This window comes from Oxyura jamaicensis, chromosome 4, assembly GCF_011077185.1.
Source record: "Oxyura jamaicensis isolate SHBP4307 breed ruddy duck chromosome 4, BPBGC_Ojam_1.0, whole genome shotgun sequence".
Classification (NCBI taxonomy): Eukaryota; Metazoa; Chordata; class Aves; order Anseriformes; family Anatidae; genus Oxyura; species Oxyura jamaicensis.
The window spans coordinates 30191949-30480306 of NC_048896.1; the positions used below are offsets into that span (position 1 = coordinate 30191949).

A 288358-nucleotide genomic window follows, 5' to 3' on the forward strand; every position below is an offset into this window, starting at 1 on the left:
GAAATTTAATGGGTATTTTAAGCTGGATAAAGTGATGTTAACATAATTAGATGCACACTTGCAATGTTCACTTTAACGTATCACAGGATATATATATATATATATATATTTGTTTAATGAAAGAATATTTTTTCTGGAACAACTTTGGACTTTGTACAGTTGTTTACTTTAATTCTGAGAACACTTTCATGTTTTTGCCAAAGTAAAAACTGTATTTTGAACATGTAGTTTTTTTACTTTCTCTACTGAGTTCTGCTTTCATGTTCTTTGGACAGGAGTTTCTGCCTGTGGACTAACAACAATAGGAATTGGATATATATTGAACAGTAACCATTCAAAATTAACTACGAGAGTGAGAGAAATCTAGCAGTTACAGAAGAAAATGGAGGATAAAGTGCCTATAGTTTCTTAGGCTGTCATTCTTTAGTGCCACAGAACACATGAATGTTGGGATAGCTGACACTGAGAAAAGCATGAAAGTTTTATTGATTTGTCTAGATCTACATGTGGTTGAAGAACCAAAAAAGTTAAATCATGACTACAGATGTGGTAGGGTACATCATCTTCAAATGCTGTGTACCTCTATGGCTCTCTAGAAGAGCCTAACCTGGTTACCACAGTCTGAAAAGAATAGCATCCATGCTGGAGGACTGATGAAGTCAGGTCATGAGGAATAACTATAATTCAGCACCAAATGAGTGCTCCAGGAAAACTGGAGATAGTTGTTGTGGCTAAGCACTCCACAAAAGCTGCAGTGACGTTTATAGAGGGAAAAGAGTTTCACTGACATTTCTTCAAATGTCAGGAATGCTGTTCCTTTCCTTATTTTTCAGATGAGATGGTCATAGTATATCACATTTATCTGACTACTTTTGGCTTAGAGGGGTAGGTGAATGGCAAAGCCTGCCAGATTTAAAACAAGCTTTATCATCACATATTTAGTTCATTGTTCTTCTGTACAGAATAGGTTTAGTTCTTTCTACTTTATTTTGTGAAGCCCACAGAATACCGCACTCTTCTCATGGTCTGTGCCAGGACCATGTGTCATTCATTTGGGGGCACATGGTTGATGTGGGTAAGCTTTAGTCTGATTTATAGAGCTGATTGCTATTAATGAGCATGGTATTTCTACAGTAACTTTATTGCTATATACCATAGCTGGGTTGAAATGGTCATATCCACAGTTGATCTGTTTTTCCAGAATCTGTTTTTAATTCTTCAACCCTATCCAAAATATGTGTGTTGTTACAACAAAAACAAAAATATCAATCCACCAACCATCAAAACAAAAGAAAAAAGAAAAAAAGAAAAAAACATTAAAACATTAATTAAAAATGGGAAACAATTATTCCGTCATGTAAAGTCATTGTTACTTCAAATAACTTGTCACTGTGTGCTGCAAAAATGCAAATAACAAAACACAACATTTTTTGCTTAAACATTGTTAGCTCATATTTCATTATGTGATGGTATTTACCCATATATTATGTGGAATTTTGATTTTTTTTAAAAATTTTTTATTTATGGCCATTCCTTCAAAGAACAAATCTTATCTGAAAATAGAAAGACACACAAGTGGAAAAATGCAACATTGGGATGTCTGTGATGGTAAGAAGTAGAACAATAATTTCCATGGGCTTCCCATATTTGTCATGTCTATCATAAAAGAAACAAACAGTAGGAAATTTTCCTTTGGAATTTGCTTTGAAAAATACCTAACAAGAAACTGATTTATGTGCTTTCTTACTATTCCATGTTGTCTTAAAACTGCTACCAGAGGGAAAAATAAGTATTTTTGTATGTATTCAGCGAAATCTAAATGAATAAGTAGTTGTATTTACATACAAAGTTCAAGAATATTCTCCTTGATTTCCTATTTCTAAACCCAACATTTCATTTTTTTTCTTTTCCTCGAAATGTAGGTTATCCATTAGTATCATCAGAAAACAAATTTTAAATATTTTTCTCAATAGCAGTCAGTCCATCTTTTCACCAAATTTACTTAAGCTCATTTTTCAAGGTATATGGATATTTATATGTTTATATATATATATCTATAAAAAGTCTTTTCTAATCCACGTTTGGAGAACATTATGATTTAGTAACTTTTTCTCCTGCTGTGTTTGTTTAATTTGAAGATTTATTACTATTATTCCTTTCATTCTTAAAACTGCACTTCATTTGTACTGCAAAAGTCCCTTCTGTTTTTCTTGTTTCCTCTAAATTCAAAGATAGTCCATATTTCTTAGAACTCTAGTTCCTTATTTATCTGCCTGTCAATCATTGTGTCCCTTGGGACCACTAGGAAATTGGTTCTTTTTAGTTCTCTGTACAGCTGAAGTAATGAAGTTTTGCACTGGGGTTGTACAGGTCATAATGTGACCTTTGCAGTTTATCACCCAACATCCTTCTGGAATTAAAAGACTTCACCACTATTTATCTAATTATTTTTAACACACAGATCAAAGCTGATATAACACATTTCTGAAATTTAGACTAACCTTTAAGTACTAAAGGAAAAAAGATGGCAAGTCATTTATAGGAAGCACTTAAAATACACGAGTAGACTCAAAGTGAAATATATTCTTAACCGAGACAATAATCTTCTTTCTTTTGTTTATAGGACCTCTTCACCTCCTCTGATTCAGTTACAATTCCTTAAATGAGTGTTTAAATGAGTGCTGTTGGCTACATGTTGAAAATGTGCTGTAGTGGTCTTGAGGCAACAGGTACATGGAAGTGTAAGACTGAGTTGGAAAGTGTTAAAATTCCACCATCACTAACGGGGGAGTGAGAAGTGTCATACAGTTGCAGTGGGTTGGACTTGTTCAAATGTCCGCTTTGTATAGTGGCTGTCCTTATATAGTTATTTCTTTGAAGCTACACAGAGTGGTGCCAGCGTTATGCTGGATGCAAGAATTGATTGGGGTTGATCCAGCCTTGAACTCACCTTCTCTTACTGCACTGGTGTGGTGCCATATAATGCTGAAAGTGAAGAGAGACTTCAGATGATTTGGTTGCTGAGCATTGTCATGCTTTCTTACTCTCTCCCTGCATTTGGCATGTGAAATCATCTATTCTTATACTATAGACGTGGTTGAGTCTCAGCAATGTGTTAGCACCTACAGTGATGCATTTTGAGGTTAGGAAGTGAAAGTCATCACCCAGTGACAGAAGCAGTTGAAGTGGCTGTACTCTATGGACCCAAATGGTTTCATTCTCATGAATGAAAACTGAAGAAAATTGTATCCATCTCTTGTCTGGGTTAGAAGCTGAGTAGCTTAATCCCTGTAGGGAATTAGCAACTTCAGTCAAAAACATTTAGCAAAAGAAAGTAGAGATCAACAATAATGCTTTGGTGGTCCAGGCCACTGACCTAAGCAGTATGCTCCAAGGTAAGGAAATTTAATTTCTAGAGGGATTTCTGAATGTATCTTACTTGTATTTGCTATAATATTCTGGAAAAATTACTATGCAGGAGTGAATCAGGAGTTTTTATTATGTAAATTTGTAGGTGTACTAAATTGTGTCCTATTTTATAGGTATTGTTAGTCCAGTCTGAAAATACATGCTTTTCTCCTTAGGGTTACAGTGTGGAGCTGGTGCCCAGTAAAGAGGGTTTTTTGTCCACACGTTCTTGCTTAAGAGAAATGGTTCATTTTTCCTCTGATCGGGAAAAAAGTGAGACCACAAATATATCAACCTTCTTTTTAATGTCATCTCTACCTTCTCCGTTGTGGTCCAATGGTTACAGGGAGGAGGGGGAGAGGGGATCTGTTGGACTGTGGGGATGCTTCTGCTCTGAAATTTTTGGATAAATATGAAAGGGAGAGAGAGAGGCTATCACATATCACATCCCCACAGGAAGAGGCAAATCAATTTCAAGACTCAAGGACACTAGTTACTGAGTTAAACATCTGTTTACACCTACACACAAAGCAGCAACCTTGGCTCGTGTTCATACAGAGTCAGTGTAGAAAGACAGCTGATGATTTTCTCTCTGAGCATGAGAGGAGAAAACACACAAACAGTATTCTGGCTAGGTGTTCTGTTTGGAGGCTGCAAGAGCAGAGAGTGGCAGAGAGTGTAACAAGTCATGCCAGGAAAAAAATAAAAATAAAAAAATAGTAGTATAAAGCAGGAATTAAGCTGTTCAAGGATGTTCCTCACTCTGAAAGAACTCAAGAAATGAAGCAGGGATAAACCTTGCTGTCTTGTTGCTACACCCTTAGGCAAATTCTTGCTATTCTAGTGGAGTGCTCTCTAAGTCTTACTAGTAACTTCTCTCCTCTGATGTCTCAGAGCATCCTACACTTCCACACATTAAAAGGAAATCCCTTTCAGAAAGTCAATTTCTTTTTTTTTTTTGGCCTTACTGTCAGGGAAAGTACACATGAAGAAGAGAGTTTTTTTTACTGATCAGGTTGGTAAATGGGCTGATTAGGATATAAGTAAGACTATTTTCTTCTAGATGGTGTTGATGACTGTAGTTATAGACCTGCCATGAAGAGCAAGCATTAATATGTTAACAATTGCTGCTATTGTTTCAGCTGAGGGTTGCTCACAGAATATATAGAAAGTGAGTCACTATTTGCCGTAACAAAACAGTCACATAACTTCTGTAACAACAGCCTACGCAAATCTTCCTCTTACTGGTGTGCTCTTCTACCAAGAATTGCTCCTTCAATATGCCATCACTGAAAAGGAATAAAGGTGTTTGTATCACCTTCACGTTCTGCAGCATAGTGACAGACAGCATTGTTGCATGCTTCTTGACCAGGTGATACAAACAGCCATTATTTGGTCAGTCTCGTCTAACAAGGACTAATTCCAGTGTAATGCTCTATAAGAAGTGGCCAGCCGAACATTCCTGTATGCCTTTCCAGATTAATTCAAAGACCTGCAAATAAGGTTAGTGGTCCTGAAATCCCCAATTTTCCACTTTAGCTTTTTCACTCTCCTCTTCTGCTTCACTGTAGTGGTTTCACACTGACTGATAGGTAGCTAAGCTCTACCATATCTCTCTCTCACTAACCCTCCTCAAAAAACAGGGAGAGAAAATATGATCAAAAAAGTCTCACAGGCTGAGAAAAGGACAGAGAGATTCCTCACCAGTTACTGTCACAAATAAAACAGACTCAAAAGTTAATGTAATTTATTGCCTATCACTAGCAGACTAGAACAGTGAGAAACTAAAAGCAACCTAGAAACATCTTCCCCTCACCCACCCTATTCCACCTCCTCCCCAGAAGAAGCTCAGCTGAATGGGGAATGGGGGTTGTGGTCAGTCTATAGCACTTCATCTGCGCCACTCCTTCATGGTCACTCCCTGCCCCTGCTCCCCGTGGGGTCCCTCCCACGGGATGCTGTCCTTCCCCAGCTGAGCCTGCGGGGGCTGCCCACAGGCAGCAGCTCTTCAACAACTGCTCCCACATGGCTCCATACCACGGGGTCCAAACTGCTCCAGCACGGGTCCCCCACAGGCAGCAGCTCCCCCCAGTCCCCCTGCTCCTGCGTGGGCTCCTCTCCACGGGCTGCAGCTCTTGCCCAGGGCCAGCTCCTGCAGGGGCTCTCCATGGGCTACAGCCTTCTCCAGGCCACATCCACCTGCACAACTGGGGGCTCATCCACAGGCTGCAGGGGAGATTCTGCTCTGGTGCCTGGAGCACTTCACCTCTTCACTGACCTTATGTCTGCAGAGTTGTTTTTCCCTACGTTTTCTCATTGATGTTGTGCGGCAGTTTTTTCCCTTTCTTAAATCTGCTCTCCCAGAGGCCCAACCATCATCATTTCCTGGCTTGCTTCTGACCTGGGTCCCGTATGGAACCCGCTCTGTAGTAAATGTAAGTAAAATGTTTACTTGTGTAAAATACAAGTAAAATGTTTATAGGCAATGATCAGAAGACTACATATATGAAATTGCTAGGATCCAATCTAAATGGAAATTTTTTTAGGAAGCTTATCAGGTTTCACAGCAACACAAAGACAATGATCAGGTTTCACAGCAACACAAAGACAATGAAAACCACAGCGCAAAATAGATTTAACCAGGCCATTATCGCTGAACATGGCCATTAACACAGCATGGCTACAACAGATTGGTGAACAGTCACCAAAACAGCAAAGTCACTATGTAGTCACAATCTAATATACTCCTTAATTATATTCAGAAAGTTGCAAGACTTGATACCTTTTTGTGGCTAAAGGTGGCCACCGGTCTGGCTACAATAACCACTAACGGTTTGCATTTCTTATGTCTAAGAGGTAGAATCAAAAAACTGACTAGGAAAAAGCTTGAGGAGGACAATGGGTCTTCATGGTTTGTTGCTCTGGTCTTTGCATTTGATTTTTCTTGAAATGTATTCAGCTAACACACTTTTTTTTTTCAAGGGTGTATCACAAAATTCGTTTGCATTTTCCTTGGCATGATGATTTTTGAAAAGTTGTCTGTTAGGTTTTCCTCCATGCTATTTACATACAGAAGATAAAGAAATTATTACAAAAATGTAAGTATATTGGGTGCAAATAACACCTTTTTTTTGGGGGGGGGGGACGGGGAGGGAAATAATTTTTCATGACTCTGTTCTGTGTTTGTTGTTGTAACAAGAAAAGGTTGTACTAGGGTGAAAAACACATGTAGAATTCAGCAAGAGATTCATAATTAAGAGTTTATACACCAGAGTACACTCATGCTGTAAACTCAATAGTATAGGCATATAAGCCAAATAGATAAAAAACCCACTACTGACTTAGTTATATTACAAGAAATATTTACATCTTCCAAACACTTGCTTTTAGACATTCTTTTGCTAATAGCCATTTACTGGTTTATGAAATTGAGTTGGTTAATGAGTACAGCAATCTTGTATAAATTGGTTTGTTGTTGTGATGGGTCTTTTTTTTTTTTTTTTTCTCCTTTTTTTCCCCTCATTTTTGTAGTTTTTAAGTTTAAACTAGTCAATGAATTAGTTCTTTAGACAGAGATTAGTTTTGTAGGTTGTTCTAGGAGATCATCCATGAAGTTAGAGAAAATCTCTTCTGTGAATGATTCATTCTAGAATACAATTCAAAGTACTCTATTAATATGGAAACCCTAGGTGGGATTAAACCTCTTCATGATACTGGTATCCCTTTTGTTCTCAATAGAAGCAATATGAATTTTGTCATTGAATCAGTGCAAAAGATTTAACTCAAGGTGCTGAATAAACATATTTGAGAACATATTTGCAGGCAGTCCTTAGTTGACTGCAGTCTCCTAATGTTTATCTCATGTACCATATAAACAGGGTAGTAGGTTGGAGGGCAAGTTTATAAACCCTACTCTTTTTGATTGATTGAGGAAATGCAGGGTAGGCCCAATTTTCTTTTTACAAATGTCTCTTTAGCTAGTGAAGAAGGAATAACTAAGGTATTACTAAGAAAAGGATTTGGAAACTGCTGTACCTTAGTCTGTTAACCACTTAATTCATATTTCTGTGTGTTATGCTATTAGAAATACATAAATAATTGCTTCAGGTTGAAGATGCATGGACTGCTTAAAATAACATAGGAATGGGTTTCTTTACCAGCAGTGGCTACAGCTTACAAAACACATTTAGAGCTGCAACTTCCCATTCCTCTTCATTATGTATGCTGACAGCTTTTAGATAATAAAAAATTTGTTGTCATCTCTGAACTAACTGGCATTAGAATGAATATAATAACATCCCACTTCTACGTTTGAGGATGTACTGGGTGAGCTCCAAATGGCCTGAATACCCTGCTGTTCAGGGCTGTGTTTTCTGTGGCGAAGATTGTTTACTGAGGGCATTTTCAGAAAGAGGAGCCAGTAGTTAGGCCAGTGGCTCAATGACTTTTACACTAGATGGTGTGTAGATGAGCTGACAGTGTTGACTGGATTAAGGATGACTAAATATGGTGATCAGCTGCTGCAGTCATGGTAGGGATAGGAGGGATATTGAGAAAAAGATACAAGCAATATCTCTGATTTAAAAGAAAAATAATCACTTATAAGTTTCACTGTTATAGTTGTTTTTACTTTTACAATCTGACTGCTGGTTTGGAAATAAAACAGCATCTCTGCTGAAATGAATTGCTATACATCATCCATTTCAGTCATGACTTCAGTCTTGCTTTGACTCTCTATCTTGGGGTAATTAGAAAATCAAGAATGACATTCATTTAAAGCTTATTTTTGATATTTTATTTGAGACTAAATTTGGTAAAAAAGAAGGATGAAAGTGATTGCAAGTTAGATACTGTTTTTGTTAGTCATTTAAATCTACATTTAACATGCCTGATACTTCAGATAAAGAAGAATATAAAATGAAGAATTTTGTGAAGTGCTATCTGTAATTAATGACCTCAGATGATTATTTCTCATTAGTATATATCTGACTTTGTAGAAATAGGAAACTTCACCAGCTATCACATCGTTTTTATTCTATAGATTCTATGATGCAAACTAGATTTGCTGTTTTTTTCACCTCCCAGTTGGTTTTAAACTTTGAACAAATGGATTATTGAACTGAAATAATCAGACAGGAGAAGAAACTGCTGGGGACAAAAGCTATTTTAACACTTCAACAGACTCTGCTCTAAGATGATTAGTCAGTGACTTCCTCCAGTTGAGTGGCTCTGCTTTCCTCAAAGCAGTAGCAATATGCTGTTGTGCATGTAGATGTTATTAATACGTGAAAACAAACTTGGAATTTTTAAAATCTGATCTAACTTCCCCTTTTTGCTCTTTTATACAGAAAACACATGTATAAAAAGGTCTTTCATTTGTTTCTTTTGTGTTATAACTTGTTTACTTTTAGGTTTTGTAATAGCTGCTGCCATCCATTGTTGGTAATATTTTTGTCAATGCTGTATGGTCTGACAGGACCTCAAAGCTAGCAAGTCTTTTGCTAGAAGCCTGTTGCTCTTCTGTTACAAGGAATAACCACAAGTTTGATTGAGAGTTGGCAAGTTTTATCATCACAAGGATGGTTCTCGTGTGTTTTTTCAGCTAAGGTGTTAGTGTTTGTACACCTAGTGCAAACCAGTGTTCCTTAGGTCTATACAGCTACAAGATTTCCTGCTTCTGTTAACAGAAGGGTGTAAGCTGATCTAAACCGGTGCATGAGATACCAGTTGTGCCACAGCTCTCCTTGATTGTTGCACATGACCTCTGTCCTGATCTGCATGTTCACATTCCACCCTTATTATTTAGCACGGATCATCCCGTGCTTAGGATATTTGTCTCCGTTACTAACTTTGGACAGGACTGTTTAACACTTTCCTGACCTTGTTAGCACTTTAATCCTGTGCAAACAGCTCTATGGAGTCCCTTTCGATCAACACTTATCTGAGTGGTGTCTGGTCTGAGCTAAGCACTAGTGAAACCTGTACCAGTGATTCAGAAGTGTGCTCCAAAATATGTGTTGTAGTAGTTAAGCATGGAAATAAAATAATTTGAACTGGATTCTTAGTATTCTAAAAGTAAGAGTATCCACAAAATAATTTTAATCCTTTTTTTTTTTTTAATAAAAATAAAATCTGATTTTTTATGGTTCTTTATTTGATACAGAAGGAGCATCTGTGTTTTCAGTGTATATTGCCATGACAAATATATGGCAGAATTAAAAAGGGGTGTCATCAGTTCATTTTTCATAAATATTTAAGAGCCATTTGACTGTTCTGTGTGGAGCATCATCGCACAATATTTTAAAGTGTTTTTATAATGTATATTTTACACCATAAATGATAATCTAAGTGTATCCATACCCTTAATATGTAAATCATGTATAAGCCTATTAAAACTTTCCTCCATTCACATACAAATTTCAGCTGAAAAGACAGGAGTGGTAATATATGCTCTTCAGAAAATTCAATAATTGCATCTGTCGAAGCTCCTGCATTGATAACTTATCAGTTTTCTTATTGGTTGACTGTATGCTTGTCTAAATATCTGAAACATGATCCAAACCTGATTTTTGAGATGGAGAGGTAATAAAAATTTTAACATCATTTTCTAAAATGTCCAGATAATTCTAACTTTTGTTAGATATTCTCTACATGTTTATAACGTACATATGTACAAGTGCATACATCAGAAGAATGCTATTAAGATTGTAGTAGGAAAGTGCAGTGGGATTTAAGAAGGAATCAGACTTGACATTTGATTCAATAATATTGAATTACCACTTCCCCACCCCCTCCACTTGCATATGTTTTTTGTTAAAGCATGTAATTTTCATGATTGCAGATCCCTTCTTATTCAGTGCAAAGAACAGTGTGTGCTTACACTGTGTATGTAACTATAATGTTTCCCTTGCGTGGCCCAACACTTATTTACTGTTCAGTTGTTCTCTGGAAAGATTTACCACTTCATGATCAATTCTTTCCATTTCATCATTATTTTATTTGGAAAGTGTTTTTGTAAGGATGACTTTCTCTTGGGTACATCTGCCCGAGTGCACTCTCCTTTGACAAGAAACAAAATTTATTTGTAGAAGAGAAGCAAATAACTGTGATATGAGTGTCATACACTCTTGAAGAATTGTGGTTCTGTTAGTAATTAAAGGTAGCCAGCCATCCTTTGGCAGGTTTAAGTGGGCAGTGGCAGCAATTACACCCTCTCTCTGTTCTTCCTGGCCAGATGAGCAGAAATAGCTGGTTGTGAATGGGAAATAGCTGGTTGTGTAGCTGGGAAAAACAAAAGTGGTGTTTTACTTTTCAAGGAAAGGAAGAGGCCATCAAGTCATAAGTCATTCCATAATTTTAGCAGCCTGCACTAGGTGCAGTTTAGATCCTCCATTTCAGCCCTTTGCAACACCTATGACTGTGTAGGACTCAAGACTGAATCCCTGGCTATGTTAAAGTGTTAAAGACAACTGCTTTCTTTTTCTTTGGCTTTATTAGAGCAAAGCTTTGATCCTGTGTTTCATAGCTTTTTTATTTATTTATTTTTTTTTTTATGACCATGCTTACTTTAGATCATTTTACAATAAAATCCACTAAACACAGACTATTCAATGAAACAGAAAGCCCCCTTATATAAGTGTTATTTCTGTGAATACTAAGCTAAACAGTATATTATCAAATGGATGCAAATTTTGCTTCTTTCTGGGCTTTTTGCTCTTTGTTTGTTTGGGAAGTGAAGGTTTGTTCACATTTTTCATGTCAGTAGTGACCTTCCTGATTTGATTTAAAAACAAATGGAACACGGCAAATTGCTAAGGCACCCAAGCTTGTTCTCAGCTTTGCCACACTGAAACATTTTTTTATTCTGCAGGGCTTCAGGAAGACAGCCCAAAGGCTCAGTGAGATTGAGAACAAGCATAAAAGATGGATCAGGTAGGAATGTCAGATCTTTCCCTGTAGCAGCTCTTAATATGCCACAGCTACATCTTTAGGGCATTTTTGTAAAATATGTACATACTCAACAAAATAATATTGATGCAGATTGTATGTCAATAAGATGGCAATACAATTACTTGTTGTAGATGATGCACAAGAGCACTGCATCCATCTGTTCTGATTAAGTGAAATGAGATGTACTCAAGTTTCTTATGGTTAGATGAGAATGGGACATACAACCACGCGTGTCAGAATTATTGGTTACCAGAGGCATTATTCATATTACTCCATCTTCTTTGTTTGTCCCCAAATTCATTCTTTTTAGGCTGTCTGTATACACATCTTAACTACTGAATACTGCAACCATGAACACATCAGTTAAAATGATCATTGCTAATGAGCTTTTAGCAGTCATTTAGAAATAAGACTTTAGGAAAAAAAAAGGGGGGGGGCATCTTTAAAAAACTCTGTTCTTTGATATAATTTCAAATGCAACAGGTGAATCATAAAGAGAGAAAAATAATTTAAGAAAATGTTCAAACTATTTTGCTATCCTAAGGGAAATTAGCATAAATCTAAAGTAATAAAATAATTAATGTGTTTGTGGTAACTCTGTCCTCTGTTGAATAAGGTTGCTCAACACTGTTTCATATAATTCTTATTACTTATAAGTACTGTTAAATTTCTGATAGTAGAGTTATAGTTGCTGGAGCAGAAACGTTAAATTTGTAGCCCTACTGTCAGCGTACAGTCACAAATGAATGTTGTGTGAACACATGAGTGTGCATAGTTTGGCATTGACATGGTGCATATACAACTTCAATGCTTTTATCATATAAACTTCCACTGAGGTCTTAAACTAGCCTTTAAACTGTGTTTTTATATTTTTTTTATGATTGTACCTTGACAAATTTCTGTCATATCACTGCAAATGGAGTGACTCTCAGTGAGGTCCTGTGACTTCGCACCACAGGAAGACTTGAGAGTGCTTTTTTTTTTTCACAAATCTTTGAAGGCATAATGAAACAAGTACTTTTTATTAAGAAAAATATAAAGAGGGCAGTCAGTATCTGAGAAGAGAAAGACTATCCAATGATGGAAGATAAATGAAGTTACGTGAGGATGAGAGGTGTACAAGAAGTAAAGAAAATAGACTTATAAATAAGTGTAGCAAAAGGAAATAGCAGCTCTTAAGATCTTTCCTGGGGATATGAGAACTTTTCATTTGAATTAGAAGGTGAGCAATCCATGTTAATATCAATAATACCAGGATGATGAAGGAGGAGTCTGAATATAATTACTTGTTCTTGACTCCAACTTGAGATGAAGACAAGACTCGTGGAGGTTGTAACTCTTGCAGGACATGAAGATGAAGAGAATAGCTCTGTGCTAGGCAGAAAGCTGAGAGGTCTTGCAAAGATGGCTGAAAAGTAAAACTAGATGTAGTAAGATTGTAGAATGGGAGTGAAAAGACTGTGGTTGCATTGTAGGACCATATTAGAGACTGGGAAAGGATGACGTGAGGAGCAGCGTGACTGTTTTTGACAGTCACATTTGACTGTTTTTAAGACAGTAGAACACATAGCCTTAATCATTAAGAAATGCCATACTCAATTGGACAGTCTACTTTTTAAAACTTATAAGAATTTCAGGCACAGCAGGACTCAAAAGCAAAAGCTTTAAACAATCAACTATGAAAGAGAAAAAGTGAAGGCTTTAGACACAGTAAAAATGGAGGGGCCCATGCAAGGTTTCTTGCTTCCTGCTGAGAGCAGTATTAATGAGTAACGAGCAGGGAAAGGCAGCTGTGGTGGTGAATTCACAGAGAGGACACTCAGGATTTAATTTGAAATTTCTTCTAAGGTGTAAGGTTCTGGTGGGGGAGAGAAGTTCCTGCCCAGCTGGCAACCATGTGTGGGCAGAACCTGCCTTCCACAGAGTGAACACTTGTCACGGGTTTCTTGTAACTGCTCCGTGATTTACTACTTCTTGCTCCATTGAAAATGTGAGATCTGGTTTTGGTTAGGCTTGGGACACAGGATTTTAATAACTCGAGTGGCAAACTTGTCAGCATGGTAATATGATTCTTTCAGTCAAAGTATCTGCTTGATTGTATTTAGCTGGGACTTTAAAAGGCTGCTTTGGTTAATATGTGCTTGTATTTTGTAACAGCCCTTTGTACTCTGAGTTGATGGATTGAACTATTTCCTCTTTGCTTGCATTATTGATATACTTCTCGGATCCCTCTTATTAATTTCCTCTCTAAGTTAAGCATTTCTGATCTTTTCAGATCCCCATGTCTCTGAATAATTTCTGTTTTATCCTTTGGGATCCTCTATTTTTGCTATATTTCTCTGGCTGACCCGTAGAAGGTTGACCCCCTAGAAGGAGAGTGCTGAATTCTTTCTTGTGACTAGCTCAGCAGGAAGCCTGGCTACTTTGTTCCTTGGAGAGTCCCAGCAGTTTATGTACAGGTCTTACAGGCCGTTTTGCTGTAAGTTATAAGGTGGTCATACAGGCTGCTTTGCTTTAAATTATAAGGTGATCAGAAAGACTGACAGATGTACATCAAACCCTCTGATCTTGCTTATCAGATCTGAGTAACTTTACCCCACAATAGTGCAGTGTAATTCTGAAAAATATAACACCATTGAAAACCGCATACTCTTTACCAGCAATCCAGAACATATGTCAGATCAGGTGTAGTTACTGTATAGTAACTCTGACAAAGTGACTGTGAGTCTGGAAAGTCTAGTAGGTTTCCTTGCACACATGTGCAGAGAGTGTGTGCCATTTTTTCTGGGAAATGTTGGAGTTACTGTGCACACATTGCACAATTAATTCACTCATGTAATGTATCCTAAAGGCTTTGGATTTTACTGTACATATGCAATGCAGTACATATTTGTATTTTCCATCAGGGAATTCCTTGAAAAAAATAGAAAATAGACCAGACTTAATTTCCTCTATCTAAATAGATAGGCTGTCCTCTCCTTCCCTTGAGCCATGAGAATCCAAAACGATCCTCAGCAAAGCAATAGAAGACAGCCTGGGAGACTGCAACCAAATGCAAGTCTTTCCAGCATGCTTAAAGCACCTTGGATAGGACTGTCTTCCCTAACAAAGTGGCTGCAGTATGAAGTGTCAAACATACTGTAAAACCACAAATGAGGAAAAGCAGCTATGGTATTTACTTCTGTGTAACAACACAAGGTCTATTTTATACCTTCAACCACAGCTCATCTCAAGTAAAACTGAAGTGCCTTGTCTATATTACCAAGGTACAAATGGTCTTGCTTCTGAAAATTCAGGTAAAATTTACTTTGTGTCAATAATATTTTAGTACTGTTAGAACTGGCCAGATATTTAATGGCTTAAGGGTTCCGTTTTTTTTATTATTATTTTTATTATTTTTATTTTTTTTCTTTCCCTGCAGATATTTAGTCAATAGGAACTGAAAAAAATTCATCAGAACATTTAATCATCTGCTCCCGTAGGATTACATGGCAGCAACAAGTCAGTTCTGTTCTTCCCCCTCATATTCACAGCAATTAATAAAAAAGTCTTGTTATCCTCTGCTTTTCACATTCTAGGATGGCTAAATACATCTACACAAATGTTGTCAGTTTAGGCTCAGAACCCACCAGCACAGTATTAGTTATCACAGTGCTTGGTGGGAGGTCCTTTTGAAATCTCTGCAGGCCCAGAATTTAGATACACCTAACTTTTTCTTGACCCCCTTGTGCAGCTTGAAGTGATCATAAACAATAAAGAATGATCATTTAAAGGTTATGTTTTTGGTACAAAATAATTGGAACTAACACACTTTATTTGTTTCCGCTTTTCCTTTTTTTTCCATGTGTTATTAAATTTGCCATTTAGTTTGCCGCATTTTTCCCCTGTCAGATTACATTATCATTCTCTCATTTTTCTTACCCTCTTGAGATGGCTTATATTTGTTACTCTTTTTATTTTCCAGGTTTCTTATTTCCTATTTTCTCTTTGCTGAGCCATCTTCAGATAAGCTTTTGTCTTCATTTCCAGGCATGATATTTTGATTCTCTCCTTCTATAAAAGACTCCGTGTTTGAAATGCTGTCAGATTTTTACTCTTAATCCAGTTATTTGGATGAAGTATAACTTGTAAGGTTTTTTCTTAACCACACAGAGGAAAGCAGTCAGTTCTGAGCCTGATACTAAACTCAGTTACAATGACTTGACATGAACCCAAGAATAAGTGGAGCAGTTTAATGCTCTCATAAGACTGAGCAAACTTTCGCTGGCATATCAGTTGTATTGACAATTATCCTCAGCCCAGCCTCCTTCCCCTTCTTTATGAGTCACATTTTTCTCTTCTATACAGTTACAAGCAGCTCATATCTGCCTGGCTTCAAGTGCCCTCCCTGCCTTCAGAACAGCCTTCCTCAACAGGTATTACACACTATGGTGATGTTATCAGTCAAGGTGTAGTATACCATATTCGTGTTCTCAAACTTAACATGCTCTCAGGCCCACATGATTAAAAACCCATTACTTGACCAAAATATATCCTGTAGGGCAGGTGTGCTGCCTATGCAACCACACATGGGACAGACATATGTACCATATTTCTTTCTCTCTTCAGCGTAGGTGGTCAACAATTTCTATCTGTGGTCTGGATTTTTGCTCAGGACTATACAGGGTGCATGTTCAGTGTGCAATTTCTCTCTCCTTTTTTTTTTTTTTTTTTCTTTCTCCTGTTACCATAGTTTTTCACTGTTTGTTCTGTTGACATTCCTGCTAGAATATGTGACATTTGCTTTTGTCTTTGTTAAAAAAGATTTTGGGAGTTATAAAAATTAGCTTCCTCAGATACAGTGAGTAATATCAGACAAGTCTCTAAAAGAAAGGCTGCATAGATGAGTTAGTACAGCCCTTATACTTTAAACTTTTACTTTTCCTTAGGTAATTATTTTGCTTACATTTGTTCCATCAGTGCTGAAATCTTAGTATTCTGAAGTCTTTTGTTCTAAAAATATTGATCAGAAAGTTACATCTTTCATGGGAGAACCTTGCAACGATTACTGATTTGTCTTTGAGATCATATAATGTGAAACCAAAACATTCAGAAACAATTACATTGTTCAGACTTTTGTGATATATATACGGGTTTAATAAAACATATAAGGAACTTTTATGTCAATCTGATTAAAATCTAACATCAAAGGTAATTTAGTAAACTTTACACAAAAGTATCAGGCAATAACTTTTGCCTCAGTATTAGAGGAAATGAAAATATATTACTGAAGAAATTTCTGAGCCTTGCCATGCAGTTTTATTACACTAGATGTCACTGTTATACTTCTTAAAATATGGTGGCTATATTTTCCTGCTATACGACCTCATAGTCTAAGATGTTTAAAAGGTTGTTGAGTATGAGGAGGTGTAACCAGGAGAGCATTTTAATTGTATAGTGTTGCCTGAAAGTATTCTTTTTTCTTGGTTTGTGCCTAAGCCATTGCACCTGTTTAGAGCACAGAAAATACTTCTCTTCACAGTCAAGGACAGCCTAATCACCATGGATGTGAATGTTCTTCAAATGCTTTCAGTGCAAGATATGTAACCATGAAGGATATTGAGAAATAGTAGGACAATCCAATCTGGCTAATGGAAAGTAGAAACTCAGCTTTGTCTCTCTGCCTTTTAAAAGAACAGAGATAAGCTAAATGAAACATAAAACCATTATATTGATGGAAATTACTAATAAACAAGCAGATGAACACCCATACCTGCCTTCCTTTTTGATTAACCTTCTACATGAAGGTGTAAAAATTTGTTAGATGTCAATCCTGGATGAATATTGCTTCTATTGCTTGAGATACAGATAAGGTATCTTATTGCTTAGAGAAAACAGCCTCCCCTCCCTATACCTAGAGACAGCTGTGTCTGTACATTACATTCATACAATATGCAGTAAGAGATAAGATTTTCTACTTATAAGATTGAAGACTTGTTCTGAGACAGACGAAATTTCAAGGACAAACAGATCTACCTTTGGCAGAAACCCTTTGGTTTCTCCTCAACTGGAGGTGAATGCCAGAGTTACAACCAATACAAACAGATTTGCTGAGGTTTACCTTCTTCTCTAGTCTAGCTTTCTACTTTCTCCACAAACTTCTGACACGGTGTCAAGATTTTCATCCCTCTGAATATCAGCTAGATTTATTTGCCTCTGAAATTACGTGTTTTGATCTACCTTCCAGTTGTTTTACCTCCAATCAGTAGTGTATTGCTGATTTTAACTCTTGCTCTTTCCAGGCGTTTTCTATTTATCTTCTCATGTGGCGTCCATCACCAATCACTTATGAGTATTTAAAAGCAATACAAACAGTATCCTCTCTTACTTTCTTTCCAGCATGTTGGATAAGTCAAATAGTACATCAGTTCTGTGGGGGATATGCTGAACTCTGGACTTGTCAACGTCTCCCAACTCTCCAATGAATTCTGCAGTGTTGAGGGAGATAAGCTAGAACTAGCTAGATCTTGACATGGAAAGGGGTTGTAGGCTGGATTTTGGAGCTATGAATGGAGCTACATCAGACAGCTTTTTCTGTGTCAAAATTTCTGGTACCAGAATCAGCTGTAGTAAAATCACAGCCACAATGTCATCTCTCTAATTGGGTACAAATGGACTACCCTACCTATGTGTGTCTGTGCATGTGAGAGAAAGCAAGAGAAAGAATTTAATGAAAATAAGATGTGAAAATTTTCAACAGGGGCTGAAATAGGTAGTATATCAGGTCATCCTGTCTCTTCTGTTTATATTGACAGAAAACCAGGGAGAACAAGTAGTTCATTTTCCCCTTAGAGGAAAGTCAGCTCCAAAATACTTTTTAGATTTCTTATATGCTTGAGCTCCTAGGTACAAAAATTGTCATTGTCTTTTGTGTATATGCCTTACAGAAGGATCTCTGATCATCTTTCCTGTCTGCCTTCGTATTTACCTGAAGCCTTTGTATGCTTCATTAGCATTCATTCTTGAACAGTATTAATAACCATGACTAGGCTTTTTCTTTGAGAATCCCTTTTCTTTCACAATTCTGCAGTTCCCATACAGAGAAATTCTGATCTTCAGTATCAACATTAAGTAAACATCCACACTTAAAAAGAAGACCTAATCCCACTAAATTATTTCATGTTCACTTAGTTGATGTATTTGAAAGAAAAGAAAGTAGTTTGTTGTATTTAAAGAGCAGTTAGTACATAGACAAAAATAATAATGCAAGAAATGTCTATTGTTTATCTAAATGTCCAGGGAGATTTGATTTGAAAAAAAAAATTTTTTTTTTTTTTTTTTTTTTTTTTTTTTTTTCTCTTTGATCTTTCCTTATGGCCAAAAAAAGCTGGGAAAATGTAAAAGCATTTTCTGTTCTACCTGTTGGATAATCAAATTATCAAATTTTCAATAGCCTTGAACATTATCAACAGACAAAATAGGCTCTTCAGCTATAAACAAAGACTTGTTATTATAGAAATGTATATCAATTAAAATTATCAAAGGGATTATACTTAATTATGCTTGATGTTCTTTAAATTGGAATGACTTACAGTTAAGGTTTCATGATACGGTCTTTAAAGAGCACTTTCCATCTTTTTTGTGCAATGTATGACAGAGTAACTACATACCTAGAGAAAAATAGACATTTCTCCCACAGGTAGTTCCATTGTAGTAATTATCCTGAACAATAATGGGCTGCAGAGAATTAAATTCAGCTTTGTTCTTAAACAGATTCTGAGTTGCACATCTGAACCATTTGAAAAAAGGCAAATCATTTCCCACAGCCAGTCTGTGACTCAGCCAGCTGAGTGCAGAGACCAGAGCCATAGGGCAAACTTTCACTTGACTAGGTCACTTATTTCCTCTTTATCATATGTAGTGTTTACAGAATGAGGAGGATTCTAAAACAGACTTGCAAATTTCCCAGTTCAGTTGGCATATAAGAGATTTTGATCCAAGCTACTCCAGTACTATTTAAATCCATTATTAACTGCAGTGATTTTGTAGCTCCAACACTCTTCTGTGAGAGAGGTAATCTTTTTAGTTGGTGGCTCTACCTTTGTGTTCAGACATTTTATTTTCTCACTTAGCAATTTTGTTTTTATAGACTGCTAAATTCAACTTGCAAACAGTGTAAAGTTTTTCAGAGTTAAAGGTGTGTTTTCACACTAAATATCATACAGACTATATGTCCTTAATCAAATCTTGTCTTGCCTTGGCTCCACTGAGGGGAAGCAAACTGGCTGTCACTGGAAGCTGTGCATGCTGCTGCAGGCTGCGTATGTCCCTATGTATGTTTTTTCTTTCCTTATGTCCAGATACCAGATGGCTCCCACAATAAGCAGCTGAAGGAGTTCAGTAATCTTGGTCATATTTAAAACAGATCAAAGAGGACAGGGAATATAAGTGAATATGCTGTTGAATATTACTGATGAAGGGAAGCAAATATATTGCATGTTATAGTAAAATTATTTCCAGATTTTTGGTACTAAGCTGTCTGCCTCATAAAATGTAAAGCATAAAACATCAAATTGCCAAAACCCTGACCAAAATTCCTATGTAGAAAAGCACAGTAATTTCTTCCTGTCAGTGTACAGAATACTTTTAAAGTGGTACAGGGTTACTTTTACATAATGTTTAAAATAACTTTTAGGAAAGCATTTGGAAACATGATATCAGCTATAAAATATTCCCCTGGCATGGGAATTAGCTACCTTAGCAGACCTTGAGAAACTGCTCAACATACATAACAGAGGAAGAGACTGACAAAGTTACATATAGAACCATAAGGACAGGTTTTCCCAAGTGAGTCAGTGAAACAGGCAGCCATGCTTCTCATGCAATTTTAGGGGAACACTGAGGATATTCTGGAGGGTACTATATGCAAAGACCTGAGGTCGGAGCTGGAGATCCATGTAAAGGGCCCAGGGTCTAGTCATTAGAATGAGGATATTAGAATGATTTAAAGCCTACCGTTTTCAGGCAATTTTGTTTAGTGATCCAAAATTGCCTTCAAAAAAAAAAAAAAAAAAGAAAGAAAAAAAGAAAAGAAAACAGGACCTACTTTTCTTCTTAGTGAACCCTTTTTACTTTTTTTTTTTTTTTTTTTCCATTATATTTCAAATTTTTCATACAGGAATTTGCTACAAACTAATGTCCATGGCAGAAGACTGAGGAGAAAGAATGGTGTTGAGTTACAGAACACATGCACAGCATATCAAAAATTGAATTGACAAGGTTATGCAGTAGGACATTTCTGTCTTGTAGCTGAAGTAGGTAGCTGTGGAGATAGCATAGACAGCAGAACAAACAGGGTATTAGTTTCCTGTCCCTGTCCCTTTCCTTTCTGAATTACACTTTGTTTCAAATTCACATGCACTATCTGTTCCTTCAGGTTTTACATTGCAAGGTAAAGATGGGAAGCTACTTCATCTAACAATTGTGGTTACCTGAATGAAAACTGTTATTTGCGGAAGAGGATCAACCATGTAAGATAAAAGGAATGAATTCACTATTAATTAGCTGTTTTGATGTCAGGATACACAACAGTTAGTGGAACAATGTGTCACAGAAGAATAAGTAAAATCTCTCTTTTCTCCCAGTGTTGTAAAGATTATTCAGACAAGGACAACAAGTTGAGGGTGGAAGAAACATCCATACTTCACAAATAAATGTAAGAGTTACAGGAAGAGTGATCAGCTCCAGATTTATGTGAAGAGGTTAAGATAGACTTAGACAGCATTGTTTCAGTCTTAACCTAGATCATATTTTAAACCTAATATTAACTATTAAAAAAAAAAAAAAAGTGACTGCAAATGCCTCTGTGAGATATATTTAGCACATACAAAAAACGTCATGTCGCTACTTTTGGTCTGCTCTTCTCTTCCCCAAATGCTTAACAACAACCATGGTAGAGAAATAAATATCTAAGTAGGTATAAAGTGTTTCTTGTAGCTGAAAATTAAGACCCATTCCACACTGAAGGTGTCACTGACTGATTGCAAGATAACAGATGATAGGAAATACATTGTCATGTTTACATCCATAAAAATCATAACACAGCAAACCTAGACATTTTGATATATGGAGAGGATGGGAGAGTAAATATATGTAACAGTTATTCTTCTTCCCCACCCAGAACACTAAAGGATTTCCTTTTATTTTCTTTGTCTAGTCCTCCTTGAGCAGTTATTCTTCTCAAGTACCTTTAAGAAAGAGTGTCTTTCATAACACACAGCTGTCCCTTCTTAAATATCTTTCTTAACTGAACAAACTACCATTACAGGGAAACTTTAGTAAGCACACTGTAACATTTTTCACAAGTTCTGAGGACTTTTTTCTGAGCTTACTTCTTCTCCATCCACCACTTTTGCCTTTCAAGGGTGCAGATACAGTGAGATGGCTGCCAGCAATGCCAGAAGATAGACTGTGGCAAATGGAGCAGTGCCAGGAGATAGACTGTGACTAACTCAGATGTCTTTTGATAAGATTGTCCAATTCTAGGTAGTTTGGTAGTTTTTTCTCTGTGGGACTTCAGAAGTTTCTTATCTGAAAGAGATTTTGTATGAATTACCATATAGTACACAAACTGGATATCTAAAAGCAACAATTCAGTGGTGCCCTTTTCCCAACAAATCATTTCTGTCTTATAGATAAAGCCATAAAATCTTGAAGGCTAACAATCTTCAAGGCTCAGGGACTGAAGTTGGCTCTAACATAGCAGCAGAGAATGAGGTTGTGGGAAAGAGAGCTCAGAGAACTAAGTGTATGCTGGATTAGGAAAATGGGTGCATAAATTGTGTACATAGCTAGAGTAATTTGTGAGCTATATGGATCTTCTATGAGACTTTGTGAAACAGATTTGTAAATATGATTCAGTGTATTCTAGTTTGATAAAGGCCAATTGTACATTAATGTTGTCTCACAGGGAATATGGCTTATATATAAGGCCCCTTTACTGTTCACCTGAATTTCTGCTTTCTGCTCTTATTACTACAGTTAATCCATATCTTCATTTCTATCAGCCTGCCACCAGAGTTCCCTAAATGTATTATTAATCTACTGCTGAGCTGTGGGAAATAGAAAGATGTAATTGAAAGTTCTGCATTGCCTGCTGCAGGAGGCTCAGGTCCTCTGCTTGGCTAATTGTCAAAGTGCTAATTGTTAACAGCAATATTGTCTAAGCGCTATCCACTCCATTTGCTCTGGAAAGGGGGGCTCTAAAGGGGCACTGTGTACATTTTACCTTTTAAATTGCAGTCTTGGGAGAATTATGCTTTATTATTATTTTATTTGTATTTTTATTATTTTATTTATTTATTTATTTACTTTGCTTATTTGTTTTTTGCTTGTGCAGGGGATGGAAGAAGGAGTCTCATAGAAAGGAGTCAGCATTGTCTTAATAAGTAGCAGAAACTGGAAGCTAAACATTTGAAAATAACACAATCCTGGGCTGTATTTTAAGGTGAAAAAAGATCTTGCTCTCTAAAAATGACTCACATAGATGATGGGCATATTTTTTGATGAATTGGTAACATGCAGTACATGCTGTTACAAACACGTAGTCTCATAGCAGGAACATTTAACTGGGTTAAGAAATGTTCTTGTTTATTTGTGGAAATAGGACTGACACACAGCAGGGAGATAGATTTTCTCAAGCGGAAACTTTCTGTTTTGTGACAGAAAATAGAGTCCCAAACAAAATCATGCTCTCCTTGTAGCAAAAGCATTCTGTGCAAACAAGAGGCTTCTCTTTCATCAGTGTCAACCATAGTGTGGCAACAGCCTTCACTGCCCCCTTGTTAAGTTTTCAAAAGGTACCCTTATGCCTTGGCCCATGATGTCCCTTGTGCAGTGAGGAATTGTTATAAATATATCCACAAAGCTGCTTCATTATCTTCCTTAAAATTGCCCTCTACTGTTACTCACAGGAAACCTTGAAAAAAAACATTACTGCTATAGGAGGACCGTTCTTGTCAATCCTGGTTAGTGGAATTCCATTTCTATTTCATCCAGGAATCACTTCTATTTCTAGCCAGGAAACAGAAAACTCATTTTTTGAAACGTCCATTTTTTTTCACTTTTTTCACCTATTGTCTCTTGTCTTATATATATGTTATGGAGTCTTTGTGCCGAAGCTGTGTCTGCACAGCATCTAACATATTAGTGAGTTGGTTCTTGATAATTCTTTTCATAAAATAAATGTTAAATAAGAAAATAATAATGCTCCTTATTCTAGCAGCTCTTGTTTTCTCTTTATTAACTCTGAGACAGATAAAGTTCTTTCTACAATGCCTTTCATAAAGCTTGTGAAGGCTTTAAAAACTGGAAAATATTTTGCCCCTATATTACCATTAGAGAACCTGATGCACAGGAAGAAAAAGTGATTTGTACATTTAGTAATATAATAATCAAGGTAGGACTTAAACTCTATTTTTTCTAGCTTTTTACATTAACTTTTCTACCTTAGTCATACTCTAACATACTCACATAGACTGTCTTACTCTTTGCACAGCTAAATCTTAGTGTTGTTAATGCCTACAGAATTATCCATAATCTTTTAGTGAATGTGATTGAGGTAAAGGAGATACATGCTCTTGAAAAGAAAACACAAGCTATAAAGATGTTATCTAAACACAGAATAAAGCACTAGGAAGTTGGAGAAAGCTGAAGATGGACAATGGCAAACAACAAGATCCCAGAACAAAAGCAGTTGTGGAAGAAACCCATAACCATATGAAGGCTTCACCTTCTGTGTTGAGATGAGATTGAACTGAATATAGAGTTTGTTATCTGGTCCTATTTTAAGCTTGAAATTTTAGAGGAAATTTTAAACAGAAAATATCTGTTCTATAAATCTTTTCACAGAAGCTACCATGAGGATTTGAATGAAGTGCCTGTATTTATTCAGAAAACAGAAAGCAAATGTTGGGGATACTATACTCCTTTGTCGATTTACCCAATATCTTGGCACTTTGTCAGTTGTGAGAAAGATGTCATCTGAAGGACCCCATATCTTAAAAATAATTTATGGTGCGAACCTGTTTGGAAAATCCATTCAACTTCTGAATCAACTCAGTCCTGAAGAAAGAGAAGATTGTATTTTCTCAAAAATATATTTACGTTGACAGGAATGGCACTTGAGCATTCAGACTACATGATGCCAGTTACCTGTCTGCTGTGAGATGTTACCAGCCAAAGAGATAAGACAGCAAGAGAGCATGTAGGTCAATAGTATGGCCTTACAGTTTCCATTGTATCACCCTGAGAGCAGTGGTCAGTCCTGAATTCAAGGAGAAACACTAAAAGCAGTTGTAAAATGGGAGAAGAGATACTGGAGTTGGGCTAGCAAGAGAGGAAAATTATTATTGGAGATGCAGTATCAAAGCTCTGTGGTGAGCTCTGTGTGCAATGTCTTTATTCAGCTGTGTCAGGAGGAGCACATGTGATAACATAAAAGCTCTGAAGTGTTAGCCTTTGATGTTCAGGAGGCAGACTCACCTTTCAAGCTGAAGTACATAGACATGGTGGTAGAACATTGAAAAGCAGCAGTCTGAGGGTGGTGACAACAGATATTAAGCTGCATGAATCTTGTTGAACACTGAAAGATCAATTAAAGACTTTAGTTTAAAAAAGTCTTAGAACACAGAACTGATATTAACAGTGACAGTTTTATTTATATTTATCAGAAGGAAGTCTGTCATGAAAATTATCGGCAATTAAAATAGGAATTTCATAGTAGCTATGCATAGTAAGAAACTTTTTACTCAGGCAGATAATAATAGGACAAGGGGGAATGGTTCTAAACTAAGAGGGGAGATTTAGATATAGATGTTAGGAGGAAATTCTTCACTCAGAGAGTGTGGGAGACACTGGAATGGGTGCTGCAGAGAAGCTGCAGGTGCCCCATCCATGGAGGTGTTCAAGGCCATGTTGGATCAGGCTTTGAGCAACCTGGTCTAACAGGTGGCATCCGTGCCAGTGGCAGGGGGGTTGGAACTGGATGATCTTTAAGGTCCCTTCCAACACAAGTCATTCTGTAATTCTATGAAAAGTTGCCATAAGAAATTGCTTTTCTGTTTCTGAAGATTTCTTTCAGATACACATATATATGGAGAAATTCCATGGTAATTCCAGGCCAATGCAAGTTTAATTCTATAATACGCTCTACATAGTTAGATTATTTGTGTTACTATTTCATCAGGGTCACCCTGGAATCTTGAATTTTTGTATTAGCTTAGCTTTAAATGCAATTTCCCACTAGCCACTAGGATTGATTTGAAAGATTCAGTCTTGTTTCTGTCTTATTATTTTATAAGCTGTTGAATGTCAAGCATCTCCTGGTGTCACTAAGAGGAGTTGCTCCTTAAACTTAGTGAGAAAACTAATGACCCTGTAAATCAATTTATGGTTGAGTATGTACCGCTGTGTATTCGTGCTGCTACATACTGCTGTGTATTTGTGCTGCAACCTGATTGATTCTGGTTGTGAAAGTCACTGTAGAAAATACTTAGTTGTCATTACATATTTACAGGAACAATTGCCATAAACACAAATAACCCTAAAGTCTCCAGACAATTGTCAGATAGCTGGCCTAATCCTTTAAATGTAAGAGTTTTCATTTTTGCTACTGGGACAAATGAAATCACACATCTTTTAAAACAATTCAAAGCAGTGTTTTCTCCAAACTAACAGGAAAGCAAGCATAGAAGTACTTTAATGTGTGAAGATACTTGACAGTTAAAAGATATCAGTTAAAAGAGCATGTCATACTCAGTAACTGCATTCATGGGGTGTGGGATTTTATTTTATTTTTTTCTTTCATGAATTCAGCATTCTTGATGCTAAGAAAAACAGACAAGACATTCAGCAGAGGGTAAACAAACAGGAAGTCTGCATGTTTTCTTGATACAATAAAAACATATATCGCAGAGAGGGCTGATAGGAGTCAGAATGGTGTGGTAAAAGTCCCATTGATGACTCGAAGCCCTGACAAAAATTACCTTGATTCAGAGATCATCAAAGGCTTCAGAAAGGAATAAAGAACAGGAAAATGCTTATGATGTTTATGAATGTTACTTGTCTCACAATAATTAGATAGGTACCAGAAAATTGGAAATAATAGACTGGGAAAGAGGGAGGAAGCTTTTATGTCAAATGATGGTTGTGCCCTTTTATGATGTAGTTGGGAAGAAAAGTGTGTGCTAGGTGGACATTTCTTCTGGGTGATGTATCAGGTCAGAGATTCCCAGAGACTTGCTCAGCAAAGAGTCAGTAAGGGATGAAATGGAAGGAGACGACAGGCCATTATGAACTGCCCGGTCTGTAATTATATGGTGGTCTTGGAACAGACACAGAAGTACTTCTTGTTTGTGTGAGAGTCTGTAGGAAGTTCTGGGGGAGCTGACAGGACTTTGAATTGGTAGTTTGAGATCTCTCTGGTCTCTTTGCTCCATCTGGTTGATTGCTTTGGTCATCTCAGTTCCTGGACTTACCCTCCACTCCCCTGTTGCTGTAAGAGACCATTTACCAACACAGCCTTCAGAAACAGTAGATTCTGTTGACAGGCACCATTGTGGAAAAGTCCGGTTTTGGGCTGCTGTTGGGTATTCCTGTAGTGTGATTAATGGAAGAGTATTAAGAGTGTCCTGTAGGTAGCTCACAACTAACTTGAATGGAAAAAATTAAAATACTAAGGGAGATGGTAACAATGGTAACAATGGTAACAATGCCTGCAGCTGTTTTGTTCCCAAATGTAGAGGTGGGGAAATAGGTAGAATGAGAAATGCTTCTTTCTGAAAATAAATATGTAGGCCTGATTGTTTGTTTTCTCATGGAATAATCCCCATGCCACTTATTTTAAAATAAATTATTATTATTATTATTATTTCCCAGGAGAAAAGACAATGAGCAAATGAAGGGACTAGCAGTACTCATCTAACTACTTCTTACCACTTGAACTACCACTGACTGGTAGGGCAGAAATGGAGAGGACCATGCCTGACACTGGTCTCGGTTACCATAGGGCTTCATCTACTTTCTGTGACTCTTCCCATACCAGACAACAGAACAAGTGTGCAAACACCAGTTTACTGTCCTCAGGAGCAGCAGCTATCAAGTGTACTATAGCCCTTCCAGGCTTTTGCTACATGAGAACCGAAGGTCCTCTGCTGGACCTTACTCAAACCTGCTGACATAAGGTGAGCCTTTCTTCTCCTCACAAGATACTCTTGAAGCAGTCTTATACGGTTCTTCTAAAATGGATAAAAGCAAGAATTGTTCAGATTCCTTATATCAAGCAACGCATATCAATTGTTGCTCTAATAACCATTGATAGCTCTAGAAAAAAATAATGAATAAATCAATATGAAAGAGTCCCAGAAACATCATGCTAACTGCAGCTACCATTTGGCTTGTGACACAGCTGTGTGTATATAGCAGAATTATACTTTTTTATGGTATCACTTCTAACATCAAAATTTGTTCTGGTAGAACAGTAGAGAATTAAAGGAACTCATATTAAATGGATGAAAAGCTGGTTAAAAAATAAATCTCAGAAATAGATGGATAAGATATTGAATTATTAAGAGTAAAATGTAAAGAATAAGAAACATAAGATTATTATATTTTGTGTGTCATAGATTTCTGTTTTTAATGCAGAAATACTCATTGGAGTGGAAGAAGTACAGCCCCCTGTACTTGGCTCTGGTGAGGCCGCACCTCAAGTACTGCGTTCAGTTTTGGGCCCCTCACTACAAGAAGGACATGGAGGTGCTTGAGCGAGTCCAGAGAAGGGCTACATAGCTGGTGAAGGGTCTGGAGAACAAGTCTTACGAGGAGCGGCTGAGGGAGCTGGGACTGTTTAGCCTGGAGAAGAGAAGGCTCAGGGGTGACCTTATCGCTCTCTACAGGTACCTGAAGGGAGGCTGTAGCGAGGTGGGGGTTGGTCTATTCTCCCACGTGCCTGGTGACAGGACGAGGGGGAATGGGCTAAAGTTGCGCCAGGGGAGGTTTAGGTTGGATATTAGGAAGAACTTTTACTGAACGGGTTGTTAGTCACTGGAATAGGCTGCCCAGGGAAGTGGTTAAGTCACCATCCCTGGAGGTCTTTAAAAGACGTTTAGATGTAGAGCTCAGGGATATGGTTTAGTGGAAGATTTGTTAGCGTTAGGTCAGAGGTTGGACTCGGTGATCTTGGAGGTCTCTTCCAACCTAGACTATTCTGTGATTCTGTGATTCTGTGAATGTTTTCAAAAGCCATAGTCTCAATAATGTTTCAGGTGACACAGAAATGGTGAAAGGTGTTGGAGAAAGTCAAGTCCATGCAATTACATTTCTTCATAAGAGGACCTCATTTGATGAACAAATGCAAAGTAATGTGACTATAAATTAAGATTGTAACATGCTGTTCAATGTGAATTAGAGAATCTAGCAGGTTTTAAAGATTATGTGAAATAAATTTCGTGTACTGATGTTACTAAATACTTACATAACAAACCTGAAAAGAAAGCCTGGAGACATAAGGTAAGGAGATGAATTTTTTCTCTGATTATATAAATATAAATATAAATTTATATATATAAATCCCAGCTGTCTTCAGAATGAAAGTTGAAAATCTTCTTTGTTTCATTAAAATATTTTTCAAAGCATCCAGGAATGCTTTAAAATTTGAAAGACACTTGCCTTTAGAAGCTAAAAATTCAGTGGAGATTTGATCCTGTCATGCAATGCTTACCCAAGGAAGAGATCTGTGATGATATGTGACTCTCAACAGAAAATGACATAGTTGAAAGCTGGAGTTAGAGAAATTCAGACTCAAAATGACATGCAAGTCATCAATGGTGACACTAATCAATTTAATAATTTACTTAGGAATATTTACTGTTTTATCAACACTATTTTGAGTCACTAAGAGTAGAAGGGCACAACATAGGACTGCTATAGCTTAAAAACAATGCTTCAGAGTGCAGAGCCTATCAAATTGTGTTGTACACTGTGTAAAATATAGGAGGCTTGATGAGATGGCTTGTACGTTCCTCTAATTTTAAAATTTCTGATTCTATGCAAGATGGCCAGATTGTCAGCCCTGAAGCATGAAAGTCCCTTTATCTGCACAGCAGGTACCACATGATAAGCACCAGTGCAAACATCCTCCCTGATAAGCCTGAATCCTTCCTGTAGGGCCTAATTCTATGGAAAAGAGGATGATTTCTTTAGAGGTGGCCATTTGGCAGGGGGACTAAAAGGTGGATGGACACCTAACAAAATCAGAGATACTGTCTTTATCTGTAAAAGGAAATAATTTTACTAGGATTTAGACAGAAGACTAATTCATATAGCCACTAATAGTCAACAGATGGTAATTACTACTGGATACTAAAAGCTAGGTCAGATTTGAACCCAATGACCCAGAACTAAAATGCTCCATATGCCATCACTGTGCCGTCTGGTATGCTCACTAGTCATGACCTTCCCACCCACTGAAATAAGGCCTTTCCCTGCAAGCAGGAAGCTTTAATACTCTCAGTTAGATCAAACAAACAGCCTTGACATTTCTGCTCTGCCGTTGGTTTTAGCTCTTGCTACATGCTCTTTATCACACTTTCATTTTAACCTTGGGGTAACAAAGAAAAACAAGACAAGACACTCCGTGGAGGGAAAAAAAAAAAAAAAAGAAGGAAGGCATGGAAGCAGTAAACACTCTCTTAGAACAGAAGCTCTCCCCCTGTCCCAGTCATCCTTTGAGGTCTTTTCAAAGCCCTGAGGTGTTAACCAATTGCTAGGTGATATCAATCTATTTGGGTGGTGCATATTATTACAAGTGGTTTGGTTAGTTTAGGCTGCAACTGTTTAGGTTTAATTAATTAATAAAAATCTATTTGGACGGTGTTCATTAGTCACACAGTGACCAGCAAATACAGCATGCTGTGTCTTGAAAAAATCTGAGGGTTGCTTTACAATTAAGATATGAGGTGCACACAGCAGATGTATATACCAGTCATTTCTGTCCTCTTCATCACTATGTCATCCTGCATTTTTTACACAAACATACATACACACAAATCCACAGCATTCTCGCATATTAATTTTCTGCAAATTAAGAGTTTGATTGGAGAAGTTACTGAGAACTTGTTCAGGTCATAATTTACAGGAAGGGAAGTTTTCTGAGTGTAGAGGTGAGCCATGCCTCAGCTGCTCTTTAGTTTCCTGATTGACAGAAGAATCTCTGCTGCCTAATGTCACACCACATGGTTGTCAGAAGTCCTGGCCTAGGCTGAACAGTCACTCTTGATTATGCCACAGTACCAAAGCCATAAATTTATTAAGGCCTGTTTTGTGTCAAACTTCTCTGGAAACTGCTCTGAACTGTTACCATATTTATAATACACCGTATATAAGATTAAGAATTTCCTTGGTCAGAAACCACTCATCTTTTACTTTGCCTGCAGATACAGGACTTACTTGGAATCAGGTTTGCTGAATGCTAACTTTCTGGCAAATACATATTGAATATTTTATACAGCCATGTTTCCTCTATCTATTATTGTTTAGGAAAAACAGCAGGTCTTATTTCAAAACTTAGAACAAAAGAAACAATCCCAAATTAAACACTTTTAATATCCGATCAGTTTTAGATGATACTAATAGAAGTAGAAGAGCAAGCAAATCACAAATTCAGCAGCTTTATATATTAGGAAGCCAAAAATTGGGTAGTAAGGCAAGTCCACAGAAGTATCAAAAAGGAAAAAAAAAGTGGGGATAGAAAAATGAAACAAAACAGAAAATATTACCACAAGTAGTCTGGACAGCAAGATGCATAAAAACAGTTTCCAACAATTTGACATAATGATACACGGGCTGATATATAGTGAAAACTCAAAGATATTTGTGAGTGTGTTCCTCTGTTGTCAGACCAAGAGGATGAAATTCAGGTGTCTTTTGGGGCTCACACATTAAATTGTATGATACTTGTACTTCTATTCAGATGCTTTTTCCACCTAGAAAATTATTATTTACCTATATTGAATATCAGACAAATTTGATTAGCTAGTTACAGGATGTAATTAAATATTTGTTGGCTGAACAGTTTATGTTTTTTCAAGTAATTTGTATTGCTATTACTATCAAGAAGTGATACTTTATTTGGAAGACAGGGCTAAGGTTTTTCTTCTCTTTTCATCTGATAATTCTTTTTGTTTTATAATGTTCAACATTTAAGAATCTTTATAGCACTGTGTACTTAGCATGAAAAGGTCTTGCTGGGATTACTTTTGTTGAAGAGAAAAAACTCCTGAATAAGACTGATTTGTATCTCTGACTATAATTCTTCACTGGTGCTTAACACAAGCAGTCTGAGTGCACCATCCTAATAACACAGCTCAGACAATATAATGATTATGTATAATTATGTGTTTTTGTATAACCTTAGAGACTGTTGAAACAAAGCACTTTTTTAGCAAAGCTTTTTGCACCCTTCTTCTGTTAGAATAGTTAAGGATCGTTCCCATCAAACTTTAATCAACTTCAGTTTTCAGAGCCTTAAGCGCTCCTGCTATCTGTGGCATCACCTAGTATCTTGTTATAAGATGTCTTGGGGCTAACGTCTCAAGCAATAAAATTGTCAATAGCAAGCACGAGCCAAAAAGACTTAAAAGCAGTAAAATAAAAGGTTTAATTCTTTGAAGTAAGTTTAAACATACAGTCACTCAGGAAAGAATAGAGAGAGTAGAGTAATTAGAAAAAGCGTATATACATATACGTATATATAAACCTTATATTTGTCACTTTGAGTGACACATAAAAGAAATTATACAGACTTTTCCACATCTTCTGCCTTTTTTCGTCCTCTCTTTTCTATTTTCTATTTTATTTTTTATATATATTTTTTTGCAAAATAACATTTTAACTAACATTAAATCAACTAATAAGAACATGAAAGTAATTGTTCTCTATCTGAGTACCCAAACACCAATTCATGCACACAAGACTGTCAATCAGCACGACTAACACACTAATGGATATCATGTCTAATCTTCATGCACTACAGCTGGGTCAAGTGCTTGGGCACAAAGTGATGGTTAGGCTAGTGCTAGATTTCCAGTCCACAACTGATGTCTTAATTCCTCATTCAGACTGTGTCTGAAAGATAATTACTCTTTCACATGTCAACTCATTCCAAAGCTGTTCTGAATTCTGAGACGGGAGCAAACAGACAGAGAAAAAGGAGGGGGACTTGGGGGATGCCATGGCTACTCTGAAAATGCAAAGGTGCTGAGCTGAAATTAGGCATCCACAATGGAAAATATATGAACAGAGAATAATTAAGGATGGCGTTTTGGGGTTACAACTGTGAAGTGTCTGTTCTAACCAAAATAAAATTAAATTAAAGCTGAAAGAAACAGCTGCACATTAAGCCCTATTTAATATTGATGCTAACTGAAGTATGGATTTGAGTGAACTTCTTCCCCAAGGTTTTTTCCTTGTATCACTGCCTTATTGTATAATAAAAAGGATTTCTCATTAGACAAGTACAGAGATCACTCATATATACTCCTTCACAGTATTTTGAGAAGGATTTTTTTCCCTTTATAGGCCTCTTTTGGTGATGCCAAAAATTCAGAAGGACTTTGGCAAAAATGAAAGTATAGTCCCTATGAGGGAAAAATCCATAGTTTTTAAGTGGGAAAATGAATCTCTATAGTTTACTTTTAAAATATTATATATAAGTAAAGAATTATGTTAAAAATGCTTTTAGTCAAAGCTGTTTTCTTAGGCATATTGATTTATTCCACATATATTAGCTTGTTTATTGAGACAATGTCCTATTTCAATTATTCAATTAGTAGTGTACATAGATGGTGAGGAAGGCTGTTCTGGCAGCTTTTCTTATTGGAAATCTGATATCCAGTTTGCTTACAAGAAATATTTTCTCCAGTAGTTACTTGGTTACTGAGTGGTGTGTATTTAAACCAGATATTGTTTATAAGAGATCTGCACATCCTCCCTGAAAGAAACTAAACAGAAAACACCTTTTGCTGAACACTACAGTGAAGTTTCCTGATTACTGCAGCAATAGGTGAGGAAATACTGTTTCCACTTCGCTTAATTCCAGGCTTCCTGGAACATTACCTTGCCTGGTGCTACTCTCTGATCATGACATAAGCATCCTTTACATTTTTTTTTCTTTCACAAATTAATTCTGAGAGTTGCCTGCAGACAAAGCCAGTAACATTTGATCACTAAGGTAAAAATACTAGCTTCTTCAATTTTGTTTAACTATGGCTAAGCTCTTAAAGGTCTGTCTGAGTGAAAAAAGAAATTAAGGTTTGGTTCATATAGTTTTCTTTCAAGAATATAGGTGTTTTTCAATTAACCTAGAATATTAAGCTATTGAAAGTACAGTGTAGTCTATATTTTATGAATGTATTAATCATAATACAAAGGGAGACTATAAAAGCTTACACAGCTTAGTGTCCTAGAAAGTTCAGGAACAGGATTAAGATATACAGACCCATGAGTCCTTTTTTGACATCTAGAAAATGGTTCATTTTCTTTTTTAATCATTCCTATGTCTAGCAAAAACCTTTTACAGCAATTTTTCTAACTGAAATATAGATATTTCCTGTTGAAATTGTTGCTGTCTGCATAACAGTTTGATTTATCATAAGGCATATTCAAGTGAGAGATACAATGAAAAAAACAGTATTTTCTATGGATTTTACAGAAAAATTAATGTATTTTTTAAAAAAGATTTTATTTTGATTTATTGATATTGTTACATTAGTTGATATTATCTATGGTTTTCCTCATATTCTTCCCATGCTAATACTGTCTGCAGCACAGTTTCAGTTTTGATGTAGATTTCTTTGATTAGATTAATGAACCTTTATAATGATGATGAAGAAACACTTAATTGTATCTATTCTAGCAGTTGTGTTTAGATTAAGGTTATATTTTCAAAGCCAGCCTCCTGATCGGCTCCACTACCCATGCTTTGCTTATATACCTGTGAGATGTGGTGGACAGCACAAATTAGGTACCTTTCAAAGGAAAATACAGCAGAAGTGCTTGAAGGGCAAACCCAGCACACTATGAAAGCTAATGAGAATTCAATTCATAACACCAGCCAGATCCCAAATGTGCATACTGAAAAGCACATTTCTCTTATTTTTCAGATCCAATCCAGGTGAGCTACAACTCCTATAAATGTGACATGTTTTTTGCTGGCAAGTCAAAAGTGTGTGCAGGCTAGAGTTGCCAAGTGAGAGAAGGAAAGATATTTAATATTAGAAGGTGTGTGGAAAAAAATAAATATTACAAATATACATCTATTCTCACACTAGCAGAAGTAACAGTATAAACAATTATTTGAAATTTAGCCTAAACAACATTGGAATAAAGTAATGGAAATCATTACTTAATGCCGTGGGTTTACACTAATGACAGGGTAGGCTGTGGATTTTTTTCTGAAAGTCAAGTAGATTTGGGACTAAAAAGGCCAAGAAATATTGTCCTCAAAAGCGCTTCTGGAGAAGTGTCCCATCTTTGCCTGTTTAACTTGACTGCAAAATCACTGTGATGATTATTAAAAATGACTCTGGCTGAATTTATTGGGAGAGTGAGACAGTATCTGGATGGGAACAAGCTCTGGGTTTGATGGGAATGAGGGTTAACTGCCTGAGGGTCATAGTACTTTTCAATAAAGTAGGTACACTGAAGAAGAAAAAAAAAAACACACACACACACACCACCACCAACAACAACCACCAGAAGATGCCACAGAACTTTTTAAGCTCCCATGACTGAGAAAATGAACATGCTGTTGTAGTACGGCTTCAGAGCATGTGTGTCACCACATGATAACTTGTCTAGTATGTGAGCAAACTTTGCTATTCACAATTGGTGAAACAATGCAAGTTTCCGACAAAAATCAGCTTTGTAGCAAATATTTCTATTCTGGTAATGTTGATAGAAGAATATACCCACTTACAGAAAGAAGTTTTTCTATAAGGCCCACAGATAAAGTTTTCTACAGTTCATAGAGGAATTGGAAATGTTTCTTATATGCTGCCTTGTCAGCAGAATCTTGCTGCCTCCTTCCTCCTTGTGCAATACCAGTGTGCTAACAATTAATGATACTTTGACTTAATTAAGTTAATGTAATTAATGAATGTTGAAACATTCAGTGTTACTGCATCATCAGCTATGTTTTTTTAACAATTTGTTAAACAATGTTTTTGTGGCTTTGGGGGAAACTGCATTCTGATTTGTGTTTAATTTTCTACCTACAGTTAGATACATTTAAAGACCTACTAAAGCTAAGAAACCAATTAAGCATTGTAAGGTATTTTTTCCTGTTTTTGCATTTTACTTCCCTTGATTACATAATTAAATCTTCTAGAATTGGTTCCAGATTTGTAAACATTTTATCAAAATTTTATAAACCCAATAAATGGGTATGAAACAACAAGAATTCTCACTAAGATAGAACACTCTCATGATAGTAGATGTTGGTAGGCTAGGACCTATATGACAACACTTTGTCCTATGGCAAATCCACTTATTTTAGGTAATAGATGGGATCCAGCTTCTTTCTGCCCACCTGCTAAATCACTATTTCTCAGCATACTGATATGTAGTGGAGTCTTTATGAGCATTTTCTTAACCACTTCATGGAAAATTATCTGGGTTAGCATAAAGCACCTGTTTAAATTGTGAAGACTAACCTGAATGATTTTGATGGGGAAAATCTGGAAACATGCAAGTGTAGGATGCCAGCTCCAATGGAGATAGCTGGTAGACCAGCTATAGAGGAATGACAATAATTGGACTGGACATTATATTTTCCTATAGAAAGTAAAAATTTAAATCTTAGAATGAAATATTTAGCATGTCATTTGTCTGGTTTGGAAATATCCAAATAGTTCTTTTATTATTTGTAACATACATATACTGTAGCTGCACATGTTTTATACTGTAGCTCTTATACCATGAGAAAAATTAGGCTAGGGGATCTGTTACTGAATGGAACAGGAGTATATATCTGTGCTTTAATGAGTCAAAAATGTTTTTCTGTATAGGAAATACAGTACCTTTGGAAATGTATTATAAGCCATTCCTATGTTCTTTTCCTCAAATGACCTTTTTACAGGTAAATCCATTTGAGAGTAACAATGAGGTCAAATAAGTGCTAGAAGCAAAAATCCATCGGCTGTGATTCTGCCACTACTTGCAATTTGCTATGTCAAATTCACTGAGTTATTCATCTGTGCTTGAAATCACCCATCCTTAGCACAGAGATAAGGTAACATACAACATCTAACTAATGGAAATATTCTGATATGTAATTAATTGTTTGTGCAGTTCTTTCAAGAGAAAAATTGCTTTTGTATAATCCAGGAGCCTATCCTGACCTAGAATTATTCAGACACACTTAGAGGATTACTTTCAAGGTACATCAAATTATAATAAGGATAAGATGTTCCTATTCCAAAAAACCTTTACGGTTGTGACTATGTTTAGATATAGGCAAGTTACAATCAATAATATTCTGTGTTTCTTATTTCAAAATGAGTTGTGATCAGCTGTTTATATTCAGAAATATTTATGAATTAAAAGAAATAAAAAAAAAAAGCCCTTGACAGTGATATGATCAAATTATATTCTAAGTGACTTCATTAAGCTCTCTGGTATTAGACATGTATAGACAGCAGAAAGAAGGTGTTTTTTTTTTGTTTTTTTTTTGTTTTTTTCTTTTTTCTTTTTTTTTTTTCAGAGAAAAATTACTAAACAGTGACTAAAGAGTCTTCTGAACATTTCTCTATGAGATATAGTTGTATACACTGTGCTATGATTACTAAATATTTCAGGCATAACCAGTTAATCTGTCATTACATTTATCTTTCAAAGTCCTTTCCTGAGAAAGAGGTGTCAGCAGGCTTATTAGAACATTATCCTCATTAAATAATTCAAAAAGTCAGTAGTTATGTATGATTCAGATTTCCTTCCCCTCTCTGCATTTTAGTATACTTACAAATTTGTGTGAAGAAACCTGTGGCTTTTATCTGCCAAGTTCAGGTGTGGAATTAAAAGTTTCTAGTTCTTCCTGCTAACCTGCCAGATATTTAGGAAAACAGAAACTATGAGCAGCTCTTCAACATGGGCTCTTCTACAGTCTAGTAGCAGTGTTTTCTTCAGAAGCTGATGACATTCTAGTCACTAGAACATCAATATTGTGAAGAATGGTAATATTTATAGGACTTCTATTCTCTGATACATACAAATGAAAATTATGTGTGTTTATTATTTCTGGAACACATTTCCAGCTTTTGTTCTGTTGATACTTCTATCCAGCTTTAATATTTCAATCTTTATTAATTACTTCTAATGGAGTTTCACTTCACACCATGAAAAACTAGTTTTTCAATATGTAATTAGAATTAAAATAGGATATATATATATATATATATGCAATAAGTGGAAAAGAACATTTCCGTAAACAGTTAGAATGAAACAGAGATCATCATTTAAATTCAAATTCATTATTTTGTTACAACTTTGTTTACAAACTATAAACCTGTCATTAGAAGTCTTCTTTTCTGTGCTTTTTCTTGAAAAAGGATAACATATTTTTCTCTGAAGAGTACTGGTCCTTGTCCTGTAGGTTGTTATTTGGCCTGAACAACTTTAAGTTTTGAGACTGGGGCTATGTGTGCTTTGCAGAGTGTCTTGAGAATAAACTGGCTTTTAGGGTTAAGCAGAAACATACTCTTTTCCAAAAGTTTCAGAGGAGGTCACATTTGTCCTTGGCAGCCTCTGATTGAAATGGGTATATTTTAAAGAATATTCCCGGAATCTAATGGGCATTGGTCTTCCGGGAAAGGAATCTCTCCAGCATCACCATTCTAAGAAAAAATAAAGTGTATAAATGGTGATAACAGGTATCAATATTATTATGCACCATTTCTTTAGCTCAGTACATAGCTGTCTTTCATAACTTTTTTTTTGTAGCATGCTTTTATGTTTATGTATACACATACATATATATATGTTATCTTAATAACCTATAAATAGCCTATAAATAACGTGTAAGCCTATAAATAAATAACGTATGAAAATATCTGACATTTTGTGTAGTGAAGGGAAATATTACATAAACATATTAGCCAGTCATTGTGCTGAGTGCTGTAATTCACTAAGTGTAATAACACTTTTCACAGAGCTCATATTTCATATACTTTAGTAATTCATTTAGAAACCAAAGCTGTATCCATTCAGAACTTATATATGTTTCAGAAAGCTCTGCTACAAAATGCTCTGTACTCTTAGGAACATTGATCTCTGGTCATAATCTTAAACTTCAGTTCCTTCTGTTTCTGGTTATTGTCCAGGGAGAACTGTACTATACCAGAAGGAGATAACCTCTGAATTATTGTCAGTACACTCTGTCTTGTGAAACTGATTGTAATGTCTTGGGCTGTATGATATTAACTATGAATGGTTGCCTTTTCCTACATCCATCACTGATTTATATTAATCTAATTCATTGTTTTGCACAGCAGAGTATTTTAAGATATTCCCTTATGATGAGTTAGAATATATAAAGTGTACTCTACCATTGTTGGTCTCCTGAAAGCCTTTTCAGTGATAAATTGAACATTATATCATATCTCAGTAGAGCTAATCTCAGCTTTGCAATCACCAGTGCTTCAGTTTTTCATTTGTCTATTTTGTACTATAGTGATTTAGGCCCTAGGACATTCTTCCATTCTTTGTTAACACTTGTAAAGAGTGTACAGAGCATGATTCAGCTGAAGAGTCTCCTACATGCTTATTTTGAGACCTTATAATTTCAAACTGGCAGGTTCTCTAGGTTTGCTGCATGTTTTCTGCCCCCACTCCCTCCAATTTATACTCCATTTAGAAAACAACTGTTTAACAGAAAATTAAAAAAAAATATATATGTAAAGGGACTTTTAATAATTATTTGCTAGCTATAAGATTAAATTTAATTGAAATGTATTACTGTTCTAGGACAACGATCTGAAACAGTTTGGAAATGGTGAGTAATGCATTCTTTTTTTTCCTGACTGATTTGAATCCTGGGCTTTGAAATGCAAATCTGATTTTATAGTTGTGGTAGAGGCAAAATCATGTGGTTTAAAGTTGTTCATTGCATTTAGGAACACTTTTATGGTGATCTAGCATAATGATTGTATTTGGATTTAGTACAACAGTGTGAATGAATCTGGGCTCTTGGGCAAGTAATGAAATGTGTTCCATTTTCAACAGTGCTTGATGTTCATTTCTGTCATCCTTGTAGTTTGGCAGCTGTCTCTGGACTACAAGTCCAGGCAGTGGTTATATGGAGAATGAGTTTATCTATTGCTGTAGGCTTATGTAAAATGGAGGGAAAGGTATAAGGTGCATTTGAGGGTGCTTCTCCCTCTAAAATATTTTCCTTAATGTTTAGGAGAAGGAAACCTGTCTATTATTATATGGCTAGAAGGATAGTTCTCTCTTCATCTCTGGGACGAATAGGATGGTCACATCAGCACTGGTTTGCAAGGAAGGAGTGGCACAAGAGCACAAATGTAAGAAAAAAACATAAAATTATTCTCAGAAAATATAGTCAAAAGAGACTAGCATGCCAGAATGGATGTATTCTGCACTAATCTTTTGATTTTTTCACACTTTGGGCATTTCAGAATACTTCTTCAAGTGCCATGAAAATTGGATTTTGCTGTTGCACTAAAGTGAACTCAGTAGTGCAGCTGCTGAGGGAGAAAATACATACTTTATATTTGCTCTGAAGCTAATGATAACTGATAATATTTCCAAACGACTATCTGTCAGCCTTGAAGAAGCAGAATGACATATTTACCAGTCTCCTTAACTTCTGGTTAACGTATCTGCAGTTAGGAACTTCCCTACACTAAATGTTGTCCCCTGAGAAAATTGGATCTGAAAAGTTTCTCATTCCACATCAGGAAATTAACAGATTTTTCCACTGTACCTTCTCCTCCTCTCTTGCCCTCAGAAAAATTACAACAAAACAAAGCAACACCACCAACAACACCACAACCAACCAACCAACCAACCAACCAACAAAAACAGATACAACTCAGAAAGGAGAAAGAGAAAGTGAATCATCACTCCTTTCCTACATTTTCGTTGGGCTACTTCTTTTCTCACCCTCCAGTTAAGTTGTAAAGTAGGAAACATAGTGGGTTAACGAATATTACTTTAGGAGTCACTGCCCATGAAATTCATCATAATATGGCTTAGACCTATTTCTTGTATCCATGTCATACTGATGCTGCCTGCTCAGTTGATGTGGTGGTACAATTATTCTCTTGTTTGTCTGTGCCAAGAGCTTGTTGCAGAAAGTAGGCCACCCAAAGTACTCTTTAGGATGACGACATCCTCTGCCTCTTTGAGCCAGTTCTGTACATGGGAAGATAACTACAGTTCCTGTTTCAGAAATATCTGTCCCCTTTCAAATCACAGCTGTGTCTGTCATCATTTTGACAGAAAAGGTGAAATATTTATCAAATGGAAACACACCATTGGTGTTGGTTACAAGATAGGAATACCATTCAAAATATTTGTATGAATATTATCTTATATTAGTAAACCTTTACATTACACAACTTAGAAATATCATTTCTAAGGGACTATACCTTCTTTTATTAGATTCCTCACACTGCTTTTTTTTTTTTTTTTTTTTTTTTTCCTGTGGAGGCAAATCTGAGTATGGTGATCAAAAATGTGCAATTACTGATTATCCACCTGAGCTGTTAGGTTCCACACATTTAATATTCATATTATTTAAAAATCTTATCTTCCCAGGGTTCTTTACTTTTCTGATGGAATTTTTGGGTTCTAAGACTGTCTACAGTTATTGTTGATTATATATGACTAAGCCTCAGATGTTTAGCAAATTCCCTTAAAAATTCATCCAGGTACATTTGTGTGTAATTACAATCCTGTGTTCCAGTTACGAAATAAGCTGACATAATAAAATGAACGAGTGAAGGTCTATCACATCTTACTAGAATGTTAAACATATTAATAACGATAATTTATAGTACAGCATAACTAATGCTTAGCATAAATTGCCATCTAAAGCCTTTGCAAAGTAGCATGGTAACCACCATTAACTACCAGTATTCTTCAGCCTGTACTTGATGGTTAGATGTGGTAAACCTGCAATTTTGCATCCACATGAGTATTTGTTTTTGTCTATATTCTTGTTACTTGAGACTTTGTTTTGCACAATTTTCTGTTCTTTGCCTTGCAAATGTGTAGATTAAAAAAAAAAACAAAAAAAACAGTCTATTCAGTTTCTTATAGTAATCATCATTATTCTGATTGAAATATCGTGAACGCATTGAATTCTGACATTTGTTTAGTTAACTAAGTGAACAATGAAAATGCAGTTCTTAATGTAGAAAATAAATTATTCCTTTTTTTTTTTTTTTTCAGTATTTGTACTATGGCATTGTGTCTTACTGTAAAACAGACAAGCTATAAAAGCTAGTGGATCATATAATTATAGTTGAAATACAATAGGGGAAAAAAACTGAACATATTTAAATGTCATTTTTCAGATGAATAGCTCAGCAATGTACACTATGTAGGCAGTAGCTGTGCTGAATGCAGCAAATTCTGAGTTATGTGTAACGATTCAAGTAACAATGGAGGTGAAAGCTCTTTCAGAAGTACATTACATAATCAGATAAATCCAGATGCAACAGTCTTAACTACCAGTACATCTTAATTTCAATTAAATTCTAAAATCTGTTATGTAGAAGTCCAGAGATGTATTTAGTATCTGATTCTAAAGTATCTGACTAGTGAAGCTGGACATGAATTCTTAACAAAGTATTTTATTTTTTTTTCTTTTTAATTAGAAAAATACCAAGCAGTCAAGAGGCTTCATTCATCCTGCATCTTAGAAAGCCTGGTCAAATACTGGAAAAGTAGGGATGCTATACTGTTAGAAAGCATTGACACAAGTATTTGTAGTTGAGTTAGAATTGGCTATAACCTGGGAAATCTTTCAGGAGCCCAGTGGATTCTTCCTTCATCTTCTACTGTAGCTGATAAATTTGGGTAAAAAGATTCTAACTGATTTTGCACAAACAGGATAATGTCACTACTGCAGTCCTGTAGATAACACTAGTCTCTCGAATTAAAAGTTTTAAGACCAGGAGGGTCTAGATATTACCCCAGTAATGTAACTCCAACAAAGTAACTCCAACAATAAATCTTATTTATTGTTTGGTGCTGGTTATTATCCAGAATATTGGGGGGATGTGCAGGGAGCAACTTGCTAAATGCATATTTGTGCTGCTGGAAAGGGTATGTAGGTTGGGAGTGGTACATTGACATGTAACTCAGAGAAGAAACAAATCAATAATTTAAGATAAGGAAGTTTAAGTTACCAGGAATGGTGAGTAAATTATACAGTACATAACCATTTAGAAGTCAAACCTGACAGAAATATCAGAAAAGCTGGCAGCTGTCTTAAGAGACCTGTTTCTAATGACCACTTTGCAGTCACATGGACTGTGTAAAATAATATCTATATTTGCATCAACCTTTAGTTGCTGAAACCACATTGCAGTCAATATTTTTTCATAACCATGTAGTTTATATTTAGAGCTTTTAAGAGTTTTGTACTACAGAACACAAAGTAGTGTAAAACAAAGGAAAATTTTATGTATCAACTTGTGTATATTATGTTCTTAGTGGAGAATAGACTTTCTGATTTGAATGCTTAGGTTTGCTGTTTATTCAGTAAAATGTTGATTTTTCTAAAATGTTTGATTTTTCTTTGAGCCGTGAAAGTATTTTAGAGCACAGACTGACAAAATATATTCCAAGTAATGTCCATTTCCAGTTTTACTCTACAAAGAAGCTTTCCATCATTCACATCAAATATATTAAATCATCTTGTCAAGGGCCTGTTTAATTATACACTCAGAAAGAACTTTGGAAACTGTAATTCAGATGCTCTCTCTCTATATGGAAGTTAATTTCCATAGTAATATTTATTTTTTCCAGAAAGTCAACTTTTTTTGTGAGATAGTTATCTAAACAGAGAAAATATTATCAAACAAAGCAGTTGAACTTTGAGAAGAAACGCCGTTAAGGCTTAGTTTGTGACAATTAACTGTGGTTCTCTGACACTAAGATTGAATGAGGCTTCTCAAAAATATCTGTGACAGAGGCCAGATCCTGATTTTAGGGACTTGGACACAAAACATGATAATTTCATGCCCAGAGAAATATGCACTTCATAATTCTCTGGAATGTTCTTGTAAAATTCACTGGACATGGTATCTATTGGTTATTTCAGTTGATACTCACTTTCTGGAAGATTTTTTTTTTCTGCTTTAGGTAATTATCTTCAATGTGCACTGTTTTACTACCTCTCGGGTTTTAGATAGCTAAAATAACTCGGCTATTTAAAAAAATACCTTGGTTACAATTGCTTACATTTAACACTATTTTACTTCAGTGAAGACGTACCAATCACCAGGCAAGACAGGCTTCTAACGTGCATCTTTCTGGACATAGTTAGCTACCTCAAGATGTGGTTAATGTGCTGTAAAAACTGCAGAGAGGTTATTTGTTAAGTTATTTCTGATCAGTCTAGAAAGAGCTGCCATAAAAGCAAATATATTGAAGGAGGTGACTGTCATTGCATATACTTAGTATAGCAGTAAAAAATGAAAATATACGGATATCCACGTGTATGTATTTCATCACATAAATGAAAGCAGATACTTGTGAAATTAGTCATTCTTTTGAATTTTTTTTTTTTTTTTCGCTATGCGTCTTGTAAGGAAAATTGCCTACTAGATAAGGACATATATCCAGACCAAAATCTTTGCAGAATAATGCCTAAGCAGCTTAAATTACATGGGAATCTTCACCACACATGACAGGCTAAGGATAGATGTCCTCAAACATTATTTTAGTACTTATCATTTGTATGTAAGTACTGTCATGCTTTTTGTGTCATTTACAGAATTACAATTTTCAGCTAACTTCATCTGGTAGATAAGAGAAACCATAAACTGATGGTAAACAGAATGTCACTGTTACTTGCGTCAAAGACATCACATCTTTGCTGGAAGCTTAGCAAGAATATTCAGGAGAGTAAATAATGTTGTGTATCGATATTAACTGTTTCTAAATTTTCCTTTTTCCTTTAATATCCACTGCAACTTACACCCACCTTCAACTCAGCGAACACAGGTTTTCCTTTTGAATGGATATTGCTAAAAAGCAATAAAGAATGTGCAAATCTGTTGCCCTCACCTGTCTGAGCTTCTTGGAGTGTGGGAATAAGAACAATTGTTATTACTCCAGTTGTTGTACTGGCAGCACAGTGTTTATTTTAGCTAAGGGAAATTGACTTATGGAAAAATATTTATAAGGGAATGTGTTCTATACAACATCTGTAACATCTGTATTTTCTCACTACCCTTCTAGCCCTCATTTAACATGTATGAAATGTAATAAGAGTTTTCTGGATTAAAAATAGGCACAGATGAATCTGTTCCAAATATAAGATTCTAAAAGTCTTTTCTCAACTGTGAATTAAGCAAATTTCTTTTTTCCTTTTCCCAGCTCATTCTCTTTCTCTGGGATTTTATTATATTTATTTATTTATTTATTTCAAATCCTACATTAAAATGTTTTAATCACCTTCAATTATCCTGTCCTTATCAAGGGCTTCTTAAATCTCTGGGTAAAATATCAGAGTCTTTAAGGCTGGTCTCCTACTCCTACAAGTTTTTGTAACACTGTTACTACATGATTCAGAAACTGTTGTGGCAGCTTTCCACTGTAGAATAAGTTTTCTCCCAAGATAATGGAACAAGTGAGAGATTGAGCTTTATCCTGAACCAGAGGCATAATGAGCATTTTGCAGAAATATACTATGATTGCAGAAAGTTGATTTACTCTAGCTATTTTTCAGCTTCATCTTTTCCAGTTCTCATTTGCTACTTCCCATCTGAAGTACATTAGTTACTATAGAAACAGCAATGTCATTGGTATGGGTCTAAATACAGTGATGTCCACTAGTGGAGTAATAAGCCATTTTTTAAACGATTTAGAATATATAATATGGTTTGGAAGACAGAATTTTTGATGGTACAATACAATGAAAGTTTTGTGAGGGGCATAATTTTCACCTTGCAAAGAAAAAAATCATGATGGTTCCATATTCTACAGGTCTTCCCTGAAATTAAACATTAGCTGGAAAAACAATTTTATAGTTTTCTATTTCCACGGAAGTTGTGGCAAAACTAATTTAACCTGAGTTCTGATTTTCATAGTTCCCATAATTGTAACTTACAGCAACAACTTCCAATATGGAGGCTTGCTCTTGGAAGATGGCTTTTTATTTTCATCATCCTCTGTCACAAGATGCTTTGCTCTTGACAACATCTCACTTGCATGTTTTACTCAAGAGCTTGCTTCAGAATGTCATAAGTATTTTAACAGCTACCTCTATGGTGGTTTGTTACTTTGAGTTAGAGGATGCCTTGGTATATTCTTAATGCTTCTTTGAAATATAATTGTGTGTATGTGTGTGTGTCAGGGAGTGGGGGAGTGATTTCCCAAATCACAAGGATTCTACCAAGAATCCTTAATGGGTTTGTAATTGTATTTTTTTGTCAATGTAAGGAATGTCCTTTCTTTCATGAATGATAAAATTCTGTCTGCTGATAAGCACGTAAAAATGCTACTGAAATATAAAATATCAATATGGTAGTGGTGGTTCCCGCCCCCCCCCCCCCCAAAAAAAAAAACACAAACAAACAAACAAAGAAACAAAACCCACCAAAAACAATAGCAACAATCTTAGCAGCAACATTGTCACCAAGAATTCTTGAGAGATTTCAACTATGTTAGATATGTGTGTAAGCAGGGTGTCTCAGTTATAAATTGCACATGCTTTTGCATATAACACCTTCATTTAAAATATTTGGATGTTTTTTAGGTTTATTTCTTTATATGGATAACGTCCTCGCTCTTTGTTTCAGCAAAGAAACATTTGTTTAGTCCCTTCTTTTAGTGATAAAAAGTTAAGTTCTGATGAGTCCTGAGTTGTCTCAGGTTTAAAATGAAAAATATGGTTATGATTTTAATTCCAGCTTAATAAACGGATAAGAATTTCCATAGAGAATGATAAACTTTTCACTACATACAGTTTTAAATTTTGTGAGCTAGCTGTTCAATAGAAAGACACAAAGCAGAGCATAGTATTGAGTTTCACTGAAAAGATAACTTTTGGATGAATTAATTGTAGATTCATCAGAATCTACATTCATTGCACTTACAAACAGGATGAGTTTTCTATTCCCAGAGGAACTTCCAGATGTAAACTTATTATGTCTTGTTAAAGAGAAATTGCTGGACTTGTCATTTATATCACAAAATTTTAGTTAGCTTGCTAACTGTTTCCAGAATTCTAGCAATTAACACTGTGAACTTTAATTTTTGCTTCATTTGTATAAAACACATTTGAAATAACAATTTATTTGTATTTCATTTGAAAGGTTATCATTTTATGTCCTGGTAAGTGACACAGTTCTACTTCCAAACTGTTGATCAAGTACATTAGATTCATCTGTCAGTAGACAGTATTCAGACTATTTATATTTTCATTTTTATGTGAGAGGGGTAAGGATGTGTATAGTGCAACACTCTTATGCTTTGGAATACAGATTTTCTGTTTTTATACCACGCTATATGAATAAGAGAGAATGCTAAAGGTAAAATTGTTTTGAAAGAATTATTAAACCTGATGGCAAAATGGAACATCAAAAGCATTTATAAATCACATAGACTGCATTTTAGACTATGTAGTTAGTGATCTCATTTAGCCCTTTGTTTAGAGTCCCATAATTCCTATTTGTATATGTACAGTTATTTTAATAAGCTGGGAAGCTGTTCTTCGCTTTACTGGTTGCTATCTGCCAGGTTTTGTTATCTTCATCTTAGCTACTGCTATTTCCTCCCTCATCTACCAACATCTCATCCCTTCCTTAAATGATTCCAGTACCTTTTTTCTATCTTGTGTTATTCTATTCTGTGTTGCTATAAATGAGTGAAGCCCAGGGATCTGTTAATCCTTTCTCTGTGGAAGAGTAGCTTTGTATAGAAAGGCCAGTGTTAACTCTCAACTTCTGATTAGGTTGCCTATAATTAATTACATTTTCTGTAGAAAACGTAAGCCTCATTGAACAGTTGCAGGTCCCTGGCAGGGTGTCCTATTATTTACAGCATAATTGTGTACTGGGACTGCATGAACAAGTTTAGATTGGAAAATTTTTACTTCAGTACACTTTTCATTTTGTCTTCAGTGACACTGAACAGGTGGTCATTTCATTTAATAAGGATACATAAGAAAACAACAAACTCCTACTGTATCTCACACTGAGTAGATCTTTATATGAAGAGCAGCTGTTGCAACAACTATTAGGAAAATGGCATGACAAGCCCTTCAGTGGTCAGAGATTAACCAGAAAAATCACTTCAGACCTTACCACTGGAAGTCCAGGTAGGTGTATCTCAGTATATCTCAAGAATCTGAAAACTGTCCTTCCTAGCTTTCCTTATCAGATGTCTTTCTCAGGAAGGTTTTTGGTTGATTTTATTTATTTATTTATTTATTTGGGAGGGGGGTGGTGGTGGTGTTTTGTTTTTTCCTCCCCTGCAGACAAGGACATTGTGTGACAGACCCTTAGGTTCAGATTGAGCAGAAGGAAGGAAAAACCCAGCTTTTGTATAATGTTGAACCAATCAGTAGTCTCTTGCAATAATTTGTTTTTTATGGATACTTTTTTGAATATGCACATTCATTTCTTTATTACCAGTATTCCAAAATTCCCAAATTCCTTGTGAGCTATTTTATTAGTGGATGTTGTAATGTTACTGGAAACAGTCTAGCAAAAGTCTTTCTTGTTCTACTATTTTAAATATTTTGCTTTTATATTTTACTGTACTAGATATTCTTTAACTATATTTATCAGGTGCTCAGATTTCAGATCTTGAGAGAGGGATACTAAGGATAGCAAAGCAATTAAAATCTGAAAACTTCTTAGAAGAGCTGGTAAAAACAGCTATTTTGCTGTTTGCTGTGCTGTACTGATATCAATCAGAATTTTATATTGTTGGACTAGGAAACAGGTAAGAAAGTCTTTGATTAACTTTTTGATACTGAAATCTTTACATTTGTGAAAGAATATTGCAGCATCTGCAGAATACATTCTTAGAACCATTAACAGTAATAAATGCTACTGTGTTCTTCATGTGGCAACTCTATCCCAGATGACATAACTTGCAATTCACATTTACTGTATGACTTAGCAGTGGATTACTACAATCTCCTATGTTCTCTGGAGTTTGAATTGCATTTTGAAGTTCAAGCACAGGGCAAATAACTGTATGGGTCTGAGAAAAAAAATATATATTTGACTCTAGTTTCCTTATTTGTGAACATTTCAGATTCTGTGTGCAATCACTGTGAGGAGGGACTGTTAACTTTGGCTTATTAATTCATAGTTGTCAATGTTTTTCTATTTTTTTTAAATTTTTTTTTAGTCTTGCTGCAGCCCTACAGAGTAGTTAGCAATAAGTTTGTTGTTAGAGAAGGCAAATTTTTCTTAGCTTGGAAAAAAAAAAAAAAAAAAAAGGAACTCTATCAGTGACTCCATGTAGGATGTTTTTATGTGTATTGCATTGACTGAAAACAGTCTGCTGCAAAACACAGGTATGCTTATTGGTGACAATGTTTATAAAACAATGTTCGAAATAACAGTCACTCAATGCATCCAAGAGAAAGTTGCAATCTACTAGCAACTTCCCAGCATTTAGCTTTCATGTCCTTTTTTTTTTCCTAGATCACAAATTTCTGCAGAGATTACAGGATCCAGTTTCATGGTAAATTCTTTATTCCATGTTTAAACACCTCAGTATTCTGATATATCCATCAGAAGCTCTTATAGAAATAAAGTGTTGATGTAGATATCTAACCTGAAGGGCAGTTTGCTTGGTTCTTAGGTTATTCCCATAGCATTACCAGCTTCATCTGAAACAAGAATCTTTCTATTTCAAAGAGGTTAGCACAGTAGTCTTAAATTAAGCCTTGGGGTGTGTAATTTTATATGATTAGATCGAGGTATATCAAAACAGCCAAGCCCAGAACAGGAACTGGAGGTGGTTATAGATGAATGGATGAGCAATAGCTTTCTCCTCAGCTTTCCCCTAGCTGTCCTGCAGATGTTCTGTTATTTCCAAACATTCATACTGGTAGTCTGTTGGCTGAGCTCTGCCCCAAACATGAGGCCAAACCCTTACAGTACTCATGGTCATGCTTTATTTTGGCTGGCTACTAACATATTCCTGAAAAAAAATAGAGAGAAAACACAGCATAAGTGTGAACAAAAAGTGAATAAAGGCAAAGCATTTGCTTAGTCTGAAAGTCTTCATTTTGCTTGTATTCAAACTCCTGCTCTAAACAATATTTCTCCCCTGTAGAATGTTAAAAAAGGAAGCATCTTATATAATAAAAATGTTAAGCATGGTTAATAGGGTAAGCATTATAGTAATAGCCATAAGTATATACCATAGCACTTAGATGACCAGGATTGGAAAGATCAATAATAGATTGCTAAAATAAATATTCATTTAAAAATGATTTATTATAGCAATGTATGAATGATTTTTTGAATAAAGTATTTTAAGTTTGAAAGAGATGGGGATTGGTGCAAACACAATGTAAAGGCTCAGATTTATATGTTTCATTTAATATTCAATTCTATACTTTCAAAGATAGTTGCACGACAGAGATAGTTATCTCTTCCTATTTCACCTCTTGCTCCTATCAAAAGTAATAAAAATGTAAATAAGTGTACAGAGCTATCAACTTTCAGTTAGGAGCTTTGTAAGTCAAGCTAATCAACACTAGATTGAATAAGCAGCTGAAATCTTTGAGTCTTTCTATCTATACCACAACAGGAAAAGAAAAATATCAAGGTAACTCTTGTTTATTTTTATAGTGCTCATCACTTTTTCCTCTGTAGTATTAAATGAGAACGTAAAACAAAACGCATTTCTCCACTCAACATTTATTTTCTATATAAAGCTCCAACAATAATGTGTTTTTCCTCTTTCATTCTACTTGAGTTGATTGAAAAGTTTTACATATTTGCCAACCCCACACTTCGCCTGGCTTCATGAATTATGCAATTAACCATGAATGCAATTTCCTGGATTTTACAGTAATAGCTTTAATTGTGTAATGCAATGCTGTATAGAGAGCTCATTCATAAACTATAGAAAATGTTAGAACAATTTCTTACATGGGTGAGTATTCCTGGGTAAACTCAGATGAATATGAAAATTTGTCTAATAAGCTATTTCTGGACAGTTTTTACACATGGGTAATACTCCTTAGCAATGATATTTTCAGGAATACTTTAACCAGGCTATTTATGAGAAAGAGATCAATGATATTTTTGCATGTAAGCTGAAAAGACACTAGACATGCAGACCATGTAGTAGAGTATATCAGTAGGTTTTCAGCCCTTCTAATTGTGCTGTGTATAATTTAATGAAGTTAAATGCAGTTATTTATCATAAATAATAGATACATTCCAACTTATTTTACTGATTTTATTATATTTGCCACTTAATCCTGTGTGTTTTACACAACTAGCTTAATGAGAAGGAATTCAAGAAATTGTTTATTTACTACTGAACAATAATAATGCATTAATAGAATTAAAAATCATGAGTATTTTGCTTTGCATTGCACAGAAACAAATCTGTGATCCTCAAGCACTTAGTATCTCTGAGCACAATGTTTACACCGAGTAAACAGTAAGACTCATACAGAATTCAAGAGATCAGAAAGCTGAGGCAGTATGAAACATGAAAAACCTTATCTTTCATCTTTCTTTTAGACATTTGTAGCCTTTAAAATAAAAGATTCCTGTCTTCCTCGTGGCCATCCCACCTTCTTTACCTGTTATGGGCATCCATTTTCTGTCAGTGCATTATTTGTATCTTAAACTTCAAGAGCTCACCAAATTTGCAAAATTGCACTTGAGACTATTATCTGCAAGAGTATTTTCTTTAAATCAAAGGGCCCATGCACTCTGGTGTTAGATTGCATTTTGTCTGATCTATCATATTTTTTATGATTAAGAACATTTGATTAGAAGTGGTTAAAAGAAAATTAGAAACATGCACACAGTCCTGTGGTGCTTGAAACGGTCAAACAGCTGTTTCAGGAGTACTCTTGAGATCTTCTATAATACTGGGAACAGTCAAATCAGTCATCTCAAAGCAGTCTTCTTGTTCTTTGTTACCTGGTGTCAGTACGGTTCAGCCTGGTAATCATCTAGCTACCTAGCTGTCTGATTTGCTCTTGGGACCCCTTACCTCACTGGGGAGGTAAGGATTAGACACCATGGGTTGGGTTCAGTGGCCTGAACAGAGACATTTAGTAACATTTTGGATGCTCAGGACAGCCAAGAAATCTGCAGCAGCAGGCAGACACTGGAGTAGTGAACTCCTGCACCTTTCCAGGTGCCGAGCAGCACCTCAAATGACCCCATTTATTTGTGGGTAACAGAATCCTGTCAATCATATCTGTAAAATGCACAGTGAGACCATTTGAGGCAAGGCAAATGAAACAGCAGCTGAAGGGACAAATAGGAAAGAGACTCTATAAGGTTGTATTTAGTTAAAACCTAGAAACTGTGGGCCTCCATTTGCAGGCTACACACATCCAAACTGTAATCCCTGATTTATTTAGAAGTCTGGTTCCGAAGGTGGCATTTTCTTTCCAAAACTGGCTTTCCTCAGGCTGCAAACCTTACTTTAATATCACCTATTATATTTTAGCTTATTTTGCCTTTGTTGCACATGAGTTGAGTTGCAAACACAAAATTTGCATTGGAAAGAAATCAGCTTTTGTTTACTTTTTATGTGAAATCATTTCTGAAAAACAAACAAACAAACAAACAATTTTCTTAAACTATATCTTGCTTTAATAATGAACCAAGTTACCAAGGAATTTTCTGGTAATTATTTGTTTATTATTTAATGGCCTAAGTCAAGTATGAGAGTAGAGAATATGCCCCTAAAATAGGGAGGAACTGCAGCAATAGCAACTCTCTCTGGGATTATTGCTTTTATGAACCATCAAAAGTTTATGATGCAGACATACAGGCTCGAAAGCACTCAGATTCAAGTTAAAGTATTCAGATATTTTAGAATTAACAGCCTTTTTAAAGCCCTAATTCCTTCTAGCCTACATTTCAAAACAATTGCTGAACTATTTTATATTTTTTTTTCTACCCTGAGGCAGATAACATTCAGTAGACCCGTTGTCTTTCCACCTCTTATAAGAAAGTGGGAACATCATAGTAACTAGATATAAATTCCTTCATGCTTTTTCCTAATGCTTGTATGTCTTGGCTTGAAAACCCATGCCAGTTCTTAGGAGGTCAATGTCAAGAAAAAATCTCACTACAGGTAAGTTAATACTGGTGTATCTCTTGGTGGATGCTATGGTTGCTTATCATCCATATGGATTAATGCTCATGTGCCTTCTAGGGTGAACTAAACAGGTCATTAACCTCAGGAAATCTGGGCATGGGCTAAATGCATATGTTCTCACCCCTGCTTATAGTATGAATAAAGCTTATGCTGTCTGGATTTCTGACCCATGGAGTCTATGCAGAAGTTATTTCACAAAATCTTGTGGTTTTTCATATTCTCTGCCCCAAAGCTCACTCCAATGTGAATAGCATCACACTGTGTTGACATATAGCATGTTTCATTTGAGTTTGACATTATGGAGTTATAATACTTGAGCAGAAAAATAAGGCTGCTTTGGTCAACACTTGCAGGGACTATGTCTTGTAGAATGTTAGGAATCCTAAAACTTTATAAAGTCTATTAAAGGCATGCTGGTACCATCACAGATTACATGTTAAGTAAATGAGATAGAGGAATTCATGTACTGGAGGCACTTTGTTGTCCTAGAGGAAAAGGTCATGATACTGTGTTCCTGCCACCGGCAGCTTTGACACAGACAGCGAACACTCCAAGGCTTGACTAGCCTTGACTTAGTCTTAATCAGGATAGATGTGAATCATCTGGTACTTCGGACAGGAAAATAAAGTCCACTCACCAACTTTCTGCTAGTAGATCTGAAAATGGATGGTAACACATTTGGGAGAGCTTCCGAGGGTCATTTCAGGAACCTGTTTCTCTTCCTTGAGTATTAGGCCTTTTTCAGGCAGGCAAAAGGCTTTACCAGAAGCCATTTTATTACTTTATCCTTCTGCCTGAGGATGGTGAGAGCATACTAAATATCTAGCATATTTCTGCAATGGCTACTACGAGAAATAGTGCTTTCTCTATCTGTTTGCATGAGATTACTTAAGAATTGTCTAAATTACAGAAACTGTATTAATTTAAGTTTGTCAAATATTTTTGTAGTTACAGGAAAAAAGGCTGTTGAAATAAAAGAAAAATTAAGTCTAGTGTACCTGGTCTTTAAACTATGAACTAGCTAACTTGTATAGGTCCAGTCTGATTCATTTCTAGGGAGAAATTTTCTTTTTTAGAGTTTCCTCTTGCCTTTCAGAGAAGTACATATTCACTGTCTTATTTCTCTGAAGTATCTCATGTTGCCCACTTCCAAAAAGGTAAATTCTATGATTCCAGCTCTACAATCCTTTGTTTTCAAGGGTGCGAGCTTTACAACTCTGAATCGTAAGATAAGATATAAGCATGAAGATTTTATTGCAACCTGATCACTTTTTTGTTGTTGTTGTTTGTTTAGTTCCTCAGCTGCTGAAGTTTAAAAAATTGTTTGTTAAATATATTCATTCTTGTGCTTTTTAAGTACAATTATTTTTATTACTTATTTTTTATTATACAGGTGCATTTATACTGGTACACATTTCACCAAGTGATAAGACAAGGACAAATGACCTCAAGTTGCACCAGGAGAAGTTTAGGTTGGATATTAGGAGAAATTTATTTACTGAAAATGTCGTATGGCATTGGAATAGGCCATCCAGGGAAGTGATTGAGTCACTGTCCCTGTGGGTCTTCAAGAAACGTGTAGATTTGAAACTTAGTAGCATGGTTTAGTGGTGGACTTTAGTACTAGGTTAAAGGTTGGACTAGATGATCTTGCAGGTCTTTTCTAACCTGAATGATTCAGGTTATCATTTTTTTTTTTTTTGCCTCCTTTTTGCATTGCAAATGGCTTTTGCATATGTGCATATATATAAATAGGGCCTGCGTGTCTGCTTTATCTCAATCTGTGTTCACATCTTCTTATTTCAAGATCTCTTTTTTCTTTGCTCAACCTTAATAGTTTTTAGCTGGCACTCCTTGGTAATCCTGAACCAAGATTTCTTTAGAATTCTCTGCAATTTTTGACCCACAGAAAATATGAATTATTTTACATTAAAATATATTCTTGTTCCCAAGAATTCTGTGAAATCTATTAGCATCAGAAATGTATTTACTAGAGTCAGTTAGTAAGAATTTGTTCTGAACTGAGGAATTCAGGAAGAAGACTACATTTGGCAGAAGAGTTATGTCTTCATTCAATTGTTTGTATCCCTGTGTCTGGTCTCTATGTCTAGCTTGTTCATTTTATTTGTGGCTTGCTTGACTGACTATACATTGATTTCTGAAGTGTTCAGACTTTCAGAGTATGAAGTCTAAATATATCACTGCAGCGTGAAGTTAGTTCTTAAACACACTCTTTTTTCTTGCTTGCCTTGACAATTTCTCTCCTCTATGCTTATTTATTGAGATTTTTAGAAATGTATCACAAGCTATTATAGAAAAAAACAGCACAGTTAAAACTGAAATTAATTTCTAAAGACAATAATACTTTTCATATGTTCTATATCAATGTAAAGTATATTTATTTCTCATTGGATTTTGATGTGATGCAACTTTCTAGAACTAGCAGAACTGAACCTCTGTAGTATTCTCAGTCTGGGGCTATGCCTAATTTAGATTTAGATGTAAGATCAGCAAGGAAAATATGTGGCTGTGGAAATGATTTCAACAAATGAAGAATTTATGCTAGAGTGTTTTGCTGGTTATCTGTGCTTGTGTTATATGCAGACTCTTGGTTGCCCAAAGTTTCCTGGTAATTGTTAGACTTGCAAGAAACACTCAACAAAATACTTCAGGGAATAATCCCACATTTGATGACCTACCTTAATGCATTTTACGATCTCATATGACAGCTGAGATACAGCTCCCAGCACAGAGACAGTTTTAGAAGTCATTAAAATAATTTTTTGATTAACAGGATGTTGGTGTTTAATATTCTCAGGGTAGGAAAGAATGCACTGAATTAAGTTTATGTGAGTCACAATTCTTGTAGCAGTCATATTTACTACAGGTGGTAATATACTGAAGGTTATTTTTTCAGGACCATTGTAAAATGTCTGTTTTAACAAGTTCCCACACCTGCTGCAGTGCAATTCTAGTTATCAATGGTAGTGGGATAAAACACTTGAGAAGGAGCAGACATGATCAAAAGAGGGAGTCAAAGAAGCATTCAAACTTTTAATGTAAGGAGACAAATCAGTCAGCTCAGAACAAAAAGAGCAGGTGGGGAAATGGTGATGTACTTAATCAGATTCCACTCTCAACGGTGTTGTAATTTGACACATTTCTATAAGCAGGCTTCACTGAAGCAAGGTGACAACATGGAGCAAAGAATATGTAAATATCAATGACAAGAATGAATGTACCTGAGAATTGGATGTTCGAAAATAGTAAGAATTTTAAAACCTTGAAAGCTCATCAGCTTTGTCCATTAGGAGGAGACATTGGCAGTTAGACTGCACACCTTGAGTTGTAATCTCAGTAGCTCAAGCAAACCAACCAGAAATGAAAACAGCTAACAGAAGCGGTGCTAGAAAAATCTTCAGAAAAACCTTACCAGAATCCTTCATTCTCACGCTCAAGAGACAGAAGTGATCAGAAATGGCAGGAGTTAGAAATCAAGGGCTGTTAAAAGCAAGTAATTGAAAAGCAGAGAAACTTCCATATCGTAGCCTCACTCACATGCCAATTTAGACCATGCAATAGATCACAGCTGTAGAATGCTAGGGGCTCAGATAAATGTTGGTGAAGGACTTTACTAACAAGTAATGTTAACATGAACACCAGCTATGAGATGGCGTGGCAGTTTAAAAGCATGTAAACCATTCACATCAAATAAGACTCTACATAGAAGGTATGGAATTATATACACACAGAAAGCCTCTGTGCTTTCATGAATGCCATAAAATGTGAACCTGGCCAGCAAAGGGGCCCAGTAGAAGTAGGAAGAATGTTTGCTTGCTAGAAAAAAAAAGAGGTTAGAATGTTTGTCTGAATTTTCACATTGAGCATTTCACACTGATATTACTGGTTAATAGGGTTTCTGCTAGGAAGTAGTAAGGGTATGAAGACACTTGACAGTTTCATATCCAGGATGGTAAAATAACTAAAATACTGGAAAACAGCATTATAGATTCTGTATACGCAGTCTGTGAAGCAGACTGATGTGAGATGCTTTAGCACTGCAATAGTTAACAGTGAGGAAAACACTTCTGAATGAAAATCCAACATAATGAGCTGTTGGGAATAGTATAGCAGGAGGTTGAAGGCAATAGTGTACAGAAGCACCATAATCACTACATGGGCCTTTTATTAAGAGGGTCAGTGAAGTGTTAGTAGAACAGCCATACTAAAATGGTAACGCTTTAGCCATGATTTCTCTATTACACTAATTCTTAGAAATAGGCCATGCATCAAATAGTACCATTTCCTTAAGCTTATAATTTCAATATTTATGAGTTAATTTGAATCCCAAATCAAAAAAAAAAAAAAAAGTTCAGTTATGCAGCTGTAGCAAACAACTTATCTGATGCATAACTAATTACTTTGAAAGGTTCAGCTGATTTCCCAGCCCCCCCCCCCCCCCCCATTCCATATGCATACAAGTTGATAGCAAATTTTCTCAAAGAAATAAGCAAACCTCATGAATACTGCTAAATACCTACAACCCAGTTTCATTTTTAAGAAACACTGAGATATGGAATAAACCCAAACCAATGTGAGATAAGTGCTTTCAGTTCCTTCCTCTTTACAAGAGTCATCACTTCTGTACTTTTCAGTGCCAATTTTCTCTCCTCTCTATCAGCTTTATGTAGCAAGAGTTTGTTAGCAGAGGGAGCTGCAGGGGTGGCCTCTGAGAAAAGTCCAGCAGCTGCCCCACGTCAGATCAGAGCTAGTTCCAGCTGGCTCTAAAAGGGACCCGCAGCTGGCCAGAGCTGAGCCAGTGAGAAATGCTTGTTGAGTCTCTGGGAGAGCAGAATCAAGAAAGGGAAAACACACAAACAAAACCAACCAACAACAACAAAATGCTCTGCAACTGTGACTGGGAGAGAAGGGTGAGAACCAGCCCTGCAGGCCCCAAGGTGAGTGCAGCAGGAGGTGCTCCAGGCAGGCAGCAGCAGTTCCCCTGCGGCCCGTGGAGAGGCCCCTGGTGGAGCAGGCTGTCCCCCTGCAGCCCATGGGTCCCACATGGAGCAGATCTCCACGCTGCAGCCCGTGGAAAGGAGTGCACACAGGAGCAGGTGATTTGGGGGAATCTGCCATCCATGGGGAACCCGTGCTGGAGCAGTTTGCTCCTGACGGATGGACCCTGTGGTACGGACCTATGTGGGAGCAGTTCTTGAAGAGCTGCTGCCTGTGGGAAGTCCCCACAGGGTCAGTTCGGGAAGGATGGCATCCCATGGGAGGGACCCCACGGGGAGCAGGGGCAGGGAGTGACTGTGAAGGAGCGGCAGAGATGAAGCATTAGGGCCTGACCTCAGCCCATGTTCTCCGCTGCTTGAGAGGAGGAGATGGAAGAGGGTGGATGGGGGGAAGGTGTTTTTAGTTTGCTTTTAGTTTGTTACTAGTTTGTTCTGGGTTTTTCACTTTTCTAGTCTACTAGTGGTAGGCAACAAATTACATGAATCTCCCTATGCTGATTCTATTTTGCCTGTGACAATAATCAGTGAATGATCTCCTTGTCCTGATCTCAACCTTTGAGCCCTTTTCATTGTATTTTCTCCTCTTTTTTTCCTTTGAGGAGGAGGAGTGAGAAAGTACTTGTGGTGGAGTTCAGCTGCCCAGCTAGGTAAAACCACCACACACACTCAGAAAATTAATTTATTTATCAGAATTGAACCAATAGCTGACTATACTTAGTTTTATCTATATAAAATTTGTATAAATAAGTCTTCTGGGATTTGTATTTTTTGTATTTCAGGGATTTAAATCATTCATTTCAGTTTCAAGCATAACTGGGGAGGTAAGAGTAAAGAAATAATAGAGGAAAAGAAAATATTTCTATATTTTCTTTTTTATTTTCCCTCTAACTCTTAGAGGCTTTGAATTTTGGAGGGAAAGGAGGGTGCTGACCTTGAGGGGGAGGAAGCCAGCAAGATTATGGTTCTGTCACCATCTGCTCAGAGCTAACGTGTCCAAATAGCAAATGAATACCACAAAAGAAGCCACCCTTGTTATCAGAGCTAAAGACTTACTAGGGGCTGTGCAAAATTTTGTGTAGGGTAGATCTGGATGTGTAAGAAAAACATGGTGATTGCCTGAGAAGTGTGGATTTGTGGACTTTGTTATGCACGGGATTCTCCTCTATTACTCTGCTAAGGCAGCTCTGCTTTTTGCTGGAGCAATTTCAATTCATGGTTATAGAGTCCTGCCACCTGGAAGGTTGTTTCTCATTTTGTTTAGTACCTTAGTGCTTTGTGATAGATCTGTTTTCTTTTATAAAGACAGAGTTTTCAGATGTGGAGTGGCACACAAAAATTCTATTTTTTTCTGTTGTTGTAAGCTTTCTGCTACATGGAATTGGAATTCTTTGGAATGCTGTATTGCAATCAGATTAACAAATGCCATGCTTATTGTCATGAAGAAGTGATATTTTTTAGACCAGCGAATTTGTGAACTAAAACTATGCCTCTAACTCTGAAAGCTCAGAAAAGAATTACACTCTTTTGCTGTTAATATTTAAATGGAAATACTACATTTAAAAAGTTTTAAGTTACATTTTTGTTACATTGGCAGTGAGTAGGCAAAGGACCCTGAATAGTCTTGGTGCTGCAGAGTCTACATTTTCCTAACCTTTGTTTCACCCTTATGCTCTCTCCAAAACTCTTCCATTAGCATGTAAAAATCCTTTTGTTCTAAGATCATTGCTTTTCTGTAACTCAGGGAGCTCATTATTCAGCTTTTTGAAATTGATTACTGCGTTTAAGAGGAATTGGAAACTGTATTTCACTGGACTTCCTCTTTTGGAAACAGGTGAATATAAAGGGTTTGAATATAATTCTAGGAACAAATGTGTTTTTTTTGTTGTTGTTGTTGTTTTCTTTTTTTTTTTATTTTAATGAATTCATTCTTTGAATATAAAACAGCACTTTAGTGTTAGCTCTTTTGCATTTCTCTTGAGTAAACCTGATTTAATTTATGCTAAACATGATGGAACACCTGTGTGCACTGGATAAAAGCTGGAGTACATAATACTGGAAGGAGAAATGTCACATCTTAAGTATGGAAAACAAGCAGCAAAGCTCTGGAGTTTCTTTTAACTTTTTTGTTGTCACTTTGGAATTAAGAGATATCTGAGAGAGATTATTCTGTTTTACCAAAGCATGAGACAAATTTTTAACCAGTTCCTGATGTGTATAGAAGCCCAGCCTGTGCAATGCAATTTAATGGATAGACTAAAAGACTAAGAATTAAAGTAGTTGGTTTCTAATCGCTTTGCCAATGTGAGATGAAACAAGTTGGAAATGTGAGCATTAGCAGGGCCAGTGTACCAAAGAAAGATTATATGAGAACAATTCAGTAACTTTCTTAGATTTTTTCAACCATGAATATGATATGAAGCTTTTGAAAGAGTACAATATTTGATATAGGTCCATTCGGAAAACTCAGTGTTCAGCCGGATAATGTGGGGATAAGTGTAAGACCTCTAGCTAAGGAACCACATGTAGGCTCTAGGATATGCTAACAATGCAGATTGAAGAAAGGTCTCTGTTTTCACTTCTTTTTATGTTTACTTTAAGCCTTTTTTAACCAAAATAAACTGTAAGAAAATTATGTGACAATGAATGTTGATGGGATAAATTTTCACAGCTTAAATGTAAGATAAAGTATGAGGATATGTTTTAGAGGATATACTTCATTAACAGGGAAAGAGGAAGCCTGACTTTCCTCTTGTAATTGAGTCAGCAATTTGATTTAGCCTGGAAAAAAAAAAAAATAACCGAAGATATATCATGTGAAATATCCCCATTGAAGATTGGGGATTATTACTTCTATTCAATGTAGAATAAATTCAATAATTTCCCAGTACTATTCATTTCTTAACAGGAAAGAAAAAAATAAAGCCTGGATTATAGATTAAATTCAAAGCTGTAGAGAGCCAGCTCTGGGAGAATTCTAAAGGGAGGTATCTTTGCTACCTGCAACTACTGCAAATGGATAAGTACCATGGAGGGAGAATTATATAAGGTAAGGAAAGAAGACTGCATCAAACCAAATAAACATAACATACATGTGAATAAACCAACTGTCAGAGAGAGAGGGTATAGGTCAAAAATGCTGTTTGTTTTTAAGTTAAACAAGTTTACTTTAAAAGGCAACATGTGACGTGGTTGCCTGTGACAGAAAGTGTCTGAGTCCAGTTCAATGGACATACCTCCTGGTTTTGCTGCTATAGGTTCATATAATCCTCCAGGCTGCTGTGCACTGCAGCATTCCTCAAAAGAAGGACATTTACTGTAATGCTTAAGCAAGAGATACTGCATTTATAGGGACTTAACAATGAGAGAACAAATTCAAGATGTTTTAATGTGAAAATGTTTCCTGTTCTCAGCTAGTGGAAGACAGACATTAGTATGGAGAAAAGATTTAGCTTTTCCATTTATGTAGGTTGTAATTTAAATTATTTCATGTCTGCATTTTTTTTCCCTACAGTAATAGGAAATAGTACTGCTTTTAGGAGCTCTGCTCTTGATGGAACTGGCTTATGATGTCATTCATATTTGTTTTTATGGTGAATATGCCTACCATTGGCAGGGGAAGGGGGGGGTAGGGACAGGGTGGCATAAAGTTTCACAATTTACAGGAAAGACTGTAATTACATTATTACTTACCCTCTCATCCAGAGCAAGGTTTTATTGTTAACTACAATGAGAAGCAGGTGGGTACTAAGCTCATCAGAAGTAGGATTGCATACAGATACATTGGAAAGGAAATAGAGGAAACAGAATAGAGGTATAAACAACAACCTGAAATATTGGTTGAGTGGGATCAGTATGTAAGGCTGCTGGATCTAGCGATGTTAAGGAGAAATACAGATTTCACTTCATAAATTTTAGTAGTCCATCATTTGTTTTTTACTTCCAAGTAGTAGTTACAGGCTGACCAATTGCTCTTGGAAAGATGGAGAGAAATGAGCTGCCTTGGCCCAACTACAGCTGTAGGTGATTGCAGCTATGAGAATGTGAATCTACTCAAAGGTCTGGTCTTTCTCACCATCTGGCCCTTTGGCTCCCTAATGTGCTGACAGTGTGGTATCTTTGTGAACCAGCTGGCAGACATTGCTTTGGCTTCCACCTTCCTCCTGGGAGCAGAGCCTGTCAGTTTGCAACAATGACAGGAAATTCTCTAAAACCATTACGATGTTTAGGACAATTCAGTTCCTAACATACCTCCCAGGGCTCTTGAAATAGGCCATATTTATTTCCACAGTGCATCATATATTTTCAGCAAATATATTGAAACAATCCTGAAATGCAAAGGTGAGGTATAAAGAAAAGGTAATTTTTCAAATTAAAATACAGAGATGAGAATGAGCCTGATGTTCTGAGGTTTGTTTTTTTCATTTCTGCCGATAACTCAATATATGACTTAGATAGATCGTAAGGCCAAAATTCTCACATCCACTTTAGGCACTAAAATGATATTTTCAGGGTTGTGAGCTTCCAGTGCTCCAGTTAACGTTAAGATGAGAAGTATGCTTGCATTTCCCCAGTAATTAATAAGAAATGTTTCATGGGGATATTATAAAGCTTAATTAGTTAAAAGTCAAATTTCCTTCTGTGTTCCCCCTTGCTTTTTCAAAGTCATTTTACAATGTATCAAGAGAGTCATAGATGGAAATAAACATATTACTTACAAAAATGTACTATCTTGAACAGGAATCCAGATGACCTAGTTCAGATTAAATTCTTTGTTTTTTTTTTTTTTTTTGTTGTTGTTGTTGTTGAGCTCCTTAAACAGGGCTAACCTTCATCTTGTTACATTATATAAGGAACTTCAAACACTTTCAGGAGTACATATTTTTTAATCTGTTTCAATGCAAACACACTTATAACTTTCTGCAGCTTGTTTACACATTGTGCTCCATAAGCCCAAGAGATTCTCTAGACTCACTTAAACATGAGACAGTTTTGAAGCCCTGAAATATAAGATTTTTATGGATGTATACTTAGAATTTTATGCAGCAAGGGCATTACCTGAAGCTTATTTATTTCTACTAAGACAAAAAAAAAAAAATCCAATTCATTAAAGAAAAATACATGGCAACATATCTCATGACAATCATGTCTACATCTCAGATTTTCCTGTTGCTGGAGACTCCATGAGGAACATGCATGGCTTTAGGGTTTCATGCTGATAAATTATAGATGGACTGAGAACGGCATAGGAGCAGCAGATGTTACTGTTGTCACTAACGGTGTTGAGAGGCTGGCAGTGGAGTGTTGTCTTGTGCTTGCTATTAGAATAGACACTTCTGATAAATTTATTGTGATGCCCAACACCTCTCACCTTTTTGTCAGGTACAATTATCAGATAGAAGTATGTAAAAGTGACAAGCATTACATACTACATGAAATTTATAGAAAATATATCTCTATACAGAGAATGGAAGGCAGTTTTAGGGGAAACAGTACTCTGGATCCTGCAAGGGACAACACTGAGAAATCTAACGGGGGAGCTGAGAGAGGGATATTCACACAGAGTAAGTCCTTGGATTGACACAAGCTCCTGTAGGGTTCCTACATGGGGGGTGAGAAAAGGCATGCAATCCTCCAACAAATCATGATTTAGAGGAGGAGTATGATATATTCCTTGCTGTTGTATAACTCAGAGTGTAAACTAATCACAGAATACATAACATGCTTATTTTAATGTGGTATATTTAAAATGATAATTGATCTAAAAGTTTTCTAGGATGTTAAAGCTAATGATTTTATACTTGGAAAATGTTTTCTTCTCTTCACCTATATATTTAATTGTATCTTTACAACATGATACATATCATTTTATTACCCATATATTTAACATAATCTATAGCCAATTTTAATGAAAAGAGATATAATTTCAGGGAGTAAATATCTACTGACAGAAAAATTTTCAAGAATTTTCTAACAGTAAGCATAGTTATTCATATTCTCTTTAACAAAGGGACACATATACAACATAAACAGTCACACACACACACAAAAAAACAACAACAACCAAACAAAAAACCAAAAGAACAGAAAAGAGAGAATTTGTCATGAATCAGCACACATCTCTGGCAGGGAAGCACATTTTAATGCTTCCTTTCTTACTAAAGGGTTTTGGTCAAACTTTAAGTACTTGAGGTTAAGTAGCAGCTGATCACCTTGCGTGGTTTATCAGTGTGGCTGGATATTTGCACCTTTTGGTGAAGCGCCTGACTCTGCTCATTACTTGGTCACTATGAACTGATTTTTGCTGAAATTTAAAACAAACAAACAAAAGCTTCTCCTTTTGAATTTATGATGCTGGGCTAAGCTTCCAATGAAGTATCTAGATTATTTATTTACTTAGTGCACTTCCATATGGTTATTTATCTTGGAGTTAAAAAGTGTATTCTAGTAATAGACTGTCATTGCAGTTAACACTGAAAGCTGAATTTCTCAATTTTTAACAGAAAATAGGCAATACAGCATTTTTTTCCTGTTTTGCTGATAGACCAGTTCCAATGCTGATTGAGCTGTGAGGTTTTCAAGTGAGACTGCCAAACATGGCACCTATTGGCAGAGGAGGCAATGATATTGTAAACACAATCTTATGAAAACAGCTGAGATGTTTACAGAAGTTATCACTTCAAAGCATTAACCAGGTAAAATAAATAAGAAATATGTGGTTTCCAAGGACATTAGATTCATAGTGTGTCTTGTAAGGGTCCTTGGGAAAGTTTATTCTAAGTGCTTTAAATGTTCCTCCTCACCTATATGGTATGCCGTAGCGACAGCTGTAGATAAGCACAGAGAAAAGGAAAGGAAGTTACAGTTGCAGACAAAGATGAGAAGTACATTCTGCTAAGAGTACAAGACTAACAGTGCATGGTCTGCCAGCTCTGTAGCATAGTGGAGCAAATCGACAAACCAAGCTGGATAAAATTTGTCAAATAATACTTTTTTTTTTCAGATTAAAAAAGATAAAACTTCACTTTCCAGTTTTACTATGCCAAAAAAAAAAAAAGTCACATATATTTAGGAGGTTAAGCAAAGACCACATGACACCCCCCACTAACAGATTAAATCTGCTACCAGTAATAGTACTGGAAATCACTTTTTATTTTTCACATGCATTTGCGGCTAGAGAAGTCCCTGAGAACTGACTCCCATTCTTAAGAAAATATTTTACGTTTGTTCTTAATTTGTTGTAAAAGCAGTCATGTTGTTAGATAAACACCAAAGATGATGTCACAGTTATAAAGATGGAACAAGGGCTGACAAAGTGATTCCTTAAATTTCTCACTTTCCATTCCTCTGCAGTCTACACTGATTCATATAAATGTTGTCTACAAGAAAACAAACAGATGCGCTGTAACTACCACTTTTCTTTGATTTATCCCCTTGAATAGAAAGGCCAGACAGTACAAGCTAATTGATTCAGTATTGAAAAACAGAACAGAAATAAAATTACTTTTGCTGGTTCTCACTGAGAAATAGATGGAAGTCGTTTTAGTCTTACCATGATACAAAAATTATTGTCAAAAAATTCTATTAATTCTTTGTGTCAACTTCAGAACAGTAGTTCAAGCCTAATAGTCTGTAGCTGTGTTTATCAGATGGTATGACTTACACATGAATGCTTGCCAAAGTGTAAATTTCTAACACAGTAAAGGAAAAAAATGAGTGCTCTTTGTATCTTGTCGAACAGGGATGCCCATGCTTTCGTAGTCCACAGGAGTCAGGCTGTTACTTTCAGACTGACTCACGTGCTTACCCAATGCCAAACTCTGTTTGAAGCACCTGTCAGGAGTTAAATTAGTCACCATCTGCAGGTAAATATAATCATAAGCACTATTGTAAGGTTCTTGTTCTGTAATCACTGCATGAGCTCCTGGTATGCTGAATGCTCAGGGGTTTTTTTGCTTGACTTTTTTTAAAAATATAATGAAACTTATTCCAATAGGTTTCTCTGTCATCTAAATTTGTGTCTTCCATTAATTTAACAGTGGAATTCTCCCCTAAAATCTCACTACTCATTCTATCTTATCCTAATAATAGCCCAGATAATTGTATATAAGTCATATACATATGTATCTACATGTATACATATAATTGTATATATAACACATTAAGAAAAAAGATGGCTAACTTCTGATTTTCTGCCTTTGTTATCATCTCTTCATTATCCATTTTGCCAGTCAGCAAGCTGCTCGGTTCATTACCTCTCTTAGAGACATGTCTACAGCCATTTGATATGCAAAAGGAGAGTCACAGATCTCTTCCCTCAGTTCTGTCCCCGGACTCTTTCCACCAGACAGCTGGACAGTAGCACAGATACATCTGAGGCATCAAGTAGAGAAGAAAAGGTTCCTGTGCAGTTATGGAGAGTCACACAAGGGAGTCTGACCTGTATCGTTTTATCTATTTCAGCATAAATCATACATTCCTTATTCAGCAGCATTTAAATAATGTACAATATGTTCTCTCTTCATGTACTTGCCAGGAAAGCCTCCACTTAACATCCATTGTTTAAACCCCAAGAATCTGCACAGAAACCAGGGCACTGAATGAACATCTTTTGGGGGTTTTCTCCAATTTTTGTGCAAAAGGGTGGGGGAAAGGCAAGCATGGTCATTATCTTTTCCAAGCCCCCTCTTCCACCCTAAAGAAAGAGGGGGAAAAAAAAAAAGCATAAACCTATAATCTCTTTTACTGAAAGAACAGCACACCTTCAAATAATGTATTTTCTGTCTCTAATGTGGTAAAGTGAATTGATGTTCAATATAAATATGATAACAAAAGTGCATGTAAATGGTCTGAGTTCTGCAAACGTTATGATCTGAACCATTTTCAACCTTGGGGTTCTTCTCTGCTTGGGAACTAAATAACATTGTAGATAATGTGTTTAGAAAAGAAATTTTAACAAGTTTTTATAATAATTGTGATCTTTGCAGTTCTCACAATAATTGGGATCTCCATGCTGGTAATACATTTACAGATAGAAATTAAGTAGGGCATAACTGAAAAAGACTGCAAAAATTAATACAGTGTAGCAAAATGAAAACTCCTGCATATGCCTCCTCCCTGCAACTCTGCTGGCTTTGAAGTTGTCAAAAGAATTTATTGCTCCTTCCTCTGATCTTGTCATTCCTTTCCTTTAAATTCCCTTTGCTACACCAAAAGCTATCTTTTCTCCTTGCCTTTCAATCTCAACCTTCCCAATATTCATTGAATTGTTAGCTTACAAATATCTTTCTAATTTTACTTGCCCACTAGATACTTTTATTCTTCCTCTCATGCTGTTCTTCTAGAAGACCATCTCAGTAATTAATTATAAGGCCACTTGCTTTCCTTTTGCAAAGCTATTGTAAAGTTTCTCTTAACTGTAATGAGTCTAATAAACAACTAAGTAGACAGGTAGTGAACAAAAACATCATTTTAATGTATTTAATAAAATAACCTGGAAATGTATCTAAGAGGTGAGATAAATGTAAACATTTCCATATGTTTCTATGTGAAAAATCTTACATTTTGTTACTTCCTTTATGTCCTCCATGTTTTTAGAGGCTATTGTACTTTATCCTGTAATCAAGATAACTTCGACATTATTTGTTGATTTCTTCAAAGAGAAGAAAACCAGCAGCTAAACCCTCAACTTTAAATACACACATTTGTGATGAATATTTGGCAGAAGGTACTGTTCCCTTAGAAGTCTTGCATAAATCTCAACCTGTTAGACCCTGCTGACCACAAGTTAGGTGATGCATCTTTGCTTTCTGATAACAGGAAGCAGTTGTGGAGTTACTGCTGGGAATCAGGGGCTAGTCAAGGGCTACCTACTTTATACAAAAGACTTTGCTAATAATTTCTTCTGACCTGTTTGCAATATCGAACAGACTGCTTTCTGACTGCTGCAGAAAAAAATGCATCTTTCTTTGCCTAATTAGCCTGTTTTCTCTTCTCTTTCTTTCCAATGCAGTCAAACTACATTTTTTTTTCTTAATGGTCCAGAAAACAAACAAAAACAAAAACAAAACACACACAAAACAAAAACCCACAGCAAAAAAAAAAAAAAAAGGCAACCAGTTGTGATGTTTCTTTCAGAAAAATAATATCTGATAACACAGTCATAATTAAGAACAGATGAATGTTATTTATCTTAATATTATAAAGTTAGGAATTTATCCAAACATGCCAATAAATGGTTCTGCTAATGCTAACTGTGGAGAACAAGAAACTGATGATACTGCTGAAAAAGTTTTTTTTTTCTCCACAAAATTGTAAAATTTTCATTTTCAAAATATAACATCTGTTGTATCTGGAAGATCAAATAGTGAAGAAGGAAAGGACAGCATAGACTTACAAAGGAAAAATAGGAGTGGATATTAATGGGCTAGAAAAATATTCTTCTAGTGTTTCTTAATTTGATTTTGCTGCTGTTAAATCTCAGGGTAATAATTTAAGATATAATTCACTCTTCATAAATATAGGTGTTTTTTTTTTTGTTTTTTTGTTTTTTTTTTTTAATGGAAACCCACATGTTGGGTCATATTTTTCAATGGTATTTTTCTTCTTCTCTGTTAGATTAGTCAAAAAGTAGATTAAGTGAAGGTACCCCAAAGAGCAACAAAAGGATTGGTAGGTACCAGAGGGCTCAAATAGAGGAAAGGGTTATGAGGATCTCTTGCTCTCTATCCTGAAAAATTGCTATGGCATCTTGGGGCAGCAGTTTTGAAAGGTGTTTTTGAATTGTGCTCCCAGGTGCTGGCACCACACAATGCCGACTCTCAGACAAGACAGTCCCTCTGGGAGCATGTGAAATTGGGTCATCTTGTTACTTTGGTGCTACATGTTAAGGAAAGGAGAAAGGAGCCAGGCAGCAGCGTGAGCACATGGATTCAGCCCATGTCAATAACGGAAAGTGTCCATACAACCTCCAGACTAACTGTGGGAAGTGCCCAACCATGGTGGGCACTGATGTTACATCAGTCAGGCTGCAGAAACCTCATCCTATTGTTGACAAGCTCAGCAGATGCCCAGTTTCTATGGGGCTGATTTATGGCATCCTTGTGGGTTCTTTGGTAGATCTGGATACTTGGTATGGGTTCCCCATAAGAAACATCTAGCCAGCATCTTACTGCTCCAGAAGTCAGGGAACTAGTCTGCTGCAGTTCAGTCTGCCAAGACGTGAGCTGGCTTTTATTTGTACCATATTTGCTTTATTCTGTATTTTTTTTTAAAATGTATAGAATAAAGCAAAGATTGACTCCAGTTGTGCCTTCACTTTGTGGTTCCCTACTTAGATAATCCTAGATAGGATTTATCTGTTCTAGCACAAACACTACTGCTTCTCTGTCAAAGTGGATCCATGAATAAGGCAAAGGGTTTCCTGAAGTTTATGAAGTCATGTGCTATGTGCAAAGACAGTGAACTGCTCGTTCTGTTAGATGGTTTGGGAAACAGGAAATCAGGACTGAAGGGTACACTGTCAAAGTAATTCATCTGTCTGCATAAAGTGCCCCTCGCAAGAGTAGTTTGTGAAGCAATATACTTCAGCTTGGTCTCCCCAAGAAAAACTTTTCTGGAGATATGCGTTTTGCTATTGTACTATTTCACTATTATATTTGTTTATTATTTGTTTGTATTTTGCTATTTTGTATTTTTCTCTGGCAGAGAAAAAAGTGTTTTAGAAAAAAGCAATCATTTTCTGACTATCCCTGTTAGATACACAGGTTATATTACTTTGTTTTGTACTTTTATAGAGTTCTATAGGAGTTAATTATAAATATCTTGAAGTCCACATATTGTCATTTGAAAATGCAATCATTTTTTGCAGTACTCATTCTACCAAAAAGAAATAAAATACAAGCAATTTCCAATTGTTTCTTGACTTAAATCATGTGTTTAATTTCTTAAGGAAAATTCTAAGAGAAAGAATACAAGGGTAAGGAAATACTTGAAGTTTTCAAAAAATATATATAAATAATAAAGTCAAGCAAGCTGCAAGCTGTAGGGTCCTGTTATGATTATTCTATTATCGCCTTCTACTGGCTGTTCATTTAATTCAGACTACTTGAAAGTGTCCTTGAGATCTGTAACTTTGTCTAGATGTCAGTCTACCACCTCTGTGCTCTTTAAAGTGGGATGTCTTAAACACTGTTTTCATTTTTATGTCAAGTGCTGAGCTGTATGGGGAGTAAAACTCAGGGAAAACAGAACTTTAAAGGATACGAAATAATAAACTTTGATTTGGCGCTAAAATTTAGGACTTGAGCTTTAAGAACTGGGCTCTCTTGTAGGGGTATGGACCATGGGGTTCAGGCCAGAAGAATAAAACTTTTTTTTTTTCTTTTTTTTTTTTTTCCTAAGAAAATTATGTGGTAGAAAAAAGAAGTTCTTATTGGGATTGCTTTCAGTATTCTGGGGAGCTCTGTCCTGGCAAAGCAGCAGTGGGTCATGGAGAGGCCTCCCAGAAAACTAAAGGGAACAGCTGAAAAATGCAATGCTTCCATATAGAGCTCAGACTGGTTAGAGACAAATTATTAACCTAGGTTTATCAACACAAATGTAGCCTGATTTAATAAAATCATATTACTGTTACAGATCCTGTTTCCGCAGCCACATTAGAATTCTGAAGACATGACTTGGGACTAGTATCTGTGAAATAAATTGGAGTACTCCTATAAAGGCTGTTTTAAGACTGAAATTTGCAGTAACATTCTGAATTTCTAACCATCAAAAAGGTCAGTAATGATTTTGATGTTACTGATACACATAATGAAATTCAACTCCGGTTTTATTCTTTTTTCTTTTTTCTTTCTTTAAAAGTTTATCTTAGTCTTGACAAGGGTGAGTTTAAGTTGTTTTCATTCTTATAGGCTTATTGCAAAGCCTGGTTATTGTCATTTGACATACAGAAAGGTCAATCCTTGTATGTAAAAAAGAAAGTTCTTTTTTCTGTCTTTGATTATCTTACCACTTCTATCCTCTAAACGCTATGAAACAAAAGGTATAATCACCTTTCAGTTCAAAGTCTAACTTCAAATATTAACTTTAAGTGTATATAACGCTTAGACTATATCTATACCTCAGAAAGAAAAAAAAAAAGAATGAAACAAATGCATTGTTTTGGAAAAATTTGCAGATCAAAATTTGGGAAAACAAACATCATTTTCTATGATTCTTCATATTCCTCTCAGAGTTTTGTTCTTCCTTTTGTTTTTCTTTTTCTTTCTTTTTTTTTTTTTTGGATGTTGAAGACTTTAACAAATTTAATGTATGTGTATACTGTAACAAAAGTATGATGATTGTGCAGTAACAGCCCAAGGCTAAATCTTCTTTTATTATACTTGGTGTTCAGAATGCAGCACTACCTCATAATAAGTAAGCTGCTTCAGCTAGAATTGTTATTATATTCCAGTAGACAAATTCACTGACTGTAAAGAAGTTGGTTCACAAGTGGGATTATTTTGAAAAGTATTTACATGGCAGATTACAATATTTCTATATTATCTAACTGGCTTTATTTTTCCAAGTGTTTCTGTAATTATAAGTCGGGGTATATGATTCTTTTTAAATATGGAAATAGCTATTTAATTTTTTTCCTATTTTATTATGATCTTTATTGTTACCAGTAAAATCACATCCTTCCTATCATGCTGTCTTGTTTCTAGTGTAGAGAATGTAACACTTACCAGGAAAGAATAATTGTCAAAAAGTTAACAGCAAACTGCTTTCTTTTTCTTCTCTTTAGTCAAAAGTATAATTCTCTGTTCCCATCTATTCCAACCTATAAGGCTTACCATTTTATCTACAAAGTGTTTATCAATGAAACTGTCTGTTTTGTAGTCTTAAACTGGGCAGAGACATTGACCTTCAAGATTGAAGGATTAGACTCACAGAAACCTCAAGAAAGCCAATCTTTCATCTCACAAAGGTAGAGAAAAAGAAATCAAAATTGTTATAAACATATGGATCTTTGGGGCACAAAAGAGAGAGAGAAGAATCTCAAATCTGTATTTTCAGATGTTGTATTCTGAGAAGTAAGAATGCTGGAGACAAATCTGGAAGAATATTTGGGGAGTGCAAAAAGACAGCAAAAATGAAATCATGATCACTTCTCTGCTAATACAATTCCCTAGAGTGCAAAACTGATTGCGTGCCAACAGCTGATGATTGTCGTATCATTTTCATGAGGAATAGGACAGATTGTGACTAAGGTGGAATTACTAAAGCAGCATGTCCTAAAAGGTCTGGTCAAGTTTACGCACCTCAAAGCACCCACTTCTTTCACAGTCAAAATGAGTAAGGGGTTTTCTAGATTTTTAGTCCATTGTCAGCTGTGGGGTAAATTAAATGTGAAAAAAGTAACTGGGATGTGCTTAGGAAAGAACCTTGGTGGGTAACTAAATTAGTCACTGAATCCAATTCAGTTTTGTACCAGAAAGGCAAAAAAAAAAAAATTCTAAATCGATTAAAATCCAGACACCTCTGACTGCACACTTGTTAAAAGAAACACATCAGGCTTGGCAGTGGCAAGGAATCTCTTCATAAATAATCCTATGTTTGAATCAATTTCTTCAGCCTAACTCAAAGTTCATGCTGATCTAGTGAATCCTCTGAGAAAATAAGTACTCAATCACACCTCACAAAAGAGAGGAATAAAGACAGCATTTCAGAGAACTCAGACGGACTATGGGATACCAGCTCACAGCCTCATCTAGCACAACAGACCTGAAACCCATGCTATCTTCATCCTATGGGAGTCCTTGAACCCTTTAATGCAGGTACAGTTGAAGTGTAAGTCATAATCTTTTATACTTGTATTTAATTAAGTACATGTTCACTAAGTCAGAGTGACAGTTTGATTGTCTCTCCCTAAACAGAGAAGTTTGGGGTATTTGCTGATTACCTGTAAATTTTAGTGTGCTACACGTGGCATGGGTGCACTTGTATGTGCACCCAACCCCAGAGACAGGTCCAAGACTCTGAAAGAGCAAGGATTATGTCTTAAAGAAGTATTTTTGTTGCATTTCCTAATCATTTTGCTATCAAGTTGATCAGTTAATTTTTTTTTTTATTTATTTTTTTTTTGATTCCTTTATGAAAAGTGATCTTAGCCGAGGTGTGCAAATTTGGAAAATTATGAACTATGGTTGTGTTTGTGAATCAGAAGCAGAGGCAAAGAGCCATGTTTCTCAGATACCTCGTACAAATAAGGCATAGGAAACACCCATATCCATGTCATTCATTAAACATGCCATTTAGACAGTTCTACAGCTTTGTGGGCTCTGTACTTCCGTGCTTATTTTTCCCTGTGCAAAGAAGTGGGTGATTCATTAATACATAGCTTCTGCATACCTGAAGGTATTTTTCTGTCCACTAAATAGGTTTGGAATGAGAAATAAATATTTGGTTATAAAGGGAGAAACTGTAGGGGAAAAAATGCTTCTCTAGAATCTAGTATTGGATTAAAAAATCAGTTTGGCACAGTTCAAGTAGACTAGTCTACAGTGCTTATCTATCACATCAGACTTTGGTGTCAATATCTTTGTAGATTTTTCTTTCCATGTAGTTTATTTAATATCAGGTTTCAGTCTTATATTAGCTGATTAAATGTGGATTTTAGTCTTGTATGAGCTTTCATTTCAGCAGAAAAATATTTGATCTGAAAAATTGGACTAGAAAGTGTGAGGGATAATTTTTTTGATACTGAGTTGAATCACATTATTTCTGTTCTCTCTCTTTTTTTTTTTTTAATGACTATAGCAATTATGATTAAACAGAACACTTAAAAAGAGTAAGAAAATGAGTTTTGCTAGAAAAACACAAAAATAGTACACCAGCACTGCTATTAATTTCTTAAACTATCCTGAGCCAAGGTTCTTCAAACTTATATTTATTTCAATGCTTTCCTCTGCTCATAGCTCTGCTGTTGGGGATACTAATGGGGTGAAAAATACTTTTGTCTTTAAAAGATTAATCTGGACTAATCTCATCCTCTCCAGAATCAATTACTACATTCCTTATTGTCTATTGAATAATACATAAGTGCACCAAATGTAATTCCATTGATGTCTGGTGATTTTTTCATTCCTGTGAAGAAGGTTTTATTTTTCATTTTATCAGCTTGTGATTTATATTAACAAATAGATTATTTGTTAGTCCCCAAAGAATTTTTATAAACATCTCTGGCCTCTCTGACCACACACTTCTATCCTTATCTATTGCTACAAAAGCACATTAACATGCTCATACAATAGTTCATAGACACTAGTGTCTCAGACAAAGTGCTTTTATGTGGTTTGATTGAAAGATTTTCTCTGAGGGATAATCATATCCATAGCTATTAGAAGAAAGAAAACAAAATGAAATTGATTGCAGCTGTATTGAGATACAAACAAACACACACACACACACACAAAAGAGGGTGGCTGCTGTTCAGTTTTAGTAGGTGTTTGTCTCCAATAATTTGTAAGTTCTATTTCACTGAAGTCTGTGTTTTCTATAAATTATTGTCCTATCTTATAGCAGAAGTATGTACGGACTTTTTCTAGTTCATTTGGCCTCATGGGAATTCGTAAGGATATCAAAGAATTTGTGTCCTTTTGATGAAGAGAAGCCCTGAATGACCACATTCTATGCACTCAGCACTGAAAAAATATATTTCAAAACTTAGTCAGTTTCCAGACTAATCCATAACTGTGAATCAGCCGTCGCAATGCCATTGATGTGGTGTTTGAATACTAGGTCTCAAAAGATTTGACAACATCTGCCATTCATAGTTAGACACCTCATTAACTAGGCAGTAATGCAAGACTATCAAAAGAATGCTGGAAATATTGAAACTCATGAAGACATGGGAGTGCATCAAATCCCAACTTTTCCTAGAATTTCAACACCTACCTCTAGCCTGCAGGAGAGTTATATTAAATTTCCTCCTCTAAGATTATCTGAATACATGTTCCCTTCCCAAAAGATTACCTTGGATTCACTTCTATTAGTGGTATAGAGATGTGTGCCACCTGCACATCTCTCTTTTTTCAGTGCACACAATCTCACCCCACACTCCAGACATCTGCTCCATGCATTGATTTTAGACAGCTGTGAGAGTTTCAGATATTCCCTCTGTTCTTTCTAAATGAGCAGATTTCAGATTTGGGTACTGTAGAGATTTTTCTATTCCAATCTATACCTCTTCTTTGAAAACTCAATTAAAAAATCCAGAGCTCTATCTGATACAAAAGAAGAAAACAAACAAACAACAACAACAACAAAAAAAAAACTGTCATTGTAGCCATAAAAGTAATAGTACATCCATAGACAATCTTAAGAATGTGGGTGTGCTGAAACTTCAGTAAGATGCAGTTAAAAGATTAGTAGATGCTATGGAAGAGTATTTTTCATAATATGATCCTATTAAACTAGGTAAAGAAATGATGACTCTGTTTGGTACCATCATTGGTCCACATTGGATTGTTAAATTCTTTTCAACAATTTATTTACAAAAGCTCTTCTGTTTTCATTCTGTGCAATGTGTCCGCTGCTTCATGCCAAGCTTCTATTGGGAATCATTTACACCTATGTAACTCAGGAGTTTTAAAAAGTTATGTTTATGTAGCACTTTGCATCTACTCAGAAAAGGTGTAAATAATAACATAAAGAGTTGGGAAATGTAATTTTAGTTCCATGTGCTATATAAAAAAGAGGAGATGAGCTCATTCTAGCTGGTGTTAATGTTTATAAATAACTTGATTTTTAGAAATCAGTGTTTTACAACTGGAGTTGAAAGTACAGTGGAAAAAAAAAATCTTTTTCACACGCACACAAAAATTTTTACATTATTTCAATCATGTAATATAAGAAAGGTGTTGCTGTGGAAAATAAAATCTGAAATGAATTTATCATAGGTGTATCCCGTAGATGTACTTGTGAAATCCATGTAAGATTTATATTTTGACTTATAACTCACTATTTACTCACAACTTCTGATTTATAACTCACTAATGTTAAATCTTAAGGGTTTTTGTCAATATTGTATTCTAATAGTTTGACAGATGTCTGGTTGTCACAAAAATTTAGAGAGGCATGCATATGGACAAAGAATATGTTCTCTATTCCTTTTGTTACATAAAAATAATGAATCCATTATTGGATGTTTAAATTAAGGTTTTCAGAGTCTGGAAAGAACATGTAAGACTCACTCTTAGATCATATTTCATAGATACTCTTTCTACAGAACTGAGGGAAAAAAATGAATAAAGCATGAGAAATTAATTGTTCATTTTAAGAACATGTTATTTGGACTCCTTTTTCCCTTTTAATAAGCTGCCAGACTAAACTGCTAAATGCTGTATGGCTATTGTTTCAGTGATGTGATAGTACTCATTCAACAAAATGTATTTGGTAGTAAGATTTGAACTGAAACTGATCAGGAACATAAAACATCTGTAAATGCAGACTGAAGCAGAACATCTAGATGTCTATAGAGGTAGTAGAAAAAAATTTAATAAGACTTCAGAAGTTTTACTAGAATTTGTTGTTCTTTAAATTCATAGTTATTTGAAGTTTTCATAGTAATAGTTTTTATTTAGACCAGGATTTTTAAAAAAAACATAACAAATCAAGCATCTAAAAAAGCCAGCTGGAGGTGTTCAGTATTTTAGAAAAGCAAGCAATCTGAAGGCAACCACTGCTTATTTTTGAAAGCAATGCATTACCAACTGTGTCACTTCTTGTTTTTGAAAACACCATCCAGTTCTGTCAAATAGTCAAATAAATGTTAATTCAAAGGTCTACATCATCCAAAAACTTGTTTCACAGATGGATCCCAGTCCTCTGATAATTAGACATATGTTACTTTGTCCCTGGATTCCCTTTTGGTTGAAGAAAGTGGTCTCCTCTAGGGCAAAGTCCAGGCATTGGACTGATTTGGTTCTCCCAGTGTCTGAGATAGATATGATGACCAATCTGTTTCAGGGTCTGTCTCCGGCTGACCATCACAGGTCTCCAAAAATTGTCCAACAGACCTTTGACTCATACATGTGACCACCAAGGTACCTCATGTCACACCCCATGATATGAATTGTAGTAAGCTCTCAATTTCATGTTGTACATAACTACAAGACAGATTTATCAAACTGAACAGAAAATAAAATTTAGTAGAATAGAACAGAACAAAGTAGTTCAATTGAAAGGGGCCTTCAAAGATCATCTAGTCCAACTGCCTGACCACTTCAGGACTAACCAAAAGTTAAAGTATGTTATTGATGGCATTATCCAAATGCCTCTTCAACACTGACAAGTATGGGGAATCAACCACCTCTCCAGGAAGCCTGCTCCAGTGTTTGACCAGCCTCACAGTAAAGACATTTTTCCTGATATCCACTGGCGCAGCATTGTGCCATTCTCACATGTCCTGTCATTGGTTGCCACGGAGAAAAGATTAACACCTCCCCCTCCACTTCCCCTGCTCAGTAAATTGTAGCATGGCAAAGAAAATGTAAAAAAGAAAGAATTACAACCTGTTGGAGCCACAGGCACCCAGATGAGGTCTGTTCTCCAAAGCTTTCATAAAAGATTGAATCCAGTCTGCACTATGTGAGAGGAAGACCAGGGTCTATGCCTTCCCACAGGAAGATGCACTTTTCAGTGCAGACATGGCCATACACATGTGTCATGCTGGCATTGGTAAAGCCCATTCCCATGTCTTAACAGCACAGTACAAAATCTGCTTTTGGTGATGAGAGGAAGAGAAGATCTCAGTAGTTTAAATTAACATATGTTTCTAATCCTGATTTGCTCTATGCCTGGGATATATAATTTTTTCCCAAGAGCTTGTCTAAACAACTCCTTAGACTTCCTGTTGATTTGAAAACACTGTATAATTCAAATGGCAGGAGAATGGGTTCTCTCTCCAGTTCTGTTCTCTCATCCCATGTTTTCACATAATAATGACATATTCTGTATGCAGTCCTCAGTTAAATGCCTCAAAAAAATAGACCAGTAAGAAAATAGATTGCCATCTAGTCTGGAGCCCAGACTATAAACTAACCACAGGAACTGTGAGACAGGAATAATAGGACACTAATGCTCATAATGGGACAGGATACTACCAGGGTGTGCTAATTGTGTGATGAGAGTGACACCCTCTCTTTCTGATAGGAACTCTTCCTTCAACACTCTTAGAAAAAATGCATAGATGGTTTATGTTGTACTAACAAGTGGAGCTCTAAATCTGACATTTTCTGTTTCCGCATGTGTTACCAATGTAATCTTCTCAAGGCTGCAGCAAGGCCCATGGGACTTTTCTCTCCATGCATATTTTTTCTGTATTAAGATTTGTGATACTTAGCAGATACTTTGAAATGATAACTATTAAGAGTTTGTTAATAGACCACTAAACTGATGTTCTATACATAGAATTATTATTATTTACTACAATGTTGAAAAATCTTTGATAATACAGTATATAAAACTAACTAAGCAATACATTGTCTTTGAGTGGTGGGTAAAAACAGTTCTAATAATTAAATCAGAAAGATGGTTATCTAAAAATTAAACAAGTTGGACAATTTGTAGATGCTTGTTAATTAAAACCCTTGATTAATATTTCCCAGTTAATTTCCAAGATCATTTATAATGTCCTTTATGAGAAGTCATTCAGAATAAGAATGCACTAATAAGCAAATCTGAAAAAGGACCATAGAATTTTTATTTTTTTATTTTTTAAATAAATCCTCTAATCAATACATAAGTGTGAACATACACGAGATTATCTAGCTGCCATATCAGCAAAGCATGGCTATAAAATCTGCAAATTTAAATAACTGTTCACTGGAAAAATATTATACCAATTGAATAATGGCCTCAGCAATGTAAGAAACTAAAAAATAAAAATAAATAAATAAATAAACTTATGAATAAATTTAGCAAGCTGATGCCCAACCTGATATGCAATCTATGCTATATGTCTATAATAGGTCAATGAATAAGAGAACTTCCCTGGTCATAAAATAGTTAAGGGTAAATTTCCATGGCTTCAAATCTCCCATTACTGTTGTTAACAACTTCATTACTGTTCAGATTTATATTGATTTCAGGATGAACATCAACATTATATCTTCTCTCTATTTAGTTAAAAGAAAAAGATCCAATTTATTCTGTTTTCTTGTATTCAAACTATGAAAAACAACGTTGATATGCTTATCTGTAGATAAACTAAAGCACTCTTCTAAATGTCATTTTTCAAGTACACACTCACCCGTGCTAGAGATTTAATTTTAATTAAACTGCATTTATTGATTACAACAAGCATGCTAGTAGTGTTTTTCTTTGAAAACTAAAAATCATGACCTTTTTGCACCCTAAATGAGTGCACTATGAGTCATATAATGAATTGCTTATGTGATAAAGTGATTTTAGTCCAGAATCCATCAAAAAAGAGACTCAAGCAAATAAGTTGTTATGCCCAAGGTCAATTAATAGAAGCCTATAAAGGGAATAACAGTTTTGCTGTAGTTCTATTTTGTTTCTTTAATAAATTGAGATAATGATTATAGAAAATATTAATACCATAAAATAACATTTTTGAGAGGCTATTTTACCATTCACCGTGTCTACTGAAGGAGTTGAACACCAGCATGTTGTTTTATCACATGCAACAGCTTTATCTATGAATTTTCTGAATGAGTGCAGGGTTCGCTCCTATGAAATATCTGTTGATACTTGGCGTAAGTGGTCACACTGACACTGATGTTGTTGTGTTGCAAATTTTGTTTAATGGCCCAGGTAAAGAGAGAGTAAAGATATCTGCATGTGACACCTGCACATTTTTGTGTGTTTTCAAGTCAAACTAAACTAATGGAAAGCAAACTTTTTTTTTTTTTTTTTTTATTCAACAGAATCAAAATTTGAGAAAGCTAGTAAAAAGTGGTTTCACATAATATGAGCAAATTAGAATATGTCTTTTCTAAAAGCATGTAACTGTTTAAAGCCTACAACAGCATTTCTATGCATGATAGATCTGCAAGGAAAACCTGCTTACAGTTAGGCTGAAGTTATAACTGATGTGGATCAGGGCTTTGTACTGTGCTTCATGTGCTCCACAGAAATGTGTGTCTGACTGTGCAAAGTTTTTGCTGTATTTCATGGGCAAGATTGAACTGAACATCTGAACTGACTGCTGAAAGTGGACTTTCAGCTTCAAAAGGAATTAAGAATTCTCACCTTACTGGCCAAAGCAGCTGGTATTAGCATATCTTAATAGTTGAATATGGGTTCATCCATGGCAAGGTTTGGGAGGTACAGCAAATTCTCCCAGCACGGAGACAAGCTCTTAGGTTCTGCTAAGAAAACTATTGCAAAATAAATGTTTCCCCCTAGTAATGATTGCTGTGAAGAGACAGTTTTCACAGCAGTTCTACATACAGAGGTCAGGTGTGGAAGTGGAAACAATACAGTATTATAAAACCCAGATGTAAAATTCAGTGTTTGGGAGCATATGAGAGAAACATCACATGAAAAATTTGGTTTTCAGCTGGACAGGGGAACTGAAGACAAAATGGCTTTTGTGTAAAGCACACTCCCTACCTCTGAGGACATAATTAAGAAGTTATGTAACCAAACTGAAAGTCTTGTAAAACATAGCCAGAGAACCAATTTGTGAATAATTGCCATCCCTGTGGAGGATGTATGAGGCAGCATGATTTGATTTGTAACTGAGGTTTTACAAGGCTTGTTTGGAGAAGTTTCCCCAACCCAAGTGGAACAGGGAACAAACATATATCTTTCCTGTACTTGAAACCATAACGTACTGGTAAACAGTTCTGGAATTATTTATACTAGAGTTGAATCTTTACTGAAGACCCCATGCACCTTGGATGACGGAGAAAATATTTCCAGGGTCTAAATCTTTCGCAGTTCTAAATGTGATGTTTTGTCAGGCACTCTGAAAAGGCACTGTCTGGAAGCTGATAAAATGCAGTGATAAAGGGTTCACTTCCTATGTATCTAGGAGTTAAATCTGAATGATGATTATTTTAAAGGTTTCAAAGTATTCAGTATAATTCTGCCAAGAGGAATATGATGAAATTTTATAAGTTAAGAAATTCTTTTTTTTTTTCTTTTTTTCTTTTTTTTTTTTCATTTTACTGAAATCACTGACTTATCAAATACTCAAAACTCAATGAATAAATATGGGATCTGACTGATATCTGGGAAGAATATTATGAGAAAATAAGTAATGTGCAAGAAATTGAATTGTCTGGCTGAATGCTGGTACTAAATTACCCTGTTGATTTAGTTATGAAATGCTGCTTTTGCACGTGTTCAGTTTCAGGTCTGGAATTATATTTTGCAATATATGTATATATAAATACATACATATAGAAATAATGTAATCAGTAATTTTCTTTTAAAACAGAATAATGCTTGAGTTAAGTTTTGGTATAAAACTATTCTCTAAAGAATTCATATTTTATTTAAAGCAACTTCATTACAAACTAAGGTCTTCAATAAAAAAGCGGATGTATTAATTCAACAGTGCATTATATTTAGCTATGTATGCTAAATCATATCCTAACATCGGGTTATCTTCAATGTGTTTTAGATGGTTTAATTTCTCATCTATCTCTGTATATTTCTTCTCAGTATGTTTTTTTGTTTGTTTTGTTTTGTTTTGTTTGTTTGTTTGTTTTAGAGATTTCAGAGATCTTGCTTTCCACAGGTTTTGAAAGATTATTGGATCACCCATAATCTTGGGTATTTTGGCACAAAAGTACAACCATTTATTTAAAACAGTCACAGTAATGTATTATTTAGCATGAACTGACATTAGTTAATGTCAGTAAAATTAGGAAATCAAGGTGACTTCACAGGAATAAATGAAAATCTGTATATTGATATATTAATATATTTTGAAATGTAGGGTTTGATCTTCAGCATATGTTAGGAGAGACCTAAGAGCACTGAGCTACTGCAGTGAGTTTTAAGTAGAATCTAGCCTGAGTTGTGTATGAGCTTCAATATCCCATTAGAGGGTAGTCTTTATGTGTCTCTTCCAAGAGGTGAGTATTATGGGTTTGGACTTCACCAGAGGGAAGCCAGAACTAGATACATGTCTTCCACATATCATAGGAGAACTTAAACAGCTGGAGAAAAGATGGGCAAACAGCTCTCCTCTGAGACTTCTGTCTTTTATGCATAAATCAAGCACCTTCTTGCTCTGTGCTCCAGACCAAAATCTGTTGGTCTGTGACAATCTTAAGCAACAAAAACTGCAACACCATAGAGTTTATTGTTTTCTGGCATGTGTTGCAGCTGAATGAAGGCTTGGAGAATCAAAGTTTTCGAAATTGGGTGGACAGGGTCCAGGTTAAATGTGACTTTGAAATCATTTAAGAGGACAGAAAAGGGAAAAAAATGAAAACTGTCCTAAACTGCAGATTCTGGAAGTACTAATGTCCATGAATTATTGTATTAATTGCATTTAAAGAACAAAAAAGCTTGTATGCAGATGCATTTATGAATATGACTTCTTACATTTCCATTATTTAAAGTAGTTTTTAGATAAAGGTCTGACTTGTAAAAATTAAAAATAACGTACATTTTCAATACAGAGCTAACACATTTCTGGCTCTGGAATTCTGTATCTGGTTGGATTCTATACTCCAGCTGTTCTGCATGTGACAGTTACTTTTGTCAAAAAATCCGCCCCCCCCCCCCAAAATGCTATTTCCTATTACCTTCAAGTCTAGCAAAGCATTAAAATTACCTGTGTGGCATTCTTCTTCTGCTTTTGCTCAGTTACATCATTACATTTTAACACTCAAGATAAAAAGGATTGTAATCCTTTGTAATACTTGTTCTTTTATTCTGCCAAGTGCCATAAAATCAGATTTCTAATAGCTCTAGGTTTAGGACACTGTAACAATATTATAATACCCTCCATGATAAACTTTTACAGTAGAGAGACCAATATTTCATTATTGTTGATGTAGATAAGAATGTCTGTGTAATTCTGTGCTGACAGGTTACTGTAGCTGGTGAGCTTATCAGGTTTCTATCTTTCTAGTAAATCTCATTTTTATTCCAGTCTTGCCAGTGTTCATGTTTTAACAAAACCTGAAAAAAACATTCTTTATTTCATATGTTTAGCATAAATCTGATTGTTAGATTAGACATCTCATCTTATTTTTCAAGAAGGTACTTTCAGCTTGAATTAGCTTGCTTACTTAGCAATACTGTACCTTTTATACATATATATATATATTGTTTAATGTATGTGATGACATTTAACATCCAGATGTATGTTCACTGAATGGACTGTGCATATTGGTGTACATAGCAGAAACACAATTATCTTAATCTTTTCTAGCAGGGATTTTTTTTTTTTTTTTTATCCTCCACTCTCATGGTAATATCTCTCTCTCTGTTAAGATGTTCTGTGAGAAGCTAGTTTTGACAGTTATGCCAGATGTGACATCAGTAAATTATAAATATTATAATAATTTTATATATGAGGAGGAAGGCACCATGACAAATCTGCAGAATAAGGCATATACAAAATCTTAACATTATGCCCTGCTGATTCAGGCAAGTTTTGTGGAAATTAAAGGGAGAATGCAATGTTTCTTTTAAATAGCAAAAATGTTGCTTCTCAATTCCTTTTTTTTTTTTTTTTTAAGATTTGATGGCTTTGTAATCCAAACAAATTATGCTGCACGTAAAATAAACCTAGAGATTTTTTTTCTGTCAGGAAAAAAGTGGAAAAAGTAATCATGAATGAAAAGACCCTTTAGCAAAGACACATGTAACTTGTTTTTATCTATATCCAGTTAGCACTTCCATCAACAGTCTCTAAATGTTACATCCTTCTTTTCTTAATGTAAATCCTTATCTTGAGTTATCACATACCCAGTGGCTGACATTTTACAAAGGCAGCCCCTGGAGCTAAACACATCTCTGGAAATCAAGAAACCCTTGCCAGATTGTTTTTCCAGCCAGTTCTGAAGGCAAAACGGGCTCTCCACATAGTTTAGCTAATTTAACATTAGGAACGTGATTCTTTTCTTAAGCTCATGTGAACTTAAATGGCCATGTGCAATTATGGATGCTGATTGTTAAATGGAGACACATACTCAAATGTCAAAAAAAAACTTCTTTTTATAAGTCACATTCAGACTTCCTGAAACTCAATTATATTCTAATTTGACTTTCATTATAACCAATTTTTGCTGTCTCCTTATGTGTACAGTTTTTATTTTTGTTATTATTTTAATCTCTTAAAGTACTTTTAATTATGTTAATTGCCATTCTTATTGATATGCTTAAGAAATAATTTTAATTTTAATCACTTAATTGTAGTCCTAATTCTAACTAAAATATCATGAATTAATTTCCCTGTCTTTACAGGAGATGGGGTGAAAGGGAAAGCGTAGCTTGAATCACAGACAGCTCTGACTTTAAATTATTTAGTGCATCAACCCCAAAACATTTAAAGCCTCCCACTGTGATCCCCATCCTGTATTGGGTGGCTCTTGGTTCATGCCTCTGATGGTCCATCATACAGAAAGCCAACCAGTGCTGATGAACTCAGAAGCAGTATGGCTGGTGTGTCCCATGTCACTTACTCCAGAAGAGCTGTGAAAATGGGCTGAACACACACACTGGCCATTTGCACAGAATTTGCAGCATCAGGGTTTTCTGATAGTGGAGAACCGCAACACTTCAGCTACACCAGAGCACACCAAAGAGTAAGTACTTATTAAGGTGAGAATACTTTTATATTTTCAGGAGAGGTGTTGCCATCTGATTCTCAGCATTAACATAATAATGTTTGACTGGAAGATTATAATATAGAGACCCAATATAGTTTCCAGTTAAAGAAAGACATTGCAACTCTAGAAAAATCATGCTGTTATCTGTGGGTTTTAGGTTGCGAAATATGCTTTCTATGTCAGAAAGATGGTGTTTCATTAACATTTAGAATACTGATTTTTTAAAGACAGCCCGATGAATGAATGTGAAAGAGAACTTATGTATTTATTTAAAAGTTTATGCATCTATGTCCTGTCTCCATGTTCATGTCATAGTTTGGTGGTATCTTCTGCCAGCCAGCACCAGAAGTTACTGGCAGACACACTGGCATGGTCTCTTGTTCAATGCACTGAAGAACAGAACAGAGAGACTTTCTGACCTCCTGTCACTGTAAATGCCCTTGCAGTCTTGCTAAAGGAACATTCTTTTACTCATGGCCTCCCAGAAAGCCTGTCCATTTGTAGAGTTTTACACTGGTAGGTAAGCAGCTCCCATCCCTCTCATTTCTGTGCTGGAAGCCTGTTTAAATCAGCCGACTGTGAATCAAACCTCTGATCCCAAACTCTAAACCCACTCACCTTATAGAATAGAACCATCTGCTTCTTATTCCTCTGGAAGAATCCATACAATCTATTACATGGATACATTAAAAGCTGCAGTGCTTTTGGTAAGTTCAAGATAATTTAGTTTTACCTGTTAAAATGCAATTGAAATACCAATAGGCACAAGCCTCAGGAAAAGGCTTTAACAACAGAAAAGCAAAACCAAAAACAAACAAACAGGGATGGCACCTGTGAAAAGATATATAAAACATGTATGATATATTTGATCAACATCAGCCCCGTGAATTGGTGATAGAGCCCTTTCAAGAAGAGATGTAACATTACCTATCTTTATTCCCAGTATCCTGGGCCTTTTCCAAACTGCACCTCTTAGACCAGAGCAAACCTGAGCTAAAATGAAAGTGCTCTTTGCACTTTTGGAGGTTAGTTCGACATACAATGTTTCACAAAACATACTAAATATTTAAAGATGATCATCAGTAAGGTTAGGCAACACCATTCTTTTAACAGAAGAAATATTCTTTTTTTACCTCCTTGTGTTGTCCTTTTACAGTCAGGAAGAGTGTTCACGGTAGTGGAGTATAGTTGTAATGAACATGTAAGATTATTAAATGTTTCAACTGTGTATTAATATTTAATCAACTACAAAAGTCATTTATTGTTCCTCATAGTCCTGCCCTAAACCTGTAAAGATTAGTGTTAACTATTAGTCCTACTATTTTCATGTACTAATATTGGTTATTTTCTTGATATTCATACAAGTGAGAGTTAAATTATCGAAAAGTGGGAGTTAAATTATCGAAATTATTCGATAATTTAACTTAACTCTCACTTTTCGATAATTTTCTTGATATTCATACAAGTGAGAGTTAAATTATTGAAAAACATCTGGTGTAAGTTTGTTGTTTTTTTTTTTAATTTTATTTATTTATTTATTTTACTTTCCACTTTCTTTATACCTTTCATCTTTGTGGTTTCAAGAGACAATCAGATACTGTCTGGGTAAATTGGCCTTGCACTGAAGATCTGGGCAAATATTCTCACTTAGGAAACCCAACATTGATGAAGCTAGCATTTTGCTTTTAATGAAGCCAGAAATCTATAAACCTGTGCAAATTTGTAGTACTCACTGCTATTGCTGCTTGTTTTCCATACCGCTTCCACTCACAGGTTTTCAAAACCAGATTATTTTATATTTTTCTACATGTAATTAAAATGAAACCACCAATAATTTAAATATTCAAGTTATAGTATCAAATCTTAACACAGTAACAAATGTTTGTAAATAAATTAAACCTTCTCTAATATGATTCCTCTGTTTTTACCCTGAAGTCTGCATGTGAGTGAGGAATAAAAAGTTACTCTTGGTACTTCCACTCACTAGTACGAAATTTGTATAGATGGAGGCATTCAGGATTTATCTTTTCTAACTTTTCTGTTTCCCAATAGTTTTAATTATGACACTGTGGTCTTATAGCTGTTCCTCAATAGAAGTCCAGTCCTTTTATTCACTTTCCTACCTTCATTTACCTGCAGTCACATGCCTTTTTCTTTCCTCTCTGTTAGCACAACTCCCTGCATCTTTTCCATTGTGCTTTCCCATGTGCCTCACCTAAATCCTTTTAATGACTTCTATTCCCTCAACCACTTCTTTCCTCTTGTATCTGCATTTTTTTCCTTGCATGCCTATTGAAGACATCAAATATTTCTCTGTCTGACAGCATTCAGAAAGCTGCCGTCATCACTCTGTCAGAAATGCATTATGATGTCTTTCATGCACCTGCTTCTTTCTCTAATCTTCTCTACAATCTTGAGAGGACTTTTGCCCTCAGAAACTCATCCATAGTTTTATACATTTTCCCTGGAGAAAGTAATGTCAATACAGCACACCTGGGATGGCATACATAAAAGGCACTCTGCCTAGTGGGAGGTGTTCCAGCCATGGAAAAGGTTTTGAAACTATATGATCTTTAAGGTCCCTTCCAATCCAAACCATTCTGCGAATCTATGAAATGTTTAACTATTAGGAACAGTACAACTATATTAAACTGAGCTAGTAGAGCTGCCCCAGGAAAACAGCCTTGCAACTGTTTCTGGTATAGGATAGGGTATACATGACACTAAATAATGTCATATAAAATGTTACAGAAATAGCAAGTGAGATTTATGACTAGTTTCTACATTGTCTCTTGACCAAAGTGACAGGATTTTTTCCCTCCAATGTGATCCTGCTTCAGCTGAAATTAATAATAAAACTCACAGAATTAATCAAGGGAACATTTCATGCTTTTGTTAAATAGCAATGACTTTTTGAAAAGTCTCATTTACTGCTTCAGCTAAGTTCAAAGACCAGAGTCTGCATAAGTTATTAAGAACAATATTAGCTTTAACAGACTGCACTTGATGGCAGGTTAGTAGAGCAAATAATTACTTATACATTAGTGTTTTAAGAATAATAGAAGCATCACGTTTATTTAGTTTCCTCTGCCTTTTTAGTAATATAAAGTTTATAATGGCATTGGCTATCAGAAAAGAGGTGTCAGCAATTTTAGGAAACTTCTTTTCTTTAAAGCATCCAACACCATAGAGCTAAAAGTTGTAAATTCAGTCTTATAATTTGAAATGTTTAGATTTTGTGTCTTCACTTTATTTTTGTTCTTTTCAAACAGGTAAAAAGGAATCCCAGTCACAGAACACTTACTCCCTGGATTCCAAAAGTGAATACTGCAACATGCACTCAGAAGAATTCAATTTATAATCATGAAAAGAGAACGATCAACTCCACATCCAGCTCAACAGTATATGTACACCTGCCAACAGCCAAGTATATTCATTAGAGCTGGATGGGAATATATGCAAGTGAAACAAAGCAGATCACACCACCAGAAAAAAAATAATATATATATATATATATTTATGTAGTTGTTTTACAAAATTACCCACTGTAAAAGACAAAATGAATACTAATACTAACAGCATACCAGAATCCTGCTGTGACTAAGGAGGTGCCAATATCATTCAACTGCCCCAGGCTTCTGAAATAATAATTCTAATAATTCTAATAATTCCAATAATTCTAATAAAGTATTCTAGAGTTTCTGCCACATAGAAAAATATGGATTTTCATTTTTAATACAGGTTTCTTTGAGGCAACTCTTCCAGCTCAGTTTGGTCTGAAGTACTGCAAGCACACAACATCGTGGTCTTCTTTTGGCTGGTAAAAATATCACACTTGGATTTCTTTCATATGGACCTACCGTCATTTTCTTTTCTTTGTCATCTTATAAATCTGAGCAGGAAATGATAAATAAGGTTTTCTACTTTGTAGCTACATTTAGCAGTAGGCCGTGGTTTAATCTGCTGGAATGTAACACGTGGTGCAGTGGTCTTTTGGTGGTTTGGTGCTCTTTTCTCAGAAATGTTTAATTGCCCATCATCCTTTCCCCAGGGAAGCTGGAAATCTGTTAGACTGCCCCACCAGTAGACAACTCAGAGGCCAGCTAAGCTGATGGTGAGTAGATCATCCATAGTGTTTCCAGGATTTTCTGATTTTCTTTTAGATTACATAAAATGGAAGACAACGTCAAATAGTGAGGTAACAGCAACAGAAATTAAAGGGGGTAAAGACAAGAAGAATCTGCATGTAGTACAGCCACAGGTGTGCTATCCTTGGGTGACATCTAACACTAGGTGTCACCTGGTAGATCTCATAGATAAATAGGTCTGAAGATTACAGATGTGGGGGATGAGATTAAGTATAGGAGTAAAAATATTGTTCAAGCAATTCAAGACTGACAGATAATCTTGGAACAAACAGGGCAGATTTTATCATGGCAGAAAGAAATCTGTGTCCCCAGAGTCAAGGCAGAAAGTCTGCTGGTGATAAATACAGCCGAGAAATGAGATGATCCCCTGGGAAAGAGAAAAGAGGTGAAAAGACAAAAATCTTTAGAGAAATAAAGCTAATAAATATAGAGGAACAAATAGGTTGCTCCTTCAGTCCATGTGGTCTTAGACTCCATCTAGTTGATGCCATTTGTAGTATCTTTCTGCAGCTGTCTTCTTGAATGGTAGCAGCTGCTAACAGGGATTAAATATAATTTCTCCCATTTTCTCATTTTTTATGGAAGTCTGGCCTTCATTGGAGATTGTGAGAAAGAAGACAAAGGAGAATGTTAATAAATGTAGAGGAGGAATGCCATCTGGATTTAGGCCTATGCAAGAAGAAAGTGCTAAGTAAAACAAACAAACAAACAAAAACTAACAAACAATAAACCCCACAGGACTCCCAGTAAAGCAGATGCAGGAAATCAATTGTCAGGAACAGGTGGAAACTATGGGGACAGGATACTGAAAGTAATACTGCCAGGAAGTGGAATATAAGATATTTGATATTTCAGGTGCTGTAGGAGTAGACAGTAAAACAATGCTAAAGAAAATGGTCACAGAAGCCTTTAGGAGAAGTCTAGTAACCACAGAAAGTGAAAGTGTGTTGTTTAAAAGAAGAAGAAGAGAAGGAATTAAAGTATATAAGACAACCCAAGGTACTACTGATGCTTCGTGGAATATTTGATTGCTGGGCTGCATATGTGGAATTGGACTTCAACTGGATGGTGAGCTCAGTTACACAAATAATCATCCTGAGCCAAAATAGGCATAAACAGTGTGAAAAACTTTAAGAAATGAGGAAAGAATGTCAGAAAAAAAATTCAAAATACCCAGAGACTGTATAACTAATAATATATTAAAAAAAAGTGACCCCTTTTTTCATTTACAGAAAAGAAGTGGTAAGATATAATTTTACCGACTCAATTGTTTTTGTAATATATGGTAATATTAGAGAAATTTTACTACATAAAACTGTAAGTTGATGTAAATGTATTGCAGTGGAGAAAGCAGACTGAATGTTTTAAACTATATTCTCAGAATTTACTTAGACTTATATTCAGATAAACCATCCTCAGCTGTTGTGTAGCTGAACATTGAAAATGTCTTCATTCCAAAATAGTTCTGAAGTCTTAGAGTGGAGGTAAAGGGGGAATTAGCCACCTTCAGGTACTAGAACACAGAAACACATTGTAACTGCCACTCAGTGCATGGGAAAGGTTAGGTGCTTTAGCCTTAATGACAGGCTACATAAAATGAGCATTTTTTATTTTTATTTTATTTATTTATTTATTTATTTATTTAATTATTCTAGCATCTTATCTTTCCTATAAGAACTGCTAATGACAAAAACCTGACTTTAAATTCCTGCTTTCTAGGGACTGGAGTTTTCACAGACTTTAAGGTTACAGTGAAGTTTTCCTAAAACTCCACTAATTCAAGGAAGCTCCAAGGGCAGGAGTGACCTTTACTCTTGAAACTGAAGTGGAAGAGAAATAGGCAATCTCCTTTGGCTTTACAGTGAAGTATTTATTGCCATGAGCTGCCCTGTTATGGTTGCCAATAAATAACAAAAAATTTAACTCCATCTTTCTTGTCCATGGAGTTATTCAGAAGATGGTCCTGAGAAAGAAGTTTGTTCTATTCCTCTTTTGAAGTTAGGTTACTGCAAAGAGGTAAATGACAAGATTAACAATGGCAGAAATAGAGTAAGAATAACCATGATTCTGTGGCTGAGCATCTAAAGGTGAAAACCATATTCTAATCTATGTTAACTTTTGCAGCTTTTTCAGTGGCCCTTGATTACACCTGGATTTTTTTCCCATACTTGGGGGGGGGGGAAGGGAGGAGGGGTGGGAAGTATTTTTTCATTTTTATATTTAAAAAAGTTGCAATTTTAAACTGGTGAGTAGCATTATGTTTCAGTCTTTCATCACTGTTATAGCCCATGGTGTAAATCTGCACTATGAACTTGGCCAATCTGTCATATATAAGACAGATGGACTTTGTTGGCTTTGGACTCATCTGTGGCTTTGCCCTAAGCAAAGAACTGCTGGTTTGCTGCCCCAGTCTGCATGAAAGATAAAGCATATACAATCTGTCTCCTTGCTGTGCCCTGCTCTAATGAAAGTACTCACTACCAGGCCAATATCTCTCAGGATTTCACCCCTTACATATGGGCTAGAGCTAAAGACTCATTTTTTTTCACTCTGATTTTCCCATTGTGCCACTCTTTAGGTAGTTAGGCAGGGGAGAAAGACAAGTGAGAACATTATTGCTCTCCATATTATCTGACTCATAGACAGACCAAACTACATCTTAACTAACTTCTTGATGATATTTCAATAAATTCAGTATGAAATGTACTTAATTTACTGCAAATTAATTATTAGCATTTTTAATGTTTCAGAAGACATCACTTTGAAAGTTCTTAAATAATATTTTAGTCACATTGAATAAGAAAGACAAGGAAGACTGTCCACTATTAAAGCCCAAAATCCAGACATAAAATCTTGACTATTTTTCTGGTATTGGCACAGACATCTTCTTTGTCCTTGGGCGAGCTACTTGTTCTTGGTGTTTAGAAACGATATTAGCAGGCATTTTCCTCTCTAAAACACAAAGCTTTTTTCTGGCATTAATCACCTGATCAGATATCTGAACTTCATTGATACAGCCTGGAGGTCTTTGGCTTTATGTCCTTATATTTCAGACAGAAACTATTCTTTTTCCCCTGAAGATTTCCACAAAGATAGGAATTTCTATTTAAATCAAACAGAAAAGTGCATCCGCGTGTTTTACAGCTAGGCTAAAGTCACTCTGTTCACAGTCCAAGCCAGCAGGGAGCCATACAAATTTTAGCATTGATCTTGTGCCAGCATGCTCTCCTCCGTAGCAGGCTTTTGGTCTTCACTTGGTATAGCAAAGAAAGCTTGCATATGTTTGGATCATGGGTAGATCAAATTTCGAACTAAATCTAGGGGCATCTAGATGCACCTAAACCTCATGCACCGAAACCTAAGACTCATGTATGCATGAAATAGCAAATATATAGCATTTCGTACACTTTTAATCCCCCAGGTTCTTTACTGGTATTTTCTGTTAGAATGAATTTACACAATGAAGACATGAAATTTTATTTTTCTAGAAACTCCTTTCCAGACTGTTTAAGAAAGGACCTTCAAAGAGCTGGAGCTTGCAATTTTGAAACATCACTTCTAAAAAGAAAAAAGGGTGTTGTTTCTCCCTTGACACAAACAGTTAACTCTGTAAGACTGGGGAGTCGGAGGAGAAGTGGCAACTTTCAGCATTTGTCAACATAACACAGAGCATACTTAGATCTGATCTTCAGATAGTGAGTGTGAAAATATATGTAATACAGAAATATTATTTAACTTTCCAATCAAGTAAATAGTTTTCAGCCATAGAATATGGAAGAGGCAGAAAGATATCCCTAGCTGAAGTGTAGCCTTGGCTACCACAGTAAACATGGTTAATGCATACTGTCTACATAATTGCACAACCCTTTCAGCTCTAAATGTGTTACTACACCAGAATATCACTCAAACTAATTCTACGGCAACATATGGACATCTCTCAATAAATACTCTTTTTTATTTTTATTTTTTTTACTCTAGTTGATACTATGTCAAGTACATTTATTTTGTTGTTGATTAAAAATATAAAATATAATTAAATTCATTAGTTTATGCTTGATGTTTTGAATCAAAAGCATTTTTTTATACTTGAGAACAAGTGTAAGCCTGCTGCTTGAGGAAAAAGAAAATAGTGTTATTACCCCAAAGAAGAGACAAGCTTTATAAATGGCACATTTAAGAATAAACTGTTTGCTTTATTAAACAGTTAGGTTCTGAAGTTCTATAGCTCTTCATGGGTTTCTCTGTATTTTTATAATTCTCTTTGGTATCATTTCAGAAAGTAATTAAATACAAGTCTATTCAGGCAGGCTCTATAAGCCCATGCCTGACACACTGAAATGTGCTTTGCAATAGAAGATTAAGACTGAGTGAAATGTTACTGTATCTCATATACAGCAATTATATTTTCAGTGTTTGATTTTTGGACATAATTTAGTAACCCCTAAGTTATTGGTCCTTGTGGGTGTGTCTCAGTTTGAATTTCTTGGCACAATACCCTGCTTTCATATATAACATTTTAAGGACTACATTGGTAAGTATATAGGTACAGCCCTAGGATGCAGATCATCACAACACATGCCACTGGATGTGAAAGTAGAGATATTGCATGTTCTCATAATTGCTAGTTTAAAATGGATTTTATTTCTTTATTTCAGTTAATTGTAATACTCTTAAATATAAAGATGAAAAAAATTAATGCCAAGTTAATACAGATTGCTTGAGATTTGTTCATTTAAACTGAATGGTTATGGAAAAAACCTGCTGAGCTTGAAAGTATTTTTTCTTAAGAGTTCATTATTTCCAGCAGCAGTTTTTGTCTTCCCCATATTAAGGCAATTCTGAGAAGTACATATATATCTATATATGTACACCAACTAATGTGTAGTTGGAAATAATTTGTGAGGAGACTTTTCTGTCAATTCATGTCTATTTATTTTTTTTCTTTTGAAAAATCCTTCATAATTCTAATGTGCATGGTACATTGTGGATAAGTTAGTTTTGTTCTGCTTTCTGAACTGTTATCTTTATGTAAATAATAGTTCCATTCCATTCAAGGGATCAAAGGTTTCAGCCATAACAGAAACTATATTTTATATGTCCATGTGAAGTAGTGAGATATAATAGCTAGTATACTAAGGCAGTAGCTAAGTAAATAACATTTTTTTTTTCCTTAAGTTCACCTCCAGTTCACCTTAAAATGCTAAAGATTTATCAGAACATACTAAAAGTAATTTGTTCAACTGAAAGGGGATAAATATTCCATAGAACATTTTTAAAGGGATGTTTTTTTTCATATAGTTGCAATTTTCAGGGTCGTAACAATTAAAAATCAAAAAGTTCAAAACAGTAAGTCCCTTAGGAACACATACTTAAAAATTTTCACACAATACTGTTGCTGATGAATCTCTGATGTCACATTCCTAAAACAATGATCCCAGGTTTAGAATTTTTTTTTATTTTCCCTTTTGGGCCTGGGCCTGGCTGCCTGGCTCCTCTAATAGCACTGGTTAGAGCAAAAACAGTTATCGCATGTAACAGTGTTTTGTGATATCCAGTCCTGATGAAAGTATACCTGCTGACCTCAGAGAGACTGAGCAGATTCCGGGTTTTTGGAGAATTTAGTTGAGGAGAACAATGTGATTTTTACCTGCAATTCAGGCATAGAAAATGCTACCATGTAGCCAGAAGCAGCAATAAATTCCTGTACTTAATGTGAGTGCATAGACTGATTGAGGGGACCAAGCAACTCTCCAGTAACATCACAAAGAGTCTGTGACAGGACCATGAATATGTGGTCTGAACGTGCAATACAAGAGAGGGAAAAAAAAAATAATAATAATAATCCTATGTACAACCAGAACCAGTAGTCCATATGGTAAATAACTATGAGAATTTGACACCTGAATATTTGTAGGACCTGGAATACCTGCTTAATGCCTTCCAGTTACAGCAGGAAAGGTGATAGATGGCATTACACATCTACTTCATGCTGCAGTGCTCATGCTTTAAAAAGTGGAGAGGTGGTACCTGTGTGGGTACCAGAAGGATGCCACTGTATATACAGAAAAAATAACATCTGTCCCAGAGCATCAGAGATGAGTCTCACTCTCTTAGGGGTTTTGTCATCAGACAGACCAGGCCATTTGCAAGAGACGGCAAGTCAGGAGCCATGACTGACAATTCAGGCAGCAGGGCAGCGCCTTCTCCATCAGGGTATAATCTCACGGTATTCCCAAAAAAGAGCTGGGAAAGGGTACACTAACCAGGTTCATTTAACGGTCCAGTGATCACTAGGTAACAGTAGTGAGGCAGGTCCAAAGCCAGGCCAGGAAGCCAAATCAAGAAGGTAAGGAAAAATGAAATGCCAGGCACAGTATAGCTATATCATAGCTCAGGCAATGGCCAAGGACATGAGCATAATTGCAATTATGCTCCAATGCCTGCACATAATTGCAGGTCCTGAGTTAGCATGTGGTTGGAGGACTCAGACTTCCCACAGATGTTTTGCACAGCTTCTCTGTTTTCATGGCACTGAGATCAAGCTTACACATCTGTACTATATCAAAGGAGACCATGAACACAAGCATCTCCTACCCTGCAAGATGATGTTAAAGAGGAGGAAGGTTTTGATTGGTCTGGGTAATTAGGTTGTATTGCAGTATTTTAAGTACTGATGGTTTTGCAATCATCGTTGTCTGAAAGGATGAACAATGTGGAGCTTCTGGAACACAATAGATTTCTCCCTTTATTCAGGGGAGAGACACCATACTACAAACTGGACAGACAATGCTATCTGAGAGGAATGTTGTTTGCTTGACTCCTTATTTCCTGATTGTGGTTAATGGCATGGGGATAACCTTTCTCTGAGATGAAGACCTTACCTGATTCAACAGGCAATGCATCTGTCAGTAGTGTTGAAGTGGTTGCTTAAGAGCTGCAGTATAAACCTTTAAATGAAGTGCAGAAGGTAAGTCTTGGGGGCATATTTCATAGGGCAGGAACATAAGAAGCTTGTGTGCAAACCAACAGGGCCTGTATGAGAAGTACTGAGCTTGCAGAGTTTGCAATACCCAGGACAAGAATAACCTTCTGTTCATGAGCACTAAGGATGCAGTAAACTCCTGAAGTCTGGAGACTTCTCCAATTTGATCACAAACACATGTACTGAAAGCTTTGGGCCTCAAGGGCATGGCATAGCTACAGAAACCTCTCATTTTCTCTCATTAGATAAGGTTTCTTGGATGCTGCCTGATGATTCACAGTTATCTCCTGACTGAACTAAACATCCAAGCAAATGCACATCACTTGCCCCTTAACCAGAAATAAAGAGCATGATGGCATGCAGCTTCAAGGAGAAACAAGAAGTTCTTAAAGGAAAATCCTCAGGTTTTGGGAGAATAGCATGACAACAAATTAGTGTAAGTACAGACATACCTCAGGGTTTTATTGTCTTAGAGCTAACTCTCAGAGACAGATGTATACAAACTCGTCCCAAACCAGAGGATGACAAGTTAGCTGTGGAAGGTAGAGCAGTTGGAGAAGATTGCATCTTGATGTTCTTGATACAAGGGGACAGGGCTGGTGTTTTCTGGGCTTTGGAGAAAGATGTGGGACCTTTTAGCAGCAAATAATGTCATGGCTACTTGGTAGAACAAGGGTTAACAACTTGAAACTAAAGGAGGGTATACTTAGATTAGATATAAGGAGGAAATTCTTCTCTCAGAGAGTGGTTTCAGAGGCATTGGCACAGGTTGCCCAGAGAAGCTGTGGATGCCCCATCCCTGGGGCTGGGTTCAAGGCTGGGCTGGATGGGGCTTTGAGCAACCTGGTCTGGTGGAAGGTGTCCCTGCCTATGGCAGAGGGGTTGGAACTGGATGGGCTTTCAGGTCCCTTCCAACCCAAGCCATTCTATGATTTTACTTTCTAAAATCAGCTAAGACAGAAATAATATGAAGTAAAGTATGTATGGAAGAAAATACCAGAAAAGGAACAGATAAAATAAATGGATGACTGAGTAGATGACAGAGGAATAGAAGATGGAAATTGTCTGAGAGAACACACAAATAAGCAACAATATAAAATGATAAACTGAAAATCAAAGACACTAGTGGGCTACCTTTCTAGTCAGTATTTAAAAGGGTTTTGAAATAATGGTTGAAGTTATTTGCTGTGGAGAGAACTATCAAGGTATATAGTTGGTATAATATTTACTAGCGTTTGTCATTTCATGTGGCAGCCATAAGAGTTCTTTCATGATGAATTAATTACATTACTATATACATTAGTGGCACAGTACATTACAAAACTGGGAATAGTCCTGGCCTTTCATCTATACATGGTTAACTGTTTAGAGAGTAATGTTAAGGGCCAGTTGAATTGTGTCCTGAGGAGATCACAGGAAGAGATCATAAGAGATCATACTTTTCAAGACTTTCAACACCTTTTGCAAAAGCACATATTAAAAGTTTGGTGTGTGTCTTCATATACATTACAGAGCTAAAAAAAAAAAAAAAAAATCAGAGCTCACAAATTTTGTTGGAGGCTTACTTGCCTTATTTTCACTTGGTTTGAAAAAGTAGTTATTTAACCTGAATGAACAGGATAGGGGGGATACTTTTTGTTTGTTTGTTTGCTTGTGTTTGGTGCTGACCTACAGTCAACTCTGAGAAAATAATGTATTTAACTTCGTGTATGCAAATAACCCAGTGAAGTCAATTAGACTGGTTCATTAGTAGTATTAGGCATGTGCGTAAGACGTTAAAGATTTGGTGTTTAATAATTTCCCTATTTTTGTCTTTGAATTTAAGCCTGTTGTCTAGACAGCACGAGTTTAGACAGCTCTAAACTGCTATAATCTTCTTACATTCATTTGACAAATGTCTGAAGCAAATATTTCAAGAAAAAAATTGAAAAAGCTCTTCCTTGAGACTTTGTACTTCAAAGCAAATCATTAATGTTTTGACACAAAACCAAGAAAAAATATGTTGTAAGGTATAACACTGTTCTATTTCAAAAGCTCTGCAAGGTAAGCTGTGAGTAACAATTTTCAAACTCTAGGCTTGGGTCCTTTATATATGTTAACCTCATGCATATAAATATTTGTATAAGTATTTGCGGAGTCAAGGTCATCAATAGGATCTTAATACTGTTTGGCACTCTATTGTCTGTGCTTTGTCTCCTTAACATAACTTTATTTTGACTGACTTTCTGCATGATGCCAGTCCTAAAAGTGTTTTTTTGTTTGTTTGTTTGTTTTGAATGTGGAAGTGTTGTAGAAGTTTTCAAAATACATTGTTGGCTGTCAAGAAAAAAATATGTTCTATGACTTAGGCATAGTTGCCTGGATCATGCTGATGGTTATTTAAATATGTCTCTTTAAGAAATAACCACATATTTAAAAGTTAAATACATGAGATACCATAAACATTTTAAGTAGTATTATAGTGCTAAAACAGCAAGATCACTTGGGCCAAACAAGTATGTGAGTTTCAGATCACTTTCAAAATATAGATCCAGAAGTTACTGAACAGACAATTTTACATATTTTCAATTAAGCTGGATACCCAAAGCCTTTTTAGTCCATTTATGAGTCAAGCAGACACAGATACACAGAAGCAATTAATTTTGACAACAAATGCTAAGCTTTTTATCTCTGTATTCTATAATGTGTTCCAAGTACTAAACAGCTCAAATACAAAAATGTTAAATAGTGAGTCTAGCTTGAAATACAAATACGAAGTCTGACTTGCATTAAGAAGTTTGGCATTGGATAACGTCATTTACAAATACTTTCTCAGTAAGAAATGCGTTCAAATGCAGTTGTTATTGATATATTATCATAGAAGTAAATTCTGAAGGTATGTACCAGTTCTCTATCCTAGATGAGAACCTAGGATATACATGAGAACCTCTGTCCTATTCTTCAGCTGAACATCGGTAGTTCTCAAGCTCTTGGTTCCACAGTGTCAGATGTCTTTACAGGCATTCTTAAAGGAAAAAGTTGTTCAGATTTGTGGTTGAAATGGATACTGATTTCTATTTGCAACCTCTGCTGCCCCTTCACCTCCATCCCCTTTAAACTAGGTATGCATTAACTCTGCTTTACTGTCTGCAGTTCTCTAGTTCCAGTTTCAAGTGAAGCATTTCCTAGTGTTTCTTTGCTGGTGATGGTTGGCTGGTTTGGGTTTCTTTGTTTGTTGCTTTTTTATTTTTTCCCACCCTTTTCCCTTTGGAGAGAACCACAAATTTATTTATTTAACATTCAAAGCTATTGCAGTGGCAATTTTCCCCCTTGTATAAAGTTTGTATGATTCCTTGCTAAATGGTTCCTCTGAATTCAGTGCATTCTTTAAAGAATAACTGGATCATCATGATTAACATTGACTCCAGAATACTCCAGCCTGTAAATTCAGATTTAGAGAGAAAATGTTAATCTGCAGCAAACCTATACTTTAATAGACTGGTTCTTAACAAATAGCAAGCCTATTTCTAATGTAGATGATGGCACCATCTCTTGAAAGTAACATGGTAAAACATCAGAGATCCATAAGGAAAATTACATGCCAACATTCTGCCTGCTTAAAAATCTATATATATATATTTTTGCCTACAATTGATACAATAATTGCATAACTTCATACACAGGCCTGTTTTTCTTTTGGCCTTTCACAAGTTTTCATTGAATGAGGGTCCCTCATTTTAATCGCAGAGGTTTCTTCCCTATAGTCACTTTTAACACTTTGACACTGGTGTAAATTTTCTTTTTCACTCATATATTAATTTACCTCTTCTGAGATAAGTAATGTGTTTCCATGGAAGGTGTTTCCAAAACAGAGTAAAAGAGTGCTCTTCTTAATAAAGAAAAGGTAGAAAAGAGAAGCAAATTCAAACTTATGATATCACCATTAGCTATCCAGGAGTTTTATCAGTCTTTACTTTCTTTTTATCCTCCTTCATAGCCACAGAATTCACAAAATTCACATACACGCATGCAGAAAAACATTTTCTTTGAAGACCCTGATACCGTTGAAGAATACCCCAGCTACCACTGTTTCCTAGAGATCTACCTTGAAAGTTGCCTGCACGTGCACATTCAGGGCCAGAAACCTTACTGGCATTCTCATGTTTGTAAAATATCTCAGTGATCATGAGGATTACTTCAGTCTCCACCAGAAAGTACTATCAGGTAAGAAACCATCTTTCAGCATGAAGAATGTGTTAGGCATCTCAAGGAATAGTTCAACTGTGAAGACACTGAATTCTTCAGATCTATTCAGCGAACAACCAAGCCTGCATCTTCATATAGGCTGCTTGCTTTCATGATTGTCCTAGTTCTTGATTGCCTCACATTGAAAAGGAGTCATGACCTTGCTAGTCATTTTCTGATATTTTCTCATGAATTACTGACTTCAAATTAGAGCTGAAGGCTTTCAATGTACATGACAAAGCTGTAGCCTTCAGCAAAAAGTTTCAACCCTGGATTTGTCAAGTAAGAGAAAGCAACTTTGACACATTAAGACCTCCTGACCTTTTATGGATGAAAATGAGCACTCAACAGTCTGATATTGAAGACTAGAGAGGGGAGCACTTGCTAGGTCTCAGTTGTCAGTTTAGCCAATACACCTCTGAAATGGGCAAGGGAAATGAGAGCCATTGTCAAACATCCGTAGTTCCAGCTTACAATTTAAGGACACTGAGCAATTCAACAGGTTGTCTTGTAATGGTGGAAGGAAATGGGATTTCATACAGGAACCTATTAACCATGAAAAGAGCAAGCGGTGTGGCTGTAGATAGGGCTTAACAATCCATTCAGGATCATATTTACAAATCCATTCTTGATCAGTTCTACCATTAAAATAAAAATGAATTACCCTATAAATGAAATGAAGAAGGTCTAATAATCAGCATATCATGCCTTTACCTGCTTGATGACAACAAACAGTTTTCACTGTTTCTTTAGAACTAAAGGACAAAAATGGTAGACGTACTTTTTTTTTTTTTTTTTGGGGGGGGGGGGAGGGGGGGGAGGGGGTACAAACCTGGTATTCATATTTATAGGTTTAAATTTGCTATAAGGTAATCTAAATACAAAATTTATGACAGAAATTGCACCTCAATTTTAAGGAGACCACAACTTGGAAAGCCTCTGGAGACCAGTAACCTGGGATATGCTCTGATGCTTATCTGGCCCACTTTAGACACATCTAAGCAACACCAAATAAATGCCTAATAACACCCAAGTGTGTTGGCTGGACCTCATGTAAAAATAATTCAAATCATAGCACTAAAGAAAATATTTACTATGGTTACCAAGATCAAATGGGGAACAATATGTAAAATGGTCACTGAGGTTGATAATGGTTTCACAGCTGAGAAATACATTAGTGCTTATACCAAAGTTGCCTCACAGGCAAAGCCTGTGGTATTAGGATTCAATAGATGAAAAAGAAAAAAAAGAAAAATAATAATAATAATAATAATAAAGATACTAGCTGAGATCTGCTTAGGCTACCAGTGCATCTGTTTAGGCAGAACGAGGTTGAGATGGATATAGGTCAAAAGAAAGGAGTCATAGAGGTTTATGGTATATTTTAAATGAGGCAGTAGTGCCAGACTTACGTACATTTGCAGCTCTTTGAAAAATGTCAAATATTCCCGTTATTGCTACTGAGCACAGTGCCGCTATGAGGAGGACATCTAAGCAAATATGTAAGAAGGACATCTGTTTAAAATTTTGACTCCTGAATTCAGACTTTCAGAGAGTTTCAGAGACCTCCCAGGAGCATTTGGGCCACACAAAGCTGATGTTTGGTTATTTATATCACAGGCTGTTTTGCCCTGAAATTTTTCTGTGTTAATGAACAACACACACAAAGGCAGCACTGTAAGTCAAATTCCCCTGAAGACAATGTAACTAGGCCAGTTGACACGCTGAGGCTATGCTGAATAGAGACAAGTACTGCTCATTCCTCTGGCTGCACTAAAAGCCTTGTCAAATACCTAAAAGCTTTGGAATGCCCACGCAGCCTGGATTCAGCTCCCATCTGTGCATGGACAGGGTGTGTGTGTTGGATGCAACAGCAACTTTAGGTGATGAAAGAAAACATCTACTTCACCTGCAAAGTGTGGTTAGTTTTCCCAAAAGCTGAAAAAATGAAATTTGGTATTACTTCAAATCCTAGGACCACTTTCCTCACACAAGCTTTTCCACCTGATCACGCTTGCAAAGTTTTCGGTCCCTGATCCTAACCCTGAAGCTTCTAGATCACTTCAAATAAAGTGGGAACAAATGGGGAGAAATGTTTGAGACCCTGAACAACAGACAGGCTGCTAAGCCCTTCATCTGAGTGTGTGTGAGTAAGCGTGCGTGCATATATACATTTCTATCTCAGTTGCTCAGAATGAATTAATGAGTTTTGCAAGCTATCAGAGAGAATTATTATTCCAGGACTGAAGTTGTTCGTTCACTTCTGTAGGAAACAAAGCGTTGCTGAGACTTACCAGAGTGAATGCAGCAGAGTACAGCAAGGCATGCACCCTGCTGAGTTCACTCCAGGCATTTGCTAAAAAAGCATGTATCATAGAAACAGAAATGAATTTTGGGTCTCCCAGGGTCTGATTAAATTCCAAAAGGGGAGAGTTTCCTATTGTGTTTTCAATCTGCCTGTTTCAAGATCATACAGAAGATTCAGAGCAGGACTTCTGAAGCTAAATCCTTAATTCAAAATATGTAGCTCTGAGAGGGCTCATAGCAACACTTTTTATATCCAAAGTTGTTCAGCATATCGCTCACATTCATATATGATGATTTAGAACTGCATTATGTTTGGTATACACTGTAATCCTGAATGCTGACTTTTTTTTTTTTTTTTTTGGTTTGCCTTGTGACAGGCCATGTAATCAGTAAATCCGTATTTGACTCTAGTTCTACATGTAAAAATTTTGCTGGCAGTTGTAGACTCTGGTGTCAATACCCTGAATACAGCATAAGGGAAGAAAGAGAGTGACTACAACCAGCGAGGCTGGAAAAAGTGATTTAGTTCTGTGGCAGTAAAATAAAGGTGTGGTACAGATAGAAATCAGTACTAAAATTCTGTGCATCTATTTACATACATATACATACTGCTGCATAGAAGGCATGCTTTACTAACACTCCTGGAAGCAATAGGCAAGGGATTTAAGCTGCAAAAGAGAACTATATATTTAAGTTATATATAAAAAATACAGGGAAGTTTTTCCAAAAGGCCTTTTGAAACAGAAATAAACACAAGTACCAGCAGCAGGTTGCATGCATTTTATAAGCTAGAGTTTTGCTGTGCTGTGAATAGACCAAGTAACTTTAAACACTGTTCATTTTGTTTTCTTTGTAGATACACTGTCTGGAGTTGCTATTGTTATGAAGAACTGCATTTTTAGATAATGTAGGTATCTTTTTTTTTTTTTTCCTTGTACATTAGTGATCTGAAGTTCACTGAATTTCACAACATACCCTAACATTCCACTCCTTTTGTGTAAGCTACTACCCACTTCCCTTTTCATTCTGCTGATAGTCTTATAATTTTCTTCACTACCAGACTCTATTTGATATTATAGGGCATGTGTTCTAGTAAAGTAATTTAACAGAGGAAAAATAATATAATTAACCTCTAATCATTGTGTAACACTGGAATAACAAAGTTATCGGTACTTGTATCAGCTCAGTTTATTTTTACAATAATGGAATTCTTAAATTTTCTTAATGACAGAGGGTAAGACCCATGTCAGCGTTTAGTGAGATTTTTAAAAATGGTGCTCTTAAATACATTTAGGCTCGTAAGTATCTTAGGACATTTACAGACAGTATTTGCAAAATCAAAATATCTTTCCTGGAGCACTATAGAAGGAGCTCCACAGCTGCTGTTGGTATTACATAAGTTACATGGGTTTGCACAAGGTGACCATTCATCAGTTCTGTTCATCAGCACATTAAGCTTCATGCCAACAAGACACAACTGATTTCAGTGACAGGACACCTCCGGTATGTCGACAAAAATAAGTAAGCATTTACCTAAAGAGCTTTCTGAGGTAGGCATGGATTATATTGTTCAATATTTTAAAAGGATTATGTTGCTGGAAATGACTTTTACCAAAACATCTCAGAGTAGGAAAAAAAAAAAAAAAAAAAAAAAAAAAGGACAGTGATTGATCATACCAAAAAAATGACTAGGAACAGGATTTTTCCCCTTGACAGAATAATCAGTGTGGAGTGCAGAGATTAGAATGATAAGGCAGAGCAATGTGAACTACCCTAATTTCCAACAACTTTGTGATATTTCTGCCATGCCGGTAGAAAAAGCACAGGCATAAAATCGCTACCTTGCTGAGCAGCAACACTAAAGATCAGTTATCAATAGCAGGTTGATGCCTCAAGGGGAATGCCCAAGATGTATGTAGAGGTTTGCATTCTGTTCAGAATATCAATAAACAGCTCTGCTTAAAATGGAGTATACAGGTATTTGAGCAATTAGGAAGCTTGTCGTGGAAAATCTTTTTCTGGACGTCAAAACAAGATGAAATTAAGAAAGATTTCCTAAACAAAATGTTTAGATTAGATAACTAAAACTCAAAATGTTCAGAGACAGTCTAGTGTAGTACCGCAGAAGAAAATTATTATGATATTTGCAGATAAATAATATAATCTAACAATATAATACTATTGCAAAGAAAGCAGATTTTGTTCTAAGGTGTGCTAATTGAGTTGCCATATGGAAGATATTTCTGAAAATGTCAGAAATGAGGAAAAATTCACCTGTTTATAACCCCTCTGGCTTTCTTCAATATTGCATTTGAAGAATGGAGCCTTTTGCCCTGTCAAAACAGTTTTCCCTGTTATGCAAAGACACGGCATTACTGAAAACTTAAGGAAAAATATATGGTCAAAATTATCTGAAGTTTTCCTAAATGGGAAAATAGCTACTTCAGTAGGATGCAAGCACAGAAGGTCCATCTTATTTGGAAGGAAAATAGCTACTTCAGTAGGATGCAAGCACAGAAGGTCCATCTTATTTGGAAGGACTGGACAATATTTATTATTCAAACGGCAGCATTATTTTTGTGGGAGAAGCCAGTCTGTGGAACAAGGACTCTACTATAGTTCACAGCAGTCATTTTCCCAGAAGGGTGCACATAAGTAATGTTAATACCATATAGATCATCATCACAGTGCATTAAATAGCTAGTGACAGATTGTTTTGTCAATAGAGAGATTGTTTATAAATAGGACAGCTGGAAGCTGACTGTTACTGAGTCAGAAGTCACAGAAAAATTCATACTGAAAGGAAAGGTTAGAGTCTTCGGCTCTTAATTTTGTCTTTATTCATGAACTTCATACCAAATTGCCTTAAAAATGTAATTTAAAAATTAAATATAGTTGCTAATAGATATCTCATTTCAAGAGCAAATAACTTATATCAGACTAAAACAATAACGTTGAAATTTAGGTATAATGTGAAAAAAATAGGCCAAAAATGCAGAAAGCCTGAAGTTACTTTAAATACTTTTTGATGACACAGAATGTTAATGAATGTTAATTGAATGAGTGTTTTGCATAACTGGCAGGGCTCTTTCAGCATAATTAAAAACAAAACAAAACATACAAAAAAAAAAACTACATTGGAGAGACCCATGGAATGACCCCCTCTGGAGAGCTGACCCAGCTTTTGAGAAATCTCTTTGGTGATTCTTGACAATTAGTGAAAAGGGCCTTTAAGGAATGATTTCTCTCCTTTTAGCTGCTGACACTGTAATTGTCCTGAATACTTCAGCAAGGTGTCCAGAGAGTTATGGTAGCATCTACCAGACTTTCCTAATGGAGATAAGCACCTGAATGTGGAGCATTTTGCTTTCTTAATACTAGCAAGAGTTATATCTCTCACTTCCTGGTCAGAACATAATCTTAAATCTTACCTCTCATGAGTAATGACAACATAGCCATTACAGCCAGCAACTCCTAAAATCAGTCAGACAAGCCTACTTTTACATCAGGTCAGTTGTCTTTCAATGGACAGTCCAGCACTCATGGGATATGGGATATGTCAATGTATATACAAATGTGCATGAACATAAGATTTCTAGATTGAAGATATTTGTTAAATAAGGCAGCAGTGGGTAGACTAATTGAGCTTGACACTGGCTACCTTCACCAGCTGTACAACAAGCAGTGAAATCCAAGAAGGTTCTTCTCTAGTTCTTCATCATGAACAGGTGGCAAAGCTTTAATTAATTTGCTCATTTTGCATACTATTAGAAAGGAGAAGGGGACTTCTTAAACAAGAGGTTGGGTGGAGTCAAAATTTCTGACATGTTGCTTGCCCTCCCCACTTAACAGGATTAGGAATTCTGTTAAACTTCAGCAGACCTCCTCCATTTTCTGTACTGTTGCAGTGAATGGCGATGTGAAAAAAGTCAGGAATGCTTGTGGGATTTAAGGTATGTGTCAAATAACGGTTTAGGATTCCTTCCTTGGTCTGATAGCTTTGTAGCCATGTCCACAAAACAGGGCTTAGTGTTTTAGAAGCTCTGCTATTTCCTACATTCAGGTACTGTGTGCTGAAACCAGGCTTCTTTTTTTTATTTTATTTTAAATATGTTTTATTTTGTAATATGTATTATTTTAAATATGTTTTCTGAGTCTCCTTACTGTCATAGACTCTAGTTTCTCTAAAGATTATGAACTGCATTCCTACAACAACTCATTTATCACAACATTGCTGATAGTAATGTATGTGTAACAGACTATACAGCTGAAGCTATTTCCGCAGCAGTAGTCAGTCTACTGCAGACAGGTATCACAAATGATTTTGTACGTCCTTTTGTAGTCTGTCAAAAATTTGTGATACTTGATAATCTTTGTAAAGCTTCACACCATTAAGTGGTTAATAATGTTGTAAGAACAAAACTGATGTCTTTGCAGTTATAAAGACTGCATATACAATACTGTTGGGGAACAGAAAAAAACTAGAAAATAGAATCCAAAAAGAGTAATGCAATATATTTATTTATTTTTTTGATGGATGTGTACTGACGATACCTTTAAATGGAACATTCCCCATGTCTAAAACCGAGTCTACCATTTACATGTATTACTAATTCCCAACAGATGTCTGTAAATTTGTTATAGCGTGACCTTTGAGAACTGCACACTTTGCTTGACTCCAAGTACCATTTCTCCTTCTTTGAATAACTATTTATTTACCCAGCTCAGCTGGGTGCTGTGTGACAGCTTTTGTCCTCCACGGGCACGCAAAAATCCTTTTCTTTTCTATGAAATGTTGGTTTCTGGAGGTGGAGAATCTTCTTCCTATTTCTTCTGGAAGTCTTGCAAAACCAACTCTCAAACACAGGTGTTACTGAAAAATATTCTAGGGACATTTTTTTCCTGTGTAATACACTATATTCAGTACTGACAAAAAAAAAAAAAAGATTTTTTTTTTTTTACCAATTTAAGGAAGGTAGATATGTTAATAAGTCAATAATTTTATAGTAATAAGTACACATAGTTTTCCTAAAAACCAACCAAACAAAACTAATTATTTTGGACACTTAGAATAATTATCATAAACTTTATAATCTTTCTTTCCCCTCTATTTCTATAAAGAAGCTGAAATTTTGAATTTTACAAAAGTTGAAAGTTACTTTTTTCTTTTTTAATATTTTCCTTTTTTAACAAATGGTCATCCATGATGATTTCATGAATAAGATATCACTACAACTTAATATTGTTAAATATGCTTCTAATGTTATATCTTTGAAAATGGAACTGCATAGAACTGTTTTAATGCCACATACTTCAGCTCAAATTATTTCAAATTATACTGACATTTAATTAATTAAAAGTTATTCTTAGAATATGAAATAATTATGTAGTTCAAATATACTTAACTAATATGATACTTGATGGGGAAAGGGCTGTTTTATTTCCTTTTGAAATGAAGAGTGCTGCAAACAACAAGCATCTCTAAAAAGGATTCAGACATTAATAGATGCTGAATTTTGAAACCAAAAGTTAGAGAAACAAAAAAAATGCAACAAATACCACCACCTCAAAATCGATTAGTTTTTTTTATCAGGGAACAATAGACCACTTCATAAATTTCTCATATTGTTCTTCATCTGTTTCTCATATTGTTCATGTCAAAAGGAAAAAAAATCAAAATTTGAATGTTAATCATCAAGAAATATTAGTGTGTTTATTCTTAGGCTAGGAGCATGTCATGGTCATTGTAATAGGGTTCCTTCATGGGAAACTGTCCATGTTTATATTCTTGCTGATGACATTTTACATACTTCTAAATGCTTGTTCATGATTGCTTACATGCTTCAAAAGATCTTGAAAAGAACTGATCTGAGTAAAGATCATCTCAATTAAGGAGCCACACAGTAACCGTGCTTTTAAACGTGTTTTTTCTGATTGTACCGGGGGAGTTTGCAAATAAAAGTATGGCTGTGCTTCAGTGCCTCAGCACAGAAGGCAACCAGGAGGGGAGATATTCAATGACAAGGAGTCATCTGCCTGGGACCCCCAGGACTGGTCACAAGCAGAAGAAAAGGTCTGAGATTAAATGAGGTCTGAGAGCAGTTTAAGAGACCTGGCACACACAGGTAAGTGTGTATGTGTGTCCATATCTGTTCCTTTAAATCATAGAATCATGGAATGTATTGGGTTGGAAGGGACTTTAAAAATCATCCAGTTCCAATCACCCTGACATGGTCTGGGATGCCCAGGTTGCCCAGGGCCTTGAACACCTCCATGGATGGGGCATCCACAGCTTCTCTGGGCAACCTGTTCCAGTGCCTCACCATCCTCTTCGTGAAGAATTTCCTCCTATCCTCTAATTTAAATCTCCCCTCTTTTAGTTTAAGACCATTCCCCCTACTGTTATCTACCCAAGTAAAGAGTCCTTCTCCATCTTTTTTATAAGACCTGTTTAAGTATTGAAAGATTGCAATGAGGTCTCTCCAGTGCCTTCTCTTCTGCAGGCTGAACAGACCCAGCTCTCTCAGTCTTTCTTCATAGTAGAGGTGCTCCATCTCTCTGATCATCTTTGTAGCCCTCCTCTGGACTCGCTGTAACAGCCCCACATCCTTTTTGTGCTGGGGGCCCCAAATCTGGATGCAGCACTCCAGGTGGGACCTCAGACGGGCAGAGTAGAGACAATCCCCTCCCTTGACATGCTGGCCAGTCCCCTTTTGATGCAGCCCAGGACACCTTTGGCCTTCTGGGCTGCAAGCACACCCTGCTGGCTCATTTTGAGCTTTTTGTCCACCAGAACCCCCAAGTCTCTCTCCACAGGGCTGCTCTCAATGAGCTCCTCTCCCAGTTTGTATTCCTGTCTGGGATTGCCCCAGCCCAACACCTTGCACATGGACTTGTTGAACCTCATGAGGTTCACATGGGCCCACTTCTTCAGCCTGTTCAGGTCCCTTTGAATGGCATCTCTTTCTTCTGTTTTATCAACTGCACCACTCAGCTTGCAAATTTGCAGAGGGTGCAGCAATGCATCATCTATGTCATCGATGAAGATAGTGAAAAGCACTAATTCCAAGACAGAATTGGAATGGGACACCACTCATCACCAGCTTCAATCTGGACATAGAACCACTGACCATTTCTCTCTGGGTGCAGCCATCAAACCTTATCCACCAGATGGTCCACCCTTCAAATCCATATCTTTCCAATTTAGAGATTAGAATGTTGTGTAGGACCATGTCAAAAGCCTTACAGAAATCAAAGTAGATGACATCAATTGGATATCGCCTGATGCAGCTCCTCCATCATCACCAGTTTGGTCAGGCAACACTTGTCCCTGGTGAAGCCATGCTGGCTGTCCCGGATCATGTCCTTGTCCTGCATCTGCCTTAACATTGCCACCAGGAGGATTCATTCCATGATCTTCCCAGGCAGTCATAATTTTAGAAGTGCAGAGTAGTATAAGAACTACAGATAATTTAAATAGTTTTGTATGCCACTTTTCAACTTCTTCTGTGAAAGTCTAATTAAATTAGTTCATACTTGTTTCTTATTTTAAAAGCAAACAAAAAAAAAAGGACTGATTATTTTAAAGATGAAATATGAAGACTTCCTCTACTTAAAATATTTTCTAACTTTACTGTTTAATTTCTGCCTGATAATAAAAATAAAACACATTAAATTTAAATGAAACTACTTTCAATGTATTAACAAAATTTCTGCATGCAATTAATATTATTGAAACTACTTGATCATAGTAATAGATAGGAATTGAATTAGATTATATTATACAATATTCGAGTTGTTTTTCTCTTCCAGCAGATGCAATATACAGTCAGGTCAGTTTTATGACTCTTTTATCTTCTTATGTTTATGTCAGTATTTATTTGACATGTTTCTACCTTCTTATTCTGCAAAGGTTAAAGTCAGCTAACCTCTGTGGATATTTCAAATTGCAGAATTCAGAAATGTTTCATTCAAATAAAAGAGCTCATAGTCCCACATAAGGTCAACAGAAGAAATAGAAACCCCATGAAAACAATTCCCTCAGAAAGGCTCCACTTGGCTTACAAAAAAGTCATTTCTCTCCAGTTTATTTGTTGTGTTTGGAATAAGCCTTATTTGCTGTAGCTTACATCTTGACTCTCTGAGAAAGTCTGAGCATTCTGAATTGGCTTCTTTTAACTGCACATCAATTGACACCTAAGATCTGCAAACATATAATGGAAAACTTAGTAATTTTAATAATCAATGACTGATTATATTATATGATTTTATATATATAATAAATATATAATACATATTAGATATTATTTTTATATAAAAATAATATATATATTATAAAAATGTCTTTCATTTCTTTTAAGAGTTCTGTTGTTTCAAAATTTTAAACTTAGTAAAAAAAAAAAAAGAGCTCTTACTGTAAAAGAATTTGTAGGAGTAGATTTAATTAAATTATATTAATTATTTGGCTTCTCCTTTTGCCTAAAGAAACAATGCAGCATTATTTTTTATACTGAGGGTTCTTATATGAATTCACCTGTGTTTAAATGTGCCTCTGGGGCTTCTGAGAATGGACCAATACCCTATTTGATGAAATAACTAGTGTCTGCACCCAAGATGAAAATTACCTCTAGGCAATTACCTCTAGGCAGAGTCAGCCAAAGGTCTCTCTGCTGTTTAAATGGAATTAAGAGTTTATTCTGACCCTCTGTACTGTATTAATCTTACCTTAGGAAAAAAAAAAAAAAAAAAAAAAACTCTAAGTTTTAAACACTGCCTCCACATTTCGAAAGTGGAATATAAATTTAAAGAACAGAGCCTCAGTTGAACAATTTTTTTATTGCATTTCAGGATTTTTAATTTTCTTTTTCAGATTAACATAATAGATCAAACTAAATGAAATAAAATAATCAGAATAATCTCTTCTGTTATGGTCATGGAAGTCATATTTGTCAATATCTAGTAACAGCTGCTCCACTGAATAATGAGTCTCCTGTGCTGACACTATAAAAGAATAAATAAATTAAAATTGGATACCAGCTTATTTTTTTTGTGTTGAGTGCTTCTATATTCATATCTTATACTCAGAACAAAAATTCCTTCATAGATGTATTTATGTCCTTTAAACTACATAGTTAAGAAAAAAGGAAAAACAAACAAAACAACAACAAAAGTTGCTTTTCCAGTCTTTAATAGAGGATATTAAGTGATCTGGAATCTGCCGAAGTGACAATTGATAAAGAATGACAATGGATATGATTTGTGTTTGAATTTGTTTGGTTTATCTCAGTTTCCTGATACATAAGGGTGTTTACTTATTGTGTTAAGCACTCTACCAAAAGCTGTACTGAGGTACAGCTGTCTCAAAGTGCTGCTGTGTGCAGCAGAGTTTTTCTTCTGTGGCCAAATGAACAGGTCATCCTGGCTGTAGCCAACATTGTGTCTGGGTGTTTGCTTAGACTCTGGCTAAGGCATACATTTTCCATTAGTTTCCACTGAGAAGAGAAAGCACAAAACCCTCTCCTTTCCCCTTCATCCAAAGCAAAATATCTGAGGGCATCATGCTATTCACTATTCTATGAGAGGCTGGACTGTTCATGGCTTTGTCTTAGCTCAATGTCATTTTTTTTTGCACTGATAAATAATGCCATTATGAGTCTGAACCTTGAAAAGCATAGCTGCATATCTAGAAATATTTTCAAATACAATGTGAACTATACATTTTATTAAAACAGACATAAAACATTCATGTACCTGACTGAAAATATAATCAGAACAGATGCAATATCGCATACTTGCCTACATAAAATTTTAATGACTTCCAACGTTATTTACAGAGCCGCAGAGTAAAAATAGGAGTTAGTTTAGCGGCTTGGTCCAAAACCAACCTGCAAAAGCCACAAGACTTTATGTTATGTTTCATGTAGCCATAGCAAACAAGGAGAGAAAGTTTGGAGGTTAGGGGGTGGAAAGAAAGGAGAACAGAGAAGAAAATGAATTCACCTTGAACTACAGTAACAATGGCCTTTGCAAAGCAAGTAGGGTATTGCTACGAAGGCAATCAGCACGCTTGGAACTAGTAGAATATCTGATGATTCTAGTTGAGACAGGCATCCTAAGAAGTAAAGAAATGCCCGAAATGTGAATAAAAAAATAGATCCTCTTTGTGTTTGAATGTATGACCTAAAGGGCATTGCAACATTTCAGCCACTGGAGTAAATTTATTTAGCAAAATGGAGAGCAAGAGAAAGTAAGGAAAGCATGGCTTAAAGATTTGTTACTCTTGGAAATGTTGTAACTTTGAAGTGTATGTTCGTGAGCATGAAAAAAGATGATAGGGGGAACTTTAAAGTGAACTGCAGTGGGTGTAAGGAAAGACAGCTATCCTGAAAAGTACTTTGGTGAGTTCAAAGATAAATATGAGAAAATTGTGTACCTGGTCTTTTATGTAGTGGAACTTTTCACCATGTAACGGTTATAATGGGCATCTGGTGTGACAAAGTGTTTGATAGCAGCTGAAAACAAACTGACCCTTGAACTAAAAGGCAAAGTAATCAGCTTATCTTGCTGCATGAGCTTGTACAAGCAAATTTATTATGTTGTGGATTGAAAAATCTTGTTTTCTTGTTAGTTTGTTTTCTCAATGAAAAATAAAGTGTGGAAAAAATAAGGTAGAAGCAATGCCAAGTGCACAGGCTGTTCAGTCCTTGTAGTCACATCTCACATGGTTTCCAGGATTAGCTATACTCCCAGAGTGTGAAAGACTACTAAGTGCCACTAGATCACAGAACAGCTTAGGCTGCCAGCTACCAAAATACTGTATAAGAAAATAGAACTACTTACTCACACTGGTTTTGTAATGTTTCTTTGACATCAGCAGAAAAAATGTTCTTTTAGTGGGAGTAGGATCAATTCTTACTGCGGTAGTTTTGAAGACTGGCCGATACATTTGGTATCTGAGAAGATGAGCAACATCGAAAAACTTGTGGAACAAGCTTGTTATGGTAGACAAGTGTCATGCCTCAGACCTGTCTCATAAAGTGATGTTCAAGAAACTCTTCATCACTGAAGTTTTATATGAATGAAACACGTGACCACTTTAGCCCACTTTTCAGCTTAGCTTGATGACATAGCCAGCATCATTAGAACAGAATATTACTTGAGAATCTCCACATCCAAATACTGTGACAAAACAGGACTGATTTTTTTATTTATTTATTTATTTTATTTTTTATTTTTTAACCTAAACTATAGTTGAAAAACTACACAGAAGTAAAAGGAGTCATAGAAATGTAAAATGTGTGTCAAGGAAAGGAGAATTAAAACATTTAACCTAAACAAGGCACAGTTGCTACTGCATCACCCTGACCTACAAATTGAGTGCACCTACAGTATTACCAATTAAAGAAACACTCTGCGATCTATTATTTATTTATTTATTGCTAGGTACCATTTGTCAGCCTGAAGTTTTGCCTTAACACCTACTACGTGAATGTTCAAGTGCACCATCTTTCTCTTCCATGACAGTAGTTTGCATCCAGCTAAGGAGGAGTAAGCAGTCTCAGTTTTCAAGATGCTACAAGTATTTACTTGGTTCAGTCTCTAAAAAACATATGACATTTTTACACCTCTGATTTTTCTTCATTCCAGAAATGGGAATAATGAAACCACCATTTTTAATGTTTTCTAACAATATTCCAAATATTTTCTTCTGGTACATCTTGCCTTCTAATTAAAATAATTTTGTAATAGATCTATCTACACATAAAAATACATGTTTTGGATGCAGATTTTTTGGGGGTTTGAAAAAAAATAATTTACTCTTAATTTGTATTTTAATATGAAATAAATTATTTAAGTGTCTAATTTCATAATGTATTTTTATTTGCTAAATGCAGTTTTCATTATCTGTTGCAGGCTTATTGCACGAGCTGCCCTGTAGAAAGCACTATACAGACATCTGCTGCAATGTTTTTTTTTTTTTTTTTTTTTTTTTTTAATTCCCTTTGCTGATATTTTCTGTTATTCTGAGATTTCCATTCTTTTAGTATCCATTTAGTATCCATATGAGACTTTTAAAGCACCATTGTTGGTTATTTTTATTTTTTTATGGACAACACTGGGTAGTATCTGACAACTCATTACTGAGACTAAAATAAAAATCCACAGGGAATTTTCTCCCCCTGGGATCTGCCAAAATCTAAGCAGATTTTGTTTATAATGTATGGCATTTTTGTCGAACTTAAATTGGTAGAACCCCATAGATTTTTGGAAGAGTTACATCAGTGTAATAAACTGAAGGATTGGTGGGTTGTTTCTCTACATTACTTCAACAAAGATTTCCTTTGGTGTTTTCTTGTTTTGTTTTGTTTTTCTCCTTCCTAGTTAGCTCTGCTTTTATATAAATGAACTATATTTGTAAAAGAACCTGGCTGAGTCCCTGCATCATTTTTTTTCCCCAGTCATTCCTCTACTACTGCAGAGAAAAACAGTCAGGTTGTCCATCATGAAAAATACTTATCCACATCTTATACCGAACCACAAACACATTCACATATGTATCTCTATTAAAATTGTTTTGTGCAAAACATTAGCAAAACTTTTTTATGGAAATGGCTTCCTTTTATAGAAAAAAAAATCAAAAATTTTACTTTCTTAATCTATATTGTACATAACTTAGGCTACATACTATTTCTGTAATAGCACTGCATTAAATAGATATCCTTTATACCTGTGGTTGGAAATGCACATATGATTTTATTTATTTATTTATTTTAATGTCCCTAGGTTACTTTATTACATTATTATTTACTCACTTTCCTTTCTCACAGCACTCTCTGGCATTCAGTCATCTAAAGATGTGGGTGTAAATACTGTTTACTCTTCAATGTGAGAACACATCAATGACAGTTGTGTTCTGAATATGTTCTAGTTATCCAAATCTGCTGCAAAATGTACAGAGAACCAATATATTTCTATTTCCTGGAGGCATCTGAAGGCTCTTTGTTTGATACTGACTGAGAAATTGCATGTTCATTTTGGTACTACATCTTTTCATCTCAAAACCAAAAAGCTCAGACAGTGCTTCACTCAGTTGCATTCTTTAAACTGATGCCAGTCATATTCGATGCATTTTCTTTTCCAAAACAAAACACCCAGTCCAGATGTCCCAGTTTTTTTTGTTTTTTTGGGGGGGGGAGGGGGGTTGACTGCATTTGTCTGAATATGCATCTCTCTCCCAGGAGCAGTCTGACGGATTGTCTATTGAGTGGTACATCAAGCTGTGTTGTGTCCATCCACAATGAACAAGCATGTTTGCTGCATGCATTCAGCTTGGCGATTTAGCAGCTATGGACTTGACTGTGTCAGTGTTTAAACAGGGATTCATTTGAACTTCAACTTTATTTAAAGAAAAAAAAATCAACTCCTGTGACTCTTCCTCACCCAATTAAATGTCAAACTGCAGAATAATACCCTTCTCATTTCAGTCACATAATTTCTCCCTATCACAAGTATATAATATCCATGCAAAATGTTTTCATTGTAAGTATTACATGTATTTTCAGCTAAACTTGTTGTGTTTCCTTTAATTTTTTAATCTGATTTAGTATCGGTAAACACATAGGATTAGTAGTATACTTTAGGCAGCCAGATATCTATGATCCATGACTGTTGAAGAGGCCCCAAGCTGAAAAGCACTGCCCTAGGTTACTGTAATTCATTTTCAATGTGAATTGCAATATGCTGTGATTATCCTTCGGTAATGTGGTTGAGAGAGAACCACAGTCCTTGGGCCAACTGGCCTGTGTTCATGTGGGTTTGGGAGAACAGATAGATTTCATGATTCTTGTTCTACATATCCTGTGAGTCACATCCAGTGCCCTTCTAGCTCTTGGACACTGTGTTTTCTCTGAGAGGAGATTTTTCTTTTTCAGTTCAAAGTTCACTCAATGTGTGTGTCACAGGGGAAGCTGTGTGAATGTGGAGGTTTGTTGAACGTAGTGCTAGAAGACTTCCCCAGATGGAAGAGGCCTGAATAATTTTACTCTTTGTTTATTCATACTGTATCTCTGGAGCAAAACCTAATGAGAACTCATGGAAAAGACAGCAGCAGGAAGCTGTTCACAAAGTATGGGTGATCAGGAGACTGAGGTCTTGTTATAACATAGGAAGAAAGCCAAACTGTTACTATAAACACATAAAGAAAGGTAATAAAGTAGTAATAGTTTTAACGTTTTTCTTGGTCTCTGCTCCATAAAAGTCTATGGTATACACTTCTTTCTGAAGAGTTCTCTTAATAGCACCAATTTAATTCAAGCAAAGTTAAGATTCTTGGGAGCTTACATTTCAGTCTGGCAGTTGACCCAGAATATGTGGGATCCATTACTTAGCTAATTCTTTCTACAATAAAATCTATCATTTCTGAAAAGCCTTTATGCTCACCTTATATCTAAGCTTCCCATCCTTGCAGGGCAGAGTCATAGTAATTTAGTGAAAAGAAATAAAATTTCTAGGAGAAAAAATAAAAAGGCAAATTTAAAAGTTAACCAAATGTAAGGCTTCAAAGAGTCTCAAAGAGTCTTCAAAGTGTCTCAAAACTGACTCTTTGAAGTGAGTCTCCTAAGTCAGACTCAGAAAGGTGAATTCACAACTGTCATAAACCACTGGGATTTTTACTACCTCTTACAAAGAATAACCAAGCAACCAAAAATAGTTACAGAAAGAATAATTGCCAGAAATCATAGGACAAAATAGAATTTGCCCATGGATATGAAAAAGGGTTTTTCACAGCACTGGCTGTGGAAAAACAAAACAAAACAAAACAAAGAACCAACCAACCAAACAAACAAACAAAAATAAATAAAATAAAAAGCAAAACAAAACAACAACAACAAAACACAGAATAGAAACAAATGAAGAAGAGTTCTCTTGTTTAAGTAAGACTGAAGACTGAAGTGCAAGTGGTGGAGAATTGCCAGAGCCCAGTTTGTTTTATCAGTTGTTTTAATTGTGGACATCTTAAAATGCATTCAGCAAGCCCATACAAAACTACTTGTCACAGCAGCAGGCATTTGATCTTAAAAACACAACCACTCAGATTAGCGACAATAAAATCTATACATAGGCATAACTACATATAAATATTTACTGCATATATTTCCTCTCAAGTACTCCTATCTTTCATCTTCTGTAGCCATCCCCAAAGATTTCTCATATATTTTCCTTATTTCTAAAAGCAGTTCTTGCACAGATATTTGCAGTTATTTGCACCCATGACTGTACATGTAAAATGTAAAAAAAAAAAAAAAGCATAATAGAGAAAAATACAGTCAATAAATAAACATCAACTGAAGAAATGTGTTTAGCATTAGTTTGTACTAATGAATTTTCCTTTTTTGCAGTTGCCTACAATATTCATATTGGAATCATATTCAATAGCTAACCTAGATAAGTTGGGACTCAAAGACACTATTTTAATCTTTTATTAGCCACATATTATTTCCATAGTTCATATACAAAATAATAAATTTTGGGGGCAGAAAATTATGCAGTAAAATATTCTTAGAATTGTTGCTTTCTCTCTCCTGTGCTTAAATCTGGTGACAAATTTTAACTTTTAAAAATTGATTAGGCTTGGAAACAGTCATTATTCATATTGCTCCAGCTGCCATGTAGTTGGTTTCTACAAGTTTCATTTCAAATTAATAGTGTTCTTATATCTGTTCTGCTTAATGTTTTTGATGTGCTCTGTCATCATGGTTTCAGGGTCATCTGTCACCTTGACCACTGTCTTCTAAGTTTTCTTTCCAAGCTGTGAGCCCATACTGACCTCACCCAACAGAAGAAATAATTTTTCATTTTGCATTTACTCCAGGTTGCCAGAAACAAAATTTTTATCAAGTATTTTCTTTGCAGTGTTTCAATTTGGTTTGGTCCCTTGTATAAAATTTATCTTCTGAAAGACATGAGGAAGAGAGCTCAGAAATGGACCTGAATTATGTAAGCTTTTTTTTTTTTTTTTTTTTTTTTTCAGCAGAGTGACAATTTTGGACTAGCTGGAGATAACAAAACTTCATGTACAGATCCTTAATGAAACATCATTTGCCTCATGATGTCTTCAAGCAACAGAGAAAGTGTACCAAATATACCTAGAAAGCAAGCTATAGTTCCAACCCTCCTTCAAGCCTATACTTGAAAGTGCTTTATAGAGAGAGAACAATATGAAATGAAAATGGTAATATGAGAACAAATTTCGTTAACAGGGTTTAGGTTTAACAGGATTTGTAAGTATTCTGTTTACAGTGTACAAAAATAACTTTTAATTGTATTTATGAGATTCAAATAAAAGTTGACATGATTTCTTTGCAGGCTGTTTCTATAGCTTGCAAAGAGATGGAGTCACTAGGAGCTGGAATAGAAGCCCAAGCAGGAAGCTAGAATGACAACATCATTATTATGGTAAGAGGCAGCATTAAAAACATCACAGTTGGGTTTTCTCCTACCTGTGGGACTTGCTGATTGCTGGTATCACCACAAAAATGAAATGTAGAGAGGAAGAGGTTGTAATTCATTGAACTTGCTGTAATTCAAGACAGTACGGATAAGGAATGATAACATATCCCCAGAGCTGCTATGATTACCCCCAGAATAGGCAGCAAGGATTGCAGTGTTGTTTCTTGGGGAAAAAATAGCTACTCTGTGTGAAAATTTAGTCCTGAAACCTATGAAGTAAGTAATTCTGTACAGCTAAGAAAGCAGGTGATGTCCCTGAACAATGAAGAAACATCAGTTTTTATTTTGTCTATTCCCTGCAATATTCAGGAGAATGCTGGAGACCCAAAGATACCAGATTATTATTATTTTTTAAATGTATCTTATGTCCTTCAGTCCCCAACTTTATTATGGTTCAAATGAGACAGAGCTGTAATTGTGGCAGTATCATAATGGAAATTCCTTATTGGTCACCCAAGAGCACAGGAATCCAATCTGTCCATTGCGGATTGCACTCCCCACTTATTGCAAGTAAATAATAGCTTCCTCTTCTCTACTCTGATTCTCTAACATCCACTGAGACTCAGCCCGTTCTTGTAACTCTTTACTTCCTTCCCTAAATGACATTCAAATGTGGTGCAGTACAGCATGCATATATGTGAAAGTTGTTGTCAAAATTGCTATATTCTCCAGGGAAAAACATCCACCATAAAATTGCTCCACAGGTTACTTTATTTGCAGTATTTCTCCCTGGAAACATAGTGCCCCAAGATGTTATGGCAGCAGGAAGTAATGAAATGTATTTTTCATACTCTCACTTCTCATTTAAATGTATCAAGCAGCTCTTTAAACTGCTAGTCTAAACTATTATGTCTTATTTTAGAAAGCCTTTATAATAATTGTGAATAATTAGAACCCAAAGTGCTTGCTATTTGTAAAATGAAAATAAATGCTTAGGCCTCCTTGTAGAAGCCATTTGAAACATTCTTTTTAAAAAGCCATCAATTTCATTTCACACTACTGGTTTATTTTATTTTGCTAGGAATAAGCATATTCTCATAATTCCAGATGGTTAAATGCTTGAAAATACTACTGTAGTAAGGTGATGTTATACAGAAAAGTTGCATGCCTGGAAGAATGGGAGAATACAATTTTTCAGCTCCACATTTTATTCTTTTTTGTTGTTGTTGTTTTCTCAAAATGTAATTAATTCTTGTTAATGGCTGAGCAGAGGAATGCAGGAATGCAGGCATTGTATGATAATACCTTTTAGCCCTTAGCCCCTACTATCCATACACTTATGGTCATTTGTAATGTCTTGGGATGTGAGAAGTGCCAAAGCTCATAGCAAGAAGCACTTAAAAGACAAACAAAAAAATTACAAAAGGTAATAATATGCTGAAGTAAAAATGTCTTTAACTGGAAGGTCATCAGGAGACAAATTATCCATTGCTAATTGAATATATGTATGTCGATGTTAAAGAATAGGTTTAAATGTGCTGTAGGCATAGCTTGCTAAATAAGCACAGGACACTGACACATCTCTTGGTAACAGACTTGATTCTGATCTACCACACTCAGTAATACATCAGCAGACAATGTTATAAAGTGTCCAGTGGCAACATCCACTGGACACTACTAAAATCCTAGCAAATGCTGTGAGTTCTGGAAGCAGGCTTTTCAGCACATAGGTCCTATAGGGCTTTTAAAACTTTTAAATTTCCATTTATCATGGGAGAGTTAAACAAAGAACATCATGGTCAAACTTTTTTAGTAAGAAGTACAATTTTAAATCTTTAGATTTGTCCAGATGACTCTAGTGACCTTTACTAGCCCAGCACCAACAATTCAGTATTTGTAACTGTAAGAAAAGTATCTCATCACATAGTGAAAGATCGACATATACCAGCTAGCATGTTGGAGCAAGGCCCTTGTGTACAGCGGTGTTGCTTTAAAAGTAAATGCCGAACAGCTCTTTAATTTCTGAGATCCAATTTCAGTTGGAGTGTCCCTGTTTCTGCAAGAGATATTTGTCATTCATATGGGACTACACCCACTTGTAAAAACTTATACCACTATACAAGGTCACTTTTAGTTGCATTAAAAAAAAATAGTAGTAGCTTCAGTACAGGGTAATTTGCTTCTCACCATCAACACCAGCTGAATTGGCACACACATTTGAGACAGGTCTCACTTCTGCTTTTTTCATTAAATTAAAAAGCTTAAAATTCTCTATTACGAAACTTTGTTATAATGAAGAAACATTTTTTTTTTTTTAGATTAATATGAAAACATTTTGAAAGGAATGGTTTTCTGAGGCATAAAGAAACAGAATGGAAATATTTGTAAACTTGAATTCTGAAGTCTTTTTATTATGCTAAGGATATTGTTACTCACTATATCCTCAAATTCAGGACATATTGCAGGAAGTGTCTGGTTTTCACATATCCAACTGTTAGTTACATCTTGGTTTAGCCAATTTTACACTGGCAGGGTAAATGATGCTGACAGCCAGATACTAGTGAGACAGAATGAGTAATTGCCAAACTGTCATAGAACTTCAGGCCTTTTAGTCTTGATTTAATTAACCAAATAATAACTGCTCTTTTTTTTTTTTTATCATAATGATTATGGTTTAAATATCTAAGAAGCTTTATGTGATCAATTATTAACATGTATTTTCAGCAAAACACTTCAGAAACACGTTGCAAATTTAATGAAAATAGAGTGCTTGGGTGCTGAACTAACACTTTTTTGTTGTTGTTTTTGTTCATTAGTAAGGTAAATTGGACTTCTCTTTATAGTGCATCTGTTAATGCCAAATATTCTTATATATATGAAACCTACATATCAATGTGGTCCTCAGAGCTGTATGGAACAAAATTAAATCATAGGTATTCACTGGGGAATAAAAATAATTTTAAAATCCCTAAAACAAAATCACATTTAAGCAAACATAAAAACAAAAACAAAAACAAACAACAAAAAAGTGATGATCAGAGATTGCTATCTATGTAATATATTTAAATAAATTTGCAAAAATAACTTTTTAACCAAAAATAGTTCATGTTCTGAAATACAGACTCAGAAAGCTCAAAAAACTTTTTTTTAGCTATGAAAGCTAAAATCTGCATTGGATCTCTCTGATGTATCTCGGTGGCATACAAATTGTTACAAATTTTCTGGAAATAAAATAAGATTTGGGTTCACAAAAAGGTCATTTTAAGATATCCTGTGGAAAACTATAGTGTGCAATAACAGCACACACTATTTATGGTACCTACAGGGAAAATTTAATCTAACTGTTCCATTTTCCAAGTTTATTTTCTTTAGAAATTTTGTATTTTCCAAATCATTTTTAGCTTCAGAAATCTTGGTCCAAGTAATAATATAGGAAAGGTAATACTACAGGAAAGAATTATGAAGTACTGTAGCAACAGTACAGTGGTAAAAATAAAGTTGTTGCTGTAAGACTTAGGGTTCTATTTTTCAGAGAAGTTAAGGGTTGTAAAACACAAAATAAACAGCTAAGTCAAGTGCAGAGTTAGACATCTAAGTCCTCCAAACATACAAAGGTAAACCAGAATCCCTCTCATCAACAATTATTCAGGGAAGTCTTTCCCTTCAGCATGTTGGCTTCTGTGAATCCTTTGCTTCTTCTGCATTATTATATGAAATGCCAAAAGCTTGTTTGTGAATTACTGTGGGCATTTCTGTATCCATTATTTGATGTGACAGTGCCGTACCTAAGTTCCACTGGTGACTCTAACACCTGCTTCTCACTCTTCTTAGCTTATTCATTTATTCATGTCTCCATGAAAACAATACCAAACATATGTATATATATATGTATATAATATATGTATATATATATAAGGATATAACAATATAAGATAAGGATACGTATATATGTTTATATATATATATGTGCATATATGTATAATTTGATCTTCAATGATCTTAAAGAAACTGCTTATAAATATTATTTTAGCTATAATATTTTCTATCTGAAAAAGAATTCTCAACGTAGGAAGGCAGGTAGATTTCAAATGAGGAATAAAGAAATCTTAACATTATAATTTATTGTTCAATTCTATACTCTTAAGATGACAGTCTTTTGCTAAAGCAGAATAAGGACTTTTATTTTTTTTATTTTTTTTTTATTTTTCCAGATGTACATTACTAAGTGGTGCTCTGAGGTAAAGAGACTTGCTTTTATGAGGTGGTGAAGATGCACTCTAGCTTCATTAATGGTCTGACAGTACTTAGACATTAAACTAGACATTAAAAGCATAGCTGTAGTATGAAACTGCTTTTCCTTTTATCATCCTAGTTATTTTATTTTTAAGGCACACTAGAGTTTAGCTCTGTTCTCTGTTAGTTTCCACAAAGAAAAGAAAAAAATACAAAAAAAAATACAAAAAATACAAAAAAAAAAAAAAAAAGAAACAGCATTGCTCAAACTGAAACAATTATACGTGGAGAAACTTCCAAGTATCACTTCTCTGAAAACTGAGTGTCCAGTCATTTCTCAGAATGCTAATGACTTCATATTAAAAAACAAATTATTTGTACCATACAACATTCATTCATGCATTATGCTTCTTCACTGGATTGTTATCATGTACAAATGCTTTTTTGAGTGCATATTTTGTTAATGGCCAGTTTAAAGGATTTCCAAGTTGTTAAAAAATTGTGGGTTATAAACATGGCTAGAAGTGCTTGTGCATTTGAAAATAATTTTTGTATGGCCTAGAGCAGTCTCAGAGTAAGACTTGTTTTTTAATTTAACAGTTATTGCACATTCACAGTATGAAATGTGAAACAAAAAATGCAAAAAAAAATCAAATAGCTCACTCCTCTCTGCCTTTGTGGACATTCTTATATGTATTTAAATATGATTTATACTTATTTAATATGCTGGTATTATTTTTTTCCATAAATTGTAAGAAAACAGAAACCTCAACATTTTTGTTTAAACAATTGTAAAACTATCAGACTGAGAATGCCTAACTGAAATCAACAGGATGAGAAAGTATGAATTCTCACTTTTGTCTCTGTAGACAGTTTTCTATAAATAAGAAAACTTAAGCTTATGTTGTAGGGGATATATACATATACATAAAAATCAAAAGATATTTCATGAGTGTTTATAAAACTTTAGTTTGTATGGTTTGTGAAAATTTACAATTAATTCATTGTAAAATCTCCTTAAACTAAGACCAATTTCTACTCTTATTATGAACTGATTTATTTATTTGTTGATTGATTGTTTCATTCTTGTATGCATGCTTTAATTGAGCACTTACTCATGATTGATAATTGAGGGTGAAGGGCAGCCAAGTTTTTATTCTGCTTCAGAAACTTTCAGCCAGGGACAGTGTCACACTTAAAAACACCACACAGAGAACATACTTATGTGTTACATTGTTCACATTATTAGTACTGGTATTACTAGCAGCATCCAGTTTAAATCCCAAGATAGATTACATTAGCATGTAGTTATTTCTCCGTCTCGGAAATATAGGCTAGATCTACATTTGACAAATCAATTGGACTGTAATTTAATAAGGACTTCAGAACCTGAACCCATTAAGATTGTTAAAAATGGAAATGCCTCATAACCTTGTGGTGACATTGTAGTGACTGAAGCAGCTACATATCACTGTAATCAAACTTTTTAGTTTCTTTTTCTTCTGTCATTGAATTTTCATCTATCTCATTTCAGTGGACGGGACCTGCTGTAGCTATGTCAAGGGATTTTGAATAATGTCCAAATGGTATAATTTAAATGTCAAGAAGTAGGAAATTCAGAACTAATGCTGCTGTTCCCCAGACTTTTGCCAGCAAATGTCTCATGATAAATACATGACATTACTCAAAAATCATTGAGGTAAAGAGTAAGATAAACTGATTTCTAAGTTTCAGATATTTAGCTATACATGGTAGGTAGGAAACTTCATTCTTTTGAAAATTTTTAAAATATATGTGTTGAAAAAGTGCTTTAATATTTTTTTCTTCCTTTTAATTTAAGAGGAGATTTTTAATCAAAGGGTTCGGAGAATGCAATGGTACTTTAAAAAGAAAATAAACTAATATAAAAATCATGTCTACGGCTAATACAGGAAGACTGACTGATTACCTGCTTCACATATGCAAGAAAAAAGACTGTGCTTCTGGCATCCTTTCTGATTCTGTAAGTGCAATATTTTATTTTTTTAAAAAATACAGTGCTTTATTAGGAGTGGCTTTCAAAAGCAAGATAATCACCTTAATAATGTACCATGTACAACCATGTAATATCGGGGGTACACAAGAAAACCTAATGCTAATTTTTTAACATCATTCATTACTTCAGCTAGCAGACGTATTTACAGAGGACAGATTTGACAGTCACTTCCCTTATTACTATCTACAGTTTTATGCAATTACTTTGATTTGTGATTACTAGTTATTATTTCTTGATGAACATTACACATGAACTTATTGCTGGCAACATACTATTTCGACATTGCTTTTATCAAAGGAATTAAATAATTTGTTAATATTATTTTGTGCAGGACAACAGCAGGAAATAAACTTTAAAGTTATATATTTCATTCATAGTAACTGAAGGGATAATGGCAGGGTTTTGGTGGAGTTAAGTAGAATTGTAAAGACAGAAAGGAGAACATGACAGCAGTAATGACACAAAAGCATCAAGACCAAATTCTCGTAAACCCCCCATGTATTCCTCCTAATTAACTAGTGAATAAGGAAGTAAATTGTCTACCACGGGTTTCAGACACAAAGACTCTACACTAAACAACAAATACTGTTGCAGTTGGAGTACAGATAATGTGATGAAAAAATACAGTTAGAAGGGGAGAACAAAACCAGCCAGCTGTCTGTTGTCAGTACCGAGTGACCAACAGCACTATCCAACTAACTCCAGCTGTACCACAAGGGCTTCTTAGTTTTGCCTCTATTTTGGGTTGGTATGGAAGATATATTCTTCCTCTAGAACCTCAGCCTTACTGGGCATCCCAAGAAAATGGCCAGATGATTCAGTTTTTAAGGTCAGGCAAAATATATTTTTTCTCATGTAAGTGGCTGACCTAAGTGGAGGTAGGCACTACACTTTGTCCAGGCAATGAATTTCCCTTATAAAGGCTCTTTACATTTTTGTAAAGTTAAAAGATAATGATTTCTCAGTGCATGGGGAAAAAACACCCATTCAAAATCTGTGCAATAGTCACAAATTGAGAGAAATAGAACTTCATCAGTGCAAACTTACCTATCAGTATGTTCACATAGGAAACTGAGCATATAGTTGCAGAATACATTTTGTCCAGGAAATAAATGTCCCCAGAAATATTGCCCTTTTCTCCCTTCATTCCCAATATACTCAGCCCTTCACCCTCTCCCAAGTTCATTATTTTTTTTTCTGAAGTAAACGTATTTCAGGGCACTGTGAGCCAAACCACTGAGCTGATCAAAATTATCAACAAATCTTCAGATTAATTGTCTTTAAACAAGGATTTTCTTAAAAATTTGTAGCACTGTCCCCTAAACACACACAATAACATAAATGAAGAGCAGTAGTTAAAAGGACCAATGACAGGAAAAGCAGAATAGAGCAGGAAGTTTCTAAGCTATCTTCCTTGCTGAAGATTAAAATGCTGCTTCATTTTTAGCACTTGCTTTGAGATGTGGCAGCTGGTGCTGAAGAGAGAAATTTTAAATAGCACCCAACATTGAACACAGGCAGATGATTCTCAAGTACCACTGAAAACCTGTGTGTCAAACCTTTGAACTAATTGATCCAAATGAAGCAATCCACAATAGAGCAAAGTTAGTGCTGAAGTGCGTTTTTTTTGTTGTTGTTGTTGTTTGTCTGTTTGTTTTACCAAATGGAGTACAGTTTAAGAGATTCCTTTTTCTTAATTCGTTATAGGGTAGTTAATAGTTAATATCCCACATTTTGAAGCAGGTTTCCAGAGTTAACCTTTTTATTAGAAGAAATTATTCATAAAAACATGGTATCTTCTAAATAATTCATTTTAATCTGCCTCCAATTAGTTTTTCTCTGGAACAACTTGTCATCATGTGAAGTAATTATTGTAAGTCGACACATAAATATGTTTTTAGTTCAGAATTGCATTAAACCTGAATTGTGTTATCCTCTATCATATTGGACAAATTTCTTTCTGTGAAAGACAGTTGTTACATAGATCTAACAAAACATAGTCGAATAATTTTTTCTTTACAGAACGTAACTGTACAATTGAGCTTATGAAATTAAAAATATATATTTCAGCGGGGTGTCATTACTATTTGTGTGTATTTGCATGGTTTCATAATACAAAATTGGACAGACTTGCCCTTCATATGAATACTAAATGTTTGGAGACTTTTTATTCTTACTAAATTGTTGTGTTCATCGACTGATTTGGCGATAATATTCCCCAATAATCCATGTAACCTGCCAAGGAAAATAATGCTGAAATACCTCAATAATTAAACATTTTCAAACAGCTCGATTAACATCTGTAAAAATTAATAAAAAATAAATCAAAAGCAGTATTTACACAGAAAACCATGGCACTGATGAAAACAAAATGCAATAAATAATGCTTATATGTCATGGTAGGTACATGCAAGGTGGTAGAGCAGAAGTCTACTGCAAGTAGTTATCAATAGATTTTCCTGTCAAAAACCTCTTTCCAGCATTGGTACTTTGATTCGTTCTGCTGTGCAGCATGAGAAATAAAAATGTATGTGACCGTTGCAATGGGTGTTGATGAGTAATGCCATGGTCACTGGTCAACAGTGTGCACACATCTTCTGTCTAATGCTTCAGTACAGAAAGTAAATGATGTGGAGGACCACGAGCTAAGGACCTACTTCTAGCTAAATGTCAATCTCAAAAGGATCCCTTTCTTGTATGTGCTTTTTGTCTCTGACAATTGCAAAAGAAATGTAAGTTCAGTTTTATAATTGTCCACGTTATTTGTATCAGGAATTACCACCACTGAGAAATAACATTGATAAAACTTAATGATCTCTAGAAAAACTAAGTGTTTGCCATGGCCCAGAAAATCATGCTTTCTATCATGACTGCTAACTCTGGTAGGAAGCCAGGCACTCAGGGAGATTTTCCGGTAATACATTTGCTTTGATTGAATATCATTGTAACAAAAATAAATAAATAAATAAATAAAAAGGTGGTGGATGGAGCCATATCTGTTCTATACAAATAGTCTAACAACTTCTAAAATCTACTGATGTGACGAAATGTTCTAATTTTGAATGCCTGATCCTTTTTTTTTTTTTTTCTTTTCTGAAACAAACCAGAGTACACATACTGAGATTTTCTGTGTATGTATTTAAGCACAGAAGGCTTTATGACTGATGACTTAAGTGTCTCGTAGGTTACCTACTTCATGATTCTTCTAGGCATAGGAGCTCCTTCATAAGATTTCTGAGTCACTCTTCAATTCTAAAGTGTACTTCTAAGGGAACTATGTGCTTGCTCCTCATTTTGCAAACTCCACAAGAATGATAGTGAGGGATGTTAACACCGTTCCTTGTATTTATGTTATTCAGAACTGCATAGATGATTTAGCAGAATGTCTGTAGTTTCACCAAAGTACATAAATCTAACAGCATTGGAAATCTTCAATACCAGAGAAAAGGAGAACTTAACAATCTGACCGTGATTTCAAAATTGTCCCTGCTCTGAACACAACCCAAACATAACTTATTTTATGCTGTTACAACCTCTTGCTTCATATTTCTAGGGGGGTGAATTTGAATTCTCTCCTTAACCTTGCTCTGTAGCTAGGAAAACACCTTCATGCTGCATGTGGTCTCCATCCAGTGCAGAGGAGACAGAGCAGAAAGAGGATGAATTTTTGAGTACTTCTGTTCCTAAATAAATCCAGAAAAATACTGGCAATTGCTAATATTTCCCCTGTCCTACACAATTCTTGCTAATAGTTATGTGAGCATAGCCAATTTGAAGAAAAGGCCCATTACAAAACTGCTTGGCTGTTTGCTTGTTTGAATAGCAAATGTGTGGTTAACTGCAGTGCCTGGGCACCATTATTCATTTGCGCTGTTCCTTTATGGATCACTTTCAAGGGCAAACACACCTCAGCTGCTTTTCCAAAACAGTTTTATCTAGTCAACCTTGCAGCTACAACAGTAGGTATGTGACTATATTATGTACCAGCTAAATATTGTTGCTTTGAAGCCTATTCACATAGCATAGCATTTTATTTATTTATTTTTAACTAATCTGCAATTGTGGTGAGCCAGCAGGACTCAGGTTAAATATTCAGAATGGTAGGCAAAAGATTTGGATCAAAGATGTTTTCTATATCAGAACCCATAAGTCTTTGCCTCAAGTACATATTTATTTATGAAAAATAGAAATCTTTGAGACTGTCATCTCATTGCACATGATGTAGACTACTGTCTACATGAAGCATACTGTTTCTCTATAAATGTCTACTGTTTAAATGAAGCATATTTAGAAAATAAACTATATAAATCCTTCAAAGGCATATTTTCAGACTACTGCTCACAAAAGTTCTCATTTGGTGACAGAATAATAGAATAACTAAAGCATCTTCGAGCTCTCCAGCTCAAAGTTCCTCCCTGTTCTTGGAAATGCAAGTAAATGTCAATGAAATATATAAAACATTTTGATGAGGAAGGTCCAGGCTGCAAGTAGACATCAAGGAAGCTTTTGAGTATTTACATCATCTAGCTACTTAGCTGTCCTAACATCCATCCCTAAAACTACAATACCCTCAGAATAAACCTGAAAGCTGCTTTCTATCAGCAGCTGCATCCTGTTTGCAGCTATTTGCTATTCAAAGCAACAAGTAATCCAGAAGCTGAAGAAAAGGCCAAAATTTATTCTTCTCATTTTAAAACTCCCATTTCTTTCAGTGTAATAGAAAAAGTGAATGAAAATGCTACCTTCTTACATCTTCTGTCTGCTACAAATATCTCAGTAGGAGGCCCATAAATCTGCCCTACAGTGCATTTTGCCATCAGCCGCAAGTATACAGTTGATGTCCTCTTAGCCATTGAAGTCATTTAGGAAATACACTCAGATTTACAGAACACATAGAGAATAGCTGTCAGACTAGCATGAAAAAAAAAAAAAAAAAATGTTTTGAATCTTTGCCATCAAGAAATCAATTGACTCTGTTTATGGGAGAATAGAAAAAAAAGTTTTCTCTATATTCTTGTTATCCAGAGTCTCAAATATTTGTGATACATTGGGTGGCATTTCTGCTGTAAAAATCCCTCAGACAAGTTATATTGCAACTGTAAATTCTAGATCTAGCCCACAATGTTGGGAAACATTCCCAAGCAGATGGTTTCATTCAATAAAACATCAAAGTACCATAGTAAATAATGCTGTTGAATTTTTTACCAGTCATTTTGTAGTGCTGCATCAAACATTTCCAGAGACTGCTGAAAGTGAAAGGAACAAGAACATTTGGCAGTTAACAGAGTGCCAAAGGGCTGTTTTGGCTGGTGATGCTGAAATCCAGCAAAGAAATGAGTGCCTGAGTGGCACTTTTGGGGATGGTCTTTGACTTGTAAACAGCAGAGAGGACTGGACAGTTAGAGATCGTCTGTTCTTTTCCTGCCTCTTCCTCTCTGAAATGAAGTTTTCATTTTTTCTTGATTGCTGGCTTCTTTGTCCTTGTGTTTTGGGAAGAGATATCTTAGGTGGTCTTTGTTCACTTCACTTGGGCTTCTCCTCACTTTTTAGACAACAGATTCCAATATAGACAGCAGCAGGAAATGTTTTCTCCCAAATCAGTCAAATTTTGCAGATCAGAAAAAAATGTCATCAAAGCAGAGAGAGACTGTGGAATTAGATTGCCTGTCCATATGTCATTGGCTTTATATACTAAGAATATATTTCATATATTAAGATACCAGCACTTGAGAATATACTATTTTATGAGGACAAGGGCAGCAATAGAACAGAATTATCTACCCAGCCAGGCAAGCAGTCTGCAGGTTTCAGTGTCCTACTACCGAAGTCAAAGGGCATGAAACATTTCATTGCAATAAGCCTCGGGGAAATTCTCAAGAGAAAACAAAATTAAATTCTGGGTTTGATTTGTAGTATCCTGCTAGTGAAAGAAAAGGGCAGCTATTTTTACCTCTAAAAGATATATAGTTCACTGCCAAAAAAAAAATTCAAGTGCATTCTTAGAACAAGCACGGGATTCAAAACTTTTTATGAGCTAAATATCTATACATAACACTTCTTCTTTATATTCTTCATAATTAACACAGTACTGCATGGATTAAACATGCAAACAATTTAGCACTTGTTATTAGGCCTTCAAGTAAAAAATCCAAATCAGCTAAACAAGACATAATGTAAGTCCCTTGAAATTTGCTGAAGGACATTTGAAACATAAAACAACACCCTGTTAATATACAAATTGAAGGCAGGATTCATTTTTTCCTTCTCTCTTTTGTCTCAAAGCACAGAGTAAAGATGAGTCAGTTGCCAACATAATCTAGCTCTCCTGCAGCAGCATTCACAGATCTAACATTGCTTCCATGATCATAATTCTTTTCCCTGTCAGCTCCAAAAAAACATAACTCAGACACAGCCTGGTTCACAGTACCCCTGCCTCTGCCTAAGCTAGTTCTGAGCGGTTCCCTGTGGTACAAGTGGATTCTCACTACATAACAGGATCGAACATGGGTCAAACACCTACTTTTATCAGAGCAGTGTAAGTCAACAGAAAGGCAAACCTATGTTGGATGCAGAGACAATATGTGTCACTGTGTTACATGGCAGGGGATTCCCTAAAGCTCTGGATGCTTGCAGGGAGGCCTGAAAGCCACAGCTCTACAGCAGTACAGTTTGCCCACTCTCCCTCTCATCAGACCTCTAATGGTATAACAGAACAGCACAATCATAAGAACAACAAGAAGAGCAGAGGCAAATATAGAAGAAGCATGAAAGATAATTTAAAAAGGTGCATGCAATTTTTAATCTTATGCATTGCATATGAATCTCTTCAGGTTAAAAAAAAAAAAACAACAACTATGCACAAACAGGACTTTCTTCTTCCTTAGTCATGACACACTTCAATGAGATTTGAAATGAGTACAGGAAGACAGAACAAGATAACAAGTTTATCTCCAACCCTAAATCTTCACACTATTTATGATGTTAAATTTGCAGACTATGTATGCTCTCCTCACTTTCATTTCCATAAAGTAGCATAATAAAAGAACAACTAGATGGTAACAATTTTTCTTCTGAACTTCCCATTCTGAAAAAAAAAAATATGTACAGACCTGTGGGTTCTGGTATTCCTTTTTACTTGTGCAGAATAATCTCCCTTTTGTATTTTATCCCTTCTTTGTGTAAAAATAGAGAACAAATGTTCTGCTCCACTAAGTGATATGAGTCATTCACACAATCTGCTGTACCCCTTAAGGGACTGTCACTGCCTTTTGCTCTTAATTCATTAATTTTACTTTTCTGTTATACTGAAGAGCTGCTAATAAAGTAACTTTTCTCAACTGATATTCAATCTCTTCTATGCCCCTGCAGGCACCTCTTCCTCTTCAGGACTAAAAATACAACGTGCTGAAGTCTCCCCATAGATCTCATGATGGAGGCATATATCTTCTAACATTCACTCCATCTTCTTAAAATACCCTCTGTTTTGCAGACTGCAAATAGGATAATGTCAGGCAGCAGTGTCTGCAAGTGTAAGAAGCTTTAAATATTACCCACTACAATCCAACATACACTTGCTCCTACTGTAGCACAAACTGACTAGCCATTTTCTAAGGAAATTTTTACTTTCAACTCTCAGCTGTAGGATTTCCTCTGCACTTCTGAATTAATCTTAGAAGTGACCTTTAAGCCATGACAAACTAGGGAAAAAAAAAAAAAAAACGGGGGGGGGGGGGGGGGCAACAAAAAAAGGAGAGGAGAACATGCACCTTTTAAGACATTTTCTTTTGCTGTCTCTTTCACAAAGTCCTTAACAATTAGGTTTTCCTTTTAATGAGGGGTTAACAGCAAAAGAACAGCAACTCCATCTCATCTGAGGAACACTGGTATATTGTCCCAGTTTATACCAGTATAAGATGATCTCCCTAAATCTTATCCTTATTTATGAAATATGTCAGCAGTTATACAAGAGAGAAACAAGGTAACTAACACAAATATTAGTTGATTAAACAGTAAATAAGCTTGCAATCAGTAATGGGTGACATGTATTGCAAGAGCTCGCTTTGTAATTTCAGCAGTTATAATGTTAGATAGCATTATATTGCTCAAAAAATGATATAGCTAATTGTAAGATTAACTGGAAACTTGAGATCTAAACATTGTTTGCATTATTGGAAAATATCTTATTTGTTTCACTTGTCTTTGATTCCAATTCTTAGTTCATACAGTATGTCCGTGTTTGTAGACACTAATAGGAAAACATAGGACCAAGTAGAAGTCCATATTGTAAGTAATTTATTTGGCACTTCTGACATTTGTAAAACAAAGAGAATACTGACTAATCATGCTATTTCAAAGAGAAATAGAGAGCTTTTTCTGTACAGTATTCACTTCAATTAATCTGGAGAGAAAAGTGCTGCAAAGTGCAGTGATTCTTTTCTATTTAAGGTCATTTAAAAGTTTAAATAACTAAAACTTCCGAAACATGCATATAAATCCATGAATCATTGTAACACAACTTTAAACTACAGTTTAATCACAGTTTTCATTAAAAGGAGTAAGGAAAATGTGTTACTTACTGTTATGGTTATGAAAAAAAATGTAATCTGTTAATAGGATGTAACTGATGTATGAAAAGTAGGTGAATCTAGAGTAATAGCTATGACACTGTTAAGTGGCTGTGCAAAAATTTAAAGACTGACACCTTTTAAATATCATCAGGTAATAAAAAAGTGAGTAAGGATTAGGGAAATATCTGCAATACTATATGAATATGTTTTCATGAACTCATTATAAATCCTTTTACCTCTATTGTAGCAAGTGTGTACAGAATTGTCCTAAATTCAGACTGAACCAATAAAATTGTCTAAGGGGTTCTGAATGTCAGTACCACTATTCCCTCTGTGCCTCTCCTTAAATACTGCCCCAGAATGGCATCCCAGCTGGAATTTCTAAGACTAGAGTGAAATGCCAGTTCTCTTAGGCAACTGTGTGACAGCCTTGCCCACATTTTGAAGTCTATGCTTGTAGTCATGAAGTCTATGCTTGTAGTCATGAAGTCTATGCTTGTAGCTAAGGGTTGCAGATTATTTCTCCAGGGTGGGTGCTTTCATTTATTTATTTATTTATTGCATATTCCTTGAAGGAGCAGAAACTGTAATCTATTTCTTAACATCACAACCAAAATTGTTTTCACATGGTATGAGAGAATAAAGCTAGAGGCCCATTAGCTTAAGATACCCTTGTCCATTTGCAATACATTTGGCATCTGTTTCCTTCAGCTAAAGCAGCAAGGCCCATCAGGGCTACATTACTGAGCTGGTAAGTCAGTGGGAAGTATTTATTGTTTGTGAGCAATCTGGAGGAGGACAAAAGCTCTTCTGATATCAAATACACTTTCTAATGGTTCTAAGACATAAGTGCAGAATACCAGATACACAGCATATCGAGTTAATGCTAGTCATTCAAGGTAAGAAGAATTGGATGTGTTGTTTTCGCAGAAGCAGGAATCTCTCCGTTTTTTGATGACCTTATCACAAAGCACTTGAATATAATCTAATGGCTAGTTCAGATGGCAAATGAGGGCCATTTGTGTGGATGCTGTAGTGGTTGGCAATACTTTATTAGTTTCTAAGAACCCAAAGAAAATGAACATGATGAAGATGGTGGAGTTGTCCCTAGAAGAAACCACAAACCATATTTTTCAAGTGAAGGAATACTCCATTACTGCAGTCACAACAATTTAAGAAGATGCAGGGTATCTTGTAATTGCAAAACAATGAAAATGAAATAAATTAATAAATCAAAATTCAAGAAGCTTATTTGGCACAAAGTAAGTTGGTCTCAGATGTTATTTCTCTTTGGAACCTAGAATGAAAAGGATCATTGAAACTCATGAGCAACAAACAATTGCTATCACATACTGAAAACATGATAAGAAAATAGACAAAGGATCAAATCCAGTATTTTGTTTTGTTTATTTTTTAGGCTACAGCGATCAACAATTATTGCGTGCAAAGAGCTGTTAGCAAGGCAACACAAATAAACTGTCTGAAGTAGTTTGGAGCTTTATTCTCACATTTTCTTTAATCCTCTCTATAAAAAGTACTGAAAAGTACTGTCCATTAGCTTGTATCATCTTCTGTGTCATGCTGAGATGATTTAGATGATTTTATCCTATTTATAAGCATTAAATTTTCCCTGATTTCTTTCACAGTATTACATTAAGAATGAATTTAATCTGCTGTTGTTGTTGCTGTTGCTTTTATTTTATTTTATTTTATTTTTTCCTAGCTATGCTTAATCAATAACATTGTACTTAATGCATTATGTAACGTTTGAGCATTGCATTTTGGCACCCTTCTGTTTACAATACAGCTTCAACTATTTGCCTTTTAAAATTAGTACAGTAATATTTTGCAGCCGATGTGCCTCTTGCCATAAATTCAATTTGTGAAGAAAACATTACCTCAGAATATAGTTCTATTCCTGAGTCCAGGAAATATCCTTAGTTGTTTTGGGCCTTATTCAGCTATGTTAGATATTTATTGCCTGTGTTATTGTGGCACATCCCCAGTGAAGGATGAGCAGGTTAAGTATCATTAGAAGTTGAGTTATGGTAGTACATACACACCATATCCTATATTAGTTTCTCCATTCTCTTTGGGACTGCGTAAAACATACATGGTAGTATCTCTCAAGAACTGAGAAAGGAGATACGTATTATTACAATTCTGGGAAAAAGCAGCATTAGAAGATTAAGGCCAAAATCCACAATTGGCCTCAGATCAAAGGATCATTGAGCAAAGGATCAGGCAAAGATCCTTCCCTCATCACCAGCAGAGCTGGCTCCACACTAGAAGCATAATGGTCAGAAAACATGAAGTTATTTAACACTCACTGATGTGGCTCTTTTGCTTTTGGGACCTCAGCAGGAGAGGTCTCGGCTAAGCCTAGAACTGGCTGATGGAGGCTGGCTGTGCTCTCTCAGGTCCTCAGGTATTTGAGCAGTATGAGTGGGCCCAAGGGATAAACCAGCCAAAGTTCTCCAAATCTTATTTTATTTGCAGTACTGATTGATAGGCTTCCTGTGGCTGGTTTTTCATTGAGGCACAACATACTATTACCAGCAAGTTATTAAGCAGGAACTTCATATCTTCACTTCTAATTTTAAGAAAGATATGCATATATGCTATGTGTAACACACACTGTACCTCAGTTCCAAGAGACTTAAAAACAAACAAACAAACAAACAAACAAACACCATCACATAACTCACAAGAAAGAGGAGTTAAGCAGAGCTGATAGATATACAACACATTGAACTTTAAATTCTGTAAGTGTAGACCACAGACAATACTGGCCCAGATATGTCAGAAATACCAGTGCAAACTGTTAAAGTTACAGCCACTTTTTTTTTTTTTTTTCTGTATCATTTTCTATGACTAATTTTGACCAAAAGCATTAGAGGGAAAGGAAAATGAAGAATATGTGTGGTGTGAAAGAACCCCAAATTCTCAAGCTCTCTATTGCCTTTACAGAGCACTACAGCTATTGGCAATTTACCCTTGGAAAAGGAGCTGTCAAGTAAATGTCTTCCTATTCACATCATGTGGTATGTACAGATCCTGAGCTGATCTATGCCTCATGATTGAGCAGACAGGTCTCTTCCCTGCAATCAATGTCGATCAGAAACTGTTTTTGTGGTACTGACAATCTGATGGGACTAAAATAAAATCTTCTAGGCCCTTGGGTAATGAAAAATTATCTACGCGAAAGGAAGAAAGAGTACAAAAAGGATTTCAGACACCTGTTTATTACCTTTCAAATTGTAAAAAGGTATTTCACCAGTAAGTAAATAATCCTTTTTTATTTTTGCTTTCTTTAAGAGTATCTTGATTATGACCTGCACTACCACAGCAGACCAGATAGCATCCAATCAGCTACTTCTGAAGAAAAAATGCCATGTCACTGGAGTGTTGAAAAGAGTCAAAGAGAAATCCGGTTAAATATGTCATTCTCTTGATTGAATCAAATGCTATTAGACTGTGTCATATATTCTGTTCTATAACCTCTGACCTTTTTAGGTTATCATAGTGGGAAAAGAGAACTAGAAAGATCTGTGTCTTCTGGGTAGCATACATCTGGAGATATACATGGTACTATGTGTATTATCTACATAGAAAGGTAAGAAATATCTCTTCTTGTTATGCTTTGGCCAGGACACAGCTGTTAAGATTTATGATGCTAAGATTTATGATGGAGGTATGGTGCAAGTTCAGATGATTAAAAAGTAACACGATGAGATAATTGTTCCATAATGCGTTATTTCCTTAAATAACCTCACTGTGTCAAGCTGTGAACAAAACATTGGTCCCATCACCCTCCTTACATTTGTAACTCTGTGATCTAACTATCAATTTCCATATATGAATTCTTTATTCTGAGGTCCACTACAATGCTTAAGAGTTAAGCAAATTTACATAATCACAACTCTTCACATTTACATTTCATTTTATTGATAATTCATGAGTTATATCAAGGTAGACTTGCTTGTGCTAAAAAAATATGAAAGGACCATGGTTCCTGAAAAGTATAATGAACTTCATAGAAAAAAAAAAAAAAGAAAGAAAAAGAAAAAAAAGTTCTTCTATTCTATGGAGTTCTTTAAAGAATACATTTTCCCTCAAATAATACAATAATACAACACATTTTCCCTCAAATTTGTCATACCAGCTTGGAAGGAGATGGAAATAAATGTCCTTCTGTTTTTAGTGACCAGAAATTTGTACTCAGAGGTAGCTCATTCAAAATAATTGTATAATTAAAATGCAGAAATAAATTACTTGCAATGTAAAGAAAAAAACCTGAGGCACATTTTTTAGAGCACAGGAAACCTTCAGAGGTTTCATCACCAGTGATGATCAGGCACTAACCTGTGTATACTGTGACAGAAGTAGGGGTGGCAAAAATCACCTTGCATTCCCATGGACTCCACACCCCAGGGCTGCAAACATAATAGAAGAGCCAAGAGTAAAAAAGCACTTTGAATTTTACCAAGTACTCTGGCTCAGGGGCCTAAACCAGAGATAGTGGAAAGCACAATCAATTTGTTTTTCAGGAAATATCCAGTCTCCATAAATTGATTCATAGGATGAAGCTGCCAGCAACCAGTGAGTAAATGTGCAGGAACTTAGAAACATGCTGAGAATGTGTGAAATAAGGAAGTTTAAGCAACTGTGGGGAAATTTCTTCTGAGCTAGAAGAGCTATGCAAATTTGTCTCAGAAAAAAAAAAAAAAAAAAAAAAAAAGCTGAGACACCAAATAAGAATTTAAATTTATTTTAAAAATGTGCCCAGAGACACCTGTCTGTCAACATCTGTTTTAATTCTGAAGGAAGGGAAGGACATGTTTTCATAGAAGGAGATGCTGTTTTCCCTTGTGGTCAAGGCAATTCACATTAGGCAAGGTGAGCTGTGATTAAGAAAAAAAAAGCATTTAGTTTTAGAACACTATTCTGAACACTGTAGAGGTCATTTATGTTCATACTTACAATGTCTTCGTAAACCTGATGGCTTTGGCTGAAGCTTGAAAATCTTGGTCCCTATAGCTTTAAAAAAATAAGGCAGATTACAAATAGAAAATTCATTAAATATAGTCAATATAACATATAAACCTTGACAAGTAAATAAAAAAAAATCTGATAAAAAAAAGCAACAAAATAGGCAAAACTGATGAAATTAAATACTTTTGACTAATTCTGTAATTCCATGCATCCTACCACCTTCCACTTTATTTCAAAAATAAAATGTAAACACACAGAATATATTTTACATCATTAATGTTTGTCACTATTGAAAAAAAATATATATAAATTTCCATAGAAGACTGAAAATGTAAGTTATGTAAGAAATTATTCAATATTAAATCATTTAATAAGTAACTCTAAATTTTAATCCAGTTTTGCTTTAAAGAGTCTTTTGTACATTTCTTTACGGGGACAAATGAATACTTGTATCACTTTGAAACAAATATCTTTGAGGTATATGTTGCTAGATTTAGAAGAATACGTCAAAACTTGTGAAATGTCACATTAAAACCTCTATATAACAAAATATCTTTTAAAACACTAGTATTTTAAAAAACTCTTTATGGAAAATTTCAGACAAAACTGTTTTTAAAAGCAAGTTAAATGTGGGTAGCATATAATTTTATATGCAATATAAAGTGGGAAGACTTTTTCATTATTATCATCACAAAATCCTACTTCTGAAGCATCCACCTTCTGAAGAAAGTAGGAGAGTTGAAGAAATGTGAATAAGTAAAGTTTTCCTGTTACAAAAACTAGGCTCTTTATCAAATAGTCAAGGCACAAGAAACCTTTAACATTCAAAAAGTATTTTGTTTTCCTGGTATTATCAACAAATATGTATGAAGGATCTACAGCTGGTCTTGGGAATTTTGCCCCCGTGGCTTAAATTCGTAGTTTGAAAACCTGTCACACTGACTGAAATAATAAAACTTGTTGATTGTTTATAGCAGAAATTTCTTAGTATGGTGCAGTTTAAAGAAAAATAAATTTCTGGTGGGACTCCTGACAATTTTGGAAGCTAGCTATAGTTCTCTTATTACTGATACTCCCCTGGCTTACACATTCATATACACAGTCACAGGTGGTTCAAAGACAAATATGTAATCTACCATAAGAAAGCTGAGCTGATTTAATAATGACCACTATGAAATATCAATACAACCCACTCTGAGGGGATTAAGGAACGGCCAACTAACAGCCCTCAAAAAGCATTCGGCAGTAAGTAAAGAGTCATAAAACAAGGCTTTTTATTTTATTTTATTTTATTTTTCTTGTAGGCCTGGTATAAATAGACATTTAAATACAAGTCCTACCAATAGGAAATACTATCTATAGAATTTATTTCTTACCTATAGAAAATAATCACTCTTGAAAAATTTGTGAATTCCTCAAAATTGAAACCCATACTTGAAGAAGGTCTGAGGGAAAACTGAACTATTAAGTCCAAAATTATGGTACAAAACCCAAATCTTGCAAGGGCTGAAGAAAATTTGACCTTGAATCTTTTCAAATGCTTTTTTAACTTTTATGTTTTCAAACTGTCAAATGTCTGAGCAGCCCAAACAGTCTTTTTCTAACAACCATAATATCTATTTTCTATTTCAGTTTATTCAAGGTCTAGAAATCAGCCCAGCTAAGACATTGTGATTACATAAGGTCAGTCACAGAATGTAACTACACGCCCCATGTGAAATTGATTCAAAAGTCTTTAATGCTGTATGCTATAGTTGATCAACACCAAAATAATAAATAAACAAATAAACCTTTAAAGAGTCAGTATGATAAATACATGACATTTTTTTCTGATTTAGTTCTATATCCCAGTGATTACTTGCAGTGACTAGTTTAACAGTTTTCTTCAGGTAAGATGACATTTTGGCATGACTGTCTCTTTCTATTGTTGATAGCTCTGCAATTCTGTTTCATTTGTTGTCCTAATCAAGAAAGTGTGACTTATTATGCTATTTGCATTTTTTAATTATGTCCAAAAATCTCTACACTAGTAATAGATTACAAGCTAATTCTGTCCAGTTCAATGGTAGTGAGGCCTCAGATTTATCTAATTTGTTTTCAGAGAAAATTTGCTTTACCTTTTACCTTGATACAGGCGGGATGGCATCAGACACAAACTAATCAACTATGGTTACATTTTGCTGTTTACTATATCACTGACTTTCAGAAGTGGATGTTTTGTTTCATGTAATTACTGTGCAGGTTTTTTTCTTAGGATTATACTGAGTCTTTATCTAAAGTATCTGTCTGTGAGCTGTTAATAGAGAACACATTATTCATATCAAGATTTCCTTTTTAAATTATCTTTATCTTCCTTTTTTAATATTACATCACATATCCCTCTTAAATATAGAAAAGCTAACTAAATATTGATGTGCCTTAGTGCCTTTCATATGGAAGAACATATATATAGTAATTATTTTTTAATTCTATTCCAAAAACTGTGAGTCTTCAACCAGGATGCAATAGAGACTCCAAAAGTTTGATTTACTGCCTAAACCTAGCTTTGCTTAATAGTAACAGGCACTTAGGATTTTCCTCAGAAATTCTGAAACAGCAGTTAATATATCGTGCATCTTTTCAACCTTTTAAGTACAATTTTGTCATGATGAGTAAAATGAGACAACCCCCTCACCTAAAGCAGACTTAGAAGAGGACTTTATATGCTTAACTGCAGAAATTAAGACAGTAAACTTATGACAAGAGGGAAAACAACAAAACAAAACAAAAAACAACTACAGCAAAGAAATAAAACTGAAATATATGTATTATGGGAGTAGCTATTAACAGTGATGCTTTTGGCCTAGTATCACATACAGTTGTCTGTGCCAGAAACACTTTGCTGACTTTTATTTACAAGTAAAGCATAGTTTATTAAGCATTTCACAAATACTTCCCATATAGCTGGTCCAATTTCATTATGGTATATCTATATATCTTATCAAAACAACTGAAAACACTCTAATTCTATACGAATCTCTGTTAAGGTTTTATTGGATGGGCAGCTGATGACAATGTCTGTCTTCAGATTTTATGCAGTCCCCCTGTCTCATTGAGATAAACAGGGGTGCTTATAAAGTCTGTATCAGTTATTAGTCTTCACAGAATATGAGGGCTTCCTGTCCTTCTCCAGGGAAGTTGTTACCTGAGGTCGCAGAATTTTGTAGCAAGAAGTAGTGGGAGGTACGTAAAGGCTTATTCTAATGTTTAATATTATCCTTTCTAATCAGAGTCCACTTATTACTTTAAGCTCTTTGCTTATTATGTGAGACTGCCCTTCCACAGACAAATGTAACAGTTTGCTGCCACCAAAGGGAAGAGGTATTGTTCCCTCCTTCCATCTCCCTGGTCCTCCTTTTCCCTCCTTCCTCCTCCTTGTTGCCCTACTGCTCAAAGTCACCTTCTCCTGCCCTCCTCCTTGTGCTGCCTCTAGAGCATTTTGAGACTTCCACTGTCTCAATTTACTTCATCAACCTGACAGAGAACCATCCAGCTTTTGCACAGAGTTGTATTTCCTCCATTTTAATGAGTTACATGAAATGGGAAATTCAGTAGGATTTCAGAACTGGCACAAGTTGAACCATGGTGCAACGTGGCCCAGATTATATTCAAAATCTGGTTGATATCTCATAGAGATAAGAAGAGAAAATGTCTGTCCTTAAATCAACTGCTATAGCTGAAATAATACAATTCCTTTATAAGGTGTCACCAAGAATATCTTGAAAGGGGAGCAGCAAGTATCCACCAGGAAAACTTGTGTTTTTTTTTTTTTTTTTTTTTTCCAGCTGAACAGATCTATTTCTCTTGTAAAGGCAGGTCAGAAATATTTTGTAATTCACTGTGTTAAAAGCAGCACTGACAGCAATACTTCAAGCAAGTTCTTACCATGTCCAGGATCTTGCAAGTAGGTCACAGTTTAATACCACTAATATAATATCTGTTTTGTGCCTTAGGCTAGACTCTGATTGTTGATTTAATGTCTTGTTCAAACTTGATACGTTCTACTTACTACTGAGAAACTGGGAGCCTGAGATGGGACCAGACCTGAAAGACTTTTAGTATCTTTTACTAGTTTGTTCAGGTTTCAGTGAAGAAACCTGCTTTATAATTAAATTTCTGTTAACCTGAAATGGCAGTTTGTCATTTGTTCTTTATGTTATTGTATATTGAAGAGAGGACAAGGAGAGCAGTAAAACAGGTGTTTATTTTATACTTTGTTCAATATGTGATGAGATAATTTCAGAGTTCACCTACACCTGTGAACAATCACTGCGTAGTTTCGGTGGTTGATTAGTGTTATTTATGCAGAACAGCTCTGATGGATGTGTTTTTGCAATTCTAGCTGGCAAAGAGCAGAAAACAATCTAATCTTGTAAATCACATTTGTTATTTATAATGTTGGGACTATAGTGTTGGGGTGTTTTAATCCTTCCCCTTCCGAATGTAACTACATGAAACAGAGGAAACAGCTATACAGAAGCCTCCATGGTACAAACCTATCAAAGAACAGTTTGGTGTCTCTGAGTCCAGCTGCTATTCATAGCAATAAACTGCAACCCCAGTTACTGCACAGTCAGCATTTCTCATCCATTGCCCTAAACTAGAGGGACTGACTCTGAACTGAGGAAGCAGATTGGTTTTCCTTCCTATTTGCTGTTGTGACTGCCCAAACAAGCCCAGCTGTGAAGGTACCTCCACAATTCAGATAATTGTCAACAAAAATGACCAAAAACGCTCTTTTGGTCATTGTTATCTTAAAAGACAGGAAACAATGAACCATATCCAGCCCTGGCATAAGTACAGTCTGCACAAAAATAACTACTAGCCTGTTCCCTGCAATTCAGCATGTATCAGTTAATTAGTAGGCTTTGTCTTTTAGCCAGTTTGGTGCTCATGGGATAGTGTTACAGGCCAAACCAATTTTGATTCAATTTTTCCAAATCAGATGCTGTGAGACAATATGAAGAAACTTACTGAAGTCCAAATAATATATATGTACTCTGAATATATTCCAGTTACTAATACTACTACTACACCAATATATATATTGTCTAGAAAAGCATATTTTTGTGAGCAAGTACTCCTGATAATTCATGTAGTCTGGTTTTCTTTTAGTAATTTGACATTTTAACTGAAAAGAATGAAAATCTATAAAATATAATGATCTGGGGGTATTTTGTCTTCTCCTTAGAAAGGGAAAATCCTTTTTTGGTTTTGCATGTGTTTATGAACTTACAGTTTTCTGTGTATTTCCAAAAAGAATCTTTATTAGTTCAGTAATGATCTCCCCTCCTTCTACAAGCCTGGATATTAACATTCTTTGGGAATTCCAAACTAATTAGAATTAGATCAAACATTGTAAAAAAGGACTTTACAGTGTTCATATAATATATCAGATTTCTTTTTCTGAAATTATGGTATTTCAAGCTATATTTCCGCTTGAATCGCAATCTAAAACTATGACTTCCTCTCACCAAAAAAGATTTGACAATAATCACTGTTGCCAGTCTTAGAGTTGGCTTCTGCACTTTTGTCCTCAGTTTCCCTCTAATAGGACCAAAATCCCTAGAATTATATATATATGATTAAATATATCACATCAAAAACTAAGCTACAAATACTGTCAGAAACAAGACTAGATGATTTTTTCTCTATCTCCATGCACTCACTGAATTTGTCACCTTTTTGTGATCTGCCTATTTCTGTATTTATAAATATTTTTGTGTGTACATTTTTAAAGGAATATTTTTGCCTCTCAGAAATATACTAGTTCACTGTTCTTTTCTAAGCAAGTTCACTAATAACACTTGGAATTCCACACATTAGGTTAACATGCACACTCCATGTTGGAGACCACCAAAACCATCACAGGTCTAGGGTCTAGGCTTGGACTCTCTTTCAGTGAAGGATCAAGACCCTAGCTCATCAATCAAACTGGTGACATACTGGATAATTCAGTTGGGTACTTATGGTATTTGTAGCAACTATACTTGCTCTGTTAAACCAAGAACCATGGCAGACAGGCTGTTTGCAGGTACATCTTGAAGCTGAGAGGGTAGCAACGCAAGTCCTAACAAGATTTTCTACCACTCTGAATGAAATGAAAACTGAGGTTTCCTGAGAGAGTATAAAGAAAGTGTCACAGACTTGAATTTGTCGATTGGTATGTAAGAGTCCTTTCCTAGGTTAAGTGTTTCTTTACTGTGTTTTCTGAGTGTAGTCAATTGTTAGTTTTATGTCTCCTTTAAATACAACTATGTAAAATTCATGTTTTGGACTAGTGATGTTTTAGCAATTAAAAAATATTAAAAAGTGAAAAGTTAAATTCTCTCTAGTATTGATTTGAATCTACCTGGCCAGATGTGGTTCAAGAATGAAACAAAAATGTTTCAGAAGTTATAATGGTCTATGGGCTGAGCTTCAGCTTCCTGGTCCTTCAAACTGAACCAGCCACAGTGTCTGAAAGATCCAGATTCAGAAGGCGGATTCAGAGCTGTGACCTGGAGTTATCTACTAATTAATTCAGAGGGTAGTGAAGGACATGTGAAATCTCATACCTTTTGTGTGTCTTCAGCAGGGATATGGGAAAGATCTATTAACTCTGCTTAGAGGCATTCTGTCAAATACCTAGATACTCTGGTGGAAATAATACTCACTTTTAAATACCTAATTTGAACATATAAGGTTTGTGCCTTGCATATATACTCACAACAGTAAGATAGTGCGGTGCCATCTACCACACACATATAAATACATAAATACAAATAAAATTACACAGTCATATGTTAAATATGTATTATTAAATAAAGCTAAGTTATCCTAGAAAGTAACAAAATATATAGTTCAGTGCACCATAACACTAACCTTGGGAATCCTTGGGTTTTCCACCATGTCTTTCCCTGAGATTACGCATGGAAGCAGACATTGAAGAATTCGTTTTTATTATTATTATTATTGTATTTTTATTTATTTTTCATTTAAACTGAAAAAATCAGACTCTTATGGGTGTGAAAGTGAAAGCACTCACCCACATATAGCAGCCATTAACAATGCAACTCTTTGTCGTCTCAGGCACCAGTTGTCACTTCGGAAAATATAAGCTGTGTCCTATTAGCTTACATATTCCACAGAGATAACCACTGTACCCAAATTTCTGCCCAGGGGGCCCCCGGTCAGAAATTTGTGCCGAATAAAATGCTGCAGAAGAAACAGCATTTCTTCTATGGACAGCAGATTCTCACCATTTCTACCTTGTGAGAAGATGAGTAATGCCACCAGGACCTCTGAAAACCTGTCTCCACTTACCTCCAGACATAATCTGAGTTCCCATTAAGGCATCTTTTTCTCCCAGTTTGTTGTTCAATGTTAACAAATACTTAAGAACATTCTTCCAAGTCAGGCTTACCTGTAAGGTCTTGAGCTTCTGAGTTTCTGTTTTTATTATTATTTATTATTTTATTTTGAAGGGCTGGAAACGGAGCTTAGAAGCCGTGTCAGTAATTTCACTGAAAACAGACAAGGTGAAGGAAGTACTCCAAATCCTCAACATTAAACAAATGTAGGACCCAGGAACCCTTACCTGCCAGATTCTGAGCTTGACTCGCTTCCAAACTACCTCACAGTGAAGTCGTACCACCAGGGTTTTACTGAACCGAGAAGGCTCCACAAACATAGCTAGCTCATAGAGTCCATGAAGCTATTTCACAGAGACCGTAGAAAACACGAAGAAAAAGCAGCCTACTAGGGAAAACACTGAGTCCATTTCACCACAGTAGAAAAATACCCCAGATAACCTGAGCCTCAGACTCCCCTGGGAAGGCCATTCCCCACCAGTCCTCAGGCTTCCTATATAGCAAAGGTCAAATGATCCACACCTGACAGATTTCACTTAACAAGGGTGGAGCCAAGAGACCTTGTGGAATGGGCTCCTCTACCTGGCTTCAGTCTTTTAAGGTCAATTGCTCCTTATCGCTAATAGAAATAACCTGACAGAGGGCTTAGTGGTAGGAGTTGACCTAATGAATTAACCACAAAAGGTGCACAAGGGTCAAATTTCTGTTAGTCATTCTGTTAGGAAAATTAGTACAGAACCTGTTAAATAAATAAATAAAAGAAAAAAGAAAATGACCTTAAAGGCAAAATTGCTATCATAGAATTTCATCTGCCTAGTCAAAACAGATAAAGAATCAGACTCCTTCAGGTGTCCACAAGGAATTTTGTCCCCCTCCTCCCTTACCGCCGCCCCCCCCCTCCAAAAAATAAGTCATTGTAGCATAGAGATATAATTTCAATTGACACCAGAAGACATTCTTCTCACTGAAGTACAGGTAAGCCCCACGATGTTCCAAAAAGCCTGCCAAATCTGCAGATTTCCAGAGAAGAAATTTCTGCCAAGGGCCCTGGCAGATGAACAGATAAAGAATGTAACAATCAGAATTACTTTTCTTGACATTAATGTTATTTAAATTTGCTTTTCTGAGATCTCTTCTTTATATAGGACTTTTCATAATCTAGCCCCTTGACCTCAGACTACACCATCTACTTTGGCTGCATATGAACTATCACGTATAAATGCCATGATCTGGATCCTCACTCACTGTTCAGGTCAAGGACTGGGCTGAGGGTTTGGGCATTAATTCGGTTCCATGCCTACATTGCTGTTTCCTGGCACGTCATGGGAAGATGATTGGCTGGCTTGGGGGAGCTTATGTACACGTGGCTTTCAGGCTGCAGCCAAAGTGTTCCTCTAGATGTGGAAGTCTGAAGAGGGTTGCTGTCTCCAAGCTCAGATACAACCACATATCAGTCTGGCACAACTGATTTTTGTGTTCCTTGCACTAGCTCTTCCTTCACCTCTTCTTCAGGGACAAGGACACACATCTCTTTTGTGCTCCTTCATTAGTAAACAAAGTCCGTAAGATACTGGGCTACAAAGATGGTGAAGGGCCTAGAGGGGAAGACGTATGAGGAGCGGCTGAGGTCGTTTGGCCTGTTCAGCCTGGAAAAGAGGAGGCTGAGGGGAGACCTCATGGCGGTCTACAACTTCCTCATGAGGGGGAGTGAAGGGGCAGGCGCCCATCTATTCTCTGTAGTCACCAGCGATAGGACCCGCGGGAATGGCGTCAAGCTGAGGCAGGGGACGTTTAGGCTAGACATCAGGAAGAGGTTCTTCACTGAGAGGGTGGTCGCACACTGGAACAGGCTCCCCAGGGAAGTAGTCACTGCACCAAGCCTGTTGGAGTTTAAGAAGCATTTGGACTGTGCACTTAGTCACATGCAGCAGACTATAGGTATGATATTATCATTTCAGACGAATATGATCTATGTAATGTGAAGTGTTGCGGCACACTTACACTCTGCCAAAGGCCAGAAAATGGGACCTTCATTATAAAACTGTATGGAAAAGAACACAAAACTAACAAGAGAGAAGGAACCTGTCCTTCAGCGAAATTTCATTATAATTGTGCAACTGCTTCAGGTGTCCACAATGAATTTTGCCCCCCTCCTCTCTTCCCTCCACCCCGACCAACCAAAAAAACAAAGACATTGTGGCATAGAGGAATAGCTTCAGTAGACACCAGAAGACATTCTTCTCACTGAAGTAGAGGTAAGCTCGACAAAGTGCCACAAAACCTGCCAAATCTGTGGGTCCCCAGTCAGAAATTTCTGCCCGGGGGGCCCCGGTCAGAAATTTCTGTGTTTTATGACTAAGTAATGATTAAATCCAGCTTCTGAAATCCAAAGATCAGAAATTCACATTTCATTAATTTTTCAATAAGCCAATATTTTGGTAATGCTTGTGCTACAAGTCATTGCAGATTTTTGTAAAAAGTGTTTAATATCATCTGTTATAACACACAAAAAAGAATCTATATAATTTAAGCCCTATTGATAAGTGAATTAAGAACAAATCCATGAACAGTGATCATCTTGCATTTATCTATTGGTCTGTCTATGTATTTGTGCTGCACTCAGATTGCCTTTGATTTCACTGCACAGAACATTTCTCATTCATGAAGAGTGCTCTCTTATTAAAATTTAATTTTGTAGCATATTTAAAATTTAAACATGTTTATGAATTAGTGCTGGAATGATACAAAACCTAGAGAAAAGTTTTGCTGAAATGCAAAAAACACTTGAACAAGATCTCAGCTCTTCCTCCTTCAACCTGTTCCACTGTAAATTTTGCTGGTGACACCATCAGTAGACCAGCAGATCTCTTGAACTGAAGAAATTAGTGTTTTGCTGTTGTCCCTGCTGAGTTTGTCATAAACCATCCATGCAGGGAAGAAAAAAAAAAAAAAAAAAAAAAAAAAAAAAAAAAAACCTTTTTTTCCCTTTCTTCTCAAAACATCAGGATTAGCTAGTATTCTAAAGGCAATTTATTTGGTATTAGTACAAATAGATAAAGAAAAGGATCTATTCCCTCTCGTAGAGGGTTTTTATCTTTTCCCCACCAAAAACAGAATGTTGAATGGAAGACAAAACTATGTCAAATTTGCCTGAAAAACTTCCAGTTCTTTGTCATCCTGTTAACAGATGATCTTCAAGCTTAGTTTGATTTGGTAAGAATGTTCCACAACAGCAGAAGAGGTTGGTTTTGCCAAGTTATTTCATTTACAGTGAGCTTGATAACAGCTGCCTGACAGAAACAAGTTTTGTTTTTGTATTTATATTACCTGATGTACAGGACTTCACACAATTTGACTTTCACACCTAGTGTACCAAGCAAGATGAAAAACACAGATTTTTACTGGCAGAGGGAAATGACAAACTTTTTAAAAAATGTCATTCCAACTTCTAACTCTCCCAACACATAAGTGTTGGGTAGGGTGGAAAAATGAGAACAAAACCATCAGAAACCATTTAGTTACACTGCAATACTCAATCTAGAACAATCTGAAAGTACAAGTTATACCTCCAAATCTGGTAAACAAGAAAATAATTCAATTTTTACCATCTCATAAGGGTTGACAAGCATGATGTCTTACCACTGGACAAAATATTTTAGAGAGTCTTCTCTGTTTTAATCAACTTTTCCCTAACAAAGTACAACTATTTCTTATAACAAGGCATGGAAGCTATGCCATCCTGGCATAATTATTTTAGAATGCTCTTCCAAGTACTTCCAAGCAAGAAATATCACAACCTGAGGTTTTCCTTTTTTTTTTTTTTTTTTTTTTTTTTTTTTTTCCTCTAAGTTAGAGGTAATCTGTCCTAACCATAATGATTTCAGGTGACACCATGCCAAATCCTTTTCCACTGTATCTGAGGTGACATGACAGTACCTTACACAGTGAAGTACAAGTTGCCAACAATGTGACCTGATGAAACCTAAAGAGAATTTTTGGATAACGTATATAAAACTAGAAATCTTTGATCCAGTATTTTCATTTGTTGCTATCCAGAGAATAATAGGATGACAAAGTACTCTCTAGAACATTTCTATAATCCCAACAGAAAAAGATATAAAAACATACTTTGTAGAAATTGTAATGTACAAGACTATTATAACAGTATTTAAATGCCTACAAAAGTAGAAGTATTTACAGCTGAACTTCTGAATAGATTGATCATAACTAGGAAAAGAAGGGGCTTTGTTTTCAACCATAAACATATAAATATGTATTTTAATCTAATACAGATATTTTTTTCTAAAACAGTTGAAACTCTTATCAGTTGAAGGCTGAGCCCTTCAAATGTTATCCACCTTAGTGAGCAGTCTGGAACTAGCTTTAAGTTCCCTTCCAAACCAAGCCACCCTATAAGCCTACAGGCTTTAGTGGGCTGTTTGAATAAGGTGACCATTTCAAGGTGAACAGTGGTTAAAGGATCAGGCCTATTTACACAATAAAGCTGAGGCACACAAACAGTAGAAAAGCTATCGAACAATTATGTCTTCCTAAAATTCATGATTATAAAAACTGCTTATGTTACCCGAAAAAAAATAACTTTGCTTTTAACAACAGAGTTGCACCAGAAAATACATTTTCAATCTTTTTTTTTTTCCTGACCTCATTCACACAGATTTCACACCACTCTAATTTCATATACTTTAATTGTATTGCTTTTGTTTTTCCTCACTGTAGACATTCAAATGTAAACCCTTATTATCCTTCAAAATAAATTGTTCATTATTTTAACAGCTTCCTGCAGTCAGAGCCTCTCAGCATGTACCACATTTCTGTTTCTTAAGTTAGAAATGTAAAGCAGTTGGGGGTATAGCTGTTTTAACGTCCAGATTTGCTTAGGGGAAGTAAAGATGATTTTACGTTTCTCTGTTCATTTATAATATGCAATCTTTCAGCTTGTTCAGCTATTTTTGGAAGGACTTATCAGGCACCATTAGTGAAAAAAATGGCAAAAACTAAGGCCAATACTCAAGCAAAACTCCAGTTTAGCTCCTTTGCAGAACTGAAGTCACCATTCCTCTGTCAAGCCAGATATCAGTTCTCTTCAACAAAGGCTTGGATCTTAGAGGAATGAGCACAGTCCTAATCCCTGAGAACATTTATGTGCATACTTAATTTCAGCACAAGTAATCTGGTTGAATTACCAAATGCTTGGAAAGATGTTAAAATTTTTTAATGCTTTAGAAAGTTGAGGGCTGAACGATTAACTGCTCAAGAAATTTAGTAATTTATCCCCTTATTAGATAATTTCAGCACTACCTTATTTCAAGTGTGAAGACAGATTCACAAAGTAAAAAAGTACAGGGGAAAAAGCAGGCAAAGACATTTTGTGGAAAGCTGTAAAAGTTAAAAACCTTTGTTCCTAACTATTTTTCTGGGAAACCTGAAAATAAAAAGTAAATACTTCTACATAAATATTCAAAATTTAAACTAAGATTTTACACAATCTTTGCAAAACACAGCAATTTAGTTAATTAAATTTGGCATTTCTATTGTATAGAAATCCTGAGAAAGACAAGGCTACATTTTTTTTTTTTTTGGACAGTTGACCTTATAAAATGACTACTTTCTAATAAAAAAGACTTCCTGAAAAAATAATAATAATAAAAAAAATAAAGATTTTGAATTTCATAAATTCTTGAGTGAACACTTCTTCTAGAAGATTATATTCATATGCCTAGGTCAACTAATTCTGGGAATAAATGAGACCAAAGGACTCCCCGTCTACAATTAGAAGTCTATATTACTCCCCCTTGTTTAAAGTTACACCTTCACATGGGCTCAACTATCTTTCTAATTTCCAATCTGCAGGGACTAAAGCAGGAACCTTGTCATTCTAAATTCCCTCTAAGCCATTAGTGAAAGATAAGCAATTCCTAAGGGTGACCCCGTTAAGTGATTACAGAAGGAATCTAAAGCAATCAGGTTTTTAATGCAGGTACCTGCAGCTGTATAAGATTAATCTAGGCCAGATATCCCACAAGAGGATGTATTACGAAATAATGATGCTAGAACATATCCATAAATTCCAGCTACTACCAAACCTTCATGTAAAGCTCTTTCTGTAATAAATGAACTTTTAACAGAATAAATAATGAATAATGGTTTCAGGACTTGACTTTATATAACATTGACTATTTGAAGCTAGCATATAACATACATATGCATATAAGCATATAACAACAACAAAAAATATCTGCTCCTTGTCTGCCTCAGCAATTCAGTCAGTATGAGCAGCTGCAGAGTTGATCTAAACACTGTAGCAAATGTTCCTAAAAGATATCTGGATGTTGAATAAATGTAAAAAATGAGAAAGTATCTGTTGAATTGAAATAGTCTATTATATACACAGCTCTTGAAACATGTATATGACCTTCTGTTTTTTTGTACCACGTGCAGGAGCTCCATCAGAATTAGTACACAGTTTGGAAGAGAACCTAATAAGGCTAAAAAAGAAATAAGATTATACTGTCTTAATTGTTTTTAAGGGATGTTAAGAACTCCTTCTTCTGAGCACTTAATACTTTAGATTTAGTCTCTGATGTATCTCTGTCAGCCAAAGGTAGGATGAGGAAGGGCCTCAGTGTTTAATTCCATTTGGGCCTCCTTGTTCCATCTGAGTGCAGGATAAGTGCAGTTTTGCTTTGTGAAAGCTGCATCTATATCTTGGCAACAGGGCCCATCAATAAACTGATGCTCCAGTAGATATGACCACATGTCTATAATGGATATACCCATAATAAAGAAAGGTAAGGGAGCAATCTCACATCATACTAGACTCAAAATCAACCCTACTGCCCAGCTGTTAATTTGCTGCCTTCTGCTAGTGTTCTGTAACTAGCTCTCCACAGAGAAGTTTGCTTTAGAGACTGCTAGAAAAGGTCTGTAGGAGTGTCACGGCATGAGTTTTGGCTCCCTCTGTAGTACACAGCAATGGTCACAATTTCTACCTCATACAGCAGAATGTCTTAAACTCTAACACCTATACTTTTAAAAAGCCAAGATAAAGGCTTTTCTCAAAGTTACTTGAATCGGTGTAAAGTCTTAGATTTCAGTAATCTCTGAAACTGTCTACACAGAAGACAAGCAAGCTTGTGTCTGTCAAATCTAAGCCTTCCCTAACTTCTGAATGGATCTGCATGAGTGGTATAAACTAAAGGGTAAGTATGCTTGTGCAGACTATGGGAGAGTACTAGAATAAAATAGGAAACTGGTGGCTTTCCCAGAAGGCTTATCTATCTGCTGTTCTACCAATTGAGCATGATGTATTTGATTCCAGCACTGAGCAGAGAGAATGGTTACTCTGAAGCCAGAATGAACTGGGCAGATATTCCCAAGGGCCTGATTTTACACACAGATAGGTTTTGCCAGCCAAACCAAGTAAAGCAAACAAATGAACTCAAACTGACAACCCTCATGACAGTAACTACTAAGTTTTGAGAGTTAATCGTGCTGTATTTTGACAGATCACTGATGAAACCTTTCAGATTTGGCTTGTCAGTCATTTATTAGGGACATCTAATGGATAGCATATGAAGTAGACTTCTTAAGTATAGCTCCTGCTGACAGTTCCATTTAAAAGTGAAGCGTTTATCAAATTCATTCCAGAGCAGAGTGTCAGCTTTTCCACAGGAAAAAGCCTGCTTTGTGGTAACAGGTCTGGTAGGGGAGTTCCCCATTTGTATGACTGCGGCTGCCACAGAGATACTAGCACAGTTAACAAGAAAGAGGTTAAGCACTCAGGGGAGAGACAGGCAAATACTTCCAGAGTGATGACATTATCATATTAATTTCCACACTTAGAAAAGATAATTGAAAGATACACCCAGAGGCATTTATATTTGAAGTTGCTTTTGCTGTTAAGGGTTTATTTTATTTTATTTATGGATAAGATTTTATTTATGGATAAGATTATATGGATAAGATTGTTGATAGGAAGTATTATTCCTATTAATTTATGTTTTTACCGAACATAATACAGCATGCAAATCATAAAATTTAGCATAAAAATTATAGCATGAAATGCCCTTACACAAAATATTTCCTAGTGTCTTTGGAAACGAGTCCTAACAAAACCCTTGCTAAATGGTCAAAACCTTAAAAGATTAAAACAAATTCAAGGAAGTGTTTACTGTTATTTTACACAGGAATTTATATCTTCAGCACAGATAAAAATACAGCATTTCTAAAAGAGAACAATAAAAGAAAATAATTAAACTGCATGAAGAACCCATATGAGAAACAGGTGACCAGGGATAACATATTACATTATGTATATATTCTGAAGCAATATACATTTTGTGAAGGAACCTTACAGATTTTCATTCATGGTCTGTAAATTTAATTATATAAAATTAAAAAAAAAAAAAAAAAAAAAAAAAAAAAAAAAAAAAGGGGAGGAATAGAAGAGGAGGAATAGGAAACTAGATTTTACAAATATACTGCTCAAAGAGAATTTGGCTTGGATAGAAATGTATCATTCAGGGACAGTTGTGGCTAAGACCAGACTGAGTGTTTGCTGATGAACTAACTACCACTAAAGATTCCTTTATCTATCTTCATATAGTCTTTTCATACCTTTTGGTCATTTTTTATTTGAAAGATTTATAATGGTTATGAATTCAGATTTATTGGTGTCCTTCATTATACCCTAACAGCATGGTGTAAAAACAGATAGAATAGGTGATAGAATACTGAAAATAGAATAAGAACAGAAAATTAAATATATGAAAAATACATAGGGCATTTCAGCACAGCTTCAGCTTTCCAGAAGTGCAAGAAACCATGCAGAGACACTCATAAAAAGAAGCAGGTTATCATAAAAGCACATTATGGTATCCACCATTTTATTTGTTTGTTTTTGAATATTCAGCTTTATAACTACTAGATTAAATGGTCAGAAATGTCCTCCTAATAAGAGCTGCATAATTTTCAGATTGCGATAGGTAGAGGTGAAGAATACTACTCTCCCAAATCTATTTTATCTAAAGGAATCTGTTTCATATGAAGAAGGAATACAAATTCTGAATCTTTAATGGATTTGAATTCAAATGTTGTGCTGGTGGGCTGGGTACGGGGCAAGAGTCCTTCATTCCAGCAGTGATTCTAATGATAGTTAGAAATCAAATAATGTTTTGTTTTGTTTTGTTTTTCTCTAATGTTAATCTTGATTTTTAATAAGTTTAAAGAGTGTTAGAAGATTCAGTATTAAATAAAACAGGCATTGGAGGCTGATGCATATAGAGGTACTCAGGAAAATGCAAATCCATGTTTGACAGAGACTTCCTCATATTAAAAGGAGAAAAAGTATATATTTGATTCTAGATTATTATTCCCATTGCTCAGAAATACTGTCATTAGAGGAGAACAGCTGATTCTACGTATGAAATAATTATTTCCCAGGGCATTTTTGTCAGGTGTCTCAAAAAAATTTTCTTTCTCATTCTCTGTGTGAAACCACTGAGGTGACTCAGAAGCCTGAAGACCTTCCTAGTGGCCTAGTATTCATTCCTGAACCATAGTGTGCTTAGTAATACTATATTACTGGTTACACTCTATTACAAGTAATATTTTCAATATTACTAGCATTTATGTATTTAACAAGTGTTAGAAGCAAGAGTGGGGAAAGATATTTTATGTAAGCTTAGTTATAAAGTTATCATATCTGAAGTTTTAATAAAGATTTTTTCACTGCAGACAGAAGGATATCTCAAATGAAAAACAGATACTGAACAGTACAGCAGTAAATACTATCCTACAGAGGCTCCAAAGCAGTTTCAGATGTTTCCATACCCACAGCAGAATAAAAATTATAGACATTAGTACTCCACAACTTTGCAACCTTTATAGTCATTCACACCATGTAGACTGCTGCCAAATTACACTTCCACATTAAAATTAAGGTTGGCATTTTACATCCATTAGGAAAGATATGACTGACCCCTGGCAGTGCAACATAATGGAAATTTCAAGCTCTTTGGATCTAAATATCTTTGTTATATCTCAGGCAGAATAAAACCTTTGGAGACGTGAGACTGCAGTTATTTATTCGTAAAGAACTTACTGTGCTTCTGAGAATTAGCAACTAGTAATTCAGATCCTGAAGCTGATCTTTTTTTTTTTTTTTTTTTTTTTAATTTATTTCCACTCATTCTTCATTCATATAAGGAGAAAAATAATCTTTCTTCTTACCTCTACAAGAACTAAATATGGATGAATTCATAATTGTGTCAAGACTTCAATAAATGTTCCTATGAAATATCAATTGCATTTAGGAGGTAACCGAGCACAGAAACTAACTCATTTGATAAAGAAATTTGATGAGAAAAAAATAATCAAAGGAATGCTACAAAAAATTCCCCTACAAAAGGAAGGAATGCATTGACTCTTACTCTCTCTCTTTGATTCAAAGGAATCCTGCAACACAACAGCTGTGCCAAAAAAGTCACAATGAATGTTGGCCATAGCAAGGCTTCCTGTGAAAGACAGCCAAAAGATTGTTCAGTGACACCTATTTGATGGTTGCACACACCTGTGTGCTCTGCAAAACTGCCACCTCTGCTTACTGTCAGAAAGGAAACAGGTAAAGCCTACTAAAGTCAGTTATTTCCTTAGAGTTAGATCTGGTTGGAATGTTCCAAAATCTAAGAAAAATGAAGGAAATTTTCCTGCATTTCAACTGTACACGTCTCCTATCCACATTAAGAGTTTATATAGAGGTAAATGCTGTATTCTTTCGAAACTCTTAGATAAACAGAATATTCTAAAAAATAAGCATTTAGGAGGGACATGTTCTTGAGGGAAAAATGATTGATAAAGAAGAACTTGAATCAACTTAGTTGGGCATAGAATTACTTGATTGTTTTAGGAATTGCCATATTAAGCATTCACAGATAGCAAATGCTAGAATAACATCTACCTTCTGGATTTTTTCTTGTTAAAAATTAACATATTAGCATTTTTGCTAATCCTTTTATTTTTCCTTCTTCTTTTTCTTTTTACAAAACTGTATACAACAGATTACCCAAGAGGTGTATTTGCAATGTCTGATTTTGCTAGGAAGGACATAACATTGTTTCAGGAGCTTTCATCAACGTGTAATAGAATGAATGTGCTGAACTCATTTTCAACAAATCAGCTTGCCTGAATGCGAGACTAAGTGACATGGATACTGTCTTCCACCCCCATATTCACAAGACAAATGTCAAATATTTCCAGAAAGAAAGTAATCTGCAGAGCTGCTGATCTTGAAATGGGTTGGAAGTATACAGAAATCCAAGAAGCGGCTACATAATTTCCTCAAAAATGAGAAAAAAAAAAAAAAAAAAAAAGCTAAACAAACAAAAAACACAATAGAAATTACCATGCTCACAGAAAGATTAAAAAAAATAAAAATATTTTTTTAAAAAATGAATGGATATCAGCAGCCAGTCTTGAAAGTATCCAAGTGGTAATTTAAAAATCTGCCAACATCACTGCCTAAGGATGCTGCCAAGGCACAAATTCATTTGTTAAAACAAATACTTTAGACAGCTTGATAGCTAGATCTGTGACAGTCTGATGACTGAAACATGAAGGAATGAGAGAGATATTTTATGGTACTTAAGCAAACTTACCAGGAGTAAAACATACTTCTCTTCTTCGTTATCTAAGAGGACTGCAAAACCCCCCAGTTGTTTTCTACAGCAAACATTGTGTTTCTTGTCCTGATTTTTATCATTCTGAGGGCCAGAACCTCTGCCAAGGCTTTTCATCTGCAAATGCATGTTGCAATAGAAAGTAAGACCAACCTGAAAATATTGGTTGCTTATGTGTTTCTGAAAAACTAACCATATGAAATAGTTGGGCTGAATTGGACCTTTGGCCCATCTCATCAGAACCAACAGCAGATTTGAGACTTCTAGACAGCCCAGACTAGTGGGATAGTAACACTATTCACTGGTACTGAGACCTGGGTACTTTGTTAGACATTTAGCTGCTGTAACTTGATCACAAAGTTAGGAATGAAAATGAATGCCACAGTTGGGATGAGGGCTTTATTCGGCTTTTTCCCCCACCTCAGACATGTAGGAACTGTGCACTTAGTCACATGGTCTGAATTTTTGGGTTAACCTGTGTGGTGCCGGGACTTGGACTCAATGATCTTTGTGGGTCCCTTCCAACTCGGGATATTCTATGATTTTATGAACCCTGGGACCAACAGAGGGGAGGGAGAGATCTCCTTCCTAACCTGTTTCCCAGGTCTCTGACACTGAAAGCAAAGTCTGTACTGAGACTGCAGCACCCTTCAGCTTACTCTTCTGCAGACGGAAATGTTTTAGGTCAGCTGAAGGTACTCACTTGTCTACAAAGAAGATAAACCATATTTCACACAGGGTGGGTGAGACTGAATGGTGTGATATGTATGAAAATGATGTCTATCACCCGAGCCTTCAGGAAATTCAGCAGTCCTGGCATTACTAACATAGACAAGTAAAGAAAAGAAGCATGAAACACACAACTTTAAGAGGGTTAAGACTCAGAGGATTGAAACTCTTACTCTTGGCTACTTTATGCACATTTTTATTTCCAGTTCGTAATGGAGAATAATTTTGACACCTGCAAAAAAAAATTGTGCGGAGCAAAACTTGAAAAATACTTGTTCCATTCCTCAGCTTCATACTGGAAAGGATTTTATCATTGCTGTCACCACCAAGTGGGCTATATACAGTAAATCTAGTTAACAGGAGAGTAGAACAAGTCAGAACACTAAAAAAAAAGTTTTGTTTTTATACTTACTTCCAAACTCAAACCCAGCAGTAATTTCAGGTTTAACATCTTATGATGACTATCGTAGAAAAAAAAGGCCAAATTAATATTTATCATTTTTCAAATTGTTCAAATAAGTATTTACATACAGATATAGTGGACTGAGAGAAAACTATTCTTTTCTTACTCTCAGCATGCAATGCCCATTGTTCTCAATAATGATGGTTACTGGGTATTTTTCAAGACTTGACCCAACAGTTTAAAATGCAGGTACATCTGGCACTTGAAGACAACACTTCCCCTTCAGCCTTTGTGCTCTGTAAATTCTCTCCTTTATTGCTCTATCCTAGCCTGTCTTTAGTCACATTATTATAACATCAACTCTACCACATATCTGGATTATTTAAGGAAAAGCATACTAGAGCGTGTACTTTTTTCTTTTGCTTAAATTTGTAATCCAGATTTATTTTTTTAGATTAAATATACCAGCATGTAATTCCCCATTCAGCAGCTTTGGTCATTTACAGCCAACTGATTTGCATGTGGATTACACCAAGCCATTCAAATAAACACAGCTTTATAGTTTAAATGATTTTGTGCAGATGCTGCCAAGCAGATAGATAAACACAACACATTGTTTCTGTTTCTAAACCTGTCCCTGTCACCTTTCTGGTGTATATGTTATATTTTCAACAGCAAAGTCCAGATACATATTTACTATGTTGGGTGTCACTCATATGCGGTTAGCCAAAATGACTGTAGTGGGTTTATGTGGCAAGGTTTTGGTAGTAGGGGGCCATAGGGGTGGCTTTTGTGAGAAGGATATAGAAGCTGACCCATGTTTGGTAAGGGCCCCACCGCTGACCAGAACTGAGCCAATAAGTGATGTTGTTTTGCGCCTCTGTGAGAGCAGATTTAAGACAGGAGGAAAAAACGCTGCACCACACAGCAGCTGGGAGAGTGAGAGGAGTGAGGAACAGCCTTGCAGGCACCAAAGTCAGCAAAGAAGGAGGGGGAGAGGTGCTCCAGGTGCTGGAGCAGAAGTCCCCTGCGGCCTGTGGTGACGACCATGGTGAAGCAGGCTGTCCCCCTGCAGCCCATGGAGTACCACGGTGGAGCAGGGTTCCACGCTGCAGCCCATGGAGGAGACCACAGTGGAGCAGGTGGACCTGCACCGACGGAGGCTGCGGCCTGTGGAAGACCCCTGCCGGAGCAGATTCCAGGCCGGACCTGCAGCCCGTGGAGAGGAGACCACACAGGAGCAGGTGACCTGGCAGGAGCTGCTGCCCGTGGGGGACCCAGGTTGGAGCAGTTTGCTCCCGAGGGATGGACCCTGTGGTACGGACCCATATCTGGAGCAGTTCTTGAAGAGCTGCTGCCTGTGGGAAGCCCACGCAGGATCAGTTCAGCAAGGACTGCATCCCGTGGGAGGGACCCCACAGCACAGGGGACGAGAGTGACCAAGAAGGAGCGGCAGAGAAGAATTTCTATAGACTGACCATAACCCCCATTCCCCCGTTCCCCTGAGCCACTCAGGGGGAGTAGGTGGAAGAGTGTGGATGGGGGGAGGGGGGGCAAGGTGCTTTTGGTTTCTTTCCTTTGTTTCTAGCTCATTAGTAATATGCAATAAATCTTACTATCTCCCTATGCTGAGTCTGTTTTGCCCAATTTTGTCACAATAATTACTGTGTGATCTCCCTGTCTTAATCTCAACCCTTGAGCCCCTTTCATCATATTTTCTTCCTGTTCCTCTTTGAGGAGGGGGAGTGAGAGAGCGGTTGTGGTGGAGCTCGGTCGCCCACCCGAGTAAAACCATCACAATGGCAAATACCGCTATTCTAACCCTCTATAAGTTGTCTAGGTGGGTTTTGTAATATCATCATCAACAACAAAAAGTTTCTACAGCTAGTGGAAGCTGGTCAGCCTTTTCCTGCAGAAAGGTTAAAGAAAATGAAGCTTGCTGTGAGTAACAAGTGAGAAGGGAAAGAATCTATCTCTTAGAAGTAAAATATTACCTAAACTATGGATCAGCCTCAGACAAGAGCTTGAATAGGGGTTTCAAGATGCTGTGTCGTAGGAATTTGATAGATTTGACATCATTGGTCAAACAATTTATTTTCTGCCAGCCAAAACAGTGTTTGTAAACTGTACTGCCTAGTGACTGATGATGCCAAGGACAAACAATGAACAGAGAATAAGAGAAGAGATGAAAAGAAGCTCTGCTGGCATGAGGGAAACGGTCCTTTATCATCCTATCAGGGCTACTGCCCTGTGAGTTATAAATCACTGTTGTCTGCCTCACAGCCTGGGATAAACACCACACAATAAATTCATTAAAATAAAGCATTCAGAGTGCTGCAAGTATTTTTATGTGGTAACAGGTTTGTTTTTCTGACAGTTTTACAGAAATGCCCATCTTTGTTTTGTTGAACAGAGTGTATCCGTTCAGATATAAACTGAGCTGTGTTCATGATATACATTAATATCTAAGCAACAATAAATGAGAAGCACACTTTATTTGATAGCATAAATCAGCTTCAAAACCATTTTGAACTAAACATTGCTTTTTCATTGCCTTTATGCCAGATTCAGAAGACAGGAGCACTCTATTGGGTCTCATTTTCTTTTGAATAATTTAAAACAAATGAAGATTGGTTTATGATTTGCTGCTGTTTGAACCTATCAAACTGAGTTTAATAAAAAAGTTAGTGACTTCAACTGTTTTTTTGGTAATCAGGAAACTCTATTAAAAGCATAACAAAACTGTAAAAAACTCTATGAATTTATTTATTTATTTATTATTTTGGATAGAATTGACCTTTGATGGGGTACTTATTAGACCATTACTTTTTTATATTTACACTTGCTAACAAATGGGATTCCTTAATGAAAATGACTGTCTGTTCATGAAATACAGTTACATACCTTTCTGTCTTTGTATAAAGCCACAAGTATTACGGATCAGATCTTGTAATCTAGTAATCTTAATACAGGTAAAATTTCTATGGATTTCAGCACTAAATGTGACTTCCAGATTTGGATTTATGTTGTGATGAAGAAAACCACTTCACTAAATGTACATGTTTAGAATACAAAAGAAAACTCAGTTGGAGACTTTTAATATTAGCAACAACGTTTTTTAACCAAACCTACCTTAGTGGTAACCTGAACCTTTCAAAGATATTCTGTTGCACCAGTTTCACTCACTTGATCAGGAGAGCTGTCTTTAGTCAAACCAGAACACACATAATGAAGGCTTAATTGCTTCTGCACCCACTTTTAAAAATTAGTTTGCCCATATATCACTATTTTTTTCCTAAATCTTTCTGAAAAGTGAATACAACAAAAGGTTAAAGACTGTAAAAAGGGATGTTAGGCCTTGCAAAGGCCTACCATTGAAAAACATACAGTATATCAATGTTATCGCTACATGAAGGAAAATGATTGATCTCTCCATACTTGTCTGAATCCCTTAGGTTTTTCTAAAACTAAAAAGCAAATCTGGCCTGTTAAGAAAATACCATGAGCAGACTACTTCTTGTACCATACTTGTTGGTTTTAAGGCAGAAGTCAGTTATTTCACTGGTAGTGTACTTTATGCATTCAGAATCCCAGTATATAGATGAAAAGGTATTTGAAAATAAATTGTCTTGACGTTATTTTTTTTTTATATATATACATATATATTACAGTGTGATTTATATATTCCTCAAACAAATCTAAAATTAACATCTATGGCTAAATTTCTCAGGCATTTATTCCTATCATGTTTGAATGTATGGATTATATTTACCATTTCTTATTTCATATATGCAAGAAATAATTAAACACTATTCTAAGGACATTTAGCTTTTTCATACTGTAACTTTCTTGTTATATTTAATTTGAAACACAAAACACAAGAAACTCAGTGGGCTGTGTCATAAATCATAAACATTGATTAATAAAACTCAACATTTTCCTCTGCCATTAAGCACTCATGGTAATAATTCAATTTAAATAAAAAAAGTTTGACAATTTAATTAGTGCTTTCATAAGAAAACGAATTGCTTATAATGGATGAATTGAGAGAAAGCTGAAATTAGGCTTAAAAAGTCTGCTGCCACAGCCCCAAAGCAAATGGCAAATGTATTTTATTCTGTTTGGAATATGTTTCACCAATATTACCACTTTATACCATGGACATCCTATAAAGTCCCATTCTACAAATCTCTGCAAATCCACATTGAAACATTCAGCACCTTAGGCTTCAAGAGCACACTAGACAAATACTGATCTTTTAGAAAACTGCCAAATTATCTAAAGTTTTAGGAGAATAGTTGGAGAAAAACTCAATCTCTCATAAGCAATGATTTTTTTTACTGCCTACTTGTTCTTCAGGTAATTATTTTTTATTTAGTTACTTCCTTTTCATTTTCCCTTAATTGCTTTAATTGAAATGGAAACAACTTTGTTAATAAGCTACTAACTCTGTGCATCAGATTACCTGTGGTCCCAGACTTAAAAGTTCAAATACAGGCACACGTACTGACTGCACAGGTTTTGTGATATGAAATATGCATCAAGGTCATGAGTCATACCTTTTCCCTCCAAGCCTAAGAGCAGCTTAGGGAAAGCTTCAAGAGTGAGAGACATCTGAGGCTTTTACAGTCATTGTACTCCCACTCCCAAGGGAAGTCAGAGCCAATGGCCACAGGTATCCTGTGCCTCATTTCTGCCCACAGCAGCTGATTTCCCAGCAAGCCTTTCCCCTCCTCACAGCTTCCCCTTCCATGTTGGCCACACAACAGAGCCCAGAATTGAGATTGCCCTTATCTGCATTGCAATAGGTGCAGTCCATTTTCTGGGCAGGGGACTCTAGCTGTCACACATAATGGATACAGCACAAAGATGTTTCAAGCATGGTTAACTGCAGTTTACTCCCTCTGCCATCCTCTTTCCATGGCTGGAAAATAAGGAAGTGGTCACATGGCAGAAAGGAAAGGGGCTGCTTTGCAGTCAGTGAATGCATTTCTTTTTGATCATATTTCTGGTGTGCTTTCATAAAAGGAGAGAAAGAACACCTTAGGCACCACTCTTATTTTATTAAGATGTTTACATAAATATTGAAATAGCCCACTAAAACCAATGGTCCTGTATCAGAGTAAAACTAGTGTGAGCAAAAAAAATTATATTAATGGCATGGAGATGTCTGCTTATAGAGTTGGCATTATAGAAATCATTTATTTATATAGCAAGTACATGAGACTGGAGAATGTATTTGAAATACCTTGAAATTAGATAGACTGTTTTCTACTTGCATGAGTGGAATCTTAAACTAGTCAGCAATCTAGTTGGTCTTTAGGCTATTGTAAACATCGAGACAGAGTAATTCTATTGCTTTTTAGTAAAAGCAAAAATAGTAACAATAGTAGTAGTAAAATAAATCTAGTAGGCTAGGACTCCCATTGTCTGGACTGATTACAAACTTTGTATAGTATTGTTACTCTTCTCATCCAGAAAGTATGTAAGGGGAGTAAAATATATCTCATTATTCTACCAGGTCTGATACTTTGGATCATTCAAGTGTGTTTTCTTTAAGAATTACCCAACAATTCCTTCTTCTTATAAACAAAAATCTGTATGAAGAAAGCCATTTTGTGATTCTAATCACCATGGATGAGCTCATTCAGAAAAATTACAGTTAATTTTCAGCCTAATTTCCTGCTTCCCAGTTATATTTCTGACCCTACCCAGAAAGGAATTTTCATTCTTCCTAACATAAAGTAAAAAAAAAAAAAAAAAAAAAAAAAAAAAAAAAAAAGGCAGCTGAATGAACTGGGTGACAGGGATGACCTCTTCACTGTACAGACGTACAGAGAACATAGAATTAATGTGATATAAATACCTCTGTGTTGTCCACACAGCAATCATCTTTCTGTCCCCACTACACCATCCATCCCAGACCTAAATTGTACCTACTTGGAAGTTGAATATATCCATCTTTCTCATTTCATTATGAAATCAGAAGGGAAAAAATATGTATAGACCAAGCAGAAATCATAAAGAACACATTCTCAAGTGCAAGGAACGCTCATTTTGCACATTCAGAAATAGCTAAAGATATTTGACTTTAGAGTACTCACAGCACATTCTTACCTACATTTTATTCAACTTTCTTTGCCTTTAAGTGCATTTTGTGAATATTTCTGACCTCACAAGGGGGATAATCACTAAATAAGACTATAAGTACACCTTTGTTTGAAACATTTTCACTATGTTTATTCAAGTAACAACTGGAATACTGAAAGAATAGAAATGGCTTTTCTCCCAATCTTTTACGTATTTTAAATGATTTAATGTTGAGTTCTGTCAGTGTAAAAAGTGTTATAAAAACAGTACTATGAAGACAGAGTTCTAATTCCATCAGAAAGAAAACACAAAGGCTCAGGTTGGAACCCTGTATTTGGGTGTTTTCTCATAAATCACAGTCATTAAGCTATACGACTGAAGTTAATGGCAATTATAGCATTATGAATCAATATTAAAGTGAAAATCAAACACCTATCACACAACACAAGGCTGGTAGTACATCAAAAATTGGAAGGTAAGTTGTTATGCAACAGGAAAAGAAAGAAAAAAGGGCTTTTTAAAAGGGCTTTAAATATATTTTAAAGTAAATTAATACAATTTTAAATCCCATAAAAACTGTAGAGATTATTTTAAATTAATCTTTTAAAATCCACTTTTAAAAATCCTTCCAAATGTAATCCTTGGCTGAGTTAAAACCCAATTCCATTTTTTTTTAGTTGTTTATTTTTCTGGTAAAAAAAGCTATTCTATTTTAGATCACACAAGCTGCTATTAAAGTCAATGAATAACGATATTTTTATGTAGTAAGGGCTTAGTCAGTCTCCATCATCCATGGGGATTAACCATTTATAATCAAATCCAGGTGGATTAATTGTGCCCTGAATAGGAAGACTCAGAAGTGGCTCAGTGCAGAACCAGTTCAGATCAGCTGGGCTTCTTATAGCAGGTGTGGTGCAAAAAATGTGCTCCGTTGTGAAATGGAAGTATTGAAAAATAGGATGCAGAGACTCAAGTGATGGTACACAGTTAGCTTGGGTACAGTTGGATTTGCTAGGCCCCACTTAGATGTCTCTGCACAGTGCTTAGTCCAAAGCAACTGCAGATGCCAGACAGAATCCAACTCAGTTCTCACGCTTGCTAGCAAACCTGAGTAGCTCCCCAGGATTTGAAGCATGGGACACTAAAAAATTTTGAGTGGACAGATGTGAGCAGACCCTGCCTGCACTGAGGGAACTGGCACAGAATTGAAGCAAAATGAACACAAGCTGCCTGTGAGCAGTACCACACTACAATCATCTTTGCATTTCAGGTGTTTATATGGCTTTCCTGTTCTTTGAATACCTCAGTCTCTGATACTGTGTTTGATGTGGATCACGTCTTAATAAGTCAGTGTTAGTAGCTTCTTGTATGAAGGGACATGGCCAAATTGGTGAACTAATATGCTCAGACAAAACTTTGATGCTACATGAGCTGAGCACTGCAAGCTTTACAACTTCCTGTAGTGCAACAGTAGGGTTGTGTGCATCTGTAACAGCACTGTTACAGGTATAGGCATAGCATGTACGGTGGAGAGAAAAACAGAAGTCTTCCCAAGTTGTTGTCTTTCCCTCAGAACAGGCTATTTACAAAATCTGCCCCCAAGACTGACCTCTGCGTTCATTTTCTGCACTAATTTTCATATAGTGGTTTGGAAAAGAAAAAAAGGGAGAAAATGTGTTAAGAAATAGCAATCAAGAGCAAACACTCATTTACTTGATTGCTTTGTGTAGAAGGAGTCAATTTTCTTCTTGCCTTACAGCAAAATTTTTTTTCATCATTTTCTTTATGTACATAATCTCTTTTTTTGGCTACAATATCTAGATAGCCACTGAAAATGAAGCATGAGTTTTAAGATGAGGAAACACAAAATCACTTGAACTCCACACAACAAAGATACACTGTTTGCTAACAGATCACAAACAGAAACAGGAAATGTGTTTTAATTTCTTGTCAAGAGCAAGTCAATTACATGGCTGCATGTAGTAAGAATCAATTGTTCTTATAATTTCAATGTCATCCCCAACATAAGGTGTAACTTTGTGGGATACATAATGGAATAAAATACCTAAATAATATTAATTGATTAATTGTTGAAGATTGAGAAAATGTTACTTTGCCTTTTTTTTTTTTTTTTTTCCTACTTTTTCTTCTACTTCTTTGGAATTAGTAATGATTTTTAAAAGTCTAACACTGAAAATAAAGTAAAATAAAGTAAAAACATTTAATATCAAGTATCTTGTACCCAGCTCTTCGTAATAAGTAAATTTATCTTAAGTACATAGCTTTGAAGGCATTATTCATTATGAAAAACAAATTACAAAATGTAGATTTTGGAAACCATATTACTCACTTATAAATCTTTACTGACTATTCTGAAATCACTTATGATTCAGACATAAAAGTGCTCTTAGTAGCTGTAATTGCATATTTTACAACAGTCTAATTGTTAATTATAGAGCACATCCATTATATATATTTTCTTGTTGACAGTGAATAGACATAAATTAGCTTAAGGAAAAGAAGACACCTCTCCCCACCTGCTTATTCTTCAGCCAGCAGCCTGAAAAAAAGTCTCACAAGGCAGAGGAATGATGAATCATTTAACTTTTAATTTATACACTTTTGGACTAGACCAACATTGTCTCAGAGGTCCATGTAGCTCTCCACAGAAGACTGCTATGTATACTAATAAGGGTTGCACTGGTATAATACATGGATATACATGCAATCATCTAGACTGGGTCCTGTGTAATCAACTAGTAATTAACAATTTGCTCTGCAGAGAAGAACAAGGAAGAGCTGGCTACTGAGAGCTTCGTCCCTCTCATGTCTGGGAAAAAAGACATCACATTACCTCTTTTTTTGAGAGCAGTCGATTGCCTGTACTTTAATATTCCAGTTACCTGTGCACTGGAGGAAAACAGTGACTTGGCTGCTCATGGACAGACATATGGACACGATACATACCAGTAGGCCTAGTTACTGAAAGTCAGCTCTAACCCTGGTGCTGTGAGAGAGCAAAGGGAGACCTGTGCCTGTGTTAATGATCCCTGACAAAACAAAACAAAACAAAACAAAAGTGGGATATATGAAATCCTGCCCCTACTTTCAGAGTAGAGTTGGGCTCAGTCCAGACATCGAGTGATTGTCCAGGGAAAAACAATCACTCTGCATGGTTAGAGCATCAGGAAAGATGTATTTACCTCTACCTGCTCTGCACTCAGTTATTTTTAGACACAAAGAAATTGTAGTAGTCCTCCAGCATGTTAAAAAAAATATGCTGGAGCTCTGCCTCTGATTCTTCAAGCAACCTCAGTGCTACAAAATCAAAAGCATGATGTTCAATATCACAGCCAGGCACATCACATAGAAAGAATATATATATATATATATTTGATTATATAAATGGATACCTGTTCCCATCCTTTCCAAGTACTTGCAGAACAAATTCACCAGGACCAAAGATGAAAAATTGCTCAATTGTTTTAGATCCCATGTGGAAAATTTGTAAGTGAAAGCAAGTTCTGACCCCTCTCTGAACACTAAGAATGTGCTATTGCTCCAACTCTTGCTTGAGCTATGTGCAGAGGACATAGTTAATATATTCATGTCTTTCTTTCCTTAACAGTATGTTAAATTGAATTGATAAGCTATGATATTCAATAACATATCTGCTTATTGACAGCCTAGGGAAGTATGGAAGCTGAAAAGATTACATTGAACATAATCTTAGCTCGCCACTACTGGATAAGGATCAAAAAATTTGCTGCTAGAATATTCAATGAAACGATTTTGAAAAATTATAGAAGAGTTTAGAGAAAAATAACTACATGGTGGACAAGAGCATAGTCATGTTGTTGAAGGTCAGATGAGTTTATATAACTTGATACCTCTGAATCATCTTGACCCCGTATGAAAAATTACATGAACTTGAATTTATAAGGGGGTGGTGATTTAAAAATATGGTCATATAATTTGCTTTGTATATGAACTAAGTGTATCATAAATACAGAGGCTTAACGAAATTATCTACATTTAGAGGAAAGTGGCCACTGAGTGATTTTCATGCCTCAGTTAAAATCATAAAGGAATTTGAGAGCACATCCAAAAAATGGATTAGGACATTCTTCCATCATGTTTAATTCTTTTGTTTTCATGCTCCTATCCATAGTGGAGTTTCATTCATGGTAACAAAGTGATAGAAAATAGAAATAGAAAAAGAAAAGAAAAAAGTGATAGAAAAATAAAAATGATAGAAAAGGAGAAATAGAATGTCAAGGCAATTCTGTATAATTCTGAGCTACCTTGGGTGATGAAAACGAAATAAGTTCTTCTCTTCAAAGTTCCAGACAAATAATCTTACTTCATTGAAAGTAGTTAAATTGGCATCTATTAGGAAGAAAGTTAAAGAATGTAAATCATTTAAAATTAGGTCATTATCAGCAGAACTGTGAGTATACAATGCTAAATAAATAAATAAATAAATCTGGCATTTTTTACCAAGTAAGAAATCACAAGGGGGAGTGGAGGGGCAAGTGCTGATAACAAATGACAGGACCCGAGGAAATGGCTTGAAGCTGTGACAGAGGGTGATTCAGGCTGTATATTCTTCACTGAGAGGGTGAAAAATGTAAGCAAACCCCATGTCATGCATACAAAACACCTGACTGTAGGAATAAAAGTATACATCATTAAATATTCACAGTTGAACAGTTCCCTTTTTGGGGGTGAATGGACTGGTGTCCTGTTCTCCCTGAGCTGTGTCAGATTTTATGGCACTGATAGTCCCCTGCAATCACCTGGGCACTTTTTCGTTCTCTGAAAACTCGGGAGAGTTATGTACTACAAGGCCCATTTTTTACATCTACAGAAAATGGAAGATCTTCCTTTTTTCACTCTCTGCTGACTTTATGAATTTAAAGAATACATGTAGCTATAGAAATGTGTGATTCCCAGCACAGGAAACATTAGCTACATCAAACACCATTTAAATAGTTGTTAAAAGAATATACAGCTGACAACAAAGAGAGCTGTTAAATCCCAAAGCATTCAAACACTGTTTGACCAGTGACAGCTCCCCAAAACCTTCATGCAACATTCACATTTCCAAAAAGTGAATGTCTAAATAATTAAATATTTTGACAGCAATGAAGAGAAAAGAAAAATTAAATACGAAATATATTTATTTATCGACTTTTTAGAACTGATTAAATAGTTAGGGATCAGTAAAAGGTTTTACTCTGTTTCATGAACAGGGAGATAATATTTCTGAGGGTTTTATCTCACAAATTACTTTTCTTTACTGAAAATCACCTCTGAGGAATCTCTCTCACTGTCTGTTTGTTGCTGTTCTGAATTACCTACCTGTATTTCATCCACTGTATGACTGGGGACTAAAAGTAGAAAGAAATAAAAATTAGGCTGTGGGATTTTTTGTTTGTTTGTTTTTGTTTGGTTTTGGAGTGTGGTGTGCAGGGTTTTTCCTGTTAGAAGCTGCAGTAGCACCAGTTAACAACATCCTAGAATCAGAGGCACAGACTTATCTGGAACTGAGCATTATTACACATTATTACACCGTGAAACACTTCCAGAAAATTCTCTTTCCGTCCTTCTTTTCTGGTGACATGAGGTATTTATTTGTATCAGAGAAATGTAGTTCAGGAAGATTCTTCATCTTAGTCAAAATGATTTAGCTCAATGGTCTTAACAATATATAAAGTTATCTCAAAATAGAAAAAACAACAACAACAAACAATCAGTAATGCACAGCACTTTTCCTTTCCCATAAGATATCCGGCTCATGGCTTTCAGCTGCAACTAAATGTGGGCAAAGGAATGGTATCTGAGTTTAAAGTGCCTTAAGAAAAAGAAAAATACCATTATCTCTTCTTGTCTTTTTTACAGCTATAAATCACAGATAAAATGTTTGGTGTTGGGAAGGATGTTCATATATTATAATAAATATGTATACCTTCTGAGAAATAAGAACCTGAAGTATGAAACATAGACCACTAAAGGCTCCCAGAAAAGCTACTGGGCCTCCTTGGTGTCACCTGGGTTGGACCCAGAGCAGCATTAGTAGCATTATTTTAGGTGATTTGACTTGACCAATTGTGCAAAAAAATAGGTATCTTAAGAGAGAATCTGCAGAAAATATCTGACTGAAAAGTAGATTGAACTAATTAACAGCAAAGTGAGGATAATTAAGGGATGTCTCTAAAGACCTTTCTGATCCAGCTGTTCAACTGAAAATAACTTTGCTCATGTAAAGGTAAAACAAACAAACAAATAAAACACACACACACAAAGAAATTGATTCCAAGGATGCTGTGGACATGAGATTCAATGGGATATGGAAGCCCCTGATTCACTTCTCTACTTGGACAGAGCATGGATAATTCCCATAATCTGTGTAAGCGCTTCCAATGTTAGAGTAACTGTCATAGAATAGTTTAGGCTGGTACAGACTCCTTAATATCATCCAGTCCAACCTTCTGCTTAGAAATACTAACTTCAAAGGTTGCTTCAAAGTTTGCTTCAAACACTCGAGTTCTGAAAATCTTGAGATTGAGATTCCGCAGCCTCCCAAGGCAAGCTTAACCACTTCACTGTGAAGTATTTTTTCTTATGTTTAATTTGATTTTTCTTTGTTGCAAATTGCAAATTTTGTATCTTCTTATTCTTTCATTGTTCACCAAGACATGGAAAGAAAACAAACAAACAAACAAACAAAACTATCCTTTTTGTTCAGGTAAGCAGGGATCTGGTCTCCTTATGTTTGTGATCGGACACACCATCAAGCTAAAGCCAATCTTAAGGTGTCCTTCTATAATTAAAAATTTGCTTTTGAATTTTATTTTAGATGATAACTTATTGTCAACATGAAGTAGCTATTGAGTATAAATGATGGAGTTTGCTATGCCTTTAATACATGACTTGTAATATTGTATGAATTGAAGCTTTAGACTACGATGTGTCAGTGTCAGATCTTTCTTTTATTTATCAGAAATCTTGCTTGTCACTGCATGAAAAGAAAGCAGTGAAAATTAAGACTTTTCCATTTCTGTACCTTCATTCTAAGATAGCAGAGCACAGCTGTTACTTTATCTGGAAAGTTTAAGGAATACTATACTCCACTGTTAAAAACAGGTCAAGGGCAGGAAACTTTCATGGCGATTTCAAAGTTCAAGTGCTCAATACATAAATACTATGTTAACACATCTATGAAAACTAAACTAAAATAAATACATTTTGCAGTTCAAAAAAAAAAAAAAAATGAAATGTCATTCTCTCTTCTTCCATTTAAAGATTGCTCTTGACCATTGAAGACACTTGAAGTTCATTGAAAAGGAACTCTTACTAGTTGCAGCTTGTACTAAGCTGAAGAAGAATAAAGCCACTCCAGTACAATAAGTCTAAATCAACGTATGTTTCTCAAGGATTTTTGGTGCCACTTGCCACATATTTGTATGTCTTATATTTAAGAAGTGATAAACAAAGTATTATTTTCATAATAATAATAAAAAGGTATTATAGTCTTATACACTGCAAACAAACCCAAGTGACATAGTTGCAGCTGCAGTTCAGGATTAAAGAAAATGTGAAAAACTTGCCTTTGGTTCCTTGCAAAATTAAGACCGAATTCTGATATAAAAAATTCAAATGGTGATGCTTTTCTGTAGTATCTGAGAAATTAGAAATGAGTAACAGTAGAAATGAGAAATTGGCTTATACTCTTACCTGTTCTACTTAAATTTTGAAAAGTGGGTCATCACGTAGTAGTTTTGTTGTCACTGACACTCAGTGATAAAATAATTACTAAATCTGCCATCAGGAGGAAATAACTTTTTCTCAGCTTAGACTGAAAAAAATAACACTTTTTTGTGTGTTTTGTCTATTTCTTTGTTTTCTTTTTGGTTTTGGTTGTAGAGAGTTTCCAGTGGTTTATTTTCCATTTATAGCTGATGTATGATCCAGTATCCAAAAATCCTTGATATCTATGAAATAATGGCTACATTTGAAGGGCATTTGGAAAACAACAGTACAGCTTTCCTGATCTCTTTTTGTAGCTCTCAGACTTTTCTGTAAACTGTTAGTCTTTTGTGAATGTCTTTTTGGCCTCTGTTGTATGGGAACGTATGAAATGTATGTTGATGACTCCAGTGTTCTTGATAAAATACCTGTTGTTTATGATGGCAGAAAACGGTCATTTCCGTTGTTCCTAAAACTGAAAAAGAATTGACAGCAGTAACATTCAGCTGGATCTACACATAGAAAGACTGGATGAAGTTGATTAAGTGTTCCTAGTATGCTAAAATAACACTAAAATACCAGTACTCTTGTTGGAGAATTCTCGTCCTCTTCCACAAAAGTGAAAGAAGTTCACGGAGCATCTTCAACCTGGAGAAAGGGGAAACGTATTCCTAGTACATAATGCATGGATAACAGAAAATTAGTGTGAGAATTTAAACTGAATAATAGCGCCAATGTGGAAATGAGGTGGAGAGAATAGAAGAGGTGCTAAACACAGAGAAAATAATAGAGAAATAGAAAAGAAGAAATCTTTGAGAGGAAATGCAGAATGCAAAAGAAGACTGAATCAAATACATGAGCAGGAAACATGATGAAGAACAGAGTTAGAAGGTAAAGTGTAAAAGGCATGAAGAGGAAGAAGCAATAAGTAATAGGAAGACATTTGTAATGAAATGAACTGTACAGGGAAATAAAAAGCAAAAATGAGAAGGTAAATTGGAGACAGATCAAGTGCTCAAATTTGAAAAAGTTATTTGCCTACAAGAAAAATGATAATTCTTGCTTCTTATTAAGAAGAGATTTGACTGTATCCTCAGTTAAATTTAGTACCAGTCTTCATTTTTCATGTAAAAGATTCTGCAAACTCAATATATATATATATATATATATATATATATATATATATATATATATATATTTAAATCAAATTGATTTTAAAATGGTGTTCTGAGGCAGTCCAAAGACATTACCTATGCTCTTGCAGAACTTCAGCATTCAGGTTTTTATATTCTGGCATCCATCAGTCTGAGGTTTAACTGCACAATTTTCCTGTTGTCCTCTGAAGTAGGTTGTTAGACAAAAAACTAAGCTGTTGCTACCTGTGTTGCCCCAGGAAAAGAAAGTCAAGCTGCTACCTCCAAAATGATGTGCATCTTCTGGCCCCAGAGTACACACTGAAGGGCAGAAATCCAAAGCCAGCTGTCACAAGAGCAAATGCAAAAGACTTGGAAAGAGCTGGAAAACTGAGGGATAAGGAAACCTGGAGAGGAAAGGGTTCTCAGTGTCTTGGCTAATTCAATGTCCTTAGAAACACACAAAATCTGACCTGCATAATCATCATTTCTCAATCAATTCTTTGGAACAATTGTCTGGCCCATTTATTATTGTTATTGTTTATTTTATAAAAGCAGCAAGCAGGAATCAGCAGTGTTTAGTAGGTCACAATAATCTACACAAGCAGAGGTCACCAGGGAGAAATGGAAATGAGTGGCATTAAAGTACCAACCTGCAGTCATTACACATTAGGAAAAGAAAGCAGCCAGAAACAGTGCCAAATTATTTCATTCTTTTTTTTTTTTTTTTTTTTTTTTTTAAGAGCTTTTTGAAATAAGGAGGATTATGCAGTTACTGTTTACCCAGCAATATTGATAATAATAATTATTATTATTCCTCCTATTAAGACTGTTTCTACTGTCTAAATAGAAACAGTAACTGTTTTCACATTGTGTATGCAATCAGTGTGTTAGGTGCCTGGGAAGCTGGCAAGCTGGTAAGGAAAGAATAAGGTAACAAGGATTAAATAGAGGTATTCTGGCAAGAGCAAAATGTCCTTTGTAAGCAAGAACAATTGGAGCCACTATATAGATACTGACCTTCTTTTAAGCAAAACAAACAAACAAAAAAACCTGTAATGCAATGTTTTTTGGTGTATGCCAACCTCATTTTTAATGATTTGAACAGCTATACTTCATGCAGACAATTTTTCTCATTACATATTGATCTTTTTTTACCAGTATTTGTTTCCTGTAACCTTGTCAATTGATCCTTAGATTCTGAATATCTTTTCATAGGCTAGATCTTTTACCGAATTTTTGACAAATATCTAGGACAACATAGGTGCTGATAAAGGCACAACAATGGCTATTCAAACAAAACACTTCCCTGCTTTTCACTCTACCTTTGCAGGAAAGGTATGAAAGATGAAAACTTTCCTGTTTTAATGGCAGCAATTCATGAAGTCAAGACTAAAAATAAACAAACAGAGGGAAAATACATTTGCTAAGCTTAAAGCAAATGTTTTCATGGAACTATTCATACTGATGATCATGTCCTTTCCTGGTTACTTACAGCCAGAAGTTTTTACTTCCAATGTGTATCTAATCTGCATGAAATTTACCATCCTCTGTGAAGTTGACTGGGTTCGCTAGGTCCTTTCAAAATCCCTAAAAATCCTATTCAATTTAAGTTAATTTTTAATAATTGGATGACATCTGAAAATAATTTATCATTTCCTTTTTCACCCAATGCATCAAGGTTTTTAGTAAATACATTAAGCCATGGTCTAATGTGAGTTTTGGAAGAATCTACTGTACAGCTGTGAAGACAAGGGTTTCATTTTATGTGAAACATACAAACATTAATTTTTACAAAAACATTAATCTATAATCAGTATGAAACACTCCATACTGAAATCAAGTAACTGATTATTCCACACAACTAGTTGCACGCAATCAAAAGAAATGAAATTGTACATAACAACAGTTACTGCTTAGTAACAGTAATGTAGCAGTTTTTATCAGTTTCTAGATCAACCCACATTTTGAAGGTTATATTTCTGGAAAGGCAACTGAGAGTGGCATATTTTTTTTCTTTTCTTCATGCATAGCTCTGTTTTAGAGTGAAACAAGAACAAACAGAAGTAAGATTAATATAATGTAGTCACTGTAGTCCTTGAAGTGTTAAGAACCAGAGTTTTTAGGACTAAGAACAGATGGAAAAATAGAAGATTAGAGATGAAACTGCCCAAAGCTACAATCCTGTTGAACAATTTTGGACAGAAGTAGTCTTCATGCACTACCTTCATGCACTCAAATTTCTTAGTATTTCTTTGTTGTCCTGCACTGATGAACAAACTCTTTCTGCATAAAATGCACAAAATAATGGGGTAAAACATTTCAGCCTACATATATTTGATCCACATCTGTTTAGACCATGATAGGGAGTAAATAAAGAAGGAAAGAACAATTGACTCATAATGCATTCTTGCGCTACAAATCCATCTAATTCATCCACCTTTTCAGAAGTAATAAATATATGTCCCTAAAGCCAAATACAGATTTTCAGGTCCCTATGCCAAAACATCCCAGCCTAAAAAAGATTTAGGATATCTATATTAGGTTAATACATTTAAGAAGAAAAATGCATCAATAAATATTAATACCCATTTTGGGGGGTTGACCTCAGTTAGCAGCTAAGACTTCACACATTCTCTTGCTTAATTCTTTGACTGGGTGATGAGGGAGAGGACCAGAAGAGCAGAAGTTCAGAACCATTGGTTAGGATAAATACAGTTTAATGGGTGAAGCAAACTGCATGTGCAAGCAAAGCAAATTAAAGAATTTAGTCACTGCTTCTCATTAGCAGGTAGGTGTCCTGGAGAGCAAGACTTCAGTGCATGTAATGGTTACCTGGGAAGACAAATGCCATAATCACAAATGTCTCCTGCTTCTTACTCCTTTCCCAGAGATTCTCTGTCTGAGCACAAGATCATATGGTAAGGCATATCCATTTGGTCAGTTTGTGTCTGCTGTGCTGGTTGTGTCCTTTCCCATGTTTTTGTGCACTCCATTGTACTCAATGGAGCAAAAAGAGAGAGAGAAAGAGAGAGAGAAAGAGAGAAAGAGAGAGAAAGGAAGGAGGGAGGGAGGAAGGGAGGAAGGGAAGAAGGGAGGGAGGCAGGGAGGAAGGAAGGAAACCTCAAAAAACTCAAAGTTGTGCAAGCACTGCTCAGCACGAGCCAAAACACTGATGAGTTAGTTATCAACACTATTTTGGGCACAAACCCAAAGCACAACTCCATATGGGCTGCTATGAGAAAATTAACTCCATCCCCAGCCAGACCCAGTACAACCATACATGAGCTGCAGTCCAGATTCCAGTTTTCCTGTGCCTGAAAACAACCAGCTCCTTCATCCATGCAATGACCAGAATCAATGAGAGGTGTGAGTAATTTATGTATCAGCTTTTGCAGTGATTCAGTTGGCAGATATTTTAAAGGCTTATCCAGTTACTGGGTTGCTTCAGTACCAGAGTTTACAGAACACCAGCATTACACTGGTTCAAAATAGCTACAGTCTGCTTAAGAGACATGATCTTCTAATAATATAAGACCCCTCTAAAAGCTCAGAAGAAAATATGTTCAGTGGATATGATCTGTATCTAGAAACTTGAGCTCCAAGTGCAATGCACCACTTCAGTACAGAGGTACTTACAAGCAAGCTTGCTCAAAAATAAATAAATAAAATTAAAATCTAATGTCCAATTTAGTACATAAAGACAGTGTCAATGTGAACTATTGCCATCTGTAGCTTCATTAAATCTACTGATGCAGTGTCATAGCTAAGATCATAAAAGAGGAAACAGTTCTGTGAGTAATGAAATGCTATTTATTACAGTGTGGTTTCATTTTGTAAGGAAGATTTGTGGAAAAGATGAATGGCTTAACTGTGACTCATAGTTAAAGAGATCATGGCTGGAATTACATGTAATTATCATTTCTGAGAAACAGAGGTTTCTCACCTCTAAGTTTGGACAAAGTGTCAAGGATGCTTGATTAGAAATCTGCCACCTTTACAATGCTGTGGAAAGCACAGGAAGTAAGGAGGGCAGACAAATCAACCTGCATTAATCTTGTATGCTTTAAGGTTACAGTTCTTATATAAATAGGATATTAAGATAAATCACTACGAGTCAGTATTCTGCCAAAAAAACAGTCTCAAATTCTTTTGCTGGCATACAACTTTGTCTGCTTTAAGACATATAAACGAACTGTGTTATATAGTAAATTTATGTCCCTCAAGCAGATGGCACTCTGATTACTCATATTTGTAATAGAATTTTTCTACCCCCACCCCCAAACCTTAAGAGAAAGCTAATGATGTGAGATAAATTTTAAGCACCAAAGCAATATTTTAAAATTGCCTTTGGTTGGTGAACTAACCGTGGAGGATTTCTTAGCCCCCACTACTCCCATACAACGTGGAAACTGAAAGAAGCTCTTTAGGTCCATTTTCATTGCATAGCATTTCCTCATTATATCATCTACTGTGTTTTCATTAAGTCTGAGACAGATGCATTCAGCTGCACAAATCACAGTCTCCCTCAAATACAATTAGATTTACAGCAGAAGAAAAAGAAGGAAGATAATGTAATTCAAAATGTCTTTCCAAATTGGGATAAGTGTCTTAGAAAATATCCAGCCTTCACATCAAAAGTTGTTTAAAGTGTATTTCTTTAGCATCCTAAATGCTTTCCGGTCTTACAGAATAGTACCAGGAAATATTTTAGATCCAGCAGCATGCTGAATTTGAGGATAATTTGCATCTATAAATACTCTGGAGAAAGGGAAGTGTCATTAACTTTTGAGGGAAAGTTTCCATATGGACCTTATAATACTTTATATGTTGGTCTCTTGTGGACATCAAAATCCAATATTTGAGGACTCTTGTGACTATATTCTTGCTTCATAAAATTAGTTTCTGAGGTGTGATGCTAAGTATAAATCTTTCACTGCCAAAGTCAGTGATGCAGAAAACTGAAATGCATGATGATAGGAGTTGTATCAGGGAAGCTGAACCAAGGAAAATAGTGTCCAATTCCAGTAACAGTATCTGCTAGCTCTAAAAGTGAGAAAAAATAAATATTCTTGCATTAGAAATATTAAAACCCCATGGTCCTCTGTGATGAGGGTGGTATATAAAGTATAAAGAATTAGGTGCCATACTGAAACAACATTTAGGTTTAGGTCAGTCAGGTGGAGTCTCCATTACTCCAGGTAGAACTTATTAAGATCCAGGCAATAGACACCGATTCTTCAGGTACAGGAAATTGTCAAAAAAGTTTTGGTTTCAAAGTTTCTAGCCCATTTTTTAGACATTTAAAATAATGTCTAGCAAATGCACTTGATATCTGTGATTAAGAAGATTAACCCACCTGATGCATCAATTTATGGAAGTTCACAACAGAGACAGCCTTAAGAAGAGGTAAGAAGGTTTGGGGGTTGGTTTAAAACTCTGTAGTAATCTGCTCACAGAGCGAAATTATGGCCAAGCAAAAGGTTAGTCAGTGTTCAAGTTTTGATTAAAAAATAAATTTTAAAATAATACAAAATATAAAAGGTATTTGATCAAATCTGAAATGAAATGAAATAATCATGCCTAAGGGCCACAATCTTAGCAACTACAAATAAAGGTATGAAAGCATACACAATCAGACTCTTATTGCCAAATTTTGGCACCAGCATTGGAATTTCTTAAGCAGTGTTTATCATTGAAAATATTGCCACAGTATTGCATTTATTAAAAATACCAATACCAATTCATCCAATTAATCACTTTTCTTTTTAACGTAATAAGGAGTATAATATGTTCAAGTAAGTGCAGAAATAGTAATTTAACCAACTGCGTGAAGTATATTCACTGAATTGGACTGGATCCACCAGTCTTATCATGTGTGTTTTTCATTGTCATTTCTTTGGTTGTTTTAATGTACATGTTCTTCTAATGCTTGTACTAAGATAGATAAGTGTACTGGGTCTGGCCGGGATGTTAACTTTCCCTGCAGCAGCCCATACAGTGCTGTGCTCTGCACTTGTAGCTAGAACAGCAGTGGTATCACACTGGTGTTGTGTCTGCTGCTGAGCAGTGCTGGAGCATCAGGACTCTCTCTAACCCTCCTAGGGGTGGGCAAAAAAGTGAGAAAGAAACATCATCAGGGTAGCTGACCTAAACCAACCAAAGGGATATTCCATACCATATGATGTCACACTCAGCGATAAAAGGTGGAAAAAGGAAGAAGAGGGGAGGGGTGGGCGAAAACGTCTGTCCTTTTCCTGAACACCGGCTACGTGCTTTGAGGCCCTGCTTCAAGGATGTGGTCAAGCATCGCTCATTTGTGGGAGGTAGAGAGTAATTTCTTTCCTCTGCACTTCCCCATAGCTTTTACTTGTTTTGTTTTTTTCCCCCTCCCTCTTCCCCTTTCCATTTTTTCCCTTTAGCTCAATTGTTTAATAATAATATTTCCTTAATAATATTTTTTCTCTTTAATTAAATTATCCTTATCTCAACCTGTGAGTTGTTCTTTCCTTTACTTCTTCCCCTCCTCATCTGAGGAGGTGGAGTGAGAGAGTGGTTGTGGTGTTCAGCTGCCTAGCATGGTAAAACCACCACAATAAAATAGATAACAAATTCACTTGGTATCTATCTAGGCCTTTATAGTCTTACATACAATCTCAGTAGTTTAACGTTATCTTTTTATTTATTTATTTATTTTGAAGGCCATTTCATGAGAATTTAAAGTTTCCTATGAAATTGACTTTGCTTGATCAAGCACACACACTGGGAAAGAGAGATTTAAAAAAAAAAAAAAAAAAAAAAAACTAACTGTCCCAGTTTTCATTGCAACTATGAAACTTCATACTTTTCAGAATTCAAACACTCCATGCAATGATCACTCAGGAGAAAACAAACAAACAAATAAACAAACAAAAACCTCTGAACATGGTTAAAAGTCCAGAGTATATCAGCTGGTTAGATTTTTTTTTTTTCAAAACAGCAGAGATGCCTTTTTGGATAGAAAGTCTGTTCTCTTCCATTGCTTACAGCAAGAAAACATGTTCTATATGATTCCAGTTCGTTCAAATTTAGTATATGCTTCAGAATTGTTTCTTAATTTCCAAAATAAAGTTTTCCAGCTAGACATTTTTTTTTTTTTTTTTTTTTTTTTTTTGCCAAATAAAAACATTTTGGAAATATTTTTCCCAAGGAGAACATATATATTATTACAGAATATAATATAAAATAAGTTATGGAACTATATCAGGTTGCATTTTGTCTAATGGTAGAGAATAATTAAGCTATAAATATATGTTTAGATTATATTAAGTGGCATATTTTCCAGTTGGTGCACAATAAATTAGCTGTAAAAGTCCTATTAGTGTTAAGTGGAAGCTGCATTACTAAATCTGTTTGCATCACTTCAAGGTTTACCACTTAAGTTAGCAGTAGGCAGGAAATTCAATGAGAGGAATTGTACTTTTCCCTATATATAGATTTCAGAGTTAAAAAAAAAAAAAAAAAAACTCAGTATATGCTAATACTCATTGTTTTCAAGCATTATGTTTAACTCCTATTACAATACATATTGTTCTGTCAAATATATCATAGCTCAAACTTTAAATTCAAGTTAGCGGGTAAACTGTAGATTGAAACATATCATGAGCTTCATAATGAAAATCCTAGAGGAGGCAGTTTCAGGACCTAAGACTGCTTGTTATCCCAATTTCTTTTGCAAGATAGATCTGTGCAGCCAGACAGGACTTCTGTTTACCTATTACCCTGTCAGACGTTATCATAAGTTTTGCAAAAAGAGCACCTGTGTTGAGGAGAGATCATATAATTGCCCAAAGCAGAACTAAATCACAAGGCTGTGCCAGAGATCTTTCACAAGTCTTAAAGAACATTTCTGTCTTTCATGTAAACCATGGTAAAAGTCTTCACTTCTAAGTCTGTAGACAAGTCTCAACATTAAATCTGGTAGGAAACCAAGTTTTAAGAACTCTTGCAATAGGTTCTTGGAAATAGTATGTCAAGCTTCATACCAAACCTGAGAACAGTATGTACATGTTTAAAGTCAATGTGCATAGATAAAATAGCCAGCTGGAAAACTGGTGGCACTGTAGCCACAGCTACATTGAACTCACTATCAGCAAATTTACATTTCTTCCATGACTACTGTACTGGGTGTTTTTCTAGGGGACTAGTTTAAAGGAATAATTGCCATGGTTCCATTAAAATAAAGAAGCCTATTACAAAGACTGTCATCTTGGCGATTTACTCAAAAACAACAGATTCAAAATTTTAAAGTATTTTTAATAAAACTTTAAAAATTCAATGATATTTTTTTAATTAGAGAATTCTGATTTAATTAACTTTATTTAATATCTAATAACATGTCTGTTGGTTACACCATAAAATGGAAGGAATCTTCATTCACTAGTTTTACCACAGAGGCAATAAAGTCTTCTAAACTGTTATCAGTGTATGAAACAGACTCTGCACTTAAATTAGAATCTATCATCATTTCAGCCACGTCAAGACTGACATCAATAATTAACCATATTTTTAAAAGACACAACTCAAGTTCTTTTCTCTTTCTGCCTTTTTTTTTTTTAATGAGATACCGGGTAGGAAAACTTTAACACCCTTCCAAACTAGTTATGAATATCTTAATTGCCAAACAGCATGTCCAGTAAATTATTGTGACAGAAAAACATTTTCATTATATGCTTATGTTGTATAAAACATGTAAATACTTCATTTGTTAAGAAGGCTAAAGACTATGTCCCCAGTTCATTACTAGCCATGGAGTGTATTGAATAAAAAGACAAATTATGTGTGACGAGAAGTTGTTGAAGGAAATGCCTGCCATCTCTTTGATCTTGGTCCTGAACTCCATGGAAATATCCTAAAAACTATACAAATATAATAATAATAAAGAAAGTGTGAAGTAAAAGGAAAAATGAACCAGGCTGTTATCATTGTTGTGGCATGTTGTAGGAACAGAAGTACTGAGAGTCATGACACCACAGCCAGGATCTCGTACGCAAAGCAGTGCAGAAGAAAAAGTAGCTGAAGCTTCTGAACTTTCATTCTGGTCCTATTTCTTCCTATGCAAAGCTCTGGACTTTGGTTGATCTTATAGGAAAATACAGCTGTGAGTAACATTGTGAGCAACCTCAACTTCTGAAAGAACTTCATAGATGATAATCTCAGATCACGCATTTTCATCAAATTTATATCCATACAGGCTGTGATATAACTGAGATTTCAAAAACAGAATTATTTGAAAATGGCAAAGGAATATGAATATTTACGTGTGTGCGCACAAAACTAAAGCAAATAAATATCATGCAAGGAGATGCACATCTATATCCTTCAGGCCCATAATTGCTTCATTATCTTAAAGCAGGACATCAAAGAAATACAGGTCCCAAAAATGACAAGTCAAAAGCAATTATATTAATATATCACAACGCCCATGCAAATGAAGCAGAAAAGGTATATTTTTTAAGTTTCCATTTAAATACTTTCTATAAATCACCCATTTATAAAGTAATTTCTAAAATGCAAAAATTAAAAATGAAAAGTCACAGATGCACAACAGTATATACAACACTGATGTAATGAAATAACCAGCCACAGCCCATATTACTCTTTGCAAACCTAGTACAAAAAATAGTCTTATACTAGTGTCCAAAGTTTAGATTTTTATTTTTAGGAAGATTGAACTGACAGGTCTATAATAAATTCCTAGCATGGAAGCTTGCTGTTAGTTCACTTAAGGGCTGTCTTTTGTAAACTTGTAAGTCAACAGAAACACAAGTAGATAAGTATGCATTAATGTTCTCTTTAAAGAATACTGCAGATTTGTCGCAAGAAGATGTATAGAATCTATTTCAAATAATATTTATATTTCTCTTTGTCTATTGCAGATTTTATCTGGAAACTTGAAGTTGCTAGCACTCCACAAGTCTGTGGAATCTGCCCAAAACATTAAGTCTGAATGTCACCTTATTAGCTTTTTGTTCTTTTGAGAAATAATGATCAGGTTCTTCCTAACACTACATCATTTGCTATTCAAATACCTTGATGTATTTTTCTGCAGACTAGCAACTGCAGTAAAGAAGAGACACCTGGAACTGACTTTCATTTATTGGAACAGACAGGCCATTACAGAAAAGCCTCAGTGCCTCAAAAGACAGCTATTGCAGGTCTTCCTCCCCAGACGTATCTATTCAGCTATAAATGCTAACTAGAGGAATCTCCTGTGCCTCCCATGACACAACTACTCCAAGCTTCACACCAGAGCTGTAACCAAGTCCTTTCTGATACACATTGATTAGTGCTGCTTGTCAGCATCTTTGATGGATATACCCTTGGAGGGAAATGCAGACATATGGCAAGAATATATTTGAGGATTGGAATCACCTGAAACATATCATTGCTAGGTTATGAACCACGGAACATTAAACCACCGAAGAAACTGCCCTGACACACTGACTCATAGCACAGTACTCACAGGGATGTCACTCTGCATTCTTTAAAAATAAACAATGTTCACACATATTTAGTTATCAATTAAAAGGTGCATACAAAAAATATTACATACAGTGGTGGGATAAATTTTTCAGGTGGGACTATCTTCTGGGAAAACAGGCAATGATAATTTTAGCCCTTTGTAGACCAGCTTATATTTTTATTGCATGTAAATACAGAAGACTTAAACCTGCTGATTTATATTGATATTTACTAATGAAAATTCACAATTTACATGGTGCATGCTTAAAATAGGCACGTTTCTCAATTTGTGATCTTACCATAAAATTCATCCTTTCCAGGTTCTGCAACACAGGGGAGTTTCAAGCTTCAGGAAGTGGTATACAGGAACTTCTTAAAAATTCCGTCTCCTGAAATGTGTCCTTCTGGAGGAGTGTTTCTAGTGATAAGCTGCACTCGTTAATGTTTCTCATGATTGTCTCTAATAATGTAAAGTTTGTCTGCCTTTTAAGTAAAATGTTGTCCCGTGAAAAGGTATTTTACCATTTCTATTATAGCATTTCACGGGGTTCTACTGTCCAAGCTTCTAAAAATAACACTTAGTTTTGTGTTTCCATTGCCAAATTTCCTAATGGACTGAAGAAAATATTTATTCTTGAATGATTATTCTACTTACACGCTTGCTGTACATTCTTCTATATGAACAAGACAGGTATGCCTCAGACAAGGCAGGTATGCAAACTGCCAGAATAAATGTAATTGATTGTAAGAACAATAAGTTGAACAGTAAGTACACTTCACTCTTTTTAAACCTAAGGGGAACTTTACATTTAATGAGTAAATATGAAGCCTATAATACTTCAGATTAGAAAACAGATGAAGAATAGCATTTTTAGACTTTACACTCAGAGTTTAAACTTACCACATTGTTAAATATGAGACTGCACACAGCAACAGGCACAATAATATTTTTCTTTTTTTCTTTCTGTATCATAAGTAGTGTGCAAACAATCGCATAAATAATGCTGCATTGCTGGTCATTTCTCATTCACAGAATCACAGAATAGTCTAGGTTGGAAGAGACCTCCAAGATCATCTAGTCCAACCTCTGACCTAATGCTAACAAGTCTTTCACTAAACCATATCCCTAAGTTCTACATCTAAATGTCTTTTAAAGACCTCCAGGGATGGTGACTCAACCACTTCCCTGGACAGCCTATTCCAGTGACTAACAACCCGTTCAGTAAAGCAGTTCTTCCTAATATCCAAACTAAACCTCCCCTGGCGCAACTTTAGCCCAGTCCCCCTCGTCCTGTCACCAGGCATGTGGGAGAATAGACCAACCCCCACCTCACTACAGCCTCCCTTCAGGTACCTGTAGAGTGTGTAAGGTCGCCCCTGAGCCTCCTCTTCTCCAGGCTAAACAGTCCCAGCTCCCTCAGCCACTCCTCATAAGACTTGTTCTCCAGACCCATTCAAGAAAGCCTTCCCTGTGCAAAGCTTACTGAAAAAGATAGACTGTAAAACTCTTTGCACAATGGGAAAATTACAGTTTGTATATTATACACAGTGTTTTGCCAGTAGTGAATCATTTTATTTTTGTCTGTGATTTTGGCAATTGAGAAATGTTCTGGCTCAACAACACTAATGGCAGTACAATCCTACATTTATGTACTTCATGGGGAGACAGAGCACAAACCTTTTCATTCTGCCCTCTTTCATGTCTGCTTCGCACCGCCTTCAATGAAAATGAATCTCAGGTGTAGAATAGCCCTCTCTGATGAGGTAGCTCCATCTCCAAGTTTTAATGCTAAAAATGACAGAAAAAGCTATAAATACCATTTTCATGTTTAAAGAAGCCATTCGCAAAGGTTTGTAGATTAAAGGCAATGCTTCCACTGACAGCAAAGAACCATTCCTCTAAAAAAAGATGTTTGTCAGACATCAGGTGGGAACAACTTCATAACATTACCAATAGTCCACATAGTTCAAGGGCTTTAAGAAAATTCTGATTTTTAGAGGCATTCAAGTACCCACTATTTCTGAGCCTTCGATATGTCTCCAAACCTCTACTCGCTGAAAGAAAAGAAAAAAAAGGCTTCATGATTATTTACAGCAAAAGAAATTTTTAATATAACCATTTTAAAGTAAATTATATATATATTGATTAGATAAATTAAATATAAACAAATTATTTTGCATTCAAGCAATATTTTTAAACTTTGTCTATTTGATGAAGACATTTGACACTTTCTCAGTAAGTTTATTGGAATCTATGAGCACCACTTTCTTAAGAATCTTACCCTTTACATGTTATGAATTGTCTAGATCCAAATTCTTTCATATTTAATATGCATGAAGTTTTTCTGTTTTCAACGTCTTTGCCTTCAAAGCTGTCCAAATAGCTCTTTGTTCCATATGTTTCCATTTTATGACAAATTAAGAGAGAAGCATAGAAAGCTATATCTAGCCTATGTTTGGTCCCTGCTGCATCTCAATTACATATCCACTGTGCATATTCCAGCTGTTTCCACACTCAATACTAGAGCGAGAACCAGTCATAAAACCTTCCTCCCTGTACACTTCTTCCCATGTAAAGAAAGTCCAGTTCACATAACTGTGATGGAAGAAGTGCTCTAACTAATGCTTTATATGCAGTATTCATACTCAGAGAATCCTAAGTTAAGCTGTAGCAGGCAACAGAACATCAAAATACAAGCTAACTGAGGGAGCTGCTTAATTCAGTCCCCTGTTATCACAGCTGACTGCATCATGCATTCTTGACATAATCATTACTTCTCATTTCTAAAAACTATGAAACAATAGAGTGCCTAAAGATATACCCATAGATGCCTAGCAGCCTGGCAATTCTGTGGGTAGTTAATAAATAAATAAATAAAGGTATAACATGCTAGCTTCTTGGACTAAAAATGCTTTAAGGTTCATGAGGGTATTTTGATATTATTCAAGAATGATAATTTAAGAAGTGGTTTGTCACACTGAGTAATTTTGTAAAATACTTGTAAGACAACTGGGATCATAATAATGTTGCAAGTGTAACTGTAACTGATATTTAATCGGGGTACAAAGCATAATGTCTTGGGAAATATTCATTAGCTGCTTTGGGTTATAAGAGGTAAATTTAAGAAAGAGTTTTATACAGCTTTTTCTCCCAAGATGGCACCTTTTACATCTGTTGGGCATCTTTTTTTTTCTGTATCAAGAAAATTGTGAGTATTCAAGAAAATACAGATAATTATCTGGCATCTGCTTCTTTGGTCTTAATGGGAAATTATGACACTTCACTCCTGGTCTTTGATTAAGTCAACCACAGGTCAACTGAACAAAGATATTAAATCTAAACTAATCTCAGTCTAATTTGATGGTCAACACTGTAATACATGAAGTCATTATACTTACATATGCATCAGTTCTAAGGAAAGGATGACAGCTTTAATTTTGCTGCATATTAATGATGGTAAAATGTAAGGACTGGGAATAAGAAGAAAAAAAGCATAGTGGGGCTACCTTTACAAATGCATTCAGCTCTGATGCAGAATAAAACATGTCTATTTGCACAAAATATCTATTGCTTCTGATATATGTTGAGAAGCAAAAACTGTTACATTGCTGTAGTGCTTACCAAAACCAAACCAAAAAACAACCAAAGAAAAAAACTCTGTCATCTGACTTACGGTGAGTGAGGAACTTGCTCTCACAGAGTTATAGATATTTTTACTAAACTTAACTGATACTCCCTGACAAACTTATACTGCTTCTCCCTTGTACCTGGCAGTAGAATAATATTTTTGTAACACATTGAGCACTAGATCTTTGCAAATAATTAACTCTTGACTGAAATTGTCAAATAGTAAAAACCAAACCAAGCTATTTTTTAGATTTGCTAACATTTTTTTCCTAGAATTTTCAGCAAAGTCACTTTTAATTAAGAAGGTGCAGGTATTTTAGCTAGCTTTACAAATGAAAAGGAAGTGACATGGTCTTTTTCAACATCCTCACCTCTGCAGTAAAGAGAGAAACAGACCCTGGTAACAAAGTCCCAGGCTGATTCAGAGTAGCAGTTCAACAACATATTAATATGGTTGCTGGATTTAGGTCTGTGATTCCCAAGCTATGACTCATAACCAGTTTTTTGCCCTCTGATGTTGCTTGCATCTTCCTCTTTTCAGATGTATGTGATCCCTTAGGCTGACTGGAAAAGCAACATGAGATGCTGCTCAGAGCATCCTATTAGCATGGAAAAGTTGGAGATCACTTCCTGAAGCATCAGAATTAATCCAAGCTAGCAAAGCAGAAAAAACATTATCATGCTAAGTTGAGATTTTTCCATCACTCAGTAAATCTTGCAGCAGCAGGTTAAAGTATGTCGGTGAAGTATGTTTTTAATGAGTCTTGGAGAATATATTGATCTCCAGCCTTTGTTACTATCACAGCTGAAAATTTTGTTGCAAACAAAAATAGAAAGCAAAAAATCAAATTTCAGTTGACTCCTGTACATACGTATTTCCAGCAATTACTGTTGCATTAGTAATGCATTAAAAATTCTCCACAAGTATTATCAGTTGCTGAGATTAGTTAAATACTAAGCTTTTCCTCATTATAATGCCATTAAGGAGGGAAATGTCCCTTTATGTGATAAATGGACTCATGCAGATATTTGTGCCAAGCACTATGTGCCAGCATTCCTGGTACTTGCATTTTTTTGTGACATTTACCTTATTGTATTGTTCTGGGTTCCTTAACTAGTGAAAAGAGCTTTACCTGGCCTCAGTAACTTCTAACCTCCTCAGCAAAGAGAGTCAGTACCAAACTGCCCAACACTCCAGTGAATGTATTTGTTAGCTTTAAGTAAAGTAATCCCACTGATATGACTGCAAATCTACTGACTTATGTTGTGACCATGGGAGGAAATTTTCAATTAGTGCGAAGAAAGTGCGTCTTTGCCTTGATAAACTCAGATCAAAGAGATTGTGCTGCTGTCAAAACCTAACCAATGGCCATGGTGACATACCTCAAAGAAATATACTGGGAAGTTCAATGTGACATTGTTGTGCTTTCATGTTCAACTTTTATTTTAAATCACCTCTGCACTACTTCCTTCCTCATTATTTTCTTGCGGGTCCTATTTTCTTCCTGCACCTATTATGGCATGAAAAAGTAAAAAAAAAAATAAAAAATAAAAAAAAATTAAAAAAAAAGCCTCCAATGTGAATTTCACATTGGCTGCAAGGTAAAGGTGTTTCCAAAGATGTTTCTCTTCAACCTACTTGAAATAATTTGATGCCATGAGGTTTTGAAATTACTGCTGAAGTGGAGCTGCAGTGACTAGAACACAAAGCTGAAAGATGGTCATTTGGGTCTCCATACAGGGTCTCCACTTGTCCGGATGCTGCCTGAATGACCAAGAAAGGCCATAGGAAAATAATAGAAAATCCCAAAATAAAAAAACCTTCCATCATTTTCTCCATATACCTGAGTGACTTCCTTCTCTCTTCCACCCCAAGAAATCAGGTTCTGAAAAATGCTCCGTTTCTTCTGCATCAAATGCAGTTCAGGCAGTTTTACTGTGAAACCACATGTAAGAGCTCTTGAGGTACTGTGATATCATCCAAGTTGTTTGTTACAGCTTTGGATTTGCCAAGACAGTGATTTTCTAAGGAGGGAAAAATATATATATATATTTTGAAATCTATTGAATGACTATTTAAGACCAGATGGAATTTTTCATTTCTTTCACTTACCTTTTTCTTTTGAACCATTCTGAAAAATAATTTTGCAAAAAAGAAGACTTCTACTTGTCTTCTCTCTAAAGTGTCCTGCTTAATGTGATATATTTCAGCAGCTAACTCCAGGCCTCTTCTGGGATGGGTATACACTTGGCAGTAACAGACCAAATGGCACTTATGCAGGGACCTCAAAAGTGTGCAAAAAAAATATGTTCCAGGTTACTGCTTGATCATTTATTTGTTTAAAAAGGCATTTTATTAATAAGAGATTAGTCACATTTCATTTGAAAACATTAAACATCTGATGTAAGAGTCATGGCAGGTCCTATTTCATATATTTTTTTTGTTTTGTTTTGTTTTGTTTTTTTGACTAGGAATCCAAACTCACAGGAACTAGAGACTTGGAAACATATATTCAAATTCCCTATTGCAATATCATACTCTTAGATAGCTGTTAATATCTTATGTTCCTCAGAGCAAATTCTACTATTTATATCTCAACCCCAGTTTGGAAATATCCCCAAAATTTTCTGGCCTTCAGGTTGTTATAAAAACCTGTGCCATCTTACACAATTGCTCACTTTCCTTCATGGCTTCCCTACGACAAATATCACGAGAAGTTAATATTTTTGTGTCCTCACCTCCATTTCCAATAGCTGAAGCATGCTGCTATAAGAAACTTACCTTTACTCAATTGTCTGGTAAGAAAAGCACAAGTTTAACAGTGTTAATCATTTAGTCAGTAAATGTTTGAATGAAGATTAATGATCCTGTATATAGCAGAAACAGTAAGTGCAAATGCTAACACGTTGCGTCATTTCTTGTTACACTGATGATTTAATAGAACTATACAAAGTTTCAAATTAATTTCTTTTCAGAATTATTGTTTAACACTTTCTGCATTTTCTCCCTCATCCAGCCAAGCTCAGGTGGTGGTGAGTCCTGCCTGCCACAGGTGACACCAGCTGCCACTCCTACACTCAATATTGCATGGGAAACAAGGAATTCCTATCCTTACAGAAGAGATGTAAATAGATCCAAATATTGTATTTTTTTTTTTTTTTTGAGTCAAGACTTACTGTAGAAACTGGGAAATGTATCAGAATTTTGTATCTGTACCTCATCTCTCATTTCTGCCATTTAGAAAGGATAATGATGTCTCAGCAGAAAAAAAATTAGGATCAAAATACTTTAATATATTAATTACTTTAAAAATGAGTTCAGCCAATTTATTTGTGTCTAAGCATGTTATAAACAAAATGTCTATGAACACACACAATGGAATACATTATCATTATGACAAACATTCCCCAGTGTTTCCCTGTTTATGTTATTAACGGTAAAAGCTAATCTCTGCTTTCCAACAATGAAGCCCCATCAGGGAACAATCTCTTCCTCATGTAACAGAGGCAATAAAATGATCAGGTAAAAAAATAAAAAAAAATAAATAAAAAAAATAAAAATAAAAGAGAGAGTTTTTGCAGCCACAATAATGGGACTGAGAAAAAAAAATATCAGAAAATTAATTCAGTTATTGAGAATTAACTTTAACGTATTAAAAAATGTAAAGTTCTCCTGCTTTCCTGCATCAATGGTAGTCTCCCGGAGTCAAAGCACATATCATGTAGAAATCTGTTAACGTTTCAGGGCCAGAGGGAAGAAACACAGCATGTGCTCATCAAAACATCTGGAAAGTACAGAGCACAGAGAAACAGAGGTAGTTAGTAGCAAACAGGTATTAAGTATTACTGCTACTAGGGAGAGAGAATTTGAGGCTGTCAGCTTTTAATTTGCTTGATCTTAAACTCACTGAAGTCAGTGAAAATCTCTCCACTGATTTCTGTGGGATCTGGAGTAGTTTTCAATAACTTACAGCTAAGACATGGTTGCCCAAACAATAATTTCTTCATTCCTTCTAGACAGAATTTTCTGTATGATCTTTAGGGGCACTTAATGTTTCTTGAGTTTGAAACTTATCACTGAATAAACACATACTTGCTAAATGTACTGCCTCGAAATATAGTCACTGAACATCAAAAAAAAAAAAAGGATTTTCCAAAAAAAAAAGTTGTTTTTTTTTTTTTCCATTCTAAATACTGAAAGATATGTCATTACAATATTTATATTGTGTTATTTATGTAAAGTGTATGCAAGGATGCATTACTTAGAAGGACATGGGAATATTGCTAGTTATAACAACACTTTGCTTATCAGTATTAAACCCTTGCTCATGAATCAAGAGCTTTTTTTACCTTTTTTATTATATGCTCTGTGTAGGTGTTGCACAGAGAAGCTGTACAGAGATGTATCAAGCACCTTCCTAGCCTCCAAACATTTCAAAGCCTCCAATACCTTCAAAGTATTTGTATCTGAAAATCAGTTCTCCTTTGAGAGATATTTTCTCCATCACTATTTTGAAGACGTGTTACTTAAATACTATAGAAGGAAAATATACTGGAGGGAGCACTGAGGAAGTGCCTAGAAAAATCTCTGTGCTGATATCAAGAAAATGATTGCACAAGCTTAGCTTTAATTCTTGTCATTCTTATTTTAATTAGGCATTTCTTCAACAATATGTATATACATTCTTATTTTAATTAGGCATTTCTTCAACAATATGTATATACATGTAATATTTATCTATTTTTGCCATCTGTCATTTTACACATGCAAAATCATGCTCAGTTATTGGAAGAGCAGCTGTATGCAAACCTGTGTTTTATTTGTTATTGTTGCTTTTAAAGCTAATTTTTCATTTTTCATAATGAGCTTTTAAAATGGCTTTAACTAAGAAGTCAAGGTTTCAAGTGAGGAAGAGAGTAGCAATTTCCACTTGAAACAAAGCAAAAGAGCATTATGGTTTTATATGGCATGCATCAGTACATATTCAAAATAGCAAATGTGTGAACAAGAGTGAACCTGCAAGAATAAATAAAGCCAATTAATTTCTCAAGCTCTGCAGAGCACCTGGGATCACTGTTTATGTCTCACTTAACACAGGTCACGTAAAGTTTGACCATTTTTTTGGCTTAGGCTATTGTGTTTTACTAAGACTATAGAGAATCTCCTGTGGTTTATTCCTTCTGGGGCAAATCTTCCTCTTTAGTTAGCCAAAGCTAAAAACATCCTCAACGACATACAGAATTATGTATGATAACTCTCTTGTTCTGCCTGGATGCTTTGTCAATGACCTGTGCCAAATTTAAAGTCTTCCTCTGGGTAGCACTTACTAATTTCTGATATCATAATTTTTAGTACACAAGGAATCTTTTGCCCTCACCTGGCTATAACCTCATTTTAAATCTTTCAGCATCAAGGTTTTTTTGACATTTATTTGTATAGTTCTTTATTGTGCAAGAGAAAGCACAGAAACTTCAGTAGAGGTCAATGTCATTTCAGCTGATGAATCTATTATTTCAGAGCTCCTGATCTTCCAAGTAGTGACAAAGACATGTTGTAGAGAATAATTTAAAGATGACAAATGTTCACATACAAAAATGAATGAGTTCTACACCTGAAAACTTATAAATATATTGGATGAAAAGTCTAAATATTTATATGCATAGGGTAGAAGTTCTGATGACATAAAGCAGAGATAAAATGTGTACAGATACATAGGGTGACACATTTGGCATATCCTGTAAAGGTCACTTGTGTTATTTAGAATTGCTTTTTCTTAAATATGCTTTGAGACCCTTAAAGAAAAACCTGCAGAGAAGTTTTGAATGGAAGATCTGCATTGTTTGCAGAAAGTGAGAAAAAGGATGGTCCAAACAACATGATGTTTCATAGAGGGCTTCTAAAGAATTCATCTGGTATATCCTAATTCTTAAATCGGTATGGCAAAAACCTTTTCCCTACCTTTGAAAAGAAGACATACAACACTGTGAAAAGTTCATTTTTACAGAAAAATATATGTATATATAATAAGTGAAAAAATTTCCTTTATCTTTAGCCTCAGTTATGACTCTGGTTCAGACAATATCTCAGTGTCCTATATTATAATAACAAGAGACTTAAAGCCAGAAGCCTGCCCCATCCTTTTTCATGCTTTTTACATTCACACATATATGTGTTCACACATGCACACACACACATACTCACACAGAGTGTAATAAAATGGCACCATCAATTTCTTGGTCATGCTCCAAGTACAGAAGAAACTGCAGATTTCAAGACAGAAAGGCAAGATCTGAAGAATAGAATGACCAAGAGTGTTGACAGAGCTAACAGCAAGAAAATACCAAAAAAAGAATGACTATGTAGAAATGAATGCCAGTGACTGACTGCAGGTATACATATGAAACTTAAGACTTTTCTTGGGACTGAAAGATTTAGAAGCTTTTTCATTCAGTTGTCTGGTAAACAATTATTGATTAAAAATAAAAATAATAATTAAAAAAATCCTGTTTAGCATTTGAACCACAGAGAAGAGAGAATTCTGACAACATCACGTACAAAGAAAAGATTCAGTCGAAGGCCTAGGTTTGCTAATTGTCTAAAGTAGTGACTACTTTTCCTATGTAAGAAACCTTTTTTCTCTCCTAAACTTTAAACAATAAAGATGAAAAATAAAATAAAATAAAATAAAATGCTGTCATAGCCCTACCAGGAATTAATGATGAAGAACAGAAAGACAAATTTTGTCATTAAGCATTCACAAACTCAGATTAAGTTATTACTGACTTTACGTTTTCTGTCTGATATTGGTTTATATGGTTTACAAGGGAAATAATCCCACATATCGGAAGATATGTTCTTCCGTATGCTACTTGTAACTTCCTGAAGGGTTTAACTTTTCCTCCAGTATAGTTAGAAATGAGAACTAATGGCAGGTCTCCTTTGCTCTGAAGAAGGCCATTTTCCACTCATGCATATTTCAGTCATTAAGAAAAGAGTGGGGTTCATTTAGCTGCTGAAAATGTCAGCAAAGCCATTCAAATGTGTTACAATTGTGCATTATTGAAGATGGCGGCAGGGTGAGACTATTGGATTGTCAGAAAATCTTCCACTTCTGCTCTTGGTCTAGCTCTTCTGATTAGCACAAGTATCTTTTTGCAGTTCAGTCAAGAACTCTTGCAGTCACAAAATAATTTTAAACACTCAGGTCATTCAGCAGCTTTAAATTAAATATTTTTGGAATAAATTCTATTACAGAATTCAGAGAGGACCTGGTGCTGATTTTTAGATATATCAAGGATTTGGAGATGTGTAAGGTAGTGAAATCATAAGGTATCAGGTAGTGTTTGAAGAACTACAATATTGCTTTTTCCTATCAATGTCTTGTCATCGTTCAGGGAGATTACTGAATGCTGCAGCCACTGTCCATGGATAGCTTTGATTACCTTCAAAATCATCTGAAATAGGCATTAGTCTGCTGAGAGTCCTGGCACAGCTTTACAGAAAAGTAATTTTTCTTCAATAAAGACATGAGCTGTCCAGCATTAGTACCATCAATTGATGTATCAGATACTGCCATTCAGTATTTTCAGCTTCTGAGATTTGATTCTACTCATCTAAAATTCTAACAATGATGGGGCAGACAATAACATCTTTTGATAAAGGTCATATTTTCCCACCTGCAACAGACTGAAATGCTTTTAACTTTACAAATGTTTCTATGGTCAGAGACAAGTAAGAGGTGTTTTTTCTTTTTTGTTGTTGTTGTTGTTGTTGTTGTTGTTGTTTGTTTGTTTGTTTGTTTGTTTTTTCACTTTGTGTTTTGAACCCCATTATGTCATATCAAATAGGATGCTGTCCCATGGGTGTTTATCACACTGAATAATCAGGTCTTGCTGATTTTTGGATGCTCTCTGTTGTCTTGGAAAAAAAAAAAAAAAAATCCTCATGTTTGTCTTACAGTGACAGATGGTTTGGTTAATAAATGTGGCAACAACTCTAATGGTGTCACAGTCCTGACAGCTGGTACTTCAGGGCACACTGTATGTAACAACATTGAGTCAATCAGCACAAAACTATACAACTATTTACCTGTAATCACCTTTTCTTCATTCTTTCTGAGTTGTCATAGGAACCAATTGCCATGGCCCATTTCACAATAGGTCTGTTTTCTGAAACCCTTTGGTCTGAAGAAATTCCATTCTCTTCAGTGACACCACAGAACAAAAGAATTAGTAACTTATTTAAAGGACTTATTTTATAAGCTTGGAGGAAGAGTAAAGGATACAAGCATTTCTCTCTCTCTCTCTCCCCTAGTACAATTACAGTGATCCTTCATGGTCTCTTCACTCATTCTTTGCAAATGTCTTCCTCAGCCTTAATGTTCACAAAATCACAGAATAGTCTAGGTTGGAAGAGACCTCCAAGATCACCGAGTCCAACCTCTGACCTAACACTGACAAGTCCTCCACTAAACCATATCCCTAAGCTCTTCATCTAAACGTCTTTTAAAGACCTCCAGGGATGGTGTCTCAACCACTTCCCTGGACAGCCTATTCCAGTGACTAACAACCCGTTCAGTAAAGCAGTTCTTCCTAATATCCAAACTAAACCTCCCCTGGCGCAACTTTAGCCCAGTCCCCCTCGTCCTGTCACCAGGCACGTGGGAGAACAGACCAACCCCCACCTCGCTACAGCCTCCCTTCAGGTACCCGTAGAGTGCGATAAGGTCACCCCTGAGCCTCCTCTTCTCCAGGCTAAACAGTCCCAGCTCCCTCAGCCGCTCCTCGTAAGACTTGTTCTCCAGACCCTTCACCAGCTTCGTTGCCCTTCTCTGGACTCGCTCAAGCACCTCCATGTCCTTCTTGTAGCAAGGGGCCCAAAACTGAATGCAGTACTCGAGGTGCGGCCTCACCAGAGCCGAGTACAGGGGGACAATCACTTCCCTGGACTTGCTGGCCACGCTGTTTCTTATGCAAGCCAGGATGCTGCTGGCCTTCTTGGCCACCTGAGCACACTGCTGGCTCATATTCAGCCAACTGTCAACCAATACTCCCAGGTCCTTCTCTGCCAGGCAGCTTTCTAACCACACATCTCCCAGCCTGTAGCTCTTTTTGGGGTTGTTGTGCCCCAGGTGCAGGGCCCGGCGCTTGGCCTTGTTGAACTTCATACCGTTGGCCTAGGCCCATTGGTCCAGCCTATCCAGATCCTCCTGCAGAGCCTTCCTACCCTCGAGCAGATCGACACACGCACCTAACTTGGTGTCGTCTGCAAACTTGCTGAGGGCGCACTCGATCCCCTCGTCCAGATCATTGACGAAGATGTTAAAGAGGACTGGCCCCAGTACCAAGCCCTGGGGGACTCCACTAGTGACCGGCCTCCAACTGGATTTGACTCCATTCACCACAACTCTCTGGGCCCGGCCATCCAGCCAGCTCTTAACCCAACGAAGTGTACGCCAGTCCAAGCCATGAGCAGCCAGTTTCCTGAGGAGAATGTTGTGGGGGACGGTGTCAAATGCCTTACTGAAGTCAAGGAAGACCACGTCCACAGCCTCTCCCTCATCCACTAAGCGTGTCACCTTGTCATAGAAGGAGATCAGGTTTGTCTTGCAGGACCTGCCCTTCGTAAACCCATGCTGTCTGGGCCTGATCGCCTGCTTGCCCTGCAACTGCCGCATGATGACACCCAAGATAATCTGCTCCATGAGCTTCCCTGGCACTGATGTTAAACTAACAGGCCTATAGTTCCCCGGGTCTACCCTCCAGCCGTTCTTGTAGATGGATGTTAATACATTTCCTCAGAGCAACAGCCTCTTCCTGAGATATTTTTGCAAAATGAGGAAAATGCAACAACTGAATAAAGAGCAGAAATGGAAATGTGATTCACAAGTAGACTAGGCTTAACAGAAAGAGCCAGGAGAAAGCTTCAGGAAGCAAAATGGTAAGAGGCTAAATGGGAAAGAATGTGTCAGAATCTGAGTTTGGGGATGAGCAGATGGGCAATTATAATTAATTAATTACCAAACATGGAGTTGGAAGACTTCACATAACAAATCAGAGTTGCCCTTAGCCAACTTCAAAAACTTTATTTTAAATACATTTTTCATAATAGAAGGGAAAAAGGTATCTGTAATGCAGAAGTCAAGGTTTTCTAGTTTACATTTTAAAAGCCAGCTTTAGAAAAGCTGTTTCTTCTTCTGTCATTTTAAAGCCATAACAATGGACTCTACTTTTCTACAAATAAAATGGGACAAAATGTACACAGTCTGATAGCATGTGGCAACAACCTAGACACTATATCCTTGAACAAATGTAGACAATAAATCTAAAGGACGCCTTGTGAAGAACACTTTTCCAAATATGCTCCCACTTCTGTCAAGTTTAAAGAGAAGGTGAGCAGGAAGAGAATTTGGTAGATTAGGAGCTGGGTTGCACACCAGTAAAGAAAAGTACCAGGCTTTAAATATTTATACCAGTCTCTTAGAAACAACAAATCATTTCTAAAATTGAATGGATCAATCATCTCCTCACCTTGCCTCTTTTCATCATGTCTTTAATTTTGCCATAGCCTCAATGACTGATAAATAAAAATCCTAAAATAGCCCTTATATAAATAAAATTGTCACCATTGCATTTCTCTTCAGGATTCCAATGCCTGCCTAGTGAGTCATGACTCCACACATTATACCACAACATGAGTAACTTGTATAAGGAAAAAAACAAACCAAACCCAAACCAAAACCAACCAAACAAAAAACAACCAATACAATCTACTGCCAGGGGATGGACCAGATGACTTTTAGAGGCCCCTTCCAACCTCAAGCCATTATTTAATGCTTTAAAAGAAGCCGTTACTCTTCTACCACTACCATCTCTTACATTCAGTTCCAGTTTGTAATACTGTACATGGATAAAGTGATTGAGGTCAGGTGTTTTTTTGTTTTTGTTTTTTTGTTAGTTTTGTTTTGTTTTCATGTCAGCCTCCCTTATCTTTCTTTCTGAAATATTCAAAAGTACTCTGAGCAATACAATATGCTTTATGTATCTTCTACCTCCTCTTCTCTTGACAGGTTTTTGCAAAATGACCATTTTCAGGAGCTGAACTAGATTATTTAATAGGTGTTTTCTATCACCATTTCTAACACAGATACCTCATTGTATATCTAGAAACAATGCCACTTGTATTTAATCACAATTTCCCTTTTCTTGGACAAACATTAAATAAATTATATACCAACACTAAGAAAGTCATGAAAAGAATACTTGCACTCATTCACATTTCATGTTCTCATTATATTTCCCAAATCCACAGTGAGAAACTATTGTCATGGAAGATGAAAAAATAAATGAATAAAAAATAGGTGATCAGAAGTGGAATTGCCTGCTGTTTTCTGAACTGTATCTGTCATTATATTATCTGTCTGAAGGAGGAACGGTTACCTGATAATCCTTCATGTAGCTGAAAGTAGTCAAAGTTCAAAATGTGTATTGCACCATCACAGGGAGAACTAGTTATCTCTGCTTATTGCATTTCATCTTTTCATTAAAAGTGAAAAATCTGAAAATGCTATAAATGAAAATTTGATATACTCTGATTCACTGAAGCCATTTGCTAAGATTAAACTAGAATCTAAATCTATCATTGTTCATAGAAAACTCCAGGGAAATATCTCAGAAATGCAGTCCATACCTTACCTGTTCAAGCGATTGAGACACTCTCTAAATCAGCCTCTGTAGCTACTCTAACTCAAAGCCACAACAAATCAGAGGGGCAACACTTTTAGCAGGTTTACAGAGACTAAGTACACCTGGTACATTGGTGGCTGATCCACGTCAGTCAAGTTCTGTCAGCTCCCTCCCTGTTTTCCAAGCTTTGCTGTAGTATTCTTCACTTCCTTTTCCCCCTCCAGTTTTTTTCCTTTGCTCTTCAGGATACAAAATCACTGAAGTGAATCCTGAAATATGATTTTAAATTACAGGAAAGCATTTACAACAGATGAAATGGGAAGAAATAAGGGTTGAGCCTGAAATGAGACACTGGTTAATCTAATATATTGCTCACCTCATAGGAACTGCGTATCTTGGTTAAAGATATACCAGGCTCTGCTGCAATTGCTTTCATTCAATCATACTCAAGGAACAGGAAATATCATAGCATACTTACAACTCACTTCTTTATGCAGAGGATCACATAGTAAAATATGCAAGGATATAGCCTGTATTACTTGTTAAATTTGCAGTTCAGAAAGTATTTTCTACTTTTATTCCTAAAACTAGTCTGTGTAACACTACCTACCTACCTACAAGGATGCTGATTGTCCTCTTTGTTTTCAGCTGTTAAGTCACATCAAAAGATGTTAAATAATGCAGAGGGTTTCCATAATATTATACTTCAAATTGCTGTCATTGTTGCAGGAATTCATTTGGTGGTAAATAACAAAGGATCTCACCCAGGAGAATGCCATTTTAGTCTGTCTGGATGAATGTCTGTTGTTCCTCATCCCTCCCACCTGATACAACACTGAACTGTAAGTACTCAATTTACAGATGCACCTTCCAAAACATTCAGGTGATAACTGATAAGATTTTTCTGAAAGAAATTTGCAGAAATGACTAGAAATACACTTTCCACTCCGCACTCCCACCCCCGTCTCTTTCAGTGCTATTATTTGATGTAGGAACATATTTTTTTCAAAGCTCTCTTAGTTTTAATACATATTTCATGTTGGAGAAAACGTGGTTTTGTTCTCTTAAAAATAATTTTTAAAAAAAAAAAAAAAAAAAAAAAAAGGAGAGAGCAGGGAATGACATTTGTGCCATTCATGAATTAGGGGTCATGGAAGGGCTCCAGAAAGGCCAGGCTCTCTCTTTCCTTGAAAACAAAAGTCTCATTCTCAGAGATCTATGATTTTTTTTTTTTTTTCTTGCACCCAGAAAAGCGTGGAAAACTCCACTGCAGAGAAAAGCCAAAGCTTTATAAGCACATATTGGCAGGTGAAAAGGTGGGGGCTTTTTCTTGCCTGTTAGCCTTGGCAAAGAAATGAAGTGACTATCTAAGAAGGATCACAGCAGTGTATTGAACCTTTCACACTTAGCAGAGCCATGAGTTTACTGACTGAAGCCACTTCTTTCTTTGTAATACATCTGACTTACTTTGACAAAGATAATGAAAGATTAGCAGCTGGAACAGGAATGACAAAAACAACAGCTATACATTTTGCTTCATGTTTTTGTTTTGTAACATTCAACTCTAAGGAATGTCTTCCTTTTGTAGTACACAGATGGCAGATGGGTTCTCAGAAGATCTTTTCTTTCTCACTAAATATCTGAAATAAATAGTAAATAATGTCATTACCATTATGCAAAGTCATGCAAGGCATTCAGGTGCTTGAAAGTAAAAAAAACATAGCACTTTAAAAGCCTTTTAGAGAGTTCACTTTCATCTATACAACATGAAAACAAAATCAATTCTGCTTAGAAATAACATAAGTGATCTAGTAATTGAAGCAATCTTTACAATACAGCTTGTGCAGTGACAGGAGAAAATGCAAGATATTTGTTATTTTCTAGAAAATAGCTTAGAGGCAAAGTGAGCGTAGCCCTTTGAGACCTGCAATAACCTACAATGAGGGCAATAGCCATCACATAGAAAATATAACAGATGGCAGCATGGTTGCCTTACTCTCAGATACAGGTTACTGAACAGATGCCTTTAGGGCTTAATATTAGATTTTTCCCCCTTCTTGTAGACTATGGCATAGCTTTGTGCATAGGCTGCTTATAAAACAAATGTAACACACTATAGGGAAATGAATAAAGTTACAAATGGCAAAATGTCAACAGAATTTCAAATTTATGAAGGATAATGTGATTATCAATGTTACTAGTATAGACTGAAACATAACCTTACCCTTTGCAGTACACCGCATCTATCACACATTATTTTGAGCTATGGTACCATAGTTCAAAAAGCAAACATGTAAAATCTGTTACAAATCCTCCCTTTGCGTTGCCAGAAAGGTCAGCTACCTGACAGGCAAAAAGTCACCTCTCTTGCTTACCACCTTTAAACACTCAAAAGCAGCAACTGTAGAATAGGGAAGAAAAATGTCATACAGATTTAAAAAATAGGGAAAAAAGTTGTGATACACAGCTAATACAAGGATTTCTACAAATATCTGAAACATTAAATCACACAGATAAATAGATCATCCATTAGTGGAAAACAGCAGAGAGAGATTATTTCCATCTTCTCAGGCACCACAGAATTCACAACTGAAACAAGAAATCAGAAATATATGATCAACATGTCAACTTGCTTATTCAGATCAGTCTCCTAGCATGGATTCAGTCTTGATGGATTGCTGAAAACATTATAGGGACGCTAATGCCATATCAGGTTTTTCAGGTCCTGAGTCTTTTCTCCAGGTGACAAGAGAAAACTTCTGTCTTCTGTAAGACCAGAATTTCCTCCTATGTATGTGTACAAAAACATATTTGAGCACAGACATGCATTTTTCCTGAGCTTCTTTTGAGACAAATTGTAACCAATTTCACTTTCACAATGGGATGTTTCAATATTAAAAATAGTGCATTCTTCAGATAGCTCATTCTAGTAAACATTTCTTAACTGGAACTGCATTGCTTCTACCATAACTTCATTCCATAACCAAGAAAGAACAATGTTTAACGAAGAAATGAGCTTCCTGGCTTTTAGAATGAAGGCACACTGCTTGCAGTAAAGAATTACTCAGGTGGAAAGCATAGCAAGATGTGGGTATTGCTGTCACTGTCACCATGTTCCCTGTAGAAAAGGAAACCATGTTCTTATTGGCCTAATTAAACAAACTGAAGGAAAGACAAGGGGATAGTGAAATATCTGAAAGCAGGGATTGTGTGTCAGAATACTTCCTGTAGCTTACTCTACTTTGTTGGAAAAGTGGTGTCAGAAAAAACACAGGGAACTTTTCTTAAGTTTCACAGAAATTATGACATGATACATATTACTAGGGAAACTAGGAAGACCTTCAGCTGACGCTGAACAGAAAGGGTTTGCTTTTATTTGCTTTGAAATCTTTTGACCTTATATAAACTATTTTCTCTGCCTGGATTCCCCTTCAGCAGTATGGGTACTTTCCAGCACTTCATGAAGTGGTTGAAGAGTGTGGTATTCAAGGTTGGTGGAAATCCATAAAAAGCAGATTTCAAAGGCTGTCTGAAAAAACTTCAAGCTATCTAGGGGTAAGGAAATACTATTAGCGTCAGACCATAATAATTAGTATATGAATCAGCAAAACCAGAATTTTCTACTCCAGTAGAAATCACTCTAGTCAGTTGTTTATCAAGTTTGATTTACCAAAACATTAGCTGTTTCCAGTAGCCAATTTCTTTTCCTGGAAGCAAATGATGGACACATCATTATCCTGGTCATCTTACTGGATTTATTGAAACAAAATATTACACAAATGAACTGTAATAACAGAAATTAACTGAATAAGAGAAAATCCATCCAACTGCAGGAAGAGTGGTACGTAGCTACAGATTATGCTTCCTTCTTCCTTTTCTCTTCTACCATCTCCAAATACTCTATTTCCATAGTAAGTAGACTGACACTAATTGACTGAGTTGTTAATAAAAGGCTTTGACTTTAACTAAAGTCTTTCAGATAGATACCCTAGCAGAAAGGCTGCATCATCAGTTGGTTAATCTAGATAGGAAAGGAGGATAGTTCACAGAAATCAATATGGTTTTGTGTTCCTCTCCATCTTCATTAATCATCACAATAATGCAATAAACAGCACAGAGTGATATAGAAAGACTAAGCTGAAGTAGAAGGGGACACAAAAACAAACAAACAAATAAATAAAAATGAAACAAAAAAACTGATCTGTGACCAATCACATATTAAAAAAAAAAAAAAAAAAAAAGGTAAATCGAATTTTGAAAAATGTGGGCTACTTAATCTTTAGATAAATCAGGAATACATATTCCATGGAAATAGCTTAGAAGTAACTGAATGCAAATGATTAAAAATAACCAACAGCTGAAAGAATTTTAGTCTGAAGTTGGAAAAGTCCTATTCAGATTGGCCAAAAGAAAGATGTTTTAATGGTAACAGAATACCATGTTTCATTTCCAGGCATAAAAATACATTAAAACAAAATCAAAAAACAAACAAACAAACAAACAAACAAAAAAATGACACAGTAAATGGAAGGTATTTAGAGAAGAGAGAAGAGTAACCTGCATGATTATTAAGAAAGAAGGAGAAGGACAAAAGTGGAAAGAGCTGACACTCAAATTGCCAAGATAGGACTTGATAATGATCTCAAAAGTGCCAGTTAGGATATTGTAAGTATTTGGAAGGTACAAATCCCAAAGCAGTGTAGCAGACCTAGTGGGATGAAGAAAAGCCTGTAAAGGGAGTTGAGTTTCCCATGCAGCTGGATTTACTTTGAAGGAGCAGATCCATAACCAGATTGCCTGCAATCCAGACACAGAAAACATAGCTTCATTCTGCTTCCTTTTGAGTCAGAGGTGTTTTTCATTTGTGTAGCAAATATTCCAAAAGATCTAAAGCATCCTCAGCATCCCTGTTCTTTCTATGCTTGCTTACAGAAAGCTTAAAAAATGTGCCAGCTAATGTAGGAAACTCCTTGATTTGACATTCAGACACTATCCTGCCTTGAGTCAGCAATATAAATAAAATTTGGGGTGTATTCTCAAATGAACAAGTTCCATGGTTTGTGATAAAACCCATCACCAATTACATGCCTCCTATAGTTATAGAAAGGTAGACTGAATTTTCTGGAGAAGTGCAGTAGTTGACTTCAGCCTGCAGGGACAACTGATTCTACATTTAAAGTATGACAGGATGAACATCATAAACTGCAACACAAATTTAAGATGTTTAAAATGATTTTCTCCAATCTACTCACCATCTCCTACCCAAAGCATGTGGTAGATTGCAGATTGCAAATTATTGGGGTGGAGGAGGGGCACACAACATCTGGCTAAAAATGATTGCTTTTTCTTTGTTTCCATTTAAATCCACTCAGTTATTTGTTACCAAACTGTTTTAGTGCTCTGCTTCTAAAGAAAATAATCTAGTTGTCTTCTGAATCCATTTCAGCTTTTCAGTGTTAATTGCCTCTTTCCCATATGTTCATTATACTGTGCTTCACAGTTTTTAGTTTACTCTGTTTCTCTAGATTTAGATTGTGTTTACTTAGTTTCTTCATTCATTAGTAGCATATAGAAAGTAACATTTTCAACAGTCAGCCCTTCACATAATCAATGTAGTGGGTGTATTATTTTGAAAACCATAAGGTAAATCACAAATGTTTTATAAAACTACATATTGGACCAATCTTCTATTGGGAACAACAGTAAAGTGGAAAGATTGTTGCATTTATCTTTGAATTTACAGCATCCTCATAGTGTGGGTACCATGAAACCTGCACTTGCTATTGCAGCCTGGCTCCTTATGCTTGCTCCTATCTGGCACTCCTTATCAACTGGGTAGGAGTCATGGCACAGAAAACCCTCAAATGAATTTTACAAGTATATTCCAGTGGTAACGATATGAATTTTACCTGCTTAATCAACATTATGCTCAACAGGTCTCATCACTACATATTTTGTAGGCCACACTGCATTTTAGAGGCTATCACTTAAACTGAAATGTGATGATTGTACAAAAGTATTTGTGCTTATATTGTGTAGGAAAAAATGTAGATTAATACAATCCACATGTGTTCATATATTTTGGTTTTCTAAGTTTATTATTGCTTAAATGCATTGTTCCACCTATTATTGTTATTATTATTGTTATTGTTGTTGTTATTATTATAAACTAACAGCATTTAACTATTTTATGTTAAGAAAAATACAGAGCAGAACTCAGGTTAATAGATTTTTTAGTACAAAGGGATCTGTATAATCTTTTAGTCTGACCTGAATAAAACAAAACTTCCTCAAATTTCTACCTCTAGTCTAAATCATCTAGTTGAACTGAGCTTCTCCTGAACTTCAGCAGCTATGTAGAAGGACACTTATATGGCTCCTGGCTACTGGTTCCAACAGCTACATCTTTTCACTATTAAAATTTTACAACATTAAACAAGTTGGAGTTTGTATCGTTTGAGACTCTTGTCATCGGTTCTTATAACTAATTAGTTACAGAACTTAACACTAGTGTTCCCCGGGGCAAATTCATGAACAGTGATCCTTCTTAATCTATCATTTGTTGGAAGTGCTGAAGGCACATATCAAGATTCATTCATCCTACAGATCACACTATACTCAGGCTGACAGAACACCAAGGCCTCAACAACATTCTGAAGCTTGTGGCTGAATGCACTACAGACATGTTATAATAGTCATCTTACTCAATATTCCATTATTTGTACAACCATATTTCCATTCGTGGGGTGTTTGGCCAAAATGTCACTCTGACTGTTGAATCATTTGCAGACTTTCTGTGCTCTTGGCAAAAGAATAAACAATTACACCAAAAAAAAAAAAAAAAAAAAAAAAGTATGTGTCTTCCCTAACAAATAACAAAGAATTAATGGAAAGTAAAATGAAAAATGTCAATTATCTTGAGAATATACCAAATACACATCTATTATCTCTACCCTACCAGTCAAACTTACAATTTCATCAGAAATTATGAATGTTTTGCTAAAAGAATCACATCATTATCAGTCACACCGTTCCCCACATTCCCTTCCCCAGGAATCAATGTTTGGCTGATAGGTCTATAATCAGACAGGTTCTACTTTACTCTTCTGAAGTGTTGGTTCAACCCCTTTTTCTTTTAATGTTCTTGGTATTCTTTATTGCACAAAGATTTGGTAAGAAGATTGTCAGTTGTCTACAGTTTACAAGTCCATTCTTTTAAACTTCTGCATAAAGAGACTTAATTTGTCATGTGTGAGGAAATGCAGATAAATAGTCTCCTTAACTGTTACTGTATTATCACCATTTGCATCATTACTCCTTAAGAATAAATAACCTGACTTTTCCCTAAAAATGAATAACAAAATAAAGTGTCAAAGGAAAGTGTTGAAGGAAGGTTTCTGACTTTTTACAGTAACTGTGGACAGCTCTACTCTTCATGACAAAAGTTGCACTATTGTAAGGGTTTGGGTTTCACCAAAAGTATTTTATGTAACCTTTTTACATTTTCCATTCCTTTTTTTATTTGTTTACATATAAAAAGTGTTTGATACAGCAATTCCTTTCAATTCTCCTGTAAGGCAGTGTATTTTTCTTTTAATATGATACTGATTATTTTAATGATAATGAGACCTAGTGTAGTTAATGCTACATTTCCCTTTGACTGTTGAATCTTTTAAAAATGTACTTCTTGTCTCTCGTGGTTCAAGAAAACAAAATATTTAATATCCTTTGTACAAATAAATAAGTGAGCCACAGAGAGTTGAATGACCAGATCCATACAGACAACACTGTCTGGGGAAGGGGGGAGGTTTATTTTAAATATGTTATGGCAACTTCAGAAACAAAATCCTCTGCTGACTTTACACCCTGCATAGCCATAGGTACCACCTTCACTGATTTTCCTAAAGCTGTATTTATGGTGCTGAGAAAAAAACAAAACAAAACAAAACAACACAAAAGCCACTTTCTGTGGTTTGATAAGATCCATCATTGAAACACATCTTCAGGGCAGCAACTAATCTGACAGAGGAGAATTTTGCTCATTAACTACAGTGGCTTAAGTTAAGATTTGGTCCTGGAGCATTATCTTACATTCTTTAGATGAAAGCAGGAAAAGCTTTATGGTACACCGGTACATAGGAACAAGTATCAGCTGCTGACCATAAGACAATTCACGTTTTTTTGAGACACACGCACAAAAAAAAAAAAATAGGAGTGCTTTCAATAAATTAGAAATAACTCTTACTTTTGAGTATATCTCTGAGAGTCTTCCTACAGGTATGAGCAAAAATATATCTTTTTTTTTTTTTTTTTAAATATATTTATTCTGGGTTCTATGTAAACTCTAACTTGTTTCACTTGAGACTGCACGCAGATAAATCATTTTCTGCAGTGGAGGATTTTTTTCAGACTGGTCTTATTTAAGAGGTGTTACTGAACTTTAGAATAAGATGAATATACCTCCAGTATTGATAACTTCAACAAACACCTTATTCTGCAGTCATAACTGTTGATTCTTTACAGCTTGTGTGCTTGTGCAACCAAATATATATATATATATATATAAATAACCAAAGGAAAACTACGTTACTTCTCCACACACCCACAACGTGCAAGCCCTTCTTTTGTGTTTTTGCTTCAGCTGAGATCACTTTCAGGCAGATAAATGGAGAATGAATCACACAATTCAGCAGCCATTATAGATATTTCATCTATATTTAGAGGAACAAGATACCATCTTCCTGTGCACACAGGTACTTCAGAAGTTACTTTGAGGCACCAGCTCAGACAATATATTATTAGCTGAAACAAAAAGGAGATGAAGTAGATCTACACGTACAGTTTAGCTCAGACTCAGAATGTTCTTTGAAGACGTGCTGATTGTCCTCACAGTTCTTCACTGAGATGTGTCCAAAACAAGGACCTAATCCTGGGGCACACAAACTGAATTTTTTTCAGTGCATGCATACAACAATATGCATTTAAATGTTAGGATCCATGAATTTAGAAAAGCCATCATTCAGACTAGTACAACTTGTATTTCCTCTCTACACCTGGAATTATATGTGCAAAATCAGCCATGCACTATACTCATTGGTCTCAGAAACAAAACAAAACAAACAAAAAGAAGATTTTTTTCCCTGGACTTTGGTAAGAATCTACTTTTTTCTTCATACATAAACCCAGAAACCTTTTACTTATCCTCTACTGGGAGACTTAGCACAAGTGGGGCTGCTCTAATGTGGCACAAGAGTCACAGTCGTTATTTTCTGTTTTTGCTGTTAGTGTTGGAGAAGGAGCAAGTTTGCTTTCCTGCTCGCTAGCTTGGTGTGTTTATAGGGAGGCTCATCAAGATCCCTTAGCAAGAGCTCATTGAGAAGAGCACAAGTTAACATTATCAGTGGCTACACATAGGACTACCTTCCAGTCTTGAAGGTTTCATGCACCTTTAATGTTATGGACAGATATCTTTATTGTATCTAGGTTTATTCTGCTTTCCCTTAATATGCCTATACTAGAAAATTAGTAAAATAACCTACTAGTGTCATCACAGGTGGACAATGTCTAAACGTTTTGTGTTTTTTTCTTCTTGAGACACTAAAGCTGTTGAAAAAATACTTGTTAAAGGTTCATCATTCCCCCTTGAGTTGGCATCTGAAGCTTCTCCCAATGTTAACGCCTGCCTTGCAACTACTGTCATATGTTACATTTCTCTGTAACAGTTTTAAAGAATTTACATCACCAATACAGTAATCTGCAATGTTACGTACCATTGTAAGACCAAGGTTCAGTCTGACATACCCATGTACCATACTGTGTTTTCCTTTACGCTGTCCAGGTAAGTAGTTCTCATGTATGCACCAGGAAGAAGTATAGTTTGAGCTAAGGCAAAACCCCTGAGGATTGGGACTATCAATAGTAAATAATTCTGATAAGTAATAAATCAATTACTTAAAATATGGATCCAGGGAAAACAACTTCTGAATACTTGTACAGAACTCTCTTGACGAAACTCATTTTAATATCAGTCAGACCCATTCAGATTGATGCCATCTTTCCTGTTACTAAAAGGATCCATATATTCTTCTGACCACCAGCTCTGACAATTCTGCTGAGAGCTATTTTTCCCAGTACGTCATTATAAGTTTGCCTTTAAAATGAGTTATAAGTATCTAAGCCTGAAATATGCCAGAACGGCAGTTAAGGAAGTTCAGAGGAAGAGAAAAAGGTGCTAAGCCTGTCAAGCCGAGACAGCAGAGTATTATGAATGCAGCTACCTAGCAAATCAGTCACAGGAGGAAGCTAAGCAGAAAGCAGCATTCTTCTTGAACACCACAGTAAATCTGAGTGGGGAGTATCGACTGTCCACTAGAAAAAAAAAGTTTAGAAACTTTTTACTGAGACCATCAAAGAAATTATTACATGGTAAGCCCAAAAATACCAAGGTCAGGTAATTCTTTTTAAAAAGTTCCACTAAAGTTGTCCCCACACATTTATAAATTTTCTGTAATAGCACAAAATTTAAAGCTGCACAGTGACTCCATTTTGAAAACTGAGAAGCAAGGGATTCAGGTGCATACAAGTATTCAGTACCAAAGTTCACGTCTGAGTAACTGAAGAAAAAATGCATAAAACTGACATGATTTTTCTATCTTCAGAACATGTGTATCTGAATGCACAATCTCTTTTCAGATAATACATCACCTCTGGTTGGAAATGGAGGTCTGATTAACTAATAATTTTTTATTGTGGGCTTAACACTTGTATAAAATGGGTTGATGACTTCACGCTAAGTTAATGTAAATAGATGACCATGAAAAATTCCTTTCAACAATTTCAAGCAATGTCATTGCTTATAACCTCAGTAAACCTTCAAAAATAGTTTTAACTATATAAAATAGAAAATTCTTTTACTCTGATAGTGTTTTTCCAGATAAACACATTTATAAGTAAAAGCAAATTTGGGAAAGCAAGCCTTAGCTTATAGATTAATCTCTTCATCTCCCTGGACTTCCCCAATGGGGAAAGGTCTGGTAGATGTTCAGACATAACCCGTTCCAGAGCTCCCATAGTCAGACTTTCTCATTAGATTAGATAGATTTTCTCATTAGAGAAAGTCAGTTAACCAGTTTTCAGAGTTCAGTTATGCATCAAGTTTGACCTGCTGAAGCTTTCTTCTTCATCTGTCTTAAAAGAGAAAGCCAAACTGGTCAGGACCATTGTAGTGCCCACAGCAACTTTAGGTCATGGGCAGGTAAAAGGAAAAAAAAAAAAAAAAAAAAAAAGTACAAAGCTACATGCTTTACATGCTTTAGAAAGAGCAGCTAAGGAGATTTGGCTTTCCTAATGATTTTTGTCTACAGCTTCTCTAGCAGTAGATAAGCATAAGTACAAAGCATGCCCTGATTATTGCTGTAACAGCAAGATGCTGGTGTTTTCTTTGTGGTTAAGTCCTCACTTCATACATCCAGATTGAAGAATTCGGAGTGTGAAATATACTGCCCTCCCACCTTTCTATAGACCTAAATGTGATAAAATAGTGCATTAGACCCTTTCAAAAATTTGAAATCAAAGTGCTCTACATGAGAGATGAATTAGACCATCTGGCTTAGGGAATTTAAATGACTACCCACTCACATTTGGTATTTAACTATAATTAGACCAATATATCTGAAACTTTTTACTAGATCAACAAACATGTCATTACCCTCTTCATCTGCATTTCTGTCCTTGTACATTAGTATTCAGTCCCAGAAGTACAGCTCTGCCATTCCCTTACAGTCAACAGTATAGTTTCCCAGGAAGAATTTATAAGTGTTTTCTAAACCTCCTGTTGGCTGCAAAGAGGAATAGGATCAAGCTTCCCATGCAGTGCTACTACATCATCCTGCAGCAGAGCAGCATGGGGGATAAAAAGACTACTGAGTCCTGTTCACTATGGACAGCTGAGGACAACCGTGGTGTTGATTTATAGCTGAAGGGTTATGGGGTGCCTGTGGACTCCAGAAGTGGTATCTGATAGCAGATGTGGATCATATATATTAATGTCCATTTTTTATTTGATATTACTGCACAGCCAACTTTGTCACAGTGGGAATGAATATAAATCTTCCTGTAATGGATACACATTGCTTCTCTGTATGTATTTCAGACTCCTTTGTCAGTAATTTATTAGATAGCATTTTCAAACTAACAGAAAGAAAAAAAGTGATTTTAAAACCCTTTTCAGGCCACTTTCTGTAATTTTTAATAGAAATACAGATGTAAAAATGTGAGAACTTGCTAATTCTTGTGTGTTTAGGATTAGCTTACAGTGAGCTTGCAAATGAGCTCCTCAATCCTGTTAGGTGTTTACTGATAAAATGTTTGTGTTTTCATTAATTATTATTATTATTATTTTATTTTGTTTTTGACTGCAAATCATATGAAAGTGCCTTAGATCCAGTAGGGGATTTTTTTCAGGGTGGTGAAAGATTTAAGAAATTTGCTCTACTATCTGTCCAGTGGTTACTCATCAAGCTCCTATGAAGTAGATTTAGGTTTTGACTAGCATTAAAAAATCTCAAGGTGAAGGATTCTGAACTTGGTGCAAACACAAACTTGAGCCCTTACTTTACAAGTAACGTTATTGGACACATCCTGTGATACTGAGGCAATAAGTGAAGGCTACCTTTCACACTACCTTTCTGCTCTTTCTCAGAAAAGAATGCCATTTACCAGATGACTAAGAATTACTTGCAAATTGTGTAAAGGCTGCTGCATTTTACTTCTGAATCACAACCAATTGTGGAGAATAGGCATTATATAATTATTATTATTATTATTAATAATAATAAATCTGTACGGTAGCCCGTAAATCATTCTTTATATTGGAAATAATACTGAGTTTCTTCTTTCGTCCTTGAGGTACAACATCTCATCATAACAATAGAAATAATCAGAGATCCCGCATGATGCCAGTACATCTCAGTCCCTGCCATCACTATCATTCTTGTTTCTGTCAGAAAAGCGAAGCTACTCAAATTCTGATTCCCTTTATTGCTTAGCCACAATTACTTTTTTTGTTGTTGTTGTTGACATCTAACATACAATAAATATTTGGGGTACTGCAAACAAGAATCATCCAAGTGTTTCTCTAATGCTTTCCTCAATACTGGTTAAGAAGCTGCGAAAAAGAGCCCAAGTCTAAGAACTGAACTGTAGAGAGGTTTGCTCTCTCTTTTCACTGCATTTCCCAGTGACATTTGCTTCAGTATTTCTGGGTGAAATCGAAATTTCTTTTGTAAGTAGCCCAACCCACCTACAATTGTCTGCTCCTGGGTAAATGCAATAAAATGAAGCTTTTCATCTCAGAATTATTTTAAGGTCAAATCTGTAGTGAAATAATTCAAGTATAAGGGAAAATAAGGTAATTACTAAAACCTCTAGCAGGCAGAATGTGTTGGCACAGAAGACTTAGCAGTAAACTCTTGTGTCACAAAGATGAAAATGTATGCTCTCTAAAAGAGAAACAGCCACCTCAGCAGGAATTATCAATATGGGAACAATCGTGATTTTAAGTTCTGTTGGACAATAGTGATACATAGACTGTAGTAACACTCTACAAATATAGCAGTTTGCTTATATTTTTTGAGTTAAAATTCATAAATGGCATATGCTATATAGACCAGTAGTTAAAACCCAAGAAAGGGATAGAAATTCTGTTTTGTGGGGAGGGAAGTCCATAGGTCCATAACCTGAGTGTCTGCTGATGATGACTCCTCAAACCCACATTATCTCCCCCATCCCCTATACTCTTTCTGATCCCATCTAACTGCATGGTCCATCCTCACTGACATGCCCCTTTCCTCACTTCTTATGTACCTCACCCAGGCATCTTACACCGTGCCTTGCCATCGTTCCCACCTCCAGAACCTCCAGCACCCATTCTGGCTGGAGGCTCACTACCTACACTTGTCCATCACTATCAGGCACCCTCAATTTTGAGGGTAACTCAAAGTACAACCACTAAAATAGATGTATGATCTTACATACACCCTCAGCTGCGCTAAATGCCATTCAAATAGTTTGACTGAAATTAATACAACCAATATTCCTCATAAACATAGATGGATGCAGGAACAGGTCTTATGCATTTCTCAGGTGCACAGTCACCCTACTCTCATAGCATATAAAACATGTCTTCTCTGTGTAAAAGTGACAACACAGTACTGAGCTTACGATCCCATGTAAATTAACTAGTTTGTAAACTAATTAGACAACTTTTTTTTTTTTTTTTTTTTTTTTTTTTGCTGGGACACCAGCAAAAGATAGATGGGGAAGAAGGGTTGGCGTGTGCTAAAATCTATCTAACAGATCAATGGCAAAGCAGTGAATAGAAAATAGCTTTCTCATTATGATTTCACAGACTCACAGGATGGTTGAGGTAGGAAGGGACCTCTGGAGGCCATCTGGTCCAACCCCCTTGCTCATGGAAGGCCACCTAAAGCAGCTTTCCCAGAACCATGTCCAGATGGCTTTTAATGTCTCCAAGGAAGGAGATCCTGCCACCTCTGGGAATCATATCAGAGGTCTGTTGTCCAGAAACATTACAAAGCTCATTAAAAAAAATGATAAAAGCAAAATATTAACAAAATCTAAAATGTTTCCCAAATAATTTAACTATTTACCAACCTACCTGATAACTTATTTTGCTGTGTTTGTTGTTGTCATTTGTTTGTTTTCAATGCATTCGCTAACTTGTTTCCCAGGCTCAAGATTTTAACAAGATTACTGGTCAGTGTGATCAGGAGTAGAACCTACACACAAAGAAAATATTGACAGGTTTTTCCAAGCTATCAGACAGTGTATATTAAATATTAATAAGCTAACACTTACACAGTATTTTGTATATGTTAAAAGCAAAATGAGCTGTTATACAACTACTTAATTTCACCAAAATCTAGAATTTATGCTACAAAATAAAAGCTTTCATTACCAAAATGGCACTTAATAATTATTTCTTTGTGTAGAAACAGGGCCTCTCTATTCATGCACTGTAAGGGAGAAATCAGTTTTCTTTCTTAAGGAAAAGAATCTAAAACTCATCTTCTGACCAGCAAACACATGCATCATTCTGTTTGTTTTGTCTTCCAGTGTTTCTTTGAGAGTAGTCACTACCACAGCCATTTTTTAATTCTTCATATAATTAATTATATTCTGAAGTCATGGCATTTTCTTGCTCTATTTAAAACGTTCATTACTCACTATCTACACAGATAATTTTAATTAGCTGAGAAACAATAAATCCTAAGAACAAAACAATGAAAAACATAACTGTCACCATGTAAAATGTCTGTGGTCATTCCTCTCAAGGCAAGCAAGCAGATCAGAAAAGGGAATTTAATTTGAAGTGAAGTACAGCCAGATGTGAAGATTTTGTGGTTTGCCTCTAAGAAGTAAAGAAATTTGGCTGCTACTGAAAACTTTTAGGTCTGGAAATTGTATGAGAAGGATTCCCAGATGAAATTTGCAGTACTTCCTACTGTTGGCAAGGTGAGAAATAAACTGAAGCTATTTCTAACATTGCCAGCAGAGTCACTGTAGCATTATACTACTTCCATTATGGGATCTGGCAGATAATGGCAAGTATGGTTACCCACAGACGTTTAAAAAATAATAAAGTATTAAATATTCATTTTTGGATGTATATGTTATGCCCTATAGAAAAAAATGGCAGAAAGAAAATGTCATAAAATCTTTTTAAATTACTATAGCTTTTTTTTTTTTTTTTTTTCCCAGAAATAAAAAAGTCAAATAAATGAGTTTCAAAGAAACTTGTAATATTAACTGAGACTGTAATAAAAATCCAGGCTCTAAAAGGAGTGGGGTATTAAATGATTTGTCATGAAAAAAATAATATTACGTTACAACAACTATAAAGGTCTTTTTCTTCACAAGCATGGTAGAGTAAATTATCAGTGACCCCTTTATGCCTATCAAATGCTATTAATGTCATATAGCTTGGTGAAAGGAAAACTTACTTTTTTATATCTGTTTTTTAATACCACTGGATGCAATCCTTACGTAAAATGTTACACAGAATACACATTCCAGCAAATAGGTCTTTTTTTTTTATTTTTTTTATTTTTTATTTTTCTCTTGATTCAGCTGTGTCTGTCAGTTCTAATATTCAACCAATAAAAGAAAAGGGCACTAAGCCTTCTAGGAGATCTTGCCTAACTCTAGGTTTAACTTCCAAGAATTTGTAATGAAGGTCAACAATGGCAAGACCTGATTAATTTGGACTTTATAAAGAATCTGACAAAGTTCCACTTGACAAGCCTTCTTTCAAGAAATAAGCCAGAGGACTAAGCATGAGAGCAAAGAAAAGGTGATGTAAGAGGGAAAAAAATACGGTGTGAAGTACTTGCAAGAACATTTACTTTCTGAGTTAACTGCAAGTTCCTAGGGAGTATGAAGATGGCCATCTGCTTCTATGAAGGATCATATGGAAAGGATCTTATGGAAACAGTAGAAAGAGATCTGTTGAGCTTATGAGATACTGGAACGAAGAGCAACTATGGAGCTTCCTGACTGCTGCAGTAATCCTTCAAAAACAGAAAGTACTTAGTGGAAAAATAGATATGGGTTAGGAATAGATCCAAATACATGGAAAATTCACTTGTGCAGTAGACAGTTATTAGATATGAGGGTTTTCACAGAATCACAGAATCATTTAGGTTGGAAGAGACCTCCAAGTTCATCTAGTCCAACCTCTGACCTAACACTAACAAGTCCTCCACTAAACCGTATCTCTAAGCTCTTCATCTAAACGTCTTTTAAAGACCTCCAGGGATGGTGACTCAACCAATTCTCTGGTCAGCCTATTCCAACGCCTAACAACCCTTTCAGTAAAGAAGTTCTTCCTAATATCCAAACTAAACCTCCCCTGGCGCAACTTTAGCCCAGTCCCCTTCGTCCTGTCACCAGGCATGTTGGAGAACCTACCAACCCCCACCTCACTACAGCCTCCTTTAAGGTACCCGTAGAGTGTGATAAGGTCGCCCCTGAGCCTCCTCTTCTCCAGGCTAAACAGTCCCAGCTCCCTCAGCTGCTCCTCGTAAGACTTGTTCTCCAGACCCTTCACCAGCTTCCTTGCCCTTCTCTGGACTCCCTTGAGCACCTCAGTGTCCTTCTTGTAGCGAGGGGCCCAAAACTGAACGCAGTACTCGAGGTGCGGCCTCACCAGAGCCGAGTACAGGGGGACAATCACTTCCCTGGACCTGCTGGCCACACTGTTTCTTGTACAAGCCAGGATGCTGCTGGCCTTCTTGGCCACCTGAGCACACTGCTCAACCATCACTCCCAGGTCCTTCTCTGCCTGGCAGCTCTCCAACCACTTATCTCCCAGCCTGTAGCACTGCTTGGGGTTGTTGTGCCCCAGGTGCAGGACTTGGCACTTGGCCTTGTTGATCTTCATACAGTTGGCCTCAGCCCATTGGTCCAGCCTATCCAGATCCTCCTGCAGAGCCTTCCTACCCTCGAGCAGATCGACACATGCACCTAACTTGGTGTTGTCTGCAAACTGGCCCTAGTACTGAGCCCTGGGGGGACTCCACTAGTGACCGACCTCCAACTGGATTTAACTCCATTCACCATGACTCTTTGGGCCCGACTACTTAGCCAGTTTCTAACCCAACGAAGCATACACCAGTCCAAGCTAAGAGCAGCCAGTTTCTCAAGGAGAATGCTGTGGGAAACGGTGTCAAAAGCCTTACTGAAGTCAAGGTAGATCACATCCACAGCCTTTCCCTCATCCACCAAGCGTGTCGCTTTGTCATAATGGATAAAAGCCAAAGAGAGCAGAACCACAATGTCTTCACAATGAAAAAGATGTCTTCCCAGTAAAGTCACATTCAGAAGAGGGAGCAACTTGTTACAGTTTGGTGTAGTAAGAGGAGACATAACTGAAAGTCATGCTTGCTCCCTCTGTAATTAAGACTGTTTATTCAGAGGATGTATTCATCACTTCCTAAGTCTGCTGAGAAGTTGCCACTTGAAAGGTGACTCTTAGAAATGATGTATAGGGGCTCTCCTTTGGTTCTTTCAGACAGCTTCTAGGGGGACAGTCAGGATCTGCTATATGCTTGCAGAGCTTAGTATAGATTGGGAGCCATTTACTGGTGCAGGACACGACTGATGGCTAGAAGCATTTTTGCAAAAAAGCAGAAATGTTAATGTCGATAATGGGCTGGTGTTGTTTTTTTTTTTGTACATTTTGTACAACTCTATTCTGATTATCCATTTCTGAACCACTAATATTTAATTTAGACCTTGCCATGTATGTGAAATTAGTATCTAAAAAAAATTGTATATTTTAGAGATGGAAAAAAAAAATCAGGTCACACTTTCTAAACATGCATTTTTTAGTGAAATTTTTTAAAGTTACAAGCAGTCTATGAGGTGGATTATGAAAACCTGAAGCGGACTTGGGCCCTTAAGAATAACTAAGGCCCACCTGGAATAACATAGAATCACATATCTCTGTGCAACTGTAGCTGACATTTTTATTAAACACCACTTAACTTTCAGTTGGGATGATTTCAAATTTAAATTTGCCTTGAAACTACGTCTTAGCTCATTTCTTAGCAACATAGCTATGAAGAAATTCAGAGCACTCTGGAATGTGCACTGCAGTGTTTCAATGTAGTAATCATTTCAAGATCAATATTTTAGCTGCTGGAACCAAGTAAAAGAAGTTACTGAAAGTCATAGCTTTCTAAGGGAAGTACCTGACAAGCTCTAATATCAGCATTCTTAATGAGAAGAAAAAAAAAAAAAAAAAAAAAAAAAAATTTTAAATTAAAAAAAAAAAAAAAAAAAAAAAAAAAAAAAGTTCTAAGTTTAAGACTGTGATTAGAATCCATAAATCTCAACAGGATTATTTTTTTATTGTTTTTATCATAAAAAAGTGTTCTGAAGAAGGAAAACAGTATTTTTGACATTTTTGTGTAAACATACTGCAGTATTGTTTGTTCCATCCCATGGGACGGTGACTGGAACCTCTTCCTATGTGAAAAATGCACCTTTGGCAATCGATGCAGATCATAGAAGGTTTGCTCCATGAGCAAAATGGAATCTCAGAAATATGGGATAAAGTGATGGCTACTGACTGATGCAGATACAGATCAGGAGACTAACAGAGCCTTCATAAATCTTACAGAGGTTTCTTACCCTCAGCAGATGACAATTCTTCAGACTTGTGCCTTATTTTTTCTTCCCTTTGCTGTCATTTCTTTATTTTTTCTATCAGCTGGGCAAAAAATATTTGAAAAGTGAAGAAGCAACATTAGAAGTAAACCTCACAAGCACATTTACTTCTTTTTGAGATAGACAAAGTGATAGTGAAAATAAGTTTATTCTGTGTTTACGGTCAAACCAGCAGAAATATGAAGTTGGCATGCCTGACAGAGCAAATGCCTTTTATGAAGATAAAATAGAGAACCCAGAGAGGCCACAGTTGTGGGACTATCCAGTTTGTATAATCTGACTATGCAAAATGAGAAAAAATATTTTCCTTTTTCTCTTAAGATCCAGGGAAGCAGCAGCAGCACTACCATAAAACCCTTAGGCTCGTGCAATTCCCCTTAAGCAAATCTTAACTCTGTGACAGAGCTGATCCCTTCACAGTCAGGTGTCAACATAGCTAAATCAGTTGCAGGGACGTGCTGGGGAAGATAGCACCGAGATGGGACGTGCTGCTCAGCAGAGGCTTCTGAAAGCCTGTACTGCTCGAGATATCGGCATTTGCACTGCTGTGTCCTGCATGCCACAGGAGATGTGGAATGCATGGCAAGGCTTCTGTCTGCACATAAAAAGAGAAAAGGCCTATCCCTGTAGAGCAGCAAATAATAGGAATTTTATGCAATTTTATTCCCGCTGCTGAAGATTAATAGACCTTTTTTTCCCCATTGTTATGTAGTGGCATTCAAAGAGCAGTGGAGTGGGAGAGAACTTAAGATAAATTGACCTCTAATTAACAGTAAAAGACATGAAAAGACGTATTACAGACTTGAAGGGGGGGGGGGGGGGGGGCGGGGAAGAAGGGGAAAGAGCTTCTTTCCCTCACTTTCTCATAATAACTAAATCTAAATATGGACAGAGAACAGTTAACTAGGCAGCTAGTGCTTGTGGTGTAAGTCAAATCTGTGAATCACAGGAGTGAACTGTAAATTGCAGTCTACTTATTAGCTGTTGGCCTTAAGACATACTTTGTGTCAGCACTGACATTTATTTTATCTTTTCAAAACTGATACAGGAAACTTACTTAGATGGCAATGCTTTTTCTGCTATTGCTGACTGAAATGAAAATTACTATGCAAAGAGATAAAGTCCTAATGTAATTTCTACTACATAATAATCAAGCTATCTTAATGGACAAGATATACAATTTTCAATGACATTATTCCAGTTTTACTTCAGAATTTAAGTAAATTACCATTTACATGAACAACAGCTCTGGACCATTCCCTGCACTCAGGCAAGTGTTTGTAATGAATGTACCAAAATACATCTGGGCAAATATCTGCTATAATTTTTTTCTTCTAAGGAACCCTTTAAAGTGTAACATTCTCAGCTTCTAGGCTGCTCAATGGTGTTATTGCCTGCAGATGCCTTCTGCTGTGATGCTACTATGGGAGCTGCACAGCTCTCAGCACACACAAGTAATTTCTGCTGTGAATGATATGCTACAGAGCCTAACAAAAACGTGCAGGGGCACTTATGAGGGGAAAGAGCAGCACAAGCAATGAACTTAGAATTCTCAGTGCCTTATTTTGTTCTCAGTGATAGGATCGAGTCAGCTGCTCAAATACATAGATGCTGCCAACACCATCTATTCTAGTTTTTCTCTTGAGCTTCTTTCTGCCACCTTTCTTTGAATTTGCCTTACCTACAGCATTACTTCTCCCCAGCTCACTCCCCTTGGTTTTTTTGTTTGTTCATTCATTTATTTGCTTGCTTACTTTTAACTAATAAAATCAACTTCCCATGAGCAAAGTTTATATTCAGGTACATTTTGAACAAATAAATTAAAACTCTAGGTAGCTTTTCTTTGCAAAATATTCCAATATTCCAATATTCAGTCTTATTTAAGCAGTGCATTTAAAGCTGTTGTGCTTTAACAGGAGCCTCCTTTCTTTATGCTAGCCAGATTTCTATGGACAGACCCTAGAGCTCTTACTAATGAAGGAAGCAGCCTTACTCAACACTTAATTCCCTCTTTTCATTGGAAACTAGTCTACACTTCTGAGTGTTTTGGGAAATTGTGGGAAACAAGGCTAACTGGATTGAATGACTCAGGTGTTTTGGCCTGTATTCATGATGTAGCATAGGTAGAAATTGGTACTAAATAAAAGGCTGATCATAAACTATGGCTTCACGTTTGAATAGAAAGGATGAAAAGACCAATCTATGAATGGTTTTTGGGACATATCCTTGGCATAACACCAAAACGCTCAAATCCACATTTGATGAGAGCCTTCAGAGACATAGGCTCTTCAGAAAGAAAAAAAAAAAACAAACCTTGTCACAAACCCCAGTTGGATCCCCAAGTTTTCTATTCCTGATTAGTACATGCAGGGCAAAGTGAGGCTAAGCTAGACACATCAACCTCCAGCAACTCTTAAGTTGTCTTCCTTCCACATTCCTGAGGCCACGCATCAACACAAGTCTTTAGCTGGTTATGCGAGACAGGCCATGTGTAATGTTTTCAAGCTGTATGTTTAACATTCATGAACCAGTCATTTATTTTTTCAGTACAGAATACCATTTGAACGCCCAGACCTACTCACTTGGCTTTTTAGTGCTTTATCACTCTAGTTCACTTGCACATCAGGAAACTGGTATTATTATCTTGTGCTGTTACAGTGTCACTTTACATAGTCCATCCTCTCATTTGAATTTACACTAACATATAAATTTGTAGCATTCATTTGGTCAATTAATTGCAATGAAGGCAAAGCCCAGTGACATTAACTTTGTACAAATCTTTTCATCATGCTGAACAAACATGAGAACTGCCCAACCCAAAACAATTACATACACTTACATATAGATGTACAACTCTACTTGCCAAGTATTGCCACAGAAAAATAAGAATTCTTAGTTTTTAACTATTTCATCCTTGGTGAAAACAAAACAAAACAAACAAACAAAAACAACAACAAAAAAACATGCCTCATATGATCCAAGAGTGCTTTTATAGTCATGTTTTGCTTTGGGAGATTTGGCTTGAATTTATACTTATGACAACTTTAAAGTCACCTGTCGATTTTGTTCTCATCAAGAATTAATATTTACACTAGAAAACAGATAAAGAAATTCAAAAAAATACAGATTTTTTTCTTAAAGCTTGTTTCAGTTGCTTATCATCAGGGCAGCATTAAGGAACATAAAGAAGTGAAGTAAAACTGAGTGAGCCCTAAAGAAGTTTGTTTATGCTGTTCCAAAACAATTGATTCTTAATTGTCACATGCTTTTAGATAACTGCATTATTCTCTACCAATAAAGAAGAAAAATGTAGTATGGCTGCAAAAATAGACTCTCACTGAAGAGCTTTTTTTTTTTTTTTTTTTTTTAAATAAAGAATCAGTAATCTTTGCTAGCTTTGGAAAAAAAAAAAAGTCATTTATTCTTTTAATCACTATTTCACCACCTCAAATTGCATAAATCTTAGCGTGGCCCTCCAGCCTCCTCAGGCACATGGACATACAAGTGTTACTGTATAGTAGAAGAGATCCAGTTTCCTCTGCTTCACCAGGACTAAGTCCAGCAGCCAATGCAAACTCACCAAAAAAAATGTCCTTAAGTAAGCACGCTACATAAACTATGAAATGGGGAAGGAGTTTGAGGGTATTCCTAAAAACAGGTATCTGATGCTAATAAAAGACCTATGGAACAAACACTCAATGCCAGACCTTTTTTAAAAATGTTTAGCCAGATCTTTTAAACTGCATTTGCCTCATGAACAGTATGATAGGTCAACTTAGTGATGTGTTTTTGTTTGTTTGTTTTTTGTTTTAATTCAGGAGACTGCAGTTTGCTGGCAAGATTGTTGATAGTTCACAAAGTAGCCATGAATGGTACTAAATGCTATGGGCACTCAGGGACATGGTGCCATCTCTCTGTCCATCTTGATTTTAGCTGATGGATTTCAACTACTTCTAGAAAAAATAAACTACCCTAGTTACAGGCATGACAGATTTGTAGATACCATTCTCTGAAATTTTAATCAAAATTTTCTGTGGGTTTATATGGAAAGCTGGTGAAGAGACGTAAACCACTCTGCTTTATGTAATATAGCATGGAAATTCTTTATCAAAATAGGCACACATATTTTATTTATAAAACTCACCTTCAGGATGACAGACAGATGTTGTATGGTAGCCTCCTTTCCAGGATGTGGTTCAATTAGCATCTGGAACAGAACAAAAAATTCAAGGCGAGGTGTCACCTTTTAATGTAGGCAGAACTGTTTCCCATTCTCACCCCAGTTCCTTAAGTTCAAAGTAATTTCTACTGCCATTTCACCAGTTAAATTAACAAGTTAGCAAAATGCACTCATCCTGTGCATCAAGCACAGTCACATTGTGTCAGTGGAGTTTTACTCATAACAAAGGGCTACACTATTACTTCAGCATGTACAGTACAGTAATTACCTTCAGGAGTGGGTTTTTTTTTTATTTTTTAACTTCTGATTTATCATAAATAATAAAATAGTTAACTAGTTAAGTTGGAGATTCTTCCTTACCAATTCCAATTTTTCTTCATGTTTATTTGAATCTGTTTCTTCAAATGGAAAATTGGTGACAAAGTACTTAGTGTTCAGTGAACTAGATGAAATAAAATTGTGGACACTTGTGGACAACTTGCTACTTCTATAGCTATATTGGGAGAAAAACACTAAAAATGATTACTGTATTTCAAGTGAATTTGTGCTGCAACAGCTCTAAATCCAATTTTTAAAAACATTTAGTAATAATATTTATATTCTTCTAATGAAGAAATCCTGTAAATACAAGCATTTGTAAACTTTCCTATAAAACGTAAAATTAATCATTTTTCTGTTATAATTTTATTATTACACCTGGGCACTTGACTCTTTCATACTTATAAAAGAAATCCAGTACTTGTCCATGTGTAAAAAGCAAGTAATTTTTTTTTTCTACTGTCATTTTGTTCCAACTTCTTCAGTCTTGTACAAAAGCCTAGTTTTTATAGAAGTAAGCTAATGACACTAATTCCTTTGGTTCTAAACTAAGCACATCTATATGGCTTGATGAGAAAAAAATTAAATTTCCTTGGCAGATTATATAATAATTAATTTCATTGAATACAGTATTCCTTACTTTTCAGTGAATATGGGAAATACATTTTCACATATTCTCAGTTAAGTACAAAGATTAATCACTGTCTGAAAAATCTCCAAATTTATATCCATATCTTTGCATATCTATAATATATATGTGCACAACTGTAAGATCAAGAAAAAAAAAATTAAATGACAGTGACTCATAAAAATAATGAAGTTTTAAAATCAAGGATTCGCTATCGCCTTCTGCCTGACTGTACTCACAGGGACACACTGTGAAAATTCTTGGATGTGATGGAAAGAAGATTTTGAATGGCATATTAATTTCATTATTATATATTTTTAGGCATTGCCTTCATTTGCTCTACCTGCTCCTGATTTCATGCATTTCTTTAATGCTGCAGTAGCTCCCAATTCATTTGGTCCCGTGAAAGCAAATCCAGCTCCATAATACCGATCCACACTTAGCTACATTTTCAAAGGAAGTCTCACATTATTCATCTCTTCTCTAGCTTTTCCTCATGAATAAGAAACAATTTATGTTTTTGGTTTTGCTATTTTAGATTTTGACCACAAAAAATTCTCAGAAATGACCCTGAATCTTCACTGTCACTGTTCTTTAATAAGTTTAGCTATCTAGACTTATTTCTGACTTCTACGATAGATAGCTGTCATAATCAAGGATTAAAATCCAAGCCAGTCCTCCTCTTCCAGTTCAATGAGAAATTTTCAGGGAATAAAGAATACAAGCCTCTTTCATGCTCTTCTTTCACTTTAGAAGGTCTTCGTACTGTAATCCCAATAGGCTAAATAAATTATGAATTCTCTTTTCATACTTTAATTCCCTAAGTCACAGGTTTTAATGAAATGCATTTTAACTTTGTCAGCTAGTGACCATTTGTCACATCACAAAAGAAATAGAAGTATTTGTTACATCAGGCAATAATGACAACGTTTTATCTTTAGGTTCTTTATTTAAAATCAAATTATATATCAGTTAATTTCAGCCATAAGAAACTGTTCTCTGATAAAATCCCATTGTATCAGAATGGTAAACTCTTAACGACTTTTATTTAAGAAAATAATACAACTATACCCCACAAATTATGAATTAGTTTGAAAGGAAGTATGCCTCCCTTCACTATGTAATGAAGACAATGTCACAAAAGTACGTAACAAATGTACAGAAAAATACAGAAAAATGAATTTTCCTTATGGATTTTGCCTCAATCTAAAATTACTTACTAGAAATAAAATATTGATAAATGTTTTTAATACAAACAAATACATATTTTTGTAGGTGAAATGTAACTAAAGCATGAATTCTTCCTGTTTCAAAATTTCAAACCTTGTAAAAAGTCAAAATGATGGGCTATGCTGGTAGAAATTTGGTTACAAGAGTCTTTATTTTGCAAACTATACAGAAACGGTAAAAAAGAAAATGCATTATACTTTTCAATATTACATAGGATAAACATTAAATTTAGTATTTAATGTGTAGAAATTAATTCAAATAAACTGATTTTCCTTTTAATTAATGATGGGAAACCAGTGATCCAGTTTTGAAATTATACAACCTGTAGTATTACATTATACAGGTCATGTCAACTTTATTGTGGACAGAAAGCAATAGATATGATATGAATTAAGATGGTGGAGTCCCAAAATGTCTACACAATTAATTAACATGCTAACATAAATACAGTGATTAAAGAAATTTTCTCTACAGTCAAATCTTAAGTGCTACTCTACACAATAATTATAATCTAGTCCACGTGGTAATTACATAACAATAGAAAAAAAAAAAATCCATTTTCTTCATTCCAGCAGCAGTACCTATACTGGTATTAATTTGGTAACTGGGTGTGCTTAGCTATTGCCTAACATCCTATACTGGTATGCATGCTATAACCTCTCTATCTCTATTTTGCAAGGCACCTTTACAATACGTTCTCTAAGTTTCTGCACTAGTAACAGAGAACAACATGAATTTAGATAAAGATGCAAAACTATTTCCTGAATTAAGAAAATAAAAAGTATAATTATACACTTCTTAAAAACTATGCTGGGGGCAAGTGTCAATACTCTGACTTACAGTCATGTATAAAGGTAATACAGTTTTAAGCATTTTTTCCCCATGTAAAATACTTCAGTAATCTGATCAGAGAGAAATACAGAGAAACAACAATGGGCGAAGTGATGCTTGAGTAAATAACAATAAAGCCTACATGACTTTGACATGAAAGAAAGAAAAAAAAAAAAAAGAAGGAGGGATAAGAAGATGTTAGATTTACAGAGTTGGTGCTTGTCCATGCTACTGCTTTAGAAAAATCCTTTCAATAACCTAGCCACTTAATATTAAAAAACTTAACTACAAATGCAAACACAAACAAGGACTTTGCTTCATTTCTTCAATTTTTCTGTCAATTCTTCTGTCAATTTTTCTCCATACCTTTGGTTAATTAAAGGCTGGTAAGATGCTACTTGCGTACCAATGCTTTTCTACCATAATACATTTTGATGTATTAAACAGGCAATTTGCAAAGCCTGCAGTGCCTGACAAAAGTTAGGTTACATTATTTGTCCTGAAGAGGACACACAGTTCCAAGTACGGGCAAATAACTTCTCACATAAGTTTTAAAAAGACTGGTTGTTTTTATAGCGTGTTTTGCACATTTATATGTTCAGTAGCACATAACATTTCCTTCTTCTAACTACACTTCCAATGCATTTTCTTCAGCGCAAAGGCATTTAAAAACTCAAAAGCACGTAGTATTTCTTATTTAAACAAAAAAAAAGTCTATGACTCCAGCTGCAATGTTTGAAATAATCATACAAAATATACACATTTGTTAGAATCCTTTTGATCTTGAAGAGCAAAGGGATTTTATGAAATGTCATCTTGTGAATTTTAGAAAGGTACGATTCATTGACCCTCCTAATATCATCAAATATATCCATCATGATCATCGTCATCATCTACGTCATCATCTCCTTCATCTTCATCATCATCTTCAATTTCATCTTCATCATTCATTATTTCGTCTTCATCATCTTCATCATCTGTCCAGTCATGGAAATCACCAGAGGCAAAATCACCTGAAGTCTCTAAATCAATAGCTAAAAAGGTATGATAGTTATACAAAAGACACAAAATACACTACATTATTGCTAATACAATATATATCATATTTATAGTGCAATATGTATAAGACACAAAATAAAATATAATTTTAAGAAAATTACCTATTTTAAACTAAACATTGTGACAGAAACAAAACTTAAACAACATCAATAATCTTTTGTCTTAAAAGAAACCCTTCTTCAGTAGGGATGAATTTTTGAATGTTAAGTAAAGGAGATGAATTTCATCGATCTGTGGAACTATACTGAGTGCCAGGAAACCCTGAATGAGGTTTAAGACCAACTTACAGTTCACAATAAGGACTAGTGATGATATATACCATACACTGTTCAGCTTTTACATATTATCTTTAACTATCTAGAACTGTACATTTATTCAGAAAGTATTCTGGATTAGATGGAAAATGAATAGGTACGCCAAATACTGTGTTAAATCTACCCTATGTTTCAGGCTATGTTCTTCTGTTGCAAAGGAAGGGAAAAGGAGTAATGCTAATAAAAATATTTTATTGCTATTTTTGATGTCTGGGACATAAAATAGTGGCGACATGGAAGTTCCTGGAAGTCATAGGGCATTGGAAGGGAAAAGAGGTTGGACTCGGTGATCTTGGAGGTCTCTTCCAACCTAGACTATTCTGTGATTCTGTGAAAAGCAAGGGAAGACTTGGTGTGCTAGGAACTTTTGGCAATTCTTTCAAACAAACTGAAAAAAATGTCAAATTGAATTAACTAGCATACTGATTACCCAAAGGGATCTCATCAAGCATTCTTGGACTTGTATAATGCTAGTCTAGATAATTAATTTTCCCTAGGTTTATATACACTATGCCAAGCCCATATATGAGGTCTATTAATAGCTGACACAGTAATATGAGTGCAAAAAATAATGAAGTAATAAAAAGCACAGATTATATTTACATAAAATTAATGTAGTTGCATCCCACGCCTGTTGTTACTGAAGAAATGTAGCCCGGTTGGAAATCAAAGTAATACCTTTAAACCAAAGTCCATGCAAGGTTCATAACTTACCACATTCTGCTGCACCATTTGTTCTGGATCCCGTTACCTCATTGCCATATCTGTCAACACACCAACATTGCCCTACACTTCCATGGCACTGACTTGGTTTGTAATACCCATCTTCATCACATATGGGGATATATTGCCCTGTGATATATAAATATTGAATAAGAACATTAATTGCCCTTTGGCCAAACAATCACAGCAGAAAATAACTACCTTTTGCTATTTCCTCATTCCAAATTCTCCACTGACTGGTTTACAAGTGACAGATACCAGCCTTGGACTGCCTTCAAGAAAAAGAGTGGACAATCTTTCTTAAAATTTTTCATTGATCCTGTGATACACATTCCTTACTCCTTGAATGTTTTAGCTGAGATCTTTGCTGCATGCTGAGGAATGGGACGTAGCTCACAACTCTGAATGGGATTTTCTATAATCAGCAGAGTGCAAAGAAGTCTGAATAATACGGATTAGGCTTCCCAGACTAACAAACTATCTGTTACTAGGCTTAGTAGTTTTTTTTTTTTTTTAATATATATATATATGTAATAACCCTTTTAGTTACCCACAATATTTATTCCACCATAGAAGATAAATGTAGTGTAACACAGCATTTTCTCAACAATAAATGTGAAAAAAAAGGTAAATTTGCATTTTATAGACATAATACCTATGCAAATTAGACTCTAAGCTAAAATGGTCCCCCACCAACAGTACTAGAGACACAATCATAAACTTATTTAGTGAGGCAGTGACTTTCCTAAGGCTGAGTAAGTCACGGTTCCTCATTTGAAAGGAACAGAGACTTTTTGAAAGAAACATAAAATTTAGACAAATGACAATGTACAAAACATGAATCTGAAAACATTTTGAAGTGCACAGTTATTGTTTGAAACCATACTTAGCAGAAATAAAGTTTTGATTACTTTGGACTAAGCCTTTTATTGCAGCTTTCATACAGTTGAAAAGGGTAAAGTGCAGTTTTACCCTACATTTTAGTAATATTAATACAGCATAAACTGATTCAAAACAAAGTTTTAAATTACTTAAAGAATATTACAGGTAAAGATCAGCAGAGATACTAATTTAGGAGTGCCTTAGACTGTCCCTTCTATAACTGAAAAAACGTACTTTCTATTAGGATAACAGAAGAGACGTAATATCTTTTGTTAGGTAAGGTAATAAAACCAAGTTTAATAGCTTTCAAAAACTTCACAAATTTTGTTGCTAGAATTTATTGCAGTCTATCTTTGTTGGATTAATATTGATTTTATGTTGCTGTTTCACTAGGGTTATTTATGCAAGCAATAAAACCTTCAAAAGAATGATCTATGGCTCACCTAGGATCTTCTTTCCTCCTTGCTGCTTCTGAATGTTGCTGAGCTCTGTCTGGCAAGGTGGGTCTAAAATGACATGAAAAATGTTGAACAGATTACACTGTATCTAGGAAGAAAGCATATGATTAGGTTTTCATGGTTTGCTACATTCTAAGGTCTGTCTAACTACTGATCTTAAGAAAGGTACAGATCCTGGACTAGTAGTCACATCCTAAACTCTGAAAGAAAAGAATTACTCCAGCTTGCTACAGCTCCGAAATTATGAAACAGATCATCATCATGGATTTGTGCAGAAGGCCACTCCCAGTTAACCCATCTGTAATTGAATATCTGGTTACTAGTCTGGAGGACTGAAGAATGCTAGACTGAAATAGTAACTCTATCGTACCCTACTTTATCAGTCTACAGAGATCTAAGGGTGACTTTGAAGCTTGCCTCAAGTACTGGCTATAAGTGGGATGGCTCTTTCAATTCTTTCCCTTTTGTCTTTGTTAGAAGTCATGTTGAAGTTTTGTACTTCACACATTATATTAATAAAATAAGAATTTCTTCACTGAAATTTGAAGGACTGTGGTTTTATTGCAATAATTAAAGACAGAACCCAAGGGATCCAAAACCCTATGTTCAGCAAAGTTAAAAACTGACCAGACTTTAGATGTCTGTAAGATGCAGAAGTTATTAAAATTCGGTTTTCCATTGTTCAGAGCTATAGCTTAGTTAAATTCTGAATTTAATTTTCTACTCTCCATAAAAGCAAGTCTGACTATGTCCCATGAATGGGAAGGAAATATGTATCTTTGAACACTAATACAGTGTACTACATTAGAATAAGAGATGCTTTTGTGGTAACAGTCTGAATCAGAAGTAATACTATTCACTTGTGTCTTTAATTTACACTGTTCCAAGACAACATTCTGATAACAACTCACTAACAACTCCCATGCTATGAATATTACATTCATTTTTTTCATTTTAGCAGACCAGTTATTTATAATACATCTTTCCAATGCAAGTAACTCAAGGTTGCCTTCTGAAACTACTTTTGTCCGTGTACACAGAAAAAAAATAAGTTACTTAAAAGATCAGTAAGATTGGCATAGCTTATTGACTAAGTACACACTTAGACCAGGAATCAATCACTATGTAGGGTAATAAAAAAAATCACTTGAGAGGTGAAAGTTCAAATCAGCCTTTCCTGAATTCTTCTAAAGGAAAACACTATTTAGCCAAATGAGAAAGAATTTAAGATGTAGGTGGGACAAGCACAGGATGCACAAAGAAGTTCAGGAATGGCAAGAATACATTATAAAACCTGAGGATATTTTTCTTGTGGAAATGCTCAAACACTAGTGACAAATAAATAGAGTAACCGTGGATCAAAATATATTTCTGGTGAACACAGAGCCTCTTGGTTGGCTTAGCCTAGATATACCAATAGGCCTTTGGTTTTATTCATGAGTTCTTATCTAACTGGATAAATAGAAACTGGAACACAGTAATAACACCTCACTGAGAACAGACTGTTAATTTCTTTTGGCTTTATGTTTTAAATGCTATATATGTATCTCATACATTTAAAGACATAAAAGTTTAGAGTGCCCTCAACTCTAGTGGATTTGGCTTTCACGTTAAAGTCATAATTATTGTTTTCGGAGTTAAGGCAAAATATTGTTCACAGGAGTCTTAGTGCCAGAATAAAATTCAGGGAATGTCTTTCCAGATAATGAGAAAATTACCCTTCAAAACAACTAGTACCTGGCATTGTTAGGTGGGTATTGTGTTTTCACTCTTTGAATATCTGCTGAAGTTATATAAAGTTATACATTTCTTGGTGTAAGAAGTACTTTGATGATGACCGTGCTCACTATTATGCCAGAAATTTTCAGCAACTTTAAAAAAACAAATGTTTCTGTCTTTCCTGATATTTAAAGAGTTAAGATTTTAATTGTTTAGCAATGTATTAGTTTTCCACACAGCTGTATTGACAACATTCTAACGATAAATTATTTCTCAAAGAAAAGATATTTCCAATTACTCTAAAATCAAATAATGACGGTCATTCATGCATAGAAGTACCAGAGGCTAGAAGGATCTATCAGGGAAGATGGGAAATATGCTGAAGGAGGAGAACTAGTCTAACAAGAAAAATACAGGTATTTTGTTCTATGAAAATAAAATCTTGAATTAGAAACAAAGTTGCATTTATGAGCACTATCATTTAAATGTAAAAATGACGGCCTATGCCTAAACAAAAATCCTTTATTTTCAGCTATAAATCTTTGTTGCTGTAATTAAAAACAGGAACACCACTAATCAAATGGTATCAATGCAATATGAGAAAGTTACTTACCCAAAATTCTTCACAGAGGCTAGGTCTTTGAGATTCACATTTAAGTTTTGCTTCTCACAATAAAAATGGCAAAAAATTCTTAACAATGCTTAACGAGAGAATGGCATGATGAAAGCTCAACCAATTCCTTTTGATCCATAGCATATAATTTTTAATCCCTCCCCAAATGGTAATTTGTATTTTCCAGTCAGTTCCTGATTTTGGGAAAGCTTTTTTTTTTTTTTTTTATTTCTGAACTTACTTCAATACAAAGGCAGCATAACTGCATAACCTTTGGGAATCTTGAGCTAAGGAGACTTACTCTGTACAAAATCATTGCTATTGTCTCCATTGAGACTGAAACAATCCTGACATCAGAAAAATCTTTCTGATTATCTGAATAAGAGACCTAATCATCTCCATCCTTATTTCTACTTAAACAAATCTGGCAGGAATTATATTTCTGACATTATGACTGCATTATTATGAGTGTTTCATGAACCGCTTAACAGCCATCCACAGTTCTTCAGTGCTTGAAGTGCTGATGCACACCAGAGCATCCCATATTATTAATACTGGCCCTTGAGACATCGTTATTCAGTTGTGTCAAGAGGTGATGCAAGGCTTGTACAGTTAGGCTTTGGTTTACCAAAAAGAGGCACATTAACAGAGCAACAGGAGTAAAACTCATAGATTTGACAAAGAATGACTGGAATTTTTAACAGAAATGCCTAAAGGAACTGGTACTCAAAATGTGGGTCTCCAGCTTTCACAGATGCTCCATCTTATTAAATTACAAAACAGTGATTTTCCATCTATCAAGTAGATAATATTTGGCAGATCCCCTAGTTTTTGACATATGTTCTACTGCAGATAAGGCTGCCATGTTATGTCTTGCCTCTGCTCAGGGTCAAGTATTTATAATTGTTCTAGGACATTGGAGGTTCTAGTTATAGGGATTTGAAGCAGTCAATACTGCACTTCAAGAAATCTTCCTGGGAACTTCAGTTATGTGGCAGGGCACATTACACCTTTAGAAGCATCTATAATCATATTTAATGCCCTGTGATCTCAAGAGACTGATGTAACAAATACAAATCACAATAATTATCATTATTCTGCAAGACGGACTAGTTTCAAAGTCATGAAGTAGTCTTTCATCCCTGATAGACAGAAAAGCCTGTAGGAAAAAGGCATCCAGAGAAATGCTAGACTAATAGACACATGCAGAGGCCTGCAGTTAAGAGATGCTTATGTTCCAAACATTAATATTCCTGGTAAAATTGGGTACTCTCCTACTCTATTTTCAAGCAGTGAGGCAACAAAAACAAGGCTGTAATAATGATGAAGTACTGACAGAAAGAAATTCAACCTATAAAAAGGCCAACAGAGCAAGTGCCTCAGCATTTAGACAAGCACTGAAGTGTTAAGTTGGCATCAAAGACCTAAGAAAATGAATTCTGAAGCACTTGCAAAATTTGTAGGTGGAACTAGAGGGCAACACAGACTGAAACATACAGGAAGAAAGCAGAGCACTGGCAAAGTGCAAATTCTGAAGTATTGCAAAAATGCATTATAGTGTCTTGGATATACCTCAGAAATGCTAAACTACACTAAGAGAAGAGTAAGGCCAAGAAAAAATGAAAGGAGCACCACTGAAACCTAAGTAAGAATTTAAGCATCAGTCAAGGTGGTACTGTTGTTACAGGGAGATTTTTTGAGCAAGACAGATGTAATTTTAGTATTCTAAGAAATTGCTTGTATTGATGAGAATTTGGGATTAATGTGCAATAAGGGGTCTAGTGTACTCTAACTCAACACAAGAAACCTAAAGCAAAAAGAAAGAATGAAGAAGAGATCAAATAATTGTCTAATACTGACAGTCTTGCTCTGGTAAGCTAAAATCAAAGAGTAAGAGGTCTTTTCAGATGTTGACTTAAGCAAATAAAAAATAAAGTATTTTAAAAAATAGCATAATATAATTTCTATCCTCCTATGATACATATTGTTGATTAAAACTTTGTATTCACTTTGAACCTGGTTAGTCAACAGCATTTCTAGTAAAACTGTGTATTTGCCGAGAAAACACCTATGAAGTTCGATGAATACAGATAGCTGTCTACATGACCTGAAGCTTTCTGTTAATATTAACTTAATTTCTAATATTAACTGAATTTCTATACCTAGCCACTTCTTTGCAACTTACAGCAAAGGTCTTGTTAAAGAATTTATTTAGATTATTCAATAAAGTAAAAGCCAAATACAAAGATATTAAAAGATTTAGCAGAATGCTACAATTACGATTAGAGAATTCAGTGGGTCACTCATACTAGGAAGTTTGACAGTTGTGCAAGAAGCTTGACAGTTGTGCAAGAAAACAAGAAATAACAAAAGAAGACTATAAGCATTTTCTCTCTTTATACCTTCAGAAAAAAAGAAGATCGATTTTGTTGACAGTGTTAATTCAGAGGGATGGAGCTCATGTTTAATGTGAAAGGATTGACAGGACTTGGAAATGAGTAAGATTTCACTTTATTTACAACACTGATGATACTTCTTCACTACACACTCAGACACACCGTGGTTTCAAAGCTATCTAATCTATTTTATATCAGCACCATATTACAATATGATGGGCAAGACGGAGGAAACGAGAAAAGCAAAGAAAAGCTTGACAATTTTGGATTCTGCAATGGGGAGAATTGGTGTCACTGGTAGCATGGTTCCATTTTTTTAGCCGCTGGAGTACCATTAATATAATCCAGTAGTGTTTAGATCAGGTTTTATACCATCATCAGATTGTAGCAGTACACTTGAGAAGGTATTTTAGACAAGAAAATAATGTATAATTAGTTGAAGCTAATTTATGGAAATATTTTCTTAATATCCTGGTTACACTGTACACACATTGCATGGATCAGGTACAACAGTCAACTGGTATTAGAACCCTGGACTGTATTAAACAACATTTTATGTGCTATACTTTCTTTGACAATTGAAAAGAATTATGCTGTCCTCCAAAGAACAAGGTTGTTTATATATTAGGCTGAAATGATTGTGGGTTGTTTTTGTTTGTTTGTTTTAAAAAGACAACCAAACAAAACACATTATGTTCTTTACTTTAAAAACAATTTTGCTTGGGTAATGTTTTATTGACTAATTCTGGTAGCAGTACATTGCTTATAAAAATGAAAGCCAAAATATTGTGCTACTATAAAACAATGGAGGAGTGTTGAAAGATTAAATGTTAACTTTTAAAAGGCAAAATTACCACATAAAAGAGGGCAGTTTGTATATATCTAGGCAAGTACAGATTTATTTTTGTTCAGATTTACAGATGGTGTAGCATGATAAAAATCTTTATTTCCACAGAAATCAGAAACAAACCATAAATATCGAGTGATAATGGGGATTTACTGTGGAAGTTTTAATGTCACAAGTGAGATTCAAAAAATTAGATTAAAATTATCAAATAGGCTGAACTGACTTTGAAACTTTCCACCAAATCAGTCTTATCTCCTCCACGGATTATCAGCAGAACTTTGGTCCTCAATTGTTATTTATTCCTTTGAAAACCTCTTTCATGTTAATAAGAAAAATGAATTGGCAGTTCTGTCTAGTTTCAGCCAATATTTGATGAGGAAATTCTTTGATTCACTACTACTAGTTTGAATATATAATTTAAGCTATGACTCACCTAGATCTAAAATTAGTATATGATCCTCAGAAACATAATGCTTAGATGCTGTGTTAATTTGTTTAACTGAATCACATCAGGACATTTGCCGGAGATTCATCTAGGCAGAAAAACTCAAGTAGTTTTAGGTCCAAATGACCAATTTTTTTTTTTTTTTTTTAATCTATAATGTTAATTCAGTTATTTTAATAGGCTTACAAAATAGAACATTAAGATGCCCTAGTTTAGCAATAAGAAGGCTTACTTTAGAATATAAGCAAAGTAGATAGGGAAAGAAATAACATTAAAGTATTTTGATATCGTTCCTTTGCATACTTACTGAAAGTTGGCATGAAAAACAATATTGCTGTAAAAGCTTTAGCCACTGTTTTGCACTTTATTTAGAATCTCATATTTTCTGGCTAGCTTTTCATTTAACTTTGTTTGTTTGTTTGTTTGTTTTACTTCTTGTTAGGTACTCAAGGTAGATCAGAAACCTTTACAAAGATTCATGATACAGCATTTAAAAGCTTGTAGTTCACTGTAATTATCTTACTATGTTAAGAAAAATATAGAGCACTATTAAAAGATCAGTCACATACATATGGGGGTTGTTCCCATCTTTTACCTTGCTGTCTTTGGAAGCAGTAGCACCACTCATTGTTAGATATCAAACTGTCCTTGTATGTGTCACAAGAATTGAAGAATGCCCTTGTGCATGGTTCATTCTTGTCAAGGTAAATACTTCCAAGTTCTGACTGGTCCAACAACAGATCATAGTTTGTATCAAGCCTGTTAAACATCCAGCCAAGGGAGTCTTTGCAAATTGGCAAAATGCTGGTATCAAATCCTAGAAGGCAAATAAATAAATAAATAAATAAATAAATGAGATAACAGGAAAGACAAAGCAAGTGCTGAGCTCAGCCACCATAGAAGAATGCTGTATCATGGAAATTGCTTCAGTGGTACATAGAGTACAAAAGCAGCGCACGCTGTTGAAATACTGTGTATAAATTATATGTCAGCTTTATTTTTAAAAAATCATTAAATTAACCTGCTTAAAATTAATCTTACTATCAGTCACCAAGCATTTAGAAATATGAGTCTTCTTGTCAAACATTACACCTATAGCATGCATATTATATACAGTAATAAATGATCCACTATGATTTTCTGGAAAATAATTATGTTAAGGAAATTTAGTGGTATTATAAATCAGGAGAGTGGAGCTTAAATGGCTTGCAATGTGTACAGCACTAAGAAAAGAATGAATCCCAAGTAACTCACTGGACTCCACTTTTTTCTTCCTTTTATCTTTACCTGATGTACTGCCCATCTCAGGAGACCATGGACAAGGTGACCAATAAGAGCTGCCTCCTGCCAGTATCAGATCTACTCAAACAGCTTTCATCTTCCTTAAATTGTTCCTTGGTAAATGGACCACGAGGAACAGGCTGAATTAATTATCCCTGCAGGCAGACCTCAGATCTCATGTCCTGCACCAACTGTAAAGTACAAGCAGACTTGCATATGGACAAGGAGGGGAAATTCAGAAACTTCCAGGTCTCTCACACATGCAGATATGAACTGTATGTAAAACACACGTTTCCTGTTCATGTGCCATGGATCCTACCATGGGCTTATGGTGCATGTGGACAAGCAGTTGAATATATATCCTAATACAGAAAAATATTTAGTGCTTACTGAATACTACTCTACTAAAATACTGAATACTACTCTACTATAACAGCTTTCCAGCTAAAACTGAGCTGTTAAAAATGAGACTCATGATTATGGCTGTAGAAAAGTTGACATGAGCATTCCAATTAGTACATACGAAATCCCAGCTTCTACTACTGTTAAAATCAAGCCTGCTTTTCTTAGTTGTTGTTCTGAAGACAACAAAGAAATCTGGAAAATGGCTCTATTTCTAAAGCAGGTCAAACTGTGAAACTCAGAATTTAGGTTAGGAGATCAATTGATTTTTCTTCGTATATATATATGTATGTGGAATTGTCCAGGCTATAGTAGAACAACCATTTATTTCAGAAAGGAAAATGACCTGTGAAACTAATACAACCACATAAACTCCCTGTCCCCAGGAATCCTAAATTAACGATGCCTTTTGCTTAGGTTAATCTTGGTCTCTGTTGCATTATTATTTCTGCTTGACAGGAGGAAAAAAAAAAAAAGAATCCCAATCCCTTAAAGAATCCCTTTAGTATTGATCTATTGATCTTCTTGATGTGTTTACCACAATGTAAAAACACTGTCAAGCATTCAACCAAAGGACATGAAGACAAAACAAATTATTTTCATTTGGATTATGAAGAGCAGAGACAGACAGGACTAGACTGAATGGATAAGGACATACTAATGCATGTGTTTTTCACCTTTATCTGTAAAAGATATCAAAATTATTTAACAAGTGTTTCTGATTTGAAAAATCCTGGAAGGTTTCTCCACCTTAAAACATTTTTTTCTAAGGATAAATGTTCAGTATAACATTATTTATCTCTAAGCCTCTGTTCCTGAAGGCCTCTTAACACTTCTCAGGTACTTCGCTTTCCTCTGCTAGTCATGCTTTCAACTACAGATCCTCCACCTTGGATTCAGAAATGGTTTGATATCAAACATAGTCTTTCCTATCCTGCCATTTGTGTACCTGTATGAAGGGAGGAATTATTGTTGTGCTCACAAATTTTTTCAGATTTTGGAATTCTGGCCAGCTCACCAAACTTTAAGACAAGTTGCAGAAAAAGAGGAACCACGAGGAGAAGACAGAGATTTTTTTTGAATAAATGGAAGCTAGAATGGAAAGTAAGACAAAAGCCACTTCAAACGTGCATTCAGAGATGGATTTTGTGGATGAAAGTAGATAATTGTGCAGAAGAGTATATCAGCATGTGGAATTTTAAGTGTGGGTTTCCTGAAAGAGGTAGCACTTTCTAGCTTGAGATGAAGTATTTGTGGTCCTTGCTGGAAGTGCTCAAATCCTTAAGTACCTTGTCTTCTAGGATACTAGAAGCTGGTGTTATATGTTTAATAAATTCTTCTAAGGAAAACAACAACAAATGAACACTCTGCATATTTTATCTCTATTTGTCTGGTTCAAATTTTGACCTAAGAAGAATACATTGATCAGAAGCACGGTGAAGGACCACTGAACATTTCAAAGGTTTCATGCAACACGAAATTATAGTTGGAATAATATTACATGTCTACAAAATAGTTTATTCATGACTTTTAAATTGATTTCCTAAATTAGCATTATCTACTGATTTAAATTAATTTTTATTCTCATTCCTCAAAATTTTCTTCTTTCTACATAGGTTTTAGATTTTAACAAAGTGTCTAGTAGTGATGTCTCACTGGACTTACAACAGAATTTCATACAATAACCTTCTTGTGTTAGTTCCAAGTCTGAAAAATAAAGTTTACTCATATTAAAGCTGTGATAACCAATCTATTAAATAGTATCATGCACTGGAAAAAAGCATCATGGTTTACAGGGTCTAGCTTTCTACCAGATAACTGTATCACGTAATCACTTCAAAAACTAATCATGCTTTACCTTGAAAATAGTGTTGTTTGTTTTTTTTTTTGTTTGTCTTTAGTTGAAAGTTGTTCTTTATAATTCTTTCGCTTCTGTGGTATTTACAAATTGTAGTATTTAGTGTTTTAAATAGACGAAATACCATGTCTGCTTTTATCTTGCAAAGTGAAACAAGCCAAACTTTTCTGACTGTCAATCACTGCAGTGTAGTGAAGGAAGTCTGAAATCTAGATCGAATATTATTTAAGGTGAAATAAATAAAAATTGGTGAAGTACTTCAGAGGTAGGCCTGGCACGTGTTGACAGAGACAAAAATGACCCTTGTTTGACTTAAAATGGCATTGTCCACCTACTCCAGAACAGTGAAAACACATAAAGGTCATTACCCTGAGTTCCATGTTCATAGTACCAACTGTACTGTGTTGAAGTCAAATTTTTGGTTCAACCTGTAAGAAACTTTAAGTAACTTAGGATAATCAGTAATGACTTTCTTCCTCAATTATAATATTGAGAAATTAATACACCTCTCACTCTTGAAGGTGATATACTTGAGAAAAAGAGTTAGCAGAGCCCTTAAATACATATCTAGAGTTAAACATATGCTGACATGTTTTGACCCCATTTCCTTCCAGTACCTAAACAGGGCCTACAAGAAAGCAGAAGAGAGACTCTTTGTCAGGGACTGTAGTGATAGGACATGGAGTGATGGTTTTAAACTAAAAGAGAGTAGATTTAGATTAGATATTAGGAAGATATTCTTTACTGTCAGGGTGCTGAGGCACTAGAACAGGTTGCCCAGAGAAGCTGTGGACGGCCTACCCTTGGTGGTGCTCAAGGCCAGGTTGGATGGGGCTTTATGCAAACTGGTCTGGTGGGAGATGTCCCTGCCCTTGGCAATGGGGTGGAATTAGGTGATCTTTAAGGTCCCTTCCAACCCAAACCATTCTATGATTCTATGCCATGAGAAAAATTATCACCAGGTGACCCAGAACTCATAAATTAATTGTCCCAAATCACAGACAACGTTATCACTTGAGAGCCAACTAGAATACTTTTCTTATGCATTTTTCACAGTTGTGACACAAAACAAAATGAAGAAAGGGGAAGAATTAATACAGTAAAAAGATAACAGTTCGTTCCTGTTGATGTTAAGTACCACAACATCACACTGAGGAGAGCAAAATTGCTGCTCAGATATCTGAATTAGAGGATTTTTTTCTCTCTCTCATTTTAACTGCTTATGTGAAATCTATTTCCATATATGCTAATGAAGTGGGTTTTTATGCAGCTATTTAGAAGATTCTCTATTATCAGTAGCCTCTGGTCCTTCATCTCTTAACACAAGGAACACAAGTATTCATCAGAAATAGACTGCCTGTTAACAGAAATACTTATGGGACTATGGTATTTTTGTGCTTTGCATTTGATGAATTAATTCCCAATAGTTTTATCACACAAAATTAGTACAGAAATAGATTATTTTAAATCTTTAAATAGACAAGTAAAATCTCACCTATTTTTTCAACTCTTTACTTTCTCATCCACAAGGGAATAATAATGGGGGTACTATTGTAGAATGGGGGTGAAGTATTCTTTTCCCTTTTGTGTCATCTTGTTAGACCATAAATGGGTTGAGGACAAAATTTAAGGTTTTATATAGCATTTGTAATAATGATCTTTCTAGAGACATACAATCTGAATACACCTGAGCACAAAAGGGATTTTGGAAATAAAACCCTATTAATTATTAGAAATATAAACTCTATTAATTATTAGAAATATAATAGTTTGCATAACTAGTAAGATTCAGACAAAAAAATGTGTCAGTTAAAAAAAACTGTAACTCAGTAAAAACACAACAATGTAGCACCTTATATTTTTAACTTGATATCAGAATATTGATGCCTCTAACAGAACATCAACTTAAATACTATTGTTTGGGCTGTTTAGAAATACCAGTCATGATTGTAAGCATAAATACAGAGCATTTAATAGGTGAAACAACTGTGAACTGTGCTAGCAAGGCACAATCAACTTTCACCATATCTACCTTGGGCAGAAGGACCAAGTCTTTTAATAAATACTGTTCCAATTGCCACCAGAGATACTGAAACAGGAAGAAAAATAAATGCAAACAGTAAACCAGAAAGGATGTCACAAATTGGTTTTTAAAATGCAGAATGGTTTGTCAGCAAAGAAGGAATTCTGACAAGAATAAAAGGCAGCCTGGGGGAAAGGGTGCCATGACAGATTTTAAACTCTCCAAGGGGAACGAACAAGTCCAGGGTTCTCTTGGAATAATTAGGACTCTGAATGGGGAAGTTGCATTCAGGTATCTTTTCATAGTAGCTATTCTTCTGTATAGGTCTTTAAGACTCATATGCTAATACATAATTAAGAAGTTATTTGCATTTGTTTCTAGACCAAGCTGTTATACAACCCTAAAAGAGGGGGGTGGACTCTGTTTAATCTTGATACACTTAGAAATCAAGATGTCTGGTGTTATGGACCCACTAAGACTTTGGAGTCGAACTTTTGAGGGACTTTATTAGGGATACTCCTTCAGAGTTAGCTCTTGACAAACAACTGTAAGAATTTATTACTGGTATTAGAAAGGATATTACCACGCTGAATGATTATCATTCTTTTTTCTTCTTTCTTTGCGTTTTTACAGGGACATAGAGATCCAGTATTTTCTTCTAAACCACAGGAATGTTGCTAATTATAGTATCTTTTGCTGCCTCAAAATGAGGAGATTTAAAGTTCAGAAATGTACAGAAAACAGAAAAAATACAGTTTCATTAACCAAATCAGTTTTTAAACTGTTTTTATATTCTTTAATCCAAAAATGTAATACCGATTGAAATACCAATATTTTACCACAAAATACTGATTGTATATTCATTCTTTCCCTTTCTGCCTACAGAATGACTGTCAGTTTGCAGTAGACTGTCAGATTAATTAGGTCAAGTAAGTACTGGCTAACTATAAAATTGAGTAAATATCAAGAAAATGGGATCCTTTGTATTTGAAAACATTTGTTTCACAATTAGATATAAACAATTTGTGTAACTAATTGTAGTACTGAAAAACTACACTCTGAATAGTCATTGTTCAAATGTCTTTGTGAAACTGCAATTTTATCCAAAAGAATAAAATTTAAGGCAATCTGAACACCTAACATGAAAGCATTTTCTGAAATTTGATTTGGCTCATTTTAGTAAAAAGAAAATAAACATGCCAAAGCCTATCATCATAACTCCACATTTCCAACCTAGCATTCCTATAACAATTAGCAAACTTTTCAACATTCTTATAACAATACTATCTCTGTTTTAAGGTTGATGAGGTATAATTCCTTGAAACAGAAAGACAAATCTAAAACCAGCTCTGTCTTGAATTAATATTTTGTACTACATTCTAGATATTTAGATATTTGTGATTCATTTCTGGTACCATGTTATAAGTGTTAGTCAAACATTTCTGACAGTACCATGTTCTCAGGGAGTTTAAAGACTGTAGTGCAACACAAACAGATTTTTCCACACCTTTTATTTCCTTACCTGTCAAATAAAAAGAGCCCTGAAAAGACTATTCTTAGCCATCCAAATCCACCATTTTTGCCTCTCAAAAAATTGGTAGGGTGGGATCCAGTCTAAATTGTTCCTAAATTTCAGTTACCTCCTAAACCATGTGTGAATTCTTTACAATGTCAAAGAAGAAAAAATCATGACTATGAAGGCTTCCCAAAAGGAAATTCTGAAAACTGGGCCAGAAACTCTCTACCTGCCTTAGAAAGATTCTTTTATAAGATCAAGTCAGGTAGGAAAGATCCCCACAGACGCTAACATTTTGAATTGGATCATAATGTTTGCTACAGAAGTGAATACTCACCGACTTCCCAGACCAAAGTTTTATGCAATTGACCAACCTATTTTAAACACACCCAGGTATCTCACAACTGCTTTGATCTACATAATCTAAGCCCATGGTTATTTTCTGCATTGAACATAATGTTCTTTGTTCATAAACATGAACATTTAGGATGTACTAGACATCAAATCTACATTAGGGAAAAAACATTCAATCTTAGAACTTCACTGTTTTATTCTGTGACCACTGAACTTTGAAAACAAATCAACCAGTCTGAACATACAACAGATTCCTAGGTCAAAAAATTCACAAGGTCCAAAAATGTAAAGGACTCATACTTTCAGAGTCACACCCATTAAAAGTCTTAGATCTTTAGTCTAAATACAGTCCATAATTTCTATTACAAAATAAAAATTAGCAAACAAATTATAAAACAAACGTGAGTATAAAATCTACAGGTACATAAAAGTACTCGATGCTAGAGCTGATCTTTAACTGAGTGATGAGCTAACATTAGCTATATTATTAGATACTTTTTTTTTTTTTAATTACTACACAGTAAAAGCTTATTTAATGAGCTTTACAGTTTGCATTTCTTTTGATTTCATTACTGGATGAGAAGAACAACACATAGCTGTTATGTGCACCAACCAGGACATAAACTGGAAGTATATTTTCCTAATATGTTTTTCTCAAGATCAAGAACAAGTAACATCCCTATATTACTACATAACATTCTTGCATTACCACCATACCTCAGAAAGAGTTTTTTCTCAGTGGTAAGAGAAGTAATTCCCAGATAAGACAGAATCATCTTTAATTCATTGTGTTTTACAGAATTTTAATTTTATCATGAAAACAAACAAACAAACACAAAAATAAATTTAATGGGGCGGGGGTGAGGGGGCAGGAGAAGGGCTGACTACAAATAGCAATCAGGAAAAAGCTAAAATGTCTTGAACACTCAAAATGTTAATAATGAAGGAATTAAAGTAATCAGCTAGTGGTGGCCAAGTTCTGTGAAATTTGTTCTCTGTAGGAATTCATAGTTTGCTCTTCATATGAATGTAAGGTAGAGTTTTAAGACTTACAAAATCTAATTTGACTCTCCTCCACAGTAGGTTGTCACTCTTAAAAATAATATTGCACATTTTAAATAAATTTGATATTTTAAATAAATTTGATAATTATATTTTAAAACTTTTTAAAAAGTTTATTGATTTCTACAACAAAACATCTGTTTACATATTTGTGATGTTTAAAAATAAATTATTCCCCCTACTGTTTCAAATTCATTAGTACTCCTTAGTCTTCTCCAATTCGAAGTACATCTCTGAAAATTACTTTTTACATACAAGCTTCTTTTTCATGTGTCTTTCTGTACGAGTACTTACAATGACATCAACTAGCAATCATGGGTCACACATAATTACATTATTTCTTATAGCTAGCCATTCTGCAACTCACTTTCATATACGGAAAATTTGCTCAAAACCTCTACTTGTTTCTTTTCTTTTTTCTCCTAATACAGCAGCCAGTTATCAAGCTCTATCTAGCACGTCCACTGTCACTTTTCTCAGATACATACAGGTTTAAATGACAGCTTTATGACTAGTAGCTGCCACATATTTTCTATGAGTAAAAATCTTGCCAGACTTTGAAAGTTTAAAGTGAACATCATGTATCTTTACTAAGCCATATGGGTTTGCTTCATAAATAAGAAGTTAACTTTAGGAAAGCATAAAGGTATGGTTTCATACACATGCCTGTTTAAAACACACATAGGTAAGGCAAGTATTAGCAACAGAAATACAGAAGTATGGAAAAGTTTCAAAGGGACCATCAAATAACATAAGTAGAAATCACTTACTGGTTCTTTCAGGCCTCTGAATAATCCTAGTCTTCTTATTCTGAATTCCACTTTCATGAAGCGCCTTAAACCAGTCTCTCAACCTGTTTGCAACCTCCCTGAATTCCAGGTCACTGCATACTGGAAAACAAAATGCAAAATGTTAAATGTTTTTCTCCTGAGTGCCAAATACAACTTTTCAAATTATGCTTCAAAAATGTAACACATGTAAAATAATATACACATGTATGTTCCACAGCTTGCTTTCCTTCATAAAATTTACTTTCATTACTTAACTAGGCCTTCAAAGCCCAATTGGGGTCCTCAGAAATAAAATTATGATGTATAATACAATTATGGTATATATATAAATTAACAAAATCCCTTTCAAACTACTGCAAACAACTAGTTCTAGTGCAGATATTTTCACATCCTACTGTAGAACAGGTTCCATGACAGACAGTCCCAGGACAGTCTTTTAGAGGTTCATTGTTATGTTTACTGAAGCAATAGTACAGTCAGCCCTACCAAAACACATTGGAGATTTAGACATGTAATGCAGGAACACCCCACTTGATTCCCTACAATGGAGTACGAAAAGACGAAACAGTTGACAGATAAAGTCCTTCAAAAATGTACTGAAAGCTTATTTGATTGAATGCAGTTTTGCAAGGCAAGGATCACGAGCACATAACTTTAACAGGCAACAGTGTGACACATTGGTGATCAAAAGGCTGGCTTTCACCAGAAACAGCAAAAGCAGAAAAAGCATACAAAATTTAAGAGACTATGTAGCATCAAGAGCTGCAGATGGGTAACAGACTGGCTGACATGTTGTACAGTACTGGTAGCTAGTACTGGGGCCAGCAGAAGAGACATGTAGTAGAGCTGTGCAGAGAGACAAGGCCTATTAAGCTGCTGGAGAAGATGGCAAAGAAAAGGTGTGCTTGGAAATACCATTCAAGAAACCTGCTTTCCAATTTCAGGTGTTTGAGAGAAGCTGGGAGAAGATGAGAAAAGTAATAGGACCTGGAAGACTGCAAAAGCAGCAGAAAGGCAACTAGCAAAAAGGCACTGGATGAATTGCTTCCCTAGGCAACAAAATACCTCCACTGGCTCTTGGCAACAGGTGTAATTTCCAAATGATATCAGAATAAAACTGCCCCAGGGGAGGTTCAGACTAGGACATTTTTCCCAATGTCTTTACTGTGAGTGTGCTCAAGCAGTGGAACAGGCTTCCCAGTGAGGAGGTTGATGCCCCATGCCTGTCAGTGTTCAGAGGCATTTGGATAATGCCCTCAGTAACAGGTCTTAATCTTTGGTTAGCCCTTAAGTGGTCAGCCAGTTGGACTAGATGATCTTAGAAAGTCCCTTCTAAATGAACTATTCTATTCTATAGTCTATATTCTAAAACAGGACCATTTTTCAAGCCTACTAGTAACTAAGTAAGCTTCAACCTGAGTAGCTTGTAACCTAAGGCAGCAAGGCTTCACAGCAATGCTCTTGAAAATAAATCTCTAGTTCAACTTGCTTTACCTTTATTGTGTAGCAGTCTATAATGTTTGGTGATATTGCCTTCAGCACACTTTATTAAATCGAACAATGTGAAACACCTATTTTTATTTGTGTAAGATTGAAACATGTCATTATGTCAACAACTGTCAATGCCTTTAAAACAGCAGGCATCCCTGCACTTGTTTATCCATCCTTTGCTTAAAACATCTCTCTTAGGACTTCGATTCTCTCCATGAAAGACTTAGGTGGAATATATACATACATTTGCATATATTATGAAAAAACTGACATTTTATTTAAACCCTTATTGTGCTTTTTTCTTGTGTACTGGAACCATTTTTTTTCTTCAGATAATTCAATAGAGAACTGAGAAAAAAATTGTTAATGATCCACAGGCATATACATGCAAAATTGTCATACTGTGCCAGCCAGATGAAAGTGGTCTCCCGAGCCAAGACTCCACATAATAATTCAAACTCGTGGGACTCCTACACTTGCTACAACAACGACACCTTCCTTACCACTCTTGCACCAGCTGACAGGCTGGCATAAAGAATCTGACATTAACTTGGAACACCCTGCCCCTTTTTAATTTCCCCTCTCATTACAGCAGAAATAGCATAATATTGTTTTCTCCTCTAAATACCCTCCCTGGGTTTGACAGAAAGACTTTTACAATTGAATCAAAGAGTTTGGAATAAAGCATAATCGTTAGGGGTATCTAGCCGGCTATTTAACCACTTCCACTTATCTACTCTGCACAATGCTGTGTAACAATACGACAAGTCCCAGAAACAGCATGCTACATTAGTGTGGTGCACTGACCTGGCTCTTTTCGTCTTCGTCTAACTTGTCCATGAGCAGTGCTGTGTTGATTAACCTCTGATTCTGAGTTGTCCTACTCAGAGGCAGCATATGAGAGTGTTTCTCACAACTCTCTCACGCACACACATACATGCATATAAGAGCACACGAGGGATTGCCATATATAAGTAAAAGCTCAGATGGAACAATATTAATAGAAAGTAGCACATGACAACTGCACGATGGAGAGAATGTATGAATCCTCCATTTTGTAGAAGCAGATAAATCAGACATACTGAAGATAATCATCTCCTAAACTCATTAAGCACTAATAAAAGCAAATAGTGTTTCTTTAATGACTATGTATAAGAATAAGATATCGCTTGCTGTTTCAACATCTGGTACTAGCTACTGCCATGTACAATATGACCTAAAATGTAATTTTCTGTGATCTTATGAATTATATTCCTTTCAAAATAGAATGTGCATACAGTACATTTTGGGCATCACACATATCCCATATCAGATCTCAGATTAGGGGCATTCTTCCTACTTCAACTTCTAATAACCTTTTTCCCAAACTTTGGTAGATGCTTTAAATTATAGTTTTTAGATCAAAACAAAGATCGAGAAAACTATCATATTTTTTGGTTAATTTTAATTATCTTGATAACTTTATCATGGGAATAGATCATATTCAAAAATCAAGGCAATGCAAAACAGATTGATTATAACTGTCATTTGCCTATTTTACACCCCATAGCTACTCAAGTGCTGGAGTCAGCTCTCAAACACGGCAGGTAATTACATTTACTGTATTACCAATTTAAATGCACAGTGAATTTTCAGTTCATGACACTTCTAATATGTCAAGTAAAAGCAGATGTCTTCTGTATGTGAAATATACATGAGAAATGCAGCAGAATTACACGGATCTGCACACTTAATAATTTACATGGACAAACAGTGTTCTCATCAAGGATTTAAAGCATGGGTTTAGAACAACATCTAATATTTCAATATTTGAGTATCACTTTATTTTTTTTTTTTTTATCAAAGAACATTCATTTCATTTACTCACATCTCAGAAGATTTAAATAGTAGAACCAGCCAGCAAATTAGAATTTTTGCCATGAAAATTTCTATCAATCATTTCATTTCCAGGGAATGCTTAAAATATGTTAAAATTTTGAGTATGTTAAATAACCACTAACTAATCATGTAATTTTACTTTGACTCAAGAGTAAAAACAATTGGATGTGTTTTTGTTTGTTTGTTTGTTGTTTTTTTTTTTCCCCTCCTTCCCCTCTCCCCTTCTCTCTACTTTGGAATTTTCCATTGAGAAATTAAATTTCAGATTTCAGTATACTTCCTGTTTTTCAGAACGCTTTTAAAGATCTACCTATGCTAACACTAACAGAGCAGCAGAAGAATGTATTTCTCATTTTATGATGCCTGTCAGGTTGTTTTGGTGGAAATACTTAAGGTTAATTCACTCTATCTGCCAGTATTCATTCACTTTCATGGTTACTCCTGCATATGATCCTCTCTAAATATTCTATTATATTTATTAAAGCTTTTCAGAAACATAAAACAATCTTATGAAAATAATTTATATATATATACTATATGTATATATAAGAATTGTATATATATACATATATATATACACATTAATCAATAACAATTGTATGTATGTAAGAATTATTTTCATAAGATTGTTTTATGTTTCTGAAATGCTTCAATATATATATGTGTGTGTATATACATATATACAAGAATTTTCATAAAATGTGTGTATATATATGTGTGTATATATGTAGTGCTTACAGGAAAAAAGGCCAATATTATCCTATCATAAGAATTTAAAGATAAAAAAGAAAAAAAGAAAAAAAGAGAGAGACCTTATCAGAACATTATATTTTATACTGGAAAATGACGGAACAGAAATCAGATTTATGTAAGTATGTAAGGAACACATAGAATCAATACAATCAGAACAGCTGAGGTTGGAAGGGACATCAAAAGATTATTGGATTCAGCACAGGGTATTACTGGAGGGGAGATATCCTCAAAGTAGTACAGAAATTTCTATAGTTAGAGGTTATCATATCCATTTGGGAGACAGAGTATCAGCTATACATACACAGACAAACTGAAGATTCTTAAGAATTTCTAAAATGACTTAATAATATTTCAAATTTTTGTTCCTGTTTTGACGTTCTTTGATTCTATGATTCTATGACTCTATGACATATAAGAACCTTTCTATGATACTGGCATGTAAAAAGGAAAGTAGCAGCAAAATAATATTTAAAATAGTAAAATAAAGAATTCCCACTGAGAAACAGATCAGTAAGGCTTTTTTTCAGCTTTCCACAAACGTTCAGATGAACGGACATAAAAAAAATTCAGTCTAAGAAGTAGCTTTCTGAAAGTCATGAGAAGTGGCAAATAACACTGAGACATTATCACAGTTACAAACATTTTTTTTTTATTTTTTTTTTCAGAGAAGCTGAAGGTAAAGTCTTTAGGTCACAAAAAAAAATCAGGTATAATTACTGAAAACATCTAAATTGGTTTTGATTTAGCTTGTCTCAGTGCAGCACCAGCCACAAGGATGCTTGTGAATAGACCTTGTACTCTCTAACTGAGGAGATCAGCCTAATGCTCTGTTATGCTGTATTATGAAGAACTGTATTAATTAATGCACTCTAGAACATGTTTAGGGCCTTTTCTTCCCAGTGATCAACTTGAAAAGATACATGCTGCTGAAAACATTGTATGCATTCAACTGTGCTGATTTAAAATAGGTCATGATGAAGTAATTCAGATCTATTCAGACTATTATTTCACCTGATAGACTAGGAGATGAATCTTTAATGGCGAAAGACAGACAGTAAAGGTCATAAAAGGTTAGGCAGTAATCAAAAAATGCATATTAAATCACATGAATCCACTCAGGAACCTGCCAAGAAGTACTTCTGTTTTTGTCTAATGCCAATGTAAGGGATTCCTGCTATTACAATCAATTCTAGCAGCCATTAAGAGAATTAGTATGGGGTAAAATGAAGTCACCAGCTCAAAGGTTACTGGAGTCTCCTATCATGTGAAGTAATAAAAACTGACTGTCTTTTAAAAACAACTTATATGGCTATGCAAAAACATGAACAGATCTGAAAACTTGTAGGTACCCAATCTAGAAATGTCTTTCTTTATAATAAATATTATTTAAATGTTAGGTGGAACCAACTGTTCAATTTGTTTTCACATACAGTAAATGTTACAATTTGTGTTGGCATTTGAATATAATTTACTGATTGGAAGCAGAATATGTGAAAATGCTAATCAGTATATGTTCTTTCAGTGCCTTCAACTCAAGCTAATTGATGAAGAAGTAAAAATAGTGCTACTGAAAGCTATAAACACATGCAGAGCATATTTTGGGACTAATGTAGTGAATTGAATTCTCTAACATACTTAAACCAGTCTTAAGGTTTCTAACATAACAGAAAATAAAGTAATTTAACAGTATACACATTTTATATAGGTACATACACACACGTAATAAAATTATCTGTAATTCAACAAATGTAAATCATTACCATGTTGACAAAAGCACATTAAAATATTGTTGCATTATGGAGTAATTTTGGTAAGTGAAGGGTCAAAACGTGATTTGTAAAAAAAAAAAAGTGATAAACACACCCACACTATGTAGCATCATTCACAATAATGTAGGGCACCATCAGATTGGAGACAGAACCTGTATCTCTGTCTACTTTGGGAAGAGATACTTTCACCTACATTTTCAGCAGCAGACTTCAGTTCAAAATTAAAGTACAGAAGGCCTGACAATTGTGAAGGAAGCTATAAAAACAGAAATAAATTATGAAAATACAATTTAATGGTATTTTGAGTGTAAAATTGATCCACTGATGTATATTCTATGTCCCACAGCCAGAATTTTTCTTAAGTCTTTACATAACAGATCATATTATAACTCTCTTCTGCTCCCAAATCCGCTAATGGCCAGTTAGCCTGAAAACTATGATTTACTGACTGTAAAGTTTTAGCGGCCAATGGGATTAAGTTGTGTGAGAAAGATTAACCTTTGTTTCAGAGTGAGATATGAAGAACCTTGCCCTGAAAGAAGGCAGACTTCCAAGACACAACGTAGTACTTGGCTATCGCATGATGTGTTTGTGCTTACCACAACTTCATCAGGTGTTTCAAGGTACACACCCCTACAATTGCAAAAAAGCATCCCCAGCACATACAATCTCATGCATTCAGGCAGAACTATATTTAGAGATTCATGTACATAATAAAATTACAAAAAGTAAACTTAGAGAGAGAACACATGGACAATCCAAAAAAACTGGATAACATAAACTCCCTCCTACAACGAACTAGGAATTACTCCTACCTGAGATGGGTAATTTAACAATCAGTGTGTACTAAAGCAAGACTTCTGATTATCCCAGTTTTCTCTGTGTCTTGGGATCATTACAGATTATCACAGAATAATTTAGGCTGGAAATGAACTCTAGAAGTCATTTAGCCATGCTAAAAGCAGGTCTAATTACACCAGGTTGCTTAGGGCAGTGTCCAGTCATTCATGTCCTGTGATTATCGTGCCATTCACATGAAGGTTCCTCACTATACAAAAGACTATCCCTCTTTAAAATCAACAATATACTACAATCTCATAACTCTAAACTGTTTTCTCCCAGAAGTACTTGAGCATTTTTTCCATGCTGTAACTTGGAGATTGCACCCAGCTGTCCAGGATTGCTAGACATCCAGATACTGGTTACAGCAGCAATTCCAATTCTATGGTGAGAATGCTTATTTAGAGCACTTCACAGCTGATGCTTAGAGAGCCTGATGCTCTTTCAATGCAGTACCTACCATTCATGTACTACTGTATGGCTGAACAGCAAATCTAACGCCCCTGAGATGCACTAATGAACTGCACGTCCAGTAGTGCATATAAATGTATTTCTTTTCCAGAGAGTCCAATGTGAAAATATGGTAACCCTAATACAGGCATTAGAATTCAGTGCTGCCTTTAAACACAGCATCTATTAAAGTAAAATGGAACACTATATAAAAGTCACCTACCCAGAATTAGTGCTCTGTAAGGCTTCCATTCTGCACACATTTATGAATTTAACCCTAAGTAACTGATTCTTCAAACTGAAAATGCCAGGCTTCAGACTACGGGTCCCCATCTGGGGACTCTGAACATCTAAGAATACCAGAACTAAAATTGTAGGTCAATGGTCTAACAATTCCTGCAATAAATAGCAGCGTTTCTAGCTCAGTATCATCTCTGTCACAAATTGTGCTTTTGCACAATGTATGGTAAAGATAAATGTGTTTGCCAAAAAAACAATATATTTGTCTGAAGGACAAAAAGCCCTTCAAGCTCATAACTAAAGGATGGGACAATCATTTAAGTTATCTTTTCACAGTCCCATGTGTATAATCTGAACTTAAAAAAAAAAAAAAAAAAAAAAAAAGTTGTAAATTGAAAAGCTTCATACATATATTTCCATTTCTATAAGCTGATGGAGTTTATTAGCCATCTGTTACCACTATGGCCTATGATTTTAGGAAGATACCTTGAAACTAACAAATAAAAGCATTCTGATTTCCTTACTATTTAACTAAACATAATGAATTTTCTACTTCAGTTAGTCTGTGTTATGTGATAATTAATATAAATGCTGTAGATACCATATCAGGGAACTGCAGCTGCTTATTCCTACTGCCTCAAATTAATGTTCCATACAGACATTCTGTGCATGATTAACGTTTCATAAAATTTAAAATGATTTCAATTAAATTACATTTTCAAAAAATAAAACTGTTTTTCTTGTGTCCTCACGATTTTAAAGACTCCAGATTTAAATATAATGACCACTTCTGAGTACAGGAAAAATAGTAGTAACTACAAATACAGAATTTATGCACAAAAATACTATTTTCAACTTAAAATATGTAAGCTTCCTAAAGCATTGTAATTAAGTAAGATGACAGTAATTCCTCAATCTGTCAGAAGTATCGCAACTCTACTGGATAATTTGTTAATTTATTTTCTAGAGGGCAGTCAATACATGTCTTGCTTTGCTAACTACTACTAACCTTAAGTGTTGGTTATAATTTCTCATCATGCTCTGCTTTTTTTTGAGCAATTAATTTCTGAGAATTATATTGTTAATTTGTAAATTGCACACTTAGGAAGCTAGATAGCAAAAACAAAATAGCAAGGGGGCAGTCCACTATAATACGTTGTATTCTTTTGAATCCAATATTTCATATAATGTAAGATACCAAAACTATCAAATAGGGATAGAACAGCAATCATTTTAGTGGTGAAAGCTTTCCAGCCAACCCATTCCCAAAGATGAAGTAATTTTCCAAATTAATTTTCAAGGCTTCCTGAAAGCATTACACAGCATTGATATAAAGTCAGGACATTTTCTTCCTTTCAAGATCAAGATTGACAGGGTCCCATAATTATCTCTTTTGCATTTGATACAAAGTTTTTCCAACCTTGTAGACAACAACAACAACAACCAGACAATGCTCTATGTAAAGAAAACAAAACTAAACATGAATTATTCATATTATTTCTATACTTCAAATCAGAAATCAGAAACATTCTATGCTGATTAGAGGCTTCAAAGGTATACCACACTGGGTGGAAGGAACTGATGGCCTTCCTATTGTAAGAGAAAATTACCACTGTGCCTTGATAGGACTGCCCCCTGGTTTACACCCTTTTGTCTGCAAGAAAGGATAGCAGAAGTGAACACTAGACTAAAACACCGAGTAATAGAAGCTAACTAAAACGTGTTCTGTGTCTGGCATACAGGAATTTTGCATCACACTGGATCCTGGTAACGTCTGACAAATTTAAGGTTGGCATTGAAGTGATTTTCTTTTTGTATTTAGATTGTGATCTAATGCTTTAAATCATTTTGTACAGTTGTTTTCTTGTATGCTCTTCTTGAATGCTTAACCACTAACATTATCCTTAATCACTTAAGATTGTACATTACAGTTTTCTGTGGACCTGTCAGTGAGGTCTGAGAATAGAATCACTTCAATTTACCAAATTATTTGTGCCTTTAAAAGCCATCAGAGGTAGACAAGACAGTCTCTTTCTGTACTACTGAAGAAAACTATGGCAGTCAATCCATTACATTGATAATATAATAGCAGGACCCACTCCCCCGGCACAGGAATCACATGCACTGTGAGATGCAAACACTACTACACTGTGACAACCGCTCACTGAAAACAGAACTCTACTTAACTAAATGTAATCTCCAGCTGTGTCTTCACACAAATTTAGTAATCAGAAGTTGAAGGATCAATGAAGAAAGTAATGGTTTTAAAAACATATGATTAGGGTACAAATAACTGAAATATTTACACATGCATACATGAAAATATGTTAGCTAAGTACAATTATATTTTGCTAGTCTATGCACTGAACACTAAATGGACTGTTCATGAATGTCTGATGTAGTTCAGAGAATTTTTATAAGCTATCTATGAATATTCAGAAAGATATAATTTTATTTAGCCTTGGTGTGTTCATGCCTATACATCTTTTTAAAACCAAAAATCCTGCACTAGCGCTAATGACCCCATTTAATTACAACTATTATTTTTGGAGAGGAAAGGAAAATTTTTTGAAAGTGCTGTTTTATAACTACATAAGAAGGATATGAAAAGCACATACTGGTGTGGCACATGGATGTGTGAAAATGTTAGAGGGTGCACTGGGAAACTGTGCAAGATAAAGAACTGTACTGCTTTTTCATTCAGTCTACAGCAAGCACTTCACGGAGAAAACTATTCTCAGAGGCATACCTGAAAGGGGAATGGATACTTCATGCCAACAGAGAGTCTGTTGATTCTTTAAATACAATCAGATAAATGCCAGAAGCCAAAGCAAACCAAGGACAAGAACCAAGACACACACCAATGAGCTACAATATTTGACAATTCAAATATACCCTTTATATGATGTCCAGTATTCATTCACCCCAAGCCTGTAGCCCAGAAACACAGACTACAGCTTATTCAGTATAAGAAGAAATAGCTCCAGAGCAATCTAATAATGGTCAGTGAATTATTCCGTAAAGCACGACAACATTCAGAAAAGAAATACACTTTGGGTGTTCTCTTAGTTTAAAGGATAGATTTAATATCCTTCTTCAGGGGAGATATAGAACTGCAATGCTGAAGATGAACTGGCTATCATAATAAAATGCTTCTTTATAAAGCAGTTATTAAGTAAATATGCAGAAGTTTACCATTAGTAAAACTTCCAACTTTCCACAGAAAAGAAAATGAGACTACCAGAGGTTGGCACCCTACTTTCAAGACAAAAGTTTCACGATATAATTAAAGAAAAAATTGAAAAAAATCCACCAAAAAAGGTTTCCCTTTTTCTTTTTTTCTTTTTTTTTAACCTATTCTGACTGATGTGCTAAGATAATACAGGTTTTCTCTGAGCAGACTGGATTCTAACCTCAGTGTTGCATTTTCCCATTTCAGATCAGAGTCCATGCATGTAGATACAATCCAGTTGAACCTGGCAACAGCATATGCCTTTTGGAAAGTTTAAACAATGTTTCTCTGATGTAAAATACCCTCTCAGTAAGCACCAAAATACAAAGTTCCTCATCTATACAGCCTTTCCAGTTAAACTGAACAAAGTCTAAAAGGGGAGAAACCTAAGATACTTGTCATTTGAATAACTCTCCTGAACTCTTTTAAAGCGCTCTTCCTTAAGCATTCACAGAGGTAATAAAAATTTGACAGCTAAGTCACTGAAAAAGAGAAATTAACTTACTTGGCTTGGCAACAGAAGATCCTGTATAAGTTAAAAATAAAAAATAAAATCAAAGCAAACACCGAAGTTAATGTGCAAGGCCAGTAGAGACCTTGTAGCTTTCACCATTTGCTGTAACACCAAATATAATTTCGAGGGATTATACCTTTATAATGTTGGCACTTAAGATTTCATGAGTCTATAAACTTTCTCCAGCAGAATGTATGGCATTTCTTCTAAGACGAATGCTTGGTCTCCAAACAGCTCTGTGTTTTCTTCTGCTACCTGTACACATCCTGTGGCATCTAGGAAGTGTACAGCATTCCTTTGGAATGCTCTAGTAGCTGCCAGAACTATGGTATGCTTTAGAGTTTGAGCCCATCAGAAAGGAACAACAGGCTTAAATCTGATGAAAACCTGAAAAATGAAGAAAAACTAAAGAAAGGACTCAATTAACTTCCTCTTGCAGGGAGAACAAGCTTAGTTGAGACAGGAAGAGGCAGAAGGAAAATTTAACTACAACAAATATGGCAAAACAGTAACTTCCCATCATTAACAATGCCAATTCTATGGCTGCAGAGTCATGTATAAGAATGGCAGCTTCAGGTCAGACCAAACTCTGTCAAGCCTAACGGCTCATCTCCACAAGAAACTTATCACAGATGCTGTGGAAAGAAGACAGCGATGTTTTTGTGGTGTGCTTTCTCCCGGTTTGATCCATGAGATGCTTTGGGTTCACTGAATTTAAATGGGTAATGAGAAATCTGACCACTTCTAACTGCACATTTCATGTTTAAGGAAATAAAGACTTTATTTTTATGAAAGGACAAGGAAATAAAATATGCATGATAAAGATCCTCCTGAAATCACCTATTCACATCCCATAAGTGTAAACACACAACAGCATAGTAATATTACTATTTATGAGATTTCACTGTTTACTTTACTGTCATTTTCTTCTTGTGAAATGGATATGGCCTATAAATACTGGAACCAAATTCTTTAAGACCTCTGACAAGATATGGTCTGTGCGAGTTATGAAAAAAACTAACAGTGACAACACTGTGTCACTCATCTAGCTCAGTACTCAGCCTCCAAGAATGGGCAAAGTGGATGTGTGGTGAAGCACATAAGAACATTTGCTTGATCTCTAAACACATGTGCATGAGGCTTTTTAAAGCCAGATATGAATTTCTGTAGAGAGAAAAAGTAAGAAAAAGTAATCTGGCTTCTCTTTTGGTGGCCTCAGCCCAATGCAAATGTAATTAAAAAAAATCCTTATTTTTTAAAATAAAATCTGAGGCCATGCTTTTAGATATATTTAGATATAGATGCTTTTAGATATAAAGGAATAATAAGAGCTGGTAACTATGACAAAGAATAAATATAAGATATTGTACACAACACAGAGTACCTTTGTTGCAATTTAAAGTCAATCGTGAAAGACTAATTTATATTTTTATTGTTTTAAGTAGGCCTGCACATAGTAAGCACTTTGAAAAGATCATTAAGTATAGAGAATAATTTTATTTAAAAAATAACTATGCAGCAATTACGGAATTACAGTATTAGATCAGCAGGAAATTGCTTTAAGTTGTATCTGACAACCAAAATGTGACTATTCTGGAGCTTTTTTGATTTAACTTGATATAATGTGCTCAAACTTGACTTATGAGCTTGGTTGTTTCCTATAATGTTAAGACACATGCAGGCTTTATTTATTGATTTTTATTATTTTTTTTTTTACTGTAGCCCCTAGAATAAAAATCCAAAATGGATGAATTATTTGATTTTAATCACAGACTGGGATAGAAACAATAGGTCCTTTCAGTGTCCCTTTGCCACAGACCAACACCACAGCACGTGCAGCAGAACAAGGCTGTGGGTGCTACGGGTCCTTTTCAATGGAAAATTTAGTTTACATTTATTGACACTTTAGTTTAAATCTACCTGACTCGTACAGAACCAGTTGAAGAGTATAACATTCATTCTGTTGGCTCACCTCTGACAGCAGTAGCGGAAGACAGACATATTCAGCGTATCACCACTATTTCTGTGGTGAATTTAGGACTGCAGTGTATGCAAAATAGTTATAGATGCTTTTAAGTTTTTGCCACCATTGACCTGTTAGAATGTCAAAGACAGCTAGAAGTGTATCTACTGATAATCATACATTAGTAAGAAAAAAAAAAAAAGAAAGAAACTACAACTAAATAAATTTGCTGCAGGACATTAGGTAGTATGGCCAACATTTGCCGCAGGACATTAGGTAGTATGGCCAACATTTGCCATTAGCACGATCTAGTTTAGCATTCTGTGCAGGAAAATAAAAGTTCAACTCATAATTTCTAAAACCAGCCAGTAATGAGTTATGGTTGATTTCTTTAAAATATATACATATATATTGAACCCAAATAGTTCCAAGCTGAAATAAGAAATTATAATACGAACAAAGGCAAACCACAAAACCCAGAGACATTTCATTTGCAATTTCAAATGGCATCGTAACATAAAGATAAAATATAAAAAATACATTAAAGCATCAAAGGTTACAAGAAATTGGTTTTATTTTACAGGTTAATAAGAAAAAAAGTATTTAAAAATCACAGAAATTAACTTATTTTTATTACCTCCCAGATAATACAATTACAGGGTGGCCTTTAGTTCAGTTCATCCAATAACTTTGAGTTGTGAACTCTTGATTTTGAAAGAAAATGTGAATTGGAAAAAATGGGGAAAAAAAGTTCAAATCTGTAAAGAGAGATGGATGTAGAAAGATAAAGTCTACCAACATTAAAACTTTTAACAACTTGGTGATCAAAATAATCAGCAAATTCACCAACTATGAATAAAGACTCCCTTGTTTAACAAATTGATGTTAAAACACACATTTTTTTTAGTTTTTTTTTTCTTTGGCATCTAGAACAGGTATGTTGCTGAGAAAGCTGGAAGATTCTGTTCATTTAAAAAAAAAAAAAAAAAACTACTTACAAATTAAGAAAGCTGCTTGGGAGAATATTTGTTAAATTAGGTATCTTTTCACCGAACACAGCTCAAGACAAATTTTCATTTATTATTAACTATGAACTATGACAAGCAATTCAGTATTTTTTATTGTTATCAATACGGAATGTCAGCGTTGAGATTATACAAACAATCAGAGCTAGAACATTTATTCTGGTTAGCAAAAATTAGTACTGAAATAATGCTAAAGTTGACTACCAGTGTCTGATCGTAACTAAAAGCATGTATCTGCTTGGGAAAATAATAAGAAACAAAAACAAATATCAAGAGTCATACTGATTACTTAAACTGAAGTTTTCTAAACATTTAAAATAATAATCATAATAAAGTATGTATAATAGATTGTTTGAATCAGAATAAATATGATCAAAATATTCCCATTATTTTTTATAAGCCTAAGTGTCTTCTGAAAGTTTCTCCTGGTAAATTTAAAAAAAAAAAGCAATAAGCAAAATAGTCAGACTGTACATCACCAGGTGCTGAGGCTATGAATTGCATATAGCAGCTATCTGCAATAATATTCTCGTTATTCTAAGACGACATTAAAACTTAACATTAAAACAGATATCTTTTAGTCTTCTACTGGCCCTACTGAAATACACTGGTATTTTCACTTTTAATGTAAACATCTCTTTTGATGCAAGACAGTATATATCACATGTCAGAGGCTTTCAGCAATCATTCACAAATCTACACTACTGAAGTCAGGAGGAGAAAACTTGCTTTGGTTGAAGTAGATTGATTGTTTTCTAGATTGAACACATCATTCATTGTCTGTAGTTATAATCCAGAAAACAAACAAACAAAAAAACTAATAACGTACATATTGTTAAAATCTCTAAAGTTAACTGAGTTTGAAGTTCTGATCTAGTGTCTCTCCTTTTGCAGTTGCACAGATGTAAATGAGTTATTTCACACAATTTAAACCTTGCTCAGAACAGTTAATATTTAAACTATTTGATCAAAACTACACAGTAAGGAACATTAAAATTTGATCAACTATTCTTAGAAAAAGTGAACAATCTAGATATACGAAGTCACTTGCAATGTTTTATGGGAAATGTATACTAAAATCTTTACAACAGTAATGAACCACTGTGGACTTCAGACATGTTATGTTTTTTGCATGTTTTCAGAAGGATCTAGTGATTAACATACATAGCCATATGAAAGCAAAGCAGACTATGAAGAGCAGCAGCTGCTTCATCACATGATGGACTACTGCACTGAAGGGTCCAACTATAACATATATGCCATATAGAAAGGACTCTTACATCCCCAGTTCTTCACTAATATCGAATCCCCATCATGAAAATAATGGTTTTTTTGTTGTTGTTGTTGTTTTTTTGTTTTTTCCTATACAGAAAAATGATGCTGTTGTCTAAACTAGAGTGCTCTTTGCTTTTTGTTTTGTTTAGACAAGGTCTAGAGAAAAAAAAAAAAAAAGTTTTTTTGTTTTCAACAAAGTAGTGAATAAAAATAAAAATTAGAGAAAAAAAAAAAAAAAAGACTAGTACTTCAATGTCTCCTCTGTTCTAACTACAGAAAATATGTTTGAAGGGGGGAAGACTCAGAGTAAATGCGTAAATTTTGCTGTGGATGCCTCAAGACATGTTATGCCATATTTGAGCAGATCTATTAAACAGAAAAGCAAGTTGACAGATTCATAAAACAGAAACACAATGTACCAATCAGATTAAAATAATGCCTATTGACTTAGTATTATGTTTCTTTCAATATGCGTTAGCATCAGGGATCTGCATCCAAATAGCAGTGTATAACACCTGGTACATTAAACTCCAAAATGCTCCCCTTCCCACCATGACATTGTTGCATTAAATATCTAACACAAGTCAACAGCCCACCAGAATAAATGATTACTGAATGTCCAGTCACTACTTTCAGTTCAGATATGTCAGAGAGGTAGGTGGGTATCTTAGGAATTATTAAACAAGGAAACATAAAACATGACATTTTCAAAAAACACTGACATTGATCATCTGTGAAGATGATCTGAGCAACAGCTCCTCTGATTATTCAGTTATTCAGCAGTGAATCAGAGGAAATTCCTGTGGCTACAGGCAGTGGTAACAACCTGCAATTCACACAAACTCTCCAAAACTTCTCTGAGGGTTGGTCAACTAGGTATCTTGGGTATTGAGATTGTATTTGTTTCTAATCTACCACCCACAAAAAATATATAGGTAAGCCCTTCAGCAGAAGTTTAGAACATAAACATATGACTGAATCTAGCCATAAAAAAAAAATAAATTAAAATTAAAAAAAAAAAAAAGAGTCCCGCTCTCCTCCCCTTTCTGCACTAGGCAGCCAAGCACCTGCTGGGTGGACAAAGAACCGGACACCTGATCCAAAAGCACGATTAAAGAAACATTTTCTTTCTGAGAATATTTTTTTTCTCCCCCTTCTAAAGTGTTTCCTTCTTAATCTCTCACATTTTGAAGTGTTCAGAGCTAATGAGCCAGGCACTTTTGCCTGCACCTTTTCTTCTACAACACAGCTGTCCTCTTTAAGCATTTTGGCCTTGAAAAGTTTTCTGTGAAATTACATATTTTTCAGTTTGCATGCAATTCTATACCATAGTACCTCTTATATTTATCATACTATACTCTTACTGAGTAAATTGTGTTCTAAAGCAAAATAACATGTATTCCGTTATGGAAAAAATATTAAAATGAAAAAACTTTTTTTCATTGGCAATTGTACAAGAAAAATAAAGTGAGGGGAACTGTAGCAGAGAACAAGCTTTCCCCGAATTATGAGGATACTTGTAACACCAAAAGACAAAAAAAATTACTATCACAATCGAACATTAAAATGTTCTTTGGCAGTTATATTTTCATAAATACATTAAATGGTTTTCCTCCACCATTGCTTTGTCAAATTAATTAAAAGACTAATTAAATAGTTGCAGGAAACTTCTAATGAAAATACCTATATTCAAAATTCTATCATGTATACAGTAAGTTGTAAAGTCGTAATACAGATAATTCTTCCTCTAAAAATGTTCAGTAATAACCAAACCATTTATGCAATCACTACAAATAAAACATGTAGATATGCATAATTTTTAGTTCATGTCTAACCGTTTTCCCTTAGAGCACTGGAAGTAACAGTGAAGAAGCAAGTCTTTAAGAAAACGTTCATTTTGGATGACCTGCTATTTCATGAATTAAACATATTAGAAATAAATAAAGACTGCAGTTTAACCCTGAGAGACTGATAGTAGAAAATAAGATATCAGTGATATCACTAATCTTGAAATTAAACTTAATATGGATTCTCATTTGTCTTAATTAGAGTATTCATTTCTATGTTAGACGGTCCCTTCAAAACCTTAAACTCTGTACATTGTTTGCTTTACTACCGAGAATACATCAGGCATTTGTACTTTGTTTTCATCATTACTCTGTCTTCCACTGCGAAAGGAACTTTATGTCATTCAGAAGAATGCTGATTAGCATGCTTGATAACAGTTTTTTATTCACTTTTTGTTTATGTAATGGAATGACTCCTATCTCCACATGATACACTGGAATAAACCACTCAACTATATAGGATATGGGTTACCCCATTTCATTTTTTCAGGCATGTGTTTTTTATCTACCCTAAAACTCTGGGAATAAAAGAGGAATTTCATAGGATTGGAATAAAAGAGGAATTTTCATGGGATTTCTGAAGATCCAAGCATATCAGAGCAAGAGCAGTAGTTCTGACCAGGCCGTTTCATATTCAGCTGTCCCAGAGGAGTGTAAAATTGAAGTCCTAAGTCATTAAGTTGCAAGTACCTGGGATGTACCAGACTCAAAGCATGCAAAATGCAACTAATTTGCACATACACTGGCTTTGTGCTTAGAAAATGCAATCCAACTCCATCAGTGTATTTGGAAATGTCTTCTTAATAGATATATGCATTAATATTTCCCTTACTTAAGTCCTAAACGGCAAAGGGGGCATTCTTTCAGTCTGAAGAAGTCTTGTTTAGAGGTAAAGTAAAAAGGACTGGCAGATTCAGTGAGTATTATCCTATTACATCTGTAGTAATTAAATTCATCCTAAACTTATCCATATGCTGTTTGTAGTCACCGTTCTTCTACGTATAAAATCATATGGTTAGCAATTTAATAATTACTTCCAAGGCTCCTTGTGTTCTTTGTCCAAACATCAAGAATAAATCATTATGAACAAGCTTATACCAGATTAATTGAATTTTACATCACAGAGGCTAAAACAGCTTGCAGAACAGCCTTTTCTATCTTCATTATTTGCAAATGCTTTTTATGAGCTGATGTTCTGGAAAATATCTTAGACATCTTGGGTTTCTTGACCACTACTAATTATTATACTTTTCAGCGTATCTTGTATGTGGTTAAGTTACCTCCCAGAGTAAAACACAATTCTCAGTTCCACAGAATAGTTTCAATGTTCTAGTTGCTACAGGAAAAGGAATATTTATGTTTGTAAGGTAAAGGTGAGTTTTATATTTTTAACATATATATGAAGCATTATAGACTTTTGCATTGTGTGCTTGTAAGCAAACTTTTTTTCCAAGACATTCTTGGAACTCTGACCTAGCTAATATATAAGCCGAGAAGGACTGAAAATATCAATCTTCCTGGGAAATGCATGGATTTACTTCACCATTTTAAAGATGATGAGCATTTTTTTTTTTTAAATATTTTTGTGATAAATATATGTTGAGCTTGAAATCACATCTTCATGATTACATTTTATGTTATGTGGTAAGCCACACATTTCTCAATTTGTACCTTAAAAATGTGAGGTCAGAATGTATTTTTCTGTGTTTTGGCTAAAGGAAGAATATATACATCTGCACAGAGAACTACAGTGAACTAAGTTTATTATTCATTAAATCTCTATATAAATTACATATATATGATACGTAACGCTAACCATTTTGAAAAGGATTATTATTCAATATGTATCAATACAGGATTTCTTTGGACTTGCATTGGAATCCTCTAAATGGCAAATACAACATTGTTTTTTCTAAAAAAACAGATACCATACTTAATCTCATGGATCTTGGTGCCTTCAGGGAATAAGTTTTTTTTTTTTTTTTCATTTTCTGTGAAAGCTTTAATGTTTTATTTAGTGGATTTCTGACTTGTGAAGTAGCCCACTTCATGTAATTCATGAAGCAGAAAAAAAGCAACACAATTGGGTAATTGCGATAATTGAGCCACAAAATATCTATCTTATTTTATTAATGTATGCTTTCAAAATGCTGATTCATTAAAGTACACTTTTTTTTTTTTCGAAAAGAAAATCTGCTTTCATGGTAATGAAAGTCCTGGAGATACAAAAATGCATCCCTTACAGTATATTTAAAGTATATATAAAGTATATTTAGATGATACTGATAATAGTGCATATTTGTGTATGTTTTCTTACTAAAATTTTGAATAAATCTGCAGTAACCTACAAGAAGAGTAAAAGTTGGCAGGATTTGTGGAAAACTGTAAAATGGCAATTAGGCATTAACAACAAGGCTGGTTTTTATTATTATTGGAAGCAAGAGAGAAGAGGAAGATGCATTCTCAAAGACAAACACTCTGTTGCATGTAAGGTTTGCCCTGGCGAGGAGGTATGTTGTTAAATCTCCTTTTAATGTTGCATCATCTTTTCATACTTTTAGAAATTACCACAGCTTGACAGTAAGTAGGATAATCAGATGACATAAATGTGGCCTAAGTGTCATTGAACTTTCACTGCACAGCTACAGTTTTTCAGTGCATCGCTGAAAAAATACTAGCCATATAAATTGTTCCATTAGTGCCTCAAAATATGAGGCCAACCAAAAGAACATGTGTCAGTTCTGAAAATTAGTTAAAATATTTAGGAAATAAAAATACATATGCCTTGGTAGCGCCATTACTTATGTTTTGATGAGAGAACAGGCTAGGATCAACATAACTTCAGAAGATATTTTAGAACTATTATATTTCTCAGATATTTGAACTCTTCCCTATCTTAAATAACATTTGTGACTAAGACATCTCTCAAGTTACTTTTTCAGTTTTTAGGTCTGAAGTTAGCTGCATTTTCATAATAGCAAAACAAAATACAGGATGTTGTATGTTCAAATCACTAGCATTGAAAAGTCAGCTTCTTTGGAAACAGTATTCAACAAAATATACTAATTTTGTACGCATGAATTTTTCTCTCTCTTTTTTTTTTTTTTTTGTTTTTAAATGTTCAACAAATACACAAGATTTCCATTAAGATATGTGACATAGTTTTGTGGACATTTTACCCAAAGCAAATATTACTATCAAAAACTGGGGGCGTAAATGCTTCATTACCATATTAACTTGAAATTTATCAGAACAAAATCTACCAGTAAATCTGTGGTGTTTTCCACTAATCTATTCACACACTAGAAGTTCACAAAACACTTGAGGAAGAGAAGATACATGTAGCTTCCCTTCAGCATTTTCTCTGAGGCATACTCAAAGTCTTTTTTATGGCATTCTGTCCTCCTTTTAATAACAAAATATTCATTTTTAACCATTTGAGCTACAATAATTTTAAAATAAAAAATAATTTAAAAAAATAGTAAGCCTATTTCTCTCCTGTTCACATGCTCCGAAAATGTTCTTTTTTTTAGTGAAAACTTTGTTGTTGTTGTTTTTATGGAATAATATTTTAATTCTTGGAAGAAATATGAAATTAGGTAAGTAAGACTAAATTAGGCAAATAAGAACAGTTATTGGCATATTTGATTAGACTTACCTTAAGTAGAAATTATTTTTCGTAACAGAGGTCTGCTTCAAAAATAAATGTTTACATTTTTGCCTGAGATCTAATATGAATCATAAAAAATGTAATAAAAATAATAATTCAGAAAGTGATATCATATCCCATTTTGTTTCTGTCATTTCAGTATAGTAACTACAGAAACATTGACAAAAACAGCCAAAGACTTTGACAAATTTTTAATCCCTGGCTTTTAAAGGATTTCAAAAAGAAAACGTCAAAATTTTCCCAAATTTCAAAAATTTTCACTTCAGATTAGAGATACTACAACTATTTAAGAAAAAGCATACACAGCCCAGTTGAAGTTGTGAAATAAATAGGAAATTAAACATTAAAAATCCAGTTACTGAGAACTGGTTGCAAATGACACATTCTTTAAATACCAGTGGGTTTACATTTGACTTGAAGACAACTCAGTGAAACTCACAGACCCAACACTCCTTCAGAATGCTACTGAACCATCATTCCATGCCTGAGTTTCCTAATGACCTCTTGTAGCTTCAGCATCCAATAAGCCGATGTGATTACAGCACAAAATAGATTGGCAGCAGGTTATGATTGCCACCATAAATTTTAGCTTCCAAAAATAAGCAGGAAGGGTAAATAACCTAGCTTAAAATAATCATCTGATAAAGCAAGTATTTTTCTAGCACTTACTTCCCATTGATGAGCAATGAATCACTTTTAAATGGAACTGCATATTGATGGTATAAAAATAGTATCGGTGAAAAAAATGTTAAAATCATATCAGTAATAGAGACACAAACACAGCAGCATGTTGTTGGCTTATTCAGACACTGCACAAACAGAAACATAATGCAAATCTAGATATTTAGCATATGATCTACATCTCTTTGGTTATTTACTCTGAATAGAACTACTGCGACACACTTCTAAAGCCTTTAATGTATCATAAAACTGGCAAGGCCCCTTCATTTACATAATTAAGGCAATTATGGCCATTATCATGAAATGCAACACAATATTAATGGTCTGAAGCTTCCAACTTTATAATCCATAAGTACTGGTTGGCATAGAGCAAAGAAGTCAAAGAACATATCCAAAAAAAAAACATTCTCTTATGACTATCTAAAATAGTTTAATAGAGTTTATTGTGCCGCACAGGCTAAACTTTACTAACAATTTGCATGTTTTGGAGACTCTAATACTGAAATTGTTCATGGATTGTTTAATGACCTACATTAAAATTAATGACTATCAAACACAAAATTATAAACAGCTTTAATGATCTTTCATCGTGATGATTTGTCTAATTCTCCTCTCTTAAAATTGCAGCAGCACATACAGAGAATATTCTTGGCGACAAAACTACAGGACGATACTGCAGTATCATCTACTGTGAAGATAAGCCTTCTTCAAACACCTAATAATCATGAACTTTCCTTTTTTTATTTTATACTACAAAACAAGGGGAAAGGAAATTTAAAAAATCAACCAGGCTAATGAAAACTTTCATAGTAAATCAATTAAAAGCAATCTCCCATAGAGTTTGTTTTCCCTCATGAAAACTATATGAATAGAGCATAGTTTATTTCAAAAAGGAAGAAAGCAACTCTGAATGAAAACTAAGTCTTGTCATTGTAAGACTTTACCTTAAAAAGCACCAGAATGTCTAAATGGTTCTGCCTGAACAGTCCATAAAAATTAAGGATTAAAAAAAAAAAAAAAAAAAAAAGCCAATAAATCCTAAGCCTCAAGCACATCATCCACTACATGTATGTTAGTTCACTCTCATATACTTATTTGGAATGAACCAAATAGTTTTACCTGAGACAAAGTCTGGAAAGTTCAATCCAAAAGCGTTCCCTATGGGCAGTATGGACAAGGCCCAGGAAATCCCATCTGTGCTTCTGCCCTCAAACATAACACTTCCATTTTCAAAGCCTCAGCTGGTACAGGACATACATTTGTGTCCGAGGATGAAAATACCCACACAGTGTGCAAAGACATAGCACTCACACTATCTTAGGTACTTAGAAATGAGAACAACATATTACTCCAATGCTTTTAACAGAGGGACAGATCCCTAATTACATGCCCATTTGCTGGTAACAGAAGAAATATCTCAAAGCACAGCACATGGGAAGCTAGGACTGCTTTTCACAGCCTTGACATCTGAAGAATTTTCCATTTAAATGTAAATTTGATGACCTGATATACCTGAGCTTGACAATCTGTATATTTGAGTATCCGAAATTCCAAAAGCAGTCATTAAATTTGGAAGGACTTGGAAATAACAAAGCAGCCCTACAGAAAGGCAAAGAGGAAGTTGTTCTGGAGAAGGCTGCTGTTGCAAAGAATTATTTCCAGCAATAGATATGTAATATCCCAGGTTTCCATTTAGCGTTAACTTCTTGTAATGTAGACAACACTCAGCAAGCAGTCTCTTCTAAGGATTTCACTTAATCCTGAAAACGCACAAAAAGAAAGTTCTTTTTCATAGAATCATAGAACAGGTTGGGTTGAAAGTAACTTTAAAGGTTATCCAGTCCCAACCTCCCTGCCATGGGCTGGAATGCCACCCACTAAATCAGTGATCTAGATCTTCCTCCTAACATCTAATCTAAATCTCCTCTCTTTTAGTTTAAAACCATTCCCCCTTGTTCCATCATTATCTGCCCAAGCAAAACGTTGCTCTCCAGCATTTTTATAAGACTCCTTTAAATACTGAAAAGCTGCAATAAGATCACCCTGGAGCCCTCTCTTCTCCAGGCTGAACAGCCCCAGCTCTCTCAGCCTGTCTTCACAGGAGAGGGGCTCCAGCCCTTCTATCATCTTTGAAGCCCTCCTCTGGACCCACTCTAACAGGTCCACATCTTTCTTGTGCTGGGGGCCCTAAACATGGATGCAACACTCCAGGTGGGGCCTCGCAAAGGCTGAGCAGAGGGGGACAATTCCCACTCTTGACCTGCTGGCCACTCCTCTGTTTATTTAGTTACTGTGGATCCTTTTATTTATATTCCTTATCCCAAATAGTCTAATGCCTGTAAGAATGGAAAGGAAGAAGTTTTGTTTGTTTGTTTGTTTTAGCTTAAAGGTCATTTGTTAATGACCTAACCAATTTGACTTATCTTTTTTGAATTATAAAGGCATTCAAAACAAAACGAATACACCCTTGTTCTTGTCCTGTTCCATGTAAAAGGTCTGAAGTTCTCCTCATACCAAAAACAGAGTTTGAAATTACAGGAGAAACACACAGTTGAAGCAAAAATAATAAATGTAGCAATCTCTTCAACCAAACAACAGGTCACACAGCTACATCTCAATTTCCCCAGCTCTTCAAACACAGCCACAGGTCCTCAGTATTTCTTATACATTTAACCTTCTAGTCTCATTAATCTGAATAAACTATTAGGTCCTTGAGCCATCTGCCAAGTCCAGGTATGCTTTGCTACATCACACACAGACAAGACCTGGCAAGCATCCCGTACCCCTCTCATTACCAACCCTTCCCTGGGTTACAGGGGAAGGAACCCTGCACACATGGTTTGCTCAGGCACAAGCTAGATAGGGGGAGCAGGGGATTGTGAGCATATAGGTCATAAACACCTTTTCATTCCAAATAAATTCTCTCTCATTTCACACCACACTGCATTAGATTACTACTAATTCAGGTGAAGAAGCCTATTTTGGGGGGGAAGTTTTAATATGGCATTTAATTAATAACTTTACTTTTCTCAGTGTCACGCAAGCAAAAACAAATTCTATTTAAGAATCAACAAAAGGTTCATAAAGAAAATCTATCTTAACATTGAAGGAATAAAATTTGTTCCATTAAGCTTCTGATATTACACAAACACAGTAATGAATATAACAGTCTTTTACAGATAGAATAATATAGAATTGTTGTGCTAGCAAATTCCCTTTAAATTATATCACAGATATGAAAATAATTTCTCGATACAAATGAATCCTCGCTAAGATTATTACTCTCCTATCTTAGGGAAAAAAAAAAAAAAAAACATTTCTAAAATATAAAGATTCTAAAGCAATAAAATCAGATTAAGCAATAGCGATTCCTATTACAGATCAAGTAAAAATGGTCTACAAGGCAGCTTATATACATCTCAGAGAGAAAAGAAAAGATATTCTTAATGGCCTGAGCCAATATCAAAGCATAAAAATCTACAATGCATCAATTTTCTCTTTACTTTCAAATGGCTTTGCTGTAAATATAATGCATACTTACAGCTCACAATTACTGTAAAAGTGCATGATGAATTAAGCAAAGTGAAAAATAGCATTTTAGCTTGCATGCCTGGACAAATATAGGTCTAAGATGAACTGCTTTTAGATTTGAAAGCGAATACTATGCATTACAGTATAAAAAGCAATAAAAGCAAAATGGACGTTTACTGCTAAGTCAATATCCTGTAAAGAACTAAAATGGATATACAATAATACATGTTACCTCTGTAGTTTCTTTAAAATCACAAAAGTTTTCAAAAACATTAGCTCTCCTACAGATGTCTTTTCCTCTAAAAAGGTAACTGAGCCACAACGTGAGAGTCTATCTACATTTAAATAAATGGCAACATTCACACCAACCCCAGTAGTTAAGGCAAGAAAGAAAATAATAGCCCAGGTCTGATTTTTGTGGTTAGACCACGAAGTGACATCACGCTCAGACAGTACATACCCAAATGAATGTGACAAATTTCTGGGTTTGAGTGCTTCCACTGATAGTTGTACACATGCATCTCTGGGTTCATTAAAAATTATTTTGAGGGAAATTTTCAAAAAATTTTAATGAAATTTAAGCAACTAAAGAAGTATAGAGGATTTCATTCACTTAATATCGCATTGTGTAGAATTGCGGTAGCAATTATATAACAAAGTATTTTATTGAATTACAAATACATGGTTGAGAAAAACAGTAGACTAGAAAGCTCACTATTACCTAAGGCAAATTTAACTAACATGTATCAAATGTTCCTCTGTCTATACCACCAAACTACTAAGTAAGACTCCTTCTTCCATTTATTGTGCATATTCATCTGAGACAGTTAACAAGAGAGTAACTTCTCCACGATGAAAAACAGCACACTTCTCTTAGTACTTCTTTTTATAGGGAAATCACATATTTTCTGAAACAAGTATGGCTTTGTAAAATTAGGTGCTATGATTAGATATTTTGTGAAATATTTTAAAACATACTAGTATATTTCTAAATACATCTCATACATACATCACATTAATAAAAAGCACTACAAAGCACTACAACCTAACATATATTTCATTTGAAGGGTCACTTTATTTGAGGTTTGGTAGTTAAATTTTAACCTTGACCACACAGCATGAATTTCTTCATCTTTGAGATGGGAATGTTGGCTTATTGTCTCTTATAATGGCTCTTCCTATTTCCTTTTCCATAACACAAATGCTGTTTTTGGCCCTAAATCTCTACATTTGTGAACTCTGGAAAACATTCAACATTCTCTTTGCACGCAAAGGGAGCAAAAGCTCTTTTTTTGCATTTACACCTGTACTGTATGAAGCATGGATGAGGTCATGCATTGAGAGGATGCTGGTATGTAAATAAAGTAAGAGGATTTGGGGGAGTGCTGTTTTGCTCTTTGTCAAAAAAGAAAAAAAAAAAAAGTTCCTATATTTGTTTTTCAAGCATCAATGCACACAGAATGTAACAGATTCCACAATGTCTTTAATCCTACTGTTACTTATCATCATCTCCTCACAGCAATTAACAATTCGGCAGTATTCAGTGTAAAGTAGGATGCAGCTGAGCCAGCAGATACGTTCTATGATTAGTCTTTCAAATATGCTAACTGAAAATATTTTCAGCATGAAGCATTGCCTTTTGACTTCCTTCTACCAAAAGTTTAGACTTAAAGAGCATAAACTTAATAGCAGCATCCTATGTTACCTATATTGTCCTCCCTAGATGATCAGATACAGAGAAGCCCATTCTTTCACAAATATGCCTACCTCTGATACTTTATTGAAAATACCAAGTATTGAAAATACCTTACTATAGAATTTATTAGAAATTCACTCAAAATTTTTTGTGAGGACTGCAGGACTTTCAACCAGTTCTGAGCTTTCTCAGTATGAGTGTATTTTCAGGTGGACCTTGACTGTATATTGGGACAGAATCCCAGCCTTGCTTCCATGAAGCATCCAAAGACATAAACTAGGAGGAAGCTATAGCACACATCAGCCAAATCCATAATATAGACTATATTAAGCTTCTGGGAAACCAGGAACCTGGGGATGTCATGACACATTTATCAGCATTACTGTAGCCCTAGAAGATAGACATAGATCACTGGTTTCCAAGCTTTTTGGATTTAAGGAAAATTATTTTTTTCCAACATCAGTATAGCAAATTCCTGCACAGTAAATTCTATCCAACTGACTACTGATTGTTTTTCTCAGATAGCCCTAAAAGCAATTTGTCCAGAGTTAAAGTTGTCAGCCATAAACTCATCTGCCACCCTGGCATTCGAAACATGTTTATTGAGAACATCCCTGTAAAAGCAGAAATGCCAGAAAAACACAGTGCTGTGAGATAGAAAGATGCACACTAGGAATTTGGTCCAGTCAAGAAAAAAAGACAGTCCAGCAAGAAAATCTTACCTCCTGCTTGTTTTTCATATTATTTATATGATATATATGTGTATATATATATATATATATATATATATATATATAATTTATTTAGTCAGTAGGCCTCCATATAATCTACATAACAAGTAAAGGAGAAACAGAAGTAAATGTCTTGGCTAAATAAGGAAATCTTACTGATACAATGAATGCAGTGAATAATCTCTTTCTATCTCAATTTCTGAAAGGATGAGGGACAATTTTCTTTCAAGGACTGACATATTCCTTTCTCTGCATCTTTCTGCAGCTTTTGAGAAATTTTAACTGCTACAGCTGACTCCAGAGGGCTATTGTCTGGATCCTCCTTTTTTATTTTCTGGAGGTTGGGGTGGGATTTAAAACTCAGTCCACCTCAGGGGTGGGGCATCCACAACCTCTCTGGGAAACCTGTTCCAGAGCCTCACCACCCTCTGAGTGAAAAAAGTTAACACAGCACAAGATAGTACAGTGGGCCAAGATACATTTTCAGAGTAATTCCATTATAATTAGAACTGACAAAGTCACTGAATAAAGCTGGACTAACATCAAAGTAGAGAGGTTTGTGCAAATTTTAAAACAGGTTTTTTGCCTTCATGTTTTACTCATGCTATATGAGAGAGAAAAAATGAAACTTTCCATTACGCATCCAGAACTTTTTCTTACGAAACATATTGATAATAATATCTTTATTCATTAAAATGTCTCAGTTTTTGAATTACATCACATATAATAAAAAGTATGAAGTAACACCAGCTGTCTCCTGAATGAGGGCCATTTCAATACATATTCAAAAATTAAAAATACAAAATGTAACAGGCTTTAATTTAATGGGTTGTGTTCACTGAATAGATTGTACATACTTATGTGAGAATATGAGTATATTGCTCTGAAGAGATACATTTTACAGTTCATGAAAAATTCAAAATAACAAAAGCAACATTAAATAAACTAGAAAGAAAGCCTTAATGCTTCTGGGATCATGGCAAGGTATCTCTGATTTTGTTATGCAATTGCAACGATCATTAATGGTGTTCATTAACATCAAAGGAAATTCACACATCTGAGAAAAGCATTTTGAATATATTAACGTGCATTATCGAATATTATTGCTAAGCATTAAGTTCCTTTGTGACTACATATAGTTTGTATGACTTCTTGCAGTTTTCCATGCCCTTATTAACTACTTATAATTACAAAATGGAATATTTCTTTCTTTTAAGAAGATAGTAGAATTCCTGTACCAAAGCCATGAAATGAATTCAGAACTTTTGAGAACACTCTCCCATCCCACCTCCTGTAATCATATGTTAAAACTTAAATTTTTGTCTTCTTAAGAATGCGATGTTGGCAATATGTACTTTTGTTATACTGTATTTTCTGTTTGAGCATCTAGTCATAGGCTTCAAATCAAATAGATACAAATCAAACGTGAATCAGTACTGGACTAGACAATCAGGAGGAATTCAATTAAGAATTTACTTCTACTTAATACTGACAGGGAAAACACATGGCTAAAAAAAATCCAATAAAAATTAGTAAAAAGTGCTTAATGACAAAAGAGCAGTCAGTAAAACTATTTTTGTTCTAAAAAAAAAAAATCAAAACTTTTTTTTAAGGAAACTCCCTAAATAAAAGGAAAATCTGTTAATGAGACAAGAAATCATTCTAGTACAAAAGCCCTGTCTCCTTCGCCTCTACTTCCTTATTATTAACTAGCTAAATTTTTCCTAAGGAAATTTTTCTGTTATTATTTTAACTTTAACTTGGCTGAAAGGAAATGAAGACTTAAGTGAAGTCAAAATAGCCACCTGCGAAGAGGTTCATAATACACTGTAATTTAGTGAAAGAGTAGATTAAGGTTGGTTAGTTGCAAAGTACTAAATGAAACCAAAACCTCAAATAATTGTGCTGTTGTGGTAGCTGCAAAAAGAGTTTAAATTGTGAACACTAACATGGAAGAAGGTAAGCCTGGGTGTGTGTCTGTGAATGCCTAAAAATCAAACTTTTGAACCCTCAAGCATAAAGCTAGCTGCAATTGGTGTGGACTGGCATAAATTCTGATAAAACCTGTACTAAACAAAAGTGGCATGTCACTTATTCTGCATTAAATAGAGAGACATGGGACAGAAATAACAATTAGGAGGATGATCACATGTGCCTTTGCACATAGAGTATTTAGGCTGGGAAAACAGTGTGGTAGAGACTGATGGACCCTGATAAGAAGAGTAAGTTTCCAGAAGGAAGTGGTCCATGAAAGATCCTGGGTGGTGGAAAGATACTGGAAATGAGGAAAGATCCTGGAGATCAAAGAGGTGTGTTGAGAAGAATGCTGGGGGATTCCCTAAGACCATGGCCAAAACCACTTGAGATAGGTAACTGCAAGCAGCTACACAGCAGGAACCGACATGACTTTCTACCTGGCTGTCCTAAGTCAGCAGTGATCTCTCTGCTTGGAAGGCACATTGAGATCCAGTGAAAGTAGCACTGGGTGTGCACGTGGGTGAGAGAGATGAAATCAAATATGGTAAAAGCTCTAATCCTGATGGTTCTTGAACAATCCTGGTATCCAGATGCACTGCAGGTTTCCATTTACTCTATCGCTCATGGCAGTTACAGAACATCATTGGAGATGCTATGTAGCACAGATACTAGAGTATGATCTCCTCCTAGTTTTAGATAGTGGAGGATAAGCATGCTTTATACCCAAGAGAAAAACAGAAAAAGGATTGCTTTGGTGTTTGTCTTCTAGATAGTTGAGGATGGATGGGAGGATGGACAATGGACTTGCTAGAAGGTAAAGCAGACAAGCTGTGCAGAATTAACAGCATCAAAGACTAATGTGATTTTGTACATCTTAAGAAAACAAGTGCAACATCTACATTTACCCTGTTGAATGTTTTCATCTCCTTATCCTAGTGATAGTTCATAAGCCTAAACTGTACATCATGCATATTTGCTAGTATGACCATCAGACTGAAGATCAGGACTAGCAAAAACACTGTCCTTTACGACAGGCGAAAGACAGGGCTTAGACTGCCTCAGCGCAAAAGGATCATACTCAATATATAGAGGAAAAAATGGTGCCTAGGTACTGCCAAGGGGACAGAAGTCTCCCCAGTCTTAAAAAATGCAGACAGTGTCACAGAAGCCTTCCTTGTTTCTAGTCCCACTTTACCAATAGAAAACAAAACCAACAAACAAGAAGAGCTTAGGAAAATGAAAACAAGTAGATTCCAGCTCAGTGAAATCCCTACATGCACAAATGTACAAGCCAGTTTGACCTGGATGCACCAAATCCCAAAGGACTATAGACTTTCATACCAAGAGTATTTTGTGGAAGTCCATAGATGTACTTGCTTCCTAGATATACCAAAATATAAAATAGGGCAGAATTCATCAGTCTTAACAAATGAAAAAAATGTTTTTGATCGGGGATATATTTTAGGAAACCCTCGCTTAAGTTATCCTTGAAACTGAAGCACTAATCTTACTTTGCCTCTTTGGTTTTGTCAAATTTCTAAGCAATTCACAGGTGCATATACAGCCAAGAACACTTAACAGACTTCAATTTAAAGAAAATAATTGGATTCTTAAGCAGAAAATTTGTATTCAGTTACAATAATGGCTGAAATTTCACTAATGATAGACAGCTCACTTTCATATTTCTCATGTCACCTGTCCTTTAGCTTTGTAAAGAAATGATATTTGAATTTCAATATTCCAGTAAAATGTAGCAGCTGGAAAAGCCCTGTTTTTTGCTTGCCCCAACAATCTGTTAGGACAGGATTAGTGTTAATTCCTATACTCATATAGGCTTTTTCTTCTTTCTCTTTTACATAACTAAGCATAAGTAATCTTGATCCTTTGGCAAAATAAATCTTCAAGAAGAGTTAATTCCTACCAGTACTAATTAAAAATAATTCCATTTTGCTGAAGCCAATAAAACTTATTTACAGGTTGTTTTCAATGTTAACATGGCGGAATACCAAAAACAGTCTGCTTAAGAGAACATACCAAGATAATAAATATCACCTGTAACAGGTGAAACAACTAAACATAGAGAAAATACTAATTTTATATTAGTAAAAAATGAGGATAATGATATTATATGCAAAAACTAAAAGAATGACAGGCCTACTATTCACAGAGAGATACTTCTTATCTGATTATCTGAACTTCAGTTCATGCCCACTGTTAAGCAAATATCCCTCCATCACTGCTGGAAAGGCAGAAATTGTTGCTAGTGCAGACCACAACCTCGTTACTATACTGTATGTCTTATACAAGGGGCCGTATTAACTGCATATGACTGTCTCTTCCACAATGTTTTTAATTCAGGCAGGCAATGAGAATAAACAACAGGTTATTCTTTATTTATTTACAGTTAGTACATGAAATTGTAAATTAATGTTTTAAAAAATGTCAAAGCTATATTGCTTTGCAGAGAGTTTTCAGCATGGGGAATATTTACTTATGCACATTTAATTAATATTTATACACATTCAATAATATTACAGAATACCAAGACTGACCTAAAGGGATGTTTCGGAGAAGTTTATTAATTGGCTTGTGTGCATGCAGCTCAATGTTCACAGTGCTCACCTTTGCTCCTTGTTCAAAGAACATTCATTCATTTTTTAAACTAGGAGAAAAAATCATTTTGGCAGCAGCTATAATGGAAGTGATAATGATTCACTGGCACAATAAATTCAGAATAGTACATCAAGCTTAATAGATTAGCATAATAAAATACCAATGTTAACATAAGCCAGGAATGCAGTCCTGGTTCCTTTTGTCCTTAAAAGGTTGCTATAGGAAAAAAAAAAAAATGTTCAAAAACTACATCTGGTGTATTTCCAACGAAGATACGTTGGAAATGTATGAGGATACAATTTGTGCATCACAGGTGTGACTAGACAGGAAGGAGAAAAAAAAATACACCTAGAAAAGAAATTTAAAGAAATACAAAATGCTGACCTCCAATCACGCTGTTCTTGGCAAATTCAGGTCCATGGTAGCCTAAAACCTCATGCTATGATAGCTTTATTTATGAGCACCAAAGATTATATCTTGTTTTGTTTAACAACAACCTTTCAAAGTCACCTGGGAATCACTGAAATACAAATATGCTTAAACCACATTTTTTTTTCTCCAGCTGCACCAGTGGCTAAGAAGCAGTAGTGCAAAGCAACTGCATTTTTCTGCAGCCTAATCTCATGCATGGTCCAAAAGGAAGCTGATTTATTCCTATCCACTTTTCAAAGAACTTACTTTTATATGACAGCCTTAACCAGTATTTCTATAGTTTAAGTGCAACTGCTTGCTCCCATAAGCTTTAATGAGGACTTTTTAAAGTTGCCTTTTTTTTTTTTCCTATTACACTACATTCTATTGAAAATTCAGTTGAAAGCAATAAGGAGCAAGGAATGATTTTTGTCTTAAGCACAGCTACAAGTATCCTGAGGAGTACTAAAGAGTAATAAAAGAACAACAACATGTCATATTAAAATAGCTGCACAGAAAATAACAGTGGTGTATTAATGTAGGTACAATTTCAAAAGTCACTGCAAAGAAAAGACCCTTGAATAAAACTCTTTTTTTTTAATAATCAATTGTTTGTGATCACTGTGCTGTTCTATGAACAAAACCTTATTTCCTTCTAGAAATGAGATGTTAAAAATATCACACAAATTATCATCACTCACCTCTCCTATCATTTCTCCCTGTACTTGTGGATTTGTCAGAAGGGCAAGGGCAACGTCCTTCACATTTCACTGAGATTTGTTTTCCTGAGACACAAGCTTGATAGTCTAATTTGCACTGCAAGGAAAGAAAATCACTATAATTAATATAAACATCTTTTATAATATTAATTAATCCTTAAGAATTTTGAAGGAATCTTTAATAAGGTGCTTAAATGTCAGTAGACATAGATGCTAGGAAAAATTCTGCCATATGTGCTACCTTTGTACTAAGAATCTGATTAGATAAAGGTATGAAGTTCTACTACCTAACCTGGCTGGAATTTCAGGCTCAATTCATGTATGAATGCACTTTTGTTGTTAAACTGATTTGGTTACATATACCAAACAGAATTAGACTGTACTGGTTTCATTTTCATTATATGAGCAAATATATACAAGGCATCAATATTCATTATTGATAGGAAGTAATTAATGGATTTACTACAGGATTTATGAATTCAAAATGACCTTCAAAATGACAGTATTCTAGTGAAAAGCAGTAACAAATAAAATAGAAATCTGTGGCTGATGCTATTCTAGACAGTAGCAGTCTTCTCTAATATGAAAAAAGATTCGTTTTGTGTGGTTCTGATCTGTATATTTATAGCTCTGATTCAGAAACCATACACAAATTAACTAAATATAATCAGGAAATGGTATTGTTGTTTCAAGCACATAAAACCACTATAGTTAATGTTCATATAAACATTATTAAAAATAACGTTATTATAAACATGGATATTTGTATTGAAAAACTGCACTGTTATTCCAAAGTAAATTCTTGATATACAGATCTATTGGTAGGATCTTTTACAAACATACAATCAGGAAAAAAAAAAAAAAAAGGGAAGGAAAAAAAAGAGAGTATCTGCAGAAGGGAAGGAGAAAGGGAAAAGGGGGAAAGAGGAAAAGGGAAAGGAAGATGGTTATAGAGAACATTTCATCTTTGAACAAAGGACTGAAGATGCCTCATTAGTCAGATAAAGGACATTTCAAGTGACGAATAAAAACAAAAAGTGTTTTCTATGCATCACACAATTTCAGAAAAACAATTTCAAAAGAATTTGTGCCTTATATTACCTGACTCATCTGCTGTTTTGGTATCCAGTGACAGTTTAATACAGTTATATTATACAATTATGAGGATTTCTGGTAAACCCTAAAGTTTAAGTTTCTCTCTCACCTAAACATGTGTAACAGGTTGGGGCACACATTACAGTTGCATAAAAAAGTCTGCTGAAAGATCACACAAGGTCTTCACTAGCATGCAGATATAATTGCCTAAACTCAGCTCCTCCCTGGGATTCTACAGAACTTTATCAACCTTTAATACTGCTGCACTCCTAACCTTGTCACACTGTCATGCAGTTCTCCACCCAGCACCAGCTGAGCTTCACCACTGTGTTGAAACAAAACCTCTTTGAACCACTTCCAATACCAAAAAGAAGAGATATTATAAAACAGAGAAAGGAATAACTGAAATTTTGTCCATTTGCATAAAATAATCATTCCAGCTCAGTTCAGAACATGTCACCTTCCCCCCCCCCCCCCCAAAAAAAAAAAAAAAAGCAGACTAGATCTGTTCCCATTGAAAACTGTACAAATATGACTGATGTCTCATAAAGGACCAGAAAATTAAAGCAAAGAAACCAGCTTTGCCTTCCCTACAGTAGTTGACTATGAAAAAAATGGCTACATACAGTATGCCTGACTGTAGAGGAAAGTGCCTGACTAGCCATGATGTCCACCAGACCTCTTTCCAGACAGTGCCTGACCTAATTCATATTTTAATACCTGAGACAATCTTCAGCATTGGTCGAATAGATCATACCCTGAAGTTAATAAATATTTCTGTGCAAGAGATATCTTCCCTTTTTTAAGATCTGAAAATTTTATTGTTTAATCCTAGTATCTTAAAGAGCCAAACCTACAAATACTTTGCCTTTAGGCTACTTGCAAAAAGAGCTTTATACTCCCGTTGGTGACTGAACTTAATGAGACCATCATTTGAAACTGGAATTATAAAACTATATATATATATATATACACACTATATACATATATATATACACACACACACACTGAGAACCAGAACATGAGGAACTCAGACCAAAGGAATACATTTTTGAGACTTAAGATTATTTTTTTTAAAGATTCTAGTGCTTCTATTCTGTTTCACTCAAATGTTGCTACAGAAACTAGTAAACACTTCAAAGTTGCTCCAGCTAACAAGGTAAGTATGATGTGTGAGTTCAGTCATTCTGATTTATTTTTCTTTAAAGTATCTACTTGGTTCTATTTGAAAGTAACATTGCCCTCTTAAATGTTAACAAAAACAATGCCTGGCACCTGTCACAGGACCTGATATCTGAGCTAGCGAGTGCAAGGTCAGTATTTAACACTTTTAACTCAGTATTCCCATTCACAGCTGTGCTACAATTTTACATTCACTCAACACATTCTGTGGAGAGGCAGGCAGCAGAGTTACATTCCCCATCTCCAGTAACAAAGCAAAATAACAGTGCTTGCGTAAGTCAGAAATGGATCAACAGGTTTTTCTTGCCTTTGTTCCACGAATCGACAATACACTGGGATACTGCAAAGGCAGCTCAATTAAAGGCAAGTTAAGATATCCCTCAACAGTAGTCTCAATGAACTAGCAGCAAAGTAAGTAACATTAAAAAAAAAAAAAAAAATCCATTAAAAAGAAAGGAATTTGTGGCATATGGTATATGAGGACACATTTAAAAGTAGTCTTAATCTGCTAGTAGAGGAAGCGTTGGGACCATGATGAAATCATTAATTTTATGGGAAAAAATATCTGACTACTTGAAACAGCAGAAAAATACATGAACATAAAACTAGTAAGTATAATGTTATATATAGCAATAAAATAATTGCAGTTTATTTGGCTTTATTATTTACATAGGGAAAATACATCATCACATAATTTTCAAGGAACTCATCTGTTGGATTTCATAATATTCCTTATGTAACTTGGTTTTATAAACTGTTAACTGCTTGTGCTATTTTCACCATAATCCCTTATATGCATGAAAAAAAAATCAATTTTACTTAGGAATATATCTAGTTTTTCTATCTTCTGATTCCTTTTTCCTCTTAGCTTATCAGTTTATAGCATGTCTCATTTTTATGTTTAATTCTAAGGACATTTCAACTGTTTGAATTTTCACATTTTGTTTCAAGACAGAAGAATAGGCATTTCTGACTTTAAAGCAATATGCTACACAATGATTAAAAAATTGTTTCAATACAGACAAAGAATATGTAGCATGTCAGGGTCTCTTGGCAATGTATTTCAGGATGAAAAGTTCCTCACTTCAGCACTGTAAAGGTTCCCATAGAAAGATGCCATTTGTTTACTTATATTCTGCCTGTTTGAAAACCTGCTCAGTTTTAAATAGACCCAACATTTTCCAACATTTGCCCTAAGTAGATGTTTAGTGAACTAGAGACAAGCAATTAAAATTTGTGGGAAGAACATCAAAGAATAGATGTCATCTTTAGACATGACTTATGCAGCTTTACTGTTATTACAGTAAAGATGAGAATAGTTATATTTGTGGAACAATTACGATGTATGTTATTTTGATATACATAAGCTCTGTTCTTCTAACTACTCTTATGGAGTTGGAAAGATTAAATGACATTAATATATTTCATTAAGCTCTGCTACCTTCAGTTCCAAAGTAGCTACCCTTCAACAGCTGCCAAACCGATCTCTCTACATTGCATGTACAAAGAACCCATTTTCACCCCCAAATGGAAAAAATATATAGTATTTTCTTTTCCATGGCAAAATAATGAAAAAAAAAGAAAATTCAAGGGGAAAAAAATGTAATTTTGTGTGCATTTGATTGGCATGAATAAAAGGGCAGAATACATTTTATTTTTTACAGTAAGTTCCAAAACTATCCCAACTTGCCTTATATTTGTAAACTGAACACCAAGTAAATATCATGCACTTCTGTACATATATATTCACCTTTAAGAAATCCCCAAATATGTTCTTGTGACCAATTGATCTAATTTTCAAGTGTGAATGAAAGTATGTGTGTGTATATACAGGAGGGACACTGAGAAAACCTGTGACTTGGGAAAACTTTTTGACTGAAAATAAACAAGAAACCTCTACAGAAAGGAGTAGTATGTCAGCATGAGTATCACATATACAGAGGTAAAGCCTCTATGTGGAGCAAAAAAAGAATATTCAGAGATTATATATATATAGTCTAGAAGTTTTCAATTTAGAAATTTTCAAATTTCAGGTTTTACATTTACACCCTTGTACACTTGAAGAACTGTCTGAGCAAACTTGTAGCCACTGAAAAATTTTAAAGGACAGAAAATGTATGGTTAGACTGGAAATGAATGAGAAAGGAAGAAAAGTAATAAGAAAGGAAGAGATTTCAGAAACTGTAGGAAAAACAACTTTTAAGTTTGATTTATGGGAAATCACGCAGAAAAAAATACTCAACTTGTGGGCATCTAGAAAAAGGAAGATGAACCATGCTACAAGGTTTTATCAGGCAAATCGTAACAGATCTAGCTTCTAACAGATTCTATTGGGGCAGTTTTTAGATAACAAAGATATAACAGATTGCAAGTACCTCTATTTTACCAAGGCTTGTCTTGCTCTCTTACACTGCAACCTTGTAAGCCATAGTAGTAAATGTTATTTGTATAATCATACTGTAAGTTGGTTATAATGGCTCACAGTTAGAATGGAAGGCTGCGCTGGAAGTAAGACTTTAGCAAGAGTATATCACAACCCAGAACGATTTTGTCCTTTTATTAATGCCTTAGAAGATGAAATGAAAGCTATCCTTGACATATCCAGACATATAAGAGTCTAGAATAACTTCAGAATACACAAATAGAATAAAAATACCCTCATTATCAAAATATGTTAAAAAAATAATATAATTCAATACAGAAAACTGCTGTTCCACTCTCAGGTACACGTAATAATAACCTTTAAAATACAAGCTATGGAACAACTGACTAGAGTTCTGTTCCAAATTAAATTCTGTATATATATATAGAGAGAGAGTTATATATATATATAGAACATATATATATATGATCTATATATATATATCTATATATATATAGATCATATATATATATATATATAGATCATTGTCAACAATTATGACATTGTGATAGTGATAGGACAAGGAGGGAAGAGTTTTAAACTAAAAGAAGGAAGATTTAGATTAGATGTTAAATGTTAGGAAATAACTCTTGACTCAGAGGGTGGTAAGGCACAGGTACAGGTTGCCCAGGGAAGTTGTGGATGCCCCATCCCTGTTCAGGGCCAGGCTGGATGAGGCCCTGAGCAACCTGATCTAGTGGGTGGTGTCCCTGCCTATGGCAGGGGGTTGGAGTTAGATTATCTTTAAGGTCCCTTCCAACCCCAGCCATTCTATGATTCTATGAACAATTGCACGTTCTTTAAGAAAAATGCCATATCAGGATACATAAACAGGACTGCACCCTACAAAACATGTAAAATGCACACAGCTCTGGCAAGCATGAAAGCTCTGGCAAGCTGCACCCTGTCCAGCTTCAGGACAAGGTTTCCAATAGGACAGGAAGTAACTGGAAAAAAGTCCAGAAAAAGGAGGGGAAAAAAAATGGAGTAACAGATTAGAGGCCTAGAAAATGGCATCACTGAAAAACATGCTCAAGGAGCAGGGATGTTCAGGCTTGAGAAAATAGGATTCTCACAACAGCTGTCAAAGAAAAGGCATCTGAAACACTTTTGAAGAGAGTACCATGATGAAAGTTTTAAGAAATAATTAGCTTAAATTGCTGCAGAAGAGTTTCAGATTAGATATTAGGAAGACTTTCTAATAATAAGGGTAGTGAGGTATTAAAATAAATTGCTGGAAATGTTTATTGAATCGTAATCATTGGGATCTTTACAAACAGGATCAGATAGGAGTGTCAGGAATGAGACCTGCATAGTTTGTCTTGCTTTGAGAAAATGGGTCAACCAGATGAGATGAAACTTATTGAATGAGAAAGCACAGCATAGACTTGCTCAGTATCAAAAGACTACTGCTTGCATGGTGTGTAATGAATTAAGTAGGGAGACCACATGAAAGAAAAGGAAATTAATGCTTATGCTGGCCCAAGAACGTTAGATACCAGAATTCTTCTGTTTGGTACTAAGTCTGTATTTTTGCTTCCCTGAGCTCTTGAAAACCTGAGATGTGGTTTGGGAACATGCTAAATATTTTAGATCCAACTAAAATTAATAGGAATTGAATATATAAATGCTTTTCTATGTGAAACATGAAAAGATGATCCTTTAATTGGACATCAAATTCTCACAAATAATTTTGTCTTTCATTTATCTGCAACAGTCTTCTATCCGTAAAGCAACACTCCCATATCACACAGCGTGACTGTGATGAGACAGTGTAAATTAGTTACTATTTGCAGACTTCTCAGAAACTACAGGAAATAAAGATATTAAAACAGAAGAGGAATTTAGTTTATTATACAGTAGCCACACAGATCAAAGACATAAGACTGCACTGAACAGTGCAGAGAAAACAAATGACTGATTAGATAGAGAGATGTATGGCCATTCTGTGTTTTAAGTGAGGAAAGAGAACTGGGAAATAAACAGTGAGTAACAAATTAAGGTAAGGTTATATTATTTGTCTACCTAAGAAGAATAACAAACAGTGCTTGTGTAACATTAGCTTTGACATTTCAAGGTCTGTTGCCAATTGGATTTTTCTCATACACTTAATTCTATCCCTTTTTGAGAATGCTACTTCAGTGACAAGGAAAAGTATTCTGTTTTGCTAGGGATATCTATCAGCTTTTAAATAAACTAATTAAAGCCAAATATTAAGGATACATGCAATTTCCCTGGCAAGTAAGGAACAGCAGCTCATGCACTAGAGCACTATTCAGATACTCCCTACAACTCCTCCTTTCCTTCACATAATGAGCAGCTAGAGGCAGATCTGGTACACCCAGACAGTACACAAGACACTGAAGATAGCTGCCAGAGCATTCACCTCAGTCTTGTACACATATTGCATCCATTATGTGCTTCAAGCCATGTCAATATTGCTTTTAGTCCTTGGCACTGAAAGCTTGAAGTTAGGTCAGATATGTCGATGTACTCTTTTCTACAATATAAATCTGCAGTGCAAGATGGAGTGTAAATTAGAGTCTTCTAGAATTTCTGATGGGCTGAAGTATGTCACTTACAAAAAGGCCTTCCAGAACACCTGTCCCATTTAATGCTGAGCATTTAGTAAACTACCTGTTAGACAACCAATAACTCATATTTATGCAACTGTAAAAAATATTTCAGCTTTGAAAGAGAACTGTCACATTTAAATTGTACCTAATCTGAATAATGAGAGCTCTTTAGAGGTCCATGACTTCTCTATACATTTAAAATTAAACAGGTCATGCTATCCAATTCTAAGAAAAAAATACATTGATGAATAATTAAATTCAGACTCAGCTCATAATCATCAGTTCATATGCTACAAACTCTTAGCTATATACAACCATAGAGGGAAAACAGTTAATAGATTTTTTTTAATTATTATTATTATTACCAACCACAGTAATGGATAATGACTCTCACACTAGCCAGTGAGAGAGTAGAAAACAAGAGGGACTCAGCTTGTTTGCTCAGCTCTAATCAAGCTTTCCAGAGTACAGAAGAGAAGAATAAGGTGAAACAAGGGATATCAGTAGGGACTAAAGAATTCCAAAATCTTTCTACTGTAGTCTACAAGTTGTATGTCACAGCTTTCTGCACTACTACTCACAAACTGAGCATTCATAGGTCGAGCAGAGAAACCTATCTGTTACAGGAAAAAAAAAAAAAAAAAGAAGCTGAGAGGGGAGAATTTGGAATATTGTCTCAAATTTCCTGCAATATTCCTGCAATAAAAGACTGTTGTTCTTTCTTCCTTATTTTCTTCTCCAAGAATGGAGAAGATTTTTGTATAATGCAATCAACAGGGTCTCTGAGAAAAGAGCTCTTTGCTGGAGGTACCACAAAGAAAGCTGCTGAAAAAAATAATAGCATTAAATATTTCTTCCAGGATCATCATGTTCCTTACTTGTAATAAAAATATCTCCCACAAAACTCCACATTAAACCACCAATAGAAATCTCAGTTTTCTCTTCATTTTTAGAACCTGCTACCTCTGACAGCTCTGTTTACCAGCACTCAGTATTGTATTTTTTCAACGTCATTTCATGCATTTTTTCTTAGCCACATTCCCTATTTTTCTACTTCATCTCCATTTCACAAGGACTACATACATTCTTTTGCTCCTAATTTTGCTTTTACTGTACTTTGTGCAAATTGCTACATGAATTTATGGCTTCAGATATGAGTCTCCTAAAGTAAAATAGGTATGCAATTACAATATGCCCTAATTGGGCTGGTGATTACTGTCACTAATTGTGTGAGGAGGAAAAAAAAAAAAAAAAAAAAAAAAAGTGAGTATTGATCTGGTTATGCACCAGATCCAGCACTGCTGGAAGTACTGCTGGAGCACTGCTTGATGTGGAACAAGGAAGAGGGGAAACTAACCGCCAGATTCAAGTGGCAGATACCACGTAATGGTTGATAGTGCTTCTTTTTCCAGTGGTATCAATTTAGGTTGGTTTAAATTGTAAGCGAAACTATGCACAGAGTTTGTGACAATACTATGGTAGATCTTATATGGAAATTAATATGCCAATCTATAATTCTTTACAAAGAGGAAATCTTTTGTGGTTGAAAGAACTGATGATACACTGTTTCTAAAGCTATGAACTAGGGAAAACAATTTACATGGCAAAATAAAAATTTGTATGCAGTTTTCCTCCTTCACCTCTATAGTTCTTGTTTTCTACAGCACTGTACAGTGAAACAGCATGCAAAGAAAGGCCTGAAATCAGGTCAACTAACTATTCAATCTCTTTTGGACACCCTAGAAAACACACTAATTCACAGAAAGATGCAGATAGATGCCTACCAGGATTATTTAAATTAGACACTTACCTGTCTTTACTTTCCCACTTATATGCTTTTGAGACGTATGTAGCTTAAGAGCTTTTAAAAATCCTAAGCACCCATCTACTTTATATATCAGCCATCTGAAGTTTTAGATACATATTATTTTGGTAAATACATACTTCACCACTTCATTCTTACATTTTGAAAACAGATAGACTCTTACTTTGTATTGTAAAATGAGAACATAAAGCTTAATTAATGCTAAATGACATAATTCTGTGATATCCCTACTTGAAACATGCTATTTCCAACAAAGTAAAATTCTTAAAAAGTATTAATAGAAATGATTATAGAAATTTTTGGTCTAAAACAATGTAATGTATTACCTCATTTCCAAATTAGTATTTCAATATTCCTTGAAGACAATAACTCTGTAGAAGGCAAGATATTTTAAATATATAAAAATAATAATAATATTTAGAGAGTTGTGAGTTTTTCTTAAAAAATAGCAAAAGGGGTAGAAATATATAGCCATATTACTTCCATCTACATTGTTCTTTCTGTTCTTGGCTTATTCCCAAATTATAAACACTGATGCAGTTTAAAAATATACTAATAGCGTACTATAAACAGGTTCAATATTAATAATTACTCTTTCTGACATACATGCACAGGTATATTTAAGGCTATACTCTAAATACCATCTCTTATTAGGAGCCCTCACTCATACAGCCCAAATTCCAGCACTTCAAGCTCCTTATTACAAAATACTTCATCATTTTTATCACAGACAAGATACAGATGCACAGAACATCACTCTCAAATCTGAGACCCTTGGTCTACCTTGTTTCTGGCCTTCATTTTCGTAATTTGGAGAAAGTTTCTTGAGAGGTAGAGGAAGGAATAATGCTCAGACAAAACTCAGTTTACATTTCCAAGTTCCTATCTCAAATTTGAAAAGGAATATTCAAAGAGAAGTTAAAAATGTGAAAATGTTTAATTCTCCTAAATCATCTTAGAAACATCAGACTATTTTGGTTGAAAATCTGTCAAGAACTTCAATGCTTTTCAGCTGACAT

General features: G+C 35.3%; 1 protein-coding gene and 2 long non-coding RNA genes across 4 annotated transcripts in view; 1 reads left to right on the top strand and 2 right to left on the bottom strand.

Moving 5' to 3' along the window:
• The first annotated feature begins 33436 nt into the window (after positions 1-33436).
• Positions 33437-191140, top strand: LOC118166435. The gene is made up of 6 exons (XR_004750499.1): positions 33437-33622; positions 39412-39439; positions 72609-72811; positions 103320-103370; positions 118829-118918; positions 190707-191140. It is a non-coding gene; the product is annotated as an uncharacterized LOC118166435 (long non-coding RNA).
• Positions 51194-56455, bottom strand: LOC118166436. The gene is made up of 3 exons (XR_004750500.1): positions 56411-56455; positions 53615-53771; positions 51194-51902 (listed from the first exon to the last, which is right to left on the bottom strand). It is a non-coding gene; the product is annotated as an uncharacterized LOC118166436 (long non-coding RNA).
• Positions 191141-225058: 33918 nt separating the features above from the next.
• Positions 225059-288358, bottom strand: part of SPOCK3 (SPARC (osteonectin), cwcv and kazal like domains proteoglycan 3) — a 189621-nt gene continuing 126321 nt past the window's right edge. For both annotated transcript variants that reach the window (XM_035323985.1, XM_035323984.1), the window contains 6 exons: positions 278222-278336; positions 244913-245032; positions 236242-236463; positions 229612-229674; positions 228278-228415; positions 225059-227224 (listed from right to left, as the gene is read on the bottom strand). In XM_035323985.1, coding sequence (XP_035179876.1) covers positions 227052-227224; positions 228278-228415; positions 229612-229674; positions 236242-236463; positions 244913-245032; positions 278222-278336 — 831 coding nt within the window. In that variant the 3' untranslated portion in view covers positions 225059-227051. The remainder of the gene's footprint in view (positions 227225-228277; positions 228416-229611; positions 229675-236241; positions 236464-244912; positions 245033-278221; positions 278337-288358) is intronic.